This window comes from Larus michahellis, chromosome 3, assembly GCF_964199755.1.
Source record: "Larus michahellis chromosome 3, bLarMic1.1, whole genome shotgun sequence".
Lineage (NCBI taxonomy): Eukaryota > Metazoa > Chordata > Aves > Charadriiformes > Laridae > Larus > Larus michahellis.
The window spans coordinates 50,849,707-51,088,291 of NC_133898.1; the positions used below are offsets into that span (position 1 = coordinate 50,849,707).

Here is a 238,585-nt window from a genome sequence, read left to right on the forward strand (position 1 = left end):
CAGCAGCTTTCCACCCAAAGCAGTCGGGCTGTTTATTCCCTTGGACCAAACGTGTGTGTAAGGAGGCGCGTGTGTGCCCGAGCACGTGTGCAGGGGTGGGGACTGCCACAACCACCCGTGTCTCGGAGCTGAGGTGCCGGCCCATGGCAGAAGCAGGATGCTGTGCAGAGAGATCAAAGAGGAGAGTTGAAATGAAAAGGTGTCTAACAGTGGGGGAAAAAAAAAAAAAAATCTTTGAATTTCAGTATGAATTTTGCCCCTTTCTTCCAAACCTGTGCACAGCTTAGGATGCACATAAGCCGTATGTTAAAGGTGTTAAAAGGATGAATGTGGAGCACATGTGTCTGCCTGAGCCTTTACCCCGGGGGTGGACTGACTGGAGGGAAGGATAAGCACCCTGGGAGCTCCTGGGCATGAGACATTGGCCAACTTTGCTTAGGTCACTGTAGAGGACTGTCTGTACACAGGTCTTGGAATTATTTTCTCCTACTGATTCAAACGCTAGAGCTAAATATCACCTCCCGTGATAAATGGTCCAGTAACCGTTAACAGTTTTAGAGGCAAAACTTACCAATATCTTTTGTGAAAGATAAGCAGGCTCTGTTACCAATTTATGGGGAAAGTGAATAAAGAAATCCCTGAATGATTGTCCTCCTGGCCGCAATATATCTTCTGGGAAGAACTTTCTAAAGCCCGAGAACTAAGGCAGCGAAAGAGGAGATGTTAACCAGGCCTGGTGATTTATTTATCTTTCAGGAGACAATATTGCTGCTGCTTTTTTTTTTTTTTTTTTCCACTACAGAAGATCTTCTTTATTTTAATAGGATTATTAAGCATTGACATTTAAGCAGACCCAATCAATATTACATTTCCAATTTGGGGTAATAAAAAACACACACAGTCAGAAGGAAATAAAGCTGGTGATACCTTACTGTTCCCATGTCCTAACCAGGGAGTATTGCTGTGTTGGAAGAGCTGCTGTGTGTTGCTGCCTTCTGTCCATGATGCTAGGGAGAAGTTTCAAGGAGAGGTGGGGGTTTGGTACAGCTGTAGCACGTATTCATTCAAAGAATTTGGGGCACTTGATGGGAAGACAAAGAAGAAATGTTTCCCATCAGGATTAATGGAGAGAGACTGGCTTCACTTTCTACAGCTCATTATAGAAAATTAGCAATGACAAATGACGTATGGCTGTGAGAGGCAGGGTGCTCTTTTCACCTTTTCCTTCTCATTTAATGAAAACAAGTGGCAATAGGCTGATCAAATGCCAGCACCATGAGCCGAGACAAGCAGTGCCTGATGGCTGCGGTGCTGGTTGGGTTTCCTTGGGTTTTTCTCTTTCGCAGGGGATGCTGTGCCATGGCGCAAGCGGCCGTGCTGTCTCTGAGGCTGGAGCGCAGTGCGAGTGCACTGCCTCAGCTCCCGGCCACCGCGTCCGGTGCCAGCATCACCCCGTCCTCCTGGTGCTCCACCGTGAAACGTGCCCCCAGCCCTCTTTAACCTGCCTGCCCCTGGGACAGAGGAAATGTGACTCAAAACTCTAGGCTCCTGCCTAGTCAGGCTCTGAACCATTTTGTAACAGCGCCCGTCTTGTCATCCCAGGAAAGATTTACAATAAGCCCTTCCTTAACGTTTGGTTTCACTTGCCCTTTTGAGCTAAGGTCAAGATCAGAGAGTGGGTAAATAGGCTTTTCCAACTTGCAGACACCCAGCTGCCCCCTTGTCCTCCAACTCTACCTCTGCAGCTCAACAACAGTTTATCAAAGCATTTCTTCTTCCTATGCCTTTTGTTTTTGGTTGGTTTGTTGGTTGGTTTTTTTTTTTAAAACCATTAAGGGAAATGCCTATATTTAAGGCATTAAGCACTGTGACTATTCCTTAGTGCTGTATGTATCGTGCAGGCTGTACAAACCTGCATTGTGGTGGTTTCTGAATCCCGTGCGTTACATCTGGGGTGCAGAAGGGCTTTCTTCACAATTGCTGAAAAAAAAAAAAATCCCAAGCTTGCTTTAACTTTGAGAGACAGAGTTTCTTGTTCCAATGGTCAATTACTCTCCCTGCTAGAAGGGAGAGCCTTATATTTCTGTTGTGGAGGATTCTGCTAGATGAAACAGTCGTAGGCATTGGAAATATTTCTCCGTGTAAATACTAAAGGACACGAGCGGGTCACCTTTTGATCTTCAGTTGGATAAGTTATTTTTACTGATCTTTGCTGGTCTTCTGTTGTAAGGACTCAAGTTCTTGCTAATCTCTAACCACTCTTGTATCTCTTTTCTTGAAACCTTGTCCATTTTTACTTTATGGAGGCAGCAGAGTTGGCAGCACTCATTAAGTCTTGTCAGTGCTGTGTGTGGATGGCAGTGCCATGTTCCTGCTCTTCAGTGTTGCCCATCTAAGTGGGGGAAATAGCATGGTCAACCAGTCAGCTGCTGCTCCAGGATCTCATGTTATTGAAAGTAAAAAAAGTAGGCTGTGATCCAAACTCATCAGACAATAGCTGAGAACAAATAGATCTTGTTGCTTGACCTTACAGTATTTGAGCCAAGAGAAATCAAGCAATCCTGGTGCTTTTAAATTTCAGGTTGTGGAGGATGCATGAGGAACTTCCTGAAAATATTACTTTGAAGCAAAAACAATAGGCAAATAACATTTTTATGTTTCTGAAAGAGCACAGAAATAGTGAGATGGATGTGTCCCTATCGCCACCTCAGCCTCCAAGGAGCGGAACAGGTTGTCCCTGGTATTTCTAACCCAATCGCTGTGACACGGACTGCCAGCACGGTCCTGGAGGAGCTCCTGTGTGCAGATGCTGCCTGGCTCCAGGCTGCTGCTCCTGGGTCTGGCACTGGGCCTGCTCCTACAAGGAAGCCTGAGAGTGGGCACAAAGCTCTAGGTTTTGGGATTGAGCCGATACACTTAAAATCTTGTGACTGCTTGGCAGGAAAACCTAGCAGGGTTTCCTTTGGTGTTTCATAGTCTCATTGTCAGAAAAGTAATAAATTTGAGGCTGCTTTCTTTCCCCTGTAAACTGGATTGTCACTGTGGAAAGGTCTCTTAATTTTCCACTTCTTCAGTGAGATGCGTCTCCTGGCTGTGACTCTGATTATTTTAACATTATCTCTCTTTCTCTACTTAGCATTCCTGTACAGCTGCTTATAAACTATTTGTTCAACTTCACAGGCGATTATAAGAACAAATAGCCTAGAGAAGTATTGACTTTGTGTGTGTCTCTGACAATGCCCCAACACCTCCTTCCTTAAGACACTGCTCTTCCAGATAAGAAAACAAGGAGAGAGTGACTGGATAGCATGCGTCCAGAAGAACTCAGACATTTCCTTACTCACTCAACCCCAGATGTTCTTTTCCCAGGCCTCATATTCAAGCCTTCATTAGAAATTTGAGAGAAATGCTTTACTGTGGCTGCTGGCTTGGCTGCTTTTCAGGTTCAGAAAGAATCTCCAATATTCATGGGCCCTTTTTTCTTTTTCTTTTTTAATATGTCTCTAGAAACTTGTATGATCTTCCTTTAACAATGCAGAAAAATATCCACTTGTGCATAATATTTTAGAGCTCCTTTGTAGCATGCTAATCTCTGAGACTAAAAAAAAATCTCTCAGTCTCATTTTTAATAGGATAGCAAACTAAGAGGATACATGAGGATTATTCTAATCTCGCCCTGGAGCTCTCTCCAGCACTGCTGCCTATCTGGGACCCATTATTGAATTGCCTTCTCTAGTGCTCTAGAAAAGATGTGCTTATCTTGATTTAACAAGTAACGATAGCAAAAGCCTGAGCTGTCACACTTTAGAAAGAGCAGATTAGCTAATTGATTGCAAAAATAAATATTAGGCTGGAGCTGAGCACCCTTTGGGGTGCTGGCTGTTTCCTCCTCGCTTTCTTCTTTAGTCCCTTGAGAATATGTTTGTACACTGGGGGTGTCTATATGTGCGTTAAACACAACCAACTACTCCTCTCCTGAAGCACATGCAATGGGCTGCTTGAGGTGAGCCGCTTTGTCGTCTTGCAACTCTCCTCCAGTAGCCCATCACATGTGCTTTGGAAGAGCAACAAAGATGGTGAGGGGTTTGGACCACAAGTCTTATGAGGAGCGGCTGGGGGAACTGAGGTTGTTCAGCCTGGAGAAAAGGAGGCTGAGGGGAGACCTTATCACTCTCTACAGCTACCTGAAAGGAGGTTGTAGAGAGGTGGGGGTTCAGTCTCTTCTCCCAAGTAACAGGCGACAGGACAAGAGGAAATGGCCTCAAGTTGCACCAGGGGAGGTTTAAATTGTGTATCAGGATAAATTTCTTCACCAAAAGGGTTATCAAGCACTGGAGCAGGCTGCCCAGGGAAGTGGTTGAATTACTGTCCCTGGAGGTATTTAAAAGATGCATAGATGTGGTACTTAGGGACATGGTTTAGTGGTGGACTTGGCAGTGCTAGGTTAGCGATTGGACTCGATGATTTTAAAGGTCTTTTGCAACCTAAATGATTCTATGATTTCATTGCTGTGGTAGAAGTTTCTGCACACAAAGCCTATATGCCTCTATGTACGCTTCAAACGTTTGAGGGCTGGGGCCTTAGGGACAGCACACGTCTCAGGCAGGAAAGGGGCTTATTCCTGGTGAGATTCATTTTTTGCAGGTGGTAGGAGACCAGTCCATCTGGAGGTGACAAAGTCCCAGCAAGCATGTGCAAAACCGGTTTTTTTGGGACATTCATCCCCTCTCCTACCTCTCATTGTGGTAATGAGGGTGTCTGAGAGCATGGCTTTGACCTCAGATATTGCTGTAGCCAGTGCACAGTCATACTTGCCTTCTGTCAACCCCTCTCCCTGGGTGAGGAATGGAGGGAGGGCAGGCAGGGAGGATGCAGTTGCACAGCAAGGCTGGCTGGGTCAAGCCGGGACTCAAGCGCAGGTTTTACCTGCCTGTATAGCTCACCTGTTGCGTGATATTTCTCTCCCATTCACACTGAAGTAGCTTTGCTGTGAGACTCTAGTCTTGAATGTGTCTTTAGACTGTTTCCAGAAGGCATCACAGAATTTTCCAAGCAGAGGAATCGCTGCTGTCAACAGCACAGTAATAGTCGCACACATGGTTTCTTCTTTCCTCTCCTCCCCTCCCCATCCGTCCGCCTGCCCCAGGACGCAATTTATAAAATTTCACTGCACAGAATGCAAACAGACATCAGGCTAGTTAAAAACATACTTCTTTTTATTTGAAAGTTTTCTATCCACAGATAAAAGGCAGCTGATACATTGCATAGTATACCTTTTTTTTTTTTTTCAGTATGCTTATTATTCAGCATGTCTGAGAAAAGGAATGATTACTGGCTCTAACTTCCCACAACAAACAGTGAAGTTAATGGAATAATAAATTAAAGTAGTAGTAGTCCACATTATGTATAAAATATGTTAACAGATACAAATATGACATGAATGATGACTGATTCAGTTTCCCTTCTCCTCAGGAGTTCAGTGTCTTTATTAGAGTGGTTGCATAAGTTGAGTTTCTATTAAAATGCAGCAGTGTTCTGAAGCTGTGAAACACAAAAAAGGCATGCACGTTTTTTAATTGAATGGGAATGTCTTCAAGAAATCTTGCTGATGAGAATGAGGGTGCTGTTCTCCTGCCCCTGTGATGGTTGGTTACCGTCCCTGTTGTTCAGCCCTTGCTGCTGCACGGAGGAAGCCTCCACGCTTCGGCTGTGGCTGATGCGGGCCCTAAGGCACACACAGTGCCCACAACCTGTTTACATTACAGGCACTGCGTTCAAAGGACAGAACTCCACACACCCCTCCGTGTGTGGAAGGGGGGGGTCATGCGACCTTAGTGTAGCAGCCCTCATCTCTGCAGTGTCCTCCTCAATCCTATATGTCAGAAAATCGGTGGTTTTAACCCACGAACAGCTTCTGCTGGTCTTAAGGAAACAGCTGTAGGAGAGATCTATTGTGTCAGTCTGCTTTCTTTTCCATTCACCTGAACTCAGGTGGGTTTCCACGGGTGCTTTCTGGCTGACAGTGATGCCCAGGCAGCCAGGCGATGTGTGCCCAGCCAGGCTGTCCCAGGGAGCTGGTCCTGCGCGTGGGCTGAATGTCAGTGCCACAGGCTGCTGCCTGCGCTTGTCGGGCTGCCTGGAGCTGGGACCGAATGCCTTGATCACCTGTCCAGGGGAGTTTTACAAAGTGCCAAATCTACTATGGGGAGGTAAGTATTGAAAAGGGACTGTCCAGCAAAGCCTGCAGAAAGAAACTTGTCAAACAGAGCAGCAAGAGATCTCCCTTTGAGACTGGGGATGGGAACAGAGTAGCATGCAAGGTAAAGATCCACGGGCCTTTACCGCAACGTGGATGCTGGCCCATATATCATACAATGAGAAAAGTCAACCGTGTTCTGAATTACAGGGTTATAATTCCACCCGGAGGATCTCATGACTACAGAAACCACCTGAGCTCTGCTCCCCTGGTTTGACAACTGTATACTCCTGGATGCAATTATAATCCTGTTTTGTATCTCAGATGCCTGGCTTTTTTTTTTTTTCCTCTCTCTCTATGTACTTAACATTGAGGTAGAAGTTTCAACTAGTATTAAAACACACACAAAAAATGAACATGTTCTTAGTGGGCTAGTAGTCAAATGACTTTCAAAATTTGCAAAAACCTTCACACTGTGGCTATAAAATGAGTTATTGAAATAGCAGACACAAAGTAATTCTAAAAATGTCAGAAAAATAGTATTTAAAAATACAGTACTGAGTTGCTTCATCTGCTGGCTTAGAAAAAAGAATCGGATTTTTTTTAAATTCTCCCTCTGCAACACATGGCAGAAACAACATTTTTTGTGACATCAGAGATATTCTGGTATCCAAGCAAGAGTACCCAATGAATTCCTAAAGGCATTAACTGTTTTGAACACTGATCTAAATACAGGTCATTTATATTAGTTGGCTTCAGTTGAATATTGCTTTTATTTCCTATAAAAATACACGTTTAAGTGTGTGTGTGTGTATATATATATACACACATATGTGTCTATTGCAAAAAAAATATCTGCATTTCTTCTGAAGTTTATAAGGAAGATCAAAGTAATATAATAGTAGTAATAAACTTTACAAGGAGATTTAAATGACTTATCGTTCATACCATATTTAAATATAAGGAACACAAATCACCAACATAGCAAATTTTTTTGTGCTTTACAACCCCTGTAATCCTAAAGCAAGTTAATATTAATACCTAAATGAAAAGAGTTAGACTACTGCTATAGAGGCTGCTGTTAGTTACCTCCACTGTACTCAATACCACTGAGTAAATGAGGTCCAAATTTCAGTTGAAAGAACGTGGTTAGCTTGAATTTCATCCTATTGATTTAATTATTAGCAGGAATGTGAAAATACATTCAGTGTAAGAAAGCTGTTTAAGCCAAAGGAAAAAAAAAAAAAAAACAAACAAAAAACCAAACTACTTCTTATTCTTACAGCTATTTTTCAAGAAATACTAGATGTTCCAGCTTTAACGCTCCATTTTTAAATCAGAGGGAAAAAATGCATGAGTAAGGAAGACAGATACTGTTTACGAGTCTTCAAGGAGAACATTTCACTGACATTAAAGGCAACTTTGCAGACTCACTTGAAATGTATCAATTTGTAATCTACACATTTACAGGGGATGCTCTGCTCTGAAAGCTGTTTCCCAATCTGTGCCAAAACCTGTGAGGCTGTGTGGAATACTTCTGATGATAGACCTCCAGGCTCTGTTTCTCCATAATTGATTTAGTTATTAGTTATGCAGGGAGCGAAGAGATCCCTGAGGCTTGGTAAAACAGTATTCAGTTACTAAAAGCAGCCCTTTGTGAATTAATGTCATCCTACCAGCTCTTTCTGCTCATTATTCCTTCAAGTCTTGTTTTCCTGGACACCAGCTGTCACAGAGGAAGTCTCCAGCCTTTTCTTCTCCTGCCTCCCTGGCTGGCTGAAGTTGCACCAGCACGGTCTGGAGCGTCTCCTTCACCACCTGGATCTCCCTCTGCAGAGACTGTGCAAGCTTTATTAAGGAATAAATCTATAGGTGATTGGCAGTTCCCTTTTCTCTTTCCAAGTTATTAAATAAATTCTTGTTCTGCAGCTCACAACAGATGGCCATGGCTATCTAATTGTAGTTTCAAGTTCTTCCAAATTGTTTGGATTAAATATTAATACATTTCTCACACTTGCTTTTAAAAAAAAAAAAAATAATCCTGGCAAACCGAAGTTCTCAAGTAGCATTATTTAGCACTTTAAAAAAGGGAGGGGATGGGGGAAACTGCTTGGATACTGTTCTCGGGGAAAGGAAGGAGATGAAGAAATTGCACCATGGAGGCAGCAGCACTAGCCATGAGTCCCCTGCTGGATGGAGGGTGGAGTTTTAAGCCGGAGAGGCAGACCTGGGTGGATCGGACCCTGGTGAAGGCAACAGGGCAGCGGGAGCCGTCTGAGACATAACCCAAGGGACTACAGCTTGTGTGGCATTAGCAAGCTCGGCAACGTGTGCTACGCAAGGCAGGCTGGGAAGCTGGGTAACTGGCAAAATTAGCTTATAATACTGCTCTACTTACCTCCAGAAGGCTTTAATCTTAGCTGAATTATCAGTATAATTATAGCACAGAAAACACAAATATAAAGCAAGACAAGGGTCCACAGTGAATGCTTTGAACAAGTTGAAAAGCAAAGAGATTGGCAGTAGCAAGGTCACGCTGTTGTGTGTTGAAAGGAAAAAGGCCACCTGAAAAGCACATGATGATTCAGTAAAAATACTTCATTTCAGTAAGAGAGGAGTATTTTCCACATTTTATTTGCCATTGCTCAGGTTTTGTGCAAGGCACTGAAGAAGAAAATGACAACTAATGGGCTTTTAAAAGACCTTCCACTACCCTCTCTCCCCAGCGCCAAAGTAACAGAGGGAAGGTGGCAACAGGAAGATGAGGGGTGCAACAGTGAGCAGACTGGCAGACAAAGGTAGGACATGCATGGAGATAGCCTTAACTGCTGAGGCACGTACAAGTTTTTAAGTGTCTGGGCTTCCTAGGCGGTAGAACTTTATGTTCTGATGACTAGCCTCTCCTGGAAACAAGCACAGTTTGTACCATCAATACATCAGCCTTTCTGCTGATAATCTTCTACCGGTGAGACTACCCACTGCTGAATCAAGTGCAAGGACTGGGTGTAGCTCAATGAGATAACCAACCGTGTCTTCTCTTCCGTAGCTTACACCGCATGGAAAGCAAAGCAAGGGTGGGCCAAGTCAGAGGCTGCTGAAGCTCTAAACCAACAACCAAGTCTACCTGAACAAGCCCTAGGGCCCACCCCATTCACACCGAGGCTTCCTGTACAGATACAGCTGGAGGGCAAGGACCTCAAAAGGCTAACCCAAGCAGGTCAAGGGAGAGAGAAAAAATAAGTTCATCTCTAGCAGTAAGTGGCCAAAAGATGCCTGAAAGACCCAGAAACTCACTTCAAGGGAAATGAAGCAGCCTGACACTGAAAACGCTCAATTTCAAAAATACAAGGCACAGGAAGGATAACGCACAAGGACAGGCTTTATCCTTTACAGAACTCATCCATTATGAAATGTTGTTTTTCTCAACCCTGATGTCAATGCAATGTCAAGAAAAAAAGGCACCCTCAGGTTATGTGACTGCAAAAAGTGAGCTACTACTTTTGAAAAATTGAGACTAGAGAGAACCACGGGAACGCTCTACAAATCACTGCTATTTCAGGCAGCTACAGTTATGCCTTTGAAAAGCTTTTTGGCTGCTTTTCTTTCTGTTAGCAGTTCCTCAAAATTTCATCTTTGCCTATTTACATACATTTATTATGATGTTTTACTCTTAATACATTCACCAGGAGCGTTCACACGTACTTCTAATTTCTGGACAGCTCTATTCATCTAAAGGGATTCTGTCCCTGATTACAAGTAATGGCAGCACACGCTAAACCTCTCCTATCCTAGGATCTCAAAGCACTGTACAAGGAGAAATTAATTATGCTTTGCATCTTCTCTGAAGTAAGAAACATTATTATCCTCTTATAAGCAGTCCTGGACTGTCCACCACTCTGCGCTTTAATCACGATGCTCTGCTGAAAACCTAACTGGTAAGAGAAATCCTACAGTTTATGAACACCATGAAGCCTCTGAAATTTAATTACTTATGACACGCAGTCTCTGACTACATGCTGTTATTTGTAATATTCCCAAGTGATTACAAAATTCTTTTCAGATAGAGAGAAAAACCAAAATTGAAATGTTTCACTGCCAGTGGATCAGAAATCTTGAAGGATACAGGAAAACAAAGGAGACGGGGAAAGAAACTCTTAACCAACAGAAGGATGGAGCAACAAGAAAGATGACTGCATAGTCTACCTACAGCAAATCTCAATAACCTCACAATAGTACCTGTCAAAAAAGACTTTACGGTTTGGCACAATATGGTACAGGGCTGAGCATGGAATCGCTATCCATATGCAGAGGTTGTGTCTGGATAAACAGCTTCACCCATTTTAAAAGTGCAAAACCTTGGTTTTGCAGGGGTCCACAGGCAAATGTGTCCTTCATGCTTAAATCCTCTATCCAGCGCTGCAAATGTTAAGGCAGTATCAAAAGCAGACACCAAAACAAATTTCAACTAGGAACGTTTTCTGGTCCCGCTGTCTTCCTGTGAATAACTGGCAAAAATCTCTCCAATGTCTCATAAGCAGTAAATTAAAGTACTTAGGAACAGCTCCGCAAAAACACAATCTATATTCTGCAACAATGCTGCAGCTCAGACGTTGTCTCAGTTGAAGGTCTTCACCTATTTGACTTGCTCTCTTTGAAAAACTTGAGCATCATGACAGAATCCATGATTTACAAGATAAAAAGCAAAACTAATTACTGTAGACTTAATTTTTTGAAAAAAGTGGGTCATCAATGTATCTTCTGTTCTCTCAGCACAGATGTTTAAGGGAAAAAGAGAGACAAAAATGTAGATATTACAAACCAGTTGCCTTCCTGCAGGAAAGATTTAAACCAAGAGTATATTGTAAGACAAAAGGCCTTGGAAGGACAGTCAAGGACTACCACAGGGCTGAGGTAAGGGCCTATGGGATTTTGGAGAATAAGAGCAATTTTGGACATCTGAAGGAGAAATTAAGACTTGAAGAACAGAAATAATCAGAAAGAGGTGTTTGGGTTTTTTTAACCTGTGTAACTATTCTGAGCATTGCAGTGGATAGAGACAGAAGCTCAGCTAGATGTCCCACTACATAACTGCACATATCTTCCCTGGTACCAGTACGCATGGCGGGGCCAGCCAGCGGAAAGTAGCCCTGCAGAAAAGGACCCTGAGGTCATGGTGGAGAGCAAGCTGAACATGAGCCAGCAGTGCATCTTGTGGTAAAGGTGGGCTGGATTATGAAAAGCATTGCCAGCAGGTGGAGGGAGCTGATCCTTCCACTCAGCTTGGCACCAGTGAGGTCCCATCTGGAGTGCAGGGTCCAGTTCTGGGCTCCACAGTACATGAAAGACTTACAGGAAAGACAGGTGATTCCAGCACAGGACTAGCTTAATGGACTGGAAAACCTGTCACATGAGGAGATGCTGAGAGAGCCAAGACTGTTGAACATGGAGAAGAGAAGGCTCAGGGGGATCTTAACAATATGTACCAATGGCTGAAGGATGGGAATGAACAAGCAGGGAGCCAGACTCTTCTCCACTAGTGCCTACTGACAGGACAAGATGCAACAGGCAAAAATTCCAAAATAGGAAATTGAATCTGAATACAAGAAAACAGGTTTTTCAACTGTGAGGGTGGTCAAACACTGGCTCGTGCTGCACAGTGAGATTGTGGAGTCTCCATCCTTGGAGATACTCAAAATATGGCTGGACATGATCCCAGGCAACTTGCTCTAGGTGACCCTACTTGAGCAGGGAGTTGGACCAGATTATCTCAAGAGGTCACCTCTAACTAAATGACTCTGTGATTGTGTGTGCAACATGCCAACGGACCAGTGAAAAGGCAAGATAATTCAATGTTTATTCGGCCTTTGGGCCCTAATGGGTTTCGGCCTTTTAGAAGCACACTCTTGGGAATAAAGGAAAGACACCAAGCAAGTCCCTGCTGATCCTTTAGAAGGCCTGTGTATTCTCACAGCAAGAGAGCACAATGGCCTTTGGAAGTCTGTCATTTACTTCTTACAAAATACGTGGGTGCTTGTGGTACTGCAACCAGATTAGAAATTTCTCGTTTCCCCCCTCCATTGCTGTCTCCCTCCTTCACATCCACAAATGTGCTTCTACAAAATAATGTAATAGTCCTCCCACATAAAAACCGGAACACTCCCCCCCCAAAACAGCTAAACAAAAAAAACCCCAACAAAACAACTGCAACATTTTGAAAAGTGGATCACTTCAGTGGTATGGATATCAGCTGTCTCCATATCACTTGTTCCAGCACAAAATGGAAGGCAAAAAAACTGCAGTACACGGGTGGAAATACGCTGACTTACCTCCATCACAGCACAAACAATACAAGTGGAACACCATGTGCTCTTAACGTGACGCACATTGGGAAGGGCTCACCCTCCTGTCATCCAAAATAAAATCAAAGAGAGCATCATTGCCGCCTCCCACTCTTGTGGGATCCCAAAAATTTCTTACTGGTGTACCCACGGTGAGATTCCTTGGTAAGGTACCTTCAGGGACTAAGTTCTACTTCAAAAACCTACGCTGGTGTAAAGCAAGACTTGTACGAGAGCCTGCCGTATGATAAAGGTGAAGGGGTGAAGGGTTAAACAAGTGACGTGCAGCGCCTAATGAACGTTCAGGCATGAAATTCAATTTTCAAAATAACTTTTTAAAATGCCCGTTTTAAGGCAAGGAATGAAGATTGGTTTTATAATAATAGTCCAGCCAGGTTTTCTTCCAACAAAAGCATTTTCACCAGGGGGAACTATTACATGCATTCAGATTGTCTATCAAAATGTAACTGCTAATTAAGAACAAAAATGACTGTGAAATTGCAATATAGGCTCCATTTAATTTTACTGGGAATTCCAGGCCCTTACTGTCAGGAAAGTAACACCTCTCATCAGCTCAGTAGACACCAGAATGAGTCACCTCTCGTCCTTTGGTTTTTCCAATTAATGATGTGGACTGTTTTCATACACTCGCCAATGATTAACCGTAATTGAATATTTTGTGGATTTATTTGGTTATACTACATAGAATTTCACAAATACGTCACCGTGCTGCAGAGGAGCTCTCCTCCCCCCTCCCCTCCCATTGTTTGATGCTTTTTATACAAAAGTACAGTTTAATATTTGCTGTGAAAGGCTTCAATAATAAATGAGAATCCCAAGTGGGTCTGTGCCTATACTAAGGACCAAGAAATATCACTCGATTTCTCCTTTGTTCAGGTTGTGCTGGCAACTACGAGCAGCACGGTTGATTTAAGAGTTCCATGCCATCAAAACGTAGAATGAAAAACAATGACATCTGGGATTTTTCTTCTAATACAAACTTAATTATTAATCAAAGCTATGACACACACTAAACATTGGCAAATGGCTTGAGAGCATCAGGAATTTATTTTTCTCAGTGGAGTCTTTAGAAGTCTTTTAATAATCAGACAACAGGACTAATTTACATCTGTGCAGCCCCCAGTCAGATTTTTGACCTAATACAGTTTGTAACATTGATGTGTACGGCAGTTTTTCGGGGGATGAGGGGAAGGGCAAAAATAACCACTGAACAAGAGTTTCAAAAACTTACCCTGCTTTCATTACAATTCCAGATCTTTAAGCTCCTGTTTTCAGAGTTCTACAAATTTTTAATGAAGACTGCATAATTTTCCAATATTTGGAATAAGAAATTGTTTTACTTAAAATCAAATAAACTACCATGCAACCAATAGATCCATCTATTACTCATCAATTCTTCTGCTGAGGCTAATAATTAGTACCAATCTCAGTGCTAGTTCCTGCAATATAGGCAAGTTATCAATGAGTAAAAGTTTATTTTATAGGCACCGAGCAGTTTTTATTTAAAAAAAAAATAAAAATCTACAGGTCTGTAGCACTGTGGTAGCTATTTTTCTCATTCCTTTTTGAAGTATAGCACAGCGATTACATGTACCAGATGGTAACATTTTATGCACATTGATCTGGACTACCTCTGAAATAGCAACTGAATGTTAATGAGGGGTAGATGAGCTGCTGAACTGCTTCGCTGTATGTCCCTATGTTTCAAACATCGTTTCTTATTTTGTGACTCATGGTCTTGCTAGGAGGACCATGACATCGTACAGTGTGCACTTCTGTATCTAGATAGTGTGAGCTGAATTTCACTGATAGGGGAAATCAGATCTATATCAGACAACTGTGGCTTAGAACGAAACTAGTCTACAACTCTTCTCAAACTTTCAATGATCAGATTTTATTTTTTCAACTAACTCTTGCAGTTTAAACAGCTACAAAGAAATATGCATGGTCTATAGAAAATACAAATAATACTATTTTACATACTGGTAGTGTGTTCTTGTCAGGAATCAAAAAAGTGGTTTTTCAGCTTATTTCACTTTATCTAGTAAACTGTAACTATGATCAGACCTGACTCTTTGGTTTGAATATGAACTTAAGTCCTCTGCAAAGAACCCTTATCTCCAACCCTCAGCATTCGTCTCTTAGGGTCCATGAGAAAAACTCTCATTTGAGAGAAATACAGGTAAGGGAGGAAGGAAGCAGATGCTCTGCACACACCCACAGCACACACATCCATATAGCTCTGTAAAGAATGCTCACAAACAGCAGCGAGGAAACACAACTGCAGCTGAGCACGCACGCTGTAAATATAATTAAAAGAATGTTACAAACTGGCCTAAACATGAGAAAATAATCTTTCTGCACATTGAAACACTTAGAAAAGAAAGATCTGAAGTATTAACAAATTAGAGACTAGATTTCTCCCCTCTGATACAAAGCCCCCCGGCGCCACCACCCCAACACACACCCCCCTCTCCCCCACTGCCTCCCCTTAAAAGTTTATCATATTCTGACACCTTTAAAGAAACCAAGTTTCTAGAATAGGAATTTTGCATTGAGCTGGCAATAGGCGCCCAATTACCTAAAACACCATGGTATTTCCACACACTCTATTTATTATCCTTTCTCTAAACTCTCTCCTGCAGGACGACCTGCCTCAGCTTCGGAGGAACTGAATCCTTCCTAGCACCATCATCTCCTCAACTCACCTTCAGGTGTCTGTAAGGGCTCCTCTGCTAATCTCTCCAACCTGAATGTATTCATTTTTCTTCATTATGCCATTGCCTGCCACCTCTTCTCCACTAAAACCCAACCAGCTAAGTATTCTCATCTTCCTGAGCCTCACTGGTTCTTATTCTCTTTCCCCTTTCTTAGAAGAACAAAACCTCTTTTGTGATAAGTTTTTCTAAGAAAGTTACAAGTGGAATAATACTCTGTGCTCTTAAATTTTAAAAAATGTCCACAGATGTAGGCCCAACAAATGCCTCATAAAGGTTAAGCAATCTTCAGTCAGCCACTGACTGACAGATGAAGCACAGAAAGAGATAAGGGGGCTTTATAAGACAAAATCTCATCTGGTTACTTACACTGGTGTGTTAGAGGCAGATTAAATTGCATAGCATGCCACATGATGCATCTGCTGACCATTTTTTTAAAAGGAAAAAAAAGCCCAACTATACATGACACTACACACAGTCTGTGTCAATGATGTAGCATTTAATTTAGGTAAATCATGTTGGGAAATGCAGGTGCATGGATGCAAGCATCCATGCAGCTTTTGGTGCACTAGGTATTTACTTACACAAGCACTACAAACAAAAGGATTTTAACAGTGGAATAAAGGCTTTTTGGTGCCTAATTTCAATTCACAAAGAACTAACTTCTGTTTAAATCAATTAAAGCTGGATCAGAGCACAATGAAAATGCACCGTAGGAAAACCTGCGACAAGAAAAACGCGCACTTCAGCAAGACAATCAATTCTCCCCTTCTTAATGTATTTAATCTACATTAAAAACTAGTACTCCCTGTGAATCTGAAAGGCAAGTATTTCACATACCTACTTACATAGATTGACATATATCTATAGCTGCATCAAAAAGGATATGAAGAACTCCTTCATCAACTCTGCAGGAGGAAGTCTGCAGTTGATCTTCCAGATGCACCAATTTCTCACTTATTGCTTCACATTTTTCTCCCAACTCTGCAGAAAATATGAAGAACTCCTACAGGAAGTTGACAAAGAAAAGAAAGCATGTTTGCTGCTGACACTGTTTCTACATCGAATTTGCATCAAATTAAGGGGAAAATAAAATATTAGTAAGGAGATATGATACTTTGCAGTGCTAAAACGTTGCCTGAAAGCAAATTCCCATTAGAAAGACAAAAAGTTGTTACTATATATTAATTTAGTGATTTATATGAAATGGAATGAGCTTGTGGTCTCAGTCTATTTCCCAGCAGAAAAAAGTCATGATCTCACTTTCAGCAGAGGATTAAAGGGGTGTGAAGACTGAACTGCTCTCCCTCTTCCCTGTTGTCTCACCACAGCAGGGGAGGGAAATCTCATGCTGACTATATCATTTAGGTTCCCAAGTTTCAAGTTTTTCATGTAAATATGATTTACACTTTTAGGCCATTTAAATATTTCAAGCAGCAGCACTTTTGGTATCTCTTATAAACATAAAATGTACCTACTTTTTTGAGGAAAAATCTGGCTGGAATACTTAGGGACTTTGCTCAACTGATTAGAGAAAATGCATCAAAGTCTTAGAGATTACAAGATGAAAGCACACTTTTTTTACTGTATTAACATGAAACAAGACTAAATATTCAAAAATAATTCTTCTCTACTTAGAACTTATACAGACAAACATTTTTTCTTTTTTAAACTAAGTATTTTAAACCATTTGCAACATCCTTCCCATAAGTCTGCTTTCAGATACACTGCACAGGGGTAATTTATATCTTTTCTATTTCGTATTGAGTACGTCTTTGAGAAACGACCCAAAAATCAACCAATTTGCACAGCACTGAGACAAGCCTCTCCACTCCCTCTCAGGGCATCACAGTGCTGTCTACAGGGAGTGACGGGGGTTATCTGTAAGGAAAAGATTATGGTGCCAAGATGAAGTTCTGCTGGACCCATCTTGAAAAATACTGGAATCATTCATCAGCTGTAATCCAGAAAATTGGATTTTCTCTAGACCTAGTCTATGCATTCATCCATAAAGCCAGCTGCACATCTGGCCACAAACAATCTTCAGAAAGTCTTTCTCCTTTCACAAAGTACTTGGAATCCTTTGCACCGATCTGTTGCTATAATAGCAGCCATCAGTGGTTGTTTTAAGAGAAATCAAGCCTTCAATCAAAGACCTGCCAAAGAAACTGCTAGTACTTGTTGGAACGCTGCCCATTGTGAAACAATCTGATTTTTGGTAGACACATTTACCAGACCTCGGTTCTGTGCTATCCTTACTTTGCGTCCCACGGTGCATACACAGAGCCAAATGTCAGAAGAGCTCTGCTTGCCGGCACATCCCGTGTTACAGCGCAGAACTTTGACCTTTCTGCCTTCCTCGATCTCCTGCCAGGCAGGGCTATCCAGCAGATCGCACGGGTGCGCAACCAGCCGCAGCTCGAACCCCGGATGAGCGAGCTGGTTAAGGGAGGTTACGTTGCAAACACCCGCAGCTCAGACACAGAGAGGCACAATGTGAGAACCAGCTGTCTGAGTCCCTGGCTCCGTGCACGAGACCTGGGCGGCCATCTTCAGCCTTATTACCAAACCTCAGAATCTAGAGCAGCACTCCGCAGAATTTATAGACGCAAAAACGAACCGTTGTTTTTCAAATGAGCACAGGGGAGGAGAAAGTACACATTTCTCCCTAGAGCAACTAGGAATATCCTTGTCCGATGTCAAGGAACTGAAGATGAGGAACAAGTCTTCCATCCAGCTGATAAATCATCATTCAGTACAGCAGCAGGACTCCATATGCTTTTAGGAAGTGGGATAACCCAGGTAATTTATACCATTAGAAAGCTTTTGGGAATCATTCTGTGACACGCATGCAAGAACAGACGACAGCTGTCTAAAAGAACTCAGGTCTCAGGCTACAAGAGCCAATAAATTGTAAAAGCCCAACACTGAAAGCACATCTAAAATGATGACCATCTAGAGAAAGCTCCACTTCTGAACACTGATTTTTCTCTAACAGTTAATTACACATAAGAAAATCAGGTCTTCACATAACCATCATCTCAAGATGATGAACAAGAAAAACACGATAAAAAACACTCAGTACTATACTATCACCAAATAGTTAATTTAGGAAGAACAGCTTTTAATCAATGCACAAACTCCTAAGTATTGCTCCAACAGACAAAAGCCTTAAGTGAAGTTTTCAAACCAGACTCTTCCTACAGACTCTGTACTTCAACAAAATGAATTAGTCCTGTGCAGATCCTGAAGAACAGGTCTTTTACAGTGACACATAAAAAGGAGATTCTTGCTCTTATAACATCACTATACTGAATGCTTTAGTCTGATCCAGTCAGTGCTTTTATCAAGAACTATTCACTCTATGAGATTTTGGATCACATTCACGCTGTCAAGAAGGATGGCACTTCTAGTCCTGATTTGAAATCATCAGTTACCACAGGCAGCAAATTAAAAAAAAGAGTACGTGTTACAGTACACTCCTGAATACCTACACCATTAGGTATATTTAAATATAAAAAGCATTATAAAGATATGCATTACAGTAGGGTAACCCTTTCTTTTTTAGGGTACTGTTGATGTGGGAAACATTTATACACTAGTTGGTGACCCAATTAGCACTATCATTAGATTGCTGTAAGAGAAGATTTCCTCCACTTTAAAACTGCCCTCACGGTTCCTGTCTCATTTGTGCAACTACAAGGAGTTCACTGAGCAGCTAATCTAAACGATAAGCACACTGGCTGGATATGCCTAGCCCTGCTGTGAAGATCCACAATTGAAAATTTTTCCCCTGTTCACCGTGTCAGTGAATGTCCAGGGCAAAATGGACCTTTTAGACCCACCCCCTCACTGAACTTCAGGTGGGGTGAAAGATGCTGGCAACAGGAGACAGCCTTTAGATACCTGGTTGGCAAAACAGGCTCCAAGTTGCAAGCGTGGCCTAGCTCTCGTGTGCACGTATCCTGGAAACCTGAGATAAAACAAAACCACAGCCTGAAATCTACGATCACAGCACAGCTAGATGACTATGCTTATCAGTGTACTGTTACCTAATATGATCTCGTGTTTGACATTTTCTTTTGCTTTTTAAATAAAACTTTATAGCCATGTAAAGACATGTCCCAGGAAGGACAGAAGGAAGGAATGCCACGACCAAGCCCCCAAGACTCTAGGACTCCAGGGAACACTCGTTCTGTAGGAAAGACATCTCACAGTGCTTTGCATCAGCACCAACCTGTGTTTGGGGGTTCTAAGCTTCGGCCAGCAGTTTCTACCCTGCTGAAATTCCAGGCATGGACTTTATCGGTGCAGCGGTCTCACACAAACTGTGCTTAGAAATAAGAGACTATGATTTTTATGTGCTTAGAAATAAGAGACTATTGTTTTTAACTCACCGGTTTTAATACGTTTGTCAACTGAACACTTAGATTCCCCCTTAAAGTAAAATATCCATTCTATCTCATGTGAAAAAATACAGTGTATTCTTCCTGAACGATCACATTTTGAGTACATAATGAATTGTCTAAAAATGTAACAGAAATCTTGTTTACTTTGGAAATTAAGATAAGTGAACAATGAATACTAGGAAAGCATGCTCAGTGCAGAATTGTTACAACAGTACAGCAATGCAAGGAAACCTGAGTAAGTAAAAATCAGATCAAACTGCTTTAGGTCTAACTAAAGGTAGTTAGGTCTAACTAAAGGTAACTAAAATAGCTCCATAAGATAGGGGCTAAATTCTATTAATCTTAAACTCCCAATAGCTATTTTGCAGCTTAATTCCTCTTTAATACAGCATTAATAGTGTACGGATAAACTATTTTTGCACCTACATGACACAGCTGCATTTCTAGTTGAAATGAGAAGTTCTTCCATAGTTTAGACAAGCATCATCTCTCAGGAACTTACTTGCAGGTGTCATGTGAAAAATCATGTAAATTATGATTTTCCAGAAGATGCATATATGGCCTTTCTTATTTTGGATTGGAAAGATGTGGTCATGCAGAGAACTCTAACTTCAGCTTAACATCAAGAAGAGTTATAAATGAAATGGAAAAAAATATACTGCTCTCAAAAATATACAAGAATAATTCTAAATAGTCAACCAATTCCACAGCTTCTGCCCCCAGGCCCTTGTTTGAAAAGAAGTTCGATAACCCAGACAAGTAGATAGGAAAGATTTCTCTTGGTGCCTTTCATGCCTAGTAACGTCATTGGTAACATTTTTATTTGACATTTGTCTATGTAGGCAGGGAAACCGCTGCCAGTGACACACAAACTATTCAGAACAGCTCCCAGTTGGAAAGCGGCACTTTACACTGATCAACAATATCTCTGAGAGTGGACTCTGCCTCCAGCTCAACATATTAATAAAATACAACTCATCCAAGCTTGTAGGTTATGTCAATGCTACAAGCTACTGTAAGTCTTAAGAGTTCTTTGGTTATTTTTGCACTAACAGCACTTTTAGGAAGCAGCTAGGAGAGATTGCAGGAGTCAGGAAAGAGCTGAGATGCGATATTGCTTTATGGATTTTTCTGTGAACAGCAGATGTAGCTGGTTGGGATTTTTATTTTTTTCCCCTAAACGCTTAAGCAGGTGAAAACAGCACAAATGTGGGTGTGTTTTGTTATTTCTTAAGGTGGTAACTGAAGAAATTCTTCTGCCTTCTCACGCAAAGAAGAAATTCTCATCCTCTCCCAGGCACGTGGAAGTCTGCTCGCAGAACAGACAATGTTCCAGCTGATGCACAGCTGGAGCATCAGCACACTGAATTAAGAGCAGAGGGAATGGTTTCCACTTTAGTCTTCTGCATTTCAATTTACTCTTTTACAAGACATTTTAGTCATCTATGAGCACCAGCTCCTTGACAGCATTACTTAAGGAAAATGTTTGATGAGCTTTTCTGGTGCAAACCCCTTCCATACTCACTTGGGTCTGGGTCAGCAATTTTATATAGAAGAATTGGTATTCTAGCAGCTAGATTAATCTAACTATTAGGGATTAGAGTCTCTATTAGAGTCTTTGGTGGTCATGCTGAGAAGCAGGATTCCCAGACAGGGGTGTATATATATAGAGAGAGGTGCTAATCTTCTCTCCCTGGTATCCAGTGATAGGAACGCATGGGAATGGTTCAAAGCTGCACCAGGGGATATTTAGACCAGATATTAGGAAGCATTGTTTTACTGAGAGGGTGGTCAAACACGAGAACAGGCTTCCTAGAGAGGCGGTCGATGCCCCAGGCCTGTCAGTGTTTAAGAGGCATTTGGACAATGCCCTTAATAGCATGCTTTAACTTGGTCAGCCCTGAACTGGTCAGGCAGTTGGACTAGATGGTCGTGGTAGGTCCCTTCCAAATGCAATAGTCTATTCTATTCTATCCTTAACATTTGTTCTTCCTACAGAGGAACTCTGTAAAAAGGAGCTGTTTTTCTTCAAACTAGCAATATCATAACCCCAATAAGATATGTAAAATAAAAGCCTTAGAGAACCTTCTGCAGAACATCAAAGCCAGATTTCTTTTACCTGTACTAAATCCTCTCTCTCCTGTAATATTTAAGATCATTCAAAATAACATGAATAACAACTACGAAAAGTTGCCCTTGCAGACAGACACTTCATGTTCTAGCAAAATGCTTAGAACGGTGACTTATTGTTGGCAGAAGGGCTGCATGCACTTCTCGCCCCTTGCAGAAGCTAACAAATTGTGAGCACTTGAAACTACACAAAATCAGGCCAGGACATCTCTTAAAAATTTCTAGAAACAAAAGGCAACCATCCATATGTTTGTCCTGCTTGAGCAGATACTTCAGTCGCACACAGGCTAAGCGCACATGCCTTCAGATAATGAGCTACGCAGCCACAAAGTGTCCAAAGTGCAGATGGAGGAAGCTTCATCCCTGCTGTGCATCCCAGATTTCCTGCCCCGTGTTGCACTACCCTGGGCAGGTATTGTAGATGAGGAGGGTAAAGTGGCCACTGAGAACAGGCCACAACTCTAACTCTGAAAATAATGCAAGTTTCTCATGACCAACACCATCCTGGCATCACGGCAAGGCTGACCAGGAAGTAACCAGGGACCACCAAAGCCCACTCTGTGACTTGCAGTGAGATCAAGCCCACCGTGACTGTCCCCAGCTGGTGTTTGTCTACACAGCTCTTAGCGGCTGACAGGGATTTAGGGATTTTGTGGCTCAGGTTGCAGAGTAGAGCCTACTCCATGGCTAAACTGTCCTTGCAGTGAGCAAGTTTTCCTAACGCAAACTTCCCTTGCTACGAAACAAGACAGTGACGTTTTATCCTTATATAGCACACAATAATAACTAATCTTTGTCCTCTTTATCATTATTTTTAATGGGATTGAATACTTCGACTTTCAACCAGACCAGGATTTCTAAACCTTTTATTTCTTTTCCTTTCCTTCTTTTCTTCAGTGTGTCCCTATCTTCTACAGAGTCAGGTGCCCAGACCAGTGCCATAGTCCTCCGGAGGCTTTGACATTCTCAGCTAAGCACAGTAATTATTTCTGTCTTACAACTGACATTCCCATTAATGAGACTGCAAATGACATTTGCCCTTTCTTGCAACAGGATAAAGGTAATGAATCCCACTTTATTTGTAGTCCACGATAACCCTAGATTCTGCTTCTGCAGTATTATCTTAGCTGCTCTTTACTATCCGTATACATAAATCCAACTTTTGTACTTCCTCAAATGTAATTTGCACCTGTCTTTTAACGTATCCCATGTTATTGATTTCAGGCTATTCTTTCAATCTATCAAGGGCATTTGGAATTCTAATCCTAATTGAAATTATGTTGACTGGCACGTAAACTCCTGGCCTACCCCTTTTTTAAAGGCAAATACCAAGTCTGCCTTTTACTGATCCGCTGGGACTTCAAGCTTCCTCTAGGAGTTTTCAAAGAAGCTTGTTAATGGTTTGGAGATTGTTTTTCTTGGCTCCTGTGCACTCAGAAGAAATTTCATCAGTCTAGCCTGACTCAAGTACATCTCACTTGCCTTAGGACCCTTTACTGTGTTCATCTCTTGCCACCTTGTAGTGAATACTAAGAGCACTACATATACGGACATAATTTATCATTTTTAGAAAGACCAAAGGCAAAGAAAATAAGGAAAAAAAAATATTTCTGCCCTCTGCTCTCATTTCATTATTTTCTTATTTACCTTCCTTATTAGACAACACACATGCTTTCTTCACTTATCCCTTACACATAAGCTTGTCCCTGAACTCCCTTGCCACTTGGCATGTCTTTTGCTTACAGTACCTTGGTGTATTCATTGGTCTTGCCGGCTCACTCTTACACTTTTCAGTACCCTTCCAGGCTCATCCTTAGGAACAATTTTGTCCTTTCCTTTTCAAAATTCTTTTGGGCCACTGAAGAGTTGTTGACATAGATATGTAGTCTGTTACTGTGTTTGCTCTTTTCTGCACCAAAAGAAGATGATGCTGTACTATACACATGATGTCTTCTGGAGGGTACCAAAGATCATCTGCTGATGATGAATCCTACAGAGTTTGTCCCACAAAAACTCACCGGTTGCTTCCCTGATTTTGTTTAGGTGAATGGTTGTCTGCCAATTTCTCAGAAGAGGGATCAAGGTTGTTTCCCGATTACTTTTGCCCTCATCACCTTCCACTCACAGACTGCTAGTTTGTTCCATCAGCCTGTTTATGTATATTTAGGAAACTGCAGCAGCACAACACACTCCTCAGTTTCTCATGTGCAACAATTTGGGCATAAAGCTTTCCAGACAGCTGTTTTGCAACTGTGACCCTACCTCATCCCCATCATCACATGCTTTTCCCACATTGCCTTTGCTTGCACTGATCCCCTTCCCTCCTCCGCAGGGATACACCACCACATGGGAGTGTTAAATGACTCATCAAAATTACAGCCCGATGTTGGCAATTCATGTATCTTCCATTACAGTTACGAAGGAGGGTCCTTGGAAAAGCATCTACGCAGGAACAGAGCTTTCCACTGCCTTCCAGCATCCTGCTGAGGTCTGGGTGACAGCAGTCTTCCCATTCTCATGTCTAGTAGACTGAAGATCTCCCCTGAGTGCAGACTTCCTAAAATCAGTGCGGACTACTTCACTGGCTCATTTAATAAAACCGGGACAATTCCAGTTCCTGCTGTGGGAGGATGAGGCTATTTACTGACTTACCAATAAAAATTCACAGTGGGCCAGGACTTGGAAAAGAAACAAAAGCATCAAACTGTTTTCTAGTGTCCACACCCTGCTGTGCTAGGAGTCAGCATAGCTGGGTATCATTTATAGGTGGTTCCTAGTATTGTTCACTCCCATCTCTCCTCCCAAGTCACTAAGATGCAAAAATCTGGGGTGACTAACAGGGTGCTCTCCTGCAGTCAATGGGAAGACTGACAGGAGTGGATTAGGGGACCAGAGCACCAAAGGAACATTTAGGCAAAGCCCTGACAGGGTACAGGGTGCTGACAGTTTCATAGAGCTTTTATAGAGCTGTCTACAAGTCAACATCAATCCAGCTGTGGCAGTGTGGTAGAGCCTGGGTTTTTAACAAATTTCTGCTTCCTTTATTTGTATCATTGCTCTCTATTCTCTTTATGCTTTTTTCTTCCCCTCAAAACTTCACAAGGGCAAAGTTCGTCTGTTTGTGAGGACTCTTAAGATATTAAGCTCTTAGTGAATACTTCTACAGCTGCAGCCCTCTATGCCTGTGAGCTCTGGTGCATTTGCAAAGCCAGCACACACATCACACTCATACTCTGGGCACATCTCCTGTTAAGCAAAAGAACAACTTCTTCAGTCAAGGGCTGGGCTGTACTACAGCTTTCAGCGCAGGTCACAGCTGGACACAAGCATGCAGTTGTACTCTTATTCGCTTTGGTCCAGACCATATGCAATTTTTAGTTTACAGCAAATATTCTGCTGTCTTGGCAGCCATCACTACAAACGTGCCCTCAGTATTTTGTCCTGCTGGCGTTAAATCTTTTCGCTACCTTTATCCCATGGGACTACCTGCCCCTATTTCATGTCATCTGTGGACATGAGCACCTGTACAGTTTTGGTTTAACTCATAAAGTTCACTGACAAGAAAGACTATTTGCATTTTCTGCGAAGTTCACCTTCACTCTCAAGGCTTCCTGTTTTTATTTATGCTGAACTCACACACAGCCAAGCAGTCCAGCCTAGGCATGCTCTCATGTCACAGCGTCCTTGTACACAAGGTCAACAATCTGAGTTTGGTCTTGCAGTTAGACAATCTTTCCTGGAGCAATCCAGCTGCTACCCAATCTTTGGATTCATTGGTGGGAATCCAAAGAAATGCCTCATCTGAATAGTTATCCCAAGCTGCGATTTATTTTATTTATTTAATATTTGCTTGGCTGAACACTTGTCACTTGTACTTGACAGGTGGCATGTATGCCATGCTTATGGAAGGTGTAATTAATTTGCTGGCTGGACACAACGCTTGGATACTAAATTTCCTTAATATGTAAGTTGCAACCCAAGGTATACCGATATAAAAATGCACTAAACTGAATCAAGTACAGCTCTTAGAATCAATGTAACCCTCCTTACACATATATTACCTAAACCCTTAGTTTGTACGTAGACAGATTTTTGTATGTCAGCAGATTTTTCTCATCACTTACTCTCATAGGAAACGTATCTCATGTTAGTCAATTATCCTAGACTGTCTCAAATATATAGACTAGGATCTAACATCTTTTTATTTAGGAAAATGTGTAAGATGACAAACACCCAGTGTTTTTATTCAAATGAAATTCCTATTGCCCTCTATTCTGCTGCAGTATGCTTATATACTTCAAAAGTAAATTCAAAGGTATTTTTAGTGGTACACAAGGAAACAAGTACAGCATGATGATTTTGTTCCATTCCTAAGCATCATTACCGTGATACAGTGAGGATGGCTAAATATTATTGGTCCTTTGGCTGCTTTTTTAAGTGCTCGCACACTCTCTAGCAATTTTTACCCAAAGGTAATACTATAAAAACAAGTGTCATCTAATTGAGACCCAGAGAAGTCTGTGCAATATCACGGCTTTATACTGCCTAGAAAACACTTACCTCAGATAAATGACCCTCTGCTCCAAATGAAATGTCTTCCATAACCTGTTAGAGATAAATTATTAAGTATATGGTAGATACATGCTATATAAACAGTAAGATTTCAATGGAACTTATAAAAACCATATCGCACATTAAAAAGTTATATAAGCTGAACAATTACATCATTTTGCTTCACATGCATGAAACGTTTCAATTGCGTTTATAACGGAGCAGTGGCAGCCACCCAATATTTAAAGCTAAATTTGAATACATTTTATTAAAGCCTGCCTTTGGCTTCCCAATTAAAACCCACGAAGAATACTCCCTATAAAACTGAAGGACTAACTATAGACTGAAACAAACTTTTCTATCAAGCTTTTACGGATTTATAAACCATTCAAGAGTCTACGGAAATTTTTTTTTGGCACAAACCCTGTAAGTGATTTTGGGCAGGACAAACAAGAGACCCCACTGATGTTTTGTATTGGTAACATGTGCTAACTATAGCCAGTTCCTCTTTAAAAACTTGCTTCATCTGTAAAGTCTATAAGAAATCAGACAACATTTCATTGATTGGTTGAGGAGCAAAGAAATTTGATGTTAACATTATTGGAAAGTCATTAATACTTATCACACATAACAGTATTGATAATCTTTAAATAAGCTGAGATGGGGATATTGCTTTAGTAGGGCAATACTTAGTATCACAGGTAGGTATGTATATATATAATAAAGTTCAAAATCATTACTCTGTCATTAGGTCATTATTATTACTGGGTACTATTTTCAGTAATCTATCTGAAAAGAACAATTTAGCAATTAGATTTCTTTTACCTGTAATATTAATTTTCTGATTATATTTTTACTGCAAAACACACATAAGCATTAAGCTTACTGAGATGCTACGATCTCTAGCTAAAGAGCTAGCATTTCTACCAGTAGATACTACACAACAGTATCACAGGCAGCTAAGGGGCATCTTACTGCACAACAACGATGATTTGACCCTTGTGTACAAGCCTGTTGCTAGAGAAATGCTTTCCAGCTTGGATTAATACAAAAAACACTCAAACGCTGACTTTCACTGATGCTTAATGCTGACATTTAAAACGAAGATTAAATTTAAAGTTTCCAAATTATTTTTGAAGCTCTACAAATACAACATTTAATTAAAACTCAGATGAATGCACAGTTTATTTAGCTTTCTAAAGGCTTTGTCCTTTACACATTTCACATTTGCCTCCTGAACCACAGGCTATCTCAATGCACGGTAATGAGTTTACAGCCTGCTGACAGAAGCTTTGTTGGTGCTTGCTGTTGCTAAATTCTGAAAAATGTTGTGTCACATCCTGTGATGACTTCTTTTTAATGACAGGCACCACATTAAATATTAATTATTACTTTTTCATGACTGTCCACTTAGTATCACTTAGAACATTCAGTATCTTTAAAAAAGTGAATCAAATGAAGGCTTTACAATTATAGAACATCTTCCCAACACCAGAGTGCTCTACAAAAGACCCTGAAACACCATCCCAGACAGCAAAACTGAAGTATGCAGAGGTGAGGAAAAGACAGCATCCCTTACTCTTACCCCTGCTCTTTGCTTATTTATGGTGGAAAAAGCAAGAAATGAGCTACAAAGAATTCTGATGGGATAACTACCAAAAAATGCTGACTTACAAAATGTAACACTACTGAATTTGGGGTTTTTTACCTTGTAACTTTAATCCCCTCAATTTTCTTGAAATCTAGTAGGTGTTTCTTTCCTTCATAGTGATTAAGAGGGAGCACTGCACAGCATGCCAGATAGCAGAAGAAGAAGAAAAAAGGACAGGTCAGGAACCCAAGCCTGCAGGTGCACACATACTCATGTTCATCAAGATATTTGGTGTTAGGGAGGTCCCAGCACATACACATCTCTCTATTAGTTGTCATCAGTGTTTACGGTGTTATAAAAAGGTTTTGCTTACACATACAACCAAATCAACAAGGAAACAACACATACAAGCATATCAACAAGCAAAAAATAAAGCAAGATATCATAAGGAGTGGAACAAGCAGGCGTTAATGTCTGAAGAGAAATGAAATGTTACTGTATTTTTTAGAAATCACCCATATATATATCTAACTATGCAATAATGATCATAGCGACTTCCACCTCACTCACCTGTCACCTAGGCAAAATAATTTGCGGTCAGTTTAGAAGTATGGAACATATCTGGGATGAAAACTAGAGCCCATCTTTAATGCCCCAGAGACTTAGGAGACAATCAAGCCCAATTAGTCTCGAAAAGACAAACTAGAACTGCAATGATAGGGCACCTTAATTTCATCAAGATAGCTACCAATTCGAAAGTACACGCTTATATGAAAACTCAAGCATTATCTCAAATTCTCCTGGTTTAAGGACACAAATGCACTGGACAACAATCTGACTTTGACATGACTGAAGCTAGTAATACCGTCTATAACTCTGCTTCAGCATTTTTTTTTTTTTTTTACATACTATAATCTAATGAATTATCTGTAAATGAGAGGAGGACATCTTAAGTTTTAAGTAACTCAGAGTGTTCCACAGGATGATTTTTGCTGGCCCCTCTTTATTTAGTTTGGACCAAAAAATTAGTAATGATGTTTCAACAAGCTGAGCTGCCAAAGCATGTGATTGTCTTCCCTGGCTGTCAGTGTTATAAAGGAAATCTAATTTACCAGATTATTTTGGAACGCCACGGTCTGCCACATAAACAAACTGAGGAAAAAAATCTATACTGTCTTAGAAAACACAGTTATGAAGACTATAAAGTAACTGTGGACAGTTAATAAACTTCTGCACACATGACAGTAAAATATCTGAACTTTCAAAGAATTTATACCTTACATATTTTATACCAGAACATATAATATTTTATATGATCTGGCGGGGATATTTAATTAAAAATGAAAAACGGCCCCTCTGCAAAGCAGTACCTGAGGGTCTAAGTGAAGGGGTTTTTTTCCATTCATCTATTTTGCTTTTCTTATTATTGTTATGTTTCTTATTTGTTTCTTTGTTTTCTAATGAAACCTATACAGTAAGACACAGTTATATGCAAGAAAACAGTATATTATATATCAGCAAAACCAACATCCACAGTAATACTTAGCCCAATACGACATGATAAATAACTGGAGACCTTCATTTGCAGCATTTCGTCGTAAAGTAAATCCATCACCTGGGAATGAAAGGTACCTTCCACAGCATACATGCACATATGCTATTATTATCCTTTATACTGTTTTGAAGCAAGTAATTTAGTAACCTCTCAATACAAAGAACACCACTTTCCTTTCGCTTCAATGACCAACAGCACTCTCTAGAAATTCCCCTCTGGGGAACAGAGATGACACAGTTGAAGAGAACAGTCTTTCTACAAACATGGCAACCACATCAAGCTACTCCTCCTCACAGGGACACCACAGCCTCGTTAAATAATATCAAGCCAAGTACTGTGACAAATAGATGCTTTTCTATTAGGTATCTCCACTTGATGATAACTGACTACAAAAAGGTTCCCTACTAATGGACAACAGTAAGTTTTCCCATGAAAGTCACACGAATGGCTAAATTTTGAGACTAAAAGCCACACCACTATTTAATTTATTTTTTTGCCACAAGTATGAAATGATTTTTAAATAAAAAAATATAATACCATGTAACAGAGCACTTAAATGCTACAGAATTGGTTTGCCTTTCAACTCAGTCCATTTACAAATCAAGGCATATTCTCTCTTGTACTTCAACATGTTAAAAAATTGAAGTTAGCATCATATTTAAATATATGCGAGGTTTTTAATTTTTTTTGGTTTTTTTTATGTTCTGCCTTGTGATTAATTACTAGGAGATGCTAGGGAATGTTATGCTATAGCTCTTCTCAAAAAGTTTAGATACTGCCTGTCGCTCCTACTGAGATCCTACCAGCTTTACTACCTAAAGTGTACTTGTTTGGGTAAAACTTCTATACCCCACAACAAGGAAAACATCCCAGCTCCTGAAAGTATAAAAGCAAGCTGACCAACCCTAGTTCCAGAATGTAGAACACAGTCTATATTGTTGGGGTTTTTTTATGGTTGCAGTCATCACTGATGTGTAACTTTGCCTCAATGGAGGCAGCACTGAAACAGAGGAAGGCTAGCTGAGTAAGCTGTGATGAAACACAGCTCTGTTGCTCAACTCATAGGGGCTGGAAAACAATTAACATTCTTATATTAACAAAACCAGTTCTTTTTTTTCCTTTCAATTTTGTCAGTCTAGGAGCGCTGTTGGAATAGATGCAGGAATACCTTCACAGGTCCATCACTGATGGACATTTTCATTTTTCTATTTGGATGTCAGCTTCTGAATGGATTTTGGCACATTCTCAAAATGGGAGTTTATTCAGGGTACCAGGATAGGCCAGATCCCCAGCAAAGGCATTTATTTATAACACAAAGTTTAAGCACCTAGATGAAGAACTGAAGTTAGGGGGATAGCCTCCCTAAATTCCCTTTGTGGTTGATAGAGACAGAGAGGAAATTATCAAAAAGCAAGTTCAAAATGAGGAGCTTAATGAAAGCACTGCAAATATACTTTCCTCTTCCATTAAACATATGGGCAACCTGTCCCTCTGAGTCCTGCACCTCTCTCCAGAACCAGAAGTCACCACACTTCAGTTGCCTAGATGTCATTCTAGGATAGCAATGCTGATTTCCAGGGAAACCATCTGGATTTACAGGGGTGAAATAGGTGATCATCAACAGCACAAATCTCAAGAGTGCTACGGAAACAATCACAAAACTCCAAATCCTCCAAGAGATTCTCAGCTGCACTGAGAAGCTGTGCTTTTGAGAGAGGAGCACAGCTGTCCATAACCAACAGAATTGCTCATATTACTTCAGCAGACTCATCAGGAATATGATGGGAGGGGGTGAAAGGAAAAAAAAATATGAAAAGCCACAGCTGACCATTTCCAAACAGTCTCTATGTGGAGTCAGTCCACAAACCATTTTCCCTAAGAAACGGCTGCAAGTACTATTGAAGCCCAATTTAAAAACAGAATTTTGTTAATAAGAGGATATTTTACAGTGAGGCATGGGCCTGCTTTCCACTAAGTCTCAGCCAGTATAAATGCAAAATTAGGCATCAGCTTCCAATGTAATGCACAGCTCAATGGCTCTTATCATCAGGTACGATTAAGAGCACTTTTAATTTCTGTCAACCAAATTCCAAGGTAATAAAACTGACAACCCCTGTTAGAGGGTTGGATTTTTTTGTCACAGTGATGGGTGATGAAGCTCTTTAACAGCTTGTTTACTGTGGCAGTGCAGTTAAAATATTATTAGGTAGCTGTATACTTTTAAGCAAGAACAGAGCAGAACACAAAAAAACTTAAAAGAAATCTATCAGACCCCTTAAGCCTCATGATTTTTTCCTCTTTTTAATATTTGTTGGATGCTGGAAGCCTACTAGCATCTGAGCTAGGAAGCCTTTGGCCATTTCACTAGGGGAGGAAACCTTACTCTCTCCCCATTTCAGCTAACATAGATCCAGGCTAAGAAGTTAGCAGAACTAGCTCAGAGTAAAACTCATCAGTGAGATGAGGAACAGCTGATAATTTGTGTTGAAGACTTAATCATTTTTCCTTTAAATCCTGATGTACATCCTGTATTCATTGCCTGAATAATTTCCACATTTTAAAAAGACTGATGGTGAAAGGATAAAGGGTTGAAGGGCTTCTGAGAAGCTAATAAGCTATTTATTCATGTCCCAGATTGGAGGCCAGATGTTAAGTTCATACTTAACCTGCCCTGCTGACCCGTCACCCAGATTCAACTCCTCCTCTCAAAAGGAAAACCAGCACTATTGCTTGAAACGCAGCTGCAGAACATTTCTGATACCTCTTTTAGCTCACTGTGTTTGAGGCAGGGAAAAGTGCCCCACTCTGTGCCCTTTGGAAAGTGACCTTCTTTTCTTTTCTCAGAATCAGATGGGCCATCCGCAGTCAGCTCTGTCTCTTCCATTTGGTTCTCCTCTTCCTCAAAAAGACAGCAACTGGTTTCTTTCAGTTGAAACCCTCGGATCAACAGCTGACAGGCCTCCAAGTCAGCTTCCCACACTCTTTGGAGCAGCTGGCTCCCGCAGCTGAAATAAAAGCCAAGAGAAAATAAAACCACAGTTCAGGGAGAATAGTTGCTATTTCAAGTAACTTTTGGGGTGACTGCTTATTATTGGATAGAAAATAAAAACAATGAAAACCCAACGGCAGCTCAAATACTTCCGCAGAGATAACACAAGCTATTTCAAACTCAAAAGTAGTAAAATTATGGCCTTATTACAAAGCTGATGCCATAAAAAGCCTTTGTGCTAGGATGTTGCTTCCAACTGTGCAGCATACACTGGGTGCATGTGACCTTCTCCTGATAGGACACAGGTCTAGGGGTCTTGCGATCACAATCAGAGCTTCCTTCACGTTATCAGATATAGAGGCCTGCCATCCTAAAAACAGTCATGTGGCTTTCCTGAATTTCATGTAGAAGATCATGTGTGAACAATCACACTATTTACAGTATTAACTCAGCTCTAATTTTTGGAAAATAGGTACACTAAATTTCTCGTTAGACTGAAATGTACTTGCTTCAACTCTGGTGAATCAAATCAGATTAAACTATAACACTCTTCCTTTCCTTCAGTCTTACGCTTTTGAGTGTTGTCCTTATCTCTCGCTAATGTGCTTTGGGTTTTTTCTACTTTGTTATCCCACCAAAGAAAAAAGTATTAGGAAATTTGAAATACCAAGCTTCTTCATACTTTTAACCCATTGATACCTCTCAGAGATGTCCGCGCATGTTACAAATACCGCATCCAATAGATACATAGATGCACCCAATAGATATTTTCACCTGAAGTAAATGGGAAGTAAAATGGGAATTCTAGGCATAGACAGTTTTTCAGAACATGATACTAAATACTAACATCACACTGCTCATAAGAGATGTGGTCACACCTCCATTTAATACATGTTGTCTCTAAGGAACAAAAAGATTAGGTTGCCTGCTAAAATACAGCAGATCGGTAGCAGAGCCTGGGATGGGACTCAGAAGCACCAATTCCCACAGCAATACACACTTCCAGACAGATTCGAATGCTAATATCTAATAAAAGCAATATTTTTTTTTCACAGTGCTCTTCAAATTATATCATTTGCTGTATAATAGTGAGCAATTATAAGTGACTAAAAGAAGGAAAATAACTATTTAACTTTTCTGACTAAATTAAATACCAGCTTATCTTTTATTCTAAACGAAGGATAAAGGAGCTGCACTGCTTACAATGAATTCATTAATCTAACAAAGGTATGTTTCTAACTCTACGAACTCTTCAAGATACCAAGCTGTAAAATTCACACAGCAATATTTTGAGACTGAGAGCAAAATTAAGCTCCAGAAGCCAAGCTACTTGATCTGTGCTTAGAGGCAGTATATATGTTTAGTGAAGGCAGTATGCAGCATGAGGTCCACAAATTGGTCTCCCGCAAGGAGCTCAGAGTATCACTAATTAGAAAGGGAAAAAATCTCCACCGGATTACACTTCTGTGTTCCATCCAGGTAGCATTTCACTTACCAAGCCAGAAATATAAAATAACCCCCACTGTTTCTCTACTTGTCAGTCACATCATCATGGTTACACAGTCAAAACATTTTCCTGCAGACATACATAAGCCCATTTACTTGCTTCTTTAAAAAGTTTGTTTGCAGCTATATATGGCTTATTATTAAAGCCTCAGAAAATACACTAGAGGCTTAAATCATAATTTCCAGTGTATAGCTTGTTTTGGCTATTCAATTTAATGAAGAGCTCTATTGACAAAACTGGGGCAGAGATAGTGATGTATGTAGTATTCACAGTGGAGAGGATGAATAGCATATATAAAAGTACAGCATAACAGTGCCTGGGCTGCTGTTATTCAGCTCATCGGTCAACATGCTTTTGATTGCATCTTTTACACCCATTTTAGTAATCAGCAATTACTGAACATACCACTAATAGCTTGCTTTTATTTTAAGGACATCTTTGTTTTATCATCGTATCTGTAAAACTTGACCTAAGATACTAAGATGTTCTGCTGAACTTTTCAACTGAAATCCGTGAACGCACATATACTTGCATATTCTGAACATACCTAAGCCCAAGGAGTCTGCATCTTTTATTCTGTATTTTGAAATTCAGTGCTTAAAAGCATTTTTCAAACACACTTTTTTAATGAAAATTATTTGAAAGCTGCAAATATCTGACACAGAAACACATACCAAATAATTATTAAAAATTATGTTGTCCCTAGCATGCAAAAATCTTTAGCTTTCACATCAGGTGTAAAATCAAGCTCAACTGAATTTCAGAGTTTGGTTTATTCATGTTCAATCCACACTAAAAATACATCTGCAGTCTCCATGAAGCCAAAAGCGTGTAGATGCCTGTACTGAACTCAGTGAGTTTTTTCAGATAGGCAACTTTTCAAAACGATGAACCAAGATTGGCCCAGATTTTATAGTATTCCTATACTTATAAATATTTTATGACGAATCAACCTCTAGGTGTTATACACCTGTCTGTATGTTACTATCAAATTGGTATATGTGGAAAGTTCAATGGAGGTGCCAGGAACAATTTGCTAGAACCCACTACAAATCCCAATCCATCAACCATTTAGATAGACCCTGCAACAACAAAGCACACCTTAATCACCTGCAATTGTGAACTTCCAAGTGCCAGGGTGCTCATAAGTCCCAATTGCCAAGCTTTGTACAAACACCAGATTACGATGACCAAGTTTAAAACAAGCAACAAGAGCTAGGATATAGATAAGGATGTCCAAAGAAACACTGAGATAACAGTGGACTGAATATGGCATGTTAGTTGCAGTACAACAATTTAATTAGTTACATCAGTAACTAGTCTAATCACTGTCGAGCACACTGAGGTACCACAGTGAATGAGAATTTTAAGGAATTGCAGGCAGCCAATGAAATAGGTCAGTGGATATCCAAGATCTCCATCTCTCCATAAAGGAATCATGACAGAAAGGCAAAAGATGTCACTATAAAAACGTAATGGGCAAGTGATTGATACCAATGTGGTTTAACAGCTGTAGATGGAAGTCAGTCTTTTGATATTAAAAAAAAAAAAAAGAGAAGACTGAGTAGGTGGTAAAAGATTGTGAGCAGCCTTGACGTTGAAGGTTAATACTTATGTTTGATGTGACAGGACAGAGGGAACCAGTGGAGAAAAAAATCAAACAAAATGAAATGATCATAAACACAGAATTAAAATTAAAAAAAAAAAAAAGAAAAAAAAAGAAGGAAAACAAAAAGAAAGAGAAAGAACAGCCATTGCAGTGGCAACAGCACTTTGAATGGAGGAGAGCAGGGCAAGACTGCTTTTGTCAAGTCATGGCCAGGCAAATGGACGTTGAAGTAAGGGAGACACAAGACTCAACCCGAGTAATTTTTTAGCTGGATGGATAGCTGGGACAGGTCTTATCTCAAGGATACTATGCAGAAAGAATCCATAAGAGCAGGCCTTATTTGACTCGAAGAATGGCTGAGACATCCACAGCAACACAAAAGGACGCAGCAGGGAGAATTCTGGATTAGGTCAAGTTGATGATGATGAAAGAGCTGCCAGAGAAACAGAGCTATTTATGGACAAGAGGAAATGAATGTAGAACAGGGAGGTTTATCCTTGAGTTCTCTTCATAAAGTGGCAATTGAAATTGTAATTGCAGATGCCTTTACCAAGCCTCAAGTAGTTTTCTACCAAACACACTGGAGACCAGAGGGTACAAGGAAACTAGAGGAGGATATCTTCAATCTATGTGTAATATTGGGTGAAATTCATGTTGAGAGCCATATCCAGCAAGGATTCTCTCTCTTCTGCTTGAAGTCCAAAGAACATTGCTTCTCTGCCTTTCCACAAGATTCCCAGAGGTATCAATGGGGACTGTCTATGTGGTTCTCAGCACAACATTATTCTAAAGCTATTTATAGTGCTAACTGGAACTACAAGAACACCACTTTCCTACTGAGGGCCCTGCAGACATACAAAAGGCACATTCAGTTCCTGAACACTATACCCTAAATGAAAACATGCCTGTGTAAAAATAGCCAAAAGATTTTATATTAAACCCTACTTACACGAAACAAAGTCCCCCAAAATCTCCTCAAAAGAAAATTGGAATCAACATGGGGAGATGTCACTACTTGTAAATCTCATCGTCTCTAGTTTTTAGGAATGGCCTTTGGTGAGTGAATTGTTAGAAGTAGTTTATAATAACCTGAGGTCAACACTATGTGTTGATAGATGTTGCTTATTTTAAAGGACATCCCTGTAAAAAGCCACATCCTGAAAGCCAAGGGAGCGAGACTGAAGCTAAAAGGCTACATAGTAAGACATCTATTTAGAAACTGCATAAACAAAAGATAACTTATAAGGGGAGATGAACCATCACTAAGCAGGAATACTCTGGACAACTTCCTTCTAATAGGTGAGCCACACTAAGGTGCAGATTCAGGAAAGCATGCGCTTGCCTCTTCTCAGTACCTGGCACACATGTTAACACTGCATTCACTGACCCTAAAGGCAGTTTTCTGTGTCAAGAAAGCAGATGAAAAGCAACAAAAATAGTCTGGCAGAACCAACAGGGATTTTCATTACAACAATTAAAATGATTGGAAAGTTTTGAGGCTTGCAGGAAATGGTAACACGAATCAAAAGACTTTGCTTTATATCCCCATTCTTTGTTATCTATTGTACAAAGTAGGGAAAGTTTCTCTAGATATTGGTCACTTACTTCTATTTATATTTTGCACCACAGGGGAGGAACTAGCTCTTCCTACTCTACATTTAGTTATGTCTTTGTTGCCTTTTCTTAAGGTAACAGCCATGCACTGAACAAAGGAGGCAAGCCTAAGAAAGCATGGAGTAACAATACTTAGAGGAAGGCAGGCAACCATATTGTTTTACTGGTAGCAGAAATCCACCCCTCTCTTTTGGTGTATCTTATTAATTCACAGCCATGCATTAATAGCCTTTCTTGTATTTAACAGTACTTACTACTTCAGAATATGTTTTGCTTCTGTCCTTCATAAAAAAAGGCTTCCAGCCTGATCTGTTCTTGATCTTTAACCTTAGCTGTTACATTTTAAGATGCCTACAACCAATCTATGGAACAAACCAAGGACTACAATGTTCCCATCAGTGGGTCAAATGAGGGTCTAAGGAGAGGGAGGCACACAACCCTGTTTTCCCCATCTGGCTGGCGTGCAATGGCAGACTGATAAGGGAAAAGGTATAGCTAAGGCTCATCAGATCACAGCTCTCAGTTGATGAACATAAAAAACAGAAGAAAACAGATGCGGGAAAAGGGACAAAGAAAACCTGGACTCTGCTCAAGCAGCAAAACTTTTTTTTTCTTTGACCTGCACACTAAAAAGTCACCTTTGCTAAACATCTGAAATCACAACTTTTTGGTTTTTTTCCTCTTGTAAGTCTCCCTAATCCTATAAACCCCTTCATACAACCTCAGTTTCACAACTCAGTTCTTTGCATTGTGTCTCTTCTCTCCTCCAATCTCCTCAGGAGGCAAAAATCTCATGAATTAACTTCATATTGTTCCGATCATGTGGTTGTCTCCCAGTGCGTGAGACATTCATTCTACTCTCTTTATTTTAAAGCTTGCTGACAATACTTGTTTGCTGTTCAGCACTATTATTGCACTTCGTGTAAAAACAAGACTCACTCCTCGAAGGACTCCACACCCCCCTGTCGGATGACAACCTGCTCTAACACCTACCTTGGAGACTAGCTAGGACTCCTAGGCAAAGTCTGAAGCTTGTAGTACTTTTCTCTGGCACAATTTGTTTTTCTGACCTTGCCTTCTCCCTTACAAAACATATCTAGAAAACAATAGGTAGCTGACTCTCTTTAAATGTGATGTTCGACCCACTGGAGAACACAGAAGCACAAGAGCCCAAGAAAGCAATCCTCACAATCCCCATCTAACTTCTAGACTCCTACATTTTTGACACCTAATATTTTGCTCTGGGCTGACTTTTATAATATCTATAAAGCCACAGACAAGTCCTCTGCACAACAGCCCTATCCAAAAGACATCCAGCACACCCAGACAAGACATTACAATGCAGCACAGAGATGTGGAAACTACTTTCACACAGCTAGAAGAATAGGTGATAGCAGGGGCTCTGCTTTCTACAGCATCTCAGGAGCAGAGACAAATGTGCAGAAAGGGACAGATCTGAGGAAACCAGTCACCAGCCCAGCCCTCAATGTGGTGGCTGTGGCATCCTCAGGGATGTAGCAAGGCAGAGTATACCTGGAGGTGCAGCAGGCAGGCTAACTGGAGCCAGGTCTCCTGTATTTTGTTGAGTGATCTAACCTCTACAATATTACCAGAAAACACCCACCACAGTCTTTCAAGTTATTATGGGATTAGGAGCTATCATTTTTCTTGGTTTTGTGAGCAAAAAGAAGAGCAACGGTTCAATTCCCTCCTTGCCCACTTTCGCCAAATTTCAGATGAGTCCTAGTGGAGAAACACAAATACGAGCAGACACCTGTTCATCTGTGGTATTTAACACTGTAGACACCCTAGGCCCAGTAAAATAAACACAGAATGAAACTGAAGTGTAACGAAACCACTTTGGAAGGAAAAATGCCACGCTAGAACACAACCACTCAAACGCTGCGCAACGTCCTTTAGACTGCTGCTGCCTGCTGCACAGACCTTGCTGCTTTCACTTCTCTCCTTGCCCCTCCAGGGACAGTGTATTTCTACAGGTCTGGCCGCAGGGACAACCTCCACAGGTCTTTATACTCCTTTTCAGTTGAAATGGAACTCTTTCCTTCCCTGCTTCTACCCTCCCCCTGCCCCGTGCTGTTATCTAGCAGGTAACACTGCCATTTTATTATTTGTGATAGCTCACAGTTGTGTCTTTGGATGAAGATCCTATGAAAGATCATGCACAGAACAAGCATATGCTGCGCTATAGAATTAACTAGCTGAGAACACCTAAATTACATGTTATGTTTATAACATGCTCTATTTGCAAACACTTTCAGTTGTGTTGTTTTATCCTCATGTGAAGGACTTTGTAGTATGTGTAGGTGGATGTATGTACGGGAAGATGTACAAATATGAAGGAAATAAGACTTTTTAACTTGTATAAATACTTTCCTTTTAACATAACGGTAGTGACTGTGGAGGACAATCAACATACCACATAACTATTATGTATTTCACAGCGCTACAATAGAGGTTTCCAACGTGCGTACCAAATTGTCAAAGCAGGGTAAACAAAGGGGAGCTGTGAGTGGAGGCGTTTTCCTACTTCGGATTTGTAGCTGAATGATTTCTATCAGCAGCTGAGAAACGTTAATGAGAATACAGCCTTTAGTGCAGAAGGCAAGACAAACCGCGCGTTAGGAGGAAGCAAATCACTGCTCTGGACCAACTGCAAGTGGGACCAGTGTATCTGATCTCCTTCCAGAATTCCATTTTTCTCTCTAGTTCCATAGATTTTGATTTAATGAAGCATTATGTTTTACAGCAATAACTGTATGTAAACAAATTGATGAACCAGACATAGGTTGCACCCCCCTCTCATAAATTCCACTCTCCCCCCCGCCCCCCCCAACACACACACAAAGAAAATCTAAATTATCTCACATTAATACCTTAAATCAGTCTTGGGCATTTTGTACATATGCATAATGAGGTTACACCACCAATTCTATAAATTGTATAATTAAGAAAAAACGGTTAAATCCATTCTATTATGATGGTTGGATATTAAGATTCCTAAGGAATTTTCTCAGACCTTTCAAATGCTATTAACTTGAACTGACTTCATAAAACATTTCTTAAAAAATTCCTTCCCATTAAGACAGAGTTTTTCACAGAAAGAGGCTAATAATAACAAATAAGAAATAATATTCATGTAAAAATACATGGCCCCTCACAGTGATCTCAGTAAACAGAAACACATAAGTATCTGATAGTATTTTCTGCCAAATATTTAAAAAAAATAAAATTAAGCCTATCAGTTACGCTCATTATCCCCAAATTCTCCCACTCAGTAAAACATTACCTACTGCATCCAGGATACTGAAGGATTAGAATCTAAACTGAAATTCAAAACCAATCTGTTAAGAATCATGACATCTTTCTCTTGACCATAGAAAAAAACCCTGATATCAGCATCTTAAGGACAGAACTACCACCTTGTATTTTATGTGAAATGTACATATTTTATATTAGCTTTTTCTTTTCTGAAAGGCCTGTTCAAAACAACAAGGAAGAACAATTTTTCTAGTGCTTAAAACCAATAACGGACATTCGATTAGTGTTATTAAAAAACAAGATACCACACAATACCGAACAATATTTTTGTCATTTTCTCTTCAATCCTCCAGTCATCTATTTTACCCAGCACAAAACTTTAATCACAGCCTGTCATCTTTCTATCAATATTCAATGCCACTGTGTTATACTTAAATTATCTCCACTGGAAACAAAAAATGATAGACTGCTGCAGCTGATAGTTTTCACTTTGATTCTTAATGCAAGGCGGATGCAAGAACAGGACCGACATGTCGAACGCAGGAAATTAAGTAATTTACAATGGAAGAAGGAAGGCACCTTGTAGTAAGAATTTACTACTCAATTTTGTCCCTACATTTACTGTACAGTTTATTTTTACTAAATTACCTAATCTATAATGTAAAAATTTACTACCTACTTTCAGGACTATTTACTTCTCTTTAAAAAATGGAACAGAGTAATGGTCCTCTGCCCCTACCTCCACTGAAACATCTATTACAAATAATCTGTTCTAAGAGTAAAATACTTAACTTTGATAGATGAGGAGTAAGCTACCAGGGAATTCTTCTTATTAAGCAGTCCACATAAAGCCAGCTTCTTAACCCTAGTTTATCATTTACCTCATTCGTAATCTGATAAAGCACCTTCAGGTTTGGTACTAGCTCTGATAACTCAGTCTGCATCCTGCTTGCCTTTGGCTCCTGCAATAACAGCAAAGCCCCACAATGTCATTAAACAGTTGGGCTGGTTTGGTTTTTTTTTTTGACTGAATGAGAACTGCTGGAATTAGATATTTTTTCTGCACTATTTAATATTTGATCCCAAATCAGATTTAAAGAAGAGGCATGAATTAGGCCCTGACTTTGGAAAGCCTGCATCTCAGGATCTATGTACTCATCTAAGCTCTGTTCAAACAGTTGACCCGCTCACAAACCTAGATACTGTCATCAGCATGAACCCCACAATGGAATCAACTTCTAGTGACTTCCACCGAAACTGATGCAATTCAGTGGCTTTCAAAGTCACAACCACTTCTAATCCAAGAAAATACACTTGTTTCCAAAAGTATGCCACAGGAACAAAGCACAGCGTTTGCATTGAGGTCACATTCTCAGCTGCCACAAATCCGCACTGCTGCAATAGCAGCAATGGCTATTTATACCGAGAGAAGAACACGTTCTTATCGCAAAGCAATTAGAATAATGAGTCTGATCTCTTATTCTTTATTACAGTCTCTGACCACAAGCGTTAGGAAGCATATAGAAGGAATTTATAATTCTCCCATCATTTTTATTCACCTCTGTTCTCTGGTATGAAATTCAACATTTTGTAATATATTCCCCTCTCTGAAAGGGTAACAGATTTAGAGTTTCAGTGTCAAGTGCACTTGGGAATGTGAATCACCCTGCATACTACCGACTGAGCAGGAATTAAGCATATATAACAATTAAAAACAACAGGACAAAGAAATGCCTTTTTAGAAAAGATACAATTGGGAGAGATGATATACTGTCATCATGTGGGAATGTACCTTGAAATTCACCCTTTGTAACCAGGAAGTCACACCTGGAAAAATGAGAGTGTTGGCCAAATACTGATGTCAATAGCCATGTGCTTACGGAGTTCCTCTGAAACACCCGAGGGCACAATATGACCCACTGTTGCTGCAGGGTCAAATAAGGTCAGGAGCCAAATCCTGTTCTGGTTCAAACAGAGCAAAACAGAAAAGGCAGGGTCTACAGATCCTCCCTGGTTGGACCCTGTTAGCTACAACGGAACCAGTGCTGCTGCTGACAGCACACTTCACATTGCTGGGACCTGCGTTTCTTCCCAAACTGGCAGAGTACATCCCCAGCAGTAAGTACATTAAGTAATGAATACTTCCAAATGCTAGTGGGAAAAACTGTCCCAGTTGCATACAAGATAGAGCTATCCTACATCTTCATACTCATGCCATGCAGGTGGTGATATTTTATTTATTTTCTACTTGTTTAATCATCTTGATGCTTGTATATAATTGGCCGGTCAGGACTTTGAGCAATGTATCATCCAAACACAGGACAGAAGGCTTTAGCAGCACAGCTGGACAGCAGGCAGATGACGTCAAACGTCCATCTTCACCTTCCTTGATTGCTCTACACCCACTACCACTGTTGATGGCAATCCTGCTCAAGACAAAGTTCCTGAGAAACGCACAAACTGGTTTCAAGTCTTGTCTTCAGGAATGCACTCAGAAACGGTAGCAGTAGGAAAATAAATGTCCACCTCCGAACAATTTTCTTGCCGAGTTCAGGAGGTCTTTCTCACTATGCATATTAACCTACTTGCAACCACTACGGGGACCTGAGAAGATAGCAAAAGCTTAATGCCACGGACAGAGGTGACAAACAGCTTTGCACACTCCTCTCCTCACATAGTCATACCTCCACAACTAAGATAGGTTGAGGTTTGCATGAAATTAGCTCACAGAGAAGACAAGAGCAGGGCAGTGCCGGACAAGGCACAGGTGATGCTGATGGGCAAAGAGAAGCACTTTGAAAAGTTTACAGCCATGATGCACTCACCTTTTTCTCAGTAAAAACAAAAGTCTAGGAAAAGTCCCACGAAATTACAGGAACCAGTTTCCGCTTAAGCAGATGTCTTTTTATCAAGTTTTCAAGCTCAGTCCCTAGATTCTACAGTGCCTCTCACCTGACACTATGCCCTTACTAAACATCTGCAAATAACGCTAGCACCTCCTGGTGCAAATTTTCTCCATTATCTGGATGGGATGATGACACCACTATCCTTTAGCTTGACAAAGTATCCGGAGGTAACTCCTCATCAGCTATAGCACCTGCAAATGCATCCTCATGTTGATGGTCTTGGACCTTATCTGAAAATCCTAGGATGAAGTCAGCAGCTGAATATTCTTTCTGAAGTGTAATGGAGCTGTGAGATAGAAATACCTCACAGCCAAAGCATTTTTGCATTGGAAATGGAAAACTATTTAAAAGCAAATCATCAAAGCTCATTGTATCAACCTTCCCTTCATTAATGCAAATACACATTAGCATAGATATCGATAAGAAAAACTGTATAGGCTTCCAGGACAAAAAGCCACACAGCCTACTCGCAGGGGAGAGAACGCCGGTGTGACTGATGTCAGTCATGTTAGACATTCACCATTCACGAAATGCGGTCCTCTTCACATTCACAAGTATAACTGATTAACAAACAAAAAAATTGATTAATATGAATTTCAAACTCTTAATAAAATTAATGTAATTTATCCCTGGAAACATTCAAGGTCAGGTTGGATGGGGCTCTCAGCAACATGATCTAGTTGAAGCTGTCCCTGCTCATCTCAGAGGGGTTGGTCTAGATGACCTTGAAAAGTCCCTTCCAACCCAGACTATTCTATGATTCTATGATAATTCACTCAAATAGAAAGAGATGAGAAAACAGGGAAGAGCACAAGTGATTGTGCTCTAGGCAATCCTGCTTTAGCAGGGGAGTTAGACTAGATGATCTCTAGAGGTCCCTTCCAACTCTGAAGTTTCTGTGATTCTGTGATTGAAAAAACAAAGGAAACGTTCTGCTCCAAAATAGGGAAACCTCAGCACACCAAAGCAGCAAAACGATGTAGAATTACTTATTATTGATGAGGCAAGAGTTTGCAGTGGAGAGGACTACCCTGACATTAATGAGTTTCAGCAAAGTGTTGAACCCTAGTTTTGTGGGCTTGACTGACCAGCACTAGAACAATGCAGCGTACAAAAAAAAAAAAAAAGGCACACAGAATAAGAAAAGATCATAGCAAAATACACAATTACAAACCAGCTAGAGAGGCTGTAAACTTTCAGCGCATTTTCTTTTTAAGCAAGGGCAATACTTTCTGTTTTTAGAAGGGGAGACCCAGCCTTGTCCTCTGGTGATTTTTGCTATGGTAAGCATAAAATGAATGGAAGACAAAAAGCCTGGAAGAAAGTGGGGGGGAAGCGGGCAAGCTTTTCCATGAATAAGCAGCAAAATCCCCTGTCACCTTCTCTTTACCAACGCTGCACACTAACTACTGCAGTTAATTCAGTAACTTTGAAAAAGCACTAGCCTGGATGAAACCTGAATTAATTTGGAGAGTTAGTAAAGGATGTGTGACCATGTGCTTTGCTTTTTCTAAAGCCTTAAAGCTTTAGAGACACTGGAAACTGGCCTCAAATCTGACCTCCTTTTTTTTAACAAAAAGATCTATTTTTCAATGCTGAGATTAAGTTTAAAGAGAACAGAGCTTTCCTCAACTTGACATAAAACAGTAAAATCATGTGCCACAGTTCCTTCACCTCCCAATTAAAAATGGAAAAAAATAAATCAATATTTATGACCCAGAATCCCTGAACAGGCAAAATGCGGAAAAAAAAAAAAGGAAGAAGAGACAGCAACAATTGATAAGCTTGTGATACTTGTGCCCTTCTTCATGTCTTATCACCTCATACAGAAGCCAAACGGTCATTAAAAGATGTTCAGGGCACAATATATACCAAATATACATGGGTGCAATACTAACTGCCTACTAGGACTTACAGTGGAAAAGTAAATTTTCTGTAATGTTCCCTTCCCCCAGACAACTGCTGGACTCAAAAGCCTCCCCATCACATCCCTTGCTTTCTGCAAAAATCTCCCTCCACGCTTTCAGCCAGCAATTTAATTCCTCAGGAATGAAAACAAAGTCCTCCTCCCCTTGCAACCAGCATTCATTTTATCACTGCAGACCCAGAAGATCCTTGTTACTGGCAAAAAAGACATGGTGGGTTCCATCAATGCAATTTTCTCCTATCTTGTGGAGGCCACAGATAGAAGCAACCATGGTTTTAAGGTTCTGTTTTTCAGTAGTTTCTCACTTAGTGGAAGAAACCCTCCTCCGTTTTTACTGCTTGTGCAATGTGCATTTTATCTATAGATGAGTATAAATATTAGTTCTGTCAGTGCTGAGAGACACAAGTTACAGGTCAGGAACCAAGAGTCGCATCCTGGCATGAGACGTGTGTTTGTCTGTCAAAGGATCTCCACTAGCACTTGGCACCAGATCACCCTGAAGATGAAATGCACGCTATGCCGCAGGGACATGATTACAAACTTTATCTGCTGCACTTCCAGAAAGATGATTTCAGTTTCCACCCCTTGTGGGTATTAGCTACATTTTCACATCCACAGACAAAAGGAACAGCAAAGATTCTCTCCTCTCCTCCAGACCCAGTTAATCTAGGCTAATCTATTTCCGTGAAGCAATACCATCAAATTTCTTGTGAGATTATTTAAATTTACTAAGAACTTCTAAGATACTATACTCTGTCAGGACATTGCAGATGTTTTCAAATATATTGTAAGTGATTGTGAAGGTAATAAGAACATTTAATGGGAACCTGAACTGTGGTCCTGCAGTCTAAGATATCTTGAAAAATAATCTGCTGTGTTTTAAAGGTGAGAATAGGTTTTCTGTGAATCAAGCGCTTTCTTATATTCCTACTGCCCAACTTCACCCCCCCCCATGATATACAGAGAGGAGATACACAAAAATAGGTGTGCTAAGGAATAAAGCTGGAAGCAAAGAAGGTAAGAATAAAATCTACAAAGTGGAAATAAGACAAATGGAAGGAAGGGAGACAGAGAAGTCACAATAAAGGAAAGACCAGGAGAAGAATCAGAAGCCCCCTCTCTAAGAATGCTAACTTGCTAAGAGCAATTCAAGAACAGCATACAAGAAAGCACACAAACACTTAAAACAGAGGGGGAAACAAGAAATAGAATAAGAATGGATACTTAAGTTTTCTTTCTCTGTTAATTGGATTCACCGTTGTGAAAATTAAGTTTCCAAAACTATTATAAAAAAAGTATGTATTTCCCAAATAAGGCTGGGCCAATACATCAACCAAAAAAATCACCTGTAATTTATTAAGTAGCATACTTAGCAGTTTGCTTTTCATTATTCATGCTCCTTTTATTCATTAATATTTTGGGCAAGTGAACTTCCCCTCGCTACATTAGCACCAAAACAGTCAGTTGGATAGTAAAAAAGCCTGAATACCATTTCTGAATATTGAGCGGGAGCAACTGTGCACGTACATGCCATTTTGACAATTTTTCCCTCCCCTATAGAAATCTATTTAAAATGCTATTTTTGTTCACAAGTTCCTGTGTTCTTGCTACCAGTTACACTGTTGAGGTGATAATCCTTCAATGCCTGGTATCATAACCTTTCCACAAAGTGCTATGACATAAGTTGCTGTTTTCAGGCTGGAAGAGAATATCAGGAAAACACGAGCCTTTAAGAAACAACAATACTGTTTTCATGACAGTGTCTCTCATGTAGACTGAGGGATAAGGTAACTGCAACAAAGTGAATGCACTGTTCAGAACAAGGAGAATTGATTCTCCAAAGTAAAGTCTTTGATCATCCCCATATGGGTTAGGTGACACTGCACTGCTTTTTCAACATTACTGAACCCAGATAAGTTTTTTTGGTGGTGGTTGAATGCTTTTTGGGAACCCATCAGTATGGTAAAACTACAAAATACGTTCAAAAAGAGACTGTTTAAAGAACAGCAAGTTACAGTTGAGGTAGAATGCCTTCAGATGTCATAGAATTGTGCAAAAACTTTTTCCAGTTTTGTGAATCTGCTAAGTTATTTACCATATTCACTTTCAGTAACATCAACTTGTAACCGCGTTTCAAATTTTCAGTATTTAAGACAATCACACCAGGCCTAGTCCTGCAGCCCTTTGTTTCACGGGGCCGGCAACACAAATGATTACACTGACATCCAAGGACACTTTTTCAGGGAGATAAAGATAACTCACAAACAACAGCTTGAAGTCACAGGCAAACAACATTTTAGGAAACTACCCCTGTATAAGCAATATTATATTAAAAAAAATAAATATCCCATGCAGAGGGGAACAGTAGAGAAGTCGTAACCAGGTAAGAGAGAGAGCTATGTATGCATCCACAAAGACACTCAGTCCTTTTGATGCATTCTAAGACCATCTTAGACCAGCCTGAAGACCATCAGCAGCATAAAACGCTGTCCCTTCGGTGTGCTCTGCTATTCAGAGCATTCATACCCAGCTCTGCTCCCAAAAACATTTCTGAAACTTAGTATGTTTTAAAGGATACCTGAGACAACCCAAGACGCTTGGTATGTGAACTAACAGGATGAATAATAAGGGAAGAGAACAACCATTTTAAGACCGTTCATTTTCAAGCAAACTGGAATGTGATGTGGTGGCAACTATTCCTGACTTGTCCTCTTCTAGCATGGGACCCTCAGGACATTGGACATCTTGTCTGAAGGGATAGACCTCAGTGAAGATGACACATTCAAACACATTAAAAATACTGCCTGCAAATGAAAACCACAAATTTCTGATGCAGAATGCAGGCATACGCTAGCAGCCTGAGCAATCTGGTTGTAGCTACATTTATTCTGAACTAGTCAAGTGATGTTAGATTGAAACCTTTAAAAAAAAAAAAGTCACAGATGTATGAGATCAGGTAAAACACACCTTGGGCTTGACTTCTGCTTCTTCAGTAAATGCAGGCTGTCCTAAACACAATCCCCTTCACACTTCAGTGAACAAAGAGCCATGCAGATGAGCACACCTTAGATCAGGGTAAGAATCCACTACATTTCCCGCACCGTGCCTCCATGAGTTGAAAAAAAGCCACCCATTAACATGAAAACAAAGATTGCTGAACAGAAAACGAACCAAGACAAATAGCAAAAAAGAATCAATTAAAGAAGAGAGGTTTTGCATACGTTTGCAAAGTTACCAGGTGCTGTATCATTCAGCAACCAACAACGGCAAAGCAGAGTCGTTGCAATAGTACATCTTACTAGCAGGCATATTTATTCATTTCCCCGTTCTTGCAGAATAGCACAGAAAATAGCTCAATAAAACACCTTTGCGTAATTGTCACCAGTTATTCTTGAACAACATTATTCCCCCAAAATAATTTCATGATTCCTATCTGGGAATTAGAAAAAGCAACTAAAAAGCCCTGTTTTTGTGATGAATGGAAGCCACAGCATAATCTTTTTGAGGCCTGGAGAACAGTACAATCACATTAAATTCCCTCAGCTCAAGAAATGTCATCTTTACATCAGATGGTACAAAAAAATTGTTTCCAGCCTGAGGCAGTTATGATAAGGGATTTAGAAGCCATCACCATGTGGGCCATGAGATATAAAGGAATGCATCACCGCATATAAAGTGTCTGCTGCTCACAATTTCAGAGCTAATGTTCTCACAGCTGTGTATGACTTAGACCAGCTGGGAAGAAGAAAGGGACTAAATGAGTCACCAGAAGGATCTTGTATTTTGTCTAACCTGCATTTAACACTCCTGCAGCAGAACTGTTGGTAAGCAAAATAAGATCGGATCATTATCTGGCAAGGGATGGGGCTGTGAGCTGTCTTGGAAGCGCAGTGGAAAACACAGTGTTGGGGGGAGGTAGGCAAGGATGGCATTCTCAGTCCTATCTGTGCACTTATATCCTCCCAGCAGCTGAAACAGTGCGACTGAGGCAGGTCACAGGTTACACAGAATTACCGCAGGCCATCTGGCATTCCCAAGCATGCCTGCGCCACTGCCTATACAAGAGGGGAAAGCTTTTGGAAAGCCTTCCTCAGCAGCCTTAGCGCTGCAGTTCTCCTCTGGCAGACACCAGGCTTTCTACACAATGACATACGGGACACTAACAGCCCAAGATGAAACCTTACCCTTACAGAAGAGTCTGTAGATGGCCACAGAGGAACTTCGTCACGAAAATGCCTGATATTTGCAAGTTTGTACTGGTAGGCTTGGACACCACAGGCTGCGCTTCAAAAGCGGCGTCAGACTTCAAACAGAGCTCTGGGTGGGTACAGGAGGCTAAAAAGCTCGAGTTGGATGCAGGGATCTCACCTCAACCCAGGACAGTTTTGAGAAACATTTAAATGCCTAACTGTTTAATTAGCGATGAAGGCAGCTCCTTCTGGGGTTTCTGCTGCCTCAGGGTTCAATGCTCCATGACAGGTCTGGCTCTTACATTCTGAGTGCACGCAGAAGGATGAATGATGGTCCCAAGATCTTTGACATTTTATCTGCTCTCTGCCTCCTCCCCCCTCAAAATGTATTTTCGCTTGTGAGATGCTCCTTCATTGTATATCATATCTATCACGAATTGCTCAAGCTATGGTTCAGGCACAACTTTCATGTTAACATGCAATGCCACTCAGGAAATATTTGGTATGCCAAAAACCCCAGTTCTTAGGGTAAATGTCAAATCATTCACAGCATACAAAAAAAATAAATCTTCAGATGATGCTCTTTTATAACAATTCCACCACATTTACTCCATCTGCTTAAGAGTGCAAACTTTCACAGATTATCAGTTTCTAATAAGTTTCACAAGGGCAATGTATTCCAAACATGTTTCTACGGATATCTATTAAATGGATGCTTGAAAAATAAAAGCATTGTTATTTCATCCTAAATCTCATGAAGTCGATTTGCACCATTAATTTAATCTTAGCTTTCTTTGGTATAAAGAAATACTTAAAAAGTATAGAAACTATATAAAAAGTTGGTTTGTTGGTTTTTTTTTTTTAAATGGCTTGTTTCCCTCTACTACTGCAGGCATAGCACAGTAGTGTCTCCAAAGGTAAGACTGAGCTGAAAGAAGCAAAGCCTTTTACTGCATGTTTCAGTGATGTAACTGAACTCCTGGTTTTGCACAGCACTTTATAAGATAACTGTATTTCCTGTGGAACATATACTACAAAGGCAATGGTCTGGAAGATAAATTTATTTTTTTTAAATGTTACCTCGTTCCACACATTTGTTTTCGTTTCTCCAGCTATCAAATACAGTTCTCACACAGATCAATCTTTTTATGCACATGCATTCTCACAACCCCCTCTGCGCTGGAAGGGAAATAGGCTGAAGCTAGGACAGAGACTTAATGAGATACACAGCGCATGTAAAATGTGATAGATACACAATTGCTCATGTTGCATGATTTTCATTGAGATACGTAAAAGCTAGCAAATAACTGAAAGGATTATGACTTTTCATGCAGAAATACATTTCAAAGGTTTCTTATCCATTTAAAAGGCAGGCGATTTTTTTGGTATCTTCAAAAACAAGTGAATATTTACAAACCCCAAGTCTAGACAAGGATTCCCACATCTAAGTATCTAAACAAATGTAACTTTGTACTTTCTGTCCATCGATTTCAAAGGTGTTTATTGGTACCCCACACATTTGCAAAATCTGTATTGATTTAGGAGACAGCATTTAAGAACGAAATCCCAACCCAAATCTTCTGCTCTTATGGCTTTATAGGACCCTCCCCTGGGCTCATTTCATGACCCTCAACCATTTACATGACTTAAGCTCACTTATGGCAGAACTTGGTGGTTCTTGAAAGAGTTGGACTGCTGAAGCACACTTCAGTTATGGTAATGATATAAAGCTCCAGCAGAGCCTTCACTTGGAGTGGAAAGAAGTGAGATGAAGAAATACACTTTCTGTGGAAGACCAAGGGTCAGCTATAGTAAACTTGTAGTAAGGGACAGCTATAGTAAACTCCTCCCGTACAATCCCTCTTAAACAGCTCAAGCGATGAGCTGCAGTTGCCTAAGCAAAACTTCTTGCACTTCAAATATTCATACAGACAGATGTCTTCACTGAACCCAGTTTCATTATCCTAACTCTGACCACTTTTGCACATCTCCTCTTTACTAGCAAAAGGTAAACGATTTGCAAGGTCTGCCGTGGAAGTGACGGCAAGGGTATTTACATTCTCAAAAGAGCAGCTAGTGATTTAATGTATAAACTCTAGGAGTGGCTTGATGTATATTGGTGACTGGAAAAGAGACAGCCTGCAGGATTATGAAACATGCTATTTATTTATTCTTTTCTTGAAGGATACTGTCCTCTACAACTGTCAATCCACTGCTCAGAATACAAACTGTATTTTTAAAGGAAAAAACAATGTCAAGTAATCTGTATATTTAATGGGTGGTTGGCCTTCTTCAGGGTGAGATTATTAGATACTAAACATATTTCCTTTTTTGTCAACGCATATTTCCCCTTTTGTGTAGGTGCAAGACTATTAGAAGAGTACTGCTCTTAATCAGAGTAATGTTCTATTAAGCTACTTGAGAACAGATGTATTCTGTAGGGTGCAGTCAGAAGTACTGTATGTGTTTTTTAAAAAAAAAAGGCACCCCAGCGAATAAGCTAGGTTCTCCCCCGCCCAAAAAAAAAAAAACACGAACCAACAAAAAAAACCCCAAAACAAACAAAAAAATCACAAGAGGAGTATATTCCAGACTTTACTGAAGAAAATAAACAAAATAAAAAAGGAGGAGGGGAGGAAAAACATTTTAATTGATAAAACAGATACTTTTTAATAGTCATTAAAGCTGTTTTTGGTCTGAGTTTGCTCCATTAATTTTTTTCTGGAAGTGGACAAAAATTAGATTTCTAACAGATCTACATTATTTTGAAGCTGTATCTTATACTGAAGGGTTTTGAATCTAGGTTGTTCCTATTCAAAACATTAGCTAGCAAAATGATCTGTTTCATCCAGAGAAAAGTTCTAGAAGCTTATTTTAATTCATGCTGCACAGACTTGATCCTCTATTGGTTTCAAAGGCAACTAAAAAAGCACAACCATGAGCCAGATGCAAATTCTACCTCTGTCTACAATGTAAACTTAAAACTTACTATTTAAATTTTCCTTAGAGAGTCTTTCTTTAGGTTATGATACATATAAAGGAGTAATTTGAGCACCTATATGAAGACCAAAAAAAAAAGCGAAACAGTCTGTCAAGTTACTCCTCTATGGGGGTGGGGGAGTGTAAAGCCACCTCTTGGGCTCTTGCTTATTTTTTTTAATTACTCAGGCTGTGAAGCAGGTGTAGGTAATTACTTAAAGCCCAAACAACCTTTAAAACACACAAGTATCTATAACCACTTTATTAACATAAATATATTAAAAAAAAGTAAAGATGTAGTATCTTAGAGACTTCTTTCTGGTAAAAACACTAGATATTTTCTCTTCCCACCAATATTAAAAGAAATTCTTAGCCCTTAATTACTTGGTATAAACTATTTTTAGAATAATACCATTTGTACATATTGAAAAATTGTCACTGGTTCAGGAGACTGCATCTTCGCCATCTGGGGACTTGGCCAGCACATGGTGGGTTTTTGGGGAGTTTTTTTGTTGGGTTTATTTGGTGAGTTTTAGGGGGTTTTCTTGATGACGGGTTTTTTTGGGTTGTTTTTTTTTTTTTTTCTCCTTAAGGGCAGGAAGGGAAATTTTAGAAGCTTGGGAGCACCACAACAGTCTGTTAGAGGAAGAGAAGCTGATGGCAAACTCCAAAGTGCATGTTAAATGTACCAGTACGGCTGCAGTGATGTACTCGGACTTCCTACATTCGTCTCCTCAGCAAAGGCTGGGAAGAACACTTGCCCCGACAGCAAAACTTTGAAGCCTATAGCCGAAACAGGCCCAGGTTTATGTAGTACTGAGGAAGGGAATCCTTGCATATAAAAGCAACAAATGATATTACAATATTCGACAACTCTTAAATCTGCTACGGGAAATTTGAAATGGTTAACTAACTGTTCATTAAAAAAAAAATGTTTCCAAAATATAAAGCAGTGCCAAAAAGAAGGTTTAACTTTTCATCCCTCCCCTGAAATGATACTCCCCACAGAAGCAGGATGAATATTGGCAGTTCAGCATGGAAATTTCTCCCACAAATAGCAGAAAAAGGGAAAAAAACATGCTGCAAGCTCATTAACAGCATCTATGAAGACACAAAAAAGTGTGTTGCAATTTACGATACCGATGCAGAGAAGTCCAGGTAGACAACCCAAAAACTATACAAAAAAGCATAAATAAATTAGAAAAAGCCACAACTGCAAATTCTATCTCATAAATTCTCAGAAAGAGAAAAAAGTCTATACAGATTCTCCAAGTATTTAATTGTTAAAGAGAAATTTACTTCTTTCTGGGAGCCTGATGTGTCAATTAAATCCATACAGCCTAGAGAAGCATCAATACACATTGTTATACCTTATATTTCATTTTTTTAATAAAGAGTATGTTTTTCAAAAAGACAACCCACAGAAAGTTCTTAAGACTCATTTTACGCTGATGGATTGGAATATATGGAGTTTAAATGTTACTATGGTGGGATTAGGCAGGACGCAGACACACAGCTTGATCTTTGAGGTCTGTTTCAATCATTTTTCACTTAGTGCTCTAAATTAATTTTAAATTTAAGAGTTATGAAAAATAAATACTTCTGTATTCAAAAGTATGAGGGAGCAGATCTAAAGATCTAGAATCCGTTCTTTATCAATACAACAAAAAATAATGAGGGCAACAAGTTTATTAATTATACATGCTCAGTAATAGAAAAGGAAGCGACATTAATTTGGTGGGTTGCATTTTATCAAGACACAAACTCCAATTACTTCCCATGAAATCTCTTTTCCAATATAAATATACTTGTGCAAGGCAAAGGCCACTATAATAGAAGATTCCACTGCAACAGCAGAGCAACCTTTACTAACCATACTTCAAGAAACAGCCTAAAACTTGAGGGTGATCTAGAGTGCCCTTCACGCAGTAAGGAAATGAAAAATAAATGCCAGCATTTGTTTAGGGGAAAAAAAAACATGCCTAAAAATAAATAAATTCTGCATTAGGATTCAGTTCTTAAAATATCCCCATTGTTGTCTTGGTTTCTATTTGCTTTCCACAATCCCTCAAAATGGCATTCTTTCAGAACTCTTATATAAAGAGTCATTACTTGTTAAAGATGCCCGGAATTCTGGTAAGGGATCCCTTGGCTCAGCTCAGAGTTGGGTTTTCAATAGGAACAGAGGGGGAATTTTTCAACCAGCTGTCACATCCCCAATACTTCAGGGCTGGTGGGTGTTCAGGAGCTCACACCACGGATTACAGCACCTGCAGGCAGAGCTGGAGCAACGCACACCAACCGCACGCACGTTCCCTTTTCTCTGGCCATACCAACACCGCTCCAGAGCAGTCCTACGCACTACAGAACACTGTGATTTCTTTCTTTTACCTTCATCCATTAGCAGGCCGGTGGCAAAGCTGCTGAACATAGCCATGAACAGAGGCCTTAACAAATAACACTTACGGGATTTACAACTTTGAACTATTTTTGGCATTATTCTAATGCAAGTTCCAAAACATTCCCTAACACTATTATGCATGTCAATGCTGCATTAACAAGCATTTTTAAGCTTTCAAAGGTTTCCATGATATCATCCTTACCTATGTAGTTTATCCTCCAGGACCTCCATGTACTTTTCAGCATTTTCTTTTACACTGGTCACTGTAAAAGAAAACTCAAAGTTAGGTAATGGCATAACTGTACAGTTTTGTTTTTGTTTTTTAAACGAACTCATCTCTTGCCCACAAGTTTTAAATGTATCAGTTAGAAATAAGAATTCCATTAATCTCTTCCCCATTCAAATTACAGTGTGGGTGTTTTCTCCCTTTTTTTCCCCTTGAAAGTCTATTGTATCTGTATTACATTAATAAATCCAGTAATTAATGCACTGACCGCTTGGTTGTGCCACAAAAACCGTGAGACTAACAAAGGCACAGTTTATAGAAGTTTCCTCCTGACCAAAAGGTTTCCTCCTGACCCAAAACCAAACAAAACCAAAAACCACACACACAAAAAAAGAAAGAAACCCCACTAAGCTAGGTCCTCCCCTTTACCTTCAGGAGAAGCAGGCAAGCCTAACCAATTTGTCAGTTCATGCACAAGAGTCCTTTAAAGTGTTATGAATCTTGTATCAAACTTCTGATAAAACTAAAACACTATGGAACGGAACAAATTAGCACTCAAGATTGTTATGAGATTTAGGGGTGTTTTCGGCAGTTTGGTGTTTTGGGGTTTTTTTTTGTTTGCTTGTTTGTTTTTTAAACTTGGGATCTAGATATTGCCTGTGTATGAGTCCCTACAACTTCTTCACTCAGAAGAAACTCCATTAAACTACCTACTGACCATAACATACAATAATAATGCTATTCTTTTTGATGACCCTTTGCATTCCATCATGGGTACAAATGGGGGCTCTTAGAGGATAATAATTTTCATGTTATGATAGTTTTCCATAATTTTCACATTATGATAGCTTTTTTCCCCTCCCTAACAGCTGCTTGCCATCTCCAAGTCTGGTAGGAGTTTTAATCAGTTGTTCCCTTTTAAACTCTTAACTCGTACATCAATTAAATACATATTCTATATGAAGATGCATTCTACAAGAGCATCACTGTTTTTATGGGCAAAGCTTGCTACACGGATCAGGTACCCTGTGAATTTACCCATCCATCTCCCCCTATCTTGTCCTACAACACAATGTCTCCAAGCACAGCTTAAACATATCAAGTGCTTCATATTTCTTACTTTCCCCTTTTATTTTCTGTATTTTTTTATTTATTTCACAAAGTAGAACGTCACACACTAAGGCCTAACCTGAAAACTCGGTGTTAACCTAATCAGCTGTGCTAAAGTTGTGTTCACACACAGAGGAGTTCACTAACTGATGCCACTTGGGTAATACCCATTAGCAGCAAGCATCAGGGTCAATGTAACATTGACTGTCTGCAGGTGGTGGTGTTCACCTGGTCACACAGCAGTCACACATCACCGAAGCAGTCTGCATTCCAATAGCAAATATAGGACACATTTTGCAAAGCTGATTTACTTTTTCAGGTTTTTTTATTTATTTTATGAGTTAGTGTATTAGATCAGCAACCCCACCCAAAAAAAACCCCAACAACAAAACAAAAGCCAACAGAAAACCAACACGTAGAAAAAAAAAGGACCCAGAAAGCAAAAAAACCCACCAAAAAACCCAAACCCAAAACCAAACAAACAAAATCCAACCAAAAAACCCCAAATCCAAAACCACCACAAGCCTAGTACTCTGGAAAGCACCACAATTTTGTTCATAACATCTTTAATCCAGGTTCACCATCAGAACAGGTTCTGCAACACAACATCTTGAGCCAGGGGGATTCATTCTGGAAGATTATATTGTACGTAGAATTACAGAATTGTTTAGGTTGGAAAAGACCTATAAGATCATTCAGGCCAACTGTTAACCTAGCACTGCCAAGTCCACCACTAAACCATGTCCTTAAGTGCCATGCATTCGTTTATACATTCACAGACACACCTCACCATTAGAAGAGTGCTGGTGAATGCTATGGTAAAGGTTATATAAGGATTTTTGCAATGGCACTGGAATTAAATAAGTTTCCTTAGCTTGTAGGAGTTTTATAACAACTACAGGGCTTAGTAGAAGTTCCTGGCTTCCTTACCATGCTTTTATTCCTACGCTTCCTGTGGAACTGCGGAGAGCCTCTAAGACTGCAAGTCTTCCTTTAATGACACACTACAGTTTTATATAGACTACCACCACTTTTTCCAACCTCCCTATCCGTCAATCCCCAATGCGCTGACCTGAGGTCCAGTGCATGCTTTGATAGCAGAGAGCTTAAAGGTGGATGGCTGCCGTACTTCCCCTTCTCTTGCCATTGTCGTAATATCATTCAACAGGAGATGTTACAACTCAGGGGCTTATTCTTTTGGATAATGAAGTCAGCAGATATTATTAATTTTTGGAGAGGGATGAGAAGAGGTGGAGAATCTGTTTCACACCCACTTTGTTTCTAACCGATATAGTGACTTCTTATGTTACATGAAAGATAAACCTTGCTTTCAATTTCTCCTGCTGTGCTTGTCACTTTTTAATTGGGTATGATCTGATAGAGTAATTTGCACTTTCACAGTTCAGTCCTGCCCCTACATGCAATTTTACAATGCCCTTGAAGCACACAGCTTAATGTATCAGCATTATTCAATGACAAAAAGTAATGGACAAGAATACACCACTAGTCAAAAGTAGGTCAGTAAAAAGCTAACACTCATTTGGAAATCACCTCACATCACTAAACCCCACTCTCTCCTGTCAAATGTTTTAACTACATTAAAAGAAATGCAAACTTTGCTGCTGAAAGAGAAAGCTATCCAGACTAGCTTTGTCTCCGTGCTGCCTTCTGCATGTAATTGGAAGAGCTGTGACCTGGAGATTTTGCTGGAAGGAAAATACTGCTTAAAAATCCGATGGAGCTTACTTCCCTCGTAACAAACTGCAAGCAGCATCACAACAAATACACAACTACTTTCAGCCTTTTAGATCATCCATTTGAAACAGAAGACAAGCAACAAATTAGCAGGTTTTTTTGTTCTAATTTAATGAATCTATTCACCATCACTTCAAAGCAAAAAAATGCAAACAGGAAGCTGTGCGTGCCTTCAATCTAGCTAAGTACTAAATGACAGAAAAAAAAAGTAATAATAATTTATGAGATTCTTTTCTGCATAAATATGCCAAATGGTTTATTTTTACATCTAAGTGAATGGGATTGCTTTTTTCATCAGCTCTCTGAGGATTTACTTGCTTAGCTCATATTGGCCTTGAGGGGAGTTATTAAAATAAAAAAGTATAAATACTCATGGAATATCAGACACCAGGGTTTTCGCTAAGATTAAAAATAGACTCTTCTTGTGCAGCTTAATTGAAGAAAAGTGATTCAGCATTTCTTTCTTTTATTTTATCATATATTTTTCTTCCTGCTTACAGCAACAAAGTCTAGTCTTGGAATCAGTCCTGGTCAGACAGAGCTGAGGGGCAACACCGAGCTCCTGCGGTGGCCTTACAGTTGTTACAGAGTGTAAGGCTGCTGTTTTAGAAGCTGAATAAATCTCTTTCAATAACTAGTCTACATAGAGTTCTTTTAAAATAACATCACATGTTGTTCCTCATCTGAAAGCAGCCCTTCCTAACAAATATTATTTGAGCCTGCACATAAAGGTGTATCATCATTTTTATTCTTCAGTCTCGGCCCTCACAAATTGAGCTTACAAAGACCTAGGACAAGACTCAGGACAAAGACTTGCAAAGACTCAGGAGAAGAGGCAATGGGCACAAACTTGAGCATAGGAAGTTCCATCTAGACATGAGGAGGAACTTCTTTACTTTGAGGGTGGCAGAGCACTGGAACAGGCTGCCCAGAGAGGTGGTGGAGTCTCCATCTCTGGAGACGTTCAAAACCCACCTGGACGCGTTCCTGTGCAACCTACTCTAAGGTGACCCTGCTCTGGCAGGGGGTTGGACTAGACAATCTCCAGAGGTCCCTTCCAACCCTATGATTCTATGGACCCTGACATATGCTTTGCATTCGATGATCAATATTTTCAAAAGCTTTCTAAATCTGCGTATCTGACTGGAGACACCTTGAACCAAGTGTCCATATGGAAGCTCTGGATGTGGATGCTTAGCACTTCAGATGAATAAAAATTGCACTGTGTGCCTCAAAAAATTGGCAGCCAGTATCACAGCAGTTTTTAAGTGCCAGTCTACAGGTCTACAGTTCTCTAGCAGACTAGCAATCCACATCTTAAATCCCAGAGATACAAAGCCCAAAGTTAATTTTTTGCCTTTCATTTTAAAAGACTTTTTTTTAATCTTCACACACACTCCCCTTTTTCCCCCTTTTTTTTCTTTTTTTTTTCTTTTTTTTGTGGGGTGCATAGCGACACACATTTTGACACAAAATTAAAGGTTGGAACAGCCTCAATGGCTGCTAGCCGATCTAGACCCAGCATGAAAAGAACTGCCAGACGTTACCTGCCTGCACAACAAACCTGAAGCCTATATAATTAGCCTCTCCGATCCACAAGCGTTACATTCCTTCTCAAATACTATATTAGTCAGGTAAAGCAAAACTCCCACTGGCTTCAATGAGATTTTTGGCTGACTTAAGGATCTAGGATGAGACCTGGTTCTTAAGAATGATATAAAAATAGAAGTAACTGCATGGACATGCTTTGATCCACCTGGGGTAAACTCTAAGGTTAGAATTGTGTGTAAACAAGGTTGACAGATTGCTTGTCCTGTCACTATTTTATTTTTTAAATGTGGCAAATGTGCTGCATTAATGTGCGAAATTGTGGTCTGAAAAACTGCGGAAAGGCTTCAATATATTGAAAGGTTAACTTGAAAACCCAGTCAAATTTCAGAGAAGACATCTCAGCTGCTCAACTACATGCCAAGATGATTTATCAAGCCCCAGTAACAAGACTGGATTACAGAATGGTAAGGAATTTTGCATCTTGCAGACAGACAGTGGAAAAACCCAAAGAACAAGCTCTGCGTGAAGGACAACTGCCCCTCTCCACTGAATTATTCCCAGGGAACTCAAGTAAAAATAAGAGAAAAGGCCAGGATTAAAGAGAAGAAAATAGGTGGCTCAATAAAGGCGTACTCCAAAAAAGCTAACATTCTGGGTCAAGTCAATCGACCAAATTCTATTCTGCTTCACTGACTGTCTTCCAGTAATAAAGTAAATATTGAGATACATAGTTACTACCTGTCTCTTCCAGCAATCATGCTTTGTTCTAAGGAATGTGCTAATCCTCTAAATATCACTGCAGAACAGCACAAAATTAGCCTGGGGAAACTACTCCCACCAGAGATGAGGTGGCCAAAATTTAGGGGGAGTCCAACGGACTGGCTATTCTGTGAATAGGAAGACTACATAAAGGTGAAGTGAAAAGACAAAAATTAGTACCGAACATCTAGGAAATCAAGCCACATGTTTAAAGACATAATTTAGTCTTACTTGATGGAGTTGAACATACTATCTGCCTAATTGGAGAGGATTCCGTAACTCAACCACAAGGTTTTTTCCTCCTGAAAACAGCTGGCCTGGAGATCAGGATACTGCCCTGCCACTCAAATGCAAAGCTGTGCTTTGCAGTGACATGCCACCAGCGGGTAGTTCAAGCACAGCAGTTCTGCTGGGTCCGAGTTGTGTGAATGCAGCGTACGGGGCTCCCAGACAGCCTCAGTCCCTCTGGATGGGAGAGAGTCTGCAGCAACTGCTGGGTGATTTGGTAATGTCGGTCTTATCATAATCCCATCCCACAAGAGGACAGGGGGCTTTCAGAGATCTAATGTCAAATGCCACGCCACTGCTTTCGCAGGTCTCAGAGGGATGCAGTATGTTGCATCTTGTCTATATGAAGATTTCCACTACCAGTTTCAGTTGACTCTCCAGCACTAGACGGTCAACTGCTCCAATACCGTAGGGCAACTTTTCCGATATAAAGAAACAAAATATTAAAGGTTCTAGCTTGAACATCAGTGTCTTAAAATATTTTGCTCACTCGTACATTTAAAATCTTATAGTACGTTGCCACTTCATGCCCTCAATCTTTATAAAAATGTGAGAAGTAATAAAAATATCTGAGGAGTAATAAAGAAATACAAAACTGGCAGAACACAGGACAGCATAGCATTTTCCCACCTACACTGCACTGAACCAGGAAAAGAAGAAAAGTACAGAGTGAACAATTCATCTTCCTCAGGAAGTTCCCTTTGGGGTTGTTGATACAGAAGGTCTACTGTTAACCTTCTCTCAAACACATGGGTACATCCTGAACAAGAGGAAGAGTACAGTCTAACCTCTAGAAATGATGGGAGTGGGTGGACACCGCAATATCCACGACAACAAGCTTTCTCTCTTTAGAAGACCCCAGAAAGGCCAAGTACCAGCTAATTTTGAGAGATGGCAGCGTTTTTTCACATAGCAGAAGCAGGCAATGAACATGCTCCATCTGCTTGTCTCTCTGCATAGAAGGCCTCAACATATTTATAGCCAGCTTAATTTGTAAGCCTTGGTGCAACGATGAATTTGAGCCTGCAACAAGTCAAGCGATACCTTGCCTTTGATGTAAAAAAGTTACAGCTAAACATATATAGTATATAGAAACTACTGATTTTAACAGAAGCCATATCCTGCCCTCAAGTTAGATGTCAGGGCACATATAAGGTATAGAAAAACACAGTGTGAACAGAAGTTTGACAAAGAAATAAAAACCAGAAAACTAGACCTTATAAAGAGAAATGACAGGAGGTGCCAGCAGCTCTGCCTGTAACAACTTACAATTCTGTCTCCCTGGGCATGGCACAAAAGGTCTGCAAGGCAGAAAAGGGGTGGGGGGAAACCACCCTGCATAAAAAGGCATATTTGAAAAAAAGACGTTCCCAGAATTTACCTCCTGAACCTTCTTCACTGTATGTGGCACTTTTCATCTAAAGTGACAGTTCAAGTTCTGTGATGATTAATTGCCTAAATTGAAGGGAATTACCATACCATCACAGGTTTTCTAAGCTTCTTTCAGATTTCTGTAAAATCTGGTGAACGAGATACACAGCAATTCCTCCCGTGCTACACGTGGGAGACAGTGGTGGGGGCGGGGGAGGGGGTGGTGGGGAAAGAAGGCAATTTACTTACAGTAAGGCAATAAACTTACAGTAAATAACCTACCTTGAAAAAAAAATCCACTGAAATTTTATGAATTGTTTTATTATGCAGTATCAAAGCAAGTATATTGCTTCTAAATTAAAGGGGCTGTAGGTGAAGTGTTGGCCGAGCAGTGACCAGAGCACTGGAGTTACATGACAATGGACCTGCCTTGATATTTTAAGAGGCTACACAAAGTGTAGGGAGGGGTTCTGAAGAGATTAGTGCAAGACTACCCACCTGTCCAGCCACAGGTCTGGAGCAGCCTCCAGGCCTTCCAGTTTAACCTTCTCTCCCATGTGTACCACTTCTGCAGTCACCACCGGCCAGGCGCAGAACCCCATCACAGGTTTGGTTGCTTTTCCACAGATGACTCCAAAGTTATGAATGCTGTGTTAGGGGGGTACCAAATGGTGCCTTAAACTGGCTGCAGATTTGGAGAAAACTATTCCTGCCTCTTCATGCGCTTGGCACTGGATGGCAACATTCTCACTGGTGGGAAACCCCAGAAGCAAACTCTCTCTCTGCTTTGCACTGCTGACAAAGAAGCCAGCTTCCCCCAGAAAGGTTTTCTTCATTGCAGATGGGCTTTACTTTATTCAAAATGAATTGACAGATGAAGCTGTGTGAATTTTTTAGCTCCAGCGTGACTGCACAGCACCATTTCTGGAGTGATGCTGGAGATCCAGCTGAACTATTCTATTCTATCCACACTGAGAACATCCTCAGGGCAGGAGTCTCCTGAATTCTCCCACAGGCAAGGTGAGGGTTGAGTTTATTCTCCCATTCCATCACACAGATGATGCGTGATCCTCCCTCCTAACAGTTTTGCTAGCTTCTCTGCAGCCACCCAAGTCACTGTTTACCTAGAACATTATACAATCATTTATCAATGCACCTTAGCATCGAAAGTATCATCTTCTGTCAAAAAAAAAAAAAACATGAGGAAGTTTCCCTTTCATCTTCCATTCTTATTTTTCTTCCATTCTTCACTGAGCAACTGGGGAGAAATGAAAGGGAGGGGAGGGGGAGAGACAGAAGTCTGTCGACATTCTCCTCACGTTTTCTTTTACCTGTTTCTCCTCTCTGTATGTTTGCAACGTATTACTTCCATTCTCTGCTGCCCATCTGTTCAGAACCCCCCCCCAAAAAAGAAATTTTCTTTTTTCTCATTTCTCGTCACAAAGCAAAGCCTGAACATCAAGGAGAGCCATGTGTCCAGCTCGGCCTCTGTGGATTGTCAGCAGTCAAAAGAGATCATCTGGAAACCATTACACAAGCTAAAAAGGCAACCAGACTCGACATGTGCATAGGCACCAAAAGAGTTCAAACTTGTGACTCGCATTGCCCCAAGTTTTTCCTGAAAGTAAGATTTAATCTAACACTGTTAGATAAACCAAAAAGACCCAGAATGAGCCATTTCTACAGCTATCCAAGAGAAACAACAGAATAACTAGGCTTTCAGCAGGAGCTAAGCTCCATGACAATAACTGACAACAGCTAATGCCTATATTACGAAAAGGCGCAACAGTTCAAACTTTTTTCTGTCTGAGGAGACAAACTATAAGACAATTTTTGCCTTAACTGTATACCTTATGGCTAATAGATCCATAGACCATCAGACTTATGTCACAGCCATTCAACAACATCGGGGCTTCTAAAATTCACAGTAGCTGTTTTAAGTTCTCCCACGATGGCTGTTTTGCTGAACTTTCAAGTATTCAGTATTACACCTAATGTTTTAGTACCTGAATTGCAACCAAAAATTATATTGAATTAATAACCCACTTTGGCTTTTTAATTTAAGGTCACAAAGGAAAGATGGTCAAAGATTTCTTTGAATCACTCTAACCCCTCCAGACATTTTTTTCAAAAAGGACTCTGCAAAGTTTCATGCTAGTCTTAACATTTCTAATTCTCTTTTCTCCAGCTCAACACGTTGGCTAGTCAAGCTATACAAATCAGCAAGACCCCAGGCACCTACAGAGAGAGAGCCCTCAGCCAGAGGATAAAATACATATTGTATTTCAAGAAATACAATTATTTAATGCAGAAGATGTTTATGCTCAACACTTCTTTATAGAACAAAAACACAGCACTGCAGCACAGCCAAAAAAAAAAAAAAAAAGAATTGGAATTTGCTCCCAAATGCTGCCATAGAATCTGGCTACTAAAAGAGATGAAAGGGAGAGCTGAGTACAAGCACAAAAGCTTTGAAAAGCAACAAAAGAGGAAAAAAAAAAGGTGTTAAAAAAAGGACACTGACAAAGGAAAGTGACAAACACATATCTTCACTCCAGTAAAACAAATGGCTGCTAATACATCAGTTCTTGAGAATATTTTAAAGAAAGCAAAGCAGAGCTCAAAGGTATATACTGAAGGTTAGAAGTAATACAAATTGCAATAGCAACAAGAAAGAGGAATATTCAGCATTGCAAGCTATTTTTTAACAACCTTGAAATGACATCAAATGAAGCAGTAGCTTCCTGTACGAAAGCTTACAAATGATAACTGCAAATAGCACTAACTTGCGTTTTTGCACTGCTGTTCTCTCCAAGGATCTAGAACAGGTATTCAAACTACAGAGAAGCAGCAATTTCATTTTTGAAAAATAGCTGACAATGAACAGCGATACAGAGAAGCAAAGTGTCCCACATAGTCCGATACACTGTAGTTTTCAGAAACCCTTTGTAAACTACTTGACTGCCATTGGCTATGCCAGGCATCTTTTCTGCAATGCAATTACAGGGCTTCTAAACAAGAAAAAATGTGAAGCTGCCTAGCAGAGAGCTTGAGCAGAGCTTGTTCTGTGGCCATGTCAGGTACAAGGAGTAGAGACAGCCACAAAAGATCACTTTCCTTAATAATCTTTGCCCTGTACTCCTCCTGGCATTATCCTGGATAGGCTCAAGAAGTGAGCCCCTGTGAACCTCATGAGGTTCAACAAGGCCAAGGGCAGGGTCCTGCACCTGGGTCAGGGCAACCCCCAGAATCAATACAGACTGGGGAAGAAGGGTTTCAGTGCAGCCCTGCCAAGAAAGACTGGGTGTACTGCTGGATGAAGAGTTGGACATGAACAGGCAATGTGCACTCATAGCCTACAAAGCCAACCGTATCCTGGGCTGCATCAAAAGAAGAGTGGACAGCAGGTGGAGGGAGGTGATCCTGCCTCTCTACTCCACTCTGGTGAAACCCGACCTGGAGTACTGCATTCAGCTCTGGAGCCTTCAGTACAGGAAAGACATGGACATATTGGAGCGGGTCCAGAGGAGGGCCACAAAAATGATCAGAGGGCTGGAGCACCTCTCCTGTGAGGACAGGCTGAGAGAAGTGCCCTTGTTCAGCCTGGAGAAGAGAAGGCTCCAGCAAGACCTTATTGCTGCCCTTTCAGAACTTAAAAGGGGCTTCCAAGAAAGACGTGGACAAACTTTTTATCAGGACCTGTTGTAATAGGACAAGGGGTAACGATTATAAAGTGAAAGCAGGTAGATTCAGGCTAAATATAAGGAAGACATTTTTTACAATGAGAGTGGGGGAACACTGGAACAGGTTGCCCAGAGAGATGCCCCATCCCTGGAAAACATTCAAGGTCAGGTTGGACGGGACTCTGAGCAACCTGATCTAGTGTAAGATGTCCCTGCTTATTACAGAGGGGTTGGACTAGGTGACCTTTAAAGGTCCCTTTCAACCCAAACTATCCTATAATTCTATGATTATGCAGCCTGCACACAACTGCTTATGAGTTTCATTAAGCCCATCAATAATATTTGGCTATACTTGACACATCAACATAAACATCTTGCTTTTGACCATGAACATGCAGTGATGCCTTAAAAGGCTCTCTGGTACTAACATGCAAAACTGGAGCAGAGATTTACAAAATGTAATTGGGAAAGTCACAGCAGCTGAGCAAAACAGATGTAGCAACAAGAATGTATGTGCACCAAGTGCTCATACTAATCCTGAGCACCCAAAAGGGCAGTGTCACAGACACAAGTCTGCACTGTTGAGTGGGCAGACTTTTTTTGAACTGCTTTCAAGACAGGATCATTAATTTAATTGGCTGACTTAAAAATATTGCTTACACTATAAAATCTTTGTTAGCTTTCTTATTAACTTTCTAGCATGAAACTCTACTACACTAGAGCTCTTGAAAGCAACAGCTTTAATATCAGTAAGTTAAGGTGGTCCCAAATGAAGCCGTAAGACTTCCCATAGGATGATAAAGTACATTTTATAAATTAGTTGCACACAGCACTTCCAGCTGCACAATAAACAAGGGATTCCAATGACATTCCAATGGAAGACAAAGCCTACTACACTTCAGATGACCATGTAATTTTCACCTATGCTACTCTGTATTTCATACTTTTTTTCCTTGATACCCTCTTCTGTCATCAGAGACAGACATAAATCTGCATCTTCCCCTTATCTAGATAAACTATGAAATATTTGAGGTCCCTGTAACCTTTTTCTTTTGGCAAAAAAAAGACTTAATTCATACTTTGCTTAGAGAGATGATCAAAAAAGCAGCCTTATTACTGGTTCAAAATCTTTCTAGATTGAAGCAGACAGTTTCAGCATGAATAGAAAATCTTTTATTTGAATTAAACTTTAAGACCTCTGTTTGAGTAATGCCCATAAAAGAAGGGAATTAAAGACCTCGCCCTTCACATGGAGTCTCAGCATTGCTATATTGTAAGTAGAATGAGTGGATTCAATCTTCAAAGCAGCGTAATGCAGTTACTTTTTTTTCTTCACTGACGATAACCATTTCTAGCGACACTTTTTCTTGACTTTTGACTATGATTTTTTTTTTTACATATTGTCTGCCACATTACCCTAGCTGTCTCCCTCCCTGACTCCTAAGTCTACACTGTTTTCGTCTCATTTTCTCCATTCTTCTTTTTTCTTTCCACTCCTCTGCCTTTCAAATTCCTTTTTTTTCAGTTCTTGTCAGCTTTGCTTTTTCCCTAAAGCTGTAAATCATTCATTACCAGAAGGAATTTTACTTCTACTTTTGCTCTCCATGCCAAACTTGCAGTGCTTAAGTTACTGCCAGAAAAGAAAACTTTTAGCACTATCTAATAAGGACTCCCAAGTCAGTAGTTTGTGGATGCTTTACTGGTCATTCTGGTGATGTTGAAATAACTTCCCAATGGATGATTTAGACTCTTCCTACAGTAGCTTAATTTAACGTTTTCTAATACCAAATGTTCTTTAGGTATGAATTCACATGCTTAGTTGATCTAATCTTCACAACCCAAATTATTTTTGCAGAGACACCTGGAAAGTTTTAACTTCTTAAGTTTTGAAACATGAGCTAGAAGTCCAACTCTGGTAAAAGTCAAGGTCCAAATCTTCAGACATCCCAAAACCTATAGCAACAGCAGTATTATGAGGCTGCTCCAAAATGTACAAAATTAGGATTTTATGCCTCCTCTCTCAACCTTCTCTTAGGAGAAATTAATCAGGTCTTCAGACAACACCCATTTCTCATCACCCCTTAATGGAAAAGGTGGTCAGGTAGGTGGAACTGTCTGCAGGCCACCAGTTGGAATACACCAAATTTGGGCTGTGATGCCTAGGGAATGAAATTTTCCACCAATCCCACAGCCTGAACACAGAGAAGATGACTTGGGTTTCCTGCTCAGGTATCTGGTTTAATTATTGGGCAGTTAACAGTGTAAGAGAGACAGTCTCCCCAGGAATAGACTGGAGTAGTGCCAGAAAAAAAAGTGGATGGAATCAAGTAGTACCAAAAAAAAAAAAGTCATAACGAGAGCAGATTGGAAAGCGATTGCTGGAAGAACTGAGCCCAAGAGGAACTCTGTCAGGCCTGAGCCGGTCTGCAGCTGACGACCACATCACAGCCCACTTTCTAGGGCACTCAGTACAGGCCTGAGTAGAGCCAAGTGCTACAGAGCACCAGACTGCACAACAGTTTTTCAGCTGATCTGCCGCTCTTTACTTGCCTGACTGACATGTCGGTGGAATAGTTAAAGTAGATTGTCTGTCTCTCCACCCCTGCCCCCCTCGTTGAATTTTAAAGGTTGGGCCAAAATACCCACAATTTAATAGAAGTGGACTTGTACCAGCCTGTATGTTTATGCAAAGTTAACGAATGTGCAACAGTTTTCTGAACTTTAAGGTCTCCCATAAATTTGGCTGCTTACACCAGGTCAAACTGTAGAAATGAGAAATGCTCACGCAGCAACGCTTCCACAGTGTTGGATTGCAAGAGCCTTTTTCAAAGTGCTGTTTGTGGTTTTTAACCGTGAAACTTCCAGTGATATCAGTAGGAGTCACACAGCTAAATCCCCAAGCAACACTTTTGGAAGATGACTTATTTAAAGGAGGATTAGAAGGAAAATACTTCTTACACAATTTTCCATATAACGTTATCAGTCTTAAATTTGGAGAAATATGGAATCATTTGGGGGAAGTACATGATTCACTGGGTATCACTTTTTCCATCCAATTAGGCTGGGCAGCTACGCTGTGTTTAACACATACTCATGCTTCCTCGTCTCTTTCTACACAGTGTATATATTAAACACAAGTTAAGACTTCTGGGTTTTCAACTTTGTTGATTTTACATTCCTTTTGGGATTTAAAGTACTATTTTGTTTAATTATTTTTCCTCTACTCATCCACAGTATTGAATGACAGTAATAATGAGCTCAGAATCATTGTACAAATCCCAGTAGGAACCATTCATAGTTTGCTAATAGGACATTATATTTGCATTACCAAGTTCAGTTCAAAGCACATTGTGTAAATTAGCTCTGAGGGTTACTACCACAAATCTAAAACCAGAACATCAGGTCAATTAGCACAGCTCTAAAGCACATTAGTTTGGGTGAAAACATAAGGGGTATGATTAAAATTCAAGGAAATCCTCTCCCTTCTTGGGCTAAGTGCCTCTCAAAGAAAGTCTGGCTTTGTTTCTGGGAGAGACCAGAAAGCTTCAGTGCTCAGCAGTGTGGTCTAATGCCAGTGACCCCAATGCCTGATAAGCAACATCGTCCTGTTCTAAAAAGGGGGCAAAATTAACTTGCAGAAGGTGTGAAAATCCTCAGAATCCCACAGAGACACTTTCTTCCCCATCCAAATTAAAACAACAGGTGAGTATGAGGAAGACTTGGAGGATCTGGGAATTTAACATAGAATATATTACTTACATGAAAATGCAACTAACACAGAAAAGCTACTTAGTTTCTACCACAGAGATAAACCTAGCATAACCAGCCACAGACCAAAAAAATCACAGTTTAATAATGATGAGAGGAGGCCCATAAATTAAGGCTGGGAGTTCCCAGTAACAAGTACTGTAGGACTACTTACCTTTTGGGCAAATGGTATATAGATATATATATACACATATATATATGTGTATGTGATACATACACATATATATAGATATATATATACACACACATACACAGCTATGGAAGTAGGTAGCAAACTTAATGAATTTCAGAGACCACACACAGCATCTTTGGATCAAGCTGCTGGAACAGAAGCATACAGACAAACAGAAGAAGGGGCACCCTAGTGAAATTCTTCTACCTTAGGACTACAACTCTGGTGAAGCCAAAGGATGTCACATTAGAAATAAAAGAAAAGGCCAAAGGATATTGTTTTGGTCAAGTCAGTCCATTGGTCTAAACTCACTAGTCAATTCAAGGTTAGTCTTATCAAGCCATCAAGTCAGCACAGTACATGGGTTATACCTCTGCCCAGCCAAGGATGATCTTAAGATTCATTCCTTGGATCATTTTGTGGTTAGCTTCTGAAATTTTAGCTAAACAATGGCCTTATAAAGCTGCCTATTCTGTAAATGCTAACCCATACTACATTATTATTCTCTGCAGAAACATACTTGAAGTAATGGCTAGGTGACTTCAAAAATTATGTAATCTTAAACCAAATGATGGGATTTCAGATTATACAAAAGAAACCATTCAATGGACAGGTTTCATAGTAAACTGCATAAGAATGGTCATTCCCCATACACTGAGATGGATACAGCTGTGACACAAAGGATTTAATCATTAATATTTATAATTCCTTTCTCTGTACCACATACAGACCCTGTTTGGCAACTACCTAATGGATCTATAGCGGCTGAACTCACCAAAGCTTCTGACAAAGCCCCAGAAGAAATGACTGTGATATATACAGAACCATGTAAAAAGGTATATGAAAAAGAAATACTGGAAAATGAATTTGGATGTTTGAGACAAGTACCTCTGCAAAATGCTTGCAGGTTGATGAACATGACCAGCAATGTAGCTGTAACCTCCTGGTGGTTGAAGTGGTCAGAATGAAAGGATTTACCTGTATGAGACACTGGGCATGCTTTTTGGGAGAAAACAGCAGACAAATAACATAATAGATTCCACCCTACCTGCAATGCAAACTGGTGTGTGAAACAGAAAATAGGCTTTTAGTGAATTATAAACAGCTGGCAAGGATTTATGAACACTCAGCTGGGCGAAAAATGCTTTATAGGGAAGACAGTAACACATGAAAAATCAGAAACCGTATGTAAATTGAAAGAAAATGAATATATTGTCAGAATACAAACAAATAAAAGGCATATTCCAGAAAGAAAGCACTGTAAGATGCTTACTATTGCATGAAAACTCAGGAGCAAAACCAGATGAGCTACAGTGCCCAGCAAAGTAAAAGCTATTTGGTATAATAAGTGCGTCTGAAACCAGGTAGCGTAACAGAAATCAACAGACTGGTTATTATATCTACCTATTTAGCAGCACAGGAAGGCTTAGATTAGCCTTAGAAGGATTAGATTACAAGCACAAATGAATTTGTAGAGGCAGGGAAGCAACATATTACTGCAAGATTCAGTAGGATCTACTGTGAAGAAAATTCTGTCTCTAAAGGACTATTCAGCTGAATTGGAATTCTCCAAATTCTGTAAAATCAACTCATGAATTATTTTCTTTCCTTATTTCAATTACAGCTGTTTATTTCAATTTGCTGTTCTTTTCCGTGGGTTTCTTGGTGGCTAATGTTTCTTCCATCACGTTTTGTATCCTCCATTACAGAGGCAGACAGACTAGCAAATATTTTATTCAGGGGGAAGGGCAGATTTTCTGTCATTCTGCATTTCTATATCGCCACAGAAACATCACTTAGAAGTTTCTCTTTAACATATACAGACGCGCAAACGTATGGGAATTTGTGTCAGACTTTTCTTCAAGATGCATCCACTCAGAGTCAGGGCAATCACTGAGGGGGAAAAAAGCTTCTCTGCTTTCTCTGTGTTTTACATGAGACTGTCAGTCTGCTATTGCTTCCCTAATGAGTGGTGTAACTATTATTCCGAATTCTGCATTTTTAACACTAAATTACCCAAAAAGAAAGGAGATGTCCAGAGGGGAACCGTTCCCTAAGAAAATGCATTTGAGTAGCAGCATTTAAATACTCACTTTCTAAAAAGTTGTGAGGCAGAATTGCTTAATGATCCCAGAGAACCTCCATTTTTACTTTACATTAGCTTCATTCTCCTTGGTCTTCCCCAAAAGATATTGAAACAAGGTACTAACACAGCAATCAGCAGCAGGAAGCGAGCACTGCTTCACTAAAACTGAAAGTGGAACATGTCAGCAAAGGCAAATACCGCTGCCTAACTTTGATTTCTGGCATTGCATCTTTGCTCAAAATACAATCTTGTGGGAAGTTATGTGACATTTGGACAGCTATGATTCTATGGAACGCATTGATGTTTTCATAATTTTTTTTAAAAGCACTTTGAACGCTTGTTCTCCCACCAAATCGGATAATCTGTAAGAGTTCTTGGCAAGCTGAACTGGTCAAATAGTCCACAAGGGGCCAGGTAAGGTCATTGCAGACTCTGACAATTCCACTGCTACTGCCTGAAGTTAGCACCTCTTCTTCCTGGGCTTTTCACTATTTCTTAAAATCCCCTCTCTATGTTTTGAGGAGCTGACCTCAAAAATTTTCCCACCTTGCCTTTAGTTACTACCGTAGTCACCCATTTTCTACTTGGAAAACAGGAATTTCTCGTTCGTGAAGGTTCAGGACCAGGAGCATAGCATGCAGCAGACACCCCAGGGATGGTCTCCAGCTCAGAGCACCCTGGCAGGACTCGAGCCCTACAGAGAGTGAACAGTGCCACCTTCTGACCCACTGCCCTGAGCTCCTGGGGCATGCCAACCTTCTCCTGCAGTCAGCCAGGCATGTAATGACTTACCCAGATTCAGATGGCAGGACAGACTTGCCCAGCTTGCACGGTGCAAGGAGGAGCAGAGAGGGCAAAAAAACAAAAAGGCGAACAGAAAGAAACCCTTTCGTAACAGCTTCTGTCACTCTGACATAAAAATCACCTTGTAGTCTAGAAAGAGTCATCTTTGATTAACCTTTTATCTCCTGACCTCCTTAGCTAATGAATTAGCAACAAAGGCATTAAATGGCATTGGATTTCTTGTATTTTGTTTTGTACTGTTTTAAGACTTCATCAGTTCTGAAAGGCGTTAACGTAATCTGCTTTCTACTGGGGCATGGGAAATACAACGTAGATATAACTCATTCCATCCATAACAAAAATAAGAGTCCTTATCCTACCTTGTCAGTTTTGTGAAGAATATTTGTTGTTTGGACCTTAACTGTCCAAGAAACAGACTCTGCAGTTTCAGTGTTTACCTATACCGCATCTTTTATTTACAGTGATTTCTACGAAAGGAATGCTACTCTTAAGTACCTTTTTATGACGGACTTCAGTTTTCCCTAAGAGCAATTTCATCCTTAGAAACAACACAATAATGCAAAGATTCTTTGGACAGAGGGAAAATATACAGGGACCCTAACAGGCTATAAACCCTTACCACAAACTTCTGCTGGTTTTTTTAAGACTCTTAATCTATCTCTGGTGCTGTGGATTGGGTAATCATGGCATTCCCGATGCACAGGAAAGGACCAGATGGACATCAAAGAAAAAAAAAAATAATCCTTTACTGTTCAAAAAAGTCTATTTCAGGAAAAAACTTGCTACAAAAAGCATGGAGGCAGCAATGTACTTTGGCTACTGCGATGGGAATTCTAGCTGATGGGAACCACAACTATTTCAGATCAAGGAGCTTCAGAGTAAAGTGACAGCTTGGATGTCTGGACTGTATTTAAGGGCAAATCTCAGCCTCTCATAAGCGGACTTTGTCCACTGCAACTGATAAAATAAAATGAGTATTCTCATTTTTGCCTAAAACAGTGAGCAGGTGAAATGCCTTCTGGACTGGTCAGGATAGTTAACAGTTAACTCCTTTGGGAATTATCTCCTGGAAAAAAAGAGAGCAGCTCTCAGGCTACTCAGGATTCTTCTGCCCAGGATCAGATGATCCCTACCCAGCAGCCTCCAGATGATGGCTGCATGTTACCTCCTCCATGCGGAAGGTCCTGTGGCAAGGAACTGCTCGGCATCCTGCCTTTAAATGAGCACCACTCACTGCTGGACCCCAAAATCTAAGCGATGTTCTTCATGCAGAGGGGAACTGTTTCACCATTTCACAATTACGTGAACAGACACAGAAAGACTTGATGGGTACTGTGTCAGCATCAGCCGAGACAATATGAGGCAGAGACAGGAGCTGAATCCAAGCACCCAACTGCTCAGTTTGTTGAGCCAAAATGCACGCTGCTTTAACAGACCCACAACCTAAGTCTATTAAACACATAACCAAAATTAAGGCTATTTCTGGAGTTTCATTTCTAAAAGCATTACCGAGCTGAAACCAAATCCCACCCCTCAGGTGTAAAAGGGAATACGCTGCATCCTGACAACGCACGTTTCACCACAGTTGACGTGCCAGATCATTGTGTCACCTGAAGGACCACAATGATTCAGAAGTTCAGTGGGGATATCCTCCATACCAGAAATAGTGTTCAGGAAGATTGCTTTCCAGCCTCCTGCGCAGGGGTATGCCACCGCTCCCCAGAGGAGACCTGACACACGCCAACAGTTTGTGGAGGGCAGGGCACCCTAGGTGGCAGATCTGCCGACCGATTCTGATTGACAATGCCTACCAAGGGGGCCCTCAAACTCTCCTCAAAGGGAGTGGGTAACTTGCAGAGGTCAAAGCAGAAAGTTAATCAGCTGGTACATACCACAGAAACAAACTCTCACTCCTCTCATCCTCTCAGCAGGGCTCTGCTTCTAACCTGCTTTTTTCCTCATTTTTTTTTTTTTCCACTTCCATTCACCCTTCTTCAAAAGACTGTTAACAAAGGCGTCTCATCTATCTGCAGTCACAGTGTTAAGTATCTGCATGAACTGTCTATGTTCCTATAGCATTAGTGTCAGCATTCACCTTAACCCAGAAACCACATACAGAACCCTTGCAGCTAAGGTGGGCTGGTAGGGAAGGCAGCCTTTGGGGAAGGAGGCATGTCAAGGCATATCATAGCACAGAAACTGCTGCAGAGAGAGGGGTTAGGAGGTACCAGGGTGCTTCATTTTGAATCTGATAGATAACTGTTGGAAGAAAAGGGGGAAGACAGCAAAACAGAAATGGGAAGATCCCCTGGCAACAAAACAAACCTCCCTGTTTGTTCTGCATGGACATCAAGGTCTCTGTGCCTTTGAAAGAACAGCCGATTTAAAATAACTTCAGCAAAATCCTGTTCTAGCTGCATTCCTTAATATGCTTCCAGCTCAACACTACTATCCCCTTGCATACTTAAATGGCCAACACATACAAAGGCCGATGTCAGTGTGAACAGCTGTTTGTAATGCTGCATCAGCACAACTCATCACAGTCAAGTTATTTTCCATAGGACATGATAGGGAACACACAATCCAAGCAGAAGCCACATGATTTTTCAATCCAATGCTATCGTTTAGATTTCTTCCTATTGTTATCATTTCTCACATTTCCCTTTATAATTTAAATGGAAATTCTTCCTCCCCGAGGACAATGTTTTCAGACTTTCTAGTAGAACTATTAAAAAAAAAAATAAAAGAGATCCCTCAAAACCCCCCTTGAAAAACTTATTTCTGTTCTGATTGGCTTTAGCTAAGTTGAAATATTTATTGATTTATCAGTGGAATGAAGAGGCAAAATGAGAAACAGAACATCCCCAGGAACAAATGCAACACAACACACAAAGAGGAGGGGGGACCCACCTTATCAGAAGCAAGTGTCTTCACAAATGACTTATCTTAAAAACACCAAAAATCTTTCCAAAAAAACCACAAACCAAGTTCGAGATAAAAATTTCAGGCACTTCTAGGTTATATATGTGTGATATTCCTCATAAGAGACAGAAAGCCCTCTCCTTCCAGAGGAGACACGTGCACACTTGGAAAAGTAAAGAAAGAAAAAATGCACCTATTCCACTACTCACTCTGACGTTAATTTTTTGTCAGTTTAGTTACTAATTCTCACGCTGATGGTATTCTACTTTGAATCCTTTTTCCTGGTCATCTGCTCCTCTCAGCACTTCCAGCTCTTCCAAAGCAAAACTACAGCTCCAAGATCTCTTCTTTTGCGTAGGAAAAGCAAAAGATTGCTTCCCCTAAGCAATTAAGCCTTTTTTCCAATAATAATGGATTTTGAGTTCAAAAACTTCCCATAGTATTGAGTGACAGCACTAAAGTTCTGCTTCAAAATAGCCCCAAAACATCAGCATACTGCATAAAAAATAATGGCAATTAAAGGCAGCACTCTCTTTAAATTGTTGTGAGGAACAAGGAGCAAAACTGAATTTCTAAAGAAACACAGTCTTTTCATTCCAGGATTTAAAAGGATTCCCTCATCTTTTCCATGACGATTGTATCAGATTTGACATAGAGAACGTCGGAACAAATTACTGATGGGGTGAGGCATTGCAGATTGAATCAAAGAGTTCAAATAGACAGTGCTCACAGTACCGCCGCTAGAAAAAAGAAGCAGAAATCTCTTTGCCTCAATCACAGCTCCTTTGTCCACCTGCATAAAACTCCAAGACAGAGTCTGGAAGCCTACGGCTTCAACTCCTGATGAGCATTCATGGTTCACAGTAGGTAACTGGCAGGAGAAGATATAACAAGGACAGAGGAAGGGGTCAGGGGGTTGAGCTCCTCTTAATGACAACCCGTATGGAAGGGGAAGTCAAATACAGAATGTAGTGGTTCTGGGGCTCAACTGGAATACACAGAATGGACTCAAATGAGATAGCAGAGCTATAGCAATAGTTTCCTTGTGTAATACCGTTAACACTACACTAGCACAAGTAAGCACAGATGGATTTATGTTTATAATCATTTTAAGAAGTAGGAAGTCACAATTTTCTTTACTGAATAACACTGTTCTCAAATGAAACTTAAAAATGTATGATTCACAGTAGCATTAATCTGTTTTTTTTGCAAGAACAGCGCTATTTTATTAATAGTACCTTTACTTCTTACAGTTATAAATTAAGCAATAAAACACAAAACATGAAGATTATGCTAGTGCAGTTCAAGTATAAAATACTATTCCATTTAAATGCTTTAGAAGCATCTGGAAAAAGCACAAAACAAAAAAAATTTCAGGTCAAGCGAGGATAATTTTATCCCTTCTCACTAATAAACAAGCCTTTGCACATATTGCTTCAGCATGCTTTTTTTCTAGTTAACACAAACAGCTTTGATATGGGAATTAGGGACAAAAATCATTGCTTGCTAATCTCTTGATTGTTTTCAATTGAGATAAACTAAAAACTGTGATGGGCAGCTTAAAAACACTACCATTTATTTGTAGAAAACATATCCGACTCCATCTCAAAATATTCCTAGAGTTGCACTTAGACAAGGAGTATTTGATAAAGTGTGTAAGATACCACATTTTAAAGAGAAAAAAAACCAGTTCTGGAGTAGAGACATACACACAAATATCATCACAGTGAGGATTCAAAAGCAAGGCTACTTCAAAGCAGCCAGACTATTCTTCAAGAAGAGAAAAAGTTTGTAAATCAGATTTTGTCTTCCTAATCAAGTCTTTCACTGTTCTGGACACTATTAATGGATCATTTTAGCTCACTAGTAAAGGTACATCGATCTGAATTAAATATTTTTATGAGTTCAAATCACCTTGTCTGGACTCAGGCTGCTCCAGACTCGTAACACAGAAAGAGCTTCCAAAAAAGAAACTTCATCAATCCAGACATCGCTTTAGGGATTTCAGGTTTTAAGGAAATGGCAACTCCTTCTATATAGTCCTAGAGCCATGAGACAGGATCAAGTGCAGAGCTAACCCATGTGCTTTCTGACTCCATATGCAACATTGACCCCGTTTGACCTCAAGATTTCTGGCTGGAGATGGGGGGGTCAGTAAATGGAATTTGCATCTTTGTAACAGACTGAGCATAACAACAAGACAGCGTGAAGGAGAGCACGCACTTCTCACTGAGATGAGCTATTTCATTACCCTGCGACCAGAGGCTGAGGTGAGCTGGTTGGTTTTGCTGACCTCAGACACATAAACTGCTCTGAGTACTATCTGTAGCTGCTGTCCTCAATCTTCACCAGCACAAGTCTAATGGGTCACCATGGTACATTCACATCTAGGGCACAGGAAAAAGGAAAGGAGAGGTCTGGCTTATGCACCTCCATAAGGCAAAAGAAAGGGAATGAAATGTGACAATACCTGCCACACCTGGTGAGGAATCACCTAACTTCACAGGGGCTTTTATAACATGTCAGTGATTGCCCCGTGCTGCTGGACAATGTCCAGCATCCCACAGCTGGATCTCTCTTTTTTCTTTTTTTTTTTTTTTTTTAAGCCAACACTGATATTAGAATCATTTAGGTTGGAGAAGACCTTTAAGATCATCAAGTCCAACCATCAGCCTAACACTGTCAAGTCCACCACTTAACCATGTCCCTAAAGCACCACATCTACCCATCTTTTAAACACCTCCAGGGACAGTGATTCAACCACTTCCCTGGGCAGCCTGCTCCAATGCTTAATAACCCTTTCAGTGAAGAAGTTTCTCCTCATATCCAATCTAAACCTCCCCGGCACAACTTGAGGCTGTTTCCTCTTGTCCTATAGCTTGTTACTCATGAGAAGAGACCGACCCCCCCCCGGCTACCCCCTCCTTTCAGGGGGCTGTAGAGAGCGATAAGGTCTCCCCTCAGCCTCCTTCCCTCCAGGCTAAACAACCCCAGTTCCCTCAGCTACTCCTCATGATACTTGTGGTCTAGACCCTTCACCAGCTTCACTGTATGTACTCCAGCACCTCAATGTCTGTCTTGCAGTGAGGGGCCCAAAACTGAACATAGTATTCAAGGTGGGGCCTCACCAGTGCCAAGTACAAGGGGATGATCACTTCCCTAGTCCTGCTGGCCACACTGTTTCTGATACAAGCCAGGATGCTGTTGGTCTTCTTGGCCACCTGGGCACACTGCTGGCTCATATTCAGCTGGCTGTTAATCAACACCCCCAGGTCCTTTTCTGATGAGCAGCTTTCCAACCACTCTTCCCCAAGGTTAGAACAAACCCGTGATAAATGAACACTTTCTGGGACATATGGGTAATGATTGACCTACTCCTACTATTTGTCCAACCACCCCTTCACAAGGGGCTCACTCTGCAAGAGGGGCCTACAATTGAGCTGTAGAGAGAGTCCTATCCATCCCTACAGATCAAGGGGGATTTCTGGGGTGGGAGTGAACCTCAGCAACTTTCCCTCACTGTCTACCAACTTTTCCCAGGAACTGACCGTATACCATTGGAGCACCTCACATCCAATAAAGTCACCCAGGATCAGACCAGAAAAAAGCAGACACATGCAAATGGTGCAACAGCAGGAGGTAGAGAGCAGCAGAAAATGCTCTAGGAAGCGTTTTCTGGAGAAATGTAATCAGATCAGTGAAGTCATAGAAAGTTTGTGAGTTTATCAGTAGCAAGTGTTAGGGGAAAACCAGAGCAGAAAGTATCCTGACAGAAAGAGAACCAACCCATCTGTGAGATGAGGACAAGCAGCATGAACTGATCACCTGATGGAGCAGAAGGAGAAAGAAAACCAGAGAAGAATAACAAGAACTTTATTTTTTGCAGTCACAGTTGTGATTGCAAGTTATTAGGCCAGTACAGTGCTTTCAGTCGCAAGCATAATACTGCATACCAAGTGTTCTTCAATCATAACATATGGAGATGAAACACAGTTCATTTTAATGCTGCCTTTAATATCAGCAAGAAAATGCTGCACTTTTACAATCTAAAAAATGGGTCCCAACAGAAAAAAGATGGAATAAACCAAGACAGGCAGCATATAGATGAAGTCATTTTGTTGTAAAACACTGTCTGCCAGGAAAATTGTATAACTGTATTTTTTAAATACAAATTCAAAATCAGTATCATAAGAAAACCAGAATTTCCAGTTCTCTGTTTTAGAGCCCTCAAAATCCTCTAGTCCTAGTCAAGACACAAATTGTAAGCTCTTTTTATGTTACAGAAAATCAATAAATCCAGTTTTGGACCATTCCCTGTATAAGAATCTAAGTAGAAAGTAAAACCAAACAAAACAAAGAAACCCACAAAAGTTAGCGTGCAACACCTCAGAGCTAAGCAAAGACCTTCCTCCTGCAACTGAAATTAAACAGTGTCTCTCCTTTATTGGTGATCCTCATTCTAAAAAAAAAAAAAAAAAAAAAAAAAAAATTGTCTCAGCTTATTAAGGAGTAACGATACTAAGGAGGTTTTTACCTACACTCTATACTCAGTTCTTCTGAATCCTAATATTGGCTGAAGGAGACCCAATTAGTATAAAATTAAAATTTATTTCTTTGTAATTATACAGCCCATAAAGTCCACTGCTTTCAGGCACACTTTTACACATGCATGGTGAAGTGCCATCACTTCATCTTCCTTATAGTTCTTTTTCCTTAGTTACAGTTGTATTGCTGGACAAGCTACAAAGGCTGAATTTTCACTAAATTCTAAGAGAATTCTCATTTCTTCTGGAAAAGATCTCTATAGCTCTATAGTTTTAGTCCAGTTATAATAATTATTATGCAAATCCCTCAACTCCGCATGGTTACCCAGCCTTAGAACTCATTACAGATTCATTAGAAACACAGTTGCTCCATCTTCTCTTTCAGATACTTTGAAATTTAATAATTACCATGAACTAGGGGATAATGCTGCAATATGAACATTATATTCATCACAAAGCTTTTGTGCTGGTGCACAGGATTCTTTCATGCTTAATTTGTTATTAATCATGCTTTAGATTATAGTCACTGTTGTGGTTTTTTTGAAAAACACTGCAAAAATTCCTTATTTGAAGAAACAGCCTGCATCATCTTCCAAGTAATTCCTGCTCTGCTCACACATTTTACCAAAAATATTGAGAGACACGTAAAAATTAATTACTTTGCAGACACTAGAGTGTCAGACTACTATTTTTATATATTATTTTTTTAATGGGATGTGGAAAAGTTCTCATGAGAGTAAGGCAACTGAGGGTTAGGGCAAGAGGGTAGACAGCTTGAAAGGGGTTGACATCAGCAACTGCAATCGTTAGTTCTCTCAGGGGCACAGATGCTGGGGTGAGGAAAGCAACCAGGATGCAGGACTGACAGGATGAAACGCAATATTAGAACACCGTGCCTCAATTTACGGCGGTAAGACTTCGTACTAGCCTAAACAAGTAGGAAGTACCTCCAAGATGTTTAAGCACAGAAGTAAACAGCAAAGACATCTCAAAAGAATAAAAAGTTACAATTCAGGTGCTTTGATGCTGTTTAAATCTGGAGAAGCTCCAAGTTTCATTATTTTTTAGGTTGTTACTGACTATGAACATTATTGCATGCATCAACAGTTAAATCTTAAAGGTAAATAAGGAGTGGGTCATCTAAACAAATGTTCATAGCAAAATTGGGGACTTGATTCAGTCTTTAAAAGTGGAGGGGATTTTAATTAGGCAAAATTGACAGTAACGAACCAACAACGGTGAAAAACAGACTCCTGCTGTGGACATGAATTCTGCTTAACTAATCAATGTAATCAAATGCATAAAAAGTCTTCATCCTGGAGCTGCACACAGCAATTTCCCAGGAGAGGAGCAGGGAAATTTCCCCTCAACATAAGGGAATCACCAAAGAGTTAAAAAAAAAAGCACGTTACTTTTCTTTACTTCACTGTCACCAGGGCAGGCAAATACGATGACAAGCTTCACCCACCACATAGTTTGAACCCCTACAACAGCTTCATCTATTACAATCCCTTTTGTTGTTGCAGATAAATGAAGAAGATATCACAGAAGGTACCGAAAACCTTTATCACAGCAAACTGGAGAAGAATAAAAGCAACCACGGCAAGTTCACTGCAGAATGCTGACAGCAACCCAGGCTTGGAGTTTATATAATGAACTTCTCCAGAACTTCACAGCAAGGCTGTTTTTCAGGCAATACAAATATGCTGAAGACTGGGGGGAAAAAAGGAAGAGGGAGGAAAGCAGGATGATTCATTCAGCACTTTTTGTGTGAAAGAAGTGGCCTGTACTTGTTCACTGAAGGAGAACTCACAACCCATCTACGCCAAGCTGTGCAACAAGAGAGTGAAAGCAAAAAAACCTTACCACTGCTGTCTCAGAGTGACTGAATTCAGAATAAAGTATTCCAAAGGAAAAACAAGATATTCATACATACAAATAGATACCCTTCTTTTTTTCTTTTGTGGAAAAAAGGAAGGAGCGCCTGCAAAAAATCGCTTGGTGCATGATCAAAACACTCATACATGCTGCAGCAATAAGAATCCCAAAAGCAGTTCTCTTAGTAACTTAGCGAAGCCTGTTTTTGCATTAACAATTAAATTCTAATCTCCTCCTCCTCTAATTTCCCCAAAGAGATTCAATAAAGCAACTTCATCTGAAATACGCCATCTAGAACAATGACTAAAAAGGGTACGCTAAAAACAAACCAAAATTGCAGTGCAGAGGCTGATCTGACCACTAAATGTAAAGCACAAGAAGAAAATTGATACATCGATTTTGAAGTGATAGCAAAACGGTCACCAGCGTATTAGAAGTCGCTTGATTGCCCGACTACTGTAACAGTAAAAGACCTATCAGATATGAAAAAAACATTTTGCTGAGATCTCCCTGACACTGTTTCTCTTCAGGAGTGATTGATCTGAACACGCTTCCCTAAGCCACATATTCAGTAGTTGAAACTAGTAGCACAAGTCCTCCAGTTATAGTTGGGTGAAAAAAGTGGGGGAAAAAAATTCAAGTATGAATCCCTCTTCCATAAAATCTAATGTTAGACTTCAGTGTTTAACAGCAAGTTCGATCCATTTAGAAACAGTCTCCTACGTATCATGGCAGCTACTCTTTTAAGAGATCGTTTGGCAAGTCCTGATTTTTAATTTCTTATGGAATTAAGTAACTGCAATTGGTCATGCACCTTCCAAAGTCACAATCCTTCACTTTTCAGTATCATGGACTGGAATTTAGCAAGGGAATAAGCAGTAGGGATCAGCAAACTTCAACAGACTCATAAGATCGAATTTGCCACAAATCTCATTTAAGTTATCAAAACCAAAATTACACAGTTTGTCTCTTCTGGAACACTACAAAATCATTATGTGACAATTCAAATGGTAAAATAATAAAGGAGGAAGGAAAAAAGAAAATTAGATTCTGATTTTTTGATACAATGCTAAGAACCTTTTCAGACTTGGAGAGCTTCTGAAATATCAGCTGTCATCATCCTGAAAAGTGATGTTGTAATTATCCCAAATCCCAAAAGTCCCCACATCTTAATTATAAGAACTGCTTGCTTGCCCAGAGGAACAAACGGGAAAGCAGGGAGAGAAGGGACTGGTACTGGAAGGGAGCCTCAAAGTCATTCCAACCAACAGTGTTTAAGAAAGTTATTCAAAGGGACAGGAGCGAAACACAGCAATTAAAGGAATGAAAACCGAGGTTCAGATTTTCCACAGGATGCCTTATTCTCATTTTAAGTGACACGGGTACTAGGGAGTCTAGCCTCCACTAAACATCCAAAGAAGTACTCAGAAGTGCCAAAAATTGTTCAGGGTATATGACTTCAGCGTCCAAAACATACTGGACCTTTTGAAAGCCATGACTTTTTTTGCTCAGTCACTAGGACCTGCTTTTGCAAGACACCCCTAACCAGAACAAAACTCTTCTCAGGAGGGGAGATATGGTTGTGGTTAAGACAAACCTCCACCTCTCCCCCTTTCTTTCTCTACCTCCAGCAATACAGCTATATTTTTTGCCATGCAGTTTAACTGGTTTTATTAGGAATTCCTGGTTTTATTAAGAATTATTGTTTAATTCTCAAGGGAGATACAGACAAGCCTTGTGCAGTACATCCTGATACCAAAGTCCTGTGTCTTATGTTAAAAGTGTCCTCTTTACAGGGGATGTTCTTCTACATTATGATTTTAATTTATTCCATAATTTCTGCAGTAATTTGTAGATAGAACATTACAGTAGTCACATAATAAATACAATGCTATCTTCGCAAAAATGATAGACAGCGCTGACTCATGGTTGGCAAGAATGGAATAGATTCAAACGTAATTTACCAGTCCTTTGTAGTCTAAGTTTTGATGATGTTTCAGTAGAGATTAATGGGCAAAGGTTTTGCTTTAAAAACAAACTTGAAAAATATTTTCATTAAGTAGTCTAGGGGAAACTAACTTTTTGCAAAAGCATTCCCTGTGTTATATACTTTTTGTTTCCAGTATTTGTTTGATGTCTTAAAAACACGTAAGTGTTAAACTGGAAGTAACTAAGGACTTAAGAAACCTGGAACATTGAAACCTTGGAGAAAGCCTTCTGCGGAAGTGATTTGACACAATACGCTGTTAGGTCTTTCTAACCAAGAGGAGTCAGTCCATAGCAAAACGTAAAGGACTTATTTCAAACATTTTCATACCTACTGAAATGTAACCTATTCCACAAGCTCTCTGAGGACACAGAATATATCATCCTGGTAATTTGTTGACAGTCTAAACCACTCAACATACCTGAGTAAACTCAGGTATGTTGAGTATCCCTCTTTTGGCACAATGCTCAACATCATGTATCAGCCTAGTCAAAATGTTCCACTGCTCATTAGAGAGGAAAAAGAGATAACCAGGAAATATTACTGTCTATCCTCTTGATTAGAGACAAAGAGGACTGGCAGTAAACCTAGGCTGCCTTTCCTTCCCCAGCAGTCCAGGTATTCTCCAACAAAGTGACACCTGTCAATCTCTATCCCCCCAGATGATAAGAGAAATGAAATACTGCCTATACTTTAAAGGACAACCAGCTTTGTTTGGGATTTTGGGTAAAAATTAAAAAAAAAAAAATCACTTTTGTCCTGTCTTCAGGAGGGGGATGCAGACCATGAACTCAAATGGCAAGTAACATTTCCCTGAAGGTCTGGACTACGTACCTAAGGTCTGGAGACACGGGGTGAGGACTCATCTCTCTCTTTAGCCTTTCTTACTAGCTAGCTCCAAGCAGTTGCTGCAGATGCCTGTCCAAGGCAGTAATCCTCCCCAAGCACTGCACAGGATGCCCATAGGCATGTCAGCGTGCTGCACCACACACCGGAAGGTCTAGCATCTAGAAACCAGCGATCTGCCCTGCAGCATCCAGTTCCTTCAGATCAAGTCGTTGATAACTTATTAAAGACCACTAGGAAAAGCCACATTAGGTTGCCTGTGAGAGATATTAAGAGAGCATTTGCCTGGCACACACCAAGGGAAAAGTGAGACTAAATGATGTAACATCAGCCCTGTGTAAAAGGATCTTTATCTCAGAGGGGCCGAGAGACTAATTAATTTATGCTTTAAAAAAATTCTTCAGAAACTTGGAAGAATAATGCTGTTCTGCTTGCAAAGCATTCATTCTTCTTCGGTTAATTTAATTCAGATTCCTTTTCCCTTAGCATGTATCAGTGTATCCCCCAGTAAGATACACTGAATAAAGCACAGAAGTAGAATACGCTTTGCAGTTCAAGACTGATGATTGCATATATTGTTTCAATACATTGTTTTTATATTCTGTATATGCTAGACTGACTGAAAAGCTAAGAAATAAATTAAAACTTTAGACTGTAATGAGGCAAATGATTTTGCCCTTTGTTCCTCTCTGTTGTCCTCAACATGCCACAAGGTTTGGAACAATACAAGCCCACTCATCTGTGTCATATTATGATCACCTACAACAAAAAAAGAACTAGGTACAGCTGGGAGGCTTAATTTCCTTTTGTATTATCAGGAGATCCAGGTTTGCTCCAAATTAGGGGAAATAAAACACTGGGAGCCTTCTACCATGCCTCCTGCTGAAAACCAGGGTCTGCCTCCAACTAGGTACTCCAGGGAGAGTACTAAACACTGAAGAACAACTATCCCAGATACCAGGATACTAAACCAGGCACTGGGAACAAACTACCCCAAAGCGGTGCTAGCAAGGAGCATGGTTTGCCAGTGAGGGGACTGGTCAGACACACTCTCTACCAACACTGATGTGCTGAAGCGAGTGGTACAAGAACAATTTCTCCTGCCCGTCACCCAAGACGACAGGCCTGGCACAGGAACGCAGGGACCAAAGTTACAAATCCCGCTGCATCAAATACGCAACTGGAGAGTAAGCAAAACTACCACGTTGTTCTCTGGGACAGTGTTAATCTTGGATTATAAACAGAACAAAGCCTGGCTTTAAATCAGTCTTAACCCACGCTTCTACTTTTTAGCTAATCTTCAAAAGACCTGCTTCTTTTCAGATAGCAATCGTTAAAGCATGTTCATCCACAACCAAATCATGCTCTATGTCAGAATACATACTGTATGTTCCGAGAGCACACAACATAAACACTATTTAAACAGTTATAACCTACCAGAGCTGTATCTTTATATTTCTTAACTTCATATTAATTTTATTAGAAAATAATAAGCTAAGTTCCACAGTGATTTTAATATATTTATACCAAACTCAGCTTAAATGAAAAGTGAGTCCTTTTTAAAAGGCATAAAAGGACGCTGCAAAATGGTATTAATTCACTAAATAAAATACTTTCAATGACCTGTGTACACATGAAATCCAAAATTGTATTTAAAATTGATCAGAAGGAAACATTGCCTCAAATTAGGGAGTAGACACAGCCAGTTCTGGGCACCAAATCCTTCCAAGATTGCAGCCCTGCGTGTCCACACATAGCTTTTATTTCCAAATTGGAAGAAGAAAAACAAGTTTGTTAACTAGTTTAACTCAGTCAGTTCCTTGGTGTTCAATAAACCATCTGCTAAACTGAATCAGTCAAATAAACTGATTGAGAAAATGATCTCGCAACTCCTGCAGGAGAGGCAAGAAAGATAAGGTGCTGTCAAAAGTTCACTGTTTCAAACAAACCGGGATCCCAGGTGCTTGGGGTCCAAACTCCCTTTCGATCAGCACCAGTTGCACTTTCCTGTTAAAATTTTAACTTCTGTGCATGAGAAGCTAAATATGAAGAGTGTATTTAACATGCCATAGCAAGGTCTTCACTGCTTCATAATAATATCAAACCCAATTTCAGACCATTTGTTTTCACCTTCGGTTCTAAATCCACCCCGATTTATTTGCTGGGGGCACGGGGCTGGCTGTGGGGGCCACAGGCCAGGAGCATGACACCAGGACAGGCTGCACCTCCCCGGCCTCTTCTCCCTCACCATCGCCCTGTATCTTCTGCTACGTGGAGGATATGAACCACAGCTGCAATTCCCTCAAGGCACCTCAAAATAATGAGGACTTACTGCAAGAGCACTCTTCCTTTATCCTTCCCAAGGCCTTACATCCTGATTGCAACCCACCCCCACACTTCCCAGTGTGAGGATTTATTTATTTTTAATCACAAGCAAATAAGGCACACCTACAGAGCACCAGTTCTTCTAGCTGCCGCTTCCCCAGGGACATCTCCGCTGCCAATATATTCAATTTGGTGTTAATAAACCATAATGAGTCAGCAGAAAGCACTCCTATCCCAACCACCACCCCCCCGAGGGCGCCAGCAGATGTTCAAAGGAGAGATCAGCAGCAGGGCACTGCCAATCACCTCCGCGTTATTTTAACCTCACTTGCCTGTTCGGCTTTTAAGCTGTCTGCGTTATAAAGAGGGGATGAAAGAAACAAATCTTTTCTGTGACTATAGCTCACTCCTGCAGAGATAAAAATCTAGATGGATCCCACTCACACTTGCATGGAAAACCATACATAGTATCGCTTTATCACCTGAAATGATACAAAGCCTTTGCCACCTGAACCAATTGGTCTCCTGTTTGCTACACAATATAGCACAATAAAGCTCAAGGGGTTTTGTCCACATTCGCAGATGCAACAATTCCCGGAGCAGAGGGGTGAAAGCCCCCCCATCCGCAGAGCTCTGGCACAGGCACATATGAAATATTGCATTCAGCGCTGGACACCTCATCACCAGAAAGATAACAACATTAGAGAGAGCTATTAGAGAAGCAAGAAAAATGATAAGTGGAGATTGAAGAGATTGATTACATCAAGACATTAAAAGTTAACTGCATAAAGGTTGGCTAAGGAACAACTTTCTGGGGGATACAGTAACAGCCTGTAAATATTTGAAGAATACGTATGCCAATAAGGAAAATGAATTATTTAGGCTGCCAAAACTAGATACAATTAGGAATAACAAGATGAAATTAAGAAAGGTCTGACTCTCAAGAAAAAAAAGAAGGGTAATAGAAGGCAGGCTTTGAGAAGTCTATCGCCTGGATGACTTAATAGGTCTTTTGTATTTCTACCTCCTGTAACTCCATGATAATAATGATGGAGAGAAAAAAAGGACTCAAAGTATGAAATCCAATTAATTCTTTGCCAGTAGGCAAACCATCTTTATCAGATATTTTGGCTTAGCAATAAGCTTAAGCTTGGCGTGATAGATCCTACCTGTCAGTTATTCAGATGTAGCTTTTTGTAAAGTCTTCGGGGAAGCCAAGAGTATTTTTGTACTTTCATTAAAGCATAGACTACATCCATCAAAGGAGGAAGTTATATTAAAAAGATCTGTGGCATTTTCAGACTAATCTGTGCATCTGACCGCTGCCATATTTAGCATTATCTAATCTGTTTTGTGCATCTAACAGACTGCAAACCCTTTGGGGCAGAAATCCCATCCTCCTCTTTCTTTATATTACACAGCACCGAGTGTGTTGACAGCGCTCAACAAATAATAGCCAGTTCCAAGGGAGGGAAGAAGTCTGTGCTAGCACACACTGTGCAATGTTTTTTTCAAGGGATAAACGCTTACATTAGTAACGGAGCTGGGAGGCTTCACATACGTTCCAGTAGAAGAATAACTCCTACTTCCCTCAGGAAGAACTTTATAAACACAGAAAATGCATCAGAACACTCAAAAAAATCTACCATTTGCATAGGTATGGAAATTGGGAGGAAGCAGTGACAAAGCGGATACAAATTATTTAGAAAAGGAAGAAAATAAATTAAATATTGAAACTAGAATTTAGCACTTGTGAGGAAGGACTCTCTTCAAAGAAACATACAATTTGTATGAATTGTGATACCATCTTTAAAAGCACAGTCAGGCATCACTTCTCAAATAACAACAAGTCATCACTGGGGGTACATTTAAAACTAACCGTATCGGTGTACTTCTCTATTTCCTAAGCAAATGTTTCATCCAGAGCTCATGCTATTTATTGACACTACTTTGGCTCACGCGAAACTCTTGCAGAAGCAAGCCCTGTCTGAGGAGCCAACAAGTCTGCTCTCCATTTCAGTATCTGCCAAAGATAATTTTTGAAAGAGCATATAGGGACATACGTAGTTATATATTGTAATGTTGCCCTTTAAGGTGTTCTGAATTAAAACATAACAAGCCACAGACTATTTATAAGATCAGTGGCAGCAAGTTATTGCTGGCAGCCTGCATGGCACACCTGGATACTCCTCTGACAAGCTACTCCTTTTAAAATTTAATATTTCATTCACATATTAATATATTACAGACTCCTCATGGTTATAAACTCCAGCTTGGAATCATGTACCACTAACAATTCTACTCTCTGTCATCCTGAACGTTTGGTTTTGTGCAGAGATGCTGCCTGTGCTGCTTTTAGATGAACTTTCTTCTGAGAAGCAATGCCAGTGACAAATGCAATACGGATGGCCAAGGAAGGGACAGGTTTTGCAGAGACGCTTTGTTTTTTAAATGATCCTAGTTAAGCGTATGAAGCATCTGTTGTGTACTGCTCCCTGTACACAAAATAGATATTCGTAAAAGTAATTTACATTAAAGTAGTGCAGTGAGGGAGATGAACACTCCTACCACGTTTGCCACAGCCTTTAAACGCCGTGTGCATTTACAGAGTTGCTATCTTCAGAAACATTTGCACCATAGCTTCTCTTTCCAAGGATAACATTAGCTAGAAGAATTTAAAATACATATTTAGAAAATTGCATTTCTTTGGCTCTTCGTAATCCTTAACACTCCAAATGAATCCCAGGTTTTGATGGAGAACTTGGGAATTTTTCTGTTCACAGAAATTTATTTTTCCTGTCAAGTTTTCATTTAGTATGAGAACTACACTGTTAAAATAAAATTTTGCAAGCCTTTACTGAGATGGAAAAATACATTTTTTACTCACTTTTCATTAAACAATTAACGATCCAAGATTTAAAAAAAAAAAAGCCTGAAAAGATATTGGAAGCAATATATAGAAAATGAGATGTAGATCTTATTTTTCTAATCACTTATGTCATTAAACAGCCTAAATTCTAGTCCAAGTCAATGGGACTTCAGCAGTTGGGATAATATACTCCATTGGACAGGCCAAGCAAAGGGAGACTCTCAAGACACACGATACTATCCCCAGCTTGCTGACAGCTTCACCACAGCAGCTGACAAGTGGCACTTGTAGGCAGATATACACTCCTAAAAGTCAGGGGCAAAACCAACCACAATGACAGATTTTGTAATACTGGTGAGAAACAAGCTCTAAATAAAGAAGGATAGGTGAATTTTTGTCATCTCAAGTGATTTTAAGATTTTTAATAGTATTTGTCCTATATCAGCTAGAAATTTCATCTACAGTGGTTATGTGGCTGCCAGAAAAATTAGAAACCCTGCTGAAGATGAACAACTTCTAACCTTACGTTCAGTTTTGTCAAACCTAATTGAACCTTTTCATGTTGTCCTGCAACTAAATTAGACATTTGTGGTAACGGCCACTCAGAAAGCTACAGAGTAGCTGATCTTCTAAATAATTTAAACTAACAAGGAAATTTAAAGCCACCCTTACAGTATTATTTTAAATATTTACCTACACTGCTGTTATCTTTCGGGAGGTTTGGGGAGGAGAGGGGGGACAGGATTTCTTTTCCTAGCTTTTTAAAAATACTTTTTCAGGTTGCCTTGAATATATGCCAATTGCACTGAAACAAAAAACTTTTAGCATACTGCTACCACAGCGACAAGTAAAAGCATAACTGCAACAAATCCCAAACAAATCCAAGATCGGGATTGCATTGGAAAGCCTATCCTTGCAAGATGCCCAATGCAATTTTTTTTGTTTCTTTCTTTAGAAATCTGTTAAAGACCCAAAGAGGATCAGCAGTGTCTGAATGAGTTTGATTATCAGGGGAAAGAAGAGACAACAAAAATGCAGGGAAGGAAAAGAGAAGTGGCAGCAATCACATAAGGTATTAGATACTACAGACAACATACAACTGAAAAGTTGTCCGTTTAAAGGCCAATATTATTTTGTTGCTTTCAATTCATGACCTTTTAGAATTAAACAAGGAAACTGAACATTGCTTGGGGCTCTCTGGTTCGGAGCTCAAAGGAAAGCCCTGCTCCCGCCACACCGGAACCGTCTGAAAGCCAATATGCAATAGCTGCGTTTAACATGAACTCAGTTTTACTCAGGAGGGAATCTAAACCAAAACCTACTTGTGGTAAAAAGGATGCAGTGACCAGCAGCATGGAAGAAAGATGTGCTATCTGCTCTGCTGTTAGTACATACACATTCTTGCAAAAACTAGAAGACAATTCAGAGACAAAAGGAAACCAATGAGCCCCATGCAGTGCCTGCAAAACCCCGACTAACACTACTGTTTTGACAGCCCCAGAGACCCTCCGCACAAAATTTATCCCTTCCAAGTTCTGAGCTACCACACCGCCTTCATGATTAAAGTGACAAAAAACCAAAAATTACTTAATGTTTCTACGGAGTCCTCTGGGCAAAACCAATGAATACTAATAAGCATTTTCCACAAGAGTTTGCAGCCCTTCACACTAATCGTGAAGATCAAACAATCATTTTTTACTTGACTATAACTTTACAATTTAATGTCTTGTAGGCACGTATTACATTACATGCTAAGACAGTTTATAAGACACATCGGTTATCAGGAATAAGCTCTGGACACTCCATAAACTCCTCCCAAAAAGCATTTTTGTCATAAAATCTTTCAAGAGGAGAAGTTTAATTATATTCTAAATTCCAGAGATATCTGTAAACAGTTTCACAGCTTTAATCTCATCCATATCTGACAGCAAAAGCAGTAATAGAACTCTTGTAATGACTTTTATAAATTTTTACACAAAACTAACCACTTGAGCAAACTAAGAAAGCGCGCTGTCTTCACAGCAGCTTCCATGGGAACTTTGCTTTGCATCATGGTCCTGAGAAATCAAACCCAGCTGAAACCAGGACTGTAACACAGTGACCTGCTTTCTAAGGGTTTTCACAGGAGACTACCAACATCTTTTTGTATTACCTTCTAACATTTCTATCCCATTCGCACCCAGCACCTTCATTTCACCCTGACACTAGAAGTTCCCGTCATCTCCAAACAAATCCATAGCCAAGTGTTTCAGGTGGTCACACTGTAATTGAGGGTTGATTTTTTTCCTAAACTGATCTTCACAATTTGTTTTCAGCTGTGCTCACAGCATAACATCCGAAATTGAGATACAGAAGGACAAATCCTGGGGTTTATGATCTGGGTAGAAATCTTGCTGTTTATCATGGGTCCATAAGCACACTACAGCACCTCCTGCTGAAGTGCCTGTTTCCCTTAGGAAAGGCAAGTTAGAAACAGCAAAATCTGTTTCTATAGCCAAATCCATAGAATTAGGTTCTGAAAAAAACCCAGCATGTTATTGCTGCATCAGTAATTGCACCCTGAACAGACAAAACTACTTGCACGGATACAGGCAGGGATGTGGATGTATGTTTTCCAGTAGCCACACATAACAACACAAATTTGGCTTGATATTCCTACTCTTGTCCATCGTAGCATGAACTGGAAACACTAGGACATGGCAGGGTAGGCATTTTGGATATGCCAGATTAACTGCATGTATGCACACACATCAAATCAGTACACTTACAGCGCCCTTTGAAGGGCAATCATCTAAATTAATTTCTTTCCACCTAGATAACCTTATGGATGGAAGACAAAGAGCCATACTAAAAACTGAAGAGAAAAAAAAAGTTTTGATGAGAAGTCCTTTATAAAGAAGAGACTTAAATACCCAAGAAAGAGAAATTGCTGACTGCAAGAGGCTTTGAGTTCAAAAAACACAGAGGCTCTAGATCCTGCCCACCATTTTGAAATTGTTACACAATATTTCCAGGGCAGTTGGGTGATGATGACTTAACTTTAAAGAGCTATTGTCATTCTTTCCTTAGTTGTCATTTTAATTGTGCACGAAAGGGGTTCAGAAACCTGCCTTCCTTAGAACTCTCCACGTTTCATCTTATACCAGGTGTTCTTCTCCAAAGAAAAACAAGGGACAAGTCCAGAGAGCAATGCAATTCAACTGCAAGTCCAGTGGCAGGTTTTCCCATCTTCCATACAATAGAATTACTAAAGTGAACTCAAAAAAATAAAAGGAGAAAGAAACCAACATCTCAGTAAGGTCAACTATGAAACTCACATTTTCTTCTTATTGCCAAACAAATGGCTACACACTAGCACTGAAATGGCTGCATAACTCAACATAACAAATACTATTCTGAAACACTAATTCGCCTGCAACATTTGTATTGATTCTCGCAGATAATAATATCTCCCCCTAAAACATGTTTTACATTGTCTTCACTCCATTGATCAGGCGTGTTTTATAAATGTTTCAATCAGTCTGATGAGGCTTTTAGCTACACATGCGCATCCTGCAATTTAGTTGAGCTCCAAAAACATGCAGGTAGTGCATGCTAAGTACAAAGAGTCCATATTTTTGTTACGGGATGTTTCCTTCTATGTATCCATTGCCTTCCTAAGAACATGCTACACTGGATTTATCAGCAACAATCAGCTGCTATGTCTTCTACAAGCAAATACCTGTATCAAAAAGGAAGGTTTTTCCCAACACACCTTTTATATGTTTGGCAAATTACTGATATTTTTAGGTTCCCTGTTGATACAGATCCAGATATTTTTTCATCCTAGCACACTGTCACTGAGTTTAGTTCAGACTGATAGATAATACATTAGCTTTTACCGACACAGTAATTCTGACACTGTATCAGCATGGTATGCTGCATGTGCATATCAAGACACAGATAAGCAACAACACTCATGAAAACCGGAATTGCATTTATAACACAGATTCTAACATCAAAAGTTTGTATCAAGGCAAGTAGTCAACAGGCAGACACTTGAGGGCTATTAAAATCATTAACAACACATGTCATCTTAATGGATTAACAAAGATATTAAATCTGAGACTCTAAAGTCAATGCACATATACACCACAACATGAGCATTAGGACTCACATCATCCCCCTGATTCCATTTCACTACGCCAACAAACCTAAATTCTGACTTTCAGGGAACAAGCCTAAGAGAGAATTCAAGTACCACGCTTTTACACAGTGCTGGTTCTCATGTGCGATTCCCATCAAGGGATAAAATACCAGGACAGGTTGACCTGTAGCTGTAGTAAAATGAGTTGGTTGCTGACCACTTTATCTAGACTACCAACAAGTCTGAGATCTGCCATGAGTGGATCCACCCTGAAGATGCAAATCAAGACATAGAAGGGCCTACTTCTCGTTAGCAATTACTTGAAGCACATTCAGCTGTCCTTCTGAAAGCGAGCACAGTTGTTACGATCCAAATAAGCTTTCTTAGCAAGCTCAAATCCCAGAAGCAACAAAGGAAAATGGTGCTTCCACCCCTGTCACTAAAAATTATCATGGGCAGAAGGCTAATTTTATGCACACGGTGGCTACACAGAAACAAATCTACAGCAGTGTCAATGCAGCCGCTTATTTCTTTCCTGTACTGACATTTGAGGAGATTCGTCCTCTATGAAAAAGCACTTTATGCAGCTCAATCACTCATTACTAGACAGACATTGTAAAGTTTTACTTCATTACATGTTGCAGCTTCACCATCACTGACTAGGGATAATAATTCGGTTACAAAGCAGCATTCTTGTATTTTGAGGTTAGGTCAGACAACATCCAGACTCATATGGTCACTATCTCAAGAAATATTAATTGTCTCAAAGTGTCTGTTTATAAGTGAGAAGCTGGATCCATCCACCCCAGAAAATCTGGTGCAGAGACAAGGAGGACTACAGGCTCAGCATGACTTCTCTATTCCTCCACCACCTCATTCTGTGAAGAAATCATTATCCAAGATCGATCTGAATCAAGCCACATATGGACCTGTACATGGACATCCCATTTCCCATCCACTATATTTACCATCTGTTTTTCATCCTTTGCTTGAGGAAGTTTTAGTCAGAAGTCTCAGCAAAACATTCTGTGATGCTCCCACAAATCAAAAAACTTAGAAAAGTTTTTACAAAAAAGTCTTCTCACCAGTTCTACCTATTACACAGCCTGTACCACGCACTTTTCCATTCAGTATCTGAAAGAAAAAAATGCCTCACACTTCTCAGTACTCTGTTTTTGAATAGGTATATAGAAAATGCAGAATTACCATTATTCCATTATGCAGCAGCAGAAGTAGCATGAAATACATGTGTGGCATCCTCCCTCTGTGCTGCTATGATAATTTTAAGAGAGTCTATTATTGGCATGATTAAGGTTCAGCTCAGTCCTATCAGTTTAGCAGCACAGACGAGGTCTGTGCACATACCTGTTTCTGACACACTCCCACTCAATTACATAAGTTGGTTTCTTCCTCTTTCAGAATTAACTCTTTGCCTCTAAGCGCAACTTGAACAAAATTTTGAGTTTGTGAGGCAACCTCCTCCACGTGAAACAGATCAGCTCTTCCATACTGCACTATTGCTTTAAAAATTTACCATCGGGAAAGGTGCTGACATAATATCCTGATTTTAAATGGTTATTTTTCCCCTCATTAAATCCTCAAGTGTTTTAAATACAGCACCAGGGTATAATAGGATGTGAATAAGTAATGAAAGATAAAGAAGTGGATTTAAATAAAATATCCCCGATTACCATTCTTAATTCTTATCTATTGTTGAGATGACAGCCATCTGGAATATTACAGCAAGGTGTGCATTCAAGAAGAACCCAGACAGAGCAAAATGCAATTCAAACCCAAGAAGAGCAATCTTAAATCAGGTTTTAAGAGGACGCCCGGCTATCAAGAAATACCGCGGCCCTGCCGATTTATCTTATTCCAGCCTGCCTTTTGCGGGGCGGGAGGCCGCTGATGCGAAGCCGAGGGCAGGATTCGGCGGGACGCTGCTGTGGAAGGGTCTCCGGTGGGAGAGAGGGGTCTCCACCACCCCCCCGTCCCCCCCCGCAGCCCACTGGCGGCCGCGGCGCCTCTCCCGCGGCAGCACCGCCCCCTGGCGGCTGCCGGGGCGGCGGAGGGGGCTGCCGGCCTCGGGAAGGCTATCATTACTTTAATTGCAGATTAATTACAGCCTTTCACCAAGGTCAAAAGGAACATTCGGGAGGCAGCAAAAGGGTATTATATGTGGATAAATGCATAACGTTAAAAAGCTTCTTCCTTTTTTGTTTTTTTTTTTAATGTAAAATTTGACATTTGCTGCCTTAATGAGTACAGAGCTTGCCTCACAGTGCCAAACCCCACAGTAAGGCATCTCTCGGGTACGAAAATAGTGACCCTTTAACCCACGCGCCAAACAAAACTCAGCGAGCATAAGGCTTCTCTCTAAATTAAATCATTCTTGAAAATACTTTCTATTGAAATTAATTCTTTCCCAAATGAGACTGGCCGATAACGTTACGCTACCTGTAATTATATTTATGCGATATTTGTAAGAACATCAAACTTTTACAAGGATCCAGTTCAGGAGTAATGGAAACAGCAGTGCAGAGTGACTGTTGAGTGCAAGCAATAAATCATACAAATTGCATAATTACAACTTTCCATGGCTCCAGAGACAGTTTGCACTAGGAAAAGCAACTAATATTAAAGCAGGATGAGTTTTATAACCCCTAAAAGGAGAAGGGTCCAGTACGGCAGTCAGCACACAGAGGCAATAGCACAGTCCCTCCTCCAGAGCACGTTTAATTACTAGGCATCCACCACCCCCTCTCCAAGCCTTGCCCCTGTCCTGCGGGTCAGGGGAGCCAGAGAGATGGATTCACATCCTAGACACAGAAAAAACCGAATCCAGTCACTGTACACTATGACAGCCCTAACAACTGGGCCACTGATCTCTTACCTATTCTTTAAGGGGGCAAAAAATAATTAAATTCACCTGATTCTGGAGGTTTGCAAGGAGAGGAGACTTAAGCTTTGCTTTTGGCTGAAGGAATCATTTCATGCATTACTAAATCGAGAGCTGCTTCCAATCTACAGTACCTTCTCTTCAAATGTAGCCTCAGTTTTTGTGCCTCCTCCCTGCCCCCGCTTAAATACTTCCATTGAAGCTCCCCCCCACCTCAATTTTCCAGTTCATTAGACAAAACGAAAAATAAATTATTTGCAGTATCCAAATCACAGCTGCCCCCTCAGGACAACGGAAGAACCGCCCCTTGCCTTTTTCTTCTTCATTGCAGCTGATTTACTACCAACTCACAACTGAGCTGAGCCAGTACCATACCCTGCCAGGCAGGGAAGTGCCTTCTCCATGCTCTCTGATAACACAGGCACAAAGTGGCAAAACAAGGACTGGCATACGGCTTCTCGTAATACTTAAGATGGCATAGCTGACGATACAAGACTCCAGTGCATGCTACAGCAGTTTAACTTAATGTTACTTTCTCTCTGCTAGCAAATTGCTCCCGTTTTCCAACCAATTTACAGCCCACATATCTACTCTGCTGCTATAACTGTTTATAGTAAATCAGATTTGCCTGTGATTGTTGAAGCAGTAACTCTCAGTGAAGGGGGCAGCAAGAACATATTTCAACCTAATAAAATAAATGACGGCAGATTAAGCTCTCCTTTAAAGAATGCCTTATCAAAACCTACGGAGACTGTCATTTCACAGAGGCGGGGGGTGGTTGCTGAAGATGAGAAGAGTTAAAGAGCTTGCTGTCACTCACACATAGTGTGCCAAAATAACAAAATAATGTGTGAAGAAAGCAACCACTTATAGTGGGAATGGGGAACAAAAGCTAAATGAGTTTTGCCAGCTCTAGTGACCTTTGACTGTTAGACAGTCAGATAACTTTTCCTACCCTCTTATTACAGAGTTATTCTTGGACAGCAACTCTATTACTATGCTTTTTATTTATTTTATAACATTAAAAGCTCACAATACTCAAGACTCAAGCTATTCCTTGAAGAATACTCTATGTACTGAAGCAGAATTCTTCATTAAACAATTATTTTAGGTAGGTTGTTTCCAGAAATTAATCTTTTTGCCTTTCTAAACTTTACAGCTAATTTAATTTCCAGAAATATCTTGGGTATACAGGTTTATCACCAGTTCTACTGTTCAGTAGCAAAACACCACGGAGGAAATAAAGACAGAAAGAAAGAAACAATAATTCCAAAGCCAAGTCATCTTGAGCTCCCTGATGCTTAACATAGGAGAAATACTGCTCTGTGGGATCATCACACTCTTCCTGAGAGCTTAGTACTTCATCACAGCTCAGCACGGTTCTTTTTCTAACAGGGAACTGAAAGAACAGATGGGAACCTGGAAAGCACTGCTGAAGGAAGCACACATTTGCGATGTGCGATGGCACAACTAAGCCAGGGTTACCCGTCCTCTAACCCTTTAAGCACCACATTGAACAGGGATAATGGGTAGGGTAAGAAAAACAGCACGTTTGTGGTAAGGAAACTGTACAACAGCGTATGTCCACCTGAGAGCTGCACAGTGTTGTCTCTAACCTGGTTATCATTAACAAGAACAGACCACCTAATGGCAAGGGGGAGCAGTATTTTGAGCAAAGGCACTTCATCGCAGCACCCACCTGTTCTGGGATGTGAAAAGGACCTGGCAATGCTTAACTAAACAGAGATGGGTCTCCTTCTCCTTTGAGAATTTCAGATACGTTGCTGTATCTTGTGCTAGTACTTGTGCTAGCAAGTACTGGCAATTTTAAGAGGAGCCATCTAACTACCAAGTCCACAAATCATGCAAGTAGAATGAAGAATCTTTCTGTAACTCAGGTTTGCTACATGTGAATTGAAACAAGGAAGCAGCCTGCCATGCTTTTTAAAAAGAAGTAACATTAAGCATCAAATGTGGAAAACTTGGTTAAACTGGGGAAAAATAAAGATAACAACAAAAATAATTTACAGAATAGAAATTAGCAGCAATGTCTGCCCATGCAGCTTACTTCAAGAACCATTTACACCAGAAAAAACTATTAGATATGAGAGAACAGCATAATAAGTGAAATGAAATTATTTTGCACATACACAGATACAAAGACTTCTGAAAAGGCTTGAACAGCGATGAGGAAAGCTAAAAGATAAATAAAGGAAAAATACCTGTCGACTGGACATAGGAAGATGAAGGCTTACAATGAAAGCAAACATACAACAAAAGTAGGAAGAACAATAAAGAAAAAAAAAAGGAAAACAACTTAATGCCCAGATTTTACAGGTTAAAACCTTTTTTCTGCTATAGAGATGCATGGCATTTATCAGAGATGGAGAAGTATTAAAGCACATGCTTCACAGGACGCCTAATGCTAGAAAGAGGGTATAAAATAAACATAGGAATGCTAAAGATGACAGACTCTGGGGGTTCAGAACTTTTAAAACAACTCCCCAAACCCAAGAGAATTTTAAAAGATACAAATTTTCTTACTTCTTTCTATTTCTTTGAAAGGCATAAAAGGATGCCTGGTACCCTACCTAGGGGGATGCTACAGAAGCAGAACTAATAAATGCATACCCTGACGCTTCTCAGCTGCAGTTCAGCATTTTAGAGCTGTGACAAAGTATTCTAACACAGGAAGAGATCCTGGTGCCCTGGTACTTCATCCTCCAAAACTGTGAATACATTTTTCCATTTAGACCAGCGAATATTGGTTTTCAAGGTCAGGCAGACAGCTTGTAAAATGCTCCACGCTTTTAGAGCGTTCTGTGTTTTCCTGCAGTCTCCATTTCCCTAACTGATCCATTCATACGCTACATAAGTAACCTTAGCACGGGTCACCATGAGAGGCAAAACGCAAGCAGCATAAGAATGAGGTAACACCTACATACTGTGCCTTTGAGTAATTAAACTTTAAGTCAGAGAAGACTTGGACATGACAGCTTCTCTTAAGAATAAATAACTCGGGTAGAGAGAGTGGTCTTGGTGAATTCTGCACCGCCCTGGAAAAGGTGTGAAATTGTGCTCCACTTGATTAGGAGCTCAGATGAACAGAACTTCAATGAATTATTGAATTGTAAGAAAACCATTTCATATAGTATAAGATGGATAAGAAAATAAAACAAGAAGAGATTGGGGAAAAAAAAAAGTATCGGGAGCTAGTAAATTAAAAATGAAAGAAGAGAGGGGGAAGGAAGAGAACGAGGAGTTACTGCAGAACCCAGTGAATTGTAAAACTAACAGCAAATGTTAGCAAAATTCCGTACTGGGCTTTGTTCATCTAAAAATACATCAAAATAGGAATAGGTTCTCTAGTTATCATTATATAGATAAAAAAACAGTTTCAGATCGCAAGTCTAGCAGACACTGATTGCATTCACTCATCCTGGTCATCTGCAAAACACAGGTAGTAAGACTTCCCAGAATTCATTCCAGCTGGAACTAGATATAAAAAAAACCAAGCAAGTTACTGGGAATTTACAATAATCTTTGCTGAACTCTGGCAAAAGTTAAAAGTTGAATGACTCATCTTCTAATCTGAAGTTGTCAAGCTAGCTATTAGAAGTGATCACGTCTGCTTTTGTCTATCGCTATAATGATCTTTCAACTACAAAGTTCTGGTCTCTGAGCAGGCAGTTGCAGACCGCCACCAAATGATCTCAGACTTCTGTTCAGACGCGCTAAGCACCTTCAGCCTTCCATGACTAGGCCTGTCTCCCAACCCTTTAACCGCCCACAACTGCTCTACAAATTGTCTTCAAGCTTTGAAAGTACGGACTTCATTCCATCACTGCGTGTCATCTATGACATTTCGAAACATATGAAACAGAAATATTAAAAAAATTACAAGTTCTATCTTTTGTCAACATTAGGGAAAGAGCTACTCACATTGCAAAAAAGGTTTTTTTGATAAAAAACAAACAACCTTTTTTTCTTTTAACTGCTGTACAAACCAATTTGTGATCAGTGCAAATACGCTCACGCATCACTCAAGACAAACTCCAGGCAATAGGGAATGCTCTTAACTACCTGAACAAAGGTACAATACTGTCTCAGGCTGCCTATGATGGCAGAACAAAGAGGGCTCATACCTGCAACTGGTTTTACCCAGCCTCATTGGCAAAAACTATTCAGGTACATGGCTTTATTTTTCTATTTTCTCTGGTCTATAACCCATACTGCCTACTGTTGTAGGCAATATCTTTTTGAGTATTGGCCAATTTCTCACAAAGCATCTTCAGGCTTCACTAACACACCATCCATGTGTTTTTGGGCTGGTGAAAGACTAAGCCAAGTACTTGCCGAAACTGTCAAAAGGTATGTTTAGCAGTAGAAAGTTGCAGGAACAGTTGTGTCTCACTGTAGAGTTTTGTTATTTTTAAGTTTTCCTGAAGCTGTCAGTATTTAGGTACGTAAACAGAAAGCACATAGAGAAAAAAAGAGCTAAGCTTACAAATTTTCACACCCATGCCTTTGTAATTCCATCTAAGGTGCTAAAAAGGACAATGCAACGTTGGATAGTTCAGCCTGTGTCTAAGGCTTATTTAAATGACATCTCTCCCCTGCAATAATATCCTGCCATCTGAGAACGTGGCTGATCACTTCATGAGCCGATGAATGATGGTACATCACACCGGTAGTTACACAGCTCTTTTCACAGGTACTGAATAGGAGGAATAAACTTCATACCAGGATTTCACATTTTTCTGCTGGGTTGTGCTAATTTTTATTTTGATCACTAGATGAGAATTAGGAAGAATATTTACATACCCACAAGACTGCATACTGGAAACCTGAAAATACAGGAGCAACACATTTTATTCAGGTCATTCTTTTACACTGCAGTAACAAGAATGAACGCTATAGGTGATTCTGTTGGAAATGCCACATTGCAAATGCTCTGACTTGCAAAGAAAATTACTTTTCTCCTACTACAGAGAAACACTGTCCTAAAATAAAAAACTCATTGCAGAAGTCAACGGGCTGCAAGTTCACTGAACTAAATTCAAAGTAATTAGCTTTTAGCTTAAAAACTACAAAATAAAATATCTGTTTCTTCTTTAACAGGAGAGGTCTACCAACTGCAAAATGTATCACTTCATGATAAAATTGAAGGATTTTCTAGCTAAAAGAACTTCTGACCAAATTCTGCTCTTTCTTATATGGATAGCACTTCCATCAAAGTAAGAGGACCTGCATCCAAGCAGCTCAGATCAGAACGGATGCTGCGGTTTCAATATAACAGAATGCCAGAGGTGCAACCCCAAACTCCACTGAAACTGGAGGCAAATCTCTTACTGATACCAATGGATCAGAATTACTATGGCCGTGTATTTTCAAAATTTTCTCTCAAACAAAACGTTCAAAAAAATCAAGAATACAAGAGATTGGCAATTCCCCCTCTCTTTTCTGCAGGATTTAACATTTTCCAAAGGTTCTTAAAGTCAAGCCCACAGGCAACATGGCATTTGTTTTTCTCTGGCATGGAGCACAGATAATTTTTCTCTGTACAATGTTTTAGAATACAGAAACTGGAAAAAAATTAGTAGAGAAAAATGTTACTATGACTTCTGATCTAGATAGAGGATTGTTTATCTGCACAAAAATACGCATAGTTTCAGTCTGTCATTTCCAGCTCACATTGTTAATTATATTTCAATGCACCTCACCAGATAAGAGGTATAATCCAGCCAAAAGCATATAAAGGTTGTAGTCCAAATCACGCAATGTGTCTTCCAGCTGATAATTCCAACAGGTAATGAACTGTTTAATCTTATGCAGCTTGGCAAACACTGCCTGTTTATCTTTACCCAAGCCTTCAACATGCACATCAAATCAAATGTGTCTTTTGCAAATATGACAACTGAATCTTCATTTCAGTTAGCATGATTCAAAGTTTTAATTATATTCTACTATGAATGGTATAAAGAAGTAAACCAGGGTTCAAACACAACAACAAAAAACCAGTAGTCTCTCAAATATCCAGTTTGATGTATTTCTTACATGATCTCAGCCCTATCAGTTGAAATCTGGTAGGTAATCAGAAATAATACTAATCGCTAGCACTTACTGCACATGGACCACAGATTCTGCGCAATTACAGGTGACAAAAATCCCTGGTCTTATACTAGAACCCGCTACTACCTTCTCCTCTGCTTAAGTACTGGGCCTGCAGACCACAGACCTCACAACATAATTTAACGGAAGCAGTTGTTACCTCCACTCTTCACACAAGGAAACTGTGACACAAATCAAGTGAACCACCAGCAAACTCTCTCTGTTCCTGCTCCAGTGAGAAGAGATATCGAACTGAAGGATACAGAGTTCCAGCTCCTGACCCCAGGCATTAGCAATTCCTTGGTTTTCTGCCTTTTACTCCAGTTTGTGTCTCCAAGGACAGCAGGAGGAAGAAAATTCTTGGATGAAAACTTTCATTTGCTGAACAGGAGATCCAAGGTACTTATCTCTGCTCTAAATAATAAGATTTCCATTGCCTCAGAGTAATCAGTTAGGATTTAATGGAAGTACAGAAAAAGACAAAAAGCTTAGAGAAAAAACGCAAGAATTGTAAACACATTTTCTCTAAGGAATCATAGTCAGAACAAATAATCTCTCATTCTTCCATTTAAATTCTCTGTATTTCCACTTTTGTATCTTGGTAAAAGGTGTGAATTGGAAGAGGTTTTCTACTGTAAAGCCTTCTTTAGGATAATGCATGCAGCATTAAAATAATTTTGGTGACAAAAAACAGCTGTTCTACAGAGCCTTACAATTTCAGTGTTTTTATTGTGTTGTTATAATCAGATATTATACCTACCCCATCTTTTGATAAATAATTTCCATTACTCCAGATTTGGTTATACTTCTGCATATCTGCGGGTACAAAGTCTGCAGCATGCTTGGAACCCTGTGGTGATTCAAGTAACAAATTACACAGCAGGTAGTAATTTCATTCATGTTAAGTTTATAATTATTAAGTGAAAAGTGAGTTTAGGATGATAACGTCCCTATTTTACAGTATCTTAATTACAAAAAAATTAATTTAGCTTGTATCTTTATTACTGTATTTACAATTACCCTCAAAGAAAACCTTAAACCAGCAACAAGAAAGAACAAGGCAGAGAGATTTAACTACTCTGCATCTGACAATCAACAGGAACAAAAACTGGAAACAAACCCTGTGTTTCATGAGGGATGTGTCTTGTATTCCAAATGGAATGGTATCCCAGGGGTTTCTTTTGCTTAGATGTTCATACCCCTAGACGCTGTATCTGAATATTGCCAGTCGATATCAAAGCAAAGATGAAAGGTAACGTCTCAGAAAATTACCTGACTTTTCATTGTCACTGAAGTGACTTTACCATAAATGTGAGGAGGTATAATTCTTTACAAATTACATGGATTTATGCAGGCATAGAATTAGACCGAGAACACTGCCAAAACTCCTGAATGAAAACTTCTGGGTGGAAATGTATTGATGCGCTAAGATTTTGAATCAAAATACGTAAGTCTGAAAAAATACCCGTAACTAAAAAGTTAAACAATATTCACTCTCTGGTTCTGCCACAGTATAATCCTGTTCTAGGATATTGATTTTACATCTGTGATCCCAGACGACCTAAACCAACATTTTCCTGCTTACAGCTAAAAAAATTAAATAAAATCCAAAACATTAACTGAATGTAAAATGCTGTACTATTTTTATCTTCAATCTGCAGAAAGTCTGAATCTTTGGAAGGATAACTGCCTGATTGGTTTCACTGAAGTGCTACTTGAAAACAAACTGACACTATTCCTTAAATATCCTATCCATCTCTATATGCATCTTCAAAAGAAAGTAAATGAAGCAAAGCATCCCAAAGAGTCCTTTGCACGTTTTTGAGACCTGAAAATACCATGCCATGTTAACATAAATTGAACAATGTCAAAAAAACCCAAGAAAACAAAGCAAAACCCTGCTGTATGACACTGAGAATCAAAATTGAAATTAATATAACTTAAAATAAAGAAACCTGTGAATGCTTAGCTAACTGTTTACTGACTTTTCCAATAAAGCTTCAGGTTTTTCAGAGGCTAAACACTGTTTTCATACTTCCAACTTGTTAATGTTTCAGGATCAACGGGTCCTGACCAAATGCACACAGGCAGTACCTATAAGAAATGGCAAAACAAACAGACCCACAATACCAGTCACCTGACTGTCTCAGTTACCTTATCTGAGAGACAAGGAAAGCAACATTTATCTTTATTTGAAAATTAATTTGATCCTATCTGTTAAGTGTAACTCATACGTCGGCAATTTTCTTGGTCTTCTGAGCACCCCACGACGCTCAGAAAGGTTTCACCTTTCTGCCTGCCTCTGAGCAGTTCCAGACACATACAATTTTATCTTTCTTACAAAACTGGAATTGTCTTAACGCAAGATCTAGAAATGACAGCTGCACACCATCAGGAAAAAAAAAATAAAGCTTCACAATGAAATAAAACAGAAAGTACAGTAGTATGACAGTACTATCTGCTCAAGCTCCAGAAGTGGCAAACCTTAAAGAGAGTTTGTTGGTTGTCACCAGGGCTAGCGTTGTGCTAAAGTAGTTGGAATTGCACATGGGAACATGTTACATGTCTGATGAGCAGAAGACACTTTTTTTTTTTTAATTTTTAATCCTAGCTTTCTGTCACCTTAGCATCTCATTCCTTCTGAAACTAGCTAGTCATTGAAAAAAAAAAAAAAAACCAACCCACAACTGTGAAAGTTCAATCTAAGCCCAGTATCTCAGAAGATGCAGCTGCAGAATCAGAATCTAATGAAGAATGATTAAAATTGGTGGTATAGACTTCCAAATTTATTCCAAATTCACTCATCTGTGTTGCTTCATATTTATCCTGTTGCAACTCAATCAGTTGAAGCAGCTGAGCTAAAAAGTTGAGTAATGCAGAAATGCAGAGCAGAGATGGCAAACCAGGAATAATTTCATATTACACACACTCCCCCCCAAAAAAAAGTTTAATGCACTGTGTATACAGCTGGCAATAGCATTTCAGATGTAAAGGAAAGAGTTGTCTGGCATACTATCAGAACTTCCTGCTTGCTTGTTTGTTGGTTTGTGTGTACACCAGCACATTAAAGTACATGTGTTGCATGACAGGGTTGAGGTTGCCCATCTCTCATCGCAGCAGAAGGCTGGTCAGGAACACTTTTCACCATTGAATTGCACTTCCACGATTCCAACACAGCCACTCTGCATTTCTGTTGCACTACAACTTAGGAAACCCTGATGTCTTTACTGCTTATCCTAGTTAAAGAAGAGATCATCATTTTCCCTGAAGAAAGGCAGCATAAGTCTTCAGACCAAGCTCCATCTCTTGCACCGCATACATAACCAGCTCTATGACTGCAAAACAAGTACCAGGTCATTTCAGGAGTTATCATTCTGTGTGTAATTAGGTCATACTGCTGTCTACAAAGACAGACTATTACATAGGTATATGAAACATTTCAGTAAAGTTCATACCATCAGATCTCAGAAGAAAGAGATAGAAGAGAAGCTTACCTTTGAGCATCAACTGAGAAATGGCCTGATCAAAAGACACTCACAGATATCAGTGGGCTTTGAACCAAGCTGCTGTGTCAGTTCAAGTTGCCTGAACACATATTTCATATTTCCTGCATTACAGATATTTGCATCTAATTATACAGAATGGCCAGATTAAATTTAATACCTCCATTGCATTTATATAAACTAAACCTCTATCCTCGAAATGAAAAATCATAAAGTATTTTACATATTTAAATGAACAACATCAGACAAGATGACCTTTATAATCACCATTATAAGAAACACAATTACAAGTGACTCAAGACATATGGCAAACTTAACTATGCTAAAACAGACCAATTTCCAATCTTTTCAATCCTGACAAAAATTGATGTCTAAAATAAAAATGTATTGCACGTTTTAGTTATAGGAAATGCTTAGCAGAAATTGCTCTTTATATGTTACTAAATTCTACAGACACTTTTTATCAAAAAAGGCAATTACCTAACAAAAAACACCCTCAACTACTTACCATCAAATATTATTTAACAGAGGTGTTACTAAAAAAAAAGGTTTTGCTTATTTTATATAGATTTAGTGGAACCACAACATGGAATGAAAACCATCAGTCTGAATTAGATCCTCAAAGCTTGATAACAATTCAAAATGCAGTGTCTACCATTATAGAACTATAAGACCAAAAGACGTATATAGGCATACTTAATCTGAAAGATCCCAAGTGCTTTAAAAATGACCCAAGAAAATGAGAATCATGCTCACAACCCATGAAATGCAGACAAGCATGCAATATGCATAACAGTACAAGTCCAAGCAAATGCAGAAATACCAATTTTTCAAATGAAACAGCAGAGAGAATACTGATGAGCCGAGTGCAATTACTCATGCTGTATCTGGGAATGACAACACAAAAGGAGCTCCGCAAGGTTGAGCTTCTTGGGGCTTTTATTGTTGGTTTTTTCCTTTTATTTTCTTACATTGACCTGGCTTTTACATGCCTGACAGAAGGCTGCAGAGCACTACTTCAGAGCATCAGCTGAATGTCAGCTCAGAATAAAGGAAGCTACCAGCTGCAGTGCCAGTCCCATTCCCGCACCACCACTGAGGGTTTTATACTTTCTGTGAAAGCTAAATAGAGTGAACGCTGGCTAAATCTGACAAGATCACTGTTTAAATAGAGATGGCCGTAGACATAAGCAATAAGCCGTTCCATTTCATCACTCACTTGAATGACAACAAGCATTTCATATAGGTATGACATGCAGAATTTAATGACCTTGCACAAATTAGAAGTGGACACACAAGGAGGCTCAGAACAGCTTCTTTCTCATGGAAGCCCATCTGTTCCACACTATGTGGTTCTCCTTTAATTATTTATTTAAACAGAACCTATCAAAAGGTTCAGCTTCTCAGTTTAGAAGAAGATAATCACTCAAACACAGGATGAACTGTGAAAACAATACGGAAAACCTATTTGGTGCACAAAAAACAGCACCGAGGAAAAAAATTAAAACCACCACCTGAAAAAAATCAGTAAAACAAAACACGGAATCTGTTTTGTCATGTCATAGGCAGATATTGAGTTGGTATTTTTTGAAATAATTAAAAGCAGTATAAATTTTTTAATAATACCTAGATATTTTCAAAAAGCATTACAAAAATCAGTTACAAAGAGGAAATAAAGAAGCTTCTGTATAAGAGCTATTATTAAAAACAAATATTTAAAACTAAAAGAAGAGAAAGGTTTCCCACAGTGGGAAGCACGTTGCATGTGCTTCTATTGTAAGACTTTCAGTGCTGAATCTGTCAGAATAAAAATGTGTCTTTGAAAGAGAATAAAAATGCTTTGTAGTAAATGGTCATTAACAGTTTGGTAAATCACATCCTATACAATTGTATATGAAGCACAGAACCTCTTTTTGATAAATATTTCAGGATGCAAAGCCAGTATTACCTTAAGCAGCACAACTAGTGCTTTCTGTCCAACATGATATTAAGCTTTAGACTAATTAATTGCATCCTCCATAACGGCCAAAGATGCAGCTTTTTGAACGATGACTGTAAAGAGACTAGGAGAAATTTTGTTATTCTTCAAAATACATTCCGAACACATTTTATTCTTAAGCAGCTAAGCCAAAACATACATTTTTTTTTTAAAAGCAAATTAAAAAAATGGATTGGTTTCTCTTCTGTTACAGGACAAAAAGCTATGAGATATTCTGCGCAAGCGTGCAGAATATGTGCATTGAACAAGAGAAAGAAAAGCTAAGTGTGAAGGAAAATTCCAGCTTCCTAAGAAATCCCTCTGTAACATCTAATTCATTATTTAATAAATATATCTGTTCAAATTTCAGAAAGCTTCACTCTACAAGCAGGCTGGTAAGAGTTTTAGGACTTACACAAGCAATTCCTAAGACAATAAAATTCAACGATGTCAATTAGAGTTGAGCAGTAGAGACTGAAATATCAGCCTCCAAACAATAGGGGGGTTTTGTTGTGGTTTTTTTTTTTTTTTTTAAAAAAAAAAGGGTTAAAAAGCTACTTTGATGTGCATGATAGCCTTTATTTTATGTTTTCTTTAGAAATTAATTCAGTACAGAAATTCTACTTAAGATCACTTGGCAAGCACAACCTACCAATTAGATCATGAAAATACAGCCCCCCCTAGTTTTGTGCATACATACATTATTTACCAGGAGATGCTTTCCCAAAAGTGTAATAGGGGCAGAAAATGGCTGAGTGCAGCCAGAAAAGGAATTCAGCAAATAAGACAGGAAAACCTGCCCGTCAATACTGGTAATGAGGAAACAGAGACAAGAGGGTAGGTTTCATTTCCAGCCCTGGGTCACAGATGCCAATCAACCCAAGCCAGGATTTATAAGCACAATCCAGCAGTTTGGCAGACAGGCAAGTAATTAAGCTTCGCTTGTCTGGAACACAGGTTTGGTTGTTTTGGGCTGCAAAGCAGTTCTCTTCCTTACCATAACAGAACCTTCTGACTTTACAAGGCAGATCTGCTCAGCAGTAAAGCACAAGACTTTCAGCGATTTTCCCAGAACCCTTATGTCTTAGACTACAGAAATACCTTCAGCTTAGAAGAACGTAAAGCTTGCACAGAGTAACACTTGATTTCAAATCTGTTTGTTGCAAGTGATTCATTCAATCGTGATTGATGCTAGACCAAATCAGCAAACTCTTGTTTCATCACTATTTCAGGTAAAATTATGTGACCTCTGTATCCCTGGCTTTCCTATGGCAACAGTAGTTGTTCCCTTACAGAAGTGTTCCAATGCCCTCAGAAGAAATTTACTGTCTAAAGGACAAATCAGTACTATTCATCCTAAAATGCTAATAAAAAGCATTACTTGTCAATGTTTCTATTATCAAATGGGAAAAACATATTCTTGAGCATCTCTAAAAATATGAAGGGATTTTTGTCAAGTCTCCTTTACAGGGAGCACTGACAACTCTCAGCACAGTAAGCCAAGACCGATTTTTGCACTACATCTGCAATATCTTTTATACTTGGGCAGCTGGCACAAAGTGAGAAAATTCATTAACATGCTAATGATGTGTCCTATTTAAAATTCCAGCTCTGATTATTGTGTGATTAAGTCTCTTCCCTTGACGTCTGCTTCCTTATATCTGCATTACTGTGAGAAATCAACAGTTATTAATGAAGTAAAAAAATAGGTGATCAATTTACACACAAGAGAAAGACAAACATACACACATATTTTAGCATTTCAATTTCTTTGTTTAATGTTTTCTAGACAAAATGGTATTATCTTCAGTAAAAAAAACCAAAACAAAGCCAAACCATTTCCAAATAAGTTTTCAGGAAGTTCACAGGCACAAAAGATAACATTTCAAGTGCCAGATGATGCAGAAATAGCTTTGTGTGAGAATACCTGTGCAGAAGGTTTAAAGGTGCTATATTAAAAAAAAAAAAAAGGGAGGGCTCCCGATGCAGACAAAGAAGATTATTCCCTGGAAACAACACAAAAGCAAGAATGAGAGGAGACAACAGCTACAGTCAATTTGATTACCTTTCCTGGAGAAAAATGAAGCATCACCTTTCTACGCTGAAAGGCATAACTTATTTAAACTAGTAAAACCATTCAAAGACAAGAAGACTGAGGGACCTCTATCTCTACGTTACTTTCGGTAACCTACGTTTAGTTTATGGATGGACACCTATTTCATAAAGAGTTGAGCCAAAGTGTAGCACAACTGTGCCACAAGGAGGAATCCCAGGTACATCCCTGCTGGATGCCTGGACATGGATCAGCCAGTCTAGCCCAGATCATTTTTGCTGTTTAAGTTAGCATGTCTAATTTGGCCTGAAGGGCTCCCTAATGAACTCTGGGCAGACATATAGCAAAAAAGCTGGAGAACAGTAACATCCTCGGTTAGTAGAGGTTAGATGGAGAAAGGATTTATCTTCCTGGCTCATAGCTATAGAGGGAAAAGTCAAACTAACCAGGAACAGACTGCACACCAAGCAATGGCACCAGCCACTCACATTCCTTTAACCCACAGCACGGAGCAGCTGAGCCCATGCTGCACTATGAGCTCAAGCCACAGAAGCATTTCAGGAGCCATTTTCCTGTGAGCCTACACTCTCCCAAAATCACAGTGTCACCAACAGCAGCGGGTCAACACATTCCCCATGAAAAGCCCCAAGCCCCTGCCATGTCCCTTATGCCAATGACAGCACTCCCACCCACATGCTGGCGGGCCTCATGTGTGTGCTAATGCCCTGCTCACATCAGGTTTCTGGTCAGCACTGAGCTGGTGTATGGGACGGGGCAGGAACTGGAGGTAAAGGCAAAACCACTCGTCTCAGCAGCAACATGGATTTCACTGGCTTAAATGAAGCACAAAGCCCGGGGCTGCACGGTCGGCTCAGCTACCCCCATGCAAACCACACCTTTCACAGCACAAAGAAAGCCAACGCAACTATCTCCAGTTCTTCTGAAGAGCAGCAAAACCAAAGGGTAACAAAAACGTATTCCAATTGTTTATGTTTTTTTTCCCCCAAACATGAAAGTATTGTACAAAATAACAACTAGTTTGTAAAAGTGGATGCCATCTATAAGATACAATCTGTTCACTACTGTCCAGAGACTATCAGAAGGCTTTTATTCAATTAAATGTATTGGTATCAAACTTACAATAGATTACACACAAGGGGGCAGGGACAAGGAAAAGGGAAGATCTCAGATTTCAGTTTATGTATCTGTGACTAGTATATGCTTGATAGAGTTTTATTGTACACGGGGATAAATTTCTCCTTATGCCTACAGAATCACAATAAATCAAAAGAACAATCCACACAGTAAAAACCCAGTGTTTTGCAATTTATTGTCATAAATTGCAGGACAGGAGAGGTGAGACCAAGACAACACCTCATTACAGCTACATAAATGCAAAGGGGAAAAAAAAGAATCTATGAACTGCAACCAATTCTGTTGCTTCAGCAACAGTCTGCACAGGTTTTGTCTAAAACCCTGCTGAAGAAAAATACAAATGAGAAGTACATGTGTATTATAGGAAGTTTAATTGTCCTAGAAACAAAGGAGAAACAAAAATGGACAGATTGCAAGGTCAGAACTCCCTTCCACTCACTTGCAAATCCAAGCGATGAGGAAGTATTGCCTGATGTGGGTTTGAATCACTCGGCTTAGGTAACAATGCACTGCTTTGAGGAATCATTTTTTAAATTTTTAACCGTCTAGTTTCCAAGAAAGTTCTTATCTAGTAGTGTATGTGTGTGTATATTCCTCTATGCATATTTAAAATATTGTCTTAGACATATTCCATTGCCTACAAAACTTTTTGTTTCTAAAATAGCTCTTGCCTACCCACTTGCCTGTGAAGAAACTTCATATACTTTTTAAAACAGGCACTTTCCTCTCTTCAACCAACCTACTACTTATAAGATCCTGAAAAAGGAAAGACATTTCAAACCCCTTGAGCTTTAAAGTAGCTCTCAGATTTATACTTAGCTGTTTAGAGGTAACTATAGTAACTATGTATTGGTAGTCAATTAAGAGTTATTCAGCCTTTCATCTAATCAAGCAGCAAGGCCAGTTTATCTGCTTAACTACAGGAGAGGGTACAGCAGACAAGAGGATAAGCCAAGTCTAAGAATGACTTTGCTGTTTTGCTGTCAGTAGCTTTCCCAGTAATTGCGTAGAACTTCCCCAATTCCACCTTGATACTGTAACCCAAGCACACCGCTTGGAGTTATGTGTGAGCTGTGTTTGGCAAGCTGTTTAACTCCCCCCTCAAGCATAAATTTACGAAGAGAACTCTCGCCTTCACAACCAGGAATCCCTTGCACCTCATACGTTCAGACTCATCACCAAATATGTTATATACACTAAATATTTGGTTATGTATACTACATATGGTTCTATTGTCACAGCCAACTGCACCTACTGCTTGTGCATACAAGACTACATATGTTTCTCTGTATGCGAATAAATGTGCAGTATCACCATCATTATTACAAAAACGGGCTTAGGAAAGGAGGTTTTTGAGAACTGGGCTAAGATAGCTCTCCAAAAGCCGCATATTGCTGGGATATCCCTTCTCCCCCTCAGTCTCCCTTACTTCCAGTGGATACAGCTGAGAGCTATTCAGCATATTGCTTATCTAGGTCCTGGACAAACTTTCCTCAGAAAAATCAGTATGTTTCCTGAAACAGAGGATGGTTCATCAAACCCGGTAGACTTCTATGCGCTTATGACTGAGCAGAAGCTGTAACAGCCTAAGAACTACTTACCAAAGGCAGCCTCTCCTTGTTCAAGTTCTTGTTTCACTCTGGTGTAGTCATCTTTAATTCTCTCTAATTTTCGGACATTTCTGGCACTCAGAACCAGCAGTTCATTGAGAAGTCCTTCCAGCCCCTCCTTCTCAGATGTTAATGATCTTATTTCTTCTGTCAGATCCTTCGCAGTACCAAAATTACTTCCTGCATGTTTTGTGGGGGCAGGGGGAAGGAAGAGGGAGGAAAGAGACAATGAAGCAGACTTGCAACATCAGTAGGTTACACAGCAAACAAGGGAAATTAAGCAACTATACTTCCCAGCAGCAACTGAAAGACCAATTTGGGGGGGGGGAGGAGAAGGGGGAGGAAGAGAAAAGAAACAGCTTTGCAAGCATCCATTTCATTTGCATACTACAAAAAGAATCATAATTGTAACACATTTAATCTTATACACACAGAAATAATCAATTTTTTATTATTGATACAATTTACATTTTTGGAGAAAACTTTTTCCTAAGGTCCACACTTCAGAAAATGTCATACTGTAATTCACTGAACACTGTGGTGTGATCTGGAAGACCATTTTCTTGTTTTGGAGGACACATCAACTTGCAATACTTTTTAAATAGATGCTATTAATCTGCTACACCCTGAAGTACTTCCTCCTTGAACAAAGCAGCACTATGCCGTTGTTCATAACAAGCACCAGAAGGCTGTTTATAAGTGACAGGTTGCATTTCTTAAATAGCATGTACCCCATGCAAAGACCATCAGGAGATGTTCTTCTGAGAGAACATATTTAAAAGTCAAGACTCTCCACACTTCTGGCTCTCCCTGAAGCACGAAACCTCGGAGACAGGCAGAATACCTCACTATCACCAGCTTGCACTGCTCTGGAGTTTTTAAAAACATTTGTCTCCTTTGGACAGGGATCCAGAGTCAAAAGCTCAGTTCCCAACTGGTTTACAGTGTAGCCTAGTAGTATGTGCCCACTTAACCTTTCTTACAACCATTTGTATAAGAACCTGGAGAGGAATATTTCCTTACTTCACAGAGAAGTCTTAAGTATAAATGCACAATGACAGTGAGATGCTCAGCTATTAAATCATTTTTAAATAGCAGTAGAGTAATTATTATAATGCTACATTTATACAGCTGTACCTGCGTCTTTTCAATGATTCAGCTACTCGTCTGGAAAAAAAAAACCATACACACAAAAACCTACAAAAAAAAAAATCACTGTAATCTAAAGAATACTTGACAAAAATAATTTCCATCTAGACTTGCCCAATACAACACAAAAGATCTCTAGCACTAAGATCTAAACTCTAGCATCACCCTAACTTAGCAAAAATTTGGTGGTATGATCTAATAAGTAAAGGGATCTAGTAAGTAAATGCACTTAGAAAATTTAGCCTTGAAGCAAATATTAATGTAAAGCACATCCTGTCACACATATAAGATGTCTCATCAGCTTCTGAAGTATGTGCAATGACTGCAGTCTCCTGAAATAACTTTCTAATACTACCAGCGTTATTCAGATATAAAGGTGTCCTTTCGCTTTTTTTTTTTTTAGGAATACAATAAACTATTGCTTACACACAACAAATCAATTAAACTATTTTTTAAAATCAAGATATAATCCAAAACATTAAATCCACATCAGAGTACCCTAAATTGTGGCACTACATCCTTTTTACCTGGTGTCTCAAAAGTGTTAGTCACAGTCTGAAACAGGAATGGTTTGGGTGCTGTTCATTTCCTTCAGGACAGGGGAGCAAGAATGGGACACAAATATTTACACTGGTCAGAAGTTGGCAAACCACTGTTTGACAGCTGCTGGGAGCAGATCCATTCCTCCAGAGCATAAGAGTGAATGTAAGCACTTCCAGCAAATAATTACAACCATCCTCCTGGAGGAAAGATGATGCTGCAAACTCAAGTGGCCATGTGAGGACAGGTGTGCCAAGAGGAGACCGCACTTTCAAAAAATTTGGAAAAGATTGTACAAAATAAATCAGGTTTAAAGACTGAACATTGCTAAGTATGGTAGCTTTGTTTGGTGGGGGATTTTTTAAATTTAATTCTAAGGCTACGGTAGTTTCAGTCAACCCCTTTTCTTTGCTTAAAGCCGACTTTTTTTTTTGTTTCTTTTTAAGAGTTCAAAACTCCCCTATTTCTAATTCTCAGCTAAAACCCCATTTGCCAGTTCTAACTTACAAAGAATTATACAATCAAATAACTATAAATATGCTTTACAAATACTAGCATCTTATGGCTTACTGGTGCATTTATTGGGAAACCGCAGCACAAATTTTATTATCTTAATCTGTCATATGTTTCCAAATGGGCAAAACATGGCAGCAAGATAAGCAAGACAAAAATCACTGGAAAAACGACAGATACTCAGATGCTTCTAAGGCAATAAGACTTAAAATTAAACAGTGTTCCTTTACTTCACCTGAACTCATCCAAAGCATCAACACAGAACCTTAATAAAACATGAAGGCAAGAGATTCTTCATTAGAATCCAGAGCCTGCTCTTGCATTTCAGAAGACAGCAAGGAAGAAGGTATGATATTACATCTGAAAGTTTTATACATACTGAATGGATCTTAATTCCCAGAGGGGAAGTTTATATCAAAATAAGGCTATGAGGAAAAAGTATCAGATATATATATCCCAAAGCCAAAACTGCCTGATGCAGCTTTCCCTGACAGCAGAAATGTCTGGAAGTCTGCAGTGAAAAGTCAGAAGAGCTTATACAAACTCATGCACCACAAGTGCCATCAGTGACCTCAATCACAGCAACCAAAATAACTGCTTTCTAAACGCTGTAAGAAGGTTGATTTAAAAATTAATATATAATCCCTAGCTGCCAGCATTAAAAAACATGTCCTCCTGGGGTTTTTTGTTTGTTAAGAGACAAAGTCACATTGGATGCTGTAGAAACATTCTGAAGACATGTCAAAATATTTTATTCCGCTAATATCCTGAAAATATTAAAGTTCCTTTTTTTAATGATAAAATAATTATTTTCCCTAAGTGAACAAAATAACTGTTACTTTGACAACCACTCAGAGCTATGTTTTATATAGCCATACCGCCGACAGAGCTCTAGTTGGGTGACATTAGATAAATAAAGTCAGTCCTAACTCTTCCCAGGAAACTCAAAAACCACTGAAGTTAATAGGAGTGCTCACTCAGAAAATCCGTACAGAGACAACAAACCTGAGGAATTAATAGTTTAACACCAAAGCTGAGCTTCTGGTCTAAACCAAGACACGAGACAGGGATTCTATGAAGAGGACTGAAGGGCAAAATGCTGCTTTTCCCATCTTTCCTCCTGTCTCGCAGTGACACTTACTAGCGATGTGCCATTTCAGCCACTACATACGTGTTCCTATAAACACACTGGGTGCAAACTGGCACACCAAATAGGGAAACCCACAAATTCAGAAAACGTCCAGGCTAGAAAGTCTGTTGCTCTATCAGAATGTTAAATCTATTCCATTTCAACTTGGATAAATCGAGGGAATCAACAGCGCTTGGATAAAATGATGGTGGGGAGGGGAAGGGGAGGAATAATCATCTGAAATGAAGTTGGGATCATGATAAAATCTGAAATCATTTCACATGAACCTTGCCGAACTGACTATACCTTTACAAGTACAACACCGGAAAGTCGTATTTTCACTTTCCAGCTAATTCAAAGCATCCAGTGCTCCAAACATGTTGAATAACATGCTTGCATTACACTGTAATAAAGAGCAGCGTATGTACACTTCACTTTGAGGGGCTGAATCTTACCATTATCTCAAAAGACGGCAATGAAAAACCCAGTTTAAGCTTCCTCCTTAATCCTGCCCTCTGGGGCTCTCTCCTTATACACATCCTTCATCCCCCGCTCTCTAGAGATAGTAATGTCGGGTAAGCTCCAACAACTTGATGTGAAGGCCAAAAATACCAGCCAAATCAAGCAAAACCACCCCAACTGGAAAAATAAAATAAATTAAAAAACTATCCCCAGGCACAATGTAGTTATATTTACAGTGAGTAAAAGCAATTATATAAATAGTATATTTACCTTATTTTCTGCTTTTCCCAAAGTTTTACTTATATGACTACATAATTCAGCTAAATAGTGCCCTGCATATTAAGTATTTTTTTCTCTATATTTTCTCTATACATAGTTACATGCCACAAACTCATATCCATTATAACAGCTCATTGTCAGATTTTACTATATTGGGCAGATTGTTGCCCATTTAGTAGCCTCAAATTGTCATACTATTATTTTGATACCATTTGCCAGCAACAAATTGACTAAAAATACAGTTTGAAATCCATCCCATTTTGTAAAAACCAACAAATGTGTTATTATTTAAGCTTTGTTAAATACTTCCCCTTCAAAATACAAGGCAAACTTAATGCCCCACAACTTTTTTTACTCCCACTTTTTCTCATATTTATGCCAGGAATTACATGTGCTCATACTTTCCATTATTCATACATGAAGCAGTGAGGCACGCCCCATCCCTACTGAAACTACGTTCAATGCGGTACAAGCAAAGGAGCAATTTTTGCATAACAGTAAAGCATACATACTGGACATTGCCTTGAATGTAAGAAAGAACAGACTGGTCATTATTTATCACTACGTATAAGCTAATTCTTCACAGACTACCACCACTTTTAATAATACATAGGAAAGAGAAAATTTACAATTTAGCTTAGGGCATTTGCCACCATGGTATTTATCAATGGCACTGGAATTCAAGGCTGAAAATCCTCCACCCTGTGATTAATGAGAATACAAACTGATTCCAACACCAGAAAAGAAATTGAAGAAAATAAATATCATTCAGCTGTGCACAAAGAAAAGAGAAAACGCTAAAAACATGACAGAAATGTAAGTTTTTTGAAGCACTGCCAGTGTGCTTGCACCTCTGAAAAAAACAAATAGCAAATGGGGGACAGTCTACCTTCTCCTGAAACATTTTACAGAATTCCAGCATATTTGAATCACAATTACTGTTTTTAAGCAATAACACAGGCCAATACTTTTATGAAGCATAATGCAACTGAATGATGATGTGACCCTGAAAGGTAAAGTAAGAAAATAAGTCTACAAGCAGGCAAGAGACTCCACAGATATATATTTGGAGGAGGATTTCTGTGCTACAGAAAGCCTTTTGTACCCGGCCTGAATCAGTTACCACAGAGCAAACCAGGAATTAAAAAAAATAAATATACAAAGTCGGGGGGAACCCAACAACAATAACATTTTAAATCAGTAATAACAACTCAAAGGCTCAAATGAAAATTATCAATGAGAAAAGGCACAAAAACCCTGAAGAAAAAGGCAGAGGGTTTGGAAGATGGCAATTCAGCAATACTGAGGCACAACTGGTTCCAAGGAGCAACAGCTACTGGTGAACGCTGGGCCACCAGATGCTCTCAAGTGCCTGCACTGGGGATGACAAGTACAGCCCAGGAGCACATTAGTCCCAGCAGTTCACGACGTGTGTTAGGCCAATAAAGGGTTGTTGCAAGTCATGTATAATTCTCTTTCAACATGGTAAAGGATGCCCAACCGAAAGTGGCTCCAAAGCTCAAGGGTCACCCAATAGCACAGACACGTGCATACGAGCTTCCCTACTTCCCCCTGCCTCATAGTTCCCACTCACCTTATGCCTTTCAATCTCTGGTTCTTTTACATCTCCCCTCTCTCCTGCCTTTGCCTCCACTCATTACTGCTACCAGCGGAGAGGAAGGGACATGCTGAGAGCAGGGAAATAGCCCAGACCTGATCTCCATGATCTTGAGGGCTGCATGAAATCATCACCCTCCTTTTTACTAACCAGAGAAGGATTGGGGAGAGAAATATTCAAGCCAGGTAGGTTGAGGCACCAAAAGTGCATGCACTGAGGTTCAGAAGTTTGTCACCTTGGCTCCCTGGACAGTCAGTGGAAAAAGGTACATCACCACCCCCTTCCACAGACTGCACAGGGGTTTTCTCATCACCTCCAGACCACAGCACAGCCTTTCCATGGGGCGAGAGCACCTTCCCTTCACAGCTCTCCCCATCTAACATTCCTCCTTTGAGCACATAACCCCAGAAAAGGAACTGCCAAAGAGCTTACTCAACCCCCTCTCCCCCTTCAGGGACAGCAGCTTAGGTAACAGGGGAGAAAAAGAGTAAGTTGTTATGTCACTGACTGACTTCTCCAGCAGCAGCAATGATTTTCTGCTGTCTGGTCACATATCACACTGGAACTTCAGCTACAACAAATTATCCTTGAAGTTCACTGAAAGCCAGTAACATCCAGCAATCTCATTTGGAAATGAGATTAAAAGACAAACAGTATAGCTGTCTGCAGTCTGCACGACTGTTTGGGAGTTGGATTAGGGGGGTCCCTGGCTTTATTTTGCAAATGAGTTAACAGGCTTGCCAAAAAGTACATCACATGCAGCAATCCAGGGTAGTAAATTTTACTTCACAGAACATAAAGTGACCATTGTGGGAAGACACCCCAATATACAGCCCTGTACGCCAGAGTCAGACATTGAGATACAGGCATGAAGAAGAATTAATCTCAATATGCCTTTGAGCCGTCAACCCAGGCCACTGCTGGAAGCAAGAATCTGTAAGTGGGGAAGCAGCTATGTCATCTGACAAGACACAGGTCTATCAAACTTCAATTTATCAAAAAAAAATAAGCCTTCATGAGAAGAGGCATTGGTATTTTTGCTTCTAAGACTAGCCGAGTTCTCCAACTGATACCAAACAACAGTTCTCGGATACAGAAAAGGTTAAAAAAAAACAAACAAAAACACAAAACCAAAAAACAGGAGCACTATCGCCTTCCAATGAAAGGCAAATTACGAGCTGTGTGTACAATGTCTGGAGAAGATCTCAACGTCATGTCAAGAACCTTATGCCGATACATATTTCTGCACGAAGTGACAGAACACCGCACAGGCATGAAAACAAGACATCCTCATTACCAAAACACGCATACGCATGGCTGAAAAGTGTCCTTCAGCCTGCACCGGCATCTTCCCTGATGCTGCTGACTGCTCTGTCCCCTCTCTAACATACTCATTCCCAACTGGAATGCTTAGCACCAAAGCTGGAAGGCTGGGGGTTTTTTTGTTACAGTTGCTTTCTAAGCCTGCAGAACTTCCCTAAGTGAACATCAAAGAGAAGGCAAAGAGGCAACAGTCCCAGCATTAAGTTTTGTGAAAATATGCTATTCTAGTATTTATGTCCTGTTATTTATAAACTACACTTCTACATTGACATAAGGGAAAAAACCCTTTTCGTTATACTGCTGGAAATCATCCCACAATGGTATTTCCAGTCAGATCCCACTTGCAGGTATTTAATGAAATAGAGACAGTGCGAATTACAGGACGATAACACAAGGTCTCTTACTGGTGTAGACAGTTTTAAGAATAGAATTTTATAATTTGTTTTAAATACTTACAAGTCACCTTATTCTAACTTCTGTGGATATAATTTGTATTTGTAGAGACATAAAGAAAGTTAATGACATGCATCTCACAGATAACTACATAATGAATTCAGTTTTTCATTCACATTTGTTCAGCTCCCTGCTAGCCACTTTTGGGCTATCTAGTCCCACACTATTATGCATTCTCAAGAGAAAAAAAAATTCACCTAGAGTATATGAAGACACTGTAAAATACATCAAACAACCTCTTTTATTCAAATATAGGAAACAGGCAACACGACGACTAAAAATTCTTTTCAGTTTACCTCCTCTCTGCTATTCCCAAATTATTTTCTCACTAAGGAAAAATGAGAAGCACACCATTTCTCACATATCATTTGCTCTTCTGCAAAACAGCCTCAAGTAGTAAAATAAATCTTAATAATATTTCTACAGTTACATTCACACTTGCTTACATATTGTCCTATTTGAATTTTCTTACTGGCTTAGGATTATTTGATCTGCAATTTATTCCTCCCAAAAAAATTCATGCTAAATAGACACTCAATGCCAAGAGAAACAACAGAGTATCATGTACTGCCATGTTCTTCCCATAACTGATGACAAAATTGTTATAAGCATGTTAAGAGCTACTGTAAGAAGTAACTGTTATAACAATCACACGTAGGTTTCTAAGCACTGACATTAAGGTGTTTTATTTTTAAAAAAAGTAAGCCTACTAGATGCTAAACCATAAGATTTCATCAATAACTACTTACAAATGTGTATGTCAACAGTAACATCAAATGCAATCAGGAGTACTTGTTAGCTATAATTAGCTAAAGCTACTGACTGAAAAACCATGAACAATGTAATAAGATTCCACTAATTATGTTTGGAGAAAAATTCTGGACTAGCATCTCAGGAGTATTAACTGCAAGTTATTTATCACAACAGGCAAATGCCAATCAGAAGGTAAGGGAGTTGTTGATATAACGGATCTGAATTGTAACTGTAGATAGAAATACCTCTTGAACATTTAAGTACAGGGTTGTTGGGTTTTTTTCCAAATGAAATCTCACTGGGATTTAATTAGTCTACTGTATTTATTCTACCAGCTTCAGTAATACAAAGATTCCCAAACCTTCTTTCTTTCTCCTCCAATTTTAATTTTGCACTTCTTTCAAGGAAGAAATAATAGGAGAGACATTTAAATATGTAACATCATCTCTTATATCTTTACAGTATCATTTATTTGATAGTCTTAAAAGCCAAGGTATTGCACTGACAGAACTAATAAAATTGTTATGCTTACTTTGTATTTATTGCAGTATTTGCATCTCAAAACAAGATAGGCTATATTCTTACATTTTCTGGTGCAAATACTATAAATCAATGTGTTTGGAATAGAAAGTACAGTTCACATAGAAGCTGAATGTTATCTGAATCTATCAAGGTAGCCATAAAAGGTTGAGGTATATATCATGCTTTCCAAGTCATCACATCATTAAGTCATCACACACGTAAGCTCTGAGACCAATGCATCACTTAATAACTATATTCTTAAGCTCATCTGACTTAACTTCTGGGATACATTAATCCAGATGTATGCAACTGCATTCAGTTACCTTTTTGCTTTGACACTGTTCCAAAAATCACTTAACTCTGCTTCCTGAAGGAAAATGTTACGTTAAACAAAAATGATACAACATCTGTTTAGAGAAAAACAGTTATTCTCAGTATCCACTAGTACTGCTGAATGAGGAAATTGTTTGAGAAAATAATCTAAGTGCTACAGTAAAAAGCAGAAGTAACAGATATTTATCCCTGCCTGATGCTTCCAGACTAAATGAAAACCTCTAACTATGACCACTAAACTTTACTCTTACTGTAGATTTAGATATAGTATAATTTCCTCTGAATTTCATGCTCTTCCAAGGCTGTCCTTAAATAATAGCATATTACCAAACTGAAGATTCTCCCACCTCCCAGCAATTTTAATATATCCAGGCTGTTGATTAACGTTTTGGTAGCTGCCTGACAGTTCAGGGAATACATACATACAGTACCTTGCTTAAATCTTAACCAGTATTTAAAAGGTTAAGACCTACTTTCTTAACTATGCCTTATTTAAGAGGTGTCATTCATTTATTGTTGTTTTAGAACAAGAATACACAGAACTGAATACTTCAGCCTTTTCTAAATTATCCACTGCTCACTAGTTTTGCCTTGTTAAGTAAAAAAAAAAACCCCACCTATTTTTAGCTCCTCCTTCCTCTTTCCTCTTCCGCATTTACCAAATCTTTTCTTCCCGACTTGTTTCTCTGCTAGCTGCAATTCATTCTGCATCCTGGCTTTTCTGATTTTATTACTTCATGCTTTAAGACTGAACTATTTCCACTTTTTTGAGATATTTTTTTTTTTTTTAACTTTCAGGTCTTGAGAGCGCTATTTTTTTTTATTCCTGTATTTCCCCTGTATCCTCTGCATACTGCTCTGCATTTAACATAAACAAATCCCAACACATAACTAAATGTATCCATTTACAATGAGGTAAAGAAATTACAGTATCCACTGTCACCAAATTACCTTTCATCCTTGATTTTCAACCAGTTCCCTCCAGAATTTTGCCTTAGTAACAACTAGGGATTGTATCATTCCCAGTCATTAAAACTCCCTGAAGTAAGAGTTTTTCAGAGTAAGAATAAAAAAAAAGAAACAATGCTTTTTATCAGTACTAAGAAACAGCACCGATACTTCTTAAAAAGCATAGAAAGGCAACCATAGTCACAGTACTGTGGAAATAGTTTATAGAAACATCAGCATTAAATTGTCTTTTGAATTCGTTCCTGAAACAAGCGACCTCTGTTAAGAGCTAACAAGTGTAAAATATTGCTATGAATGTTTTGGAAATAGTCCTCAAGCTGTCATTTACTCTCTCGAAGTGCCAGACTGAGGTACATCTTTTCTGGCCAACTGCTTCCTGCTGGCAGCACGAAGCAATTGCACATCCAGTTTATGGGCTCTTTTGTTCTCAAGGACGTCATAAAATGGCTGGGGAAAACTTTGACCCCATTTCTGAAAGCGAGAAAATTACCTACATTCAAAACTGCCCACGGGCAGAGAAGGGTGATTGCTCAGCTTACCTCTCGCAGGTGGACACAGAGAAATAGAGAGGGTTTCCATTTTGAAAAAGTGTTATGAGAAGCAAGGAAATTGAGCATGCTCAGCACCAATACAAGACCTGCTCTTTAATTTCCTTTATGATTTCGCACAAGCCTGACGTTATCCATTTCTGGCAAACAACCCATGCAACACTGCACAAGGTTTCATTTTAAACTAATTCATGTGTGCCAGAACTAGATTCTTGCATCTAATTGAGAAAGTAAATCACCAACAGATAGTTATAACATGTCGCCTTGATATGTATTAAAGAACCCTCCAGCCTTTCTTTACTTGATGTAATGCTGGAAAATTCCTTGTACCCAAGTCTATATTCCCTTGTATTCAGCTTGCTTTCTGAGGCAGGTGTCTAGCAAAGAGATACTTACACATCTGCAAACAATTTGCTGAATTACAAAACCCACCTCTTCAAACTTAAGTGACAGAACTGTGCTTTGCCTTTTTTCCTTAGTGAAAAGTGCAGTAATCCCCACTAAGCAGCATGTAAAGCTGTTATGTATCAGACTCTGTAATCACATTTCAATGTTTTACCGGTGGTAAATAATACGCACGAGTGCTCCAAGGACCAAATTGCTCTTTTGCTACCAAGATTAGTTGTTTAATGATCTGAATAGCAGAAGCTACCAATTATTATATTCCATTTTAAAGTGTCATTTAAAGCCACGTTTGTAATTACTATACCTTTGTTGTAAATTTATGCTCTTAGCTAGAGAGATCTAGGCATATAACTTGTAAGGTCCAGGAACGGGTGTCGATAATTATTTATCAATTTCACCTATGGAAAAATATGTTCTTTGCATGTTTACTGCCTACCAGTAGTTCCCAACTGTGGAGAGGAGCCTGAAGTGCTTTACACAAGGCACAACACAGCCCCGTTCTGCCGGACTTGCCATGACTTCAAGGGATCAAGACCAGTGTACATCAATGACTTTTCCTAAGAAGTCTCAGCTATGAGAAAGTCAACAACTGCTCTAACACACCACTCAACGTTAGTCCTCTCATCACTTAAAACTTACCTGAAACAGCCAGCGTTTTGGCTTCAAGTAGAGCTGGTAGTTGAGTTTCAATATCACTCACTTTCCTCCTCAAAGTACTGCAGAGTTTCTGACTCGTACAAACCTAGATTGAGGCAGACAGCCGTGATATATAATTCATTCATGTAAAAGTATAAGGCAATTTAAATGGAGCTTCAAATGTTGTTGGTTTACAGACATGACATAACATCCTACAGCAAGGTGAAGAAGCTTAATAAAAAGTGATGTCTTTACAGAAATACCCAACAGGAATCAAAATTTCCAGTCTTTGCCGCACATTCTACTATAAAAATAGGGAACGGTATTAGCATTAGCTACCTGCAAGACAGAGAACACGTTTCACTATTAGATACTGAGGCTGCACACAGAAGAAAGGCCATCTTACGAACTCCATACAATTTCAGCATTAACAGTGATATGTGGAGTGGAGTGTAGGTAAGCCAATGTTTGGAGTTTAAGATGTCATAACACTGAACGTACAGCGATTTTTATACAAAATATACCTTGCCGCACATCTTAACTGAAAAAAGGCAAAGCAGACATCTTTAATTCTCCACACAGGCAATAAATAAGACTATACCAGTGCAATACTGTACTTTGTTTCACAATCAAGAGACACAGCTGACCAGGATTTAGGTTTCTGACATTTCCTCTCTCTCTTTTTTTATCTTTTTAACTGGAAGTTCCTTCAGCAACAAATCAGAACTGCTATTAAAAACATGGAGAGAGACAGGAGGAAAAAAAAAATAGGAAGTTCAACTGTTTCTGTACTTTACATTTAAGTGATTTAAGTGTACATTACCACCTCAGAAGGATCTTATACAGTATACGCAATTCATACAACTCCCACATATTCAAAAATGTTGGTTCTTATTTCACATTGCATCATTTGTGAAGGAAGCAAAATGAACAAACAGAAAAATCTCTCATCAAGGGCAAATCTCTCGTCTGAAGGCAGGCATCAAACACTCGCTTCAAATTGTAGCTGACACTTGAGAAAACATTGCATTCATTGGAACCAAGGGTAAAGCAATAGTCAAGAGAGGCACAGGCCAGTTGTGAAGAGATGACCTGTGAAATATAATCTCCAGAGGAAAGTTTCCCTACCCTCCTTGACTGCTCTCGTTAAAAACAAGTGTACATACCACACTTATTAGCAGAAGCACAGCTATCACTTCACTTTTAAGAGCAAAAGCCTTACAGCTCTAATGGCTTATCTGTTTGTACAATTAAAGTATAATAATTCAGATATGATACTAACTGTAAATCCCTTTAAATGGATAATACCCCCTGACTTTAGCTGAGAGCATCTGTTAAACATAAATGGGTCATATTTTTTATTGAGTCAACAGAACTATCCTCCAAGCAGTAACTGTTACTATCTAAAGACTTCAGAGTCTTCCTATTAATTTAAAAACACATACATCTCATCACTTCTGCACCTACTTTAATTTTTCAATTCCCAGATATTTCACTTTGTTTCAGTACCCCCTTCTAAGTGACTTGCTTATTAATTCACTTAAAATGTTTTAAAAAAACCCAAACCCATAAGAGGTGAATAAATGTGACCGAAGAACCCAAAGGCCATTTCTGTCTCACGCTTCCAAAATAAATCTGAAAGTTTTTAATGACTTCTTTCTAAGCAGCACTCTCTCTTTAGGGGTACTGAATGGCTGAGTGAATTGCAATTAGATGGGGAATCTTTCAGCTCCAGGAAAACTGCATGAATATATCCCATGCTGGTAGTAACTTAAAGTCATTACTAGTAGACAGCTGTTTGGCAATTATGCAAAATAAGCTGGGAGGTTTAATCAGTTCCTAGTAAACACTGTCCACTTTGTAAGCACTACTGTCAGAACGAAGCTTGCTGGCACTCTTCATTAATGGACCAAATGCAGGGAACCAGAGGCTGAAAAGGAAGTTCCTCTAGCTCACAGAGATGATTCTTCTGGAACATAAGATAAGTACGTTACCAAGCCTCTGCTTGTATCTATGTCATGTGTATTCTGTAGATAAATGAACAACATTAATCTTCAGAGCTATCATATGGCACAGTTCAACAAAACTAAATGAGCAACCGGAGAGGCAAAATAATATAACATCCTCTAAACTAATAGCACTGCTTCTACACTACATCAGTTCTACCCTAGAAGCTCCAATTCTTTTCATTTTTTCTAATTATTTTATCTTAATAACAGCTACCATTATTCATTAGGGTAGCTTATTCAGCCTCTGAGGAAAGGTTATATCTTAGCTAACAACGATGATGAACATTCAGAAAGCCAGCATCCTGCTTTGCTCCTGGGGAAACGCACCACCCTCCCCCAGCCAGTCTGATCGCCAGCGCCTGTGGCCCCAGCAACACCCTTTTCCCTGTTCTCGGTGATCAGCCCTGCTGCAGCCCACGCAGCAGCAAGCTCCAAGTCTAACGAAAACCTTCCTTTCAGTTTCAGGGAAGTTCTTCACAGCCAAATTATTTAATAATCCTCTTCAGTGGCTTGTGTTTTTTTTTAAAGCAGACTTGCAATAAAAGAAGAAGAAAAAAAAAAAGGCTCTTGTTTAGGAATGCACCTTACAAAGCTGTGTTCAGACACATAAACGCTACTCAAAAAAGCAGTCTATCTGAAACCAGTAGGATGCTGGTTAGCAAAGATATGTGGAATAAAGATGAAAAGCAGTAATATATCAAAAGCAAGTTTGCCCATTGTCTTCCTCTTCCATCTTTCCAGCATATGATGTTAATCTAAAGCAGCAGAAAGAGGGACAAGGACACTGACTAAAGCACTGAAATTTACTCTTCCTCCACCCATCTCAAGGAAAAGTAAGTTTTGAGTAACCTTCACATTTCTTTACAACTGCACCTTGGAAGACATAGAGAAATTCTCTTTACGCTGCTTGAAGAAAAGGACAGTCCACCTGGATCTCCCATACAGTACAATCTTGCCACTAGCAAAAACAGATATTAATTTCTGAAGGAAAGTGGTAGATAAGGGAGATTGTTCCCTTCATTAGCAGGTGAATCTTAGCTTTTGCAGCCTCAGCTGAAAACACAGATGAGGCAAAAAGGCTGTAAAAATATTAGTGTCACAGGGGGAAAGAAAAGATCTTTGACAAAGTAGTATTTTCCCCACACAACGAAAAGGTTTAAAAGACCAGCTCTATTCAGCCTGAGAATAAAACAATAGGCTGAAACAATCTGAATAAATAAAATAACAAATGGATTGGAGGAGTCTCATTACATGCTTCCTATTTATCTTCTCTAGTAAATAAAGGCCATCACATAGGAATGGAATGAAATTAAAATAGTATTTTATCTATTGAATATTTAAAGAAACAGGCTGTGGAATTCTACCTTGCAGACTTCTCAATTGTGACCCAATGTTTGAGCTCTTATTGAAAAAAGTCTCTCGATATTACAGTGGTAAAATAAAACTTCAAGAGGCACACGTTTTCAGGGGAGAAGGCAAAATCTGTAACTTATGTTTTCGCTTGCAGATACCTTAAAATAACACATCACTCTGAGGTACTGAACCTATCATTCATTTTATAGATGAGCTGTAGGTCAATTACACACTTTTCCTTGATACTTTTTTCACAGTCATTTAAAAAAATATAGTGGAGAGCATCATGTTATAATGGTCTATATTAATTTTTCCCAAGATGTGTGCATAAGCAAGGAATAGAGAAGAATGAGCTCAAAATAAAGTAGGAGAAAAGGAGGAAGGGGTATTGAGATGTAGTCTTCAAATAGTCTTTTTAATAGTGCATGCTAAAAGTGTTGTCCAAGAAGATCAGGAAGAATAGATTACAAAGGATAAAATTTTCACTAAATTTGGTTGAGTTCTATTTAGAGAAAAAACATGAAAAATACATTATTTCAGAGTATAAATTCATGACTGATCAAAACCCAGAACTATTTTCCAGTCCCTGTTCTATATAGACATATATGAATTAGCTACAATAAATGGACCATTTTTTTCTAGGGCACTCCTGGAGCAAAGATGCTCTATGGCTCACTGAGCCATTCTGAAATAAAAACTTTAGTATTCCCTTTCTTGGAAGGGGGCCATGAGAAATAAGCAAAGGAAAAGTAATAACATCTCCGGTTAAGGTATGCTAAATATGCCACACCACTTTTCTTTGTATTTTTAAAGGGAGGTGAGAATTAGATTGCTAGTTTATTATTAGCGAAAGAGTGGGGAAAAGAGGTACATCATTTATGCTCTTCCTTTGCACCAACAAAACTAATCAGCTAGAATAGACTGTATTAAGAGTGAAAACATTCAGCTGTGACCAGAGCTCACTTTCGTTACATGACGCTGAGGAGCCTGTTCCTAAATGGAGACCCACGAGAAGACCGATCACTAGTAAACATAAACTGACAAACAACAGATTACTCCATCTGATTCCTTAAGCATAATCTCTGTGGCCCGTCCAAATATAAAAGTTGGGGGTGGGGGTGTGTGTGGAATGTGTGTTTAAAAATATTTACGTGCAAAATCTGTTTAGAAGAAACAACACAAAATCAAATTCCTAGAACACAGACAATTTACTATCTGCTTCTTTAAATGTTCTGAAGAACTGAAAACTGATGTGTACTTACTTTGGCAGTAGTTTCTTTAATGGACGTGCTGAACAATTGTTCTTTTTCCTGAAGGCTAGAAGGGATTAAAATAAAATAAAATAAAGTTGACCTTCTCTGCTCATCACGGTCTGCTACACAAGACACATTTTCATATGGAAGCACATAGGCTTTAAGATGACTCATGCTAACACAAAAAGAGCCAATACCAAAGATAAAAAACTATATATTGGGTTTCAGTGTTGCTAGTGACTAACCAACATTTTTTCCACCCAATTTCTACCCACTTAATCCTGTTTGTTTGCAAAATGGTTCGTATGCTAGCTCTACAGTTCTTAATTAATGAGTTTATATGTATTTTACTTACCATCTGAAACACAATTATGATTATTTGTGTAACCATAACATCTTAGAAGTTCCCAGCAGTGTCCAGGACTGCTGCTTTGCTAGGCTATCATCCAAACACCTAACACAAAGGCATTTCTTATAACCCAGTTTCCAAGTCTGCCAGGAAAAGTTCAACTGCAGTCACTTGTTCTCATAGAATTTTGTATGAAATATCACTACTCGTTTTGCTTAGTTTCATAAAAGCCTACAAAATATTTGTACCACATTGATTCAGCAGTGCGGCTGAAACTGAGGCATCATCCTGCTTACACAAACAAATTCAAGGTTTTCTTCCACATATGAAAACAGGCAGATTTACTACTTTGGTATTACCAAACCTAATGTAAACCTGTGTCTTCAGTACTTATAAAGAAATTCACAAGTTACGTTTTTAACATAAAGTTCAAAAATCCAAGTCAAATCAAACATTAGTAGTTAGCACAGAGATTATTTTTGCAACATTAATACTTCCCTCTCTCCTACTCCGCAGGCGTACACTTTTATGCAGCATTCAATTACTTTGTCACTGTGTACCTGACAGTCAGCACTCCCCATCAGCAGCATCTCCATTCTTCCTTTTAGCTGCATTGTAGAAATTGTACTTCTTTTCACAACCAACCACTGATGTTCTTCCCACATAAAGAACTATTAATTTATTTCTGAGCTTTTCTTTAGCGTTCAGCACTGAAGTATCTAAACATTTCTGAAACATCACTGGATTTATTTCAACGATACTCTCACAAGGTAAGGCAGCATTGTATTCATTTTACATGTGGAAGAAACACAAGTCACTGTTATTCAGAAAGCACATTAAGACTGAGTGCCTGTTTTGACATGCACACGGTCCCTGCTGCCTACCTCTATGCTTTTCAGTTTTCTTTTGAGAACTTGTTCCTTCATATTTTCCAAGCACAGCACTTACTGACTCCTGTTTCAAGAGTCAGAGTTTATGTAGGTCTGAACCCCAAAGCAAGTGAAATCAGACTTGCAGCCAGTTACTGACCACCTACAGAAAGGCTGGATGGACCATCTCACCCGGCTGCACGCAGGAGTGAGATGGCCTCAGAAGCAGAATTCAGCCGCCCAGCATATCCTTTAATCACGTTAACAAGACAGCTATTTGCATTGCTTTCCCTAACACTCTGCTTCATGCAGCCCACGCCTTTTCAATCTACAGCCCAGCAAGGCCAGTCACCTCATTACCATCACAGCACATGGGGGTGCCTCCAGCTCCAGACAAGGCAGTCCCCTCAGAAATAGCTCATAACAGTGTAAGTGAACACTGTGTAAGGCAACAACAGAAATACAGCTGGCTAGCTACGTAAAAGTGGTTTAACAAAATTTCCCACGCAGCAGTCCGCAATTTCTCCCTTTTCTGCAGCAATATATGGGCAAAACATGCAATAGTACATGTGCAATAATGACATTATGAGCTTCCTGCCTGCCTCTGGGTGTGCCAGAGGGAACGAACTATTTATCCATTTCTTTTCTCAGGCTCTGGAGCTCCCAAGGACTTTCTGCATCTCCCACAGTGTCTGAGCTGGTCAGGTTATGTAAAAAAGAGCTGGGCTTTGTGTACGCAGATGTCAATGGGGAGCAGCAAGGCTGTGGTGTGTAATTGAATGAATAATGGGTGACTGGCCCAATTGTTCTGAAACTGCCTTATAAAATTCAACTTCTAGAAGACACAGGCCATAATAAAATGTAAAGTGCAGTTATAGCCAGAAGAATAACAGTATAAAGATAGCACCTCTATTTAACAAATCTTTTCCATATGCCTCTCCTGTTACCTGTTTACTTTATTCACAGAAAGCCCGCCCCAGGTTTATACAACGTTGCCCTCCTCTGCAGAACTCACACAGCTAACAGTAAAAGAGGTCGATTTTTAATTTCTTTTTAAGCTGTACATCCAAAACAGCATTACAAACTAAGACCCAGTTGTAGAATCCATACTGCTAACAAGGATGCACAAGCCCACGCTTGATTCAGGTCCAGATGCTGAGTGGGGAAAAAACACCCACTTCTTATCCAGATTTCTTTTTTATGAGCATCTATCAAGTCACTGAAAAATAAACAAGGAATCATAGACTGCCATTTCAATGACAGCAGAACTATAGTTTTAGGAGAATATTATATTAATCCAAAGTGTATCAATAAATAACATCATTAGTAAATCATCATTTTGACTCAAACTAGTGATAGACACATTAACCATAGACTTGAACCTAAAGAATCCTTTTGTTGCAGTTAGAGCATTCATGCAGACTCTTACAAGTGTATTTGTATTATTTATGGTATGAAATTCACAGTAGTGTCCTGTTTTGAATCCTTGTTAGCCTTCAGAGCAATACCATAGGAGTCCCTTATCCCTTCTAGACAACAGCCCATCATACAATTCACACACACAGCAATCAAAACCACGTACGAACCAGCCATAGTTACCGACTACGAACAGCTTTTAACTAAGTTTATTCCCGGGTCGTTTTCTTCTACCACAAAACACTGTCATGGAGAAGCCCCTCATAAGCTTTTCAATTAACTGACAAGCTAATGACCTGCAAGAGAAACCAGGCAGTCAATACCAATTCATTCTACCGACAAAGGGCTTTAACAGCCGTGATCTGTTACATGTGACTTGAACCATAAATACTATTTTCTTTTACCACCACCCTGGAGCACCATATTTCATTTTAAGAGAGGTATTCTGTCTGCTTAAAACTTGCCTTACTTATTACTACCACGGAAAATGGCTTTATAAAGAGGTCCTTGGAATACTACTACATTCTTACCTGGGAAGACATCCATAGTTTTGACTCATTGCTATTCTTCTCTGGTAGAACAGCTAATCAAGAATTTGACTGCTCGTCCTCACAGTCTCTGCAATCTATTATAAGGACCATTTAGAAGTTACTTCTCAAATTCAATATAAGCTAACTCCATCACAGAGAAAACAAAGTTCTTGACCTAGCTGATGGCAGGACTGGAATAAGACAGGAATTCAATTAACGTGAATTTAACTGACTAAATGCAGGAAAAGAAAGGTTTTTAACACTTGCAGAACTGACAGCAATCTATACATTATGAGTAATTTCTTCATTCATGCAGATTGCCATGTAGGCCTATCATTTAAATGGCTTGCACTGGATTTACACACATGAGGATTCATAATGAGGAGAGAAGAAAAGAAATGGAATGGAGACTTACTACATCCTAAGGCCTCATTGTATAGACTCTAGACCAGAACAGGAAAGCAGGAGCTGAAGAATTATCCTTTCTGGATGACGAGTGAAACAATACTTTGACAAAACATGGACTTCAGCTAGAGAACTGCAGGAGGATGTGGGAATGCTGCGTATTCAGGAGCTGAGATTGACTTGGCACGTAGTAACAGACTATGGGAAAAATTTTAAGATCCAAAAACTTCAAGCAAGCCAGTACCTTTTAAGTTATCTCATTTTAGTGACCTTAAAGAAATATAGGTACTGAGTATGTTGAAATGTAATAACACAGTTAGAGCCTGCTGAGACGACAATGTTCATAATCAGGAACGGTGCACTGGCAAAATAAAGTAAACAAATTCAACGCAACAGGGGACAGAAGGAAGACCGTGAATCAACCAGTCTGGTTCACACATTCCTTGCCCTGTCACAGGCTTCCTACATGACTACAGAGGACATTAAATGTCATGATATAACAAATAATACTTAAAAAGCATTTTAAAGAATATTCTGAGAAGTTATGATTCACATGCAGGAATTGCAGATACTATGGAAGTGGCTTTGTTCAGAAGAGGGCCAAGTAGGCACAATACTGGGAAGAATGGCTTTCTACTAAAGGAAGGCACATTTCTCAACATCTTTCCTTCCACTTTGCTAGTATACTTCCCTTTGCATACCAGGCTATTGTGTATTTATGTTTTGCTTCCTAAGAAAATATTCAAAGAATGAAAACAGGCAAAAGGCAAGTCATGCTGTTCCCTACATTCAAGATATATAAATATACATACTGCATAAACAGAAACAGTTTCGGTATTAATGACAAAATATATGTACAGTGACCCTAGAAAAATGTAGTCGGAATGCAGTTTCCATAACTGCACAATAGAATATACCCCACACGTGGTACCAGAGCAAAATAAATAAATTCTGTACTGGAAACTCTTATTTTCATACAGAAACTAAGCAGCCATCTCTGATCTTTGCCTGAAGAGGCTGAAAGACAAGAGTGTGCCCTTTAACAGCAAATACTCTTCCTTACATTACTGTCATCTAAAAGATTCTTCTAGACACTCTTACTTCACTCCCTATCTCCACACCACAATAACACACACATTTTTGCTTAAGCAAAAAGCACTTACATTTCTTTAAAACTAAGCACAAATCAAAATAATTTAAAGTTACTCATACCTGAATTTCTAATTCAAGAGCAACGGCTTAGAAACCTACGCTCAGATCATATACATATAAGAAAGCATGATGGGCTGAACCCTCAGTTCATATGAATGTGCACTCCCTCCTAGATAAAATGATTATTAAAGGCTATCATATTGACTTTGCATAGCAAGGTTTTGGTAGCGGGGAGCTACAGGGGTGGCTTCTATGAGAAGCTGCTAGAAGCTTTCCCTATGGCCGATAGAGACAACACTAGCCAGCTCCAAGATGGACCTGTCACTGGCCAAGGCTGACCCAGCCAGCAACAGTGACAGTTCCTCCGTAAGAACATATTGAAGAGGGAGAAAAAAATCCTGCACAACTGCAGCCAGAGAGGAGTGAGAATATGTGAGAGCAACAACTCTGCGGACACCAAAGTCAGTGAAGAAGGAAGGGGAGGAGGTGCTCCGGGCAATGGAGCAGACATTCCCCTGAAGCCCCTGGTGAAGACCATGGTGACACAGGCTGTCCCCCTGCAGCCCATAGAAGTTAATTGTGGAGCAGATATCCACCTGCAGCCCACAGAGGACACCACACCACATCAGGTAGGAGAAGCCTCCCAAAGGAGGCTATGACCCTGTGGGAAGCCCACAATGAAGAAGGCTCCTGACAGTGGACCAGTGGAGAGAGGAGCCCATACTGGAGCGGGTTTGCTGGCAGGACTTCTGACACTGCAGGGGACCCATGCTGGAACAGTCTGTTCCACTACACCCCATGAAACAGACCCACGCTAGAGCGGTTCACGGAGAACTGCAGCCTGTGGTAAGGATTCACATTGGAGAAGTTTGTGGAGAGCTGTCTCCCATGCGAGGGATCCCACGCTGGAGCAGGGGAAGAGCGTGAGGAACGTTCCCCCTAAGGAAAAAGGAGCAGCACGGGAAACGCGTGATGGACTGACCACAACCTCCATTCCCCATTCCACTGTGCTGCTCAGGGGGAAGAGGTAAAGAATTCAAGAGTTAACTTGAGCCTGGGAAGAAGGGAGAGGTGGGGGGAAGGTATTTATAAGATTTGGTTTTATTTTTCATTAACCTACTCTGATTTGATTGGTAAGAAATTAAACTAATTTCCCCAAGTCGAGTCTGGTTTGCGCCCATGACAGTAACTGGTGAGTGATCACCCCACCTTATCTCAACCCATGAGCCTTTCGTTGTATTTTCTCTTCCCTGTCCAGTTGAGGAGGCGGAGCGACAGAGCAGATTTGGTGGGGCACCTGGCATCTAGCCAGGATCAACCCACCACAAGTATTTTCTTAACTATCAGCAAATTTAAACAGTTTACAGTATGGCTGAATTTGGCCCAGAGTAATGAGACTGCCTGCAAAAGATAACTTCATTCTAATGGTCACAGCCTGCAGAGAGCACAACTTTTCCAACTTTAAGTCTTCCAACGTGATTCCGTCTCTGATTCTGAAGTCACAAGAGGATGTACTCTCTTAGAAGATGAAAATATATAAACCAAGCCCTACACTTGTAATCTTGCTTTTAACAGCAAACAGAAGCTGACCTTCCAAAAAAGCCTTTGTCCAGTCCTTTGCAAAAGAAATCAGAAGTGCTACTCAGGGAACATTTGGTGTAAACATCTGCTACAGTCTACATCAAGGCAAGAATCCAACAAAAATCCACCAAAAATCTTAAGTCTAGGGACTTCACTGGGCCTTTAAGGAAGAAACCCACAATAGGAAATCAAATCAAACAATCAATAACCTTCTTGTACTTTTACGGTTCTTTTGAAGTGCGTACCTCAGAAAGCTTTGAAGACAAGTCAGAAAAAAAAAAAAGCTTTTGAACAAAACTTAATGTAACAAGAGACAGCTTTAAGCTAGACATGTAGAGCTAGGACTAAAAGAAAAATAAGAAAACGTACTTGTACCTAAAGTTTTCTTGAGTAAAATCAACAGATTCATTATTACAGATACCATGTGCAGTTTTTTTACCAGCACAATACCTACAAGGGTGTTGCTGGTCCTACACTTCTGCTCAATTAAGAACATTGCATTAAGCGCACTAAAGTGAAACAACACTTTTTGTTTTCTTTTTAAAGTCTTCCCCACAAAGTTCAATTCTACCTAATCAAGGAAGTCATTGTATAACAAGATTTTCATTTTACATGATCTGTTCATAAGCCTGGCTGGGCTACATATCTGGGTATTACCACACCAGGAAAGTAACTTTTCAGTCAAGCACATAAATTCCTTTTCATCATCATGCAATGATCCATGGGACTTTAAACAATGAGATTTTCACAGCACCATATCTCTGTGTTGGGAAGCAAAATCATGCTTTAAACATAAATTCAGGGTTTTCTAAATACACTCTGATTTTTCCCTAGATAATACAGCCCACAGAAACCTTATATAATATGACCGAGCTGGTTAAACAATGATAAAAAGGCAAAAATTCTGCTGAACTGATGTGGTGAAAATCCAATTTCTCTATCTAAACCTGTCAGTGCTCTTGAGGCATGGACTTTGACAGTAAATAGAAGGAGAGAAAAGTTGTGTTTAATTCATACTGAAAATGAAATTTGTGGCAGTTGCAAGGACCAGTCACCTGAATTAGGAGTAAAATGCAAAGCGTCACCTTGGAAAGCTTCCAACCTCAAAAATTAATCTGATCTGAGACAGAAATTATCAAGAGATATACTTTAAGGCACAGGAGCATTGAACCTTCGGCACGTTTCAATCTACAGAGGTCCCCAAGGAATATGAATGAGAACCCAAAATTATGCCCCTAGTTCTGAACCATCAGAGAGCTGATTTTGCTCCAGCAATTTGCTCTTTTTCTAGCTATCATTTGCAGAGCAGTATTTCTTCAATGTTGCTTTACATCGATGATTGCTTCAATACATGTGCTCCCCCACTCAGAATTTACCAAGAGGCAGAACCAGAACACTTTCCCAATGTCTTTGTATAACCTCAGCTTACCAATAAGGTTTCCCATTGACTCATGGGTTGCTCGGTGACTGCACTTGTCTTTGTCATTCTCGAAGAGTAATACCTATATGAAGTGGACTATAATAACTCATCAACCTGCCCAGAAGCTCTTACATACACAAGAACTCTAAACCAAAACAACCCTTATTTCCTGCAGTGTTCCCAGGCACTAACCCCAAGTGGGGGCTAGTGGGAGGCCTGCAGAAAAATCAGGGCGTTAGATAAGACTTCACAATTTTCTGTAAGAATGATTAATAAGATTTTTTTATTATTATTGCCTGCAATAGGAGGACTGAAGCAGCACCTCAGTTTGCATAGAGTGGTAGCTGGTTTTTTTAGATAAAATCACTCCAATGGAAACGACTTGTTCACAGTCACTTGAAGACGCTGCTGGCATCTTTAATGATGATTCCAAGCTGAATTTTCATTGCCATGCGTTGAGAAATCTTCTGGTCCTACAACACACCATTCAGACAGCTGAACTGGCTGTACGTTTCAACCAACCATTCGCACAGTACTGTATTTTCCACCACTCTTCTGCCAGCTGCTGCCACAGAGTGGCCGTGGGAGTTGTTGCTCCAGCTGCTACCCGAAACAGGAGCATCAGACTGAAAACAAAGGCACAATCAAAGAGCTATCTGCAGCAGCAGTTCATCGCATCCAAACACTTTCCTCAGATCTTCTGATGTGTCAAGGGATCCCCGTTCTTCTGCTACATCTGTCTGGAGTGCACAAAAACTAGAGCTTGCCCACAGCAGCTGCAATTATTCTCTTAAGAATAACATCCGTTGTACTGCACTGACTAAAAGGGTCTGTCCCTGGATATTGTTGTTAGCAATTTTTCTTTATTACATACAAACAAATTCAGTATTGATTGGGACAGCCGGTCATTTTTCCCTAAAGAGGAACAAATCTCATCATATGCATACCCAGAGGAATCAGCACATATGTGACCTGGACTTTATAGGCTGCCACATCCCACTGGACGCTGTTCAGGCAAGCAGGGGGAACCAGATGCTCAGCAGGAAAAAAACAGATTCCTCGTTACACTGCACACGTGGGTACTCAAGCGAGTGGTACTCATCTTTCTGCTGGGACTTTTTCCTTCCATAATGCTGCTTGGAAGGACAAAAAACTGCCTCTAAGATTGCTCAAAAATACTTCACATTGCTAGCAGTGGCTCTCTCCTCCAAGTTGGAAGACTTTCTTTCTCCTTTCCTTGCTGTTTTTCCACCTCCTCCTGTTCTTCCCAAGGAAGGCCAGCACCTACAGTGGGAGACGACTTTGCAGAAGCCCTTTTTCCTCCCTGCAACAGGGGTCCCCACTGGCCCTGGTGGGATCAGAGACACTATGAACTGCTGAGCCACAGGACAAGGGACTCTGCTCACGCACAGCCAACTCTTCCAAATTGCGTCAGGGGACTTCTTGATACTCTGGCAGCTCTTGTCTGGTGACTTGTTTGCACCTTTGCAGAAAACAAGGTGCAAGCTGAAGCACAGAGATTGTATGGCACACTGGGCTTTCAGTACAGAGTTTCTTCTAGAGTTGCTCCAATGAGTGAGACAAAAAAAACCCAGCCACTTCCCCAAGGAGTCTACCCTTCAACCCTGGACAGAGAACAAAGGAATGAAATTAATCCTAGGTAGACAAAAATGGAGAGGAAAACACACCTATCTATCTACAAAAAGAAAGCTGAGCCTCCTAATCAGTCAGATCACAAAGGAAGAGGCAGACCTCTTCTTTCACCTGTGACTTGTCTTAACCTTGTCTCACAAAAGTCTGCAGCCAACTTCTTTGAGAAAGTCAAGACAATGGCCGCCTAAAAACACAAACCCAGCCATGGGACCAGCAGAAAATGAGAAAATCCTATTATCAAAGCTCAGGCTGGGTTATGACATTTGAAACAAAATTTGGCATTTCCCTCAAAAAGTCCCTTGTGGCAGAGGAAGATGGCTGTGCAGCCAGTTGCTCCAAGGGCAGGAGATCTGGGGAATTTCCAGGGCAGAGTCCTCCCCAGGTGCTGAGGAACTTCCTCTCTGGCTCTGCTCCTCTGCTGCGAGCCCACTGCTGCAGGTTTTGTGAAGCTGTAGTGTGCAGAATAAAATGGATCAATAGATCATTAAACAAAAGAACTACAATTAAAAAAATAGGGCACCATACCGTCTTCTTTATACATGCTATAGAAGCAACAGTGGTATTGGCTATATTTTAAGAACCCCATAACTGTGTTTTGGTTCATCTCATGTAGCATAGACAGAGGCATATTTCCTACCACAGAGCACAGTTTTAAAATTCTTGTGTTGAGCTTTAAAATAAATAAATAAATAAAATCAGAGCAGCATGAAAGGACCCTAAGTCAAGGGAGTAAGGCAAATACTCAGAGTGACCTGTGCATCGTCCTCATGTCATGGATGATTCATCACGGAAATTAAGTCAACACAAACAGGCCTGGCAGGGAAGAGCAGCTGTCAGAAGCCTTGAAGATGTCCATTCCCAGAGCTTATGACTGGGACAGAAAGTGAACAACAGGGAGAGCAGTTTCTGGGGCTGTGCAGCACTTCTTCACATGGTGTATTTCATATGCAAACACTGTTTTTTCAATTCCTACAGACCTGCAAAGCTAAAATAACAGAACTAGTGAGGTGCCCGAGAGCTCTCTCTTCTTCACTCCTATTATTTGGTGATGAAGCCCTAGATGTGGTGACCACTATACAATTGGCCTGTTTTGTCTGCTCCTCTGACAGCTCAAGACATTTATTTCGTAATGCATATTTATAAGAGGGAAACCAAAGGGAAAAGCTCTCTTCTCTCACTTATCTATTTTACTTATTCGCATTCCTTTTTAATAACTTCCGTTCCCTGGACTTCTGATATTTTACAGCAATACCATGTGGACAGATAGTGTGGTCTGGGCGTGAGAGGGAGCACATTTTTAAGAAGGGGAAAAAAAAGAAAGATTGCCATAAAAAGCAGGGAACAGTACAGAGGAAGGAACCCAGAAGCTTTATCCTCTCACACAGCACAGGAGCAAGAATCTTACATAGATCAAACACATACACATACACAGGCTTACACCACCATCGGTGAAATATAACTACCTGGGAATGCAAGTGGCTATCAGGTAGTGACAACTGACCGCAGGAGGGGGAAAGCCTTTCTGCCAAGGGAGCACCCCAGGTTCGCACACATCCTCCCAGGGCAGAGACACGATGATGCAAGCATGTGAAAAATCACTCGCCAAGTGAAAGACCCGAAAGTAAACTAAGTTGCATAAGAAGGTGAAAGCAACAGTGACTTGCTGAAAACAGCTCCATGTATGCTCAGTCACAGAAGCAGCTAAAACCTCCCAGCACCAAATTAGGCCAGAAGAAGTTACATAGAAGATGCAATGTGCTTAGAGGTTCTACTAAACTTTCCGGGTTTGCATGGTCCCACTCCTAACACAGTACAGGAGTCTCTCCTGAAAAATATTCAGGAAGATTTTTTTTTTTAAAAAAGTTTAGATTATTTTGCCTCTAACTTACCTACCAACATCACTTCCTACTTGTAATTAAACCCTAGTAAGGTTGTGAAATCAGGAGAAAGTGCAGAAAACAAGAAAGCTCCAAACAACCCAAAAATCCAGTAAGCAAACCCAGAAATAAAGACTCTGACAGTATCGGGCGTTAAAAGCACAATTCAGTTCTCAGCTGTCCCACACGCAGGCCCCGCAAACAGTCAGGAACATCAGCAGCCTGTGCACTGTTAAAGAAACTTTTTGATGCCATAAAGCCATTTCATCCCTCTGCTCTTTGTATTTGTGCTACCCTTCTGTTCCCAGGCGACATTTTTAATATGTATGCATTTTCACAGAAATAGCCAAAGAAAACCTCAAACCACATATTTAAAAAGGACTATCCTGGTGAGACTGCATGTTATCTAGCAAACAACAGATATCTTTTTGAAAGCACAGGGTGCAATTTGTTTTGCTTCTTCTAAATATAATTCTTTAAAGCTAAGATTTTTGTTGAAAGGCTGATGTGAATAAATATGGCTGCATTCAGACTTCTCCAGTAATTTCACGTAGCTTGCTAACCTCTAATTTGACTAGAAATTTCATGTAGACACACACTTTGAAGAACAATAAAACGTGTACAAATCCGCCTCTCCTAACAACAGTCCATGACAGCCCATTCTGAACGGCACTTTAGCTAAATTAATAAGAGAAACTGTGTATAAGCCTTTTATTCCAACTTTTCTCAAGTAAATCAACTTCTCTTAAAAATCCACCTTTTTTTGGCTTTATCAGGCTTTGGCCTCAACTGAAGTTGCTGAATGCTTTGAGTATATTCCAACTAATAAGGTTTTCAACCCCCTGAGCATTTGTATTTCACTTTGAATTAATCTTTGTCAGATAAGCTCCAGGCATCACTAAAGAAGAGTGAACTGGTTGCATAAAACTTCAAGTTCAGCTCCTTGCGCCACTGGCCATGACAGTGCTATAATAACTAATATACAGAATAGAGAATTTCCCTATCTTATCCACATCCACTGTGGAGCAAATTCCTACTAATTAAAAATAGTTCCATGGGAAAGGTGGAAGAAGAGGTGGAGTATTCAAATATTTTGAAAGATATTTAATTGAATTTCTTTCTTTCAGCCAGCATTCAGTGCACAGACAATAGTCCAGATGGAACTGTGCAATTTATTTTAAGGATGACATGCTGTACAGTCACATGCATCTGTAGATATGGATAAAACCAAAAGAGAAAGTGCTAAGTGAAGATAAATATGAACAGAAGTATAACAGACTTCCTCAGTTTTCATCGTGAAATGAAAAGAATCAAAAAAAAGGAAACAACAGGTACTAAAAAGAGTAAGTCAAATAATTAACATGATCTTACTTTATCATTAAATTCAAGTTACACTACTTAAAAATATATATTTCTGAAATGGTGTCCTCCTCAGTAGAGGATACGGGAATTATATATTATGCTACCCTTTGCAATCTCCAGGAGAAAGTACTTCACACTGAAACACTCAGACCTATTTTCCTCCGATTTCCAGTATGTCGTCTTTAGTTAAAACACAGACACGTGTCATGGTGCACACAACACTAGCTGCTCCCACCACACATCTCCACACAACCCCACACAAGCAAACTGAGCTTCTGTACCGCAATTTCCTTGTTTTATAATAATGATTACACCCTTTAGTTTACCAAGGGCAATTAGGCCTGTCTGGATGAGCAAAACAACCACATTCTGTGGTCTCAACCTCCATGAGAATCCCTGTCAAAACACAAGCTAACGTATTTGTTTGCACATTAACTGGCCAGGTTTTAACCTTGGCTTCTACCAGCCCTCCAGAAAGGGCCCAGGGTAACGTGTCTAACATTTCTCAATTCTTCAGACTCAAAAGCATGCTGACAAAGGCTTTTTGTTTTCAAAAAGTCCACCAGGTACTGAAGATAAACAAGACAAAGCAAAGAATTATTAATCTTCCTGAATATAACAATGTTTGACAAGAAAAATAAGCTTAGAAACAATGCTCAGCCCAAAGTTACATTGACTTGCTCTCTTGCTTCTGCATGCTTCTATCTGGGCAATTATTCTTCATTTAAGATGTTCTCTCGCATTCCCTGAAGTTTGCTTTAATAAGTTGCTATTTAATAGCATTTAGACCAAGAAAATCAAAATAATTTGTATCTTATAGTGAGCTGCAAGCCACTCAATATGATTTATTATAGCACAGATTGTCTTAAGAGATGCTTCACATCAGCCCTGTATTATTGCAGTGCACAATGCAATTCATGTACTCAACAAATAATTATGCAAAAGCACATTATAGCAGTACTTTACTGACTGGCACAATGCATTTAGAATAAACACATAGTATCTTACAAACCAATACCCAGGAGCTTGCCATTTACAGCCCATCAATACTGAACGACTTTCTACATAAGTACTGATGCTTAGTATAGGTGCATGAATAATAGCTTTATTTCTCACACAGATAGCCGTAAGTTTATAAGACTTTAACTTTTTTTTTCCCTCTGCAATGATTCATAAAATAAAGCATACATTTCCAGAAAAGTGTCTTTCACATTAAATATCCCAAGACTTTGGAATTTAAAACTAATATGCTGAATTGGTTTTGTCAAGTATTTTAATCTGTTTAATCTCTTTAATATACATTTGCCTTTCACAAGAGGTACAGATTTAGGATAAGCCAATGCAAGTTGCAATGAGGGAAATTCTGGCTAGGTAGGAGACAAAAAAGTTCACAGCAATGGTGGTGAAATGCAGGATGCCTAGCAACGCTGCAAAATCTCCATCCTTGGAGATATGAAAAACTCAGACAGATGGGGCAGCCTGATGGGGCAACCTGATCTCTTTTGGAAACTGTGGCCCTGCTTTGAGCAGGGGTTTGACAACATGACCTCCTAAATTATTCTATGACAGCGTAGGAGATGCCCATAGGCACAGGGGAAGTATATCCACACCAGATGTCTTACTACCTGCATGCTGCTTTTGCATCTTACAGAAAGAGAGAACAGAACACTATGGGATGCAGGCATAAGATCACCGTGCTTGCGGTATGATGGACCGCACAGCTTCAAATGGCAGACACCCATCACTTTGTTCAGTTTAAAAGTGAAGCCTAAGTCTCACTGTTAACCACAACTGTTGTAGGAGCATATTTTTCCCCCCAGTCCTTCTGGATATCTATAGCCTGCCCTGAAAGCAAGAAGTGTCAGAGAACCCATGCTGGAAATAAGCCTGCTGACCATCATGCAAACGCAGCTCTGGGATGCCTTCAGCCACCTAAAGTAGCAAGTGGTTTGAGGCAAGAGATTTGAGAACCAAAGGCAAGGAAGGGGCCACACGATAAAGTCAAGCAGTTGAATCAACATTGCTGGACTGGAGATTTCAGTCTGTGCTCCCAAGGCAGTCTGTGCTTTTTTCAATAGAGCAGCAGGCACAGCATATACAACACTTAGGCGGATTTTGAATGGACTTTACTAGACCAAGAAGCCACATCATGTAAAGAAAACACCTACAAGGTGTTTTTTAATTCAGAGAGAACCAGCAGCTCCTGCAGAGAGGAAAGAAGCTGATGAATAGGCAGTGAGTAGTCCCTTGCTTCTTTGAAAGACTGCATCAGGCAGGTTGTCACACGTTCCTATCAGCTCACTTTGCTTTTAAGTTGTGAAGAAAAAAAAAAAATAATCTAGCACTTCATCAATGGACAGTTGCCAACTCCCTCAACAACTAGGACCACCAGGTCTCTCTCTCATCTCAGCTGAGTGCTATAACCATTAATCCTCTCCACTCTCACTCTCCCAGAGTCAGACCTCCTCTTGCCTGTTAGCCTTCTGGCCTTTTACAAGATTTCAGCTTTTGCATTCCTGGATACAGTAAGGCCCAGCTTAAGAACTGCGATGGAGCACACTCCCTGCCAGGACACTGAAATCCTTGGCAGGTAAGAGCTCACTCTGAGGCTGTAGGTTCAGATCCAGGCAGGCTGCAGAAGACGTAAACGCAGAGCTTCCATATCCTGAACCAAGGACTCTCGCCTCCATGTGACCATGCCATAGGCAGGCATCTACATCATTGCTATTAGTTCTGGTCAGAAAAGGCTATGGAGTTTGACAAGAGCACACAGCTGTAACATGACATGGGAGATTTAAACTGCTCCTGAAGGCTGTCACAGACGCCCACCTAAGTGTGCTTACTTGTGCAGCCCAAACTAGCATTTATCTGTCCCCACCTGCGATAGGGAACTCCAGCTATCATGAAGAGAGCAGAAGAACCTGACCATTGGCCCTAGCGACACAAAGGTGAACAACAAACAAAACTAAAGAGAAAACTTCCATCTTTTAAAAATGAACAGAAAGGAAAGAAATTAATTATAACTCTTCATTAAAGTTCTGAACCCCTTTCAAATAATGAATAATGTATTCCCTCAAGTGATTGTGCTATTCATGGTGGTGGTGAGTGAAGAACTCGGAACAAGTTCCTCCTGAGCCAGTACTATTTTAACTTATCTTTAAATAATTTCCCAAAGAGTTAAGTGCAACTCAAATACTGCATCAGCAATGTGATAGAAAAAAAATCTGAATATTCTTTCACAAGTAAATCCAAAACTAAGAGAAAACTCAAATCAAAGCACGGGTTCTCAGACAGACTGCTTGAGACCTTTTATCCCTCAATCTCAGAAATACAGGTCTAAGATACTATTAAAACAAATTAAAATTAATGCAAGAAACTATTTCCCATAACCTAATTTAAAATTTTAAACAAACCTCGAAGGAGAGGAATATGTCCTCTATGAAATGTTCTGCTGACTTTAAAAAAAAAGAAAAATGTATAAAGTGGCACACACAAGCAGCAATTTCTCATGAATGCTAATATAACCAAACTAAATCCAATAAACATGAAGGGAGAAAAAAAAATGCAAGCAACATAGTTACTGCTTATCTGGAAGAAATGCAAGTTAGGATAAACAGGAATTTTATTTTGTCCTGGCGACAAAGCAGCAGTAACACTTTCAAAGTTCCATCACCACCATCCCATTGACTGACAGTACAGTTTAGGCCCTGAAGTGCTTCTATTGCTTTTGTAAATAAAGATGAGGTTTCCAAAAGATTATCAAGAGTAGCTACTTTTCCATTTAAAAGAACCACACACTGTGGATTTAACTGTAGCTGTCCCAGAAGTATTCCTGCTGCATCCCTTCCCCCACTACCTCACGTCCACTGTCTGAGCCTAACACTCATAACATCAGACTTTATTATGATTGGAAGTTCAGTGAAGCATCTTTAATATTTATTTGGATAGTGCCTAGTACACACTTTCAGGCTGTGAGAAATATGTTGTAATTACTGCGTCACCAAGCTGGGGAAAAATTCCACTGGTTAACAAGAAATAGTTTAAACTGATGATAAGTATTATCAGTTGATGGATACGTATGCTTTCTGTAGGTGGCTATTTACCATAAAAACATAAGTGCAAGACCTTCAAATAACTGCAAAGTCTTCCTTCCTAAGGAAATATATTCATATTAGAACTTTGACATCTGTTCTTAGAAAAATTTTAAAGTGTCTGAATCCAGCTAACTATCTGGCACAATTATGAAGAAAAAACTGACAGCCAATTCAACAGTACATTGGGAAGATACAAGACTCTACATCACTGGCAACACATCAAAATTTAAATACCTCTTTATTGTCCCTGGAAGATCCAGACTGAATGGAATTTGATAGGAGGATGCTAAAGTGTCATCCACAGCCTTGCTTATTTCCTGGAGTTCTTTCAAAGAAACACAGCCAAGTAAAACAGTCAGTTCACAGTCTTGTGACTGAATAAGCCTATCATGCTCTTCAATTTCTCTTCTTAGCTGTTGATCTTTTGCTTCTAATAGGGCCAGTCTTGCTCGAAGGTCTTCAATTTCTTTCTGCACACAACAGAAACCTGAGTTTAGTACGAACCCTGTAAAAGAAACCCCTCTGCCCCTAGAAAAATGCAATACCAGTCTCAGAAGTAGCATGAATTAAGGTTGTCCAATTTAGCCCAACATTAAATGAGAAGACAGTCTTTTGTTGACAGAAAAAAAAAAAATCTTATGTCTGTTTTATTTAGAAACTCTAGTACTTCTATAACCTGAAATTCCCCACCTCCATTTCAACACCAAATTCCAGGCTCCTCTTCCAAAACCAACTGCCAGTCACCTTTTACTTTTAAAATACACAGGTATTTCCCAAGTTTAAAACCTCCCCAAAAAACCCTCAAAATCTCAGTTCAACCATGACAACAGAACCTTGCTACAGACTGATAGTTAAAGTGATCAACCACGTATCTGTCCTGCAGAACATCCCTGCAACGGTTCCTCCTCCAGGCTTCCAATCCAACATCAGACACAGGATGCAAGTGGTGATTCACTGACTGTCTGACCCATACTTTTTGTTATTAATATTTAATTTTAATTAAAAGCACAAAATCGCTCCCTTCACTTAAAATTACCATAGCTTAAACCTCAGTTGCACTCATCTTGCCAGAAGTTCAAACCCTGTGCATTATGATACTGATGTTTCTTGCAAGAGCGCTTTCTAATTTTTCCTTGAAAACCCAACAGTTATCTTGCACCCAAAGAAGGAGCACTTCATGGAAGAGTCTGAGTTGCTGAGTTAATAAAGTTATTTAATATAGGGCCCTTGGCTCATTTGTCCCAGAATTTGAAAAGTGAGTTTAAAAAGAGAAAAAAAGAGAAAAAAAAAATCAAAGGAGGACTACTTGCTATCAAAGTAGTTGAATGCCATACTGGAAAATTTTATTCTATTCCTACATTTCTTAGAGGAAACTTTCCAAGGCACTTAAACTATTATCTCAATACACAGCCACAGATTGAACGTTCACCATTTTCCATACAACCAAGAGAAATCTCTGAAGTGCTATCTGTAGACTCTCAATAGGAATCAAAGCTCGTAATTCCATGCTCTGACCATATTCAATTCCGCTATAATGAAAAATGGGAAAAAAAAAAAACAACCAAAAAACCTTTTTCAGGTAAAAAACTAGGCATTACAAAACTGACATTAGAAACGACCATATAGCTTTTTATGGCAATTCACTTCTTTGTTCTCTATGTGTAAAATGGCAATAAGAACATCTCTTCACCCAAAGTGATGTTACGGAGATAAAACTAAGTGGTTTTGAATCACTCAGATGCCATGTTGATTAATGCTGTAAAACAAGCCTATTCACAAATTAATAAATCTGCATCCAAAAGAGCGTTTGAGTGGCATACAGTAAAAGCATTCTGGGGCCGAATACCGAGTAATGAAGATAAAATACCATTCTGAATATCTGAACAAGTACTTTCCATCTTCAGCAATGTATGAGGCAGGGATCCAGGAAAAAAAAGGCATGCTTATATAATTAAAGACTCTCATAAAACAGACATACTATGCAGTGATAACTGACTTTGGCATTTCTTTCCTTTTGAGTGCTTCACTTTGAAACCTTAACATTCTTTTAATGTTTTTAATGTAATCTAAGTGAAGTTTAGTTCACTAATGCTCATTTTGTCCACAAACATACTTTCAGATTTGCTGCACTACAACAAGCTCCCCGAGTATCACTTTAAACAAGAAGAAACAGTCGTTGCATGTTAAAAGGTTGACTGGCTCAAAAATTTCAACTTATTAGTGCCGCACACTAGATTCATCAATTATTTTCGTCCTTTTTCAGTTTCAGATTTAGCGACAAGAGAACAGAGTGGCCCATGTTTCAACCCACAGGCATTCGTCAAGGACAGTAAGGTCAGCACGCCAAAAACATCAGTTTTGTTTCTTTCAGTCTCAAATTAGGCTTTTAGTGCGCACAAAGGACAATTCTGTCTCTGTGTTACTGGTTTGGGAATGCTGCCAAAATCTTAATAGGCTCTACTTAATACAAAGACCTTCATATTCTGTGAAAATGTAGTAATTGCAATCACTGCAATAAGCAACCTACATAGGAACGGAAAGGCAGATGAACAGAATTTGGTTTTACAGACATACTTTTAGTACTGAAATATTTTTACAATGTAAATAGGTACCAGAAGCACATAATCTGCATTCACAGAGAGAAAGCCATTCTGCTCAGGAGAAGTTCACAGGCATTCTTGGGAGAATGGAAATTTTAGTCACTAAACTGGAATTCTCCTGTGTTCTTTTCCAGCAATGCCAAGAAGCCTTTAATGTGCTCGCGGTCAGCCTCCAGGGCAGATAAAAAGGACTTAAAGTCTCAGCATGGAGCAGCAGACGATGTTCATCTCACTAAACGTAAGTTGGAGTTTTACTTTGTGGATTTGAATTTAAACTAAAATTTCTAACACAACAGCTAATCAGTACTGGTTGTAAACCTCCAGCTTCACTTATGGGCTGGTGTTCTCTATGAAGTACAGATTGCAGTAGAAACATCAATATATAAATTTTAAATACTACCACAGGCTCTCAAATCCCTGAAGACAAATGCAGAACCAACAGGAGAGAGGGCAGAGGGAAAAGGAAAGTAAAGTAGGGCTGAGGAAAAAGAAAAAATAATAATGATGATTTCAGATCATGTCAGATTTTGGGCAGAAGCAATCCTTAAGAGATGCTGGGAGCCAAACATCACAGGTCAGCCTTCTCCAGAATCTGGAGTTCATGCTAATTTTGATCAAATGCTCCTAAATAGGATGCCTTTAAAACGATGTGGCTAATCTGTCCCTAGTATAACTACATAGGAATAAAGATTCACCTGGAACAAGTATAAAAACATTAGCTAGCATGGAGTCTTAAGTACAGCAGTTTTCAGCTGAATATCTTGAGGTGGCTGGCTGAATGTCTAGATCACCAAAAATAGTTTTCTGATAATGTCGAACTAGACTACGTCTCCTCTTATATATTGATGAAATAAATCCAAAGAATACAAAAGGTGATGACTAGGATGAAAACAACACTTAATTTAAGTAAAATTTTGCAATGGCCATCTAAGATGCTTTTCTCCGTTTCTTTCTGATTTTTATGTATATATATTTTAATTTTTTTTCTTTTTTATGCGTATACACTCAGAGGATTATACTATAAGATCCACCAAAGGGAGAAAAGTATCGAAAATAATGAGATTTCAAAACAAGAAAACAGAAAAAAAGAAAACTAGACTTATTAGCTCTCTAAGATGTCACATTGCCGAGTGTGATCACCAAGTTTAAAAGGAGACAGATTAAAGACTTGTACTAGACAGTAAACTAAGATTTTTGAAGGCCAGTGAAAAGAAAGAGCTAAATTTTGCCTAAAAGGCTTGTAGATTTAAAATTGGACAGCAGCCATTTTAAAAACCTTCCCTTTGCCAAATTACCACGTTGTGACATCACGTGTCAGTGCAAAGTTATTGCTGGCAAATGCCAACTGCTCCGTGATGATTCCTTCATCCTTATGAAATGCATCAATCATATTTCAGGAACAAAAGCTGGTAAATCATGTATTTATAGTCAATTCTAACCAGAAATGGATGAAAGATTGCTTCATTCAAAACTTTTTGTCTTTGAATAAAAACTTCTGAAGATCAGTGAAATATTAAAATGGCAAATTAGAACATAAAGAGCACACTTAAAAAGATAATGAGTAAAGTTAAAGCACGCACACAAACCACCGAGCCTTCCAGTTCTGCTTCTCTGTAATGAGATTAACACAACTCCTGTGGCTGCCATCTCCAATCATCACTTAGATTATCAACTGGACTACAGCCAAGGCTCTAATTGCTGCACAGAAGCAAAGTCACTATTACAATAAATTTATTTAATTCTGTGTGACAGCTTACAAGCTTTTCCCACACAGCACTGATTCTTACAGACAACTTTGCAGTCCCGTTACCTGTAACCATTTCTTTTCTTGAAAAAGTTGGTTTCGTCTTGTGGCCGAAACCTGCATCCTCTCCTCGTAAGTGGATCTCAAAAGTTTATATTCATTTTCATGCCAAAGCTGGGTTCCTTCATGTCTAATCCTTTGAAGAAAAGTGACAAAAACTAAAAATTAAGCTGAGTATCACTATCTCAAAAATTAAGTAGATCAGAATGCTACATGTTACTTTCAAAGTCATAACATCCCATCACCAGAATGATTACATCTTAAACACATACAGTTAGAGAACAAGAGATTTTTCCTTGGCATATCTTCCTTATTATCTCAAACATTTACACTGTTTTTACAACACGTTGAAGGAGGAAAAAGGAAAACTTGTATAGCTTCAGGCTTCCCCCAGCTTTTTCATATTTCAGAAATTTATCCATCGCTGCCTTGAAAGAGACAAAACTAAGGCATGTAATTTCTATCAATACAGAGAAAACTCTCTTAGACAGAAGTTTAGAAACTTGCCAAAGCCATTTTTGCAGCTTCTGTCAGCTTTTGGAGACTACATTAGAGATCATCTGGAGTGTTTGCTCCACAATGCCAAGTTTTACTCCTCTATGGCACAGTGAGTTCTTTCAAAATCGCAGTCAGTGGGATTCCTCACAGTGGTCGGTACAGCCCTCAGCTGCAAATCTTTGCATGATTGGACCCCAAGGTAATCAGTGCATTACATTAAGACTCAAGTCTATAATCAGCCTCTCAAAATGCACCTGCAAACAATGCAAACCTATTTTGTCTTGCATGTTCCTGCATAAGGGCATGAGTGCTTGCAAAGCCAACTGCATTCCTATGCCCATCTCCAGACTCAAGTGTGTACATTTCCACACAAAGGGTACAGATGCATTTCAATATTTTGCTTTAAACAAAAAAAATACCGTCTCAAACAAAGAAAACATTTGAAACATGTTTTCCCATTGTAATCTTACAAAGCAAATACAGCCATGCCACATACAAAACACGCATCACTAGTCTGGTTTAAGCATGATTAATCACACAATTATGATCTCCGTGCACAGCCGTTTAACAAGTGTGTAGCACAAGAGGTTCCTGTCTCTTGTGCAGGACTGTCAGAAAATACACATGCTTTACTCTCTTCTCTATGGGCTGAAGAATGTACTGAAAAAGCAAAACAAAACCCTGGCACTAAAATAAATGGCATTAATACTTAAACAAAATACACACAATTACAGTGTAACTGTTTTTCTGTAATAACAAAATAGATCCAAGAAATACCCATATTGTGAGGTGCTAGGCCATCACTGTGTATGTGCCTTACAATCGTTATAGATTGCTGTGGCTCCAACCAAACACACTTCGCAGCAGCTCCGAAGCCACCTTCTTTTAGTAAGGACTACATCTTTCTGAGGGCTGTATGCAATAGAAATTTATGATTGGCTCGTCAAAATTCAGGAAACATTCAACAATAAACATAGGTTATTATCAGAATCTCCTTGGAAATCCCATGTACACTGAGGAAACAGATCTCTCTGATCTCACCAAACCCGAGTGATTGCACGAACACAGCATTGTTCCCAAGCTAAACATAACCAAACCTGGCTCATACCACCAATATCCTGTGTCAACACTGAATGCATTCACCTATAAACTCATCCCATAATTTAACCAAGTAAAACAAAACCAGAGCATGAATGTCAGTCTCACATATTGAGCACGTACCCTGCCATACACACTTTTCATTTTAAAAGTTCTTTATTTGCAAAAACATGAGACCAGCTGAACTACAGTAAAATTGCAACAATCTGGTCTTCTGGTGATAGCCCGATCATCTTCTCAACTTTCCAGGTGAAAAAAGAAATCTTGGGTATGTTGGTTTTGTTCCAATTCAAAATGAAAATGAAAACTTAAGCCTATAAATTTTCCTTGACAAGTGGTCATTTTTTCCACCCTGTACTATCTAAAACTTCTGTCGGAACAGAAAAATTTTAAACACCTCAATTGAAGATAAAGAGTACACTTGCCAAATCAACAAGAGCATCAGACCACAGACAAAGCAGTGTGAAAGGCTACAAGAATCAAGCAAGAAAAAGAAGGTGTCACAACAACAGTCCACTCGAGCTCAAAGAAAGGAGCGTGCACAAGACAAAAGCGAAGAGGATATTCATCTGACCCTGAAGAGTGGCACTGCTCTCAGACCTGTGCAAAGAGAAGAGTTACAGACGTAATCATCCAAGGAACAGGAACACTTTCATAAAAGCATTTTATTTTATATATATATATGTATTTTTATATATATATATACACATTATAAAGGAAAAAAATAAGCAGACTATGTATTTCAAGGATGCTTTAGTGACTCCATTTCTATGACAGCGAAGACAACAACACTCTAAAGCCAAAATCATTATTACGAATTAATGCATGGAGCGAACACACCTTAATGACAAAATACAGAATGTTGTATCCTGATCTTTAAGGAACAGTACAACAGCTTCTTAGAGCCCTCAGAAGGCAGAGGAGACAGCTCTGAGGGAGCGCAGTTTATTTTAAACCTGACTCATTACTAAATAATATAAACAGAGGCTAAAAATACCCTTACAATTCTCAAATTTCACAATAAAATCCTATTATCTATACTGATTTTATCCAATTTTCAGGTCTATCAAAAATTACACCCAAATGTACTGACTTGCACGCTACAGCCTTTATATGTACAAGCTGCCAGAAAACAAAAGGTTTTTCTCCTTTCATTTGTGCTATTGCATTTGAGAATAGCTTCCAATACCTATGGAGAATCCTCTTACTAACAACAGTAACCAGTAGAACAGCTGAAGACAGACCTAGAAATTGAGACAACTTTTTCTTCCTAAGCTAACTACCTCCCTTGGGTCATCCAATGCATCTCACATTCCTCTAACCTTTGAAGTTGTTATCCCTTCAAGAGAATGCTGAGAATTTATTTTTGTGACTTTGTACAGTGCTGAGCACATTACTGCCACCTAACAAGTGATGCATAAAAGGAAACTCCCAAAGATCTATTCATATCAAAAAAAGAATCTGTTTTTACTTTATATTTAAATATGCTTTCATTGCCTAAAAAGGAGCATCAGAATTAACTCCACGGGGAACCGTTGCTCAAGCTGCCTTGCTGTTGTATGCTCAAGTTGCTGTGTCAAGGATTCAATCCCATTCCCACTCAACATCAGTGAGAAAAGTTCCATTTAATTCACCAGTTCATCATGATCAATGTTTTTCAGGGCAATTCTGAAAGAATTGTAGAAAGAAAAAAATAGGGGGGGTGTTTCATAAGCAAGCTCCCTATTGATATGTTAGAAGGTCCATAAAGCTCTTTATTAAAGTTATTCATAAAATGTATTCCACATTTTGAGGCAAACAGAAGCACCATTTTACGTAATAAGAAATAAACAAACTCACCGATGATCTGCAGCCCAGCGCAATGCTGCTTGAACTTGGGTAATGAACCTATCCAAAAAACTGCTGACTGAAGGATGCCTTGAAGGAAGCTGAAATTTTAAGGAATTTTTCTCCTTCTCCAGTTCTTCCAGTTTCCGTCTAAATTTATCAGCTAGAAATTAAATTTAAAAAAAGTTACTTAATAGTGACAAAAAGGTTCCATTTAGCCTGAAGAAGAAAAAAAGGTCGATCAACAAAAAATAAAATTCACCTCACAGACAGTTCTTTCCCTTTTGATAAAAATATATCAGTCTGTTTTGCTCAAGGATGAATTACTGAGACTACAATGGAAAACATCAGATAACCAGGATGCTAAGCTACTTTCTTCTATGACAAGGACAAAACTGCAGGCTTCCCAGCACTTTCACAGAGTTTTAATTTGGTAGGGCTCCAAAGAATTGGCTCAAAGTTATCATCTGTGCTCCTTTCCTAGAGTAACAGCTCTGAATTAAATTCTAAGAAAACTACTCTTTACTGTTCCAATTTTAAAACAATCTTAGATGGCAGTTACACATTTAAAGTCTGACCTTTTAAAAAAACTGCATTGTTATTAGGTCAAGAACTGAAGAATCACCTATGATATCTCAGCAATATATTCCAGAAGAAAATTCCCGTTCAGTTAGAGCATTTAAACAATTACCTCATTCCAGGCCCTCCATGAATTATGCTTATTTTATCATCCAACAAAAAAAGCTTTACTTCCAACTTTAAATAAAAATAACAGTGGTCCTTAAGAGATTGCTTTGACTGTACTATAACTCTATAAATTTCTTCAAGTAAACACTTCTCTATAAAAGTTAGTTTTTATTTGTTTTCTGTCCCTGTGTACAAAACAAAGGAACATAGTTCCAATTACAAATTATTATTTCTGGTACATATATTCTCTATAGTGCCAGTATACTAGCAAAATTACATACATGACAGATAACAAGTCTGGCTGGTCCAAGCCAGAATGTCTTTGATGATACATTAGTCAAATCAGAGAGTTTTGAGCTAGCCCACAAATGGAAAACCTTTACAGTTCAGTACTCTTCTCGTGACCTCGCTGTCTACGATTTTGCGTGATTAGCATTTCTTCCCTTCTAACGTTTTCAATACAACATGTTACTATCAGAATAACATCCATCTGGGCGTGCTTTTCACTGCTTATTTTCTTTCTTTATCCTCAAAGGGGTTCTACGAAGAAAGATTGTTTACATTTGCTGGTTTAGTGAAATGACCCATTTTTTACAATAATCTATCATTAGTAGTGATCTCCCTTCTGCTTCTGTGCCGATGGGGTGGAATAAAGGCACAGAATATACTAATGAGACTAAATCTTCTCCCTAGGCCAGCACACCACTCCAGGGTAGTTAAACTCATATTGTTGTTATTAGGGTGCAAAACGCCACCACACGGCTCTAGCTGAAGTGATCACCCACCCAAGTCAGTGCAGGGTCCAGGCTTTGCTCCAACAACCACATGTACATGTGCGCATACTCTTTCTGCAAAGGAGAAACACCTTTTCAGCAGTGGAGGTGAACCGCATCTGCCACGTGCTTCTCAGGGGCCACAGCAGAACAGATTCATTCTATCCCTGTCACCACAAGGAAACTGGAATTTGGGCCCAGATGAGACTTCTGAGCCCGTACTTTGATGAGAACAACATATCAGCATTCACATTTCGCATGGAATTTCAAACACGACCATCAAAAGTATCCCAGTTACAAACAGAAAAGTAAGGGTTGGATTGTGACCAATGACCACTGAATGACAAAGCACATGGGAAAACCTCCTTTTACTCAAACCATTCAACAATGGGCGTCATGTGTTACCAAGTGGGAGTTGTGGCAACACTCTACAGCCATTCAACAATTATGCTTCAACATAATTATGCTCACACGGTGTTTGTGTGTCCAGTTGTTCCAGCATTCTACTCCTACCCATCCTGGCCCTAGAAACAGTCTATTTTGAGAAGGAAAACAGATGAGGGATCCACATGCCAATTCATTCTCTCTCTCTCATTAATTCTTGGCTGCATCCTGCTTTATATGTTCCAGTCTACACAGAATTCAATTAGTTTCCACTAACAGACGTTTCTAAATAATTTGTTTCACTGGCATTTTATAAGTACTATTGCTGGCCATATCTGCTCGTTATCTCTCAGCACTAAATGATGGTTTACCCTTTCAGCATTGCAGTTAGGGGGTCACGTCTCAGGAGACTCCACCACCACTGGGCTGAACACTGCAGCACTCAAGCTTTTAGGCTCCTCTCCTGGAAAGGAGACCCATCGGTTTGACCTGGCTGATGTCTTCAGTGCACAGAGAGACCAAGGCACCTCAGTGCCAGCTGCGGAGCATGGAACCATGCACATAACGCTTATCTCAGTCCAGCTTTCGGCACTGCAACTCAAGAGATCTGGATCAAGCAGAACTAATGGAAGTGATCACAAGTCTAGCGAATAGGACATGGGAAAAAAATGGCAATAAGCAGGATACCCTGATCTAGGGGAGATAAAGACTGAGGGGAGTAACTTCCAGTACTATTACAAACCAGGAAGCTACAAAGAAAGTAGTAATACAATTCTTTTCACCTCTCCTCAGAACTTGAGTCCTCAATAACAAACCTGAGTTGCAGCAAAGGAGATGAGGAAAAGCATTAGAGATAGTAAAGCACTAACTGCTTGGGACAGCCAGTAATTCTCCACTAGTGTTGGTTTCCAGGTCAGACAAATGGCTCTCGGGAATAGCTCTGGCATATTTTTTAAGGTCGAGGCCAGAAGATCAAATGTGTTCTCCTGAGATCCCCTCCCACAATATTTTCCAGGATTTTCCAGCCAAGAAGCAGAAACAGAAGGCCTATGCTAGTCATAAACTATCAGACTCAAGGACACCACTTCCTTTTACTTTCATTTTAGTTTTCTGAGCACATTATTTCAACACAGAAAAGACCTTCACAGGATCCCAGAGCTCACTGATAGACTGAGACACCGAAAGAAACCACACGCACTCAGATACCTCTATCACGCACAAAGGCTTAATATTTCGTTCCTCTGTCCCATACTTCAATATAAGTCATTTAACACACAGCTTACATGCAAAAAAGCACTCCCTCCATTTGATGAAGTTCTTAAATGAAAGAACTCTAATGTTTCAATACATACTGGTTTACAGACAAGGATTTGGAATAAAGGCTTAATTCTCTTTACCAGCCTTTTATTTCACTGTATTCTGTTGCTAGCTTTCTGACTTGCAGCAGTCCTACAGATACCCTAGAAGAAGCTTCTACTTCAGTGCAAGCAGCAAAAGTCAACACTTAAATTACCCTCCATCCCAATACATTACTGCCTGGTGCACTTCAGACATCCCACTGAATTTAAAGCCAACCCAGGGTACAGGCCTGGAAGATGCTGACTAACTGCTGTTCTCAATTAAACAGACAGCAGTCGGAGAACTGTGTCGTCTCCAAAGATCATGTTTTGTAATAGCTTTGAGCAAAGCAAGTAATTTCCATAATTTTTAATTGACCATATGAGAACATCTGGCTACTCTCTACTTTTTACATATTCTGATATTGGTTTTATTCCCTCGAAGAGAAGGCTCACTTTATCAGAACTATTTATCATCATTTAAAAAACATTTAAGAAAATCATGACAGTAAGGGTAGAACCTCATTTGCTACATCCTGCATATATTTATATTTATGTCTGTTCTTTGCTGATAGGTGGGAAGACAATCAATCATGCTATTCTACAAATTGCTGGACATTAAGAAAGTGTTTCTTCAGGTAGTTCAACTAGAGAAGGCCATTTGATCCTGCCCCACAACCCTGTAAAAAACCTCCTCCCTCTCTCCCTCACATACCCCAAAAAACCTGAAGGATCTAAACCAAAATTTATGCAGGGTTTACATGTGTAAATCACACATCGCAGCCCTAAAATCTTTTTCTTACCTTCTAGATACTTCTGGAGCCAGGTAATTCTCCCCAGCATTCACTTTCTTAAAAATTTAAAGCTTTCAAGATGACTGAAGTGGTTTGGCATGGTCAGCAAAGATATTGTTATCTATTTTCTAAAAACTAAAGTCCCAGGTCCAGATCCAACGACCACTGTACTAGCAGTCTCTCTCCAACCACACACAGAATCAGGGTGCAAAGTTCCCCTTTATCTTGATACTGCTCCTGAACCTCTAATGTTTGTGAGCTGAAAGACTTCCTGAGCAAGACAGTACTACTAGATTATTTCACTGCTTTGAGGGGAAAAAGAAAAAAAAAAAGTCACCAACAGGTGGACATTATCCACCAGAAACTTCTCTTTTCTCAGGCTATCTATGCTTTTGGTCCCCAAAATATACTGTGACAGAGAATTTGAAAATGGAATTAAGAATTACATAAACGCATATCCTATTTGGTAAGTTTAAACCTAAAGTCTGATGATCTGCTTACCAGGTGTTTCCTTTCCTTTCTTTTTTTTACTGGAAATAAAGCAAAACATTCCTGCTTCACTTTCCTTGCCCATTAATAATTCAGGCATCATCATGTTCAAATCGCACCACGCATTTTCCAGAACAGAGAGACTTACATTAGCTAAAGAAGTGCTACAAAGGCTAGAAAGTGAGGAGTCTAATGCAGAGCTTGAATACGTGACTGAAATGTAGCTGGAGAGCAGACCAGTAAGCAAGGTGTCTGCAGCCCAATTGCTAGCATTAGTATCCAGCAAAATTACTTGCAGAACATATATGACACGTAAAGACATAAACCGTGATCAGAAATTAAGGCATTACAAGCACCTGGAGAATGCATGCACTCTTAATTTAAGAATAAAATAATTAACCATTTAACAGTACCAAACAGACACACAGTACAAGATATTCGATGCGAGTCCTAACGCACCAGATACACGTAAAAGGGAGACTCAGATTACGTTTGGATAGTTGAACAGCTAGCCCTTAGTACACACTGTCTGGTCACTGGTACAGAGCAAAATCTTTTCTACCTTCCATTCAGCCCTGCATATGGAAACCAACAAAATTAACCCAGTGCAGAGTCAAACCAGTCCATGCACTCCAAGACTGCCCCAAAATGCAAAGCAAAGTACAGTAAATGGGACAACGGGGAGATTCCCTTCAAAGGCTCACACACCTAATCTGAATTAAAAAGCTATTTGGGCCAGGGTCCTTGGAATACTTCCAGCAGTCAGTGGAAAAAGTAACTCCTGGAAAGGCCAGTAGGCAGAGGCTAAAGCTTTCCAACCAAGGCTATAAGCCCCTGGGCACAATAGCAAAACATTCGTGTTCAGTTCATAAAAGGCTAGAGCATAATGGCCGCTAAAGCAAAAAACAAATTAAATTACCCCACTTACCCACCACTTAATTTTTTCCATTCCAACCAAAAAGGCACCTTTGTGAAATTCAGCACTCCAGCTGTGCTCCTGAACTATCAGGACGACCTTGAGGAACAGCTGAGCAAATCAAACTCCTGGCTGCTGAACATCCTTTGGAGTCAGAAGCAACTGCTACAGAAATCACCTCAAAGCACGAGGGCCAAAATCTGTACAGAGTGCTGCAGCTCCATAATTCTTTGTTTTGTGTGCATTCCTCAGTTATTTGGCACTCTTAGTACAGGTGACAAACCCTTCTAATTCCTGCTTCACCCTACTGAGATGCCAGATCGATGTTTGCCTCCAATTTAAAGTTAAAAAACTAGTAACCTGAAGAGTACAAGAGAGGTCTCCTGCATTCCCAGCCAGACTTAAGCCATCAGAATAGCCAAAACACACAGTGATGACCTGATGTCACAAGCTTCCCCTGCTGCAGGCAACATCAGCCATCTACTCTCTCTCTCCGATCCTTTTTCTTTCTTAGCAACGAGAGACCTGTATACATAAATCAGGTCAGGGAGGAAAGAGATGGAAACCTTGTACTCAAAATAGTGCCTGTGAGAGAAGCAACAGAGAACAGTATCTGAAGGATTTCTTACGTGGACCGCTCAAGCAGAGCGCTGTGCCTCCCAGCAAGCTCTGCATTTCCCCCCCATCAGTCCATACCAGTCAAAAGCCAGGAAACCGCTGCATCCTTAAAACATATATAACGTTTCAGAGTTTAATGTACTGAATGTCAGTGTTGCAGCAGAGCTGGGAAATCTGTAAGCTTTAAAAAAGAAATACAAGAACAAACACACTTCAGCTGTTACACTTCTTAGAAAAAGAAGCTTGACACATTGGCAGATACTGATTTTTCCCCTCTAATTCATATTGAATTTAAGAGCATTCATTCATGCTCTGAACAAAAAGCCAAGTTCTCAGAAGTTTCACTGATGCTTCCCCAAAGTACAACACCAAGTTTCCCACCTACAGTTTACATCATAATACTGAAAAGTCTGTGCTATGTATCAAACTTCTTCCCAGAGGGCAGCGGTACAAGCCTAGTATAGACTTTCAGCATAAATTTTGACCAGTGGCCTATTTCATAGACCATCCACAGTGGCAACACAGCTGACAGACTGCCACTCAGATCTGTAACATTCTCTGTCTCTTTGTAACAATGGTTAAATGGAGCAGTGATTTATGGGCACAAGCTGTAGGACTCAGTGGGTTTTGTGTGGGTGTAGGTACAGTTACTTTCAACATCAGCGGGAAGATTAGCAAGAAGCCACAAAGCCAGAAAGGTTCTTCCAGCACAGCAGGCCTCTGGGAAAGGAGGAGGGTGAGAGCCCAGCAGGAAGTGTCAGAGTCCTGACTTGGGTGATTGATCTCTTAAGTTATTTGGTCAGCATTAGAAAAATTTTGCTTTCCCATGTTTCTTTCTCATTATCACCTGGCAACGATGTAGGCTGACCTATCCTCACAGTTGTGCTTTCTGGGCTGAGTTTAAGGCACATTAGGACTATCTGGGTAAACCTACATTACAATTTCCTGTAAGCAAAGCAGTTTCTATTTGCCACTACCATCTCGGAGGAGGCCCCAATCATTCTAGGCTCAGACAACAGCAAAAAAAAAAACCCTACTCCAATAAATTTACAATCAACAAAACAAATTACAACTGAAGAGACAAATGGAGATGACAAAGCATGATACATACAATATGTGTAAAATGATGTACAATAATTTCAGCGTACCAGAAGCAGCTTAATCTCCATTGCTCTTAATCTGACACTTCTGGAAAACGTTTTTGTAGTATTCTTAATAGCAAAGTTTTTAATAGTAAGAGCTTCATAAGTATTTGACATTACAGCATAAACTAGCCACTTCCGTAATTTTCTAAATGCTGGAGTAATTACATTTTTTGAAGTGCCTGACATGTGTAACAGTTGCTGAAATAGCAGACAGTTTTCTGTAAGCGGCAACTCCTTACTCATCTTTGTAATTCCACTAAAACAAAGGTACAATTCCATACAGAGTCTATCCCTCGCAGTCCTTATCTTCAGATTTGCTGCATTTGCAAATTCCTTCAAACACCACCAGAGTTTTAATGTGCAGACACTTTTTGAAGACATCATTTCTGGTTTAGTCAATTCACAACACAAAATAAACAATGTCCTGTTGACTGTTAGCTTTTCATAGTCTTTCACAAACATCAAGTTTCCAATGAAACCACTGAGATGCCTACATTTCCAATATGCCTTTACAATAAAAATAATTTACAGTAACATCGAAAGATACATTAAAGGAAAAACACAAGCTGATTGATGGTGCACTTTACTTGATACCAACATTATTCTGTAAGCAGTGCTGACAGTACTGTCACTACATATGAAATAGTACAGAAAAAGAAAAACACGTACCACTGATTCCAGGCTGAATCTGCATTTTAAAAAAAGTAAGGCTATCCAGCACAATGGCATCAATGCCTATTGTGAATTAAATTCTACTCTTAAAAAGATCCTTCAAGACAAGGAAGCTAGCAGAAATCAATGCAAAGCTCCTTGGCTTGCAATACAGCTCCTTCTTTTATTGGAGAAGATAGAAGAGCAGCTTTAGTAAAGGTTTCCAATCAGCACAGTTCACATACATGAACAACTGTCAGCTACATATTAATGTCAACTGTGGACAATTCAATCCCAGTTCACCAGGTCCCTTTCCTTGCTCCAGGAATCTCTAAGTCAACATCTGCCGTTCTTCACTGCCTCTGAATAAACGCCATCAGTTGATTAGAAGACAGGCCAGTCAATTAACAGAGAAACAATGCAATACTCTACAAATGATTGCATTATATTGTGAGGTATCAGTCATTTTTATAAAGCAAGTTCTAAATACTCTAACAAGAAATTTAAAAATCTGATAGACTATGTCTGGGCTTTTACATCAAGGATTTTATGACTAGAGACACAGTCAGATTATGTTGGGATTTTTTTTGTACCAGGCTCTATTTAAGCACGTATTGTGAATCTAACGTGCTTTGTTCTAGCTGTCAAACAAAGAAAAGGCTCTTTTGTTGTTGCCTAACCTGAATATATTGAGAATACCATCCTAAAGGACAACATTTGAAAGATTAATATTTTTTTTGTGATAGAAGTCCAAAATTAGTACAGATAATATAAGAAGTGTTCCGCAAAGGTTTATCTTCATACTTTTAAAAGCAATGCTGTAAAAACGCACAACAAAGCAGCACAAAGACTGGGCTACATAACACCGATGAGTAAGTATAGAGTTGCTTTAAGTTTGAAAGAAAGTAGCACAGATTTTAGTGTGGTGTATGTTAAATTGTGCAATGTTCCGCAAGGACTATAATGCATGAAGAAATCAGCTTGTAGTTCTGCTTAAGCCACCAGCTACAGAGCAGCACTACCCAAACCAAAATGCAATTCAACAGCATTATCTTCCTTCTGTGGAAAGGCACACTGATGAAAAAGTATCAAATATTCTTTCTTATAGATGGGTATTACATACAGAACTATAAAGAGACTATAAACACATGGACACAACCCCAGTGAATTGCTCTGGAAACCACAGTGGGAACTCTACAAAGAGACCTGAAGCTTCGCTCTAGAAACAAAAGGGGAGAGGGAAGGTAAAGGAAGTCTTCATGGCAACTGAGGTGAAAACAGCACATCTATTCATTATAGATGAGTACCTGGATGCCAGAATTTTGCTTTTGTTTAAAGAAAATATTTTTTCTTCATCTCTTGCTACCTGCATTCCCCTTCATGAGTTCCCACAACAATGCTCAATGTTTTCTCATATTTCAGGTCTCCACTCTCACATTTAATAGTCTACATAATCTCAAATATATACATCTAATTTCCTCTTTCATTGTTCCTTCCTTATACCCAATGCTCTTCAAGAATTAAAACTTTTCCCTCAAATTAAGCTGATGCCCTGCCCAAGCACTCTGGATCAGTAGATACAAAACCAAAAAAATATTTAAAAACTAGTAAAGATGCTAGCTTAGTTCAGCCTAGCCACTTTTCCAATTTCCACCATCCATCACTGTTCTAACACCCAGAAGTTATGTTGCTCTACTTCATCCAGAAAAGGCCAAATTCTAAGAAAGCAAGCAATAAGAGATACTGGTTTATATTTGTAATTTGTTCTGAGACTACTTCGCATGCTCTAAATCAAAAATCAAACAAATTTTAAGATGCCATAGAATCATAGAATGGTTTGGGTTGAAAGGGACCTTTAAAGGTCATCTAGTCTAACCTTCCTGCAATAAGCAGGGTCATCTTCAACTAGATCAGGATGCTCAGAGCCTCCTCCAACCTGACCTCGAATGTTTCCAGGGATGGGGCATCTACCACCGCTCTGGACGACCTGTTCCGGTGTTTCACCACCTTCACTGTAAAAAATTTTATCCTTAGCATCTAGTCAGATACAATAATTTCCACCAGCTCTTTGAATCTGAAATCAATGGCAAAGGAAATTATTTAAACACAGAATAACCGCTGACTGTTAATATCTAGTGACTTATTTCCTGTCCTTCCCTTTGAGCTTGGCCTCACTAACCAATTCCCTCTCCTTGGCAACTCACAGACACCCTTACACCCCATTTTTTCCCCATTCTGTTTCTGGCCCTTCATCCTCTTCCCTTCCCACACCCTCCACACCGTGGGCTTGCATCTGCTTCTTCAGTCTCCTTTCTTTCCTGAATGTGATTTGAGTTCCTCCTGGATTTCTGCTGGACTTAGAATTACACTACCAGATTTACAGACTTCCCTTTCCCCCACCACACCATACTCCAGACTGTGATCAAAGGTCAGAATAGTATTCATTTTCAGCGGGGCACAGAGACACAAAAACAGACAAAATAAAGCTTTTAGTAGTTGACCTACACCCACAGTTTATTTGGCTGTTTCCTAACTACCATCTTCAACATCACTTTCCTGAGACTGCTTTTGGTACCAAAGCATAACTGGGGTAAACACAAAAAATTTAAATAATTTTGAGCAATAACAGCTATAGTCGGATCCTGCAACTCTAGAAAGTAAAAAATAAAAAAAAATATAGAATATCAAACGTAGAAGCTTTAAATCCCCATCTTCCCCACCCCCCCAAAAACCATATTTCAAGCAAATTTCATCCACTTGATCCCCAATTTCAAAACATGTAATATTTCCTGACATTCCCAAAGTGGCACCATTTCCACCTCTCTGGAACAGATCTATACACACACATCGTGGTAGCAGTAGAGTCAATGCACCCAGCACATTCAACCCATTACAGAGGCTTCCAGAAACAAAGGGGGCAATTTTGAAAAGCTTAGTCTTGGAGCTGCCCGAATTCCACTACCAGGGAAAAAGAACAAAACAACTAAATATACAGCAGGCAACCACCCACACTATGCGGGGTATGGTCAGAAACAGAAAAAAGTTTAGATGACTCAAAAGTCCAACACCCTACAAACAAAGCATCATAGAGTATATCAAAATTCTCCGTTTCCCCATCCTCATGCATTCACTAGTACTTTCACTGAATTTCTTGTGGAATTATCAACAGCTCAAGAGTATTATAGGAAGAAAAACAACAATTAACAACTGTTTGATTTCCCTGTAGGGAGCTCACAAAACAATCTAATTGTCTGCTCTGCATTGGAAAGACTGACATTAACATATGAAAAGAATTAACATACAACACCTAACCAACATAGGTATATTTTCCTTATTGCTGGTTCCCATAAGGCTCTCAAAACACCAAATGCTAACCAAAATATCACAGGAACCCGCAAATCTGAAGCATCACATTAGAAAAAAAGTTTTAAAAAAACCAAAACAGGAGTAGTTACAAGCATAAACAAGACAGTCCATCTAGAAAGAGTAACTTTTCTTCGTCCACAATTTCTTTTTATGCATCTACACATACCTGTATTTTGAGACAAAAAAAAAAAAGCAGTAGAGATATACAGCAGGGTTTCATGCCGTGCCAGGTGGCTTCAAGTCACACCCTGCGTATTCTCTCACGAGCAGCGACTCTACAGCGCTGCACTACAGAATCTCAGCAGAATAGCTCTTATTTCTTTCAGCTTCGAGGTCCTCTGTGTCTGTAAAAATGTAGATAGTAACAATTGCTCCGCAGGGGCCTCATTAGGCTTAATTAACACCTGTGTGAGATCTTGAGATAAAAGGATTGCTGTAATTACAGAATCTGAACTGCTTCTTGCATAAGAAACCTTGTATTATCCCTTTCATAATTTGACCCTTTCTTAAAAATTAGTGCCCTTTTGTTCTTTTACAGGATTCTGTTCCCTATAAAAGACTATTACCTCCTGGAGTCACCTCTTAATTTTCTAATTTCAAAATCAGATAAAGCCCAGCCTCTCCTTCCTATTTGAACAAAAGGGATCCTGGAGTTTTGTTGGTTTGTTTGTGGGGTTTTTTTTTTTGGTTGTTTTTTTTGTTGTTGTTGGTTTTTTTTGTTTGGTTTTTTTTTTTTTAAAGTTATTGTTTCCCAACCTTCCTCCCTTTCACACACACTTTACTTTTTCACTTCTACAATATTCTTTTCATCCCGGCTCTGCAGCTGTCCCCACTGTCCCAGCACAGAGCTCCTAGAAGCGTTTCAGGTGTCAGAATCACCCATCAAGCACACAGGGCAGTGGGCACAGCTGCACAGGAGGATGTCGGCAGAGGTCACTGGGGAAAAGACCAAAAGGCTCTCTAAGCAAGTTCCACAGCCTGTTCACTCTACTTTGGTCCCCCTTCAGCGAAACAGTTATAACTGAGACAACATCCCATCGACCACCAGATGCAGTCAAGAGGCCTGGTTGAATTGCATTCACATAGGAACAGCGGAGCCCACCAAACGACAGCCACTGCAACGAAGCCCAAGCTCCTCCAGCATGCAGATCCATAGAAGAGCCTCTCGCATGCTCAACCCAAGTGGAGTGCAGCAGTGCCAAGGCACTTTCACTGGACTCCGTGCTTCAAGCTATGAAACTTGGAAATTTTAAATACAGGCTCACTGCATTCTTCCAGCCTGAGCCCACGAACTGTCACTGCCTCCAGCAGCTTCTCCACCTGCTCAGAGCCTCCTCAGGCTGGAAATTAAAGCTGCCAGACCAGTATCTGTGTTGACTGAGAGCCAGGTGAGAATCAGAGCCAGGAGGGAAGGGGAAAGAGGAGCAGACTGGGACTCTGATAGAACTTGGCCTGCAGAGGAGCACCCGCTAGAAACTGAGCTCAGGGAGAGAGGTTTGGCTATTGCCACACTCTCCAGAAGGTGTTCAGAAAAGAACGTGCTCCAGAAAGGACGAGGGATACAAGAGACAGGACGTCTTTCAAGTGTGATCCTGTTGTAGGCCCCAGAATTGCAGCTCACCACATGCAGGTTCTTCTTCCAGCCCTGCAACTGAGCTTTCTACACATCTCCTGCAAGCACATAAAATAAATGTGTTAAAGCCTACTATCTTCTGTAGCATGCCCTAACTAAAAATGAAAACACTGCAAGAAATAACATACGTCTTCACAATAACTAATCTCTTTCTTCATGAGTTACAACTAAATAGGATTGCTACAGTAGTGAATCTTGCTACGAATTTCACTCTATGCCAGTACCCCCACACCACCTGTTTCACCATAGCAAAATAAACATGTCTATCCAGCCTTCCACCTTGACTATGTCCAGCAGCATCCCCTTCTACTGAAATTGTTTGAGCAGTTTGTCTTTGAAATAACAAATAAGGACTACATTAATTTGTCTAAACAGCAACCTCTATTTTTCCTTGCAAATACCTCCTGCAAATGCAATAGAAGATAGCTGAGCTGCTTTCCCCTCCCACACCCATTCAGCTCCTTTTCACTTTGCCTCAACAGGACAGCTTGAGAAGAACTGTGGTAAAATATGTAGATCAGACAGATGGTATTTGCTGCTCTTTTATCAATCCTGCTGCTCAATAGTTTTAAAAAGCCACGTAAAAAGCCACGATAATTCATTACTTGAATAGTCTCAGATAAATCCTGCATTCCACTACAACTTTGCCTTGTCCATTTTGTAAGTGGAACTATTTTATTTACAGGAAGCATCAGAACCTTTTCAACCAGGGCAGAAAGAGGTACTGGATTGTAACAAGACACCTTGACAAGACACAGCTGAAATAACTGACTTTTGTTCTTTGCTTTTAAATTTCTCCTCAAAAAGCACAATTGTCTCTCTGCTTTTATTCAGCAGATCTGAAGAGCAGCTGACCTCCATGCTTCCTGGCTGGAGCAGCGGGGCAGGGATGGTTTGGCCCTCCATTATGGTTCTCCTTACACTATCCACCCACATCCCAGCATGTGCTCATAGCTCCTTATTCCTCCCCACAACCAGAACTTCTCTCTCCCCAGAATTATACTTGACCATTATTTAATATAACAATAAATAACCAAATAAGCTACTCATATATATATCATCCCCCATTACGCAAAACAACGTGGACAGGCTGGAGACCGTCCAGAGAAAGGCCACAAAGATGATCGAAGGACTGGGAAGCCTGCCATATGAGGAAAGGCTGAGAGAATTGGGTTTGTTCAGCCTTCAGAAAAGAAAACTTAGGGAAGACCTTATCACCATGCTCCAGTATTTAAAGGGTGGCTACAAAAAAAGATGAAGACCCCCTTTTTACAAGGAGTCAAATGGAAAAGACAAGAGGTAATGGGTACAAGTTACTCCAGGGGAGATCCCAGTTGGACACAAGAGGAAAATTTTTCACAATGAAAACAATCAGCCATTGGAATAGTCTCCCCAGGGATACAGTGGATTCCCCAACATTGGACACTTAAGATTCACTTGGACAGTTTGCTGGGCCATCTTGTCTAGGCCGTGCTTTTGCCAAGAAAGGCTGGAACAGATGATCCTTGAGGTCCCTTCCAACCTGGTATTCTATAATATCACATTCTGGAATATCTATAATTCACACACACACACACCCTCCTGTCCTCTTGGGAGGCATGTCTTCCTTGTCACATACTGAAAATTGTTTATCTGACTTTTATTCCTCTTCCTTTTGTGGACAGAGGTGTCAAGACAAGAAGCAAGGTTAAAATATAGAAAATCATTGTTATTTGGTTACAGAACAATGAAGAAAGGAAAAAGAGTTAAAGCAATAAATTTTACTCCAAAATAACACTATTTGATGAGTGGTTTGCTAGGATCTCAGTTAATCAGCGTTCAAATTGCAATTTAGGCAGCGGTTGTTTCTAAGCAAGTTGCTCCTTAGTGATGGAAAATATGCAAATAACTTTTACCATGTTATTTACTAGAGGCTCCACTTTTCAACACATATCTTCTTCCCAACAATAAGCTCCTGTCAAGTTAGTGTTCCATCAAATCTGTCAATTGCAACTCATTTGGTGCTACAGGACAAGCCGACACATTGCATAAAGGTCAAGTGGAAAAATGTCCCTTCCGCTACATCAATGTCATAAATCAGTAAAGGTCACTCCATCCAATAATTGCTACTAGAAGAAATAACTTTGTTGTAATCTACATGATATACAAAAAAAAAAAAGGCAGTTCAAGTCCTTCATTTTTTTTCCAAGACATGACAAACTAACAGTACTGTGCTTTCTTGCGGCGTACACATTCTAATGAGAACAGCCTAACCTACAGGCTCTATAGCTTTCACAAGTACTCAATTACAATACATGAAGTTACATGAGGACAACTTTTCCATAAAAACATGAAAATTAAAATGTCAGCGTTTATTGATAGTTAAATCGTACAACTCTGAGCTCCTGTCATGATTGAAGCTTCAATGGGCTTTACAGTCTTTAATTAAAACTCCAAAAACTGTAGTATGGCAAGTGATGATATACCCATTTTATGAACAGCTCATCTGAAGCAGACCGAAGTACCTTGCCTACAGTTAAAATATCAAAAAGTAAATATGATTGTGTAGTCTAAAGCAACAAAAAAAAAAACCAACAACCAACCACACCACCCAAAAAAAAAAAAACCCAAAACACAAAAGGAAATCTGTTGAGGTTTGTGTTTTTTAATTTTAGCTCCTAATTCCTATATAATAATTCATTCTCTCTCATCAAAACATTTTTCTGCTTCTCCAAAAAGTATCATTCTTTATCTGGAATATCACAGCATGTTGGAAAATCTAAAATTAATGCATACAAATACAAAAGTTAACATTAGGCCACTTAAATGCTGGAGCTGAAATCCTACATCTAAGTGAGCAACAACCCACCTTACACAGACGCATGACCCTCGTCACCCAAGGAACCCTGGGTTGTGTTGTGCAATGATGGAAGAGAAGGGGAAGGAAGACGTTCAGTTTCACCTTGTCTCACTACCTCAATCCAAAAGCAATTCATATACAACTCAGTGTACACTCAGTTTTCATTATTAACAAAAGATTAAAAGCTAAACACTAGCACATAAGATTCAGATCCTGTATCATCAAGACAAGTTCGGATGAAATTTTGCAATTACTGGGAAAAGTAGTAGAAGTATTTTACACTTGGGACTCTAAAAACATCAAAAAAACCCCAAGGACCTTTCTCACTATAGTGTGCAATCAGTGCTCTGATTGCAAGCACTGGGCTTCTGGATTTGCTGCAAAGGTGCTTAGGTCCTACTAGATTTCTCTGATGCCACCTGAATATAACCAGAAACCGTGTGCATCCTAAGCAAGCTTTAGATTAAATCAAGGAGAAACAACTTTTTGTTAAAGAAACAAAAAGTTAACCAGAGACAGCTCCAACTCTGTCCCTAAGATACAGAATAAACATTAACCAACTAACTGAATGTCTCCAGAATGAGGCTAATGGAAATTATAACATCATCAACATTAATAACAGAATCAGGCCATCCTGTCAATAAGTACTGTAAGAGATACAGTACAGGTATTTGAAGCCACATACCTCTCTCCCAAAGCATTGTTGTTCCATTAAAAAAAAAAAAAAAAAAAGGTCTGGCATAACCTAGTAACATATAACTCCTTTCATAGATTTTCATTTCCTCAGGGAAGGGGAGGCTGGAAGCTGGCCAAGGGATGAGGTGGCATTCTTCACAGACCTCTTCACTGCCGCTTCAGCTGCCACATGCAAGAATGGGAGTAATGTTTGGTTTACCCTCTGGCACATTTCCTAAGTGTGTCAAATTCAACTAGTTATTCAAAGATACTCAATAACAACACTATCAAGATCTTAGAAAGCCATAACGGTTTTTCTTCAGTGACAAGCCCTATGAACAATGGTAGCATTGCAATGTTAGGTTGCAAGCAGCTGCAGTAAAGCACATCCAGAAGAAAACAAAATTAGTCACAAAGATCCTTGTTTTCTAGCTGTTCAGTAACAGACAGGAAATATCATTTTAAAGTCTTTTACTTTTAGGTTAACAAAGCACTGCGTTTGATGAATGCCCCTGGAGATGTGGAAGCTTCAACTGTGACTGCATTACCATAATACAACATATCCCCCCATTCTAGAGAATGTTGTTTATGTTTACTCGGAAATGTCATCAAATAGATGCATTACTGGGTGAATAAAATTTGCCCTTGGCCAGCTGTCTCCTACCTGAAGGGGCAAAAGCTCAAAAATCCGTAATCTAAATATAAAGAAACTGATATCCACTGAAGTCAGTGTGATTCTTGGGTGTGCAGCCTATTTGCAGGCTGGAGTGGTTATACAGGCCTAAGGTGCAGAAGAAAAATGTTTGATTATTTTTTTTTTTTAGAGAACTAGAAAGAAAAGTTTACCTTTCCAAGCACAATCCAAGCAGCACATAAGTACATAAAGTACATACAACAAAACACGGGTATATTACACCAGCAGTGGAGTAGCCTGCCCAGGGAGGTGGCTGAGTCACCATCCCTAGAGGTGTTTAAGAAACATCTAGATGGGGCACTTCAGGGCATGCTCTAGTGGCTGAGATTGTAGGTTGTTTGGTTGGACTCGGTGATCTTAAAAGGTCCTTTCCAACCATGAAGATTCTGTGATTCTATGAAATAAAAACAGTCTTGAAGTGACAAGAATTGCTGGACTAGATCAGACTCAGGTCCATCCAGCACAGGATCCTGCCTGCAGCAATGACAACTGGATGTTTCAACATTTCAAAGGATGGAGAGAAAGGCCTAAAGGGGCAGTCTGCCAGCCTCTGGAACACTGCACACGCTTCTGGTGCCAGGAAATCCGACGAATCTCTTCAGCAGGCTCCAGGAATTACCTTATACTTAATGCAATTATGCTATGATTAACATTAAGAAATAAACCCTCAAACAAAATCCCACTGTGCTATGTTTCCAAAACCTTTTCCAGAAATATTTTTTTCAACAGACTTAAGCAGAAGGTGCAATCAGGTACAATAGGCAACGTGTCAAACACCTGAAAGAGTATAATAAAAATGCAACAAAGTATTTGCATAAAGTTTCAAAGAAAGTAAAAGCCTGAACATTATTCTTTCATAAAACTCCTATAGGATATTTCCCTTTGTACAACTACCTTGCCTCCTACTTTATATCTCCGTTACTGAGCTTCAGTGATGATCAAAAGCCTTTTTTATTTTTTCAAACAAATTCTACAGAAGTTCTCCCTGACACTGCAAAATTTGCAGTGTCATCATTCTAATTTATATTCACCTTCTTCCTCCACTGTTATTGGACAAGAAAATTAACATAAAATTCACAAGAAGTTAGAAATATTTTATAAATAGAAAAAAAATATCTCTTGTCCCATTCAGATATTCCTGCTCACTCCATCTGGTTTCACAAATCTTCCTTTGTGACCCAAACAAACCATTATTTGTTCTTATACTTAACCTGACTCTTAAAATAAGTAATTTTCTAAGGAAAGGACTAAGATATTTAGATATTAAGATATCCTCTAGCACTACAGCTTCTTCTCCTTTCCTAGCTTGACTTTATTTTCCTCACATACAAACACCACTTTGGCTTATTTACCTAAATCCATTAACAGTGAGCCCTAGCTGTGAAACGAATAGAGATTTCCTCAAATTCTGTCAAAAAGGATTGGAACGGGATTAAAATCTTGTTGGTGGCTGGCCACAACAAGGCTCTCATCAGGGCAGAGCGTGAAGTTCACCCAGCATGGTCAGAGAAAGGGGCAATTCCAGCTGAACCCCAGGACCTGCAGGCTGCCAGCACACCTGCAGGCACATCAGGACTATGAAAGCAATCAAGACCACCAGCAGCTTTAGCTCTAGGCAGCAACATAGAAAGGAAGAAACAAAAATATGCATGAGCTTCAGGAGCCAGGTCAATGGAGATGTCCCACAATAGCTCAATACAGGTGTTCCACTCCCAATACTAAAGGTAGCCTGGGAATTTCCTGGAGATACTGGGGGCAGGAAGAGTGACTGCACAGGACTGATAGAAACAGAGAAAGAAGGAGGAAAGAAAGGAACACAGATGCAAATGATTAAGAAGGTGCAAGTGGTGCCAGCTGCAGTAGAAAGTATGGCACAAACCACAAAAGACAACTACCAGCAGTGGGCAGAGAGGTTTCAAGGAATGTGCTTTGAGGTGAGAGGTTAGGCTGGAAAATAACAGAAAGCAGCAAGAAAGCCAGAAGAAAAGCAGAGTATTTGAGGCCAGACATTTAATCTCTTGGGCAAAAAGAGAAAGCAAAAAGTATAGGACTCGATGAAAATATTTGCTTTTAAAAAAAAAAAAAATAATCCCACTGTTCTTCCAAAATGGGAAGCTCTGACAAGACCAAAACCAAAAGGTATAGGCAAAGAGCAAGACAGAAGTACAATCCCGTTCTCTCACTCCCAACAGACAAGGACGGCAAAGGATAAATTTAAGCCAGCCTCTTCCCAGAATTCTTCTCCTGCAATCACACGTAGAAACCTGAAGCCTCAGGAAGGGGCAGAGAACATCATTAGAAGCCGAGCGTGGCCTTGCAGAATCTGACCCAAACCACTCACAGCCAGCAGAAAAAAAAAAACAAACAAAAAAAAAACCCCAAATAAAAACCAACACACAAGCACACATCACCACCACCCAAATTTTTACTAGTTTCCAGAGGTCACAAATTCAAACCACCAGCATCTAATTTTGATGCAAGTAGATACACTGTGCAAGGCTCCCTCACATACTAAAGAGCACAGTGGCTTGACCTCCAGCGCCTTTCCATACATGCACTGATGTTCCTTGGGCACCTGGGGGGCTGGCTGCAAATAAAGGAATGCAGGGAAACACTACCTGCTAAGAAAAGGTCAATAGCTTTCCAGTCTGGTGAAAATTAACTCATTGAGAGAAAGGGACAAGGAAGATACACCTTGTCATCACACCCCTACTCTTGACTTCAGATTACAGGGAGGCATCAGAATAACTATTTTGCACCAGCTCAGAGCCTGGAGCACACAGAATGATTACAACCACAGGAATGCAGCAAAGCAGCAGGCTGATAATATCCACTACCACCCCCAATTAACAGCTGAGGAGCAAATTCAAGGCCTGCTCATCAGGTGACAAAGAGAAACAGCAGCAGCACAGGCTAATGAAGCCTGCTGGACAAATAAATACATAAGAAGGGCACAGTAGAGAAAGAACCTGTAACGCAGGGGAGGAGACAAGAGACACTTGCCAAGCACCTTCCTAAAACACAAAGCGGAGGGAAGAAAAATTACTGCTAGGAGGTATCCTAATGTTGTAAGATGAGGGCACGGGAACAGGGGACAGAGTGGGAGACACGGGAAAGTAAGCTGCTTGCCTCACAGTCACTAAAGTTCCCCATATCATCCTGTGCATGCAGGATGCACTCTTTGTGCACAATTCCCATGTTTGAAAGACTGGAAATCTTCATTTCTAAAACATCATCAGCTGGGTCTGAATTTGTACAGCAGGAGCCCTGGCAACTCCTCATGGCCAAAATTCAAGCAGTAAAGCAATAGCCATTTTTTATCCCTTTTGCCAGAAAGGAATCTCCAGCAGCATATTTCTGAATGAACAAGTGCAAAACCCCAAAGTAACAGAATCCACCTGAGGACAGCAGTTCTGGCAGATCCATATTTCCCACTGGGGTTACCCTGGCAAATAATACTCCCATTTTCATTATGGTCATTCCCACAGATTTCAGTAGCAAGCAGCCACCTATGCCTGGAAGCAGCCAAGCAATAAGGAAGGAAGCAGCAGTTTAAATATTGATTAAAAACAAGCATGGCAAGAGCATCACCTGCAGTGAAGCACTGCATAGGCAGTACGGCACTGAACATACCACAATACAGCTAAACGTATCTCAAATCAACAGGCTGTTTCTCAAACAGGTATTCAAGGCCAAATTGGCATCCTTACTAATAGAAGGAAGCAGGACAGTCATGACAGTGAGAGCTGGGAGCGACAGAACCCTCATTCAACTTTCTGACCTTACCCTGAGCTCCCAAGAACATTCTCTGACTAGAAATAAGCATTGGCACAGCTTTATCTTAACCTTCAAAAGAAATCTGTGGCAGCTAGTTAATCTTAGCTGAGCAGAATATCAACATCAAGGAAGATCCAGTCTCTCTGTATCTCTCTTCTGCAAGTTGGTTTGGGCTGTTGCTTTAAACCCCTTTGCATAGAAGGGACGATTGGTATTTTTTTGTGACCTTTAGCTGGCCTCAGAATCTTCTGTCTACTCGCTTGGAAGCTGAGATGATAGGTTTGTGCACTATACATCACTTCAAAAAAAGACCTCCAACTGTCAAGAGTCAATTGGCCTGCAGATGAGAATTGAAAAAAAAAATCTGGTATTTCACACTGTTCTCTTGATTTTTCCAAAGGTTGTCCAGTGTACTTTGGTACAGGTAGCCTTTCTAGTTGCCTACCAGGGCTGCATAAATGCTTTCTTTGCTTTCCCAAGGGTACTTCAAGAAATTCTGCACCACAGGTAACATTTAGCAGTATTTCTTTTAAGTAGACATTGGAGATATTATGAACAACGTGTACTGTTGCATTACTTGACAGATAAATCTTGAATATTAAAAATGGACTTTGATAATTTTAGGCAGACATACAACTTATCTTTGTAATGGATGGGGGAAAAGGAATTAAGATCATACAGAACAGCATGAGAAAGAAGACGTTCCTTAGAACTAATACTCATCAACTACACATACCTGAACAACAAACCATCCAAACAGTAACTCTTTAGATCTTCCTACAGACAAAGAAATATGAACCCCACAGGCATCTGCCTTTCATGAAAGAAATGAAAAAACCCACATCTATCTTGGCTAAATACACCCCAGCTTCTAGGATCCCTGCTCCAGCAGTGGGGAAGGTACAGAGAACACTGACCTGCCCACATCTGTTATAGAAACAACATGGGTTAAGAGTAGAGAAAGCCAGGCAGCATGCTGAACCCTGGAGCAACGAACTGGGAGCACAAAAGTTCATTTTTGTAACAGAAGTAGAGGGAAGGCTGCCTCTTAGGAAGCTTTTAGGAGCAAGGAGAGTAAGCCTCTATGAAGAACTAATTTTCCATCCCTCCTGACTCCTGAAATAAAAATTGATCTTGTAGGCAACCATTACATTCATTATTAGTTGCTCTTAACAGCATTCACTCTGAACAACAATTAGAGGCACTTCGCAAGGAAGTTTCTATTAAGCAATTATACCCTATAAAATTAAAGCAGTGAAAAAATGGCTTCTAGACAAATTAAAGCAGGCACAGCACATGAAGCAGACTTGGCCTCTAACTCCAGAGAGACAGGAGACACGAGACTGTTGCTGGCACACAAGGGAGGCCAGGAAACGTGGCTGGCACCACTAATAGCACAGACCCTACAGGAGCATACCTGGAGGTACAAGAAAACCTCTTGCCACAGGCTTGTTGAAGTCAAAATCCAAATTTGCTTCCTTAAAGCTACAACCCAGTGGATGCTTGTCCAGCAGAACCAGGCCTGCTGCATTATCCCCCTAAATGACTCCAGCCCTTACACAGCCTACGCCACCTGTAGCCATCACATAACTGAACTCTAGCTTGGATAAGAACTGAATTATTTTTTTTTTCCTTATCTGAGCAAAAGCAGCATTTTTCAGGACACTTCAACAAGCCAAAAAAGCTTTGTTTCACTTTTTTTTGACATAATGAAGAATTTTTTTCCTGCACTCAACAAATAAGTGTGCCACAAGAGAAGAAAGTAAGTCGAATACAGCTCAGCTGCGTTGCTGCCCACACTGAGTAACTCCCATCTGTTTGCACTGAGGAGGCATTAGCCATCCGCACACAGACAAGCAGCCTTGCCTTCTCCTTGCTGGATTTAAAAGAAAAGGAAATGGCATTTTTCCTTCCCGCCTCACTGAGAAGTAGTTTTGCTGAGCAGGTAAGGCTGCCCCTAAATAGCCAGGCTGAATGGGTCAGTCGATACAATACCTATAAGTAGGCAGCGCCTAAGTATTTTGAAAGCAGGAGGAGGGAAGAGAGAAACACCTCTTGTATACAGTAACAGGCAGGTTCGACCAACCAAAAAAGTGGCACATAAATGAAAAAAATTAAGACATTTGATAATAGCACAAATACAGCGCATGGCCTGGGGAATTAAGATTATTATTTGTTCCTCTGCCAGATTTCTCTCCTCCTTACTTGGAGCTGCATGACTGTTTTCGAAAATGTCCAAAAGAAGAAATGTAAGAGTCATTTAAAAGAAATAACAGCATCCTACTGGATCCTGCATCTTCCTCATTACAAGTCCTGGGAATTACAGGTGGAAAAAATGCACCTGAGACAGGAAATATAAAACTGCACAAAACTCAGGAGACTTATCTGCAGTCAGACATGAACAGACTTGTGATGGCAGAATAATTAATATCAGAAAGCTATTACAGTAGCAGTGCTTCTGCAGGCACAGTGCTCAAACAGAATTAAATTTTAATTCTAGAATAATTCTACTTTGGTTTGGGTTTTTTTGGATTTTTTCCAAGTATTTCTCATTCTTTCTCCTCCTCAGCATATTCAACGTTTCTTTCCCTGGAAGATCTTGTCATTCTATACAACATTATGAAAAAATTTAAGATTTAAAACAGAAACCCACACTCATACATCTTGACTCTTCTTGCCCTAGGTCCTGTGAGGCGAGGCAGGTGACACAGCATGACGGGAGCCTCTTTGTTCAGAACTCCTCACTATTTTCATTCTTGTTATTAGTTAGATGGCAGCAAAATAACCAGCTGTTGAAACCTGCCTGTAACTGGGGCAATTTCGGCTCTTGCTCACAAGTGTTTTCTCCAGCAAAGAAAGGTCATAATTAAAATATTTCAAACCAGCACCCCCTGCACTTCAATATGAATTTGGGTTTGTTTTTAATTACTGCTCAGCTCTTTTAAGCACACATCTTTTTTTTTATTCTGTTTATTCTTTGAAAGGACAGTACAGCAGATGAACTTGGGCAACAAAGCATGACATTTGGTCTATGAATACAGAGTAGCAGATACTGCTTGTTCACATTTGGAGAAGGTCAGGATCAGTGTAGTACCCTTAAGTCACCAGAGCAACTTTCTTAAACCTGTAAACACAAGACTTCAGTAGAATTACTAATGCGCTACTGAGCTTTCTGCTTCCAGTTCACCAGTTTGACTCTTGCTCAAATTAAGGACTGAGAAGTTGTTCCCCTTGAATGATATTTGATAGATGTGGATTTTTCAGCAGTAAACCGCACTACTAGGCTTTGCACTACATTATGGCATACAGCAGGAACCTTTTCTCTCTGTATATGCTCATCATTAAGAGAGTCATTTAATTTCAGATGACTCCCACTGAGAAAGTTCGCACTGTTGTTCAGGATTCACACTGAAAAGAGCACAGCTTCAGTCCAGCGCAGAGCAGCAGCTGAAAGTCATTCCATTACAACACCAGAGCATTTGCCAGTACTACAAGTCAGCCATACCCTTGAGACTGAGCAGGTAAATGTCAAAACATGAAAGACAGAAGACAAAAAAAACAACTTACTTTGGTAAAATATTTGAATGTCATTTTGGGGGCAGAACCACGCCCCTCAGCTATTTGAGCTCTAACAAAGAGGAAGTCACACACATTGTATTAAAGTGGGCCTGATTCATCGCAGTCTTAAAGCTTTGTGAACTCTTCTTTGCCTCCACAAAATCCAACTGTACTGATGATTTCCTACAACTCAGCTTCATCCCTCCCCTTCCTGAAGCCTAGCTGTGACAGCTCCTCATAATTTAGACCTCATTTAGAGATAAGTTGCCATCTCCATCCAGAGCTGAGCTACATATAAGACTCCACTCAACCCATAGATTTAAACTCAATGTTAAACCATGCTTCCTGGCTGAAGAATTTCCTCTCCTCCCATAACCCTAAGAGATGCTCAAATCCTGCGTTCTCCTCCAGTGCACGCATGCCCACAGACCTATAGCTCTCACCTAGACTCCCTCTCCCCTCTTTTCTATCGAGGGCCTTGATGCTCAAATCTACCCCAAGTTTGCTCAATGCCAGGCCCAACCAAAGCATGATCAAACTGCTCAATGCAGTACCATAGCCAGCAAGTATAGACCAAGACTGTACATTGACAGACCAATGGTTTCAATGGTTATTCAGAAGAAACCAAACATGGTTTCTGTTGTACCACAAGAGCCTACTGCCTCTGCCATTTCTCTCCATTATTTAAAAGCATTCCTCCAGCAATCATTTCAGATCCTGCTCCACAAGTTGCCATCAGTCTCACAAATTAGGTGGCTGTGGTGAGCAGACAAAAGAGCAATTTTTTTTCCCTAAGAACTGATGTAATGGAGGGGGGAATGCACGCAGGGCCTTAAAAAACAAGCGGTTCAAGTTCACAGGGACTGTATACATTATGCGGAACAGAGAGACCCACAGTGGGAACATCAGTATGGTCAGCTCAAGAAATGCTGGCTTTTTGGAAAAGGTTACCATTCTAAAGCTCTCAGCTACTTTACCTGAGACTGAAGGCTTACACCAGTCTTCTATTCAAAGTGTTCTTGTTGCCTCCTTCTGAACAGTTACATTTTCATGACCTTTTTGAAATGATTCAGAATAAAGCCAATTAAGGGTGAAGGAGCGAAAAGGGCAGTGGATGAGGAGGCACGCAGTCTCACAGATGAAGCAGGAGAGAACTCTCAGAACAGCAATCCATTCCAGAAGGCAAGCACGATGAAGCTGATGGCCCTCTTTCTGCACCTTTATCTACAATATCATCTACACTGTCCCTGTGAATTTATATTGTGTTTCACAAGCCCCCAATTATATTAATTTTTATGAGGTGAAAAAAAAAGTTTTGCTATCCATCACATTGCATACTGTTTGGGAATACATCCTCAGTGGATGGTATATGCACATATTTTAGAGGGTTGCCTTGCATTTTTCCTGAATTAAAAATAATTACACATTAGTGAAATTCTTATCTCAAAACATAAATACAGGAGAACCACACAAGAAGAGAGAAAAGTTTAATTGGTAAAATATGAAAACAGTGAACCACCTGTAATGTTTCCATTATAAAAATTATGGCAACATTTCATACGCATTGGATGAGAAAAATCCACTTACAGCTTGTATTGTTTGGGGGTTTTAACCATGTGCTTTTCTTTAAGACTATAAAATCTCTTGAGACTAAAAAGAATTACTCCAAAAACAGATAAAGCAGAATTAAATTCAAGAATAAGACTGATATTCACACCCCTACTCATATGCCTTTTTCTGATGCCACCACTCATTTCAAAATAAGTACAATTCTAGAAGTGACAGATAGTTGGTGTGACTGCATGGCAGATCTTCAACTCTGTACGGAAAACTAAACATGAAAAAGTCACACACTGAGTGCTACCACCTCTCCCATCTGTGCCTTCAGAAGAAATCCAGCAGCCTAAATGACATACTTTTCATCTACAGGTGTTTTTTAGTTTTTCAAAGTTAAATGGTCTTATTTCCACAGAATTACTTTATCTTACAAAGAAAAAAACACAACACAAACAAACCAACCACGTTTTCCAAGACACCTGCTAGTCGAAAATAAAACTGAAATAGCTCCGCCAGTGCTTGCTACACCCAAGAACTTCATGTATGACTTCAAAACAAATAGTTTTCTAATGATAATAATAATTCACCCAGAAGTCTCTAAAAAAAAAAAACAACAAAACAACTTTTTAATTCTAGCAGCATTTCTTTTACTGCTACTGGCATGCACAACAGGAAATTCCAAACTACTTGATTCTGAATTTCCAGTTTTCTAATACGTAATCAAAATTTCTAGTTGAAGATTTTAGTTATCTACACGTTCTCTTGGTTATGCAGATACAATGAAACAGGTAAAACTTGTAACTTGCATAATATCAATTGCTATTCCAAGCCAGACAGAATTGTTTCCCCTTCCTAACTATCTACTCCAGATTCACCTCTTATAGAAATATTTAATGATTTTTTTTCATTTGAAGAACACATTGTATACACATATATTAATTATACCTCACTTTGCATGCTGCATTTAAGCAGTAACGTAAAAACAGCTGCACTAGCTCATCTTTGCTGTCTTCTTTTGGACCTTTTACAAATGACTATATCCTTTTCGAGATGAAGTGACCAGAACTGTATTCACAAAGTACAATAACGGCACAACAGGACTTCAGTTTTGTCCCCTGTTACTCTCCTAACGTGACTAGCTTTTATGACTACTGCAAAGTACCAAGCTGACATTTTTAGAGAAGCAACTCCCATATTTTCACCATGAAGTCTCAATGGTAAGCACTGAGCCTACCGCTTTGTAAAGTGAAGTTAGAACTTAGTAAAGTGAACTTTGTAAAGTGAAGTTAGGTCCCCCACCTACCCCCATCACAATACCACACCATACACAACATTGCTTATAATACATTTTACCACAACACCATGAAATAGGTAGCACAAGGCTCGACCTACTAACTGGTCAGCTAGGGCAACTAGTTAAGTTGGAACAATAAGACAAATCTCCAGGCACACAAGCCCTTCTTCAAGCTGGTGCGTCCAAAAGCTTGTCTGATTATGGTCAGACTCCTAAAGATATTTCCCCTAGTGACAAACCTTTTCTGGAAATCATAATGGTCCTCCAAAATACCATCCTGAGTATTTAACTCCAGAAAGTCAACAGCCGTGTCTACAATGCTAGACTAATTTTACCTGACTACTTCACAACACACCATCTTTTGCACAATTTAAATCCTAGAACTAAGGAAAAAAATAAAGTTACAAAAAACATTTATTCAAGAATGCTTACTAAGTACCAAAGGTATATTGTTACGCATATCAAATTCAAGCCTCTGTCTCCTGTGTTATTTCACCTATCATGCCTCACATACACTGGCTTTTCTGGATGCATCAGTTAGCACCTCCTTGCAACATGCCTTTTGAAAGTTTGTTCAGGTAGAGGCAGAAACTGAAAACATGATTGCCTGAAATTTAGATGTTGTAATTCTAGATCTTATGTCAACTGCACCTATTTCAAGTTTAGGCTCGGACATTACAACAGCATAGAAATATTTCAGGTACAGCACATAATAAAAAAAAATCCAATAGAGACCCACCCCTTTATAAGCAGGTCTTCTTGTTGAGACCATTATCGCAGGTGCTCTAGTCTACAACACTATTCCTGACACTTTGATGCAATGCAACAGATGCTTTGTATGGTGCCACAGCACATACAGACCCAGTCTAGTTTTTCTCTTTACCCCCACTGACACAGTTCCTTAAAAAGTCAAACAAATCCTGGGCAGCTTCTAGCAACCCAAACATCGTAGTCTTTTCTCCAAGATGCTGCTACTTCAGTGAAATGTCACTAGAAGGGAAATAAGAAGAGGCACTCTGGAATGACAGGGGCATGTATGAATTAACACCCACAAATAAGTCAGACGAATAGTACATTCCACAATTGAAGAGGCTGTACATCTTTATTTCTATTTGGTCCCACTATCATGTCTGAATTATGCCTCTGATGTAGAGCACCATTCTGCTTTTTGTTCAACTTTGCCTTCCATCAAACCAGTCCAACTCATTAACTTCTTTTACTTTTCCATGCTTTAAAAATCTCAGCAAGCACGGAGATGTCCCAATCACTTCCCACTCCTCAAATCAACACCTACCAGGAATCCTGATTAGTATTAGACTGGTAGGATGGTATCAATAGCAGAAGTTTAAAACTCACATTACCCAGCATCAGTTTGGATGCTCCCACTGTCAGCATTTCCTTCAGACTCAGTAACTCTTTGTCCAAAGCACGTTAATGTGTAAGAGTGCTAGGAATTTTAAAATTACCCTCTTCACCTTTTTGATTAACAGTCACTGCTACAACCCTGTCACTGTCTTAAGAGGTCTAAAGATGTCCACAAAACAGCACTTTTTACTACTGTTACCTTGCATGGGTGAACAATAAGAAAGGAACGCACAAAAGCTTGCATATGCCAAAGGCAGTGCAGGGAAGCATCGGAGAAGGCAGACGTGCCTGCGGTATTATGAACATACTGAAGCATGGGCAGTCAGGTCTGGGCATGTAGGCAAGGAGGACAGGAGGGAAACCTCAGGAGAAAGGAGAATTTAATTGACTTGAGGCAATCCCACTTTGCAGAGGAGTTTGACAAGCAATGGAAGGTCCGCAGAGGTCTCCAATAAAAGCATCCTATTAAGGAATTTGACCAGATACCACCCAGCAATCAGCAAGCAGCATTATCAGCTCCCCACAGAGGACTCGCACTGGAAGACTTTCATGTTTGCTTTCAAATAGTAGTCACAGTCATTCAGCATCTTTTAAATCCCCAATTATACAGAAGTCACATTACCATGCCATCTAGAAGTTTCTGTCCATGTCCAGTCATTTATTAAGCAGACAATAATTAAAAAGAGCAGGTGTCCCTCCACTCCCTTAAAATGTTTATATCCTAAGTGTAAGACGAGGGCAGCAAAATCAATTTCTACTTGTTGGTTGAATTAATAGTCTGACCGTCTCCAGTGGTCACATTGCAAATGAAAGACAATTTTCTTATCTGGAGTTAATATTTCTAAGGAGCAAGGGAAAGATAAGTCTGTCCTGAATATAAAATTGGGCTGCATGATTTTGCAAGTGCAAAGTAAGCAGATGGGCTGGGTAGCAGGAGAGCCGTGTCACTCACTCAGTGGGTACTGTCCAGATAGCACATCAACACTTCTCCCGAGTTACACCCATCAGCGCTCTATGCTTCAAGCTGCAATTCAGCAACTAGGCTCTTAAATTATCCATAATTGCTTATTTTTTCAGATTTTTTCGTTGCTTGTTTGTTTGTAAAAGACTAGCCAGGCTGTCTGGGAACAGCTTGGCTGCATCATGGACTGAGAAATAGAGCCCAGCTATCATAGGAGGGGTAGCCCGCGGTGTCAGTTTTAGACAGCAGATGGCCGGGAGTATAGAAAGCTTCCAAGCACATGGTATGCCAAAACTTCAGCAATTTTCTTTTTGTCAAGCAGCTTCCAGAAACACAAGATGTAGCTGAACCTCTACATGCTGGCCAAGATTAAAATAAGAGAGCATAGTAGAATCCCACAAAATACTACCGCTTCCTAAAAATATTTAGGCTGTACAGTCTAAGTGAGATACTGCATGGCTACAGCAGCTTCCTCTCCAATATTGGCTAAGGAATTAAAGATACAAAAGACACAACTGCATTTTCAATGTGTGGGTATAAGCAGACCAACAGCAAGATCCTGATGGACCTCAATGACGCACTCTTGACATGATGGAAACTGAACAACTGGGCCAAAATGAGAGTTCACATCAAAAATGTTTCAAGAAGTTGCTGAAGATATACATGCTACACATTTAATAAGCAAACAAGAAGTCAAAGTGTATACCAGATCTCCCTCTCGTAAACATTGGCCATTACTATATTGTTTTATTACTAAAAAAAAAGTCTGGCAGTTTTCCAGTTGTCTACCTGGCATAAAGATAAGGAGTTTCAGACCTTTAAATTATGATTGGCTCAACTCCTGTAAAAAAAAAAATTCAATAGCAACTGGATAAGCCTGATACAGACTGCATAAAAAGAAATGGTGATGTCGTTACTGCCGCTAGTAGATAGAAGCCAAGACCAAGCATTTGAATGACAGCATCTTGGTCCACAGTTTCAGCTAACACTAAACAATAAATGGATATGGACAAAAAGAAAATCTTATCTTTTAATTTCAGACTGATGTCTTAAACAGCAAAACCCAGGCAAGGTGAAAAAGTTGCAAGGCTTGTGCTGCTTCTGTTTTGTTGCAAGACAAATTAAGTCTAATTTATACTTCACATAGGCACATACTTTCCTTAGTGACCCAAACCCTTTTGTGGAGGTTATTTGAGTTTGTCAGAGAAAGACAGGATAAACAAGAGCCATGCAAAGAAGATTCAGTTTTGAGAATTTATACAAGCCCTTCTCTTAATAGCTTTACTGCAAAGTTATAAAAACAAAATCCAAAAAAGACTTAGCCACAGATTTCAGGAAGCTTCTACAAGCTTATGACCAAACAAGGCTCTGACAGTATAGCACAACAGAAAGCCCTATTTGTCCCATCCTCCCCCAACCCATTTCCAACTCAATGGCCTGCAACTACAAGTTACAACCTCCCAGTAAGTCTCCTGTGTCACAGAAGCTCTACCCCTCCAGCAGCCACTGCCTCTTATTCAATCAATAGCCTCAGATACAGAACTTCACTCACTATACAGCTAGGTTTAAGGATTTTACTTCTGCAAGTACACACCATTGTGAAAAAAGTACATTCCAAAGTAACATGTTCTTTGAGAGTTATTTCCAGATACAGCTTTTCTCTCAAATTCACTGTCCTTCCTCAGAAAGAAGCTAACTTGCCTTCATTTCTGTGTCCTGTTATAGCAGGCCATCTGTCAAGCAAGCATTTTCGTTCAAAATAATAGAAGTACAGTAGAGCCAGAATTCAATCCAACCCTCATCTACAAATAGTTCTTCCGGGAGGGGGGGGAAATAGAAAGAAAAAACCCAAAACACACAACCCACCTGCTTGAAGATCAATGGTTCAAACGTTTAAGACTAATGACTAGAAATAGCACTTTAAACTGGAAAAATATTTTTCCAGTTTAAACTGCAAGAAGAAATTTGGAAAGACCAAACAGCTATACATCTCGCCAGGAGTTTGAGGTTATTGCTAATTCAGCACTTCCAAGTACAACCATAAGAAGTGGCCAAGACCTCCCTCTGAATACCATTTAACAAATGACATTTTCAACCCAGACATTACTTAACATTATAGTCTGTTTTCTCTCTCTGTACTTGCCTTAAAACAAATAGCTGGTTCAAGTGAGCAACAGCACGTGTTCTAGTGTAAATGTAAGGGAGGCTAACCACTATGAAGTCTTTCCTTTCCCTTCCTACACTTGAGATCAATGGAAAACGCGTAAATGAGATTCCTCAACTCCTACGTAGAGCAGAGTTTTGTCCTTGATGCCCTGCAGATCCTGAGACATGGAAAGGACAATTGGTATGAGGAGGTCCCAAAGCCCACAAGCAAAGATAAATAAAAAGAAAACAACGCACAAACGCTATTTTTCTGCAGAGCACATGGTGCACAAGCCCACGGGAGCTCATCAGTTCATATAGTTCAAGCTTTTAGACCTCAACTAAAATACCTGAAGGGTCACATGATGTTAAATATATCTACAGCATGAATTTTCATTGCCGAGATAGGATAGATTTTGCCATGGCAAGCGTAAATGTTTCTATATTCTAGCTGCCACATTGGACTGATGAGGAGCTGCTCTGATCAAATCAATGAACTTCACTGGAGAAGCCTAACTCTGAATATAATCTGATTGCATAGGGAAGTTGCCTTTGCCTACCAGTTGCAAGCAGTCAATCTGTACACTCACATTCCTGCATGCAAGAATTAAAACAAACCAAAGAAAATTTTAAAAAGAGAGTCAGTAGTCCTACAGAAACTTATTTCTGAGTAACAAGAGGGCATGTGAACCAGCAGTGAAGTTCAGCAGCAAGACTCAGGCCTGACATTTAGTTACCAATTTATTTGCTCCTTGCACCAGGCAAGATTGAGGAGTTCAAGAAGCAAAGAACAGGAAAAGGTTTTTTAAACATTTGGGCAATAGTTTTGTACTGAGCAAAATATACTTACTTTCACTGCAAGCACAACTCCCACAGACACAAAAATATGCTGGCGCCTTTTTTTTTTTTTTTTTAACCTCCTGCATTCAGCTTTGTGTTTAACCTTGGAGTTGTCAAGCTCCATCATGAATAATGAGCCATGACAACACTCCAAGTGATCCTTGGAGAACAGGCCAATTTTTACTATATGCTACACAAGGCAAAACACTGTTACTATATTCCCATAGTACTGTACCTGCTTTGAAAATATACAGTAATGTGGCCATCAAGAGGAGACCACAAGTAAATACAGAAAAAAAATAAGCTACTTCCCAATATTTCATCGCCTACAAAGACAGAACGAGCAATAAAACATGTACCATCCTATTTAAAATTACAGCAGGACTGAGGAAGAGATTTGTCTCACTAAATATGCATTTCACACAAACATTTTGCAGCCAAGGAACACCTGCATTTGAAACAACCCATGGTTGCTACAGTATGAAGACAGAGCACCCTGCAGGTCTCACAGCACCGTGCTCAGTGGCCTCTAGCAGATGAGCACCAACATGGAACAGGAGAATGGCCCCTGCCCCAAGCAGCCCCACGATGCTCTCAGAACAAACATACACACACACAGCACTCCCAGAAGGTATAGGAAGAAACTACAGTCGCTTGAATGAATGATTGATTGAAGCTCCTCTACATCAACACTCTAACCATGCCAAGGCAGATCTTTAAGACGACACAGCACAGGTAAACAAGCAATGGCAAAAGCCATTTCTGCTGGGCACTGCCCAAGCTTAAGGGGAGGAGGAAGATAGAGAAATAGATTCATCTAAACAAAGGAAAAACTTGGAAGAAACAAGCTGAAGATTTAAACAGGCACTCACTTCTCTCCTAAACAACAATGGAGGGTTGTGGTTCCAAATATCCCTTAAAAAAAAAAAGCAGCACCTGTTCAGGAAATAAAAGCTAATTCATTAACATGCACCTGGAAAATACACATGTTCTCTAACAGACCCAAACAGCAAGCATCCGTCCTGTGTTTCTGTACAGGGGAAAAAATAAATATGTCCTTATTCCTGACCTGTTTGCAACAAGGTATCTGTGTTCATGACTTTGTAGGGGGAAAAACTTGCCTTTATTTCTGTGCCATTTCCTAGTTTCCTTGCCACAAGGGAAAACACAGTGCATCACTTTCCCCTCTCTGTAGGGGCACCACTTTACTTACACTTCAGCTTCAAAAGTTACTATAAACTATGGGAGCTTTCAGAAAGCTCTGGAGAGCAGGAAAGCAGCAATGTCAGACAGTAGATGCTTGCCTTTCCTTAAGTTGCTACATTTGCAGTGTCAGACAGCAGAAACCAGTCCAGAGCACTTTGAAGAGTTTTAAGTGCTAACGCATCTCCCTCCCACTGAACTGCTCTTAAAAACCAAGCCCTCTCCTGCAAGACTGGGTGGCTCTTAGAGAGCCAAAGTCCAAAAAATCTCGAGTTCTTGTCTACAGTTGAAGCTGGTGAAGAGCCTCTGCCATTGAAGGGATATCATGTGTAACTATGTTAACATATTTATTGACAATTTAGTTTTGCATTGGAGGGAACAGCCACCCACACCCCTCCTTCCACCTGCTTTCCTTCCCCTCTACTCACCTCTTCCACATACAGGGCATTCTGCAGCTACTCACATCTTACTAGCCCTCCCCTTCCCATGCAGCACTCCCAAATCAGGAAGACCCATTCTACCACAATCTCCAGCTCAAAACAGTTCTGCCCTTAACAGGGGACTCACTCTATACTCACAGAAGTCCCTCAAATTACAGGAACAGTAATTTTCTTTTCAGCATTAGAGTTAAAATGTCCTCAGCCCTCTGTGTACACCCTGTCGGTTTCTCCCACTCCCTGATAATGTATTTCCATTTATGCCCCACATCACAGCTCTGCACACTTAGCAATTCCATTCCCTGCTAGCAATATTTGGCAATAATTAGCCTTTAAAGAAGGCTAATTAAAGATTTCACTTGAACTGAAATTGGTACTGGGCCAATCTGTAAGCTCTTTAATAAGCTTTCAAACTTCACTTCACACCAGGCAAGACTTTGTTCTCCACCAGGAGCAGTGACATAGCTCTAAAAGCAAAGGTGGAAAGTTTGCCACTACACGAGGAGAAGGGAAGGTCACAGCTCTTAATTCTTCTTTCAGCACTGCACCTTCTCCATGCTAGTCTTTCCAAAAAACTAAGGAAGCCAATTCAGGCATCACAAAAATAATGAAGAGCAGTCACAGAAAAAACCCAGCCGACAGTTGTATTAGAAGAGGAACAAAGACCAGAATGACAGAAAGTGGGCCAAGGACTCAAAAATCAGGAATTGATAAAATTAAGGATGCACGGTCACGTGCATACACGGAGTGTGGCATTTTCTGAGAACTCTTCTGTGAAGACGAAATTCCAGTTTTCAAAGGGATGGAGGAACCCAAGGCAAAGAGTCTCAAGCACCGTAGTATCTAGTCCCCTATCAGGACAAATGCTTTCTGCCTATATATGCCAGGCTTAGCACAGAAAATAGCGATCCCACCTGTGGATGTACCACTCCGCCACTGTACTATTGCCACTTTTGCTCTCTGCAAGCTGCGCCCACAATACCTGGTGGAATCACATTTCAGCCAGACAATTTTCCTGAGGGGAATTAATATAAGACTCTGCAAACCACCCTCCGTGCTATCTACCTGATAACTAGGGTGGAAACTAAAAAGGGTAATTGATAAAACAATGGCCAACAGAAAGACAGTCCTGTTTTGAAGATACAAGACTAGTACCCAGGAAAACTACACGAGAGCTTTCTGTGCAAGGTTAGACAAGTCATCATTTTCCACTGTGCTCAATTACTACGAGGCATCACATGCAGATGTCATACCTGATATACTTAAATACTGCTGTCAGAGTGGCTGACTGCCCAGAGAATCCCAGCTGGAATCTGTGGGAACCACACACACTGAGTACACAGCTGTCAGGAAGTCTCCAACTGAGAACTCAACCCACAGCCACTTGAAGAAGAGTTACGAGTGTTACACATGTAAAACACACGTATCAATAATGTCTATTTGACAGAGATTAAACCCACAAATATCTACAACGTTCTCAGCATTTAACATACATAAAGGTCTTCCCCCATTGGGAGATGCAACACTAAAAGAATGACTTGTGACAATGGCAGACTTTACTCCTATGCATAGGCAAGCCTTTAAAAGGCCAACAGAACCACTCTTTGAAAAACACACCTACACCCTAGATACTATTAAAACACATTTTAATCGACTTGGGGAACACCTTTGGGATCAGGGAAACAGAGACATGGTGCAACTGCAAAGCTTCAAACGTAAATTTTGAAAGGCAAGCCACAAGTCTGACCACTCCCCCACCCCTAAAAGCTGAGAATAAAAAAAGTGGCAGGAAAGGAACTATCTTTTTCCAGCCTTATGCTCTGAAGTACCCATGCAGACTTTACTGAAACGTTTGTAGGGCTTCCCAACTGAAGATAGACCTAGTGGGAAGAATTTGATCTAGAACCTCAAGACTATCAAAGTATGAGTACCTGAACATAGACTACCATAACAGGAAACATTAAGAAACCTGAGATGTGTTAATAGATTCTCCAATTATTAAGGCGCACGCACACAGAGTTTATCGGAAATGCCGAGGCATTTGAAAGGAAAAGCACTATTCAAATACAGACTTTCGTCAGCAGCTGTATCACCATCATATTCTCTAGCTGGTTTTGATTCAACTCAGTGGACATCAAGTTAATCCCACAGGACAGTATCACTCAACATTTATAATAGCTACTGACCTCATTTCTGTGTCTGAGCCCTGCTGTAGCGTCATGACTAAATGTGGCAATCAACAAATCACACTCTGTCAGCAGCTAGTGCCTGTTCTTTCTCCTTTCAAAGCTTTCATTCATTTCTGCATTTTTAAAGTCATGCTGCTTCAAAACAGCTGATCCAGATGGAGGATATTTGGATTTCAACTTTCCCACATGGTGATGTGGCTCAAGAAGATAAAAACTGTTGCTACCTGCTGCTGACCTACTTCTTTAATTTGTTTCCTGCCAGACAACAGAATAAACATTACAGTTCATTGAACTAGACTTCCACAGCTAACCATTGCTATGTAGCAAATATAAAGTAAAATTAATAGAGGAATCAGGGAGAAGGAAAAAAAAAAAAAAGGCAGCATGATCCAGCGGGGGAGTAGGGGGGAGCAACTCTCACCTCTATCATAGTCATCTTCCTCTATTGCTTTTTCCTGAAGCCTCTGAAGCCGTAAGATCAAGGATTTTATCTATGCAAAGAGAAAAAAGTTCATTATAGAGAAGGCGGCATTTAAAAATATTTAGACTATTAACCTCTACAAAATACAAATTTAATGAATTACTGCATTGGACCAATTTTGAGAGTTAAGCCCAACATTTGTTAAGTGTTAACCTATTTGGAAGTCAGCTGAACTGCAGATACTTGAGCCAAGCACGGCTTTAGTCCAAATGCATACAGAGAATAACAAACAACATTTCTTGAAAAGCAAAAGAGATCATGTGATTGTAGGATATTTTTCACCCTTTGTATTTTGCCTATATGAGTTTTGCACAGACCAAATCCAGAATTTCCATTTGCAAACCACATTTTCTTCTGTAAGTAAAAAAAGAAATACAGTATGAATATTTTGGAACAAGTATACTCATGATGCTACATAGAAAATTGTGTTCACAAGCAGCCAATGAAGTTTCATTAAAATATAATTTAGGCTCATCTACATAACATTGGCATTTGCATTTTCAGAAATGTTCACATTGCAAATGCTAGATGGTGAAAAAAAAAAGCAAAACACCAAAAACACCTATACCACATAGAGAGTGCCCTTTCACACACAAAAAAGCCTCTTACTATAAATAAAGTTTTATTTCAAAAGTTACCACTTCTCTGTGTTAACATGAAGGGTCTAGACCAAAGTTCTGAATTTATTAAACATTCAGAAGGCCAGGTGTGTATTCAAAGGCCATTAAAAGTTGTAACCATTAGGAGAATTTGGTTAGAAGGTAGGCACTCCTATCCTCATTGCCGTGCCAGCCACAGCCTAAAACGGCTACACTTAAAAGACTTAAAAGTGTTTTCTTCTTATTAAATTTATACACAACCTGTACCAAACAAGACACTATCAGCACTGAAAAAGGTAAGCCTGGAAAAAGCAGCAGCATATATTCATTCTCATAGCCCGAATGCGCTTGGGAAAGCATTTTCTAACACAAGAAAATCCATAGTTTAGACATTCTGCATTTACAAAAGATTTTGCTCCTCCCTGAAACTCTTTCATATTTAAATCCCTATATTTAAACTCTAAATTGCGTAGAGAAAAATAGGTACAGCCAGTCAACAACTTAATAGAAACACTCAGTTATTGTGACTGCACAATCAACACACAAATTAAGCAAGACATTTAAATTAATGGTATCCCTTCTAAATATGGTATGTGAAATTGGACTAGTCAGAAAAGAACTATAAAAAATAAAGCTAGAATAAAAAAATGCTTCATTAATAATAGGCTATAGGATGCCCCAGAGGAAAAACAAAAGCAAACAAAAAACCAATATTGTATATATTTCCTTTCTCTCAAGGCTTTATTTCACTTTGGTTTTCTATTCCTGAAAGTCCATTCTTTTTTCTCTGAGGCTGGTGAGGAATGCGTAAGATATTGAAGAGAGAAGCTGTATTTTACAACATATTTTTGATAGAGTTTTAAAGAAGCCTGCAGTAGGAATGGTTGAAATGACACTTTTTTCATATACATGATGTATAACAACCATCTGTACCGAGAGTACAGCTTTGCTGCCGTTTGCAGCGTTTATCCCATCATGCACTCACAGTGGCAGGTCATTTGAAGTCTGCTTGGGTACCACAGCTCAGGCATGCCCACAGCAAACTGACTGATGCTGTCAGAGTAAAGTGCTTTCTATTTGCAAGCTGGTAAGATGTTTGGAGCTCAACTGATCAAAGAGCTCTTTCAGCGTGGCATGTCCTGTATCTGCACGATGTGATGACCACATTTTTTTTTTTGCTAATAAGTATAGAAAAAGCATATTTTTAACAACTTCAGTATTGTTTCTCGACTACAGTTGCTTTTGTTCTATTCTGAAAAGTCTGAGACTTGCTCATTATCATTACAATAGGAAGGTGCTTCAAATTAAACATACACGACTGGCTAACCAAGGGCAAAGACATCTGAGGGCACAAATCCCCAATTCTCCATTCAAGGAATTAATGAATACAGAAATTAAAGATAACAATGTTTCTTTTGTGCCTATCAAATAAAGTATACTGAAAAGACAGAAAAATAATTTCCTATTTTGATTATGTTACATATTCCCAAATTTGCAGCAAATTAATTTCCCAAACCATCCCAGACTACGGGCACATTGTCATTCCAGGCATGAAGCCAAAGAAACTGCTCCATGGCAATGTGTGTGAAGTAAATAAGATAACCTAGTTTGAGTCCTTCATGCATCCTCTAAGAAAAGGAAGTATTAGAGAGCATCGTAAGCCCAGGTCAGATGACATGGAGAGTAAAGTAAGAATAAAAGTTTCTCGATCTTCTGTCTTACCCAGACAGCAGGGTTGTGCAGAGCCTCCCCAGACCAGGTTGTTTCATTAGGTCTAAAGACAATACAGTGCATCTCAGCAGGTATGTCTGAGCTGAGAAGTGACAAGAACCTGAATTTCTGAAAGGTGTCCCAGAAACTCAGGGCATTAGTGAGACACCAAAAAAAACAACAAAAAAAGCACACCACCAAAAAAACCACACACACCCCAAAAGATACCCCACGCCCACTTAGTGCATTTTGAACAAATCTGTGAAATCCATCATGTCCACACTAATCTCTGCATTACTGCTTCCTGCATGCACAGTAAAGCCAATATTTGGCTCCTTATCACAGGTAAGTTCAGAATGGTTTCCCTCCAATGCCCACCCTGCCATCCCAAAAACTGTATAACAAAACATAACTGATCCTTCTAAAGGCTTCCCACAAAGAACACAGTAAATGAGACTGCCTGTATACAGGTAGGTATACATGTGGGCATACACATGTGCAAAAAGAAAAATTCCAGACTCAACAGCCCCAAAAGAAAAATTCCAGACTCAACAGCCCCAAAAGAAAAATTCCAGACTCAACAGCCCCAAAAGAAAAATTCCAGACTCAACAGCCCCAAAAGAAAAATTCCAGACTCAACAGCCCCAAAAGAAAAATTCCAGACTCAACAGCCCCAAAAGTGTTCTTACCACCCCCAAATTTTGTAATACATATACTACAAACTGCAGGCAAAACAGTGAAGGAAAATGGTATTTGTTGAATTCAGAAACTGATGTTTGACATATTAGAAATGAGAGTATCACAGTTTCAGTAAAACAAAGTAATCAGGTACTGCAACAACATCACCTTTTTTTTTTTTTGAAGAACTAAATAGAAAAGGAAACCGGTTCTCTCACTTTTGTCATGCAGACTGCTATTGTAAACCTCTGTGAACAAATGTCACAAAAGCCATTAATATCCCAAATCCTACATCAGCTTTGACTTTGGCACTATAAACACAAATGGTTTGGGGGCCAGGAGGAGGAAATAAAACCGAAGTGAGATAACTAACCTTTAACGTACTGCGGTTGCCAAGCAGACAGTCCTGTAGCACTGGTTCATATTTTTTCATCAAAGTATCCCAGTTATGGTCACTAACAGTAAAGCTACTCTCATAGCCTGAGGTGACAGAAGAGCCAGCGGATGCTGCATCCGAGGAATCTGTAGAATATGAAAGTGTTGCATCTGTATCTGAGAGAGAGACAGTCTCACAGTCCTGTAGTTTATCATTCACTGTGGTCTCATTTTCATACTCCAAATCCTCTCTGGGCCTGGAGAAGGAATGCAAAGCTCGTGAGTGCTCATGACTCTGCACCATCTCTTCTGGCCTCTGCAGATTTCCTGCAGTGCTGGGATGCAGAACGTACTCAGCTTCCTTGATGGTTGACTTGCCTTCAGCATCGCTTACTCCAGAGAATGAGTTCAGGGAGAGCTGTATGAAGCTGAAACTTGAACTAAAGCTATCATGTGTACTAACAGATCGAGAAACAACACCTCTGTTTTGATATTCACAGTTATTATTCACTTCTGTCTGATCCAAAGCATACCTGTGTTGGGGATCACTCACTTTACCACCATGGCTCTTCTGCCACGAAGAGCATACAGCAGAAACATCTTCTTTGCTTGTTGCTGCAGCAGGGTAAACAGTGTTTTCTGACTGTGGACTCCTGTAACATGAAAGATTTTTGCAGCTCCCTGGCATACTTCCAGTAGTGGCAAACATCGTTACCCCATTAGAGGGAACTACAGCACTATTTGCAACTGAACTACAGCATAAAAATTCAAAGTTATTTTTGTATTGTCTGTGTAGAGAGCAGTTCTCAAAGTCTCCACAACTCTGCCTGCCATGTTTGAGCTCTTCTGGGTTGAATGGCTTGCAGGTACCCAGGGACTGAAACTCTATCTGTCGCCGAGCTTCTGGCCTCATGTATCCAGGTCTTTTTGCCAGTTTCTTTTTACGAAGAGAGCCTGCGGGCATTAACTGCTCCTGACCGTCTGAGGGAACGGGAAGGGGAGGAAAAAAAAAAGTCATTAATGTGTTTCTGCAGTTTTCTAGGCTTAACATATTGTAGCATCTGAAAATAATTGTTTCAGGAACGTCAAACCGCACATCGGTTTCCATTTCAACAAAACAAAGACACTGACCATATTGCAGATAGAGGAGGAAAGTTGTTACCAGAGAACACTGTGTGTGTTCGTCCAGTTTCTAAAGAGTTTGCACCTGCTCTTAAGTGAGCTCTCTAACGTAATCACATCCATCAGGACACAAACCTGGGCAAAATGAACCACATCATCTGCCCTGTGCACAGCAATGCCCTGCACTCTCTCATTCTCAATTCACATAGCAGCACACTAAAGCAGTCTCTCTGATCCAGAGTGATTTTCAGACTTACAAGCACATCTAGGATCAAACTGAATCTGCATCAAAAAGATGAGAACCATACTCACAAAGAAATTTTGTGCATAATCTGTCGTTGCTCATGTCCAGTTTCTTGTGTTCATATCCTTGCTTTATTAATACAAGCAAGCATTTCAGATTCTGCTTCCAGAACAGATGGAAGACCCTTGACGCTCCATGGTTGCTTATCTGTCAGCCTAATGAGATATTTTATGTTTTCATTTAGATTTACTGTGCTACCTATTGTCCAAAATGTGAAGTTAAAGGAAAAGTTTTGCATGCAGGATCATCAGTCCTAGAAAACTAATACCACCATATGCTTGCATTACTGTAGCATTAGCATCATTAAGAAAGGGCCCTCTGTTCAATTTCCCCATATATACCTTACTTTCATAGATGAAAAGATAAATTTCCTGCTTGTAGAACAGAATAAAAGAACCAAGATAAAAAACACAAAAAACATTAAAAGTGGGAGATCAGAATGCAATATCTTGTCTTTGTTTTCTGTACATTTCTACACAAAAAGAAAAATTATGTGTAGATTTACAAGATTACACGGTGACAACTTTCAGTTTCTTATGGATTTACTACTAGTCAAAAGGTATTCCATTTTTCTGTCCTGCACACAATCAATGGGAATACAAGCTCTGCACCATCATCCACTTTGTAACAAAAAAAAAAAAAAAAAAAAAAACCCACACACATTGACTGGGCCTGTTTGCCAGAATCACCCTTCTAAGGACTCTAGTGACTAGCTGAATGGTGCCCTTGATTAGCTGCCCTCTACTTACTGAAACAGAATCAATTGCCAGAATCTCAGGTGTTTGAGAATATTCTCATCACCCACACAGCGCTCTTGCAAAAACACAAGTTTCAGGAAAAAAAAATCCCTTGCATGCAATATATTTAATATCCATCTCTAACGACAACCCTTTATCAACTTTTACGTTGAGAGATGTGCACATAATCTAAACACCTCAGCAACTCCTAACACAGGTCTCATACACACCTCACTACAATGACAACCTATACAAAAATTTAAGCATTAGATCTGAAACTTCCCAGGAGACTTTTCCCAACATTCACTACACTCTCTCCAAATAACCTTCAACAAAAGCAATTTATACATTTTCCACATACTAGAATGGTGGCACATCTCACCATGGGACTGCAGTTAAGCTTCTGTATTCTGCTTCCTATCACCATAAATTAGAATACCCCAGCTGTCTCTTACGTTCTCTTTTGTCAGAGGAAAAAGCATCACAGAAATAAAAAAGGTCACGGAGTCCATCAGCCTGTCTACTATAAAAAGACAATGAAATGCTGTACTGGGAGTAATGTTAATAGAAGTCCTAACAAACAGGAACCGCTCTTACAGTAAAGGAACAAAAATTGAACAAAGTGTTCTTTAGAATTTAGTTCTTTTAGTTTATATACAAAATAACAGCCTAAATTTGCCTTCAGCAGAAGAAATCAGTCATGCAGAAAAAAGTCATTCTAAGACTGGACATACCTTATCACCGTTTACAAAGGCTAGTTACAGGCTTCGCCTGTAAAAATGGAAAAGGTTCTTTGGTTTAATTAAAATCAGTTTAAAATTGATCTCAGTAAATCACTATGAATTTCTAAAGCAGACAGATAATTAGAGCTCTTTAAACCCCAAATTTAAACTAAGCTAATGTAAGTAAGGTTTAAATTTTCCAAAGCATTAAGTATTTGCACCAAGTAAACTAGATGCAATTCTAAAACTTATTTGGGTCAAAGCGGTACAATTCCAGCATCCTGAACTAGTCCACACAAGAACCACGCACCCCCACACTCCTCCCCACGTTTGCAGGTAACTCTCTAGAAAGGTTTACCATCCTTTATGGTCTCCAGGTCTGCCTCCTGGCAACTCCAGCAGCACAAGTCCCTCAGCTGGCTACTAGAGCAGCACCACAGCCCGAATGATACCCAAGATCGTAGTCCAAGCCACAAGCCATTTGGAGGACATTAGCAGGAGAGGGATGCAGGTCCTTAGCTCCAGTATTACCTGCACTTGAGCACAAGGCAAAGAAGTAGTGGACCGACAGAGAGCTGGGGCCAGCACCTCAGGATGAACACATATGCTTTCCCCAAAGAAAAGGAAGGGGAGAGGCAGCCGCAGCCAGACCCTCGTCTCCCAGCTAGAGAGCAGTCGCAGAGCCCTCACCCACCATGAATTCCAGACAGGATGTTACTACGGCTTTGAGTACACGGTTTGTGCACAGTTTACCCTTCCATCATGTCTCTTTTCTGAAGTTTAGAATCATTTCAGTTGTTTATCACCACATTATGACATTTAGTTACAAAGACTGTTTTTTCCACATAGCCTTCCATCCACAGCTTGCTTCATCTGCACATCAGATACAGAAACTACACGGAACCAATACAGCTAGCATGTTAATATAAGAAAAATATGAGGCCTGTCTTTTAACTCCCTCAGTTTCAAGCATGTCAAATAACTGATAAGTCCGTAGCAATTAACTACAAGACTATCAAAATGGTATTTTGGAACACTGTGAAACAACCAAAGGTAATTTAAAAAATTACATTATAGTGTGTCATGCATTGTATGAGACACGCACTTAGAAAAATCACAAATGGAAGAAGGGTGTTTTCAATTGTAATATTACAAATCTACTTTTAAAAATATATGTTACGATCTTAGAAGATGATGCAACATATATTTTAATGTCAGATTATGTGCAAATGGCTTCAAATCCACATTATGAAAGCTCAGAAAGAACTTAATTATAACATCTCTTTTCACCATAACAATCTTTCCTCATGGCCAATGTTTCATAAATGGTAACAGCTCAGAGCCAGAGCACAAGAGGGGGAAGCAAGTCAAAAAAAGTCCCCAAAAAAAACAAACCACAGAGTCATCCCCCCCCAAAAAAAGTCCTGTCCCCCCCCCCCCACAAAAAAAAAAAAGTCTAGCTCTGTAAAACAAGGCATAACACCAGCAATGCTGTACATGTCTTCATTGCACCAAGAACATGAAAGAGGGAGAGGTAAAGCCAGAGCGCATTTCCCACTGATGGAAAGAGCACATTTTATGTAGCCAACATGATGCTAAAGGACAATAGAACAGTCCTCAAACTCATTTTAGCTAATCAGTCTTTGTTTTCAACCACAAAAATGGTAGTTCAGTTTTTTGATCAAATGCTCTAGCAGCATCTGTGGACAGACCAGTGTAACTACCTCACATTTTTGTACAGTCCACTAGGATTTTATAAATTGGTACAGAAGCTCTGAAGTGAGTATCTCCCCGCCTCTGCTTTGAACACACAACGCAGAATGCTTCCAAGCTCATTAACTTCTCCCCGAAAGTAACCGAGAAATTAACATGCAATTTTAAAGAGAGTTCGACTATCTGAAAACACCTATATCACACACAGTTGATTTTTATTAGAATAACGAATTCACCTTCAGAGCATTCATGGGTGGTAACTGTGGTGTGGAGGAAAAGATACTTGGTCACATTCAAAGCCAACTATCAAAGCACTGCTCCAAGCAATTTCTGCAGTGCTGCTTCTGTCAAGGAAGCCTTAAACACCTGCATTAAACTGTATGCAAACAAAGTAAGTGAGACGAAAATATTTATTATTTACAGAAAGACAGACAAAAGTTTAACCTTTCAGTAACAAAACTGAACCATTCTCAGGGATTAGTCAATCTGACATGACAATAACCGTTACTGTTCAGTTCCTACCTCATAAAAATATGTAAAGTGTTGCAGGTTCCTAATTAGTTACATTTTGACTCACTTGCTGAATTTCAAAGATACCACAAAATATTCAAAATAAGATGGCACTGGTCTCAATAAAGCCTATGTTAAAAGAAACCAGTACCATCTCTTTACTTTCAAAGAAAGTTACTTTTGAATACAGAGTTTTATAAGTCTTAAAATGCAAAGGTCTCATTCATCTTTTTCATCTTGCTTACTGAATATTAACTACTTTGATTTATCTAGTATTTGATAAAGTGTACCTATAGAAGACAACCAATGGCTGAGCTACATTATATTTGATACCATTTATCAATTACTTCCTCACCAAGGGTTCCTGTGATTTCTAAGATTGCAGGCTGGGTTCAGGTATTCAATTGCTAAATTTCAAAATTTCCAAGATGTCACATACAAAACATTCTCTCAAGTCACTAAATGCATGTTAGTTTCTATTCTTCATTTAAAAAAAAAAAAAAGCACAACACTTAAGACTTGTGCATTTTAGAAGTCAAGAGTAGGCTTCCTTAGCCAGTGTTTAAATAATTGTATTTTTATTGACACACTCCGATAATGTGCACATCATTAAGTTGTTACATTTAAGCCACTTACCTCCTTAATGTAACAACTCATTTCAAGTCATTTGATGCAATTGCAGCACCCCTCTCCGGAGTAAGAATCGCATTAGCTGATACCAGTTTCAATACGCCCATCAACTTTTTTCCCCTCAAGAAAAAAAAATGTTTTAAATCTGCTTTTGCCTTAACACTAAGAAAAAAAATATATTAAAAAGTAAATTGGTAAATATCAAAAGCATCTCCCACATCACTAACAATCACCTATTTAGTCAGGGGGAATAAGAGAAGCACCCCTTTCCTTAATTATATATTTTTAATTGTGTTGCATACTGCTAACACTTTAAAACGCATCTGCATCCATCAGTATTCAGCACACAAGAAGGCTTTTTTCTCAAGCAAGTGCCTCGCTGAATCAGGGCCTAAGCACCTTGATGTGACAAAAAGAACAGAAATATGCCTTTCTGACCTTTTTAAAAATACAATAACTATCCAGCCTGTGAAAGCATGCAGTTGCACTGTGAAGGCCTATTTGATAACTAATCAACACCCTATGGCTGGCAACCCAAGACTTGGCTGTTATACAAAATTGCACTCCAAGCTGAATGAAAATTACACCACACAACTTCTTCACTACAGCATTACAAGGAAATTCATTTTGTTGGCCAGAAAAGTGAGTGGCAGACTTATTCTAGAACAGCCAAATGACTCTTTGCCGTCTCAGGAAAGCAGGACCACTTAGATAGCATGATACTGTCAAAAAATGTCATTTCAGCACTTTTCATTTTTGTTTTCATGCAGTCAGTTACTATTACAGAAGTCCCAAGGGGGTGGGAAGAAAAAGGCCATGGAAGCCCTAAGACCTTTGCAACTTCAGCATACTCCTGTTATAGACACTCCTAACACATCTCATTCTCCAGCTGTTACTACATCTCACACTCAAAATTCGTCTCTGGTTGACAAACCTCAGCCCAAGCAGTCTCCAAACCTCCCCATGCAGCTCACTCAAATATTTCACCTAACCCATCTGCTATCAGCCTTGGATAGCTGGAACTGCCAAATGCACATAATCAACCACCTAACATAAGTTAGCTTTTCAGCCTCTCTACTCATCACTTACCCTATATCCATCTCTGCAATCCATCTTGTTGACCACCAACAGACAACCAAGCACGCCAGGGAGAACACAAGGCAGTACCAGCACTGTGTGCCTTCAGCACAATCAATAACAGAAGACACTTAACTTCCCCACAAATATCCAACCCCAATTTGTTTTACACCCACCAGTATAATTCTTTTTTACTTATGGTTAAATAATTGAGAATAACTGATCCACTTTCCAAAGAGGCAGGAGGACACAGAAGTTGCAAGCCTACAGAGAACATTCACAACAGAGAACCAAAGCTTATTTCAGGAGCTTTGGGATTTTTTTTAACGTTTGTTGCTGGTTTTCTTCCTGAGGAAAAACACTCTTGTTCCCAGTTTCAGCATGAAAGTCTGCAGAGGCAATCCATGTAAATGTCTCAAGTGGAGAAAAAGCTCTGATTCTTACAGTCGAGATTTGAAAACAGCTTTAAATATTACACAAAAATAGGGGAGCAACAATTTTGCACAGAAACTGTGAAGTTTGGTTAGTTCCTAAATTAATTTTCAAACAACAGTTAATGGGCTTGCAGTCATATCCCATAAAAGTATTTCACAAAACATGCATGTAATTATGAAATTAGTACATAGCAGTCCTTATCAAGAATGGTCTATTTAACACACCGCACTTCTCTTTCATCACTCTGTCTACAAAGTGACAGTGTGGATTCCCACTACTTCTGCTCAGTCAGATCATCTACAGCAAGACTCTAATATAAAACTCATCAGGGGGGAGGGAGGAATAAAAAAAAAATTAAAAAAAAACAGAGTGAAGTGTGAGAGCACACTGACAGCAGTCAATTTCTAATTCAAGCACAGTTTGAGTTCTCCAGCTTGGAGATTTGAATTTTTAATTTCACCAAGAGAGTGGATTCCAAATTAAGCATCTGATGCACAGTCAGTCTGAAACTAGAATTGAGTTTATTGAAATAGAAAGTAATTTTCTCTTAACAGCTCAGTAGTGATCACATATAATGAAAATAAAACAACATGGCAGTTCCTATATTGCCAGGGGTGAGGAGTCAGAATGCTTTTAGCTTTACAATTTAATATCAAAGTCCCAGGACAAATGCTCCTCCTTTGCCTGCTGAAGGAAGTTTACCTTACAGCCCCAGTTGGGCTGTCAGGATGTGATGTCAATGCTATCCAGAAAACAATGAAGATGGAATCAAGCTCCAGACATCAGGAGAGCCAAGCGATAGCTTCCCGCAGAAAGCACAGCAACTCGGGATGCAGTTTTAATATAAGATACTGCAAAAGCCAGGCATATACAAAACCTGCAGTTATGGCAATGCATGGGACACAAAGCCCACCTGCAGCGAGGAGGGAGGCAAACAAGCAGCGCTGGTCCCTCACCCCTCTCCCCTGAAAAGAAAATCTCAGGACTTTGCATGAGCCCCTGCAACTCTTTATGCTCCCGCAGAATTTCTGCACTCAGGTATTCTCTGCAGCAGCGATTCTGTGGATTGCACTTCTGCTGGCTGACAACAAATCACCACTCTGAGTGGCGAGATGAACATTCTCAGCTGGACCCACAAGGCACAGACTGCAGCACTGCTCCCCCGTCCTCAACAACTTCAGTTAATACAAGTCCTTGCTAAAGGCCAGCAGATTTCCTCAGTATCATCAGTCTGTAGATGTCATAGCCTGCGAGGGGTCAACCTGTGTGCTCCAGCAAGCCAAGTGCACTTCCCTTAGAGACCTACACTCGTAAGCAGGAAAGATGCACTTGATATCCCTTTTGAGATCTTCAATGAGAATATGGCTTGACCTTTACAAACCTTACCCAAGGCTGTAGACAGACAAAACAGAAGTTAGAAGTTTGCTTTATTGGGCCTAAGAACACAAAAGTGAAAACATCACCTATATCCTTTTCCTCTAGCATGGAGAAGAAAAGTAGATGGTTCTGGTGATTATCCTATGAACAAGCTATGGAAGAAGTACTACAGCAGATATTGCTGAAACTGCAGCAGAATACTAACCACAAGCACAAACACCTCTCTCCTAGCAGAAATCACAGTTCCTTCTAAATAAGGTGGGACAGAAGTCACTCCATCTACAGCAAGTTAGATATCTAAAAAAAAAACACTACACAAAAATTAACATGCCAGGAAAGAATATAGTTATGTAGTTTCTCTTCAGAAGGTAACTGCATTGAATTACAGAATTTAGCAGATGTGCCAGCACAGAGTGACGATGGCAATCGTTACAGAGGATGAGAAGACCTGAAGAAAGTGCTGGAGAGAACTCAAAGAAGGCACCCACCAGCGCTAGACAGCTAGGAATTACAGAATGGTAGGGGTTGGAAGGGACCTCTGGAGATCATCTAGTCCAACTCCCCTGCCAGAGCAGGTCCACCTAGAGCAGCTTGCACAGGAATGCATCCAGGCGGGTTTTGAATGTCTCCAGAGACAGAGACTCCACCACCTCTCTGGGCAGCCTGTTCCAGTGCTCTGCCACCCTCAAAGTAAAGAAGTTCCTCCTCATGTTCAAGTTTGTGCCCGTTACCTCTTGTCCTGAACCATACCGCTCCAAATAAGAGCCCTGGCATTAGAGGCCAAACATGGTATTTCCTACCCACATCACCAGGTATTGCAGGAACACTGCCTCTGTAACCAGACTACCGGAGTGACAACTCACACGAGATCTGAGTGACTGCAGAAGTTCCAGGCAGAAGCTGAAGAGTTAAACCATGCGCCTTGCACCAAGACTTGAGACCAAAGACCCAACAGGACCAAAGCCCTGTCTGTCTTCATGCAGATTCGAAAGCCATGCCCACTAGAGGCAGACAAGGAGCAGGGGATACAGTCATGCAGCAGCCAGCCAGGCCCCATGGGAAGGAAGGGCATCATCAGCACCTACAGGTCTACTTTGATTGTCATTTTGCTCATTTTTGTCTCCATCCCAACTCTACTGATAACAATGTTGCACATGCTTTCCACTGCTCCCATCAAACCCTGCCTTCTTTTCTTGGACCCCAATTAGTTTTCACAAACCAATTGCTCATTTCTCTTCAAGTAAGAGAAAAAAAAAGACAGTTGAACCAGGAATCTTTCCAATTGTTGCTCTGGACCTTTGACCAAACTCTGCATGGGTCACACTTAATGCTACACAGTCCAGAGTGATAACCATCAACAAAGCTCCCAAACAACATTCAAAGCCACACAGAGATACTCTCTGCCCCAATACCACCTCTTTGGTCCTTTTCAGTTTAACCTTTTTATCACAACCCCAACAAGCACAAGCCTCCCCCAACCCCCTAACAACATTTCCCCACAAGAGCAAACAAGCACATCTCAGCTTACCTCCAAAAATCCTTCTTGCATGAGCTTCCAGACCCTCCAGCTCCCCAGTCTACTCAGACCAACCCATCCCTTCCCAGGTGGGGAACCTTCCTGCTTTGCACTCCCCATCAGCAGGGCTCAGAAGTTTCTAGGCTTCTACAGGTGCATTTAAAAGGAGCCCAGCCCCACTTCAGCTGTATCCACTGATTTCATTGCTTGCCTCCAGGTGCTCAGCCTTTCTTGCTACCAGGACTTCAGACAGTTCTCAGGGCTCCTGTTACCTTTCACAGCACACACATAGTTTGTATGAGCATCTAAATCAAACCCCACTCTAAAGGCACACTGGCTCCACTCATCCCCTTGAGATCATCTCACTGAAAGCATTCTTGTAAGAGGGTTTTTTTCCCCCATGACTGCAAATCACTGCTATTCACATCTAGGAAATCAAGACAATTACTTGCCACAATTTACTCTTGACAGTCTCCCTGGGCTAACATGTATTAGCTAGTAATACAGGTTACACTTATTAACATATGCCTATAATGCTCAACAAAAACACAGATTTTTGCCAGAGTTTTTTTTGTAACTTATTTCTGTCACATGCTATTTGTAACTCACTTAAGTATCCCTACTTAAGTACAAGGTCATAGGATCTGCCACCTTTTGTTGAACCTCACCTGTCTGCTCTTTTTACCCAATCAAATTGAAGCATACTATTAGTCTTCAAAAAAATTGTACCCTTTCATGAGATAGCTTGCAGGTGTTTCTTGTCCACCAAGGACTGTGCGGTATTGGAATGAAACAAAGTCTTAAGCAAAATCCTTCAGGTCAAAAAATGAGAAGTAAACACAAAAACCTGACTGACCTTTCAAAAATATTTCTATATAAAAATAAGATAGTCTTGAATAAGCCAATGAAACAGTTTTTCAGGACAACATATTCTGTATTCAGCTTCACATTTTAAATGGATAAAAAAAGGTGGTGATTGTACCATATGGTGTTAAACATGCACACCTGAAAAGATCTGCATCTGTAACAAAAAGCTTGGCAGAGGAAAACTTTGAGCATCGTTCAAATTGTCTTCCAGAATAAATACAGATCATTAACTTGTTACTTCCAACACTTTTTTTGTGGTTTTTTTTTTTTTTTTACATTTATTACTTGCTTTAGAAAACCTGAATTCGGAATCCAGGATTAGCAGTGTCTTTTGCAAGGAAACTTGCATTTGCCTGTCCCTTTCAGTTGTATGGGACAGGCCTCTGGGTAGTATTAGTGTCATAGCAGCAGGAGATTTCTTCCCCTGCTTCTTTCAGGCTTACACACAGTACTCCTGACAAGCATTATTATTAAAAGGTAGCAGCAGCTTCCTTTCAAGGGAAGTAAAGTGTTTTCAGAGACATTTGATCTCATCAGTCCTGAGGTACAGCAGTAATCTGACGCATTAGCTCATGGTTAAAACAGACTACATGAGAAGCTACACAACTCACCCAAGTCACAAAGAACGCCCAAGACAGAACTAAAGACTTACATAGGACTCCTGAAAGACGGCTAGGGAAGGGAAGAAAAAAAAAAAAAAAAAAGCAGCATTTTCACTATAAGAATACATCTAAAGCTTCGTACCTTTAGAACTCCTGTCTTCATTGAAAAGACTGGGGATTTAAAAGGCAGCATTTAGATAGAATTTTATCTTAATATTCTCAAAACTACCAAACCTTGGAGTCAAGGGAACCCCTGAGACAGATTCTGCCAATAATGTTATTTTGTGGGGGACTCTATACAGTGAGGTTTCACTTTGAAACAAACATCATATTGAGATGACTCTTTAACTTACCTATAATATGACTTAAGCCTGTTTCATTTTTGTACTCTAAGTCTAAACAAGTCTATACTAATCTGCAGATCTGATACAAGAAACTATATTTATAAAATACGTGTCAAGTAAGTCCACTGGGATAGTTCATTGATGAACTCCTTTAATTCCTGAGTAAAAAAGTGCTACCTTTAAGGTGGAAGCCTTTTAAATTCCCTGCTGACTAGGAAAACTAGCAGGATCTTGAAGGGACTTGCAAAAGCTTCACGACCTAAAAAGCATCCTCTCCCTCCAGCGCCCCAGAGAGCAGGAACATCCTGATGAACAGCCTTACAAAAACAAAGAGGTGCCAATAAACCTGTGAGAGATACTGAGAAGACACATGGATTTTCATTTCTGTACAGTGTGTCATAGTGCTTTACTGAACAAAAACATATGAAATGTCTTAAACTTAAATTACCTTAAAGTCTGAGTCATAAGCAAGGACTTCTGTACCAGAGAAAGCCATGAAGACAGAACTAAGGACATCTTTAAGGTTAGAATGCCCTCTTTGGGTGTAAAGATATATTTGCAGCAACAGTAAATTTCAGTAAATACAGTGTTATTTTATGCAATAGGAAGAGAAGTAAACAAAAGAATGCCAAGTGCACTACTATAAAACTTTTAAAGATGTTATAAATGGCATCTGATTACCCTCTACTAGCAACAACATACCAACAGTGAGGACAGCAGCAATCCATACACAGCAGTGCACAGGTGCAAGACAGGGGGGCGGGGGTGGAAAAGATATGGACATAACACAGGAGACATTCAGACTGGATACAGAGAAAAACTATTTCACCCTGTGGGCAGTCAAGCAGTGGACCAGGCTGCCCAGAGAGGATGTGCAGTCCTTGGAGGTTTTCAAGATCAAACAGGATAAAACCCTGAGGAACCTCATGGTCAGCCCTGCTTTGAGCTGAGACTTGGTCCAGAGACCTCCTGAGGTGCCCTCCAACCCAAACTACGCTATCACACATCAAAGCTTTAAATATAAGTTTGGGGATTTGCAGTATTCCACTAGTTACCTATGCACACAACTAAGGTTCAAGAGTTTCATCTGTGAAGATGCATCCAACTTCGCAAGAAAGCAATTTATCCGATTTAACTCTACATAGGAGTCACAAGGAAGTCAGTAAATAGTTTCATCACATCCTGTAAGCTGGAAACAGCTGACTTTCTATTGTCAAAATTAAGAATAAAGTTCAGTACTTGAAATAAATAGGTTCTCCACCAGTGTTTAAGCATCCAGCATCCACAAACACATGCAGAAATCACAAGCTTCAGTGATGGTCAGTACCTTAAGCAAGACAGACACAGTGAGGCATAACAACAGAGGAACTCCTATTGTTCCACAGCAGCAGACATTTAGTAGTTAGCTGGTGATTAAATGATGCTCATGAGCACCACTTAAATGTCACTTTGATCTACTGCAGTTATTTTACAAAATGTTTATTACCGAGGCTTTTTTATTGGCTGCACAAACACTGGAAAGCATTTCTCTCAAGGTATTATTCAGTTTGCTATATTAAAAATTATTTTGATACCTTCTCCTAGGCTGCTTGCCAATTGGAAGACAAGACAGAGACATCTGCTAGACTGTAACTGTCTGAAGACACCTGCCTTTCAAAAACATAATCCCTTAAATGGTGCCAGGAGTATTACAGACACACACACCCAACATTACCTCTGAACAGCTGCAACAAAACCTGCCTCTCACACAAATTTCCTGGCAAAGGAAGGAGGAAGACCACCTCTGCCCAGGGAATACCACCTCTACCCTATCCAGTCCATGAAGTCTAATTATAACGCGGGCACAGAAAAAGGCAAACCTGAATACACAGCCACACAGCTGTATCAGCCAGCCATAACCATGCCACAGATGCATATGTTCTATATAACTGGCTGCACAAATACAGTTATTTCTGTCTCTCCTCTTTCTTGGTTTTATTTAGAATTCAAGGGATTTCTGGGGCTGCTCTCTTCCTTCTTCCACTACTTTGCTATGTTGGTATTTAAAATACGTACACAGGCTGCTATACAGAATTCCTTAGAGTAGCCTTAAGCTATCTCCTGCACTGTTTTTACCTGGTCTGTTTGGGTTTTTATTATTACTACTACTACTATTATTCCCTACTTAGCTCCCTGCATTGTAATCCTCCTTTTAAAAACTTCTCTCATATCATTTTCAAGTCACAAGAGATCATTTTTAGACAGCTAACTTGTAGAACAACTGCTCCTAAGAAAAGACCAGGAAGAACGAGAGCAACCCCATGTACTTTTCATACAGCTTGCACTGAACAGTCATACTGGCCTTTCAATATTAAAAGCACAGCCACTCTAAACTTGCTATGGCCACACTTAATGCCTAGGCTTCCAACTTAATGCCTAGGCAGAGCACACAGAGTTTCACTGAGACCTGTCAGTGCAGAAAGCAGTAACATAAGAAACATGTGGGTCCAGATCCAGTAGAAAGGTCTGGACCTTCATCAAGAAATTCAGTGCCACACCAAGCTCACTAGAAACACAGCAAAAACATTGCTACAAACCGTTATCACTAGGTATAACAAAGTTAAATTATTTTTAAAACGATACAACATTAATTCAGAAAGCAAGTGGCATCAATATACACGGCTTATTCAATTCAGCAAAGATGAAGAAACCTTACTGTCTGCGCTCTAATGGATAAACAGAAGGCCCTGAACAAGAACAGGGCAAGCCAGCAGATTTCACAAAGGGTGATCGGAAGTCCTATGGATTGCTCGTCCCAAAACAGCAACACTGGTTATTACTACCCTCATACAGAAAAAGACGATAACAAATGTACTTCTAAAAAACTAAAAAGCATCATAACTATACTCAAGGCAGGCAGAAAACATCTCCTTGGCTAACGTGAAATGGTTCCTAACTTGACCCTGGAGCAAATGATCCCATGGAAAATTCTGTCATTGTCAAAAGCTGGCACCGTTGCAGGAAAATTCTCAATCCGATAAAAGAACAAATACCCTACTACTAGTGCTTACTACATACAAAGGAAGAAGTAGGAACTAGTCTTTTCTCACATTACAGTAACCCAAGACCCCCAACAAAGCAGGATTTTTCCCCCCATCTTCATTCCCACAGGAAGCAGACAGCACTGATGCACTGCTCAGAGGGAACCATTAACTAGAGCAGCTCTTCTCATGGCCAAGTCTGTGCAAGACCCTGGCAGACCACGAGCATGAGAACAGTACAGCAGCGCTCTCACCATGACCACATTCAGGTTTCCCAGGGAAAGGGGAAACGCAACACCCGTTGATTATTAACTAGTTTGGGAGCAAAACCACACAGAGGATCAGCTGCGCTGATGCTGCACTCCAGGCAATGGCAACCAGGCCTTTCTCACACAATTTCAAGCAGGGGTTCTCAAGATTTTCACTGCTCTAAGCAAATAAAAGTGTACTGCTCTCCTAAACAAGGGCTCTGGCAGGAGGGGAGCAAAGTTTCAGCATGGTGCCCTGCCAAAACAGTGCTGCCTCACTGTGGTGGCAGCATAACCTGGGACCATCCAGGGCGTCTTGAGAGCATCTCATGCCCCTGAGACTCCACACCACTGCTGACACAGATGTCAGCACCCCTTCTGTGTCACTCCCACTGGGGACACAGCAACCACAAAGATGTTAAAATTAAGAAAATCTTGCTACAGCAATGTAAAACACCACCAAACTCAGCAGTTGTCTGTCCCACTCTCCCAAGATTGGTGCGCTTAGCGCTCTTGAAGTGCGGAGCTGGGAATGCAACTCGTCCACAGCTCAGCCCCCACTGGTCACAGCCTGAGCTATTAGTACAAATACTGACAGGTTAATGCACTGCTCAATAAACAGGAACAGCCAAGCCCCAGCAAACAGCTGTGCTGCCCATTCCCCCTATCACCTGGGTCTCCATGGGCCATTAGCAACAGGAAGCACCTGGACCTTAGCCCAGCACATGAAATTCAACCTTGTCCCTGCCTCAGTAACCATCCCTGGCCAAAACCCTAACAGAAAAGGGAAAGCTCTTGTCTCCAAAGCCATGCTCTCCAACAATAGGGGAAAGCAAGCCGTTCCTGATATGCTCAGCTTAGCCTTGAGCAACAAAAAGTCAGATATTTTACAGGGCTGAGGCTGCCTGGATTTGCCACGCTGAACAGGGCTGCTGATGCTCCTTCCTTGGAACTTCAGGGTGTTTCCCTATAGTAAACCATTTGTGTGGGGGGAAGGGGAAACAGCCAGACCACAAGAATTAGATAGCCATAACATAAGAAAAAAAGCCTGCAGCTATAAGCATTTGGCCTTGCAAGTAGTCTCCACCAGCACCATTCCAGGTGCCTGTATATCTGCAGTAGTGATAATCCATAAAACTAAGATGATATGTCAGTGGAAAGGATGCTTACCATCATATCATTAAAGATTGGAAACAAAATACTTTCAGTATCCCTCTAAAACAGCAAGAAAGCAGCTTACTAGCAGGAAAAGAACCATCCTTCCAATTCCCAAGCTCTCTGGAGACTTTATGGCTTTCCAAAAACAAAACAAAAAGACCCCAGGAATGGTTTCCTTAAATGCTCAAAACATACTTTTCAGACCCAAAGGCCTGTCTGACCATTTAAACTCAAAGTGCTGCCAGACAGATGAGCTGAGCGAGGGACTACTCTGCCCACCCCACCAATCAGTAGAGTCATAAAGCCATTGTCAAACTTCATTATCTACAGGCACACTGAAAATATCACTATCATTTGATTCTAATTTTCCATCATTGTTATGCAGAATTTAGCAAGGTCTTGAAAAGCTACATCGATGCCACATGCCTCACCTTATACAGATCTGGAGACTTGCAAAACAATTCAGAACATCTAATGGTATCAACTCCCAGTTCCTGCCTTTCCCACAGATACTAACCCTTTCATTCTTAATCAGCTTTACAACACCATCAACCTCTTGACTTTTCACTCCACAGGTTGCCTCAAAGTCACACTACTGAGAGATTTTCCTCTGTAAGGGTTTCCTGCCCCACTGACCTCTCAGCTCAGCAAAAGAAACCTTTCAACTAGAGTCCACTAAACCCCTCCAAACAACCAAGTCTTCTGCCATTGCAGAGAACAGGGGAAGTTCACACACATCACATTTCATTCTGCTCTTAGTTTCAAGCAGCCACTTTTCCCACGCAGCTCTTTGCGAGGAGATTTTATCATCTGAGCGTACATACACCACGTTTAAGAAATCACTTACATTTGCAGTTCTGACTCAGGTACTGTTTGATCCCATCTATAAACATAGGTAATGCGTACACCTTTGAAACGAAAGGAGCTAGCTAAGGACTATTAAGAAAATGCATTTTCCAGTTTCCACCCCTAATTCTGAGTACACAGCTCTTTATGTAGTAAATATTTACTTTTCAAGGTAAAATCTAAATTTTTTTTACGCCTGTTGTTACAAATAAATGTATTGACAGAAGGCAAAAAGAGCAGAGTAACTAGACAATATACTCTGACACGGTCACACAACTAACACACCTACTTGTAAGGCAGCAAGAGAGGAAGGGAAGAGGGGGTGAGAAAGAATAGAAAGTGCCGCTGATCATACTCATTAGACAGCAGGGTCCCAATTAGTAATTTATCACACAGAGATAATAAGAGATGTGCTGGAAGGAAGCGTGGCTATAAGATGAAGGAGGGTCTGAAAAAGAAAAAACAGCATTGTACAGCATGTACAAAGCGGAGGCAGAATCCAAATTCTGTGTGCCCCAAAGGAATCGCACTGAACAAAGAAACCCTACTTGAGGGAAGCACATGATCTCACCCCTCTGCCTGCAGACTCCGCATTAGCCATTAAGCCACTTTACATTCTCAGCATCAGTAAATAGGGAAGTAACTCCACATCAATAGCTAATTCAATTTCCATACAGAAAACCCATGTTTAACAAACAAAGTATGTCGATAGCAGACCTCAGCTTCCACAGCAGCAGTAGCTGGGAGGCTTGATAAAGAAATATTTCTCCCTGAAAGCATTTTTCAGGTGAGCAGTTAATGGAATCTGTGCCTATATGCTAGAAGAAAAAAGAAAATTCAATGGAGTGTTAAATAGTTAACATTATACAGAATTAAGTAAACACCTCTAAATAAGGATACTACCGCACTTAACATAGGCACAGTAGCCTTTGTTCCGTGCCAGAGGGCCAAGTTTTCCCTCGTGTGACTGCTGATTTACAAAGGGCACATTCATCCCGAATACATAAGGGTTTTGCAGCAGTTTTCCTTCAAGAATATTGAATAGTATTACAACATACCCCAGGCTCAATCCTAATCTAAGTGACACAGCATGAAAGGGCTGCTCTCTGGAAGAAGACACAAGATGCTAAGGATGAACTTGGAAATCGCTATGGCGACTTTGCAGGTTCCTTTCTGTTCACCTTCGAGGCCAATACTCCAGAGGAGGTAAGAAAACCACTTTCCACAGGAGTCGCTAATATGCATTATGGCTGAAACCAGAAAAGGCCACAGCCTGTCTGCAGCTCAATTAGAAAGACGGTTTGCTCAAGGAAACCCAATGCTAAAATGAAAAAAAAAAAATAAAAAATCATAACTCCCAAGGAGCGTTCGGGAGGTGTTACATACTCCAGTAAATCTCATTTGAAAGGTCAGGTGGTTCAGTAGCTGTCAGAGGCCCAAGTTATGGTGAGGAAAAAAAAGCCTAACCGAGTGTGCCTAATTTGTGAACAAAATCAGAATTAACCTTTAGGGTTTTCGCTTTTGTGTGTACAAAACATTGTTTGCAGTGCTTTCTGTCTTCCTGTTCATCACAATTAATTTATCCTGGTGCTAATAAATCCTCTTTGCTTACATGGCCCCACTACAATTCCAGCAGCAGCAGCCCAGGCCCAAACTTTTGGCTTCATTTTACTGAGGAGAACAAAGGCCGATTTATCTAAATTTAAAGACAGAGGAAGCCGGCAGCAATACAATACTTGCCTCTCACCACACGTCCGAGGTCTATGCTGCTGCGCTGTAATCATCAGTATCATGTATGAGAACAGGTTATTTTCACTGCCCAATCTCAAAGATCTATACAGAATATTGATAATTTTGATAGTATAAACACTGGGAAGTAAGCAAAAAAAGGGCATATTTGCACATGGTCTTAATCTCAGGCGTACAAAACACTGTTCATAAGCAGCTGGGGGTTCGTTTACATTCCCTTGACCCACCATGACCACAACATTTTAAGTAATCACAAACCCCTAAACTTCGTTCGTAAACTTTTTTTCTTTTTAAATCAAATATTTATTTTAAACACCACTACTTTTCAGTTTCATAAGTGCCTAAAAGTCCTATCAATAGTAAAAATCAACTGTAGCTTCTACCGGAAAACCACTCTCAATGCCTTCCTAGACGGAACCACAACAACTTTAACTTCAGCAATGAGATGGGCAAATACCCATGCAATGTAATTAAAGGGGCTTAGTACTTAAACTACAAGAAAAGTTTAATAAAGTAGAACTACCATTTTCATGGTTTGCTGTAAGGCCAATTGCAAATTAGCAAGTAAATGAACAAATACCAAAGAACGAAACCAGAGACAATGCATACCAGTGTACTGTGTTCATTTCTTTGAAAACTCTCATTTACTTTTAATTACCAGTAGCGCTTCCTGGTATATGTTCCACAGCACATTTTGCAAAAGCCTTTATTATAAAAGCACTTCACTGCAGAGCTCTTAAGTCACTATTCAGAAGCATAGCAAAAAGCTACTCAAGCACTTGTACACAAAGATTAGAGTGGCCTACCAAAACAGGAATGAGCTGTTTTCTATTAAAACATTGGCAAGGACAACTGAAGCGTTCGCGGAAAGTCCTGCTGGACTAACGGAGCTCGGACAACCTCATACCCCAAACAACCCAAAAGGCAGTGGACGCACCTGGTGGGCAACACACCTGCCTTCCCCAGCTCTCCTGGGAAAGGTGAAGTGTTTTTTTTCCCCAGAATTTCCCCACGGCTTCAGCCTTTTTCCAGCCACCGTGTCAGTAACGCGGGCAGCCCTGGCTTGGGCCAGCTGATGGCTGCTGCTCTGAGGGAGGAAAAGGAGGGTAACTCACCCACATGGAGGTCACGGCTTTTTAAAACGCCGTTATTCATAAAAGTATATATACAAAGCTTCTCCATTAAGATGGCAATTTCCTTTTTTTTTTTAATTTCTTTAAGTTTAGAGGTATTATAGGGCTGACTTTTCTAAGAGAGTACCGCTACTTCCCTCTTTGCAGTTGGTTTTTTAGTGGGGGGGTGGGAAATTACATCTTTGTATCAGTATAATTGCTTCCATGCTGACAGAGGTGAAATCAAAGGATTTTTGAACTTAAAAAAAAAAATAATAACAACGTTATTTCAACGTTGTTACACGGTTTCCTAGGCTACATCTACTGTGAAATAATGGTAACACCACTAGGGACTTAAAAAACTTAAAGCCTCCAAAACTTTCAGACTGTGAAACGAAAAGACCCGTGTTTTGCTTTTGGGTTTTTTTCACCTAAAAGCCCTCAGCTCCCCCGCATTCAACACGAGCCCCCACCACCACCACCTCCCACCGCCTCAAGAGCTGCCGTCCCTCCCCGCCTGAAGGCAGCGTCCAGCCGGGAAAAGCGCTGCCGGACCCGGCCCGGCGAGGCTTCCGCCTCGCGGCCCCGCGCCCCCTACTCGTTCCCGGCCTTCACTCGGCGCTTCGCACCCCTTCCAGCCCTCCAGACAGGCACCTGCCCCGCCGGGCCGGCGGCGTGAGGAGGGGGAGAAGAGGGAGGGGGGTAACGGCGGGTTACCCCGTTTCACCCGCCGTTACCCCCCTCCCTCTTCTCCCCCTCCTCACGCCGCCGGCCCGCCCTCCCCCTCAGACCGCCCTTGCTCACCTGAGCTCGCCGCCTCCCCCCCGGTACCGCCCGGCCGGGACTGCGGCCGCCACATCCCGGTCCCCCCCTCCCCACCCCTTCCACTCTACTCCTCACCGGAGCGGAAAGCGGCGGTGGCGCCGGCCACTCCCAACCGGGGGCGGGCCGCAGGCAGCTCCGCCGCCCCGGGGAAGGGAGAAGGCCGCGGGCGGGCCCGGCTTTGGAGGGTGTTGAGGGGCGGGAGGAGGGGTGTCTTCCATGTCAAGGCCCGTACGGTTGCCTGAGGCTGTCGGGTCTCTGTTCCGCCAGGTCTGCACCGCCGTGAAATTTGGAGCTGCCAGCTCCAAGGCAGCTACTGGCCCGCTCCCCATCTGCATCACAGAATCATAGAATTGTCGAGCTTGGAAGGGACCTTTCAGATCATTGAGTCCAACCATCAACTTAACACGGACAAAACCACAACTAAGCTCCACGTCTACCCGTCTTTTGAATACCTCCAGGGATGACGACTCCACCACTTGCCTGGGCAGCCTGTTCTAATGCTTGACAACCCTTTCTGTGAAGAAATTTTTTCTGACGTCCAAACTCAACCTCCGCTGGTGCAACTTGAGGCCATTTCCTCTTGTCCTATCGCTTGTTACTCGGGAGAAGAGACCAACACCCACCTCGCTACAACCTCCTTTCAGGTAGTTGTAGAGCACAGGAAGGTCTCCCCTCAGCCTCCTTTTCTCCAGGCTGAACAAGCCCAGCTCCCTCAGCTGCTCCTCATAAGACTTGTGCTCCAGACCCCTCACCAGCTTCATTGCCCTTCCCTGGACTCACTCCAGCACCTCAGTGTCTTTTCTGTAGTGAGGGGCCCAAACCTGAAGGGATCAGCGCACCAGAAAAAGCCTCCTCTGCCACGCATACAGAGGCGTGTGGCCTCCCTCCCAGGGGTCCTGGGGAGCTGCGGTCCCAGCATCATGGGGATACATCCATGACAAATATACATACCAGATAACACCATTCGGAAACGATTCGTTTTCAAAAGTAGCCATACTGTGCCTTGCTTGGGTCTTACAGCCGTGACAGTGACTGCTCACGGGCCCTTCTTTGGCACTGCCTTATGTGTCAGATACTTGCTGGATTCAGCAAGGCATGCATACAATTAGATAGTATGGTATTCATTGGCTTTCTGTAGCTTAAATGTGGAATCAATCTCTGCTCCGTATGTATTTTTATCACTTTTGTACGGCTTCACATGTCTTGCTGGGAAACATAGAGCTTTTTCATTTTGTTGCAAGGTGCTATCATTTATATATATGTATGGGTTTTGGCTGGGATGGAGGCAATTCTCTTCATAGCAGCTCATGTGGTGCTGCATTTTGGATTTGTGGCCAAAACAGTGTTGATAACACAGGGATGTTTCAGTTACTGTTGAGCAGTGCTTACACAGCGTCAGCGCCTTTTCTGCCCCAGTGAGTAGGCTGGGGGTGCAGAAGAATTTGGGAGGTGACGCAGCTGGGACTTCTGAGCCCAAACAACCAAAGGGATATCCCAGACCATATGACATTGTGCACAGCAATAAAGGTCAGGGAAAAGAAGGAGAAAGGAGGGACATTCAAAATTACTGCATTTGTCTTCCCAAGCAACCACTGTGCATGATGGAGCCCTGCTTTCCTGGGAACGGTGAAACATCTGCCTGCCGATGGGAAGTAGTGAATGAATTCCTTATTTTGCTTTGCTTGCCCACTCAGCTTTTGCTTTCCCTATTAAACTGTGTTTATCTCAACCCATGTGTTTTCTCATTTTTACCCCATCCCCCTGGGGGAAAGTGATTGAGCAGCCGTGTGGGGCTTAGCTGCCTACAGCAAATAATTTCAAGTCCTTTTTCCAAGATTTTTCTGAGGCTGTCCCCTTGAACTTACATATCATTGCAACAACATGAATTTGTGCTAAAATCCGTTCCCCTATTTTGTGCTGTAGATAATTCTAGTCCCCCATGATTTCCCATGTATCTTCTCCTCCCTAGTTCACACATACATTGCCTAGTATTTCATGGTATCCCTAGCATTTCTCTATAGACAGTTTTATTTCTATGGATACCTATAATTAGGAGCTTTATATAAGCTTATGACTGACTGTCTACTGACTACAGCTTTGTATCAACTTTGCTAAAGTAGTACCAGCTTCAATTGTGGATCATGATAGCCACTATATTAGCTATGTACACGGAATCAGCATTTTTCAAGATGACCTCTGTCCATCCTAGTCTTCAAAAATGCTTTTGCCCTCTCAGGTACTGCAAATGCTATTATAAGCTAAAAATACCACCCCATGCACTGGGAAGTTTTCATAACAATCAGAAAAGTTCCTAAAAAAAAGCCCAGGTTTATCTAACAACTGACAGCTTACTGATGTTCCCAGGTTTCAGTCCATTTATTTAGACGTACAGGACATGCTAAGGGAGTTTTGACCTCGTGTTCCAGTCTGCGCCCTTCCTGACTTGTGAGAGAAGATAGCGAGCAGCTGTGCCTCTTGCGCCAAAAATAGCCACGCATCCTTCTCCTTCTTCCTTCAGCCCTGCTGTCCTGCGTCTGATTCAGACAATGTCAGTGCTAGCTCCCATCAGTCAGAGAGAGATTTGTTATCAAAGGACAGCTGTGGTGGTGCAGACAAAGGGCCCATCTAGTGCAGCCTTGCCTCCGACTCAAGCCTCAGCACAAGCAGGAACAAGGCAGCACACACACACCACTTCCCCTTTGGACTCTCCCACCCTCTGCCCAAGGGGCTTCCTCAGCTCAGTTTGGTTTGTCAAGTCAGTAACCTGCAGTGGATCTCACGCTCTCCCAGTGCGTGCCCAGCCTCCCCTTGAGCCCGCTTCAGCTTTTGGCACACGGGTGAGGCATCCACGGGTGAGGGGTTCCACAGGTCTCCATCCACTGGCATGAGGCACCAGCTCCTGGTGCTTGCTCCGAGACTGGCTATGGCCAGCTGCCTTTGAGAGCTGCCAGATTTTTATGCTTGAAGAAACAGAGATTTTTCCCAATGTGTTCGTGCCTCTGATGATTTCCATATGTGTTATCACATGATGTGATCCCTTTTCCAAACTGCGCCGTGCTAAGCTGCTTAGACTGGCCTTGTGCAGAAGCTGCTCCAAACTTATGATTATCTTTTTTGCCCCTCTCTAAATCTTTTCTATTTCTGCTTTTTGGGATGTGGGGGCTAAGTAAGGGTGCAGGTTAGCTATGGATTTCTGCAGTGGTGACATCTTCATGTTTCCTGTTGTGTTCTTTACCAATAGTCTGTAGCATTTGATTTGTTTTTTCAAACTACTGCTACACACTTAGCTGATATTTTCTGATATGTAACTAATTCCGTAGTTTCCTTCTCAGTGGCAGTGGTCATCTCAGAGCTTTTCATCTTATATGAGAGGCTAGGATTGTTCTTACCGGTAGGTGCTGATTCATTTTATACACGGTGAATATTTCATCTGCTGTTGGATGAAATTGGCCATTGGGCCAATTGGGGGCCATTGGGACTCGTTGGGCCCCATAAGGTCCTTCTGCAGCTCTTTGCAGCCAGCCCTTGTTCTTGCTACCTCACCCAGCAACATCAGCAGACCTGCTTCAGGTGCTTTCACGTTGCACAACAGAGGTTCTAGAGACATTAATCAGTCCAAAGCTACCAAAAGGTAACCATTCTCTAAACTAATATTCAAAAGACTCACGGCATGATCTGTACTCAGAAAGAAGCCCTGTTAATGGGTTCTTTGCATTTGCTCTGAATCTACTTCAAGAGTTTATCCCAAACTTCAACCCTTCTGCTTTAGATGGCTTTGCCTTACCTCACGTGTATTCACATCAATGTGTGCAGTTAACAAAAAAGTCCCACCACAACAGAATATTCAGCAGGCTGTGATTCATTGCCTTGGTAGATAATCAGCAGTATGTGTGAATATGTGTGTGTGTGTGTGTGTATCTATATATAAAAATTATATTGAACATTGCAATCTCTTCCTTTATTAAGAGAGGAACTGCTTTTGGACCACCACCCTCGTTCAATTGCCAGGCCGTTGGAAAGGAGTTGGAGAGAGATGGCAGATAATTTCTACAGAGGACTTTAAGCACACCTGGAGAAAAAGGTGCAGGAAGCAGATAGACTTCTGAAGCAAATACTACTAGGTGAGAATAGTATTCTTGGGTTTTAATGCTGTTTGAATTGTGCCCTTCTGGTGCGTCTGGTCGAAATGACATGGTGAGACATCCAGAGCTTACAGGGAAACCTACCCACCTACAGTTTGCCCAAATGCACTTTTGGGCAGTGCTTAGGTGTTTAGAGTGAGATGGATGGTGTAAGAAGTTACACAGAAGAGCATGTCTAACAGCAGATACAATATGGCTATCTTCTATCTTAGATTAGACAGGAGGGAACTAGAGTGTTTTGCTACTTCTTTATTTCCAGTTTTCATTATGGTAACATATACAGGCACAGCTGCCAAAAGAAGTGGTCCTGCCTGCTCCCTCCACTACTTCTTCTCCAGTTGTGCCTTCTTTCCCTTCCCCCATGCTGCTGCCTGCTTTGTGCTGGCAAGAGCGTTTCTCTGGCTCTACAGTAAACTGGGAACAGATGTGGATTTAAACTTTTTTTTTTTTCCACCAAAAGCCTTTCTCCAGTTGAAAGCGACTGTGAAACTACAGCATTACATGCTGCATCAGAAATCCCACCAAATTTTAACAATCCCTCCTGTGTACTGAAGGCAGTGCTGCTGCCTCTTTCCTTCTCAAATGACTTCCTGAGCCCTTGTGCCAGCTCAAAATTGCCCCCTCTGTTTTCCACTCCTCGTCTCGGCCTCTCTGCTTCTCATTGTCTACACATGGCTGCTTCTTTGTGTGGTACCTTCGCTTCCAATTGACATCAGTGTATGAGAGATCCCCCCCTGCACCTGCTGCCACCATGAACAGATTTCCTGTAGCTCTGTCCCTTATGACCTCTGGTTCGTCTCATAGCTCAGCTGCAAACTCTGCTTTTCTTCTTCTTGCATTCATCTTTGTTCTTTACTCCCTACCCCATCACTGCTGCACCAGAGACCTTTTCTATTTCAGTAGTAAATACCATATTCACCAAAACATGCCTCTGAAGGGAAGACAACTCCACTTGCAAATTCAAGTCAAATTCAAAAGAAAAAAAAAAGGTTTTGCCTAGCATAAAAATGAGGAAAGCCCAGACACGTTACACTTATTTATTTTGATCTCACCAGGATCAAGACATCTTGATCTTTTTAACCTAGGCTCACATGTGGCACTGCAGCATCTACCACAGAGCAGAAGAGTAAATAACCATCGTGCTCACGTCCTTATGTTCTAATATGGATTTTCTCTTTTCACATCATCTCTTCTTCACTTTAAAAAATATTTACATGGCACCTTTTGAAGCATGGCTTTGGCGTGGGAAGCATGGCTTCGGCATGGGCTAGGGAAGCTGCAATGAGGTGGGAGGCCAGGAAGGGGTGGCTGGGCCAGAGCAGCAGCATGGGCTGGTGCAGGCCAGAGTGCGGTGGAGGCTGTGCCCATGGGGAGGTAGAGCACCCAGCCAAGCTGCCATATCACACCAGAAGACTCGGGACAAGGGATGACGATAACCATAGCTGGCCGGGAGGCTGGAAGATGGCAGCTCAGCTCAGTGGTGTGCTGTGGCCATGGGCTCCTGCTCCCCACATTGCTGCCCTCAGCACAAGCCAGAACCCGGCCAATACTTTTCCATTGCCTGGTCCTGCTGGAGCCACAACCTCCGAGCTGCTTCCTTTTCACCTGCACACCCTCGTGGCTCAGCTCACCACCTTTTTTTTTCTGCACAGTAACATCTTTTGCAGGGAAAACTAACGCTTTCTTCCACTTTTCCTTCATTTTCAGTTTAAATGTCCAGAACTAGAAGAACTCATTTCACTTTCAGTGATAAAGTTCATTCCCAAAGGATCGTTTTCCATCAAAAAACAGTAAAAATAAGGGCAATTTGGGTTAATCTGCAAAGAACTTTTAAGTACATTTAATTTAGCCCATCCACAGAATCGAAGAAAATTTTTTTTGCACAGCTTTAATCAGTGCTTAGCTTAGATATATGATCATGCCCTCTCCAAAATGAGATGTTCTAAATTTGATTGGGCTTTAGTTAACTCTGTGGGTACTTAAAATAACTCTGGAATGTGCTTTGTGATGTGATTAGCATAAAGGTAATCTTCGTAATAGATAAGTGAACAAAAAAAATCGGAGTGCTTAATACAAAAGGTGAAAGTCCCTGTCCCAGTTATTAAACCACAGAACTCCTAGAGACTTCAGCTGAGCCAGGATTTTGTTAAAAAATTTAAACAACTTTTTAAAACATACTCATGAAAATCTGAAAGAAACTGATGAGACTTTAAAGTGATTGTTGTTATAGGTGAATACATTTCACTTTCCAGAATCACTTCCTTTGCTCTTCATCTACAGCTGTTAACGGAGCAGCTGGTTGACTTTGCTGGCATTATTTTCTGATCCTGTCCTGAGACAGTGACTCAATGAGAGTCAGGGTTGACTTCAAAACAAGAGTAAAGCTGATAGCTCATTACCACTCAGTTCAAAATATTTATGGGATTAAGAATCATATATATAGATAACTCAAAAATTTTTGAAGTCCTAATCCAGTGGATATACAAATCAAAAGCCTTTGGATGTTTATTTTGACTGAATGCCTTCCTATAAACTTAAATTAGTCCAAGAAAATCATTAGTTTCTCTAGAGACACCTGATCACTAGCAAACAAGCTGAGGATTCATATTGCTGTTCTCCACGCTTTAAAAATAGGTTTTAGGAACCTTTACTCATAGCAGTATGGACCAGCCATAATTCTAAGTCAGTAGATCAACTAGGAACAAAACTGGGAGAAATGAAAGCAGGAGCACTGGTGGTTTAAAAAGCAGAATAAACACATTTTTCTCAGCAACTATCCTTTTTACTGTACTAACCCCCCCAAATCCCCAGTTGCACCAAATTTATTTGTCTCACAGTCTTCAGTATCTACAGCTTGTCAGAAATTGGGATTTAAATATTACAGTACAGGCACTAAGTAAACAAGCGTTCCTGCATTCATGTTTTTACATCTGGATATGGAATTGTTTTCTGTTGAACCGTCATTATTATGTTGTTTTTCGCAGCACACTTGTGTTTGGATTTGAAGTTATTATTTGGCTGTAGCGTTCATGTTAACAGACCTTACCCCTTTAACTTATCTTACCCATGGGATGATCATTGTATACATCCATTGTATACATCCATTTTCCTGTGTGGATTGAGAGGATGACATAGAAGGGCATGCCTGGGGTATGGGCAGTCACAGAGTCCCTCACAGACACCTCACACCTTCACGGAGCTGTGGCAACATCTTGTCCCACCCTGCAGCACTGGGACACGGCTGCTCTTGCTGGCTTTCCCACATTCCTGACGGTCCCCGGCTAACCGCATCAGTGCTATCAAATGGCCTTCTGGCGCGGTGATGCAAGGGAAAATGCTGGCTGAGGAATGATCCTGTGACTTGCCCACAGCTGGTCAACACAGTGCGTGTCCTGGGTTGTACGGGACCCCTCAGAGCTGCTCACGTACCCAGCCACCCAAAGCATTCGACCATGTTAGCGTTGGCAATGAGCTACTGCCGCATTTTGTTTTCCCATTCTCATGCCAATATGCTTTATACGTGTAGCAGCATTTAAATGGCATATTAAGCACAAATACAAGATATTAAAAGTGCAAATAAGTAGAGGGTGTTCCTTGCCAGACAGGGAACTGCATGCCAGGAACCCAAGGGGTGCCAGCACAGGACTGCAGGCCGGGGACTGTGTCTCCAGCTGGAGGTTGGGGTTTGGCTTCAAATCCAACTTGATCCACGTATGTGTGTGCTGAGACTGTCCTTGGCATTTACATCAGGAACTGCAGGTTATCCCCTGATTGCGTGTGGCTATGTTAGCAGTAATTGCAGAGGATTTTTGCCACTCTGTTAAACCAACTCTTCCGCTACCTGCAGAGCTTGCAGAGCGGCTGGGGGAACTCACTGACATGGGAAGACTGAAGGGCTTAGAGCAGGGAGTGGACACTGTGCGTAATTCTGAGCTTGTGGCATATCCAGAAGACTCTGGGATGCAGGATTGAGCAGGGCGTTAGGAGTTTATCTCATCCTTCCCTCTGCCGGAAGAAGGAGTCACGCATCTGGCATCTAACATGTTGTAAGTGACCGTGGTTAGGTGATTGAATCTCACCCTGGGGTTTTACCCCAATATAAGTATTTATATCCTGGGTGATGAAGGCTGATATCTTCTTCCTTTGAATAAACTAAATAATGTGAACTCTACAGCAGCTGATGAAGGGCCTTCTTTTTTCTTTTTTTTGCAGTTCTTGATTTATTTCTGTGATTCTTTGATGTGCTGGCAGAAAATTCTTCGGTGCTTTTTCAGTGGGAACATTTCAGCGGGATACATATTCCAGCAATGGTTTCACATGGGGCTTTTGATCCCTACCCACTTCTCACCAATTGTGTATCCAAAGAGAATCAACACCTTTTCTCCCATCATGTTGCGAGCTCCTACTGAGTTGCTTCTCTGTTCTGACCTCTCCAAAGTATTTCAGAGTCACTGCTTATTCTCTGAAATTCACCTCCTGTAAGTACAGCCTCTATTCCTGCTTTTTAGATATCTAATTTAGCTAGATATCTTGGGACTGTACTAAGACAGACTGTACTAAGATCAGTACCCTGGATGGGCTCTCTACTGAGCAATCCTGGCCACAGTAGGTGGCTCTTCTTTTCATCATTTTTTGCCACCTGGCCAGTATTTGCACTATCCAATTTCTTAGCAGAAATGTTATGTTTACTCTCAGATCTTGATAAAAACATTGAACAGCAGTAAGTCTTATACTGCTGCATACAGTAACTCCCATTCCTTAACAGTTCTCCTTGGACAACTGTACCTTTTCAATCCACCAGGCCTCATACCATTCAATATTTTGATCTTAGATAGTTCTACCTTTTGGTTTGTTGTTTGTGTTTGGTTTTTTTTAATCAGGCTGTTGAGTGATACTTGTTCAAACAACTGACAGAAAACTCTGACACTTATGATGGTCCATATCCAACAAACTCGTCCTCTCATCAACAGTGAATACTGAGCCTCAGGCCTGACAAGGCTTGCTTTCATTAATGCCTTCCACACTTACTACATCAGCATCTTCGGTTCACAACTGATTGGGTCCTTTACCAGTAATTAAATTATTTTTAGCGACTTTGCCCAGGGCACAGGTTAAGCCGAGCTGCCTGGAGTTCCCTGAGGCTAGTCTCCCTTATTGAGACGGAGCCTCTCGTTAGCACAGCCTGACTTTCTGGGGTTGTGCCAGGACCCAAAAGTCACCTAATCCAAACGCTGGCAGAGACTTCCTCAGTCAAGACCTGTGACTGGGGAGGGAGCAGGCAACTCAGGCCGACCAGTTTCTTAATATTCATGACATCCTCACAAGTTACCGAAGAACTGGAAAGCACCTGAGATACCTTCATAAATCCCGAGTACCATTCTCCTGCTTTCTCATACTTTGTTATCACCGGCAGATGGAACAGCTACATTGAGTAGAGAGCCTCGCCTGTCACTAAGATTTGTCTCTGCCTAAGATTTCTAAAACATACCCTTATTAGTCTTCCTAAGCGTTGACTTCACATCCTCACTACTGTAGCGCTTGCCTGAGAATGTGTGGATGGGCAACGTAGCAGGCATCCAGGCATTTCTGGGGCAACAGGAAGAAACATACTCTCTTCTGTGACCTTCACACGCCTTGCTTGTTCACAGGTATTTTTCTGACTGTGCTAAGCCGAGAGCCAGTCCTGGTAGTGCTACTGTTGTTTCTGCCTGATTAGAATCATAAAGGAAATATTCCTCTGGTCAGTGATACAAACCACACATAACAATTCTGGGAAACCTGGTTGTCAAAAATAGATTTACTTTTTAAGAAATAAACTATATGAATTAAAAAATCCTCCTCATTTTATTCTCCAATTCAGGAAATGCCATGAGATGACACAAAGATTTTCATTTGTTAATGCCTGAAAAGAGGAAAGCTGGTTCCATTTCAGACACCATCAGATAATACCTTTGCCAGAGGATGTTATTACAGTTTTAGGCTAAATATATAATATAAATAACCTGTCTTCTGCTGTACAAAAAAATGTCTACTGGCTGGAAGCAATTATTGTGAGATAATACATGGAAGTTTGCCAGCTGGGCTTGTTAGGTTTTCTAACCCTACATTTATAATTTACATTAGTGCATAGCACTATCTCCTAGCACAGCCAAGGCTCTAGTGCTCTATTTATGAACCTACTTTACGTATCAGTGGTAAAATTATAGGGCTGAAGTAAACCATGCAGTGAACTAATCTAAACCAAACCCTTAGAAGAGATTCATTTCCATTCAGGAAATAAGCACCACCTTTAAATGGACGACATTCAATATGAGTGAATTATTATTCCAATTATTTGGCTAGCTTTACAACTTACCAGTGGCTCGATGCCAGCATTTTACTTAACAGGCTAATAAAAATTTGATTATCAAAGCCACCAGGTCAGCTGCACACAGAATGGCAGTCGGGGGGCAGAGAGCGAGCTGTAGCAGCCAATCCCACAGCAGCCACCTTGGTCAGACACAAGGCCACGGAATTACACTTTTCTGTTACGTCATGTCCTGTGGTCAGTAATAAAAATTAACCAAAAATGCTCCCAGAGCTATCTGGGCCAAAGAACATGTGGACGTGGACCCAGCTTTCCCTCCGCCCGTGACCTGCAGAGAAGAGGTAAGTGTAGGAAACAGTGCTCCACTGCCTGGGGGACAAGGGATCTTCATCAGGACGGTGGTCATCCATCCCTCCTGTGACCACAAGTGCTTAAAAGGGAAGGGAGGGCAGAGATGCATGGGGAAGGGGAGGGGGCTTGGGACTTTGACAGATTTTTGCATTCCTGGATCAGCAAGGAACAAAAGCTGTGATCACCAGGCTAGGGGTGAAATCTTAGCAAAGCCATTGACAAAATCTCAAAGGCAGATTGTAGGAGCAGATTTCTACATAGAAAATAGACCTTCACCATATAACAGCTTGCCAGCAACGTCAGTATAAATAGAGCATACCTATGGAGAAACTCTGGGAGGGTTGTTATAATGTCGCCTGTATTTTCTTGGTCTGATCACAGAGAACTGGAAAAATCTCTTTGGGAACAAATGTCTGGATGGAGATAAGGCTGCATTTGCAGTTTATAGTTCCTGTGTGATTTGCTATTGAAAAGGCTAAACACGGTTCCATTCAAAATGTTAAAGTTAGCCCCTGGGAGACATTCTCCCAGCAAAACGAAAGCTGTGGAAACTGTGCAGACGCCTACTTTTAAATGGTCGCGTGAGAATGAAAGTCTTGCTTCCCTTTTCACTTTTATTTCCTTGTTCCTTACATGACATTTCTATTTAGAGCAAAAAAAGGAACAGGAGCAAAAACGCTCGCTTGGCTTATTGAAGTCGGACCAAATGCTTTGTCTGTAGCACAGAGACAGGACTTTTGGGTGGCCGAAAGTTGCTGCAGGGCTCTGACAGCCAGGCTGCCGCCGTGCTGCAGGCACGACTTGTGCTGACCATCAGGGTGCAGGCAGAAGTCTGGCACCGGGGAGGGCAAAGTTGCTCAGAGAGGATATACACAGATTTGCACTCCCCATCCATCTGACGTGACAAAAGACTGTGCAAGAGCAGGGTTTGTACTAAATAACTTTTGTCCCCCAATTCAAAGCTCGTAAGTTAGGATATTCGTATGTCTTGCAGACAGTGGCAGGAGATCAGTCTTCAAAAGGTCTTTCAACACCCTTAAAATCCGTGTCACTTTCTGGAGGCTCCTGGCTCTCCCCAGTGAATGCAGAGGGAGCCAAGGAAGATCACCTTCCTCAGCTGAGTGCCCCAAGCTGTGGGAGATGACTCTGGGCCATACAAATGGCCACGCAAACAGAGCTGCTGTGATTCATCCCTTGTGAAAATGATCAGAAAGGGGGAAAGTGGTGAGTGTGGTTTGACAGAAAGCAAGAGGGAAAGCAAGAGAAATAGGGAAGCTAAAAGAGGAAAAGAGGGAGAAATGGAAAGAAATGAAGATAAGTGGTAAGAGGGAAAGCAACCACTGAAGGGAAATAACAAAGAGACTAAGGGGGGAAAAGTGTCTGAGAGAAGAGATCAAGCAGAGGGAAGTCAAAAGCAGACAAGTGAGGAGCCTGAGCATCATGTGGAGAAGCCCTTGTCCCCAAACCCTGACAAAGGAGCAGCTGCTGCCTGTGGCACAGGAGTCACTGGCTCAGTCACCCCGGGGGCCAGAGGGATCCCTGTGTGCAGGACACTGCCGCTTGCTCCCTCTGGGCCACTCCTGCGACAGCCCCTTCTGCCATTCCTGTCAACAGCAGAAATGTAGCATTTGGGAGGCAGCAGCCAGCGAATGAAATAGTCTTTTCCTCATGACAAACACACAGCACTGTTTCATGGACACGGGGCAGGGTTTCTGGTGTGTGGTACCAGCAGGAGGAATTTTTTAGTTTTCTGTTTTCATCCTCTTTTAGATGTGAAAAAGTTGGCAAATTATTGAGGGCTTTTTCCTTGCTCTGCTGCCAAAATTATCACAGCATGACCAAGGCAAGGTGAGCACAGAGAAGCCTCCAAACACATTCTGTGGCTGCTGGGAATCTCTGGAAACACTTTTGGTTTAATTGTTAAAAGTCTTTTGTACCTACCATGTACTTGGAAAGTTATACATATGTTACGCAACTCCAGTGATTAAAAATCACTTACTAGTTCATAACAGTAAGTATACAGCTCACTGGCGAAGTTAAATATGGTTAATAAGAAAGAATGTGGGAGACATTAGCCAGTGTAATTGCTTTAATAGAGTCTATTATCTTTAATGGAGCTTTTACAAATACACACACAGAAGATATCAAATTAGAAATAGAACTCTAGTGGAGCTAAGCCACAACGTAACTATTAAGACCATTGATAAAAGGACTGCACTTGCAGCTGGATTACGACGTACTGAAAAACATAGTGAGATGCATTTTCTCTTTGAGAAACCTTCCTGATCACCATTTAAGAGTGTGAGGAAGTGTTGCCTGAAGGGTGAGCCAGCACATCTGGGATGCGAGCATCCAGACTGCGGTCGCATGGTGCTGCAGCATAACGTGCCGCAGAGCTACAATGAGAGGCTGAGGGAGGGAGAGAGGAAATTCTCACAATTGCCTACTTCCCCGTGTCACATTAAGCGACTCAGTGATCACAGGCCACAACTGAATTACAGGAGTGAGTCACAGAGTTCAAAACAAGAGCATCCACTAATTGTTTCATGGAAGAGGCTCGGGGAAGTCTGAAGAAGGATTTTGTAGGATATTCTTTTACTCATTGTGATCTCTGTAGTCTTGTAGTCTTTTGTAGTAAAGCCAGCCATTCTGATCTGAGAGTTTATTTTACGACTCATAGCCCAGGGAGGGTTGTGTTCCAGGGCAGGGTATCCCTCATGGACAACAGTTTTCTGCAGTGAGTCTTGGAATAGCTTTAAAGCTGTCCAGAAGGAGCTCTTAGACACCACCTGATGGCAAAAGGGAGGAGGGGATAAACGGCCTCATTCCCAGTCTAGTTGTCCCATCAGCTCTGTGTTTTGGTCAGTTTGGTTAAGATTCATCCACCCACATTTCAGGCGTTCAAGGTGAGAAGATGATACTGTAACTACTATTTGACAAATAACTCTGCCCCCAAGCCCCTGGACTCCATGGTGTGTGGATGAGAAGTCCCAATGATCAGCCCCTGAGCCTTGTTTAGGTGCTGTAGAGCTGGATACAAGATGGGGAAGAGCTCCTGGCTTCTGCTGGAGGTTTGCTTTATGGGTGCTGGATGTTCCACCCTGGTTGATGAATGGGAATGAACGGGGCTCTGGGAGGCATGTGGACCCAGGGCCCTGCTTTGCCCCTGTATCCGTATCCTAAGTGCATAGTGGAGCCTCGGCTCCCTTTCCCTTGCATGAGGACAATGTGTCGGTGCTCCTGTGATGCCGATACAGCCTGGTCATGGGCCCTAAGGATGTACACGAGAGGGATTAATGCAGTCATAGCCACAGGGGTTGCACAAGCATCTGAGGACACGCTGCAGGTTAGAAGGAGGGGAGAAAAGGCATTCTTCCACCGACAGCTCACTCCAGTGAGGGGGTTAGTGAAGATGGGGATGGCTTATGCAGTGCTTATTGACAAAGGGTTACAAGCAGACTGGAACTTTATGGTTGTGGGACTGTGCTTCCCTCCCCATTACTGACCACCACCGCCAGGAAGCTGCTGCATTTGAGTCACATGCAACCCACCTGCTTTTATGGTGCTTATTTCCTTGATTTCTTTGGCCTATGTTTTAGACAGAGAATCGGTTTGTTACTCCTTCTGGGTAACTCAGCTCCTCCAGAAATGCTCTAACCCCTGATTTCCCTGATTTGTGTCTTGCCCCTCTCCCACAGCTTCACTTCTACGTGTACTCCAGGTTATTGGGATCCAATTTCCAGGATCCAGGAATACAGAAAGTCCAGGATCCAACATACAGTAGTGGTATAGAAACCTCTTTGCCAAAAATTCATCCTAGTACACCCTGGGTTACCGTGTACTCATTCCTCAAGGTAATTTAGATTCTTGGTCTCCAGTTGCTGTCCTGTTGGTAGCCCTGAGCTTTTTCTTCCTCCTTTTCCTTCTGTCCTATGAGGCATGAAGTCTCCTCTCATTCTTGCCACCAGCTTTCTGCTTCTGTTTCCGTAAACCTGCCTAAGACAGGAACAGATCACAGCCTACCTACCGGACTGTTGTTTTCTGAGCTAAGGCTTATTCAGTGTTTCAGTAGGCTTCCTTGCAAATCAAAGATAACCAAAGCTCAGTGACTCATTTGTCTCTTCAAATTTCATTCCCAACCTGGAGATAAAAACATCACCAGAGAAAGCAGATGACTCAAAATGGGATTTACAGTTTGATAGAGAAAAGACCTGTGAAGGCAGACTCACTTGGAAGAAACTCAGTTGGCTGGTTCACAGGCAGGCAGGAAAGACGTTATGCAGATTCAGTGGTTTCTTCCCATTGAGATTATATGGGCATGAAAGATTTAATGACCTAATTAATCTAATCTCATCTAATCTCATCCTTGCTCTTTTCTGAATGAAGAAATTAAACAGTGGCTGCTTCTGGACCTGTCCTCCTCTCAGGTCTCACTTGTGGGGAAAAACCACTGCTCTTGGCAGGAGCTGGGCTCATTTACATTTTTCTTCTATCTGAATTTGTATAAAAAATGAAGACAAACTTTTTTCTATTGCCAAAAATGTGGAAAATTTAGCAGGCTGGGAAAGTGAACAAAAATTAGAAAATCTTCCCAAAAAATTGAAATTTTCCACGTTTTACACTTGGATTTAATCCAAAATCCATTTGGAGTAAAAATACTTGCCAAACCCTTATCAGAAAGGCGAGAGTTAGCAAAGAGATTTGCCAGGATTCAGAAGGAGCCCAAGTTAGTGAAATATTATCACGTTTGGGAACCATTTACTAGGATAGTAACACTTATGGTCTTATATTTAAAACAACAGCTTGGTCTCAGCTGCCTAAAAAACCTCATTGCATTACTGCCAAGTCATTAGCTTACAAAGCTCCAGGCCCTGTCTACACACAACCCTGCCATCAGTTTAACTAAAATCACTATTTAATCCATTTAGAGCAATCAGCACAACCCTTTTTTTTTGGGTAACCAAATTAACCTAAATCAATACAAGCCTGTTACGAACAGAGACAAACAATTTAAGGACATCAACATCAAAACCTGTGTTAGCTCAAACGGTGCGAGTTTTGTGGCGAGGCGAGAGCTCAGGTAGGTCGAGCCCTGGGCATGCTGTGATGGTCCTATTTGTGCCATAGAGCTGTGCCTGAAGCGCATCCAGCAGTAGTTTTGTGTTGAGGTGCCCAAGTGGTCTCTCTTGTGCAGTGCTCCATGCATAGTCTGGATCCCCACTGCTTTTCGAGGCTGTGCCCTGCTGTCTTTAAGGAGCTGTGGCCACCTTCACCCTGTCCTTTTCCCAGCCCCGAGCCCTGCGTGAGGAACCCAAGCAGTTTGCTCAGGGAGGTTGAGGTGAAAGGTATAAGACATAGCTGGCTCTGGTAGAAAGCACTTGGCTTTGATGACCTGGGAAACCTTGTTTAAATTCTATTCTCCTGTGCTGAAACACATGAGAGCGTAAATCTGGCTGCAGCAGTTTATGCCAACATTCTCCCTCCCCATGTCTGTGGCTGCCTTCGCACCCAGGAGACCTTCTCCATCCCTCTTCTGGGAAGAAGGGGGAAAACACCAGCAGCAGCAGCAGCAGCAGCTGGCCCAGAGCGCAGGCTGTTGTCCCCTGGGTGTGCAAGGTCTTTGGGCAAGGGGTTCCCCAGGTCTCCACCGCTGCTCAAGGCACGAGCTCCTGGTGCTTGCTCCAAGCCTGGCTATGGCCAGCTGCAGTTGATGGCGTCTGATTCTTGTCTTGGCAGAGACAGTGAATGGTTGCTCCATATCCACCTTGTTTACGGCACACATAACTGCAGACCTCTATTATACCCTCCCTAACACCATTTTTTCCAGGCTGAGCCTACTGGACTTCCACAGTTTCCTTTCACAGAGAAACTGTTCCCTATCTCTAGTCACCCTTTCTGCCCTCTCTGGACCTTTTCCAGTTCTGCTATATCCTTTTTGAGATGAGGGATGAGATTCACACTCAAAAGCAGGTAACTCAGGGATTCATATAGTGACATTTATATAGCATATCCTTGTCTTTTTCCTAGTCCTTTCTTAATACTTACAAACATTTGACTGGCTTCTTTTTCTTGCTGACAAGCACTAAGTTGATATTTTCATGGAAGAAATCCCAACATTTGGCTCTTGAAGGGGGGACCCAGAGATTATTTTTCCTTATGTGTATCACTTCACATCCACCTACACGCAGCCTGTTTCCCCATCCTGTCACTCTACAGACTCATAAAGCTCTTCGGTATTTTTTCAGTCAGCTGTTGTCTTTACTACAGTGGATTACACATCGTGAGCAAACTCTTTCACCTCGCCTCCTTCTCCATGTCTTTACAGGTATGTTCCGTGTGCGTGCACAGGACAGGGGGGAGGGAAGTGTGCAGGAAATAAGGCAAAAATGCAAGTATGTACCCACTACCAGTTATTCGTTTTTCAGGTGCTGCATCAGCAAACCCCTGTGGTAATACCCTACAGCAAAACGCGATTCCCAAAAGCAAAGGGGACCAGAATCAAAAAAGAAGCAGGGCCACAGATGGGCCAGGGAAAGGCTGCCGAGGTGCAGAGACACCTTTGTAGGTGCCTGTCTCAAGGTTTTCCTGCTGCCCAGAGGGAGCATGGGCTTCAGCTCAGAGCTCCTGATGACTTCAGGGAGAGCTTTGACCCGAGGCAGAACTGCACGATGTAGCTGACATTTCAGCAGATGAGGGATGCCATTAACTTCCCTGCCAGAGGTAGGGATTTCAAAGCGGTTTTACTGAAGCCATCACCTGGAGTCTCACCTGAGTTTATCCAAGAGACTGAGAGGACTCCAACTCTCTCCTTCCTTTATACAGAGTGCAAGTTGTGTTGTATACATTCAGAGGTTAATATGAAATATCAGTCTTTGTTAATCTGTGGTGGAAAAAGACGGAAATCCCTCCAAAACCTGTGATCTTCCACAGGCAAAGGAACTGCTCTAAAACAAACTAGCATCTCCTTCCTCCTGTGGCTGTAATCCAGAAAGCAGTTTACATGAATGGGCTATCTGGCCCCCTGCTAAGCTACGAAAAGCCAAAAGATGCTCAGATACGGCTGTGACAATATAACGTAAAACAGGGCTAATTCTGTATCGCAGAGTGCCTGGGTAGCAATAGATGACTGCAGCCACCTGCCCAGATGCACCAGCCTTGCCCCATCGTTTCTTGCCCACCACCCTGGAGATGGGTGTAAGAACAGGAGATCTGGGCTGTTCAACGGCTTCCAGTCCCAGGGTAGGTGTGCTGTGGAAGGTACTCGGTAATGAATGGGCTCTGTAGGAGAAGGGGCCTCAAATTACCCTTGAATGACCTTTAGAAGAATAAATAAGACTCCATGGTGACAGTGCCACCATTTCTAAGTCTATCGATGCAATTCTATAAGTGACTGGTATCGGTGCCTTTCCACTGGGGCAATCTAAGTAGCAGCTCAAGCCGCATTATCCCCTTTAAAAGTGTGGTGTTTCACCACCCCTCTGCTGTGGCACCTGCCAGATCTCTCCCAACGCCGGGCAGCCCTGAGCAGCACAGGGCGAGGGAGAGCTGCCGGGGACGGGACAACCAGGGGGACCGACTCACCTTCAGCATCAACTGGGCAACATCCCGGGCCTTAAACGCCAGCCTCAGCCCCACGCTCTTCACAGAGCGCAGCACAGCCGCTTCCTTTATGCTACAGACGCAAAGTCTCGTGGGTTTGAAGGCCCTTGTGCTTTCTACCTGAGGGTTTTCTGTGGCAGCCACAGTCACAGCAGGGAAGTACCTGGGCACATTCACACATGTGGAGGCATTTGATTTTATACTGGCAGTTCAACAGCTACAAAAGGCTTGCATTTTCTTGTACGGATAGCGTGATTATAATATAAATTAAGGGATTTAGGGCTCAAGTCTATGAATCCTTATTAGCACTAGTACTCCTTAAATGTAATAGTTCAAATAAGAGGATCTGTATAATTCACAACTCTGCAAGAACACGTCTAGTCAAAGTTTCTCATGGTTCTTTATTTATTTGTCTTCAAAACACTCTACACACATATGACGAGCTATAAAATAAACATAATGCTGTTCCTTGCTATTCCCAAAATTTCAAATAGAAGACGCTGAGTATAATTTATTACTATCAGAGGCCTACCTAAGTCTAAAAATAAAGCTTACACCGCACCACTAATTGTCTTTATAAGAACTTAAAGAGAAAACAACAAATGACTTGTAACTCAACCCCCCCCCCCCCAAAGTTTGATTTGCTTATTTCTAGAGCTGGACACTAGATGGCAGAACAAATATACATTCTCTAATAATTGACAACATATCCTTTTAGTAAGAAGGCAGGCCCAGAGAATTTAAAGTATAGCATATACCTAAAATAACTTGAAAGCTTATAGCTGCCCTACTTTTCCTGGTCAGTTCCTGTAGAGCACAGGCCCTGTTAAGGTTGGGCCTAAACCTTTTATGTTCTTTACAATAAGCGTTAAGATTTAGTCACAAACTCAGGCCTTTCGCCACAGATGCCCATGGCTCCCCTTTCCCCACACAACACCTTTTTAAAGTAGGACCCAGGCAAACTCTACCCCAACATTTAATAGGGGATAAAAGTGTTTATAGAGAGGTAAGAATCTCAAATGAGCCCAAGTGATTTAGGGACATCGGTGTAGCTGCAAGTTGGTAGGACACTGCACAGGTGGCTCAAACTGAGAAATAAGAATCTAAATTATTTGCTACTTATTGCTTTGCTCCTGTGAAGCAACATTTCCTCAACAGCGTATCAACTGGGAGACACCGGGGGAAAAGGCCGAGCTGAAAAGGCTGGGGAAAAAAAAGAAAAAAAGATTTGTGAAGAAGGCAAAGGAAGCGGTTTGCACCACGAGGTGTCGGCAGGCAGCCGGGCCCGAGCAGGGGGAGCCCCGGCGGTGGGAAGCCAGGCTGGAAGTTGGAAGAGCCGAGCCCCACTCCAGACTCCTGACTGGTTGGCTGTATCGCCTTGCACCACCTCACCGTGCTCACTTTCCCTCACAGCCCCGTCCGTCGCCTGCCCCGTTAGGTGTGAGGTACGCAAAGCAAAACACGCCTACCAACTGCTGCGAGGAGAGAGACAACCCCCTCCCCCTCCTGAGGTGAGGCTGCCCGCGCTAAGCAATTCCCATAACGTCGGAACACCCAGGACTCTCTATCCAAGTGCGTCCTTCACCCATCTGGTTCCTGTCCCCAAGCGTGCAAAAGCTCATTTGAACAAAACCCGGGCTGTTTCCAGTCCACTTAAGCGTCGTCAGTTCTGTCGGCTCTTCTTGCTGAATCCGTCAGAGGAGGGGACATCGAGGAAGAATTGAATGGAAGTGGTAGGACCCTTCCGGTTTAAGAGACCTGCAAGCCTGCAGGAAAGCACAGGGCTGTGGGAGAAGTGCCCAAAGATAGATGACGTCCCATGAAACCTGCACTGCACCAGTAGCCAAAAATCAGTTTATGACAGGCTCAAGAAGTCATCTGACCTGTTGTGGCAGTGGCGGAACAGATCCTATACAACAGCTTCTTTCTTTGTGAGGAGCAAACATCTGCATGGCATGAAAAGAACACTACTAATAAGGAAAAAAAAAAAAAAAAAGAGGATGAACCCACATGTCACTGGTCTGCAAAATCCAATAGTGAAGGCTCAGAGTTCAACCCCCCCCCGGGTGGCCGGAGGGACACAGAGCCAGCCTGCCGGGTCTGTGGGAGGAGCTGAGAAAGGACGCATCACATCACTTTTGGCCAGCATTCAGGGAGGCACCGACTGGCTCCAGAAGAAGTCATAGGCAAGTCTCTTCTGCTACATTCTGAAAACAGGCCTTTCAAAGAGATAATGGGTCAGGTAAAAAGATGTAGAGTTGGTGGGAAATAATACTCTTGAAAAATAACCTTCCTCAGAACTGGAGAAGAAACCTTTTTCATGTTTCTAGGCAATTTACCTTGGCTCGTGATGATTGCAAACCTCAGAATAACTCAGGTTTGCTCACCTGCGAAAGCAACACGAGATTTGCCCACCCACCCATCCTGACACAGGGCACCATGGCTGCCGTAGGACATACGCGCCAGGCCTGACCCAAGTGCGGGAGTAGCAGATCTCTCCCCTCACAGCCAGAGCACCGCTTCCAAATTTGAGACAAATTTGACAAACCTACCTAAGAAACCTACCGATTCCTCTTCCTGCATGGAGAGATTTTACCCCAGGATTCCAGCTAAACATGGAAAGGACCGAACCATGGGATGGACATGGGCAATGGCTCAAAGGAACTGTTTACAGCCTAAGAAAGGATAATTAAAGAAAGGGAAGAAACAGAGAGGGGGTTGAAGCGGCAAGGACAGTGAAACGGACACGTAAACAGCACACAGTGGTCACCGTAAGCATTCCTTTATGTTAAAAAGTATATCTAACCGTGTCTCTAACAGCTGCAAATGGTGGTAGTTCACACATCAAGGTTCGTGGCTACCGATACGGGAGCAAAGGGAACGTGCATGGAAGCTGGGTGGTGTGGGAAGTAAGAGCTTGTTGTTGACTTGTGACAGCACGGCTGGAAGCCTGCAAGCCCTGCTCAGTCCAGGACCCGCAGGTTCTCAGCTGCTCAGAAAATCAAGTTCCCCTTATTTTATGACGCAAGGATAGAGAGATGCTTTGGGGACCTTGTGGCCATTTTAAATTCAGTTCTTACGGTCAACTCCAAGCCTCTTTTATAGCTGAGTCACCTGGTTTCAAAGTGTTGTTTCCAACTTCTTGCAGTGCTGTCTTCCTGTCCCATGTCCTCCCCAGTCCCACCCCACTCGCATGTGCCCCCGCTGTCCTGCAGCCCAGCCTGCTCTTCCTCCACGCTGTCCCACTCCTTGCCACTCTTCCCCCCTTTGTCTCTACCTCACTTCCTTCCATTTTGCCTCTCCTCTGCCTTCGCTCTTCCCAACTAACCCTTTACTGTCACACTCCAGACTTTCTGAAGGTTTGACAAGTTTCTTTTCTGAAATGGGAAGTGGTAAACCAACCTACTACCACACACAGTCTTCTGGTAGAAATCCTGTCCTCCCCCTGTCACTTCATCCCCCTCCCCCCGTCTACCATCTTCCTTTTGTTTGTCTTGGCTACGCTTTTGCCTACTCTTAAGTTGTGAGCTCTTTGAGGGCAGTGCCAGAATCCAGTCCATAGAATTCCATAAGCACCTAGTATTACCTATATACTATAAAAGGTCCTATTTTATTTTTTTTGCTTTTGATTTTCAATAAACTCACTGAAAATCCAAGTAAGCAGGACTCTAAGTAGACAGACATACGTGTCCTGTCAACAGGAAGTTTCTCTTGCATAACTTCTCTGGCAGTTCTGGAAAGCTAAATGCGGTTGGGTTTATTTTCCTCGCAGCAAATTAATAGTCAGGACAAAAGTGAACCCATAAAGAAAAATCATTTCTGAGAAATGAGATTCTAGAAAGGCAGATGATTTTTAGCACGCAGAGCTGCCCTCGCGAAACATCTGCTATGACGTGGCCCTGGTCTGGCCGTAGACCAAGCATATCAATAGCTCCACAGAGTAATGGGATAAGAAATGGGAAAAATGCCATTGCTTGTTTAGCAGCTTGTTTTGCTGATAAATGTCTGTCACTTTTCAAATAGCTACAGTGTAATTGTTTTTTGGGGAAAATATTTCCTTGAGCAGGAGGTTTGCAGGCCATTAGCTATTTCCCATCTGTGCTGGTGTTTTAATACACCACACATACACTTTGCTCCCTGTTCGAAATTATTCACAGCTTTTGATGACGGGCAGGCAGCCTGAAGCTTAGAAATCACGTCTGTCATTAAAGAGTTTTCTCTTGCCTTACTGAAAATTTAAATCTCAAAATCAAATACGTATTTTTTGAAAGAACCTCTACGTATAAAGATTGCTAGAAAAAAGTACTCGGTTTGGACATCTGTAATTTTAAAACAATGAATGACTGCACAAAAGCAGTAGCTGTTTGACTAAAGCGGTGGCCACTGTGTGCTCGCTCCATGGCTAGAGGCAGAACGTCACTCGGCCAAGCGCTGCCACGTGCTGGAGTTCATCTCATCCCTTTTCAAATTGTGCCATGAAAATTTTTAAACTCTGCCTGATAGCTGCTAGGACAGACAAGGGACAGACCTCTGTTTGACATCACACAATACCTCTAGCAGCTATCCGCTTTCGCTTCACACACACACACTCAATGTGCAATTACTTGCAGTAAATTTAGCTGTGCCGAAAGACACAGAACTATACTCTTACCTGCATCAACTGAAATACTAGATGCATACATTTCGGGGGTGGGGGAAACACAAACAAAAAAAAACAGAAAACAAAACCATTCCTTATTAATAAAGTATCCTTCTCCTTTTTTTCCCCCCTCCTCCCATCAGAAAAAAAAAAGCAGAGACAAAACAAGGAGCGATACAAAAATGGGGCTACTGTTGCAGATTTAGTCCAGTGATAAACCTGTTTTGTCATCTGAATCCTTTGCTTTTTTCTTTTTTTTTTTTTTTTTTTTTTAATTCAAGAGGATCACATGAAGTTTCTATACTAACTAGTTTTCAGACTTCACAGAATAAAGTTAGGGAGAAAAAGAAAAGATTGAGCAGCCTGGTCTAGTGGGAGGTGTCCCTGCCCGTG

The 238,585-nt window shown here is 40.5% G+C and overlaps 1 protein-coding gene and 1 long non-coding RNA gene across 5 annotated transcripts; both read right to left on the reverse strand.

Annotated features, from left to right (window-relative positions):
• Positions 1–5,198: 5,198 nt before the first annotated feature.
• On the reverse strand, positions 5,199–9,856 carry LOC141740809 (uncharacterized). The gene is made up of 2 exons (XR_012586151.1): positions 7,873–9,856; positions 5,199–5,541 (listed from the first exon to the last, which is right to left on the reverse strand). It is a non-coding gene; the product is annotated as an uncharacterized LOC141740809 (long non-coding RNA).
• A 5,997-nt stretch (positions 9,857–15,853) lies between these two features.
• DISC1 (DISC1 scaffold protein) lies at positions 15,854–215,286 on the reverse strand. Of its 4 annotated transcripts, none has more exons than XM_074580118.1 (14): positions 215,134–215,238; positions 194,239–195,221; positions 190,819–190,888; positions 154,083–154,233; positions 150,654–150,783; positions 146,478–146,713; positions 129,545–129,599; positions 124,924–125,026; positions 113,280–113,468; positions 55,112–55,172; positions 32,270–32,513; positions 26,372–26,416; positions 16,113–16,278; positions 15,854–15,994 (listed from the first exon to the last, which is right to left on the reverse strand). In XM_074580118.1, exons 1-13 carry the CDS (start codon positions 215,186–215,188, stop codon positions 16,117–16,119), a joined length of 2,484 nt encoding a protein of 827 aa, XP_074436219.1. In that variant the 5' UTR covers positions 215,189–215,238; the 3' UTR covers positions 15,854–15,994; positions 16,113–16,116. The 4 variants fall into 4 exon arrangements, with proteins under 4 accessions (XP_074436219.1, XP_074436220.1, XP_074436222.1 ...); XM_074580119.1 differs by lacking the exon at positions 215,134–215,238 and adding exons at positions 195,675–195,821; positions 214,155–214,318 and having other exon boundaries at positions 15,983–16,278; XM_074580121.1 differs by having other exon boundaries at positions 15,983–16,278; positions 215,230–215,286.
• Positions 215,287–238,585: the final 23,299 nt, after the last annotated feature.

Coding starts and splice junctions, on each gene's coding strand:
- DISC1 (XM_074580118.1), bottom strand. CDS start 215,188: ATGTGGCGGCCGCAGTCCCGGCCGGGCGGTACCGGGGGGGAGGCGGCG. Junction 125,027..129,544: donor TTAAAGAAACTACTGCCAAA/GTAAGTACACAT, acceptor GCCTCAATCTAG/GTTTGTACGAGTCAGAAACT. Junction 113,469..124,923: donor CAAAACGCTGGCTGTTTCAG/GTAAGTTTTAAG, acceptor CAAAACATGCAG/GAAGTAATTTTGGTACTGCG.